Raw genomic sequence first — 288358 nt, 5'->3', positions numbered from 1 at the left:
TCAAGGGATTGATTGGTTACCTTCCTACAGGACAGCAATCTACTGGATAACAACAAGCACAGCAAAGTTGTCTGCCATGGGTACTGTATTTCTGGCTGTGCTTGCCTTAAGCATACCTACAGAATTGGGAAATGGATCATTCTCTTTGCTTGTGACAGAAAATTATGTGAAATGATATGGGGTAGTAGAAACACACTAAGAAATCATTTAGAAAAGGTCACTATGTGGTTGTAAATTTAAGATTTGCAGTTCATTGCAGAAAAATGCAGAGCAGTATGACGTATCAGCTGGGTGTCCAGAAGGATCCAGAAAAGCATCTCTTGGTATGTGTCACACAGGGACTGAATACCAACAGCAGAGTGAGAAGACGGTAGCAGTTGACAACAAAATAATCCAGTGCATCCCCAGAGGCCTAGACCACGTAAACAAAGATAAATTCTCCTATTTTACTCTGTATTAGACAGACCAGACCTTTAACATTGGGTGCAGTTCTGGGGGCATACAAGGACAGGAACTTCACAGTCCCTGGTGAGTCATGTAAATGTCATCTGGTATATGTCACTAATACATAGAGGCAGATAGTATGAACTCAGGCTTTTTCCTTCATTATGGTTTGTATTGTTGTTACAGTACTTCATGGCTTGAAAAGATACTCACTGTATATAGATGGTCAGAGCTTCTCTTATGCTTCACTATTTAAGGGCACTTAACAAGATTGTTTTCTTATAATGGAGTATTTTTATGTTGGTTCACCATGACTTTTTCCAACAAATACTCCCAATATATTCCTACTACTGGTATACCATAGCAACTGCAAATATCTGCACAACTTTAAAACATGCCACGTGGGTTTACATTTGTTTGTATACTAAGGTTTTCTATAGGATTTCATATATCACTTCTTTGTCTCATTTTTAAGCACTGTGAGCTTTTTTTACTTCCCTGCTCTCTGAGAGACCATTGGCTTGTCCTACACTGTCAGGGCCTTTGAAATGTTATTCTGTATTCAAATATTCAGTAATGTCTACACTTCAGCTCAATGTTTTTTTTTCAGTGCTAAACCACTGTAACACTGCCCCAATGACTTGAAATCCATCATGAATGTACTACAGAAGAAACAACATAACTTATCCCTGAACCAACTTCAACTGGCAAAATGTAGACTTGGACAGTGGGCTTGGAAAATCACTTATTAAGAATGTTGGGAAAATAAAACTATACAACGACCCCCCCCCCCCATTAACATTCCAAAATGTGCACGCTGATTGGTCAGTATGCACGTTGTAAATCAGACTTATACTAATGGAAAAAGATCCGGTCACCCGGGCTTTTTCCATTAGTATAAGTCTTTTTTACAGCAACAGAGAATGCAAGATCTCCGTTGCTGTTTAGACACTGTCTCGCTATGTTAACATAGTGAGACAGCTTTAAAAAAAGTAACTGAGATCTTGCTTTCTCCATTGCTTTTTTTAAAGCTGTCTCGCTATGTTAAACTCCTTTAACATAGTGAGAGACTTTGTAAGAAGCAACGGAGATCTTGCTTTCTCCATTGCTTTTTTTAAAGCTGTCTCGCTATGTTAAACTCCTTTAACATAGTGAGAGACTTTGTAAGAAGCAACGGAGATCTTACTTTCTCCGTTGCTTCCACCCACAGCTCTGATGTACTGCGTAAGCATACGCATGTGCAGTACATCAGAACTGCCGCAGAATACCACACAGCTGCGGAAGGGCAGCAAGGAGGCATTATACAATGCCATTATTTAAGAAAAGTAATTATTTTTTTTCTTAAATAATGTCATTGTATAATAGCAATAACCCACTTCTGGGTGTGGGTAATGCTGGATTTACCCACGGTTGTCTTTGTTTGGCCACTCGGGCTTCACCCCAACCATGGGTAAATCCAGCATTACCCACATCCAGGCATGGGTTATTGCTATAATATTCTCTGCACTGTGCACAAGTCAATACAAAAACTAACCTTAAACAGTAAAAGAGCCATGATACACATAGCTATCAAGCTTATGGGCACCTGAGTCAAATCAGATGTTTCAAAGGGAAGACAATTTAAAAATACGTATTTCCACAACTGTTGCATATGGAGAGACTGCATTTGTTGTTATGCAGCTTCTTCTTTCCATTATTTTTTAGTCATTTTACTTATCTTTTCTTGAACTTAGAACATGCTGTCTGAAGGCTTTTTATATTCTTTCCTGATGAGCATATATTCATTATAATGTTGGCTTATGTGGAAGTGGCAGTGACTTACTCTTGCCATTAAAGTTTATTGCAACAGTGAGATAACATCACTGATCTGTCTGACTTGTTCAGAGTGTTACTTTGGAAAATGGAGGTTGTGTATGTCAAATTCAGGTCAAAATGTAGCTTGTTTACAACTCATTACAATAACCAGCATCTATCTTTCCAGCTATCAATTTTACACTTTCTCCGACTTTAATGAATATATTTTCTGCAATTATTTATATGCAGTACATGGAAAAGGAAAGCCAAATTGTTGTAGATTTCTGTTCTTTTTGCTGCTATGGACCACAGGAAGTGGGACTCATAAACAGGAAAATCTGTTAGTCACTTTCGCGCAACAAAACAAGTTATTTTTTCTTTTTTCTTATTTTAACCAACTCTGTTCCATTTATAAATGCAATTGTTGCAACCAATTATTCTTTTTAACTCAAACTAAGTTATTGGAAATGTAACAATAATAGGAGTATGGTGTTACTTAAACACAAAATGTGTTGACCAGATGTTGGGCATGAATGATTTTGTTCATACCAGAAAGAAATGTAAATGTATATATATATATATATATATATATATATATATATATATATATATATATATATATATATATATATATATGCACAGCAGTCTTTGTCCCAGTAAATATTGTTCTTTCAAAGCTCTACTATTTCTGACCAGAAAACACACAAAAGCTTCCATCAAAGAGAGTGAAGTCACTGACCCCGTAGATAATTTTGCATGTGGATGTTACCAGGTCAGCCACTTATTTTCGCTTATAACTTTTAAGTGTCTTACCACAGAAAACACAACATTTCATTTAAGAGCTGCTCAGATGAATTTTGAGTATTTATAATTTGCTCATGACAATATGAAAGTTTGATACCATTGGAGAATCAGTATGTTGATTGAAACACTTCAAAATCACAAACGATTCACACCTTTGTGATGAATAGTACTATAGTCTGAAACCAAATGCATACCTTTAAATTAGAAGTATTTAAGCCACCTCCACCTAAGCCTTTTGTATCATGCCATGATCAGATAATGGCATGCTACACAAGAAGTGATAACAGTGCTCAGAATAAAGCACTTGTCTGAGGTACTCACTATCGTACCTCATTTTTAAATTAACACCACAGCAGATTTATAGTATGAGACTTATGGAGTCATGGTATCATTAATGGTATTAGTCAGTCTTTGCACTAGTTTATTTCTTAACATGTCTCATTGCCAGCACCACCCTATTTCCTGTGTCAGTACACAGTAAAGCAGTATCCTATCCTGTATCAGTACATGACAAGGCAGTACCATAGTGCCTGATACTAAAGAGGGACATTCGCTTGGAACACAGTGTTTACAGATGTAGCTCTCTGCACCAAGCACAATTTCCCTTCAGATAAACATTAAATGTTGGAGGTGTGAAGGGGAAGAAAAAGGAAATTGGGAGCATATTTTCTGGGAGCGGGATGAGTTGGCAGACTTTAAGGGTTTCTTGCGGGTTGCAGTGTTGGAGATGCTGGGTGAGTGGATTGGTGTAATGAGGGAGATGATTTTTCTGAGGTATGACACAGAACTGGAACTGCCTAGTAATGGTAGAGCCTTGCTGTGTCTAATAATGGTGGTTGCCAAAAAAGTAATTACTAAAAAATGGAAATCAAAATCTAAACTGGAAGTAGTGACTATAGTAGCAGAGATAAAACAACTGGAATTGAGATCTTTAGGAAAGGGTACTACATAGGAAAAAAATGGGAATTGTGGGAACAATATATACAAGGGAGGATTGGGGCCTAAAAAGCTGCAGGACTTAAATGAGCGATATAATGTTTGAGAAAGATGGGTCGATTGTAAGTGATGTATAATGTTTGCTACTGGGAGTGTGTCAGTATGGTTTGTGATCTAAAATGCTTGTGACTAGGATTGTGTTGGTGTGGTTTATTTTCATTATTATTAATGTATGATTGTCTATGTATTAAATGATGGTTTAATGAAGATATTTCTTGTTTAAAAAAAGCAAGAATTGAATAAGTTATGTAATATTACTTAGGTTATATGATATACAGCGATATATGTGAATTATAATGTTTATGTTAATATAGTTTGATTTCTTTTATATGAACGCAAATTTGCCTGTGTCACAAATGATAATTTAGTAAAGGTGTTTGAAAAAAAAGCATACATGGAACACACTCCCATCCTGGGACTGGGTTTCCCTCTTTCTCACCAGGCTCCAAATAAGACCCCACACTGAACACATCTGTAGAGTTGAGTCCTCAGCGGAGTGGTCCAAGCCAAGTCCTTCATCACCCTCTCTGCGAAACCAGTGCTCTGTGACCCTGCTCCAAGTAGCTAACAGATGCACTCTTTGAGATTTGATTTTCATATGCACACACCTGGCAAAGGCTGGCACAAATTTGCTAGCTATGGCCCCTCTGCCCAGACTATAAGGTAGGTACTGCCACCAGAACACTCCAGAGCCAGCTACTCTAAGGCTCTTACAAGGGTACCCAATTATACTGAGTGAAATGAATACTAATACAAATTGTAGTGTTTAACCAATGCAGCAAGACTTTCAGGAGCGGCCACAGTGTCACCAAATAAATATATATAGTAATCTCAAAGGTTAAAATATTCCCTAAAAGACCAGCCACAATGAAAAGTTTAAATATATTGAATAATAAATAATAAACTATATAATAATCATAACATCTGGGTTATATCCCACCTACCTTATCTTCACCCTACTCAGAGTTTTATTAGTAGTCGTGTATTCTGTATGAAGCCTTATCTGGTCCTGTGTCACTGTTCTTTAGAACCTTCACAGGTGCATAAGATACACATAGCCAGCAGTACAGCAGCCCTTCTTTTATTCAAACCCCTTTAATTCCAAGATAGATTTGTGATTGCAACAATGTATCGTGTTAATTATTAAATGTATAATTACAGTAAATAAACAACAAGCAACAATGAAATAAACCAACCAACAGTTAAAAATGACTATATATCTTCAGTTGGATGGAAGGAGAATAGTTTTACTGCTACAGTAAATACTCTTCAAAGATATAATATTGCAGTATGTATGCTTCCATGGATGTAATATTATAGTACATATGCTTCCATGGACATAATATTATACTATGTATGCTTCCATGTATGTAGTATTATAGTACATATACTTCTATGGATATAGTATTATAGTATGTATGCTTCCATGGGCATAGCATTATAGTATGCATTCTTTCATGACTTGCCTATAATCACTGAGAAATGTTTCTGTGTCTGTTGTTTTGCTGATCCTTATTTTAAAATCTTGACATTTTTTCTTCATCCAACAGTCTTTGTTTATCTTCATGACTGCAGGGCAGCATTTTTTTTTATATTTTTTGGAAAGTGTTTTTACTTTTATTTATATATTTATTGTTTTAATGGGGTTGACATCATCTTTAAATTTATTTGAGATTTACTGCTCGTGTTTTCATCAAATTTTTTTTTTTTGTGAATTTCTTCTTACCCCATTGCTGTATAGGTAAGGAGATACGGGTTTGAAAATGAAATTCCCCCTCCTTCTCCCCAGACAAAAACTTTTATTTCACTCTGACTCTGCTTTTAAGGGATGCTTTGCTCAATATACAGAAATTGAAAAACATTCCTCAAAGTACCAGGGATCAGAGAATTATAGAGGGAGTGTACTGACACTCAACTGTACCATCTGTTTCAGGGATAGTCAGGATAGAACCTATAGCAGTACCATCATACTAAAGGAGCTGGACAGTTACAGGATCCCCTGTAATAAAGCTAAGACAAAACTTGCCCTGACTCTACATTGTGCATCTAGTTTGTAGTGGTTGGTGAACCATGTAGCAGCTTCCAAAATACCCGGTGGGGAAACATTCCAAAATTATGATGGTGGCATAGCTGCTACCTAGTACAATATGCTGTTATTTTTTGTTTGTTTTATTTTTGGAGAAGTTTACTGCATTTATCATAACAAAAGGCAATGCAATAGACCGGTCATTTAGGCAAGGTTTGCTTATTGATTTACAGGCCTTTGTTCCCTTACTTAAAGAAAACAGAAAGCTGATAATTTTTTTTCCAGATTTCTTTGGGTCTTCTAATATAATATCTACATTGTCTGGGTATAGCCAGCAGATATGTTAATGGTATTCCCCAATCATTTTGGTATTTACTGGCAGTTGAATAGACAGGTATAAGGGTTACTACTGAAACTGATTTGGGAATGGCAGGTAAGTTATTTTTATTAATAGTATTTATGAAAAGTATTGGAGTTAGTATCTAGGACATTCTCCTGGCAGATGTAACAGCCACTGGAACATGTGCTTTCTACAAAGGGTATTTTAAATGTGCAAAACCTGCAGGTCCAAAATTAGAATAGATACTGTCAGTGTTTTCAACTTAAAGCTCAAATCCCCAGGGAAGAAATTAGTGTTTAGGGAAGTCTTAGATAAAAACTCTTTTAAAGACAGCTTTTTGCAGCTAGAACATAAATGTTTGATAGTCAAATGTGTTAAGACAGAATTGAATAAACAATCTTGGAATCATTGAAACAGAATAACAAAAAAGATATTCAATCTTGGTGTAGTCCATAAAACAAATATTTTCTATTTTGAAGTTCAGACTATCTTGTATTAGCTCTGTTTACATTCTTCAGTATATCTAATGCTTGACAAGAAAAGGTACACTTTTGAATTAAAATTGTATCCTGCAAGTTAATATATTCAGAGATTTGATATTGGGATACAAAACTTTGCCCTGATGTTATGTCAGTTAAGGATTTATATATAGGTAATGGCCATGGTAGGTGAGTGATCAGACTATTAGTAAAGAAAAACATGGCTGTCTTGTTGAAGACTTCTGGATCAGAGAAAAGGAAGTAAAGGCATACATTAATATTCAAGTCCATCAGAAGGAGAACTATCTATCTTCTAGACAGCACTGTAGGGGATGACAGAACAAAAAAGTTTTGACTTGATTGTTGTGATATGTGTCAAAGAGGTCTACTTCTGCAAGTCTGCATTTTTGAACAGTATTTTGAAAACTGCATATCTACAGTCTCTGTTCATGACCCAGTATTATCTTAAAGCATCTGACAACTGAGTCAGCAGCCCTAGGATATTTGCTTAAAGATTTTGATTACTTTTTTGCACAATGTTGTAGAGCTGGATGGCTCTAGGTCATCCATGTTTATGTACCACATCACAGTAGAAATGCCTTTTCAGATCTGTAATCATCTTGGCAGAAGTTTGTCCTGAAAAACAGTCAGAGTTTTGGTACTACTATAACTTCTTTTAAACTGGTATGAAAAAAAAGTTGTCCTATTGAGGCAAGTTATTCTGAATTGATAAATTGTTCACTACCCGACCATAATCAGAAGAGTCTGCTGTCAAACACTAGATCTCGGATGGAGAACAAAGTGTCACTTTAATAGATATTTACTATGTCAATCAACCATAGGAGCTCCTCCTTTCTTTACTATAGAATAAATATCCACTTGCCATTGTTGGAGGAGATGCTTCCGGGAGGGGAGAGAAGCTTTTTTGCCCCATGATGTGTGTCCCTCTTCATGGTTCTGCAGTCCTGTCCTCCTTGTCCCTGTGTACAATCAGCTAGAGGTACCTGTGGAAGGTAGTTCAGGGACAACAAGGCTTCTCTCTCCTCCCAGAAGCATTTCCTCTAACAATGGCAAGTGGATATTTATTCTATATTTTCTCCTTCCGTGATCTCGTCCATAGCTGAGGCCCCACACTTGCAGCCACCGAGACTAGTACTGGGCCAGTACCCCATTTTCTTTCTTTACTGTGGAATCAAAACTATGTCCAATAGATGCTTGAACTGAAAGCATAGATTTCCAAGTTGTCACTGACCCTTCTTCATGAGCAACCCTGCATTATGCCCAAGAAGGATGCACAACAGCATGAACTCCATAACTCTGATGAATGGGTTTGCTGTGATCTCATATTACTGAACAAAATTTATCAGGACTCCTCCCATAGCCTCCATTTCTATATATACTATCTCCTAGGTCAAAATTGGAGAAAAGGGAAGATGTATGAGAAACACAAAATAATTTTACTCCCCTTTCTGCAAGACCTGTATCTTCACAAGAAGCACAGGACTCCCAACGAAGCAAGTCCTAATTTACTAAGATGTTGGTACCATATAAATGTGATTTTATATTTGCAGTATTTCAAGATCTAATAAGGATATTCATGAACAATTGTAGTGCCCTTATAAATAAATCAAACATTCATCAAACTAGTGAATGAATATCCTTATTAAGTTTTACTATCTGTGTAAATTAAATATGCAGATACTTTGATACCCAGGCATGCAACCATAAAAAAGAACTCATGTTTATGTGAGGTTTTCGGTGATCCTTTTACAGATCTCTACTTACTCCTCTGACCCTGCCCTCAGTTCTTATCAATGCCCTCATTTTATACTGTCAGAGAAGGTTTGGTGGATACTCTGTTTTCTTTATTATCCATTCTATGTTATTTTTAGATGACTTCTAAAGGAGTACTTGGTGATGGGACCCACTGCTTTCCAAGAAATTTAAAGGAAAATGGATTTTGAATGAGGTACAAACCAGTCAGAACTCTTGATCACAGGTTTGGTCAGAGTTTTTCCCCACCCTGACACACACACACACACACACACACACACACACACGCACACACACAGACACACACACACGCTCACGTGCACACAACCAGGCACACACACACACACACACACACACACACACACACACACACACACACACACACACACACCAAAGCATGTATATGTAAGCAAACACTACTCCCATCCTTTGGCAGCTGCACTGAAAAAAGTTCTGCCTTGTAGCCTTCTGCAGCCAGGTCTGTTGCATTGTGCACAGATCAGGAAGTATCACCTTTGATACTCAAGGTAAAGAGATCTTTCAGAGTATACTATGCACAAATTAGGATGTATCACCTTTGATACTCATGGTAAAGGGATCCTTCAGCAACTGGAATTACTTTCTGGCAGCTGCTATATTTTACGTAGAAACACACTATCTGTTGCTGCACAGGTTTTCGGGATTTTCATAGGCAGGTTTATTGAGTGAGGAAATGGTCACATGTGTCTCATGTAAACCACCTGACTGTTCATTTATTATATTATCTGGCCCTTTTTACATGATGTTGCCTCTGGATATGTATTTATTTATTAAGAAGTGATCATATTAAGAAGGTACTATGTAGCTACTTCATTGTTGTGTTTGATATGTTATTTATAATAGTTTAGCCAGGTAAGCTGTGTATTTCTTTATCCATTTATTTTTTCCATGAAAACTAGTCCAAACAAAACAACCAAGGTGCATTCGGAAAAATCAAAACATTAAAAACATTCGCCATGAATGATAAAAAAAACAGGATAGTTCTCTATTGACAAAACAAATATAAAATAAGTGCTTTCATCTCCAATAAATGCTACAGCTCCTAGGCTTGAAATGCATGGTTTGTAACAGCATTATTTATCTGTCTACCACATCATAGCATGTAACTTACCACCTCCTACACCTCCTCTGCAGGCAAGTGAAGGTAAGTGAAACTGTCTTTTTCCTGAACATATGAGAGATTTGACAGGTCATCTTTGCTGGACAAAAGCAGGAGCTCATCAGACATCATCAGCCTTGGGGCAATGTGCCATTTCTAGACATAAGCATACTGCTTCTGCTGCATTATGCATTATCTTTAGACTTTCAAAGACATAGTAATACACATGTACATGCACGCGCCCGCGCTCGCGCACACACACACACACACACACACACACACACACACACACACACACACACACACACACACACACACACACACATGCACACGCACACACATACACACACACACACACACACACACACACACACACACACATCCTGAAATTTATTCTGTAAGTTCATAATCTGTACTCTTTCTAACTCATTTGATACCTCCCTATCTACTGCCTCACTACAAATAAACTGGAAATGTATGCAGGCACAATCACAACTACAATTCTTCCATAAGTCACCCTTCGTCAATACCAACCCATCTATTCAGTTACTTTTTTCTCTAGGAAATTCTCAGTCTCACATCCACACCCTCTTCTTTAAAAATATTCTGTATACCAAAGTACTGTCATTATTAATTTCTCTGTAGAAAACACTTACAAATAAATATTGTCCCATTCCTGTAACCCTGTCTGAGACATTAGCTGTCATTGGCATCAGCATTATAGTAAGCACTCCAACTACACCATCACACCTACAAACCACTCATCATGAATGCAGTCTAATACAGCCTCAGCTGTATAGTTAATGTTTTATACTTAACGCTCATTTGCTCAGCACTGCTAGCTTAGAAATTACATTGTTATCCCCATATAATGTCATACATTATGCCTATTATAATAACTGAAATGGGATCAGATGGAAAGTATAACAGATATACCAAGATAAGTATGGGCAAGAAGAGTAAAACAGACAGTATACTATCCCATTCCTAAATAAAGTAATCACCTCCATCCTACCATTCTGAAAATACACTTCTTCTCTGTTCCAACCCACTTACACAACCCATACCCTCATCACTGCTACTCTGCCTCTTCTCCAATAGACCTTTGACCTCTGCTCAGTCATTATTGCAGTCACCCCTCATCTTATACTGTTCTTCCATGTTTCTCCTCCATTTCCTGTCATTCAAAGCACACCTACGTTCCCATCACTCTACCACACAACTCGTATCGTCCTCTTATACTGTTTCCCCAGCCCATCCACAATCAGGAACAAGCCCTTCTCCTCCATTTTCTCCAATCACTTTCATAACTAACAGTTTCAAACTCTAAACAAACAAGATGTAAGAGATTCCTGGTAAATCCCATTAATGCTAAACGCCCTCCTAAAATTCCTGATTTGATGCAATCTGCAGAAAGACTTGAACCATATATGCTAACCACCTCTAAGTCATGCTTTACATATCATTTCATCAGTTTCCTTGACTTAGGAAAGTACATCTTCTATAAGCTGGACAAGAGAAGAGACAAATAACAGGTAATAATAATAATCTTAATAAACAGCTTGTAATTAGTCCTGAAGACAAGAAAAGTCTGGCTAGTCAGTGACATGATACTGGGTAACATTAAAAAAAAACAGGCTTGCATGCCTCTTTTTGTCATCATTTTCAAAACTTACTTAACCCTCGGAAGACGCAGTGGTGCAGCAGTTAGCGTTGTCACCTCACAGCAAAAGGTTCTCCCATTCAAGTCTCAGCTGGAGCGCCTTCTGTGTGGAGTCTGCATGTCCTCCCCACGGTCAAGTGACGTTAAAGACATGCAGGTAGGTGTGAGCATGAATGGGCGTGCCTTTATTGAAGGTTGGGCATCGAGCTGGCAACTCGGCACCGTAAAATCCACTGCCAGTCATGATCGGACCGGAGTTTCGATGTGGCGACCCCTAACCGGGAAAAGCCGAAAGACTTTTAATAAAAAAGAGAGAGAAAGCAATATGAGGACTTTGGAATTTTGATTGACAGCGATTTGCAGTTTTCTGGCCATATAAATAAGGTCTTGAAATTCTGTCATGCTACTATGGGCATTATATTTAGGGTGCTGTCAATGAAGGGATAAGAAGATACTGCTAATATACAAAGGCAAAATAAGACCTATAATGGAGCATGGAAGTGGATTTTTGTGTATATTCTAAATTATAAATAAATAAATTAGAAAGGGTACAAAGATTTTTCACCAGGAGAAATCATGACATGAGGAATACCTGTTATCAGAAGAGACTGTAAAAGCTGAAAGTATACTTTGTATTTTACAGGATGTATAGAGATGATTTGATATAAGTATATAAATGTTTAGAAAATGAGAAGATGTGTAGCACCTGGAGCTGAATTTTGTTAACAACTGAAAAGTTACTTGGAATAACATTAATATGGGTAAGCTAAGACTAGTGAAGTCAAAGCTAGGATATTTTTTTCACTTTAGAGTAGGGAATTGGTGGAATAAAATGCCCTTAAAAATAAGGCAGGAACAAAATCTTGTAAGTTTTAAAATGAGTGTGGACTTGTAGTTCAGCGATATTCTGTACCATACCAAGGCTGATTGAAACAAGTCCTATAGTTATCTCATCTAAGAACCTTGGCCTTAGAAATACATTGTTACATTATAACATTGTAAGAAGCAGACTGTCATTCAAAAAGGACACCAGTACAAAATTCATTAGTCACCAACAGTGAGATAATGTACAACATTTATGTTCCCAAAACTAATTTCAGGCTCCAGCACAGAAAAAAATCCAAAAGGAACAGGCTCACTGCTATTTCCTAGCTAATTAACAACTGTGCTAAAAGAATTACACATATAATTGTCCTTGCCAATGCAATAAGTGAAAATGCTTTTAATATCTGTAGATGGATATAAAGCAACACATGGAGACCAGTCCAATAGTACCACTTTTCAGAACTCCTACAAGACCCACAAGGAAGACGCTCTGACTGACCATGAGGAATCAGATTGTACCCCCTTTGTACAGAAGCACTGATGTTACTAATAAACCATTTATTGTTTGTTTATTTTTTATTTAATAATATGTTATCAAAATATGTGACTTACATTTATGTTTGTCAGCTACAAACTGTGCTGCAGAAACCAAAGGTAAATGCAAAGCAGTTGGGCAATTCAGACTAGCCAATCAACCAGCAACTATTCTTTGTTTGGGAGATACTAGTTCTCAGTCATTCCTTTTAAATTCATCCATTGCAGGATCCCTCCTGCAAAGGCTGTGGCTTTATTTCCAATTCTAAACAACTCTGAAATCATTGCATTTTAGGATAAAAGGACATCTGTCTCACTTAAGTAGAGTATGTGGACTGTGGGACTAGGACACACCAGAATGTTTCAACACAAAGTGCAACACAACAATCTAATAGTATGCTTCACAACTGTTCGTCATGAAAAACTGGTTTCCACTATCTACACAAACTAAAACATCGTTTCCTACCCCTAAGGAAGATTAGTTTCTCTATATCCCCTCATTTTAAGCGAGACTTGGGGCATCTACGTTTTTGAGTTATACAGATACTACCGATTACATCTGTTCACGTGAATAGGCCTCGATCCTTATGTCTAGTACTGCTATAATGAGAATTAAAGGATTGCAAGAGCTCTCATCCCAGTTTAGATGTGATGCATTTCAGACACAGAGACTAATGTGAAATAAAAACAATTCAAAACTTGGCAGTCACAAAAAATATCTTTAGAAATTAATGCAAAAGTAAGCTCCCAAAACTTAAAGGTACAATACATTTAGGCACAGCAAACAACAGAACTTTGCAATTCCACATGTCTTCTGAAAAGTAATCAGCCGTTGCAGAGGAAGGACATAGAGTTGAAACGGTCTTCCTCAACAACTCAATATATATCTTGATATCCCAGCTGGCTTGGTTCAGAATATATTTTGTACAGATGGAACCCCTAGCAATGGAGGTTTTCTGAGCTATGCCTCAGAGGCACCTGAAATTAAACCTTTCATCTCTCACATCAGTTTCAAAAATCATCCAGCCAAGCGGTATGAATAAACAACAGCTACATCTTCCAGAACTAGAAGAACTGATTTGATAAGTTCCTACCCAGATTTACAAAATGATGTGTGTGCCATCTCTGTAGTGGTAGTCTACATCATTAATTTGTATTATCCCTCTATCTTTCCAATATTCTGAAAATATTCACTTCAAAAAGAGCGGACTGCATTAACAAAGATTACTGTCACCCACCATGTTTTTCCTCCACATTTAATAGAATAATCCTCTCAGAGTATTTATATAAATATGGCTATCTAGCCCATGTAAGTCATGAGTTCAGATCACCATACTGTACGCTAATAGTGGTGGCCTGCCTAACAGGTATCATTTTAAGAGAAAAGACAAGAAGCATCTAAACTGAGAACTCTCTTAGGGTCTCACAAAGGGTGATGGCTGTTAGACACCTACAACTGCTGCTGACCAAACTCTCTAAACTTTACCTCTGATTAGATTCAATAAAACAGATTCCAGGGAGACCTCATTCTGAAACAGATCTCTGCATTTGCCTCTGAAATACAATAGATTTCTGCATTTTCTTCTGAAATACTCCCCTGCCCAGCTCTCATCTGTTCACTTGCACTGCAGGATTCTCTTATTTGAACACTGCTGCTCTTATTTACCTTGCAATATTCTATATCAGGTCCCTTACTGTGAATATCTCCTATATAACAATTATCCAGACATTACATACTGCCATCTGTGTCAGTGTAGCCTCCCAACTCTGGTCACTTCATGTTTGTTGCACAGATATTATTATTATTGGCACGAAAACCAACATTGTGACATTTGAAACTCAAAGCACTACTCAGTCTAGAAGGAGTGACTTAAATGGCCAGAATAAGTGACGGATTATACTTCTATTTCTGGAATATTGTTGTCTAGTTGACCATCTGACCCATACCTCTCAACCGCTTAGCACAAGAAATCTGGACAAAGCCATAAATAATTGTGGAATAAAGGCCCAGAAACAGGGACAATTTTAAATATTGTACTTATAAAATTGGCAAGTTGATATAAACAACAGATTTTACATTCACATGAATTTTCTGAAGGATATGAAGTCTGAAAGTCAAATGTCTGTCATTATTTTCTGACTTCACTCCTCAATGAATTGCCAAAAAAAAAATTATGAGGAACAGCCCAAAAATATGAGGCAAAAATCTGGACAGTTGGCAAGTATGATTCTGACCATCATGATAGCTGTTGCTAGCACCTTCTTACACATATCTAAATAATTCTGAAGTGCTTTTACTACCATGACACTTGCCTATCTGCATCCTTTTCATGGCTATTTGCTCTAAAGTGAACAACCTTACACAACCTGACTGAAAACTCTGTTTAAAGCTTTCTTGACCACTCTTCTCACAAATCAATATATTATACAGCTCTTCTCATCTAAAAATGAAACAAAGCATTGCTTTCATTTAGTTTGTGCAGTCAAATGAGCTTTACCTCTAATCCACTGTGGCAGGTCAGGTATCTCCCTAGGTATGTAGAGCACCAGCACTGGTGTCTGTGGTACCCCACTTACCACTGTGGCATGTCAGGTATCTCCCTAGGTATGTACAGCACCAGCACTGGTGTCTGTGGTACCCCACTTACCACTATGACATGTCAGGTATCTCCCTAGGTATGTACAGCACCAGCACTGGTGTCTGTGGTACCCCACTTACGACTGTCCTCATCTGTGTCCATTGAGCAGAGATACAATAAATGTCAATCAGAGGATATTGATACATATAACAGAATAACAGGAACATACAGCAAATCAGCACATGTGGGGAAATAAATGTAATCTAAATAAATAGTTCTCAGATGATCCACTTAGCATACTGGAGACAGTACTAGGTACCTCAAAAAGTATGAGAATTCCAGTATATTGTTACTGTGATAGTAAAGTGAATATGAGGATTATGAAGCTAAATTAATTTAAAAACTAATGAAAGACTCAGCCAATCTACAGTTGTTATTACTACAATGGGGGATGTTCTTACAGGAGTTTGCAAGCTAATGCTGGGAAATGCTAACATGAAAAATTATACACTGGATTTAAGGATAAATGAAGAAAAATGCTGTAGTTTTCAAATATAAGATATTAATCTCCAAAACTTGAAGAAAAACATATTTATGAGTGTGCTAATACACTGAAAAGTATTACCACATAAAGTAATAAAAATCTATATACAACCAAACTTAAAAAAAACAGCTGACTTGCTAACAAATGTGGGTGGTTTCACTGTCAGGAGATATTTATTAAGTTGTACTTAAAAGACCACCTAACCACATCTCCCTGATTTCAGAGGTGAACTAGAAGCTTCAGTCTAGTAAAGTGACTTACTGAAAGTTTGCAATGTATAAAAATGATGGTTCTCTTAGATGAACCATAAGGATTCACACCTCAATCTGCTTTACTGTTCTGACTTCTACATTACTACTTCTCAAAGGGTAAGGCCAGTCTCCATAAGTGAAACCGAGTCTGTTTCAGAGAAGTACCAAGCAGATAAAATCTAGGCATTCTATCTGTTTTGAATGTTGACGTTTGTGTATTGTTATTGTCCTGGATCAAGCTTGGTGCAACAGGATAGTCCTCAATCAACATATGTAGCTACAAACTAACAGTAAAAATATGTAATAAATACACCTATGGATTTAAGGAAAATCAGAGCAATGCTAAAATGAATTTACTAAAAAGGAATGGATTAGTATTATGGTCTGATTGCTTTGGACAAGGAAATGCTAAGTTGCCCGAATATTTAATGAAGATTTAAGTTCGATGAATCTGTTATCCAGTTAATATTATCCATCAGTAAGAAATTAAATTAATTTGTAAATAGTCTGAGTGAAGACGAACAGAACACCATTCCCTCATTATATGATTATATGAGCGCTGTCATCAAAAGTAAATCGACCTACAGAGGAAGCTTGTCCAAGTTATGGTAATTATAAATAACATTTTTGATGCAAAATTCTTGAACTTTTTAGATAGTAGTAGATTAAGTGACTCAATAGATGGTAAGAATAAAACTTTGTTACATAACTCAGTCAAAGTCAAACTTCTTCATGTTTATACTGGAAATGTTTTATCTGAAAATATATACAGAGTATGTTTGTTACTCCCTATAAAATCGCTAATTTTAATAAAATGATGTCTTCAATTTGTTGGAGATGTGGTAAAGATGTAAAAGCTGACTGGACACATGTTTATGGACTGTGAACAATTAAATTAAAATATCTACTGGTAAGAGATTAAGTATGTTTTTTTTATGGAGTTAATGGTCTGATGATTGTTCTTTAACTGGGTCAATAATATTACTGAATGGTCCACTTTCTTTAGCTGTAAATGTCAAACAAAAATATTTTGGAGTCCTTTGGCAGTTGCTAGAAAAGTTATTACAAAAAACTAGAAAGTCAGTTCAGTTTCTGCTTTCAAAGAATTGTTAAATTTAACAGCAATGCTATGTAAAACTGAAAAAAGTCAACAGAATAAGATCTATAAATCATACTAAGACTTTTAGTGGTTGGGATAGCCATGAAATGTTACTATTGAAATACCAAGACTCTTAAGTGTCAATTGTATAAGATTACCTTGATAATTCAATCTATTCCTAACATTGTATAACAGTATGTGATGTTGAATTTCTTCCTTTCTGTGTTTATATTGTATATATGTTAAATTAATACAAATTTAGGAACAACTCAGTGCCCACCTATACCGTGACTGGAGAAATTCCTGGGTGTAAATTCCAGTCAAAAACCCCAAGTTTTCCTTTCATATTCCATTACTTTAAGATTATGCCATTGCAGGAACTTTCACATTTGTACTTTTGTACGTGTGTGTGTGTGTGTGTGTGTGTGTGTGTGTGTGTGTGTGTGTGTGTGTGTGTGTGTGTGTGTGTGTGTGCATGTGTGTGCATATTCCCTCTACATTCAGAGATAAGAGTGATCTCAAAGTTAATTGCGTAAATTAAATGGCTTGCCCAGATGCACAGCTGTCTATATGAGAAGAATGAGGGATAAGCCCCCCCTCCCCCCCAGAGACATACTAAATGCTATTTTGCAGAGCTTTGCAAAACCCATATTTTTTTAGCTTCGGCTAAATGCCTTGTTACGACACATACAGAAGTAGATAGATGAATGCAAAAGCTAACTCTGAACTACATCAGATTCAAATGGTCTTTCTGTGCTATGACCCTGGTTCAACAGACAAATCAAAGGGATGCAGTTGCAATTACAGCACATTTATAATCAAAGATACAGACAGTAGGAACAAAACTGAACTCAAATTAGCTCAAGCAAATAGCAAAAGACAAAATATGCTGCAAAGGCTAATTAATTACATTGCTAAACAAGAACATCTGTGGTAAGATTTGTGGCATTATATTCTAAATCGGTTAAGAAATATTATTCCTTGTACAAAAATAATACATGCTGATCAGCAAAACTGGTGAGTGCAGAGTGTAGCATTTTGGCACAGTATAGTAACAGAGTAATGTGTGTATGAGAGGAAGCTAAATTATATGAAGCTAAGATTAACCATTTCTTTCATTTAGGCTAATTCTCAAGTTTGTCACGGAAAGCAATTCCTTCAGCCATGTCTTGTAACCAGCCCCTAGTAATGATGTCACCACTAATCTTGTGGCTTTACCTAATAAACAAAGCACAAATATGAACAGCATTTAAAATGATGCCACCACTAATCTTGTGGTTTTACCTAATAAACAACTAAGCATAAATATGAACAGCATTTAAATCTGCCACTTCATCTTATTTGCAACCCATAAGAAAACTTTAATATAGTTTTGTAATTATCTTTTTATTTACATGGTGCTGAAACAGAACACTAAGGAAACTATTGGTAATACAAATATGTGTAACAGATGAAATATAATATTTCTACCAATGTGGTTGAAATTATCCCTGAATAGTTTTGATGTCTGATTACGACTGAAGCTGTGAAAGGTTGGTGTACCCCAAAATGATACTAGAATGAGCTTGGCACAGGTCAGCCTGACCACAAAACAGCAGCTGTGACACATCAGCATGAATGACCTTAGTCTAAGGCTACTGCCCAGCTAGTGGGAAACTGTCTCACAGTTCCATGGGCACCTGTTTTCTCTAAGGAAGATTGAAAAGTTATCTCTGCCATCAGGGTACTGACAACAAGATTTGAGCCTAGAGTAAAAGAGTGATAGAAGTATTGCAGCAGTACAGCACGAAACAGTACAAAATCCCTGCCATCATTTTTTACATGTATGTATGTGTTTTTGGATGGAAAGTGTACATGCATAAAGTACGATAACCATTGTACATCCAGACAGTCCCTTATTCGCAAGAGCTACTAAACCCAACTGAAGAACAAAAGACAAAGGGTCACTCTAGCCTTGTCCGAATCATCTTGTTTTTGATAGATCATTCATGGAGAAAAGCACAAATGGCTGTTAAGTCCTATGATACTTGCTGTGGGTAGATGGGCAGGCATGGCAACTAAATGTCAAGCAGTGAAACTGAGGAAGGTGGGAGGTTGGCATAATTGTTAAGGTGTTTACCTTACAGATATATGATCCAGGGTTTAATTCTGACATGCAGTAATTAAGTAGGCTCAAAATGACCCACAAGGGTAGTTAGCCTAGTACTAAACTATGAACGTAGAAATGTAATTTAAAAAAACATAGCAAAACAGCTTATTTGATGATTAAGTGTAACACTGTTTCATTACATGAGATTGATGCATAAATAACAGGTCTAATGTTTAAAAATGGATGACCTGTACCAAGTGTAGAGTTAAGAAGTTCTGCACCAACTGGCATGCCACGTCTTGCACCAAATTTTCACAGAATGGCTGAAGGTATAATACTCCAATCCATTTCATGTTGTATACCAGCCACAAGTTCCATGAGAAGGGTATCACATACAGCAAAGAGCAAACCTGGGTTTCTGCTCAATCCTATTGTTTCTACTTCTTCTTTTTCTTTCGGCTTTTCCCAGTTAGGGGTCACCACAGCGGATCAACTGTCCGTTCATGATTGGCAGTGGAGTTTTACAGTGTCGAGTTGCCAGCCCGGCGCCCAACCTTCCACAGAAGGCACACACATGCACTCACACCTAGGGCCAATTTAGAGTGTCCAATCCACCTGCATCATGTCTTTGGGATGTGGGAGGAAACCTGAGCACCCGGAGGAAACCCACGCGACCACAGGGAGGACATGCAGACTCCACACAGAAGGCACCCCAGCCGAGGATTGAACCAGAGAACCTCTTGCTGTGAGGCGGAATCCTATTGTTTCTACTAAAGGAGAAAAAAGCATTCATCAGAATCAAGACAATCAAGTATTCATTTGCAGCACTTGATGAAAGTTAAGAAGTCTTCGTGGATTACCGAATGCTGGAATATGTACACAATGTGCATCTTATATTCCACACGTATGCTTACACTATCTTTCCCTCAACAAAAAAAATCAAATAAAAAGGCTTAAAAATAGAAACAAGCATTTCAAAATGCAGCAATTAATTATCCACCTGAACAGAAACAGTGTGTGTGTGTTTGGTTTAATATATGTGTATATATGTGTGGGTGCATGCGTGTGTGTGTGTGTGTGTGTATATATATATATATATATATATATATATATATATATATATATATATATATCTATATGTCTGTATGTATATATATATATATATGTGTGTGTGTGTGTGTGTGTGTATGTGTGTTGCATTCCTAACTAGATCATTTCCCCCATTTATATAATGAATACTCCACTTATTAAATGAACACTATTCTACCCCAGTGCCAGCAGCAAAGGTTTATTTGCCATGTATGAAGATTTCTGACATTGAACCCAAGAATGCCAATATCTTCAGCATAGTAACACAGTTCTTCCTGTTGTGAAAAACCCATAGCAGCCACACTGATTCATCTGCATGTCACTGTACTGTAGTAAGAGGATTTCAAACTGAGGAACTGTGTGGGCGAACTAAATTTGCTTGCGTACTTCAATTTACTATTGAAAAAATTCACTCCAGCTTGAGTTTCATAGTGACCTGAGTTTACCTCTGAATTCATTGACACCAGTTAGTTTAATCTCCTTCGACTACATAATTAGCAATTAACAGAGATGTCTACATATACCAGGCTCAGCTGTTTTGGACTCCGGTAGCTGTGAGTGCTCAGCAGACAAGAGGAAGGAACTTGCCATGATTCTGCTGCTCGCAGACTTTCTGATTATGCTAACATTGTACGATCCATTGTGAATGAAAATCTTCATTAATTATCCAGAGCTTTTGTGCAGTACAATGGCATGGTACTTACATATGTTCCAAGGTTAATCCATGAGTAAATACATAAGAAGAGAACAAAAGGAGAAACAATAAATAGTTGTATTACTATCTGTGTACAATACAACTTACAATTTAGAAAATATAACATATGTTAACCACTGGTAGCTAAATAACATTCACAAGACATAAGGTACTTCTTTTCAGGAAGGGCCTGGCAGTTCTGGCCTGGTAATGTGACTTGTACTACAGTATGTTGATTAAACATATTTACTATATATATATATATATATATAAATTAGTATGGTCCATCAGATATCAGAGTAAATTAACTGTGAAATTAGGAGTAAAACCAAAATAGAGCTGACCTATTTGATCATATGTGCTTGGGAGTGCTATAGCAGTAGAACGCAGTATAAACAGTTCAGCCCTTAACTCTGGAAAATGCAGCTAAACTAATTTTGTGAATTTCTAAACTATCTCTTGGTTATCATCATCAGATGTCACATCTGCACAAAATAGCCCCAGATACAAATACTTGCACATTCCATTTACTTTATTACCAAAAACATTTTTTTTCATAACAACAGCCTCACAGCCCATCAGATATTATCTGTCCCACTGCTCTTTCTGCCTAGAAGTCACAATCCTCTGTTTATGACAGAATCATTATTGTAATTAGTTTCATGGCAACAAGCTGTGATGTATCACTGAAGCATTAGAAGGAAGGAAAACCAACAGGGAAGCCTAAGGGGCAAAGAGCCAGCCTTCATTCAAATGAATTAAGTATGAATAAACATAAATGTTCTTAAATGTAGTGTTCATCCCCTGATGACTTTATGTGTACATAGCAGCAACTTATGGCTGTCACCAGCCAGAAACTGCCTAACTCCTGCATTAAGAAGACAAAGCAGATCGACAAAGTTCAAGTGTTACTAAACATACAGGCTGTTGCTTAATTCTGCAAATTTTTCACCATTTACCATAGAAAAAAACATTGATGCCATTCTCACTGTGTCCCTGTATACCATGAATTCCAACACCAAGGACACCATCTGTCACACACACACACACACACACACACACACACACACACACACACACACACGCATAGTGGAAGTAAGATGGACAGCTGGATCCTGGTTTAAGGCTGCCTGGCTAATATACTATAGGAGAAACTGATAGCGTGCATTGGCAGTGCTATGTGCTTATCAATAATTCCGGTACGGCATTTTTACATTTTATTTTGATTTTCTCATGTTAGTCAATGTTTGGTGTGGTCAGCCATGCCAATAACATTATCTTGATGAGGTACTGAAGTATGCAGTAATTGCAGAAAGTCCTGACCAAAACAATGACTACCAGAGTCTTCCCTACCAACGTTCTGTGCAGGTGGTTTGTACATCAGCATGCCAGAACAATTTCTTGCCACTGTATAGCATGGAGTACACCGATATTCCATTTACCTTGCCAGGAATGCTGAGTCTTTGCAGTAGCAGCTGTCATTTACTGGAAAAAAACATTTTATTAAATAATACATTTTTTGATCTCCTAGTAAATTACTGAGGATTATAGTCATTCAGTAATGCCAGTCACTAGAATTTTATAATTATTGTTCAGGAAAATGCATGCTGATACTAATCCCATTATTCTATTAACTTTTTAAGTGAATTAGAGTAATACTTAAAAACTGTCCCTGTTGGTGGACCTTTGCTCCCCCCCACTACAGTTATTTTTGGCCTTGTACAGAATGCTTAAGCAAAGAAGCTAAGAGGCATGTTGCCAAACATCTGCCTCTCTCAGTCATTCCGCCCATTCATTCCCTCCTATCAACAGCGGTCACCCAGGAGGGGCCATCATTAAGGTATCCTTCAGTGATGGTTATTTTTTTGTTAAGCCCTACAGGTTCATAGGTAAGTACTAAGCTAGCTGCCCTTGTGGGCCATTTTATGCCTAGTGGGTTTCCCTTTTTGTGCTTGAAATAACCTGTCGCATTTCATTATAAACTGTCCTTACCCCTCTCATGGTTGATAATTACATCTTACCCCTAATGAGAATAACTGGGATCATACTACAGTTACTTTGAAGGGACTATGTATAGGATAAAGCATTTAGGAGCTGCCTCTGTCCATTAGTAGTACAGGGGGCAGTCCTTGGGTATATTTTCTGTTTCCAATCCATACATCTAAGTTGTGCTTGGATTTGGACAGGGATGAACTTTATTTTATCTGGATGAGGAGTCTGTTCCACAGCAGCAACACACAGCAGTACATAGCAGTCTATCTCCCCCCTTGTGTCTACCCAGCAACAACCTCTGGGCTTAGCATACAGTAGGTGACAGCACTGATCACTCCTCACTTCTGCAAGATGTTGATGTCAAATGTTTGTCCCTGCCCACCTCCACTGGGCACCTTGCAGTTGTTTCCTTGGTTTCTGCCCAGAAAATCAGATGGCACACATCTGCTGCAGGTGCAAACACTCCTTTCCCAAGTACACCAGGACAGGCACAGCCATTTTTCTTTGCTGTGCTTTCAAGCACCTATGCTGCTAAGGTCACCTAGGCCATAGCCAGGGCTTCATCTCTGTACATCAACAGTGCAGATATGCATCCTTTCTTTCAAAACATGAAGGAGTATATCCTGCTCCAAGGAGAAAAGCCACCAACTGATTTCCATATTCCATTACAACAGCTTATCCCCGTCTTTTCATGCCATCATCTGAAGTATGGGAGACTGCATCCTTACATGTGAATGCGGTACATTATGAAGTCAGATCAACATGTTGTAGTGATGAACACTACAACACATTAGGTGTACTACTCAGCTACCTCACATTGTTAATGATATAATGCTGATAATAAACTAAGTAGATCACATTTGTGGTAAATGGAGAGGTGAACAGCAGATCCTGATTGATATACTTAAAGTGTACCAACAATCAATTAATAGAGTCACTACAGGCCTTATAATGCATTACAAAATAATAAAACAGACATTTCAGCAGCATAGATGTAAAATGCATTACAAAGTAAAACTCACAGTATCTCAGTCATCTTAGTGTTTGTGTGTATATGTGTGAGTATGCATTTGTGTATGTGTGCATACAAGTGTGTGTTTGTGTGTCTGTCTGACTTTCTGTGCTCACACATGCATGTATTTCCATGCCTTATCGGATCACAGCACTTGGGCTCACCATCATTTACAGCAGTTATGAAGTGTAACGGACTGCTACTCATTCACAAAAGTAATGTACGTGTTCTGCGTACAATGCCTTGTTATACTTTATTAAGCATTCTGTAATTTTATTATACATTAAATGCTCTAATCCAATCTTTTGCTTTCCAAGTATAAGTTCTTGCTGCTAACACTTAAGACAGCTTACACTAAATAACCTAACAAGAAAACAGTTAATACTGATCAGTGAAGGGAAAAGGGACAGGACAGCTCAGAGGCTTCCTTTGTTTCCATTATATGTCTTAATTTATCTATCATTTGCTCAATTTGCCCTGTTTGTTATGACTGGATGTATGGAAAGATTGATGCTGCTGCTGTAAATCACTTCTGGTTCACTGTTTCTGTCATAGCAGTACTTTGCTGCATGCAAATTAAGTACCTATAATTCCTGGGCCCCAGATCTTTGAAATGGAAACTGCAGAGCAGGTGCTCTGAATCAAATTAATGCCAAATTCCAGCAAAATTTATTAAAAATCTGAAATCCAGTTTGTGCCTAAAAATGACTACTTGTAATACACTAAATCATGTAATAAAGAAATAAAGGCCATCATACCTAGTACTAAACAGTACTAGGGGAAGCACAGTGGTTCCAGTACATGTTTAATGTATACAATGTACACCTTGTAGTTGCAGTTGCAATTGAGCAAAGAGGGGCAAATTAGACACAATCAACTCTTGTATGAAATATTTGCTAGAAGAGTTCCATTTAAGTTCTCAGTAACTATCACAGGCCAGCATTTTACGCAATAGTTGCTATCAATTGTCCCATTGCTTCACCTTGATATGCTTACCTACCTTATCTACATGTGTTGTGTAGCTCTGCATATTTATCCTCAATGAGTATTACTTTGTACACTGTACCTTCCCTGCAATTAGCAGCTGTCTACCACAGACCCCACCCAAGCTCCCGCTATGCATAGTATAGCAAAACTGTACAAAACCACAGAATCTTCTGCAGATAAAGAGAACTTGGCCTGCATAATTTGTCCAGTTTCCTAGCTCATAGATAAACATTCTTTTTTTATGTTTAATGCATCCTTTTTTGACCATGAGACCTTCCTCTATGAGATTAGAGCCCATTTGTTCCCCATTACTGGGCATCCCCCATATGAAACTGACAGCTATCCAGGGGGAACATTGTCCAGGCAGCCATGCAGGTGCATTGTGCCCTGTGTAGCATCCAAGTAATGACAGTGTTATTGGTATGGCCCTATGCCATCCCCTAAGCTTGAGATATGTGACCTACATCACCATGTTCAAAACTACATGTATAGTGTGTGAATGCATGCTTCTGTTTACCAGCAAGTGCAGGCTACCATGTTCTTCCCCATGTAATCAGCATGCCTCCAGAATATCTGTGCATCACTACCCCCTCTGAAGGATCATGACAGTCAGCATGCCCCCAGAATGTTTGTGCATCATTACCCCCTCTGAAGAATCATGGCAATCAGCATGCCCCCAAAATGTCTGTGCATCACCACCCCCTCTACAGGATCATGGCAATCAGCATGCCCCCAAAATGTCTGTGCATCACCACCCCCTCTACAGGATCATGGCAATCAGCATGCCCCCAGAATGTCTGTGCATCACCACCCCGTCTGAAGAATCATGGCAATCAGCATGCCCCCAGAATGTTGGTGCATCACCACCCCCTCTACAGGATCATGGCAATCAGCATGCCCCCAGAATGTCTGTGCATCACCACCCCTCTACAGGATCATGGCAATCAGCATGCCCCCAGAATGTCTGTGCATCACCACCCCGTCTGAAGAATCATGGCAATCAGCATGCCCCCAGAATGTTGGTGCATCACCACCCCCTCTACAGGATCATGGCAATCAGCATGCCCCCAAAATGTCTGTGCATCACCACCCCCTCTACAGGATCATGGCAATCAGCATGCCCCCAGAATGTCTGTGCATCACCACCCCCTCTACAGGATCATGGCAATCAGCATGCCCCCAGAATGTTGGTGCATCACCACCCCCTCTGAAGAATCATGGCAATCAGCATGCCCCAGAACATCTGTGCATCACCACCCCCTCTACAGGATCATGGCAATCAGCATGCCCCCAGAATGTCTGTGCATCACCACCCCCTCTACAGGATCATGGCAATCAGCATGCCCCCAAAATGTCTGTGCATCACCACCCCCTCTACAGGATCATGGCAATCAGCATGCCCCCAGAATGTCTGTGCATCACCACCCCCTCTACAGGATCATGGCAATCAGCATGCCCCCAGAATGTTGGTGCATCACCACCCCCTCTGAAGAATCATGGCAATCAGCATGCCCCAGAACATCTGTGCATCACCACCCCCTCTACAGGATCATGGCAATCAGCATGCCCCCAGAATGTCTGTGCATCACCACCCCCTCTACAGGATCATGGCAATCAGCATGCCCCCAGAATGTTGGTGCATCAACACCCCCTCTGAAGAATCATGGCAATCAGCATGCCCCCAGAATGTTGGTGCATCACCACCCCCTCTATGGGATCATGGCAATCAGCATGCCCCAGAACGTCTGTGCATCACCAACCCCTCTGAGGAATCATGGCAATCACCATGGCCTCAGAACGTATGTGCATTACCATCACCTCTGAGGGATCATAGCAATCAGCATGCCCCCAGAACGTCTAGGAATCACCACCCCTTCTGAGGGATTATGGCAACCAATGGTCTTGATCCCCCCCCCATAGGCACACTAATCCTCCCACACCAGGCCCAGTAGATGCTCAAGCTGCTGACTGAACTTAAGTTGCCTAGTTTGTAGCCATGGCTTTATCTCTCTATGTCAAACAAGCTGACAAATTACTATTTTAAACCAATATCTCGCATCTTCTTAAATCCCACTAGGACTGCTTAATTCCACACATTCTTGAATCCCACCACTGTTTGTGATTGCATGACCTGCTCAGGTAGGTTATATTTTCCATTAACATTTCTTAAACTCATCTCCAAGTTATCCTCTCTCTCTTTCTTCATATCATGCCTCCTTTTTCTTATACAAATCCTCTTCTGAAAATACTCCTTTCATCAATTTTAATTCACCTAAATTGTTCACATTCTTCTTCATTTTCCCACTCTTTCCCCTTTATTCTACAATGCACTTATCATTGTTTATTTTTTTATTTTTTTTTATCTTCATACATTTTGGTCTAGGTTATTTACAATTTTTTTGGTTTCCTGTCTGGATCACCATTCCATCAATTATTTTTCAGACTTGGGGACTGCAGTGCTATAGGTGTAAAAAGAACATATAGCTTGCTCTTTTTTATGGGTGATGCCTCCCTTAGTCATTCCAGAATCATCACCTCCATTTCTCCCTGACATTGTATACTGTCAGACCACCTTACAGATTATCTGACAGAATTCTGTTGCAGTTTTTTTTCCCATTTTTTGCTATTGTCAGCATGACACCTCCCACAATAAACTGCTACCTCTCCTTCCATGAACGGGAATTGTAGCTAATTCTAGAAATTGTTCTTTTAGAATTCTGAAGCGGATGCTACATATGCTTCCTTTTTTCTGTGAATACCCCAAATGAGGACTACAGAACTCGGACATCTGTTAGCCATGGTGCACAGCTGCAGACTACTGCTGTTGGAAAACTGAATTTATAAGGCAATTGCTGCCAAAGCTAAGTTGCTCCTGTGATTTGTAAAGGAGGAAATTACTAGAAATAGTGAATGTGTTGTCCTCATCTACATCCTGAAAAACAGTCCGCAATAGCCATGAGATGTCCTATTCTTACCCTCTGCTGTTGCCTAAATTGCCTAATGTTAACTTGAAGATTAGTAGCATTATCTGAAAGTACTGGTTTAAAGCATACATTTTAAGACAATGATCAGTAACCAAACAGCAGTTGCAGTCTTACATAAGCAATGTGAATTCACATTACAGTTTTTTTTCCCAACAATATTGACCCTGAATGTTTAAAATGTATTTCCTTGCTCTGCCCACTTCATTGACCTTTGAACTCTCATGCCTTCTTAAGTACTGCTTGAACAAGCTTACTTGCCCTCATTACAGCTTTAGTGTTGTTGTAGAAACATTCAGTCTATTGGTATATTTTATTGTTACAGTTGGTATATTATCATGCCCAGAGTATCTTATTGATGATTTGTGCAAATTTGTTAACTAAATTCTTATCTATTATATAACACAGGTCTAAAAATTAACTGAGCCAAGTAGAACTAACCCAGTCAACAAAATGTAGACGAATAAACAAGTATTGATTCTTTCATCATCTGCACAATTGCTCCGTCTTTCCCGAGACAAATTTCAGTGATGTCTTTATTCCTCTTGACCTTTTCCTGCAGCAACAACTGAATCGAAGATTCACCAACTATATACATCAAAGTTTAATTTCTGAGTAATCTCATTAAATGTTAATTCAGTGTCAGACTATTCTAATGCTGTCCTGCCTGAAGGACCTTTCTTTCTTCCTTTAAAAAAGGCACAGAGAGGAACACTTAAATCTAGCAATAAAGTGTAAGATTCTACTAAGTGGGCTTCACTACCAAGAGAATTCCATAATGGCCTTCTCTATAATTCCTTCTATAACAAAAAAATGCAACACCTTTATTAAACTGCTAGTCTCTACACATGCTTTTGGACAATGAGTAAGTTAATAGGCCCTACAACCGCTGTTGTATTCTATTTCAACAAACCTCTGTACCAAAACTACTAATGACAATTCTGACTCATAACATTTTTCTAATCATGCAACTTTATATTCTTTGCTATTGTATGTTTTTCTTTTACTGACTTTGTGTTACATGCTCTTTTATAAGAGATATTATTGTATAACTTTCTGTTTTTCAATTTATGAAGCATGAACACTATTACATATTATATATATGTTGTAATGCATGCTCACTGTTTACACTCTATGTTGTTACTGTGTATAGTTGTTTTAGTAAACTACATCCGTCTATGCTATATTTTAACTAACAGTGCTTCAAGGGAGAAAGTTACCAAGTCCTATAGTGCTATATTATAGAAATACCAAGAATCAATAATGTTACTTACAAACAACAGCCTCACAGAAAGAAAATGCATTGTTCAAAAAATTATGTAACTAAATTCATTCATATAACCTGAAAATTATTTAGTTTGAAGGAACTGTCCTTTTATAAATAACTCACTGTTTCTGGCATTATTTTAGTAAATAACATGAATATAGTACCTGGAGCATACAAAAAAAGTTCTGGAAAGCTTGTTAAGAACTTTCCTTATATTATGAAACAGAATTCACCCCAAGTGCTGTTAAAACCAGGTCTCATACTGGGAATTAACATGGTACAAGGCTGGCTGTCAAGAACAGCTGCAGAAACTCTCTTAGAACTTCACTTTGCCACCTTCATAAATAAAATGCCTGAAAGAAGGCAGTGTCTAACAAGTTTTAAATCCATTAGTACTACAGAGGGCCAATTTGTTTCTGACTGGTGTCAGTTTGATAACTCTAAAGTCTTTTACTGGCTTTCAAACAATTCAAATGTTGGTAAAATACTTCACACTCCTACACTTTTTTCTGCAGCTGGCAGTACACAGGGCAGATAAAGCTCCATGCAACACAAAGAATTAAGATTAGGTCTTTCCACTCATAATCCTTTCTTATATACTCCTAACATGGATGCCATGATTCACTTCTTAAGCTTCAATTTTGAGGTGAACTTCTGGGCATCCATATCTCAAACATTTAATAAGTTTGTTATGATCTGAGACCTTATCATAATCCTCTGTGTTTAGGCTGCTCACTTCATCCACAGACAGGGACCATATTACTGTCACTGACAACCCAAGACTGAATGGCAGATTAGATGCCAGAAGGCCATTTGGGGGAATGAAATAAATTGTTGACAGTTTGTGTAGCTTTTCTAAAGTGGCAGCAAGGGAACATTGCTACTGCACTGGCCCCATGAAGATGCCTTAGAAAACAGTTAAATCAGAATTGAGATTAGCCTCTTTCACTTTCTATTTATGGAAACAAGTGCACTTTTAAACAGGCTGAGGCTTGATCCTATGTAATAAAAGGCACAGACTTGGTACTAGTGCAGATAACTAGGAAGAGTCATACTGTAGTGATGGGAAGTATATATATGAAATGGAATGTGCCTAAAAAGTACCATTTTGTTTTGGTGGGCAAGCCCCTGTACTCCTCATCTGGGCCACAGTACCCTTAATTATATATTCCAATTTCAAGACAGCAGCACTTTGGGGAAACTAAATACTCCTTTAGGTGAAAACTTCTCTACTACTTGATTTTGAAGGAACACTGATGGACTGTACATAGTTTCTTATAGCTGACATTTCACTATATCTGAACTACATAGGTTCCCCACTGACAACATTGTGGAGCTGGTGAAGAGAGGCCAGGTGATTTTTAAATTTGTTTTCTATTGTCATCCTCTTTTCCACATTTGTGCAACTTCGGAGTAGGTATATTTAGAGAGTGAGATTGTGGGGACCTGTTCTGTTAAAAATCAGTTGTTTTAGGTATTTTGTGACCTTAGGGATGTTGCTGTTTTGAAACTCATCCTAATAAGAACTTAGGTGTTTTGGTTTAGATTAATTAGGTGTCAACTAAATGAAACATGATTAATCCTAGTAAATCCCATAACAGCACCAGCAAATCTACAATTTATTTTGGATGAGCCAAACTGCAATCTTGACGAGGAGAGCAGCTATAAATGGAAGTGCTTTGATCAGTCTTTTTTTTAGAACCCCAAGGAGAAGATACATGAATACTGTACCAACAAATGAGAGAGGAATGCTAAGTAATGAAAGCATCAGTAATCCACATATATTTTCAGTTCCAGAAACAACGTTGAAACAGGAATAAAAGGACCCCAAAATCTTATATCACTAGCAAACAAGATGTTCCCAGAAGAAAAATACTGTTTCATTGTTTGTGTAATAACACACTGATTGAAAATACAAAATCAAGCCTCTATAACCAAACAAGGTTATAAGTATCAAGAATCATCAGCCTGAGCCTTAGAATGCAAAATCATGGGGAGAAAGCAAGAACCTGTTGTGCAACAAAGATTTTGTATTCAAACATCTACTCTTATAGTGAGTGTGTTAACACAACAATGTTACAATCATCATAAAGATCATTGCTGCAAAATTTACAAAAAAGATGGAAGGCCTCCATTTCATGTTTGTAAATATCAGGATTTGAAATTCTCCATGACTCTGAAAAAAATCAGCTCAAAGGACAGTTTGAATCAGGTGCCAGAAGCTGCTGCAGACTAGGTGGCGGGGGGCAACAGGGGTACTTAATAATGTAAAATGGGGCAATTACATATTTATTGGTATTTAATGCCACAATAGAAGCAGGTGACAGAATCTGTAATATGAACGTAACTGTCAAAACATATGGAATATGTGTGCTTTGCTATAAAAGGTTATAGACAAGTTGTGGATGTCAACCAGAAAAAAAAATCCAGTAGAGTTTGTTAAAATACATCTGATTGTATGTAGCACCTTTTTTGTATATGCAAGATGGTGGTATAGTAGGGTTAGGGGAATTTGTCATATCCTTACTGTACTGGGATCTCAGAGTTGATATTTATAATTAACAGAGGATGTAGGGAGTGAAAGGGAACTTGCCCCCAGCAAAAAGAAATGTTTGATTTTATTTTTATATTTTTAGGTGTCAGGTTATCATCCACTTGTGTTCCATCACTTGCTGTTCAATATATATTTTTTATATGTGGACATACACATTCTGCTATAGCATAAAAATTACATAAAATAATACTTTTCCCTATATAATGGTATTATATAGTAGTATTATTTATGGATCTTGTTTCATGAGAACATGCCAGTCATATGACTGAGATACATGGTGTTTGTCGGACTGAAAAAATGCAAAAGGTATTGTTTGTGAAATAGACAGTAAAACCACAGCATCTAAAATGACCACATGAGGACCTAGCAATGAAGGACCATTTCTTTGTAACCACACAAATTATGAAAGCAATTTTTTCAGAATAGCATATCGTGAACTGCAGCTTCAAATGCACCAAGATGGTAGCTCTATGTTAAAATGCATACAATTGTGTTTTCTTATATTACAATTTTTTTGTAAAAGAGTCTAGATTTGGGGGCAGTACAAGTCCAGTGACAAAAAGTGATGTATCTCAATAAAAAAGTATTTTAAGCCACTGAAGCCATTGTTGCACTTAGTGTACTGAACAGATGTTCACTATAATATCCACATTGAAAACAGAGTATAACACATAATGTTAGGCTGTGGCACTAAAGTCTCAATTAGCTAAAGGTACTGGGACCTGTCTTTGAAACATCATCTTTCCTTCGTTTCAGATTTCATTATGGAACATTTAGGTTAACAAAACAGCATTTTCATTTGTGAAACACACCTAAAACTGCAGTTCTAAACTTCGGAGCTTTTTGGTGCAGCATACTTCAATATTTCACCAAATAGCTTTAGTCCCATGAAAGCAAGGCATAGTAGCACAGCATACTACAACCAAATATTATTTATATCTATATATATATATATATATATATATATATATATATATATATATATATATATATTTATAAAATTCTGACAAAATTTAGAGTTTTGCTTCAAATGCATTGACAACTCAATCAAGAAATATTCTAGACCACTATTTTACTAAGTGTGCTCGGCAGAAGTTCACCACAGTACCACAATGAAAACCAACTTTAATATCAGACTGGCAGTAAAGGCACAGAAACTCAAACCAAAGACTTTATTTACATATGCCTTTGATAGTATTATTACAAAACGTTCAGGTAACAACATGATATTTGGTACAAAACACACAAGACTGCAATTCTAACCACAGAGCTTCCAGTCCAGCATCCCTCTGAATTTGATTCTTCAGCTTTAGTTGTGTGAAAGCATGGCATTGTAGCTACAACATATTGCACCTATTTTTTTTCTGGAAAAAATATACTATTTTCACTTCAGGGATACTCTGACCTTAGTATACAGATGTACATTCTAATGTCTAGAATGTATAGATGTATGTACATTACATTAATTCTGCTCAGTCTTTTCTGCAGAGGTCGGTTAGCCCATGAATAGAAAGAGGGCCATATATCAGATCCTGAAGACAGCTCACAGTAAAAACCTTATGGGACTTTTAAGAAGGTACTTTGCCACAAGACATACCCATGCTGCCCCAGTGGACTGTGTCACTTTTGAGAGGATACACTACCGCTGACTGCGTAACAATCACATAAATATAATAATGGTCATAAACTCTTTGACAGGTCCTGTCCCCCAGCAAATCTTTTCAATAATCATTCAGATGTGATCCTGAAACTGCTAATTTCTTTCATACATCACCTTCCTCCAGCCTTTTGTGCAGATGTCAAATACTCCCGAGACACAAGCCAAGCATAGCTGCTGACTGTGACAACACAAGCCCTCTGAAATGTCGGCTTTGATGGCCGTATATAAGAGGGCATATGTTAGTTTCCCAAAGAAAGTTTATATAAAAAAATCAGGAACTTGCAATGAGGTACTGTGGTATAAATCACAAACATTTCCCCCAGAGGATCTGGCCCTTCTGAAGAAGTACATTACTTTTAACTGTGAAGGAATTATACAAATATAATGGTCATATTGTTTTTTGATAGATACTGTCACCTCTCAGAACAAATTGAGTCAATAATCAATTGAACCTGATCCTTTTTAACCCTTTTGAGTTCATACATCAGCTGCCCCAGCCCTTTTGTCCAGAGGTCAAATAGCACCCAGGTTGACAGCAAAGATAGTGGCAGACAATAACAAAAGCCCTCTGAAAACCTGGATTTATCAGCAGTATATAATAGGCCTTATGACAGCTCAACAAAGAGTTCACAAAACAAAAGACTTCTTTCATTTGGTACAAAACACTTAGTCCCAATGGAATGTCCAACTTCTGAGAGAGTGCACTGCCTTTGACTACAAAGGAATCACATAAATATATGGTCATATGGCACTTTGACAGTTCCTGTTTCCTCCAACATACCATATCAATAATCAACCAGTTGTGATCCAGCAACCACCTTTTGCCTTCACAAATAAATAACCTTCCACCAACCATTTATACAGAGCACCCAGGTGGAAACTAAGTAGATTGACAGACACCCACATTCTGTATACTTCTAATGTCTCACCAAGAAGAAAAAAGACTTAATAGCAACAGTAACATATTTCAATTTCCTGTTATTAGACACATACACTGAAGCCAACAAACTATATTTTTATGTGGTAGTTTCCACGTAACTACCACGTGTTTTCACATTTAGCTTATCTTCTCTCCCCCCTTATTTATAAAGGCATCACTTTATACATGCACTTCAAATGTCTGATTGTTAGGAAAGTCAAAAAGTGAGGACAATAATTTACTTCACCATCTCTGTCTTGAACACCTGCTCCTGGTGTTGGTCACTTATAGAAATTTTGCGTAACTCCTTTGCATAGTTTGCCTTTCTAACTGGCCCCTTTATCTCTCATAGGATTCTGTCAAGTCTGTCTTGGATGTTGCAACAGTCTGTACCCCATGCACCCCCTAGTATAACCATTTTCTGAGATCCTAACATTGTGGGGAAGAGGAACCAAATTAGGCGAATCCACATATCCTACCTTTGCTCACTACAAATAACCAATGCCCACACTCCATCTACCCCATATTAGCCACATCAGTGACTGTTTTGCATAACGAATGTAACTGCACTTTCATGCACTGCCTGGCCTCTTCATACATGCACACAACCAACCAGTTACAAGAATCACCTCTCATGTGTGATTGCCAAAAGTGCTGACTTTAGAGTCACAGTAATCAACTTCACTTGTCTTAACAGATATAGTAATCTACTTCAGTTCAACTATAGGGCATATCACCTCCCCCCAACAACTGCTTTCATAAAAATTAAACAAAAAAATATACAAGTGTATTATATTGGTGCCAGTGTGTACGATTACTACTGCCCACACATCTAGTTGGATTCCCGACAGACAAAGTGGAAAAAAGAATCACCACAAATGTATTTCAGCTTGGAGCTTTCAGGTACTATGCACTGTTTCTCCTTAATGAGTCATAGAAATGACCACCTGATTGCAATCAAGTTAATTACCCTTTACTTTCATGCATCAACAGGCTCCTAAATAGATAACCACTTCTTGTGCTCACCTGTATTCACCAAAGGTGGTTTAAAAATAGCCACAGCAATGTAGATCAAGTTGCTGCCACAGAATTACTCACTTTGCTTTGTCTGTAACACACAGCTTACAAAAAGAAAATAGTCATGGCTCTCAACCAAGCAAGAGTAGCAGGTTTTATATTAGCATCCATTCTTCTGAAGAATATGAAGTCAGACTTAAACATCTGGCAGTATAAGTGTCATCAGTCCTCTTCAGTTTACCAGAGAAGAAAGGTATGAGGTTTCACCAGTCCCAACCGTGATGTACCCATTTATGAAACCTGCCACTCTCCACACCCCATGGATGGAACAGTTCCAAGGAGAATGGAGTATGACACATAAACACAGCTAAGAAAAAAAATAATTTGTTTTCTAACCTGTTTTAAGTATAAGAGAAAAATAAGTGAAGTTGAGAGACTACTGCCTTTGCAATACTAAGATGGTTGATCTAAATCTCTCAACAGCCTCCTTCTCCCACATCTCTCAACTTTCTTGATCAAAAATTCTAGATAAAGCCAAAAATGATGGGGGGGCAGGAACAAAAGCCCTAAACCAGGGACATTTTTTTAAATATTACTTTAATTCACTTCAAACGTTAAAAGAACAATGGGTCTGCATAAACAAGCATTTTTGAACAATAAGCTTTAAACCCTATTGACTGTCATTAGTCACTGAGTATAACCCTCAGTGATGACTCAGAAAAAAAAATAAGAGGGACAGAGCAAAAATGAGGCACCAACCAAAAGTGTAGCCAGAAATTTACAAACTGTACACACTGGAACCATATTGCACCCCTCCTATTATAGTGTAATTCACACCTTTGGAATAACATGAGCTGGCACTGCGATACATATCTCTTTGGCCATATCACCATAGCCTGGCTTTTGGTTACAATACTGTACTGCAATAAGAGTATGTAGAGCAGCCCAAAGACTTCACATACATTACACTACTGTGCCATGCTTCTATGCCACATCATTGGAGACAGACTTATAAGTGTCCACTGACACCAGGCTGGCATTTAGCACCAAATGTCTGTGCCACATCACAACAACAAGCTCCAGGGTTTCTACCACACCACTGCCAGTGTTCAGGAGAAAGTCTGTGTATTATATTATCACAGCTATTTCCACAGTTCTGTTCACAGAAATAGCAATATGAAGCATAAACAAGCCTATGTTATACAGCATAGAAGGTGGTCCACAAAGTAATATTCACCCTCTGCACTCGGGCTAGCACTCAAACCATGGCCGGATTATGCATCTAAATCCAACACACTGAACACCTCTAACTTCATGCCTTAGAAAGACAAACTTATTAAAACTAAATGATGAGGGCAAAATTTCCAGTCCCCATGTAGCTTCAGCTGTCACTTTATACCAATGAGGTTTAGTTCAGTCTAAGAAACAGCATAGGCAAAGCTGCTGCAATCAGTGTGAAATATACTAGGGAGCATACAAATAAACCACCTTGGTGGAATGCAACAGTAACAACTTATATAATAAAAAAAAAAGCTGGAGACAGGAAGTGGCCTCTAAGGGTGGGTATGGACAATGTCTGCTTGTATACTCTGTGAATCAGTGAATCTTTTTATTTGTGCACTGACCAGCAATTTCATTTTTTTCTTGATCATAGTAATAGGACATTGGTAACCAACCCATGTCCTATTACTATGCAGTCTAAGTGCTTGCAATCAATTGCCCTTAGCAACCGTTCTCTGCGCATTCCCAGCAATCACTAGTCTAGCAGTCTTTTTACTAGACACTGACAGGAATTGTAGAGTTATGGACAGTTTTCTCTTTGCAGATACATTTTTTTAAATTGTGGCATGACGACTGATAAAACTCTGGGCAGTGATGACAGTAAATACTACTCAGAATATACATGCTCCCTTTTTATTTACTTTACCACAGTTGACATGGGGAAGTCCTCATACTGCTCAAGTTCTTTCCTCAAGAATTCTGGGCATACAAAAGTAGGAAGATAACATCGAGGACAATTTATAACTATTACTTTAATTCATTTAAAAAGTTAATAGAACAACATATTTTGCATCAACATGCATTTTCTGAACGATAAAAAATATGAAACTCCAATGTCTGGCATTGACTTGTCTGTAATCCTCAGTGATTACCAGAAAATAAAGGTTGGGGGAAAACGATAAGGCAAAAATTAGAGCTTTTTGCAAACTCAGGTACAATAGAGAGATATTGTTCCCTGAATAACTTTCATCTTGTTTGGCCATGATTTCTGGATGTTGCAAAAAACTATTTATGTACACAAGCAAGGACACTTTAAATATTACTCGAGTTCACTTAAGAAGTTTATAGAAGAACGGGTTTTGCACCAACATACAGTTTGTGAAGAGTGATGTGTGAAACTGTCGAGCATTAGTGACTTAGGAAAGCTGTTTTTTTCTAAAGAAAAAAAATCCAAAAATTATGAGGAACAGGGCAAACATATCAGAAAAAGGGAGGAACCTTCTGCAAAATCAAGGAAGTTGGGAAGCATGCATTCTGCAAGCACAGGCCACAAAAACACACATGCACAGGTGTGCAGACACACACACACACACACACACACACACACGCACGCACACGTGCACGCACACACACACACACACACACACACACACACACACACACACACACACACACACACACACACAAACACAGTTACTTGCTCTCAGCTGCACACTTGCACATGTGCACACCTGCATTTGCAAACATTCGTATTCACATAGCTCACATTCTTGCACATCCATGTCTGTGTGCATAGACACACACGCATGCACACATAAATACAAACATCTTGTTAAAATTCTTCATTGGCTATGACCCACCACTCATAATTTTGTGTTCACCCTAGTCATTTGCAGTCACGCCTCATGTAAGGGAATGTCTCAGCAAAGTGAAGGATGATCACAGCTCAGTCTCTCAACACATAAAGTATTTCTTTAGCATGAACCAGAAAATGCTGACCATCTTCTGGTGACTGCATATGTCTCCTGACACCTTTGTTTTGGCATACATGCATTTTTGGAACAACAGAAGTATGAAACTCAAATGGATGGTATTTCTGACTGTCATCCTCAGTGACTTACCAGAAAATGAAATATGTTACAAGGGACAGGAAAAATATGGGTGGACCTGGGAAAATCAGAGTCAGTTAAGAAGTATGTTTTCTCCATGTATCTCTAAAATACATGTTTTTAACTGGCTTCTAATTGTAGAATAGTATTTCCAGTATATTTTGTTCACTTGATCAACAAAGCTTAACTCTCAGTATAGTATAATCCTTAAGTCTTCAATTTCTTCACACTCCCCAATAATCAAGGCGCTTACACTGTAAGTGTCAACATGGGTTTTCATTACTCAGAAGTAGAATCTTGCATTTCAAGTTATTAAAGGCAACTCCACTTGATTTAGCCCATGTGTAAAATATACATATTATCCAAATATATTTGAAACTGTTCTGATCTTTTACTGATGAAGACAAACCATCTGTTCAAGCATCATCTGCTAACTTTCCTGAAAAACTCTTTCCACTTATTTTAAAGGAAAACATTGAATGAGAAGGTCACTGAAAAGTCAGTAAAAACAAAATGAAAACTCCAGCAAAGCTAGAGCTTCCACTGAGTGACCTCCCAAACCTCTTGTATCAGAGGCACATGGGATATATGCAAATGATCCTTACGAACATCGGGTGTTTCAAATTATTGGCGATTCTGAATGCCCATGACTTGTTTCGTTGTTATAATGGACAGTTTCAGGCCAATAAAGCCAATAAAGGTTAGTTAAGCAAAATGGACAGGAGGGACTTATATCCCAAGTCAAAGATAAGATGTTTACCACTGAAGCTTTGAAAGTTCCTGTAACAAAATAGTGGAAGATGATTTAGGCGAGAGTCAACAGACAATCTTTTGGAAGACCACACTATCTGTTGATAATAAGAAAAGTTGTTCTGGCTTCAAGTCATGGGAGAATTTCTTGTTTAGGGTGTCTACCACATTGTTTATTTGGCTAAGAATGTAAAATGCTCACAGATACAAGTTCATCTAAAAAATCATCTCTCCACCTGTCCTATATATTTTGCCATGAAGACATGAGCGAGTAAAATCTTGTTTGTTGGCATGTTATATCACTGTAGAATTACCTGCCACAGTCTGATCTCACAACACACCTGGACGCTGAGAGAGTTAGAAGGACTAGTATTGCCATTGTACCTTTTTATAATGTAACACATCACAGTAGCTCATTCTCTATCCTTTTACTATGTCAACATTCATTAGTGTTCATTGTTAATCTGTGCAATACATATTGCTTTATTGCTTCAACTCTTGCATGTAACTAGTTGTTCACATTGCTTTTATGTCTAAATTAATATGTTGGCATATGTTATAGCCTAAAAGGGAACACAGACCAGTCTGTCTACCTGGTTAACAAGAAAATGAGTAAATAAACAAAAATGTCCTTGTAAATGATATAAGTCTTGCAAAATTCAGACTATAATTACTAAATAGTAAGATCTTGATAATGTGGTCCCCAAGCAAAGTATAAGGAATCTGTTGTGACTTTCTGGTTTGGAGACAAAGATACAAAAAGGAAGACCTTAATTTGCAATCTGTGTGAGCCAGCAAAGGTATTCCTTAATCACAGCAAGAATCTACAGAAAACACAGTCCACAGGTTGGGCACTCTAATTCCACCTGTTCATAAGATATTGCTATATTTTCATATGAAGTCTTGCATTGGGTACCATAAGAATGGAAAATACTCTATCCATTGTTTTTTAAACATTTTCACAATCAAACTTTTTTCCTTGGATGTTTGAAAAATAAATCTATTATATGCCATACCCTATTCTGCGGTAGGGACATGTCTGAAGAAGAGGTGTCTAGGATAACTCACAGAGATGAGGAAGGGGCAGAATTCCAGTGTTTCTTGATTGAGGATGATGCTGAAAATCTAGAAACACGGAAGAGATTCTGAAAAACACTGTTTAGAGCTGCTAAGTGCTAGCCTGAATCAAGCAGTCGTCCACTTTTGGATATGTACGCAGATACCCACTAGTGAAAGATAAGTAAGCACTACAGCTAGGTTTTATATGAATGCCTGCATGCTAAAAAAATAAATGACAATAAGATGACCCAAAAGTGGATGTAGTCTGCATGAAATCTCAAGAAATGTTGTGGGCCTTTCTCGATAGTTACATGAAGATGTGCGTCCAGCATGTCCATAGTAACCAGAATAACATATGGCAGTAAAACCCAAGAAAAATTTACAGGGTCAGCATCTGGAACTTCTTTTGTTTTTTTTTTTTTGTTTTGTTTTTATGAATTCATCTAATGTGTGAGATTCAGAACAGGCCTCACAATGCTGTCACCAGAAATATTCTTCAGTAAAATCCTTTCCTGTGTTCACTGGCAAAAAATGTCTATATTGTCTGTTTGTCTAATAAATGCTGAATCAGAAACCAAACTAGATTATCTGTTCTCTTAGAGTATCTGTGGCACTGTTACAACTACTGCAAATTCTGTGGTGTACCCTGTTTGTACAACTTTCCTTATCCACTGGACATCTGTGAGTCTGAACTACTCCTATATGAATCAGAAAATTCATGCCTTCACCCTAGAAATTGGAAAAAAGGAGGTCAGGCTGAAGGTCATGATAGAAAACTTCATCAATGAATTTTATTATCTGTGAATGATCTATCTTTCTAGATGAAGTTTGAGAGTTGCTCGTGGCCTTACTGCCAGGGTTTTTAATCATGTTGCTTCCATTGGCATTACAGATTTTGTTTCTACTGTTGTCTCCTGGTCTTCCTCCTGTAAAATGGTGATGACGTGTAAGGAAATTTTCTGGAAGACCTATGTATAGGGGCATGAAACACTGATTTAACAGTTTGTGTTATTTTCCTGTTTTCCTCGAGACTTCTCAAAACCTTTTCTGAAAGACCTCTGCATAGAAAACCAGGGCAGAATGAGGTATTTAAAATCTTCCCTTTGATAACTTCTCTGAAAAGATGGATCCTAAGCCAAGCATGCCTTCCCAATACAGACCGTACGGTACAATCCTCATACCACCATCATAGCCATATTTTACTACATGTGGATGAACATGACTGGCTTGGGGGGCTTCTAAGGTAATGAAGAATGACAAAACAGAGTAGCATAAACAAGGAATGTGAGAGCTGGGGAACAAGAAATAGGGACTAGGCATGTGTTACAGGAATATCCATATGAGTCAAGTAATTAATAACTCTGACAGCCAAGGTAGCAGAAGCAGTTGCTTTTTCACCCGGTATGTCTAACAACTTGCATTGTTTTACATAAGGTACTTAAACCTGGTGATTTCTCCATCTCCTTTTAAACTTATGTTTCCATTACCAGTGAGTCAGCCAAAAGATTATTGTACAAGTAGTTAAACTGGTCCTGAATAATGTAGAACCTCTCAGGCTTTATTGGAGTATTTCACTAAAAGTATGGTTCCAAAGAAACGGTTTTAAATAAAACAAGAGATAGATTTACCAGTGATACTGCCAATGTCTTAGCAGCATCAGAGGCTAACATATCAACTTCAAAATTCCATTTAAAATGTTCTTTCATCAACTGTAATATTTCAGCGAACTGGAATAAATGAATCACAAACTCCTGCATATGTGTCAGAACCTAAGAGGAATCCATCCTCATGTCCACAAACTAAGGATTGCTCTTCGTCCTTAGAACCTGAAGATTTAAGAGAGCAAGATGGACAGGCCTTTTTTCCTTTCCTTTATCAGACCTTAAGCAGAGTGTTTGACTTCAGGTGTCACAGAGTGAGATTCATTTTTATTGACAGCAAAGTATTTCATAGGAAATTTTGCAGAGACAGATTGAAAAGGAAGCAGGGACTAACACCTGATAATAAGTGTGAATTGTTACTAAGACCAGGTGCAATAAAAGCAAGTGATCAAGTCCATGTATTAGCCCCAGATATTTAGTAGCATAGCTAGGGTGGGGCGATAGGGGCAATTGCACCTGGCGCTGTCTTGTTGAGGGCAAAATTTTCTGATGTAAAACTAAAAAAAAAACATTTTTAATTAAATATCTTTTTTCACCTTTAAAGGAATGGCAATCTGTATGTCCTAAACACACATCTGAGACATTCCTGCAAGCCTCCCATCCCTGATTACATCATCTTGCTTGGGCACCGCCCCCACAAGACCTGTGACTGGCTGACTAGGTAGAGGAGGCAGTGCTGCAGTGCAATAATGGCAGTCTCTTCAGTTAAATCTTTGGCACTGACTACGAGTTTAGGGATGTCCTGTTTTGGGTAACAAAATTACTCATGTGAGTGCATTTGGTGGGTGGGGAAACAAACTGATCGGGCAGAAAAAAAAGAGTTTTTGAGTTATGTAGGTAAATGTTTAATTTTGCTGCTTGTGTATACTTGGACAGACTGCTGAAGGGGTCATTGAGGGTAAAGGTTTAATTTTGGTTCTTGTGTATACTTGGACAGACTGCTGAAGGGATCATTGGGAAAAGTTTCATTTTGATGCTTGTGCCGACATAGACAGACTCCTGAATGGGTTATTTTGGGGGGGGGGTTAATTTTGCTGTTTGCACATAGGTGGACATACTACTGAAGGGGTCATGGGAGAGATTTTTTCATTTTAGAATCAGTGATGTCTTGGTGCAGACATAGACAAACTACTGAAGGTGTCATTACTTGGTGAAATGTGCCATTTTGGAGTCACTGGAGTGATTGTGCATACATGGATAGACCACTGAAAGGGTGATTACTTGATAGACTGTGTTTCGTTTTGGTGCTTGTGCATGCATACTTGAACAGACTACTGAAGGGGTCATTATTTGGTGAAAATATGTTTCAGTTTTATGTCATTTGAGTGCTTGTGCATACATACTTAGACTGCTGAAGGGGTTGCTTGGCGCAATGTTTCATTTTTATGTCATTTGAGTACTTGTACATACAAGGAAAGAAAAACTACTGAAAGGGTTGCTTAAGGAAATATTTTGTCTTGGTGCTTGTACGTACTTGGACATAGTACTGAAAGGGTCACTTAGGGAAGTGGGGAGTGGGGTTTTTTTGTAGTCAGTCAAGTGCTTGTGCAGACATAGACAAACTACTGAATGGATCTTTGGGGGAAATGTTTCATTTTGGTATCACTGAAGTGCTTGTGCAAACATGGACAAACAACTGAAGGAATCCATGACATTTAGAGAAAGAAAGCAAACAACGCAGCCTGCACTACTTGATAGGCAGCAATGCAGCAAAGCCAAGCATAAATGTAATCTATAGTAGCCTTGATTTTAAAACAAGGACATAGTAAGTCCTTCCATTATGATTCACAGAAGATTAAACCCCCTGATGATCAGGATCACTGAAATGTAAGTGTTTTTTGTGGGGGGTAGTCTCCCCTTCTTCTCCAATGTGGGGCTGAGCCACCCACCCCCTCCAGATTTATATTAATAGTTTTTTGTTGGTCACATCTCTGTCTTTCATGAAAGCAACTTCAGGTGGGTAAACCTCTCAGCCTAGGGACAAAACCTAAAACAATGGGATCAAAGGCTCAAAACTGGGGAAAGGTTTAAAACATTGCTCTTATAAAGTTTACACTTATCTGACACACAAAAGTATGTTATTATTTAATAAGTTCAGTCCTCACTGATTTGCCAGAAAACCACAAATGTATGAGGTGAAAATCTGGGCATTCTGCAAAAATATGGATAGTTGAGAGGAATGTTCAGCGTCCAGTTCTAAATATTCAATATATGTTGCTTAATACTATGAAATTATGTTTGTTGCCTAGGTGAACTAAAGAGAAAAACCAATCAAAAGTGGCTTTGTCCAATGAAAACTGAGGCCTCACTGTACTCTGTAGTCTTAATAGGCTTCTTGAGGTCTCCATCAGAGTACCTTGAAATAAATACAATTACTGCAAATCTGCAGAAAAACAAATTGTGCTGGCCAAAGTATTATACTCTTTGTCTGAGCCAGAGACAGGTGTAGGGCTTTTGAAACCTCTCTTGCTGTGGTGTTAAAGAGGCTCAGAATATGTAATGCAGTATACAAATAGTTAATGGATTTGATATTTAGAAGTATTACTGGATTTTTTAAATGTGCACTTTATAATTAAAATGAAGCTAATGTTAGCTTAGACATTTCCTTTATTGATGACTAGCATATAAATGCAATATTGTTTTGTGCAGTAACAAAATAATTGTGTGTGTGTGTGTGTGTGTGTCTGTCTGTCTGTCTGTCTGTCTGTCTGTCTATAGGTCCATAGGTTAATACTAGGCTACCTGCCCTCATGGGCCATTTTCAGCTTAACCATATTTCCCATCCCAAAAGTAGAATCAAACCTTGTGTGTATGAGAAAACCCCAGTATGACTCATACTGTCAAAAAGAATTTAATCCAAGGGACTATTTTTTCTCCAGTTTTTGTTTTCTTCTGTTAATTACTTTAATTACTCGCTTACACTTGCATTCATCTTTATCTTTATTTATTATGTTTGGGGGTAATTTTGTAAGTGAAATAAGGTACTCTGAGGTACAGTCAGTATTGTCTAGTAGAGCACACCACTGTTGCTAAACAGTCTAGACAATCAGAGTAAGTCTCTAGTATCTTAATTTTATGCTAGTGGGGCATGCTGTTTGCGCAAAGTAAACCACACATTGCTGTGTAAATGATTTGGTGTTCTCTGAACTAACAGTAACTATTAAAACACTGTGTTACAAGGAGCTGTCAATATGATGTAAACTCCAGGTACAAACAGTGTTGCAATGCACAACTAAACTTTTGTGTGCAGTATACATGCATACATGCATGTATAAACTCTATTAAAGGGTCAGGTTGTATATTTTGGCTCCTTCTCACTTGGGTCATGATTTTTCTGTCTGTGCAACAGCCACAGTTAGTTCTATGTTTTTCTGTGTTGCAGTTCACATTTACCAAGCTATTAATAGCATAATTTGTTATGCTGTTTTTGACATTTGGACTGTACCTGCAAATAGATGTAGATTTTACTGAACTCTGATTTATTTTTAATATTTGTACAGCATATGTTGTGTTGGGTTATGCATCACATGATGATTAAATAATCGGCTCTGAAAATGCATTAAACATTCAATAAAACTTCCTGTTTGGACATGCTTTTGAGCCTCTTAGTCTCTTATGTTTTTGTGAAAAGTTGTTGTTAAGGCATTTTCCCATCCCTGTTCAAAAAAAATGTTTCCTCTGGGAGGGTAGAGGGTATCAAATTAGGGTCTTGTCCAGTAATCCACATGTCCTAGCTACTGCTCTGCAAACATCAGTGTGATGATGTGGGCTATTGCCCGCATAGCCAGCTGGAGTTCTGTAAAGAATGATATGTCCTTAGAATATCAAACTGATTTATACAAGATGCTTGTGTTACAAATGTATTAGAACTGTATGGCATTTGAATAGCAAACTGATTTGCACAAATGCTTATGTTACTAATGTATTAGAATTGTATGGCATTTGAATATCAAACTGATTTGTACAAATGCTTATGTTGCTAACGTATTAGAACTGTATGGCATTTGAAAATCAAAATGTGTTTGTAAAGTTGCCAGTGTTAAAAAATATTTCAACAGTGGATCCTGCTGGACAGAGAAGGAATATACATGTGAGGCCATATGTATATATGTTAGCAAAGGACAATGAAAGCAAAGCAGTTAATCTCAGTCCAGTTAGTTTTTCAAAATCCTTGAAATTAAATTAACTGTTAAGCCATCAGCACAACACTCCACTGTGCTGAATGGAACTGGAGTCAGTAGATCTGGGAGAGGCCATTGTTTAGTAGCCTCTGTAAAGAAGAGGGGAATTACTGTAATTGTTTCATGGTTCTAGGGCACTGCCATGAACATTTAGACATGTATTGTAGCCATCTATGCTAAATTCCTGTCTCAGCTTCAAAGAAGGATACTGTGAGAACCTAGAGTCAGATGACCAGATGAGGTTATTCTGTCAGTCATCTTGGAAATTAGGTTTTAGATATTACAGTGGGAAATTTCTCAGTACTGAATATTCTGTCTTGTGTGTGACAACAAGAAGGACCATTAACCACAGATTTCCTTGCTCTATTAAGTAAGTAGGCAAGAGTAAGCAACTTAGATTCAGTCAGGAAAATATAGTGAAGCTAAGTTTAGATATTGTTTTTCTTTATTTGTCTGAGTATGTCCATCAATGTTATTTTCAATATTTCCCATGATTTGAACTCTGTGGTTTACTTTAAATATATGCTCAGTATTTTCATGTTCTTTTATTATTTATTATTAAATATATTTAAAACTTGTATTGTGGCTGGTCCTTTTAGAAAGTATTTAATCTTTGAGAGTGCTTATATTTATTTGGTAACACTATGTAGGCCACTCCAGAAAGCCTAGCCATCTTGGTCAATTACGACCATTTGTATTAGTATTAATATTACACAGCATAATTAGACACCCTTTGTTAAGGGCCTCAGAGTAGCTGATTACAGAGTGTCTGGTGGCAGTGATAACTGCCTTATACTTTGGGCAGAAGAAAACACAGCAGGTAAATCTGTGATAGCCTTTCCCAGGTATGTGTGTGTGTGTGTGTGTGTGTGTGTGTGTGTGTGTGTGTGTGTGTGTGTGCGTGTGTGTGTGTGTGTGTGACAGAGAGCTACTTGGGGCAGGGACACAAAGCACCAGTTTCACAGAAAGGATGCTGGATGACTTGGCCTGAGCACTTGGCTGACGACCGAACCCTACAACTGTACAAGTGGAGAGTCTTATCAGGGACCTGGAGGAAGACAGATATACAGAAATCCAGTCCCCAGGCTGAGTGTCATCCATGTGTGCTCTTAAGGGAAATTGTGCTTGATGCAGAGAGGTCTGCATCTAGAAATACTGTGTGTATCCATTTATATTTCAAGTGAACGTCCTTCTCCAATGTCAGTGGTAAGGATTCTGGCTCCATGATTACCTTCCCAGTGTGGGGATATCACAATCAGTACAACAGATATTCAACTGTTAGATGCCACTACTCCAGACATCTTACCTTTAGACTTCCCTATCAAGATAACAGGAAACTGCAGCCATGAAACAAGGGCCAAAACAAATGGAATCTGAAGAGTAGCCAACACAAAATGTCTAGAGGGATACGCAAGGGAAAGTGGATAGCTAAGTTTAAACAAAAATGTCCAGTCTTCTGACACTATTTTTACAACAAAATCATACTGCCTCTTAGTTGCCACCCCTCCTGTAATACCCTGCTATATATATAAATGGAAAATTGACTGAATACTTGCCGAAGTGAAAACTTTGAAGACCTGCTAAGTTAATGGCAAATAGCATAAAACAGAGTAGCATAAGTTAAGTCCATGAGAGTTGGGAAACAAGAAGAGCATGTGTTACAGGGAAAACAAAAAGAAATCAGAGTTTAGAATTAATTTGACCAGAACTTGTACAGTACCCATAGAGTTCAAGTGTAAATCATGAATGCAAAATGGATACTGACAGAGGAGAGCTGCAGGATTTATGACATTAATTTATAAGTTAATATAGTTGTATAAAACTGGGAAAGTACCTTGCTAAAGGTTGAAAATACAGTAGAAGTTGTTTAGGAAGCTTAAAGAAATATGTTGGACAATATGAATGCTATCATTAGTTAATACAGCTTTAATATTCTTTCTTGATGACTTAGAATTTAAGTTGATAATCATATCTGTTTTATGTCTATTTGTAGTAGTTTTGCAGCCTTAAAGAGAGACCTTATGTGCATGAAAACCAAGTAATGAATGTTAGTATGCTGCATCTAAATGGCATCTGTTACAAACTTGTTATTCTGATTCTGTATTTAGAAAATTATTATGATATAGTCAGTATGAATGATGCCATGGTAAGAGAAGGTAGGACAATTATACACGAAACAGAATGTATTGTGTCTTAAAATAGAACGGATCACAAGAATAACTCTGATTTATATACAGCCAAAAAATGTTTGATAGAGAAAAACATAGAAATCTTTCTCAAGTTTATAATGGGTTGGCGAACAGAGAGAAGCAGTGTTTTCAGAAATTAATGTGAAAGAGTAAAATTATTGATTGTCTGAAAAGTTATGGCGAACTAGTAAACTAGTGAAACTAAATATTCTGGGTATCAATGGAAATAAGAGGTAAAAGCAGATCGGACTATTTTTAGGATGATACAGATGAAGTTTTACAACTTCCTGTGCAGTCTGTTGCATTCATTGTTAACGACTAAGAAGGCCAGGGATGGGGCATGGGAGAACAAGGATTCAATAGAATCTGATATTTCCTCCATTAGAGTTTCTTCCTGACAAGTTCCAGTACCAGGACTGGAAAAGGCAGAGGAAAGTAGTGCTGAATCAGGACTGACTTGAGAAACCACTGTATTTTTCTCATGTGCAGTCTGGCTAGTGGAATTATTATGATTATAGAAACCATGTATCTTAGATTCCTGAGATAATCCTTTACAGCTGCATACTTTAGTGGGAAAACTCCCAAAAATTGAAGACTGTATAATTTTACTTTTCTGGAGAAAGATAAGCCATCATAAGGGTTGTGTCAAGAAGACATCTGAGAAAAGTCTTTTTGTGAAAAGGGAAAAAAATTAAGATTTTTTCCAAACTGTCAAAAGCCTGTGTTTTGAAAAAAATTAATGACAAAAAGAAATGACAATTTTAAAAAGCACCTGCAAAAATAAGGCAATCATCCAAGTAGAGAAGTGTCTGGATTCCCTGTAGCCTGTAATAAGCACTCAATGGAGCTAGACATTTTGTGAATACCACTGGAGCTGTAAAAAGATGAAAGGGTAAAGAAGAGAAATGAAAATGTAAAGCATATTCAGAAAACCTTAAATAGGTCTAAAGTCTCTGTGAAAAGGAATATGATAATAGGCATCTTTGAGACTTAGAGTCACCACAAACAAAGTGAAGCAATTCAATGGATACATTCTTAAGGGTGACCATTTTGAATTTTGGAACTTTTATGAACCAATTGAGAAGAGATATATCCAACACAGATCTCCAGGTTTCTTCTTTTTTGGCACAGAACATATTTTACAATAAAATCCAATATCTTGCTGAGATTGGGTTAACATATGGGATAGAATGGAGGGACACAGAAGAATTTTATTTTGAGGGTGTAGAGGACCTGCTAGATTTTGTAGGAAAGAGTTCCAGTGCCACCTGTAACCATTCTGAACTATTTCCAGTACTTGGCAATCTGATATGATTTGAGTCCAAAGGGGGAAAATTAAAGCAAAAGTTTATTAGACTGAGTGGATAGCTACAGTTGGGATTTGACTGGAAAGTCTGTCATGTATTTTTGTATGTGAGTATGACAAAGATGCTGGTTCCTTTACTTTTTGTCTTTGTATCTCCCTAAGACTTTTTCTTAAAATGTCATTTGCCAAATTTTTGTTGAGCCTGCTTTTTCTATATGGAAATTCTAAAAAGAATTCTCGTGTAGAGCATTAATTTGTGTTACATACATACATACATACATATATACATACAAATATTTCAAGCAAGGGCAATAATGCCCCTCTAGCCTGCCAATATACCAAAACAGTTGTTCCCATAATAAGTGTCCAGGCTCTTCTTAAAAATATCTAAACGTATTCTTCTTTTTATGTAATTTGGTAGTCTATTTCATGCATCATCGACTCTCTCAGAGAACCAATTAGTACACTTCTCATTCTTATAGAATATTCCTCATAGGTTGTCTGATGATTTTCTGCTACTTTTTGATAACCCCAAACATTCCCAGAGGTAGTTGTCTCTAAATCCTCTATACACCTGAATAAAGTCTCCCCTTAAATATCTATATGAGACACTGTTCAAGTTCAGATATTTTTGTCTTTGAGAATAATTTAAATGTTCACATCCATGGAATCCATTGGTATATTTCTGTTGCACTCTTTCCATTTTACTCATGCTTGTTTTCTTATAAAATTTCCATGGTGTTATTGCATACTCAAGTTTGAGTCTAATGTAACTAATAAACAATGACTTCATCATTTCTGATTTCTTTGACTTTATAAATCTTTTTATACAACCTATAGTTCTATAACTATAATTAACCATTGGCTGATATGATTAGAAAAACTCAAAGCTGGATCTATAACACTAAAATCCAAAAAATAAAGCCAAAAAGCAAGCCGAAACAAGAAACCCACAGTCTGCAATAAGAATCCACAGAAATGTGTTTAATTTTAAGCGCTTTTCGTTGCTCAAATCAAGCAACTTCTTCAGAAATAAACACACATTCTTCCAAGAGTGGAAAAAACAAGGATGAGGAACTCCACGATGATGCAGCAACAAAATACTTCTTTATTGGTAACAAAAAGTTATTTTTGTTACCAATAAAGAAGTATTTTGTTGCTGCATCATCGTGGAGTTCCTCATCCTTGTTTTTTCCAATATTTTTACTTGTTCGTGTTTTGGAGGTGAGGACCTTGGAGGTTTATTGCTGGGATTGTGTCATATACATTCTTCCAAGAGTGGTATATAAATAATTAATACAGTCACATGATGAAATAAATCAATTAAAGTCAATTGGATTAATTAGATAAAATACCTACATAAGAATTAAATAAATCTCACAAGTGCTTTAAAGCCACATTCACTAGAAATACTCATAAACATTACAAAAGGAAACATCCTCATAAGTTTATACTGGAAGTGGAAAACTGGAAGTGGAAAACTGGCTGTCTCTCACACTATATAAGAAGTCAAGCAATTTTATCATTTCAGACTTCTAAGTTGTAGTAAACATCCAATGTTACATGCTTCATTTAGACCAGGAAAAGAAAATGCATTAAGGTGAATTTGCCATGCAAGTTCGCGTTCCTCTAGAAGTAAATTGAATGGACCCCCTCTCACGTCCACCTGTATTTGGTCAATGGCTTTAAACATAAACTTATGTCCTATATTATGAATAACATGTTTAGCCAAAGGGTTGTCTATTTTGTTTATAGAAATGGCATAAGTGTGTTCATATACTCTATCCCGCAATCTACGCTCGGTTTTACCCACGTAGAATGCAGGACAGCAAAGACACATAGTTCTTTGCCAACCACGACAAGTTTAATATTTAATTTAAATTAAATTGTAATTCTATAATGCCATAACGGGAATAGACCCCATTCCTAAGTCAAAGTATGATTAAAGTTCATGAAATTAGTATTGTTTCAATCTTTGCTGTTAGCCAGAAGTGCTCTTCGCAACACTTGCAATGTGCCCAGTAATGACTCTTTCTGCAATTCATATGGAGTTACATGTATCGGTAACATATCTAAGTATGACTGTAAATTTTATTTTTATAAGACCCCTTGATCCTATTACTATTGTCTGGGTATCTTTCTTCTACACTGCTCTTGTTTCTGCCTGCAAATCCTGGTATTTTATGACTTTGTGTCTCTCTCTGTATGTAAAACACTGTAGTCACTAGGTGTAGCAATTTTCCATGATCAATGTTACTTTTGTCTTCTTTTCATGGACTACTATATCTGTTTTTATTTTATCTATTTTTGAACTGTTCAAAATGAATGATCCCATATAATATATATATATAAACTTCATCATGTTCTATAATGCTGTGTGGCTCATGTTTCCAGTGTTTTTCAGCTATTTCAATATTATGTTTGCACAATCCCCAGTGAAACAGTCTTGCCACATTATTATGCCTTTCAGTACATATTCCTTCTGCCATTAGAATATCGCAACCAGCAACAAGATGTGCGACTGCTTCCAATTCTGTTTTACAAAACCCTACATTTGTCTGTTTCTTCCACATGTTCAATGGACTTTGTAAACTAACACATGCATAGTCCACTGTCTTAGGCTGGTAATATTAATCTTTTGTCTTTTGGTTTAAATTCACTTCTCCTTAACCATTCCTGCATTCATTCCTGATCAACATGAGGTTGTTCCAAGAGTTTTCTATACTTGCAACTATATTTGTCTTTTCCACATTTCTTTCCTTCTCATCTGATCCTTCAATTTGTATTCTTTAAATTTTTGGCACATTCGGTTGCTGTCTGATTTTTATCTACTTCTGGTTTAATGTCCATTCCTACTTGACATCGATATGCTTCTGCTAAACTAGGCAGGGAAGTCATCTTAGACTTATTCTCCTCATGTTTCAAAACTTTAACTATGTTTGGGTCTTGTGAGGACAGCAGATATGTGTGCAGTCCCACAATTGCAGACTCTATACATAAAATCAATTTCGAGAAGGCCCATACCGCCTTTAGAATGGTGAATAAATAGTCTTGTTACGCACTGATTTTTATAAATCATGTGATGAGCCTGAAGCATCCTACTTATTTTCCTGTCCAACATATCCCACACCTTTTGGGGCCAGTCAGTTACTCCAAAATTATAACGTAGGACAGGAAGAGCAAATTGGTTTATAGCTTGGACTTTGTTCCTAGATGTCAACACTGTTTTCAGCATTAATTTAAGTCTTCTAAAATGTTCCTTACTAAGTTTTATTCACATTTGTTCATGTTTTAATGTTGATCATTCATCAATTCCCAAGTATATATATACTCCCTCTTGCACAAGTTTTTTTGGTTTACTATAGGAACGTTGAAACTGCCTTGGTCCACTGGCACACGGTCAAGAGGCAGTTTCCCAGGTAGGCAGAATGCTGAACCAAAATTGGTTGAGTTACACTACAGCAAACGCGTAGTGTAGGTCGATCATTTTGGTTTGACATTGTGCAGGAAGGTCACACTTCAGTGATGAACAGGGAATTACCCCATTTCTCACTGTAGTGTGATCTCGGAGTTGGTATATTTAATGTACAGGGGGTGTGAGGGGCAGTGCCCCCAACATGGGGGCTGCAGGGGGGGGGTGTAGCCCTCCTGCAAAATACTAGAAGTAATGTACCATTGACTGTAAAGTTCAACTGTACGTTAATGTGCATAGCAGGAAGTGAGTGACGTCACCTACTGCTATGTCGAATACATCAAACCATGGTGGTCGATGTATTCAGTTTCGCTTTGGGTTTACATTTGAAATTTTGCATTCAGCATTTCAAGTCGACCTTTGTTATTGGTTGACCGAAGCTGATTCGAACTTTCAATAGTAAACCCTTCTTTTATATCACATTCCTGTCCAAAACTGATGTTTTCTTGGTGCTGCAGCTTTCCTGCTTTAAAGATTGCATTTGCACATCTATCATGACCAAATGACATTCTTTTATCATCTGAAAAAGTTTTGACCACTTGCAGTTGTGCCTTCAGTTCCTCATCTGATGAGCTATACAGTTTTAAATCATCTCCAAAAAGAAGATGAGACGTCTTTACACTTTGTTGTTTTCTGCGAGACAAACTGTAGCCATGACCTAATCTGTTAAGTAGACAGCTTAATTGGTTGAGGGCAAGAAAAAAAGAGCAGCAGTGACAGAAAGTCACCCTGGAATATTCCCTTTGAATTTTTATCCCTGGAATAATAATTTAATTCACCTATCCAATTGCTTTATGGTGCTTGCCATGTCCTATTTGTAAGCCATGCAGCTATCCATTTTATCAAGAGTACATCCATCCCTAGTTGCTCTAATTTATTGATTTTATTTATTTTATTTATTTTTTATTTCAGTTTGTTAACTGGGAAAGTCCATTGGGCCAAGGTAGCCCGTTTTCAATGGAGGCCCAAGGAGAAAAGCTCCAGTCAAAAAGACAATATACAATGTATTAGTACAGCATATAAGAACAACAGTTTAACATTCAATATACAGCAAGACAGGATTTTACATATCTTGAAATGTATGAGATGAGTCAAATCACTTATAAGATATTTACAAAAACAATAAATTCATGTTCATTTAAATACAATACATGTATTTAGGCAAATTAATTTTAAAGAGATGAATTGAAGCTGTGGCAGAGATTTGAGGAGAATAGAATAGAGATAGTTGTCAGGAATCAGGTAGGATGGGTCCAGGAGCACTCCCAGCGGGAGGATAGGTGAGAGTGGAGTAGGGCTTTAAAGGAGGGTAGGTTCGGGGTGGTTCTATTGTGAGGGGGAAAAGAGTTCCATAATCTGGCAACTGAGAATGAGAGTAGAAGTTGCCCTGGTGCATGTAAAGGCTTGTAAAGTTCTAAGAGGTTCTGATTTGTGGATCTAAGTATTCTATGTGGCTGGTGAAGTTTTAGGGAAGAGGAGAGTGATGGACAGTTAGAAGGTTTAAAAATCAGCTTGTGTGCTGTTATTAGTTGAATGAAATTTAGGTAGCCTGGGAGTTCCAACCAATTTAGAGCATGTAGGAAGTTGCAATGGTGAGTAGAGGATTTGGATCCTGTGGCAAACTTTGAAATTTGTTATAGCATGAGGAAATTTTAGATTTTAGGGATGATTGGAGGTTAGAGAGTAGTGGAGCTCCATACAAAAGGGAGGGTAGGAGGTAGGTGGTAGACAGGAGTTGTCTAGAAGACAGAGAAAGGTAGCGTCTGCATTGATAAAGCATTCCAAGTTTTTGATGAGTCTTTTTAATATTGGTTTGAAGGTGGATGTCAAATTTTAGTTGGTCATCGATGAGGACGCCCAGGAACTATTTCAATAGATGTTTTGTATAGGCTAAGTATAGAGAAGGATGCTTTGTCAACAACAGTATGTCTAGAAGGGGTAAAGATCATTATTTTGGATTTGGAGGCATTTAAGGCTAGATGATTGTCAAGCATCCAGGACTCAGTGGAGGAGAAGGCCTCTTGAGTAAGGTTTATTAGTAAGGGAAGTGTTTTGGCTGAGCAGATTATAGTGGAATCATCTGCATATTGCACCAGTTTAGCATTGGGGATCTTTTGGTGGAAATCATTGATGAAAATGTTAAATAGTAAAGGACCCAAAATGGAGCCTTGGGGTACACCTGTTGGGGTGTGAAGGAAAGAGGAAGTGCAGTTGTTCCATTTTACAGCTTGTTCCCTGGCTGAGAGATAGCTGGGGAACCATTTGATAGAAGAGGAGGAGAGATTAAGATGGGCAAGTTTAGAAAGCAGAAGCTCATGACAGACAGTGTCAAAAGCTTTGGATAAGTCGAGGACGAGGGTAGAAATTATGTTCCCAGATTCATGAGCAGAGTTAATGATTTCTAGGAAGGAAAGAAGGGCAGTGGTGGTGCTATGTCCTGGTCTAAACCCATGTTGGGTAGGAGTTAGTAGTTGGTTGTCCAGTAGGTAGGGTAATAGTTGGAGGTGAATACATTTTTCGAGTATCTTAGAGATAGGGGTAGGATAGCAATAGGGCAAAATTTGGAGATTGAACAGTTTGTGCCTCCTTTATGGAGGGGGATGATGAAGGCTTTTTTCCAGAGGTGTGGCACATAGGACTCCTGAATGGAGTGATTGATTAGGATGCTGATTGGAAGGGCTATGCCATCAGCAGCTAGTTGGAGAAAGTTGGATGGTATGTCATCTAGGGCATTAGAGCAAGGTTTTAACTTTTGTAGGAGCTTTTTATAGTGTGGGTAGGAATGGATTTGAGAGTAAAAGGGGAGGACTTAGGGTTCTTGGGTGCTGAGTTTTTGATATCAGTTAAGTTGGGGGGGATGTTGTTAGGGAAAGAAGAGGTGAGTTTGCCTATGGAGTCAATGAAAAAGGAGTTGAATTGGGTAGCTAGGTGGAGGTCTGGTGTGCCTGAGTCAAGGCAAGGGTTCTCTTTTTTGCCTGGGGATAGTATTGATGAAATACTATTCCAAAATTTTCTGGGGTTGGTTTTGTGATTATTTTGAAGTTTAAGGTAGTAGGATTTGCAGTCAGTGGCTATTTGTTTTTTTACTTGATTTTGCAGTTGCTTGTATTCGGTAAGAGAGTTGAGAGTTTTGCATTTTTTATACTATTTCCAGATTTTATCTCGGTGATGCATACGTAGTTTAGTGTCTTTAGTTAGCCAGGGGGCTATTTTGGATCTAAGTCTTTTGGTTCTACTGGGGGCGAAGTGGTTAAATATATCAATGAAAATTCTATTGAAAAGTGAGACTGAGGCATCTAAAGGGAGGGATTTTAGAGGGTTCCAGTCTATCTATTTTAAGGCATTAGAGAAAATAAGGGGGTTAAAGTTTTGCATGTTGCGGGTGGTAATGTATCTGTGCTGAAAGAGGAGGGTGGAGGGGGAATGGCGTATATAGACAGGGAGATGGTCACTAAGGGGGTCTGCAAGAGTACCACTATTAGAAACTCAGTTTGGGTAGGAGACTAGTATCCAATCAAGGATGCTACCTGTAGTGTAATCTTTATTTGGTGTAGTAGGGTTTTGATTAGCTGTGTGAATTGATATAAGTTGACGCTTTGAGAAGGGGTAGAGGAGTCAATGGAAGACCAGTTTATATTGACATCTCCTAGGATTATTGTCTCATTGTTTATACTGGAGGTGAACCAGGCAAGAATATCTTCCAGAATAGGGATATTGTTACCAGGTGGAATTTACAGGGAGGCAATGCATAAACTTTTATTGTTGTTAACTTTGAGAAGGGTGAGGGTTAGCTCGGCAGTGTCAAATGAGGGTATCGGAGGAGGATGGTGATAAATTTCGAGTAGAGTATGGATAGGTATCTATGTTTGAATGGGTCATAGATGGAGATGCTGGAACTTAATGAGGTGAGTTTGGTGGGTATCAGAAGTGGTTTAGTAGAAGTAATGAAGAGCTTCCTTTGAAATAGAAAAGATTCATTATGTATGTAGAGGTGGGGGAAGGCTTGGGTTGTAGTGGAAAAGTCTTTTTTAATGTAAATTGCAGTTGTGTGAAAGGGAGAGGAGTGCTGAAGCTGTGGGAGACTAGTAAGGTAGAGTAGGCAGAAGAGGATTAGGCTTAGAAATAAGGGTCATAGAGCATAGGCAGGTTTTGTTAGCATGGTGGAAGACAGAGTGTGAGTTAAGTGAGAGGGATGTGTAGGAAGAGAGATGGTTAATAAGTCTGAGAGGTGAGGATTAGAATGGAATGTGTGAGGGTGTATTCACAGGGATAGAGAAGGGAAGAAGATACAAGTAGTGGGTGGTGGGTTGAGGTAAGGCAATAGGTGTAGGACAGTGATAGGATGTAGAGGGAGGAAGGGACTTAGTTTGATAGGTGGGATTTAAGTGGGAGTGGTTAGAAGGTTATAAATGTAGATGTACTGGGGGCGGATGGGAATTGGGGCAGGGTAGGAGAGCGGAGTGAGCCCGCAGGGCGAACAGAGTGGGAAGATCTGGAGAGAAAATGTCTGACAGAAACCTATCAGTCAGCTTTAGGAGAAATGTGTGAGTTTACCAGAAGGGCAGAAACATCAGAGGTAAGTCTATACTACAGAGAATGAAGGGAGAAAGGTAGCACTTCAGTGTATCAGGTACAGCAGGCTAGTAAGGTATAAAGTAGGGAGAGTGGGGGTGGCTTGGGAGAGAGCAGCATAGGAAAGTAGTCTATAAAAGAAGTGTGTGGGCAGAAATATATATCATGTGACTTAGAGGGTAGGAGGGATTGAGGTGCAAGAGAAATAGAAACCACAGTAGGCTGCTTGGCTACCATGGGACAAAGTACAGGCAACACAACAGTGAGGCACAGGTAGCAGAATTTAGTTTGCAATGACAATACATACACTATTTGAGTTTCAGCAGAGGGGTTATCTGTTTGGAGCACTTCAGAGGGTTTGGCAGAGTCCCATAGCAGAATTCCTTAGAGGGGAGGTTTCTTAGGATGTAGTAAATGGGGTGGAGTGCAGCACACACAGCGGGCGAAGCAAGCAGCCTGAGGCAAGACCGATCAGTGTGAGAGACAGGGAATGTTTAAAAATGGCCAGCGCTTTGTGTATGACCCTACAATGCTAAATTTAGATTTTAATTACATCACAGAACAATTTTTTCATTCATAGCTGTTATTATATTGCTATACAACATCATGTTACAGGTAGTAGTAGATCTATTTTCAACATATGCATGCTGATATATGGTTTCAAGTCCCAACATTTACAATTCTCACAACAATTTATCCAATATAACATTCTCCATTATTTTACTGCAACATGAACGTATATTTATGAGTGTGTATGACTCTGGGCTTATCCTAACTCCCTTTTCCTTAGGTGCATGTATCCAGTCATGAGGAATCTCCCCATATTTATACGACCAAGTAAATAACAGATATAAGGGTACTGTAAGTTCATGCCAAAGTGTTCTCAGGTCATTATTACTTATTCCATCTCCTCCTTGTGCTTTGTTTGGATCCAGTTTTCATAGTTCTTTTTCAATATAATCTAATTTGATTTCAATATCTGATGCTACCTGGATGTCAGTAGGACAATTTATCACCCCCTCTCTGGAACCAAGCTTTGCATAAGATTTTGTAAACATGTCTATAATCTGTTATGTCTAAGAATAAATTTTAGAATCTACACAGTTTAGCAATTTGTATGTCTTTACTCTAACCATGTGTTATATCTATAAAATGGTTTCCTATTATGCTCAATATCTTCACATACATTTTCTTCATTTTTTAGTCTTGTGTCACACTGTTTAATTTGTATGTTCTGCTTGTTTGTTTCAGTTTTGTTTGTTTCACTCACAGGGAATATTAAAATAACACAGATGAATAGATTCACACATACAAAAAATAGTAAACTAATCTCACTATATTTTCCTTAATGATTTAAAGAATTACTATACACTGGTTCACTTACTAGAACAAGGCAAGATGAAGTATGTGATGAGTCCTTCCTTGTCAGGTTACAAAAACAGACTTCCCTGAGACTTCAGTCTCATCTGGTATTAAAACATCATTTTGTCCTAGATTACAGAATGAGATCACATACATCTGATAATCTGACTTCTGGTTCCCATGCCACCCCCATTGCTAGAAACTGCCAAGAGTTAGCACATATGTGGGAACTAATGTTGAGTGGCATGATGCCAGGGCACTTCTATGGGCTAGGCTTGTAAAGGCTGCAGAGCCATTAGCCTAGTACACACCTATGAACCTATGAATACCTATGTGTCGATAATACACACACACAGAGTTTTGCTCAGATGTGTTGCAACTTCTGGAAGTCATAAAACAATTTCAAAATTCTGCCCTTCCAGAGTAGCAATTAGTTCACCCCAAAGACAATACATAATGCTTCCTAGTACAGACGTTTTTGTCTCTGGCTATGCTAAGAACTATAAGATAACATATTTATGGCCTAGACCCAGTAATTTAATTTCAAAGTTAGCTGCAGATGGACTGTGATTAACCTCTTTTCTTCTAGTATCTTCTGTTAAAATATATTAATTTCAGCAGTTACAATAATACATGTATATGTCTTCGTCTGTCGAGCAGGACACACTCCAGGTACATTTTTAACACAAGCAGCTTTACAAATACACTTTCAACACAAGCATCTGTACAAATCTGTTTGATATACAAATGACATATAATTCTTTATAAAATTCCAGCTACCTGTGCTGACATATATTGCACTTCCACTGCCCTACTTCTCCTGGCATAGCTGGTGATACCTCACATTGTTACAATCTTAGCATTAACAACCATCAGAGATGCATCAAATGTCGCTGTGTGCAAATGGTTATATTTTCGCCTTGGCAAAAATCCTGCCTTGTGTTGGTCAAATATCGTAAAATATCTACTGCAAAAATTCTCTTTCCTGATCTTGACAAGTGCATGCCATCCTGTCTGAACATGTGTGCCCAAAATTAGGTTCAGATGCTCTACACATTTCCATTTTTTAACATGAGACATTTTTTTCATGTAGGTATTTATCAAAAAAATATATCTTCTTTCACAGTAACCTGACTCTCCTTTCTATAGCTGATTTGTGAAAAATATATCCAAATACTTGTACAAGATATGCTATCTCAGAGAGCTGTAAGTTCCCAACTAACATTCAAACAGTCCTTGTGGATGAGACCATTTGTACTAACATGAATAAAAACAGATCCATACTTCCAAACATTAAGGTGTTCTAAAGCCTTTCACACATCCTCTGTTTTTGCTCCTGGCAAGCATAATACTATTTAATGTTCATTATCTTCTCTGCAAATGTAAGTATCAATTCCTCTAATAATTGATTCTTAATTTACAGGAATAGCTTTTCTGACCAGAGCTGAAGAATATTCAACTTCTAATTCAGTAATATTTGCTTTATCGGTTGCTACAAAGGAATGATCATCATCACCATTAATCTTATTAATCCAACAATTTTCATTACTTATTACATTTGTAAGCATGCAGTTCTCATCCAGCTGGATTTGTATATTCGCTGCTTGAGCCATGTTGCTAACTTCCGTCTTTCTCCTCTTTTTTCTTACAGTAATGTTCTTCAATCCTTCCCTGTTCAATTCATATTTCTTTACTTTTACCTGCCCCTTGCCTCTTTTACTGTGCATTTTCTTTTGGAAAAAGGATGCCTTTTTTATAGACTGAAGGTTTTCTGGTAGAAAAAGTGTTATTCTTTGTAATCTGTGTGCTACATAACAAAGCAGTGTCCTTTTTAGTATGTATTCTGTTTGCTTTATAGACGTTAATTATTTTTTTCTTCCCTTTTATTTATTGTGAACTTCTTCCTTTTATTTTTTTATTTTCTTCTATATGCTCTGAATCCTCAGATTGCTGGATACTTGTATCCAGAATTCCAAAGTTGTATTCTCTTGTTCCATAGCAACTGAGTGAACTTTACTGGCAAAACTTTCAGCTTGTACCTACTCAGCACAGACTCCACGTGGGCCAGCAGAGTAATCCAGGCTGCAGAGAGCTGAATAAGCGACTTTTCTTGATACTAAGTATATTTTTGTTGCTTTCCACATCTGACTACCTAGCAACTGTATTTCGCCTGCCTTTCTGTTACATTGAAGCTGTTTTTACTGCATTTAACTTAATATTGCACTTGGAATCCTTGTTTGTTACTATTTGACTGTATTTGTAGCAAATTCTTCTGTGTAAGCTGTAGTAGCTGATTCATAGCATTTATAAGTGTTTGCTGTACCTGTTTCTGCCTGTTTTGTGAAAAAAAGAAAAAAAAAGAAAAAATATCTCTTGTTTTTCCTGCTTTACTAGTTTAGTCCAGTTTCAGAGTTGCTGATTCCTGGGCTTTGGTTGTAGTTCCTGTGTACTGTTTCCTTGCCTTATTTGGGGAAGGGAAGCTACCTTGCTTTCCTGCTTTACTAGTTTAGTCCAGTTTCAGAGTTGCTGATTCCTGGGCTTTGGTTGTAGTTCCTGTGTACTGTTTCCTTGCCTTATTTGGGGAAGGGAAGCTACCTTGCTTACCAGTGGGAGTGGGAAGCATTGAGCTGCCTTTTGTCCAGTTTTGTGAGGTTTCAGCCAGTAACTAGTAGTTTATTGGTCGTTTTGGGCCAGTTTCTAGCTTTTTCCAGCCCCCTGGTATAAAACTTTCAGCTTGTACCTACTCAGCACAGACTCCACGTGGGCCAGCAGAGTAATCCAGGCTGCAGAGAGCTGAATAAGCGACTTTTCTTGATACTAAGTATATTTTTGTTGCTTTCCACATCTGAATACCTAGCAACTGTATTTCGCCTGCCTTTCTGTTACATTGAAGCTGTTTATACTGCATTTAACTTAATATTGCACTTGGAATCCTTGTTTGTTACTATTTGACTGTATTTGTAGCAAATTCTTCTGTGTAAGCTGTAGTAGCTGATTCATAGCATTTATAAGTGTTTGCTGTACCTGTTTCTGCCCGTTTTGTGAACAAAAGAAAAAAAAAGAAAAATATCTCTTGTTTTCCCTGCTTTACTAGTTTAGTCCAGTTTCAGAGTTGCTGATTCCTGGGCCTTGGTTGTAGTTCCTGTGTACTGTTTCCTTGCCTTATTTAGGGGAAGGGAAGCTACCTTGCTTTCCTGCTTTACTAGTTTAGTCCAGTTTCAGAGTTGCTGATTCCTGGGCTTTGGTTGTAGTTCCTGTGTACTGTTTCCTTGCCTTATTTGGGGGAAGGGAAGCTACCTTGCTTACCAGTGGGAGTGGGAAGCATTGAGCTGCCTTTTGTCCAGTTTTGTGAGGTTTCAGCCAGTAACTAGTAGTTTATTGGTCGTTTTGGGCCAGTTTCTAGCTTTTTCCAGCCCCCTGGTATAAAACGCGCTAAACGCGCGTTAGCGCGATTTAGTGCGGAGCTGCCACTGTTGCACACTAGGGCAGTGCTGGTTAAGCAGGTTTAAACTATTCGGGCTACCTAAAGTCCACTCTTCAAATTTTCCCTTAAAACTACCTTCCTCGAACTATACTACTGATCAAATCAGCGTATCCTATAACTAAAAAGATCAACTCTACTTGACTCCAAGTAGACTATTCTCTATCTATTAAACCTAGCACTTGCTCCTACAGTACTTATTACCTGGATACGGCACTCTTGTCATAGATAGTACCCCAAAAAGGCAACCCCCCATTTCTCGGTCACCCACGCCCCCGGAATCTTTTTAAAGTTTTGCGCCTACCCTTCTAGCATGTCGAGGGATCAGTTGCTAGTGTCCTCTCCTGCTCAGCTGGTGAACCTGGGAATATTGAGGCAATGTTTCAATTGCCTCATGTACACAGACAACCCTTTCCTCCTCCCACAAAACACAAATACATGCGAGATGCAACTATATGGCCAAACTGGAGGCTGAGCTCTCTCAACATAGGACTGGCAAGACCAGTCAGGAGGAGAAGGTTACCACACACACTATAGACCCAGTCTCACATAGTACCATTACAACCTCAAATCATACACATAAACACACAAAGACATACTGGAGGCTCTGATCAAAAATCTACCAAAACAGCAGAGGCCACCAAAGCAGACACCCAAACAACCACCACCTCAGAACACAACACCCGCAACACATAGACCTCACAGTCAGAGTGTCAAACAGTCACAGCCCTTAAGGCCAAACACAATGCCAGACACACTAGTCATTGGTGACTCCATAGTCAGACACACTGATGTCCCGCCACCAGACTGAGTAAGGAGAAGGTCACAGTAAGCTGCCTGTCGGGCGCTAGAATCCGCCACATAACGCAAGCACTCAGGTCTCTCAACAGCAGGTACAAATATGACTCAGTCATTGTCCACGCTGGTGTAAACGACCTGAGACGCACCTCCTTGGACTACATGAAAAGAGACATTGAGGAGCTCTCTGATTATGTAGCCCAGGCAGGTATGACCCTGACCTTGAGCAGTATCCTACCTTCACCAAGAATGATGCCACAATACAGAGATAAGATGATCAGCTTTAACAATTGGCTTAAACACTGGTGTCATTCAAAGGGGATCCAGTATCTGTCTGCCTGGGATGACATGCTGGACAAGCCACGCTGCTTCGCAAGGGACGGCTTGCACCTGTCACCCTGGGATTCCGGATATTGGCAAAGGCTCTTGCCACCCCATAGTGCCTTTTTAGGCAAGGCTCAAATTCTAAACCTACCACCCTAGAACACAAAAAGGAAAAAACTAAGGGTAATGCTGCTCAATGCCAGAAGTCTAAATCTCAAAATGCACGCACTCGAGGCCCTTCTCAGTATGGAGAACATCGATGTCTGTGCTGTGACAGAAACCTGGTTCAAGGCTCCTGAGAGCACCCCAGCGCTATCAGGTTTTACCTCATATCATGCGTTCCGCCCCAAAATCCGGACAATACCAAGAAAGGAGGGGGTATCCATATTCATCAAGGACACCCACACCTCAAGACTGGTGGCAACGCACGATGCATCGGAGACCATCCAGGTGCAATTAACCATAGGCAAGACTGCTCTGCAAATTGTAGCATGTTACAGGCCACCTCAAAAACTCAGGAACCTCACAGGGCCTTCCTGAAAACACTAGAGGGGATAAATGTATCACCAAACACCATCATACTAGGTGACTTCAATTACCCTAATATAGACTGGGAACACTACTCAAGCCCAAACACCCTAGCCCAAAAGTTCCTGGAATTCATAAACTCAAATGCCATGGAACAACTAGTCACCATCCCCACAAGAGGAGATAACATACTTGATCTCATCATCACGAACATGGGAGCACAATGTTCAACACCGGAAGTATACCCCTCACTGGTGAGATCAGATCACAAACTAATCTCGCTGGAGGTCCTCATCCCACCCCCACCTGAAACAAAAAGACCACAGTAAAGAACTTCTCAAAAGCCGACTTCACACTTCTAAAGACTAGTGTGGTCTCCTTTCAGGCCCCGAGCCGCGGAAAACAATACTCAAGCCGCTGAATCACTTACAAACGCCTTCTACCAGCACCTGCAGGACTGCATGGATAAGGCAATCCCAAGCAAAACAAAGACTCTTTGTACCAAAGGCAAGCGTCCAGTCTGGTGGACCCCAGCCATAAACAAACTCTACAACAAAAGGAGGAAGCTACTACAAGATAGAGCAAAATCCTTAAAAGGTAAGACACCCTTGATCACTATAAGTAAAAACTAAGAGCTCTCATAAAATCATCCAAAGCAAATTTCGAGAGAAAAATAGCTAAAGACTCAAAAGACAATCATAAGGCCTTCTTTAGCTATGTTAGAAACCTAGGAGGAAACTCCCAGATATGCTCAGAACTAGTTCAAAATGATGTGAAGATTACTGATCCTACAGACATTGCCAACATACTGGCTGACAGGTTCAGTGCAAACTTCTCCCCCCCCTTCCCCCAAAAGGAGAGATATCTATACCAAATGAGTGCAGCCCCCCAAACATCTCCAGCGCCCAAGTGAGAACTGCTCTCTCCAAAGCAAAAAACACAGCATCCATGGGACCCGATGGTGTCCCCGGCTGTGTGCTCCACGAACTCAATGAGGAATTAAACCCACAGCTAGGACAGCTGTTTAATCAAAGTCTTACCTCTGGATACGCACCCAGGAGTGGCGCACTGCAACTGTGGTCCCACTTCACAAAGGCGGTGCCTCCACAGACCCTGGAAATTACCGCCCATTAGCTTGACAAGCCTTATCTGCAAAGCCATGGAGAGGATCATAATGGACCTCATAAATAAAGACATAGGGAATTTGCAGACTTTGGATCCAACCCAGTTTGGCTTTGTCAAAGGCAGATCATGCCTTTTAAACTTGGTTGACTTTTTCAAACAGTCACCAAAGCCATTGATGAGGGAAAGGCAGTCCATACAGCCTACCTCGATCTGGCTAAGGCCTTCGATACAATACCCCACTCGGGTATCATTGAAAAACTCATCAGCTTAAATGTTAACCCATACATCACAAGATGGGTTGCAAACTGGCTGAGTGACAGAACCCACAGGGTCAGAGTTGCTGGCGCCATGTCAGACTCAAAGCCTGTCACAAGTGGTGTCCCACAGGGCTCAGTCCTGGGCCCACTCTTGTTTGGCATCTACTTTTCCAAGTACAAGCAAACACAGGAGGGTTATGGCTGACAAAGTTTGCAGATGACTGCAAACTGGGCCATAGTAGAAAACACATCTGACACAGATATCCTTCAGAAGGGTCTCACAGAAACGGATAACTGGTGCCAGAGCCACGGCCTAAAGTTAAATGCCAAAAATGCATAGTCATACCCTTCGGGAAAAACAAGGTTACCCCTAGCTACCAAATAGGTGGCAATCCACTGAGCACAGAAGAAGTTATCAGGGACCTGGGGACCCAGGTTGATAGTAGTCTGTCATTCGACACCCATGTAGCTAAAGTAGTTAGGAAGTCCTTCTACATTGCCCACCTTATCATGAAGGGATTCTCATCTAGATCAAGGGAGGTCATAGTCTCCCTTTACTCATCACTCATCAGACCAATGATTGAGTACAATGCCCCATTCGAATGTATCTGACCCGACACTTGCAGCAGCTGGAGAGGCCACAAAAGTTCCTCACCAAAAGGATAAAGGGTCTCAAAATCTGTCCTATGCTGCCCGACTGAAAGAACTCCAGCTCTATTCAGTCGCCACCGCTTGCTCAGAGGTGACCTTTGCCTAACATACAAGGCCATGTCAAACCCAGATTTGATGAATATGCTTCACCTCAAAAAATCTAGATCCATCAGAGCCACAAGGGCGGGAGACTTAAACCTCGACACGGCTATTAATAGGACGTGCTGGAGAGATAGATTCATCACCCAAAGATTCCCTATGCTGTGGAACAAAATCCCGGTACATGTGAGGCAGAGCACCTCGCTGGCCTTGTTCAAGAGAAATCTTGACCAATGGATGGGAGATCGCAGATATACCCCAGGAATTACCTCAGTGTCACTGCTCGACAGAGGCACAGCAAAATAATGGGTATAGTTCCCCATACTAAAGGGGTGGCGTAAGCCACAAAACAATGGGCTAGGCTTATAAATGCCCTCGGGCAGATAGCCTAGTATGAACCTATGAACCTATGAACCTATAGACACTTTGTTTCTTAAGTGTGTTCTATTTGCTCTGTGCCTAACATTATTTATCAATCCATTCATTGATATATGTAACAGCAGTTCTCCAAGTTGTGACAATTGCACAAGTGCAACTGCTATCAGTAAGTCTAAATCTCCTACTAATAATAGCAAGCAAGTCATCCAACTTTTGACATGAGAAACCCATATCACCAGTGTTAACAGGTGGTCTCTTTAAATATACATAAGCATTCAGTACACTGTAGCATTTAATACACTGTATAAGATACTTGTGCTTTAACAAATTATTAATGGTATACTCATTTAAGGAATCCATTTTCAGCTAATAAATGAATAAAAAATTCTAAAAGAAAACAATAATCAAAATCAGTTATCATAGAATTCAAAGAGATTTTAAATCAAATTTGCTTTGCATGTAGTAGTTAGGAATGGGAGACTGAAAAATCTAATTAACCTTTTGAGTAAGTTTCCGTCTTTCATCAAGGCTTTTCAATACCTCATATGAGAAGGATCCAACTAAAACATTGTCATCCAAAGGAACATTAAAGATCTGTGCCTTTACATCTTCAGGTAGATTTTTACAATCTCAGCAAAGCATGCCTGTACATAGCAGAGCCCATGGCGGCTGTCTGGAAACATGTATCAACCTTATCGTATGTACATTTAAGGGTGTGCTTGGTAACTGGGGATAATGAAGAAATCATGTTAAGCAGAAAGGACTTTCCTTCATAATGTGCTAAATCAGCAACAGTCTTAGACATAATTACAAATGTTGCAAGCAGAAATTTAGTCAAGTAAGCTTTACTATTTACTTTCTAAAATCTAAGGTAGAGGGTATATAGACTTTTCCCCATGCCTGTCAGAAGCTCTCCCATCCTTGTCTGAAGCAAGTAGTGGTTACATGTTTAGAATTGGACTTTTTTAATAAAGAAGACTTGGGTGCAGGTGGATGGCTATCTGGAGAAGAACATGTAGATTTGAAACTGTCCTCCATGGCACCAGTGTCAAGATGAAGGTCAAGAGGTGTTGGAGTATCCTACCTGAATGAGTTTGAAGTATCCCTTTTGTGTGTCAGATATTTCTTTTTCTTCCCTGTGGAAGAGGTCCTTCATTCTGGTAATTGTGTCAGAAAGGGACATTTCCTCTACAGGAGTATGTGAGGAAATTGTTTTGTCAATTTATGAATCCAAAAAAGCTGGATGGGATACTTGGGAAGCATAGTCCAGACCCTCCTTTTCTGCCTCTGATAAAAAGCCACAATATGAGAGATGGAGAACTTTTTTAAATGTGAAGAAGCAGGAGAAAAAGACTGTAATGACTGGAAGGCTTTAAAAAGCCCCTTGTCAAAATTGTACTAGTCTTTTTTAGCTTATTTGGCAGAAGCGTTAAAAGATGGTGAAATAGGTTTTGGTTTGATTTTTTCTTTTTCATGGCCCAAAGTTAACAACCTAGAAATATCAAATGACCATACTTCCATTACCAAGCCTACTACCTCTTCCTTAACCAACAACTAATAGAATTCCATCCAGCCCTGCTGACAGTGCAGTGTGGTGTGGTCCCCTCTTGGCCACAGCCATACATCCAGACTGTGAGGCTTTTGTAGGTTCCTGACCCTTAAAAGGCATCTCTTGGAGCAGTATTAAAGGGGTCAGGAGTATCTGAAGGACAAAATGAGGACTCCAACATGACCACAATAGAGTCGTCTATCATAGACCTGTGAAGAGAAGCTGAAGGTGGAACCACATCAGATGCCTCTTTCATAGACTTTCTTTTCTTTGAAATTTGAAGGGGTACATCCAAGGAAGTCAAGCCAGACTGTGCAGATGAATGGGTGTTGGCCTTCAGATATTTATTTTCAAGAAAAATGCTAAGGCTGTTAACCCAACTTCTGCTCATCATGGTGGTAAACATCAAGCAAATCTGTCAGGAGTGAAAGTCATTGGTTTCTCCTAAACAAAACAAACAGGCACTGTGGGAATCATTTGGGGGGTGTCTAATGACCACACATTCATTTCCCTTTTATCCTAGACATTGAAACTTTGAAACAAATTTTATTCAAATAAGGAAGGAACATCACCTGGGGGATGCAGCTGCCCCAAATTTGAACAAGCTGACCATTGAAACTCTGAAGACACAATGAAGACTGAATCTAACTGAAACCTGAAACAGCAACAGTGTTCTGAATTTTGACATCCATACATCTGGTTTAAACCATCATGCCCTAATACTTCCTTGGATGTATGGTACACATGGAAGATGCACATATGTTTTTGTATACTGACTGGATTTCTGATCCTTGACAGGATGATTCCCATACAGCTATATATCACAGCAGCAGTGATCTAATGATGAACGTCAATTGTTTCACACACTTGCTGCAGAAACTACTAAAAATGACTCCATGTTGTATGCAATTCTGAGATCTTACTGAAGGAAAGTGGATGAAATCATGGCCAACTTGTTACTCTTAGGTATAACACAACACCCTCCATAAGTCACAGTAGTGATAATTTTACATTGACTTCTGCAAATAAAGTGCATTGTATAATACTGTTCCTGTGAAGCCATATCAGTTACTGTTTAACAGGGATCAAACAACAGCAGTGTTAAGTCACTTTTATCCATAGACTGCCTGCATATCCAACAATTATAGCTACTTTGTTGACTATGGACACCTCAGATATCTGATTCTGGTAAAAAGGGTGGTAGTAATACATTTTAAGTTTATTTGACGCAAACACATAGTAGCCAGAGTAAACAAATGAAAGCAAGGTCAATCACTTTCATCCGCACACAGCTCAAGAATCCAGCAGTTATAGCCACTTTGTTGACTAGCTACAACTTAGATGTCTGAATGTGATTAAAAAATAAATCCACAGTAATGTATTTCAGTTTTTGTCAGTCAAATAGTAACCATAGTAAATTATCACAGCTTGCTTCACACAAATACACATTAGTCCTGCAAAGCCATTGCATGAATGCTTATTTTAAACAAATAACAGCAGGTTCATTAATTTTTCAACCAGAGAAAGCCACATACCCCAGCAAGTATATTACCAGCTTTGTTGGCTGTCTATACTCAGATATCTAATAAAAAAATAATTAAAAGGCCATAATAATTTAAACTGTTTTTACACAATCATGATAGCTAGTTAGTAACAGTAAAGTACTCCACTTTGCTTCACTAAAACTGTCATTAGTTCTACAAAGCTGTCATCTGCTTTCCTATAATATCCGTTTGCCTGCAAGATTAAACAAAAAAACTAAGCTGCTACAACCCAGAACATGAGCTGCACATTGACCACAGCATTCTTTTGCAATCTCCTGAGTTCAGAGTATCTCTGTTTATGAATTCTCATTACTGTTTCCATCTTCACCATTACATACTCTTCATCATTCAAAGTTTTATTGTTTTCTGCTCTATTCCACCCACAGTCTAGACTATGAATAAACAAAAATTCCACAAATTGAGTGGTCAGGTTTTCATCCCCTCCTTCACAGGGTGCATTGGGCTATTTATTTATTTAACTATTTTTGTTTGTTTGTTTTATGGAAAGAGACGTGGCAGCAGCTGCAGCATTTTACTGTAATAAACCAATAAATACATTTTAGAAAGCACCATTAGCCAAATGGTACCCTGCGCTGCTGCCAACATAGGCTGTGGACAGCCATGCAGATAGTAATAGAGCTAAAGCATCTTTTAGAGGCTAAACAACATACTTTCTCTGCATGAGTGGGGCAGATGTCCCACATTATGTGACAACAACTATAAAGTACTGTTAGTTAGCTAATATAACATTAGCTAGGAGCAGATAATAGCACATTAATGACTACTTTTCCTGGGAAAGCAGTACTGCATGTGTGAGACAAGTGACCCAGATTATATTATGGCATCCACATAGCATTGTGACTTGCCTGATGTGACCATCTGACACATGGTAATGCAACAAAGGCTGTCTTCAGTGGAAAACAATATAATTTGCTCTATCTGTGTGGGACAAATATACTATATTGGACTATAACAGAGCACAGTTCTGTTGATTGCCTGATTTGACCAAAGGAGTATAGTAACACATCAGTGGCCATTTCACTGAGAAGGTGCCATATTTTTTCTGTGGAAGTTAGGTATACAGCCTAGACTAGTATTTTTTGCTTCCCTAATCAGATGACAATTAGCTACTTCAGTTACTGTCACATGGACTCCACTCTTCCCTGTACTGCCTAACAGGAGGGAAAAGGAATTGCAAATGCTGTGTAACATTGGTATTATCCCCTAGCTATGCCTTATCTGGTTGGCCATGGAGAAAATCTTTAAGGTGGAACCAGCAGTTGACAGCATCACTTTTGTTGGGGACAGATCATTTCTAGGCCCTACTTTTTTCCTAGCATGTTGATGTCTCCAGAGCAGGCTGGGTGAAACATGAAAAGTGGCCTGAGATGATGTGTCATCTCCAGGTCTTGGCACATATATGCCTTCTTGACCCACCTTACGTCCCACTCAGGAATTTTCTCAGAGCTCTGGCCCCCATCAGAACTAGAGAAAGATCCACCAGCAACCTCCCTCCCTCTCCCAGAATGGACTTGCCTATATTCCATGCCAATGTTTTACATCTGAGCCACTAATCAAACTCAGATCATCTTGGCCATAGTCAAGGCTTCACCCCTGTACCTCACCAAATGTGGTTATATAGTGCAGATTATATTGTAAACAACAGTACAGTACTATGGATTGCCTATTATGACAATTAAGGCAGATAATATTAGTGGCTGTTTTTCATGAGAAAGCACTGTCTTTGCCTTGTGTCTGTGGGATAAATGTCTTAGATCAAACTATGCAGTAGTGCTCATTGCCTGATATGATTACAGGGCTAATTATTAACTCATCAAAAACTATTTTCATTGAGAAACAATAAATCTGCTTGGAGTAGAACAAATACCACACATTATACTGCAACAACCATGTATTACTGTGGATTGCTTGAAGAACTGTGGTGCAAATTGCAACACATCAAATGCTGTTTTACAGTGAAAAATATAAACACAGAAATGGATCAATGTCTGTGAGAATTTATTTTATTTTTATTTATTTTATTTTATTTTATATTTGTTAACTGGGATAGTCCAACTTGATGCATGTCCATTTTCAGGGGAGGCCTGGGGAGAAAAGCTCCAAAGGGACATATGTAGACATATGTAGACACTGGCCCAGAGACATATGTAGAAGACAAAGGTTTCCTGATGTATAGAAAAATTCTACACTTTCAAATGTCAGAGGTGTACTCAGAAAGAGATTATATGTAGGGCAGTCGGTGTGTAAGAGCAACTAGCCACTACAATCATTTCAACACATCATTTCTTCATGGTTAATCAATCATCAGTCTGGATTTCTGGCTTGTTAGTGGCAGTGTGTGTGTGTGTGTGTGTGTGTGTGTGTGTGTGTGCGCGCATGTGCACACGGAGAGACCATGCACCTGTATGTGTTACTCACTGAATGTGAAACAATCTAAAATTTATTAATGCAGACATAATCTTTTTCACTTAGGTCCATTCTCTGTTACTTGCTTATTTCTATCTACTACTCTCACTTCATAAGTAATATGTGTGATGCCCCTGCACTGGTCCTGTAATCAAGGAGCCTCAATCCTCACCATTGGTAACACTGAGGGATGTACACAATGGAAGGATGACAAGTACACACACAGTAAAGTGCAATTTCCCTTAAGAGCACATAGAGACCACAGTCAGTCTGGGGCTGGTTTCTGCCTCTTTCACTAGATCCCCAGTAAGACTCCCCACTGGCACAGCTATAGCATTAAGCTCACGGCTGAGGGGCCAAGCCAAGACCTCCAGCACCCTCTCTGTCCAAACAGTGCTTCATGTCCCTGCCCAAGTAGTTGACACACACACACTTTGAGATTTGATTTATATACAAACACATACTCACATGGGGAAGGCTGGCACAGGTTTACTAGCTATGCCTCCTTCTGCCCAGACTATAAGGTAGTTTTCACTGTCACCAACCCTTCTTATTAGGTATTATAAGGCCTTTACAAAGGGTGTCCAATCCCACTGTGTAATGTTACTATTAATCCAAATGGTAGTTTTGACCAAGAGCCAGGCTACTAGGAGTGGCCTGTACAGTGTCACCAAATACATATGCAAGTACTTTAAGAGCTTAAATATGTCTCATAAATATCAGCCACAAAGATAGGTTTAAATATATGTAATAATAAATAGCCAAAGAACAAGACAATACTCAGAAAACAAACACAGTTACTTCAAAGTTCAAAATCACAGGAAATATTTTAAAACAACATTGCAGGACAGTCTCAAATAAATACAGAAAACATCTAGACTAATTTTTACTATATTCCTATCTATATGTAAGAGAGAGACTATGCCCTGAATCTTACTTACAAACAACACGCAGGCAGAAATGCAGATGATGATGATGAGTGGATGTTCTTGCTTGGTCCAAGACAAAATACAAAATGCCCAGTCTCTCTCTGAAAGAGTTCTTAAATTAATATCACATTTTACTGCTGGGTTAGCTTGGATGACATCACTCTTTGTCACCTGACTTCAATTCCCAGGCTAAACAGAAACTTAACAGAATTTTGACATTGAAAATAGAAGCAAAGGTCCTTGAAAAATACGAACATCCAGCTAAAAGTCTGGACATCTAATTAGCATAAAATGTGAATACCAAATAGAGCATTACTGTTCCCACTTCCAGTAGGAATCCGGGATAATACTCAGAAACACATTTAAAAACAGACAGTAACAAAAATGATGGAAAAACATAAGCACGCTATCAAAGAGACTATAAAATCAGTAGACTTTAATGAACTATATCTAAAATTTCTGCCACACAAGGTCATTTATTTTTGCTTCAGAAAAAGGAAGTTGTTAAGTTGTGTGTCCTCTTTCCTTAAATTATTGTTGCCACTAGTATGTTGGTCATGTAGTGTGGTTTTCTGTGTACTAGATAGCTTCAAAAATCACATATGAGGATGGGAATTCAGAAAATTGTGTGAAGGTGTAAATCAAGCCTGAAAATAGGAGCATACTAATTCAGGCCTGAGAATAGTAATGTTCTTCCAAAGTTGGAACAGTTGAGAAGTCTGCATCATAGCCACAAACAGACAATGTACCGTTGATCCGGTGTTGTGGGTTCCCAGTTACACATATGACACAATATCTTCATTACTGTCACTGGCATCCACCACAGAGTTTGTTGAACATGCTGAAGTACTTTACCAAGTAGGCCTACTTCCTTAATTCTGTGACGCTCAAAGTTGACAGTATCTTTACTGAAATGCTTCTTTTCCACAGTTGTACAGTGATGAGAAGTGATGTCAATGCTTTAAGTCATGCTAGCAAGAGCCAGCTAACTCTACAGCTGTGCTAATGAAGTTAATATAGACCATATCTGAAAAGAAACTGGGAACTCTATACAGAGCTGGAGCTTTTCTAGGAGAGTATACACACTGTACAATATTTAAAGCACCTTTGTTTTCTTCCTTCTTATATGCTTCATCTGTACAGCTTAACAAACAAAAATCACAGATCCGTAAGTTATAACAAACTTTGAATAAATTGCCAAATTTTCAGCCAATCTTCCAAGCAGAGATTTAGTTTAATTAGTATCTGATAATCGTTTATAAATCAAATACCACTTTTGAAATAATTCAAAATCTAATTATAGTTGAATTGCATAATCATAACTGTTAGAAGGAGTTGAAGTTAAAGTAAGTTAATTGTGTATTTGTGTGCACTCAATCACTTCAGTAGCCCTACCAGACTAAGTAGGGTCAATGGAGTCAATCTATTAAAATAAACAAAAGAAAAAAGAAAAACAGTGAGCTGCTGGTTCCCCCTACAACTGATTGCTAGAAAATCCCACGAGTGTAAACTGTTTTTTACAGTGTGTGTGTGTGTGTGTGTGTGTGTGTGTGTGTGTGTGTGTGTGTAAGAGGGAGTAAATCTCAGTGCACCACCCATGCCAGAGATTTTTATACGACATCCATCTCAGCTTCTCAGTCATACAACCATGATGAATGGAGAGAAACCCTCTCATAGGTCAAACGTAGTAATAGAAAAATGCAATCTGAGAAAAAAAATATCAGAGAATGTGATGAGGGTGTTTGTGAATGACAAAATGCATGTTAATTACATTTAGGGAAGCTCTGGATGGATTATTAGTTTTTGATTTAGATAATATCCCATTAACTGCCCTGACGTCAGTATCCCTGCATGTACAAGACATTCTTACTGCCTGAAATCCAGTGGAGAGCTCTTTCTTGCCCTTCAGTACATCACCGACATTCAGCAACATCAAATGTTACAGACAAATCCACAAAGCACACTAAACACGAAAAGCGATCATCATAGGACCTCTATATAAACTGTTGTCAGTGGTGTTTTCATGCTGATGTTAGTGCTGCTTCAATATTGTGGTCATGGTAGATGCAGTCCAGTGGAGAAACTGCCCATAATTTTCTAAACAGACATTCCATTCTCAGTAAGTCTCTCAAAAATGTATGGTAATGAACACAACAGATGCAGATCAATAGCTTTCAACTTCCTGCTAACACTTTAATTGAAGTACTTACCAAGAAGTGCTCCTTCTGCCCACAAAGAAATAAAAAACAAAAGTGTTGTTAAACAACTAAACTCAACTCATCTTTATTATAGTGTATTTCATAAAACATTTTAAACTGCTAATGTTAACAAAAAATACACAGAAGATAACGGGAAAAGCAGAGTGTGTTTTCTGAATTGTCTGATGTCTATGACTGAGAATCTGGATTCATGTAGCAAATACTACAAATATGCTTATTTTATTTATCAGACACAGCTCAAAGTGAAATAATCACATTACAGAACAAAAGAGTGCCAACACCATTGCAATCTAACAGTCTAGAAAGATCCAATAAGTGTATGCCACAATTAAGTGAATTTGTTAAGGTCTGATTTTAAAGCAGATTTAGAAACGTTAACTTTTTTTTTCAAAACCCCCACAATTCTCTTGTTGGTCTACAAAATGTCTGCATTTCTTTTTCCCTACTAAGTGGCATTAGTCCTGACATCATTCAAGGACATCTTCTTTCAGCTTGTTAAAGATGACCGATAAGTAGTGCAATCAGATTATACTTGACAGGAATACCAGGCAGCAGGGCTCCTATCTTTTAAGATGATCAGCAATGAGAATGTTCTAGCTGGGATGCTACCTTCACTCAGAACAGAGCATGTACATAATTAACTCTACTGTATCAAAGACTAAGGACTGTCTTACAAACACAGATTCTGCAAAAGAAAGAACAAAATTAAAAAAAATAGTAGTGTTTGCAGATTTGCAACCACAGTACCTATTCTTTTATTATACACATTATTGACAAAAAGTGTTGATCAGAGCCTGGCAAAGCAAAAAAAAAATGTAATGAGACCAGTCCAATATATTCACCTGATTGATAAACAGAGCTGCATTTTTGTACTGCAGTGTACTGCCAACCAGATCCTCCACCAGTCTGTGTTTTAATAGTACTTCCTTCCTGCTTTAACTTACTGTAAAGTGTTCATTTAGTGCCTCAGTCGTTAAAGACTCCGAAAGGTTTAATCAAGATCTCTCTTAATTATTCAAAGACTGTGGGGTACACTCCATCTGGCACCATTACTACCAGCTCTTATTTATTATAGTTTTATTCGAATCCTATCACATGTATACCTGAGGCTAATTGGCATAATGTTTAAGGCCTTTGCTTCCCATGCGCAATGTATAAGGTACAAGGTTCAATCCTGACTTCTGGCTGTTGCCTGTATGGAGTTTGGATGTTCTCCCCTGTATCTCTATGAGGTTCCTCCCACCTCCCAAAACATACCTTGTGCTTCCATCTCAACCTCACCCAAGAAAAGAGATGTGGGCAAAAGCATAGACTCTAAATAGTGCCCCATAGAGGAAGAGTTTTATAGACCAACCATTTTGGGCATAAGTGTGGTTTACAGTATCCTCAAGCTAGGACAACATGAATCACAGACTGTGCACTACAGCAGGGTAAAATATGGCACCAAAATTTAGAGATTTGGTTGTGCTGACTAATATTGCCAAATGAGCATGGCTATTTGTCAGTGGTAAGTGGGTTGAGAACCAGGCCGACTCTGACCTATGCCAGGGACCCATGCCAATAATGAGAGGGGTGTATGTGTCAGTGTGTGCCTGCCATAAAGCCCAGCACCCCTAGGTCAATAAGCTACTGGCTGGTCAGTGACCAGTTGGAGACAGCAAGAGGAAAGGAGGGTGTCTAGCAAAGAGATGGATGGATTGTGTTAGACCTGTGATAGTCAGGCATGAGTGCTGAAGAAGGTAGGCAAGTGGTATTGAATAGAGAGACATAGTAACAGTTGACACAGTACCCAACGCCATGTAGCAAATAGGAAAAAGATGGTGGATGATGATCATCATCATCATCATCATAATGACATGTAAACAGGCTTAGTGCAATTTCACCATTACATCTACTCAATACATTCCTATCAGGGTCATCATCATCCAGGTCAGTGAACACTGAGTAGAAAGGCAGATTATTTAATTCTGTATTAGTTTAGATGATACTAAAATAGACAAAAAATAATACATGCATATACAAAATATACATTACATGTCAAGTGAAATAAATATAGCAATGTTCCTGCATGTAATACTACAGGGTTTGCTACTGGTATACATATAGCAAACATAATGGACAATGGTTGGCAAGGTTGTGCAGTGGTTAGTGATGCTACCACATAACACCTAGTTTCCCATTTCATTTCCAAACTGGGGTGCATTGTGCAAGGAGTGTTCATCCCTTTATTTGTCTATGGCTTTTCAACTACATCACTGGTTTCATGCCACTTCTTAAAAACATGCTGATAAATGAATTGACAAACCTTTAAATTACTTGCAGGTGTGTGTGTGTGTGTGTGTGTGTGTGTGTGTGTGTGTGTGTGTGTGTGTGTGTGTGTGTGTGTGTGTGTGCGCGTATGTGTGTGTGTGTGTGTATCTATGTTTGTGTTCATTTCTGTGTCTGTGGTGCATGTCTGTGTGTGTGTGTGTGTGTGTGTGTGTGTGTGTGTGTGTGTTCTGCAATGGGTTGGTGTCACATCCAAGAATGATTCACAATGTTATTCCCAATGTTTCCACAGACAGGTTTTAGCTCCTCATAACCCTTACTAGAATAAAGAGGATATTATGAAATATGACTAAATGAACATACAGTGGATAAACCAAAGTAGCAAACGTTCAGCTGTCTCAGTGGTATGGTATCAAGGCATTAGCCTGCATCATTGTGAACCTCAGGTTAGGTCAAAGGCTAGGTGCTGGACCTCCTGATTGTTGTAAAAGGGGCAGTGGGTACTGGAATGTCACACTCCCTCCTTTGAGGGCAAGATACTTAGTGCTACAGCAGTTCCCTCAAATGGAGCCAGACCGTAGGGTGGGGGAAAGAGGGCTGCTTGCAAAATCTTATAACAATAGAGCAGGCGTAGGCATGCTAATAAGAAATAGATTGTACAGAAATATATAGACTCATAACTACATTCAGTTCAGGACTTTGTATGCCTGTGATTGCAGGAATGATGGGGAAACTAGGATAGGTCTAAGCCACAAAGCCTCTGAAATATGATCAGTCTATTCTTGAGCCAAGAAAAGTTTCACTGAAAATGCAGTTACCCCTCAAAACTGCAAAATGGTTCTGATAAGCTGACACTATCTGAAATCTAAGCAGAAGCACAGCAGTTAAATGATGTCTTGGGTCAGTAGTAGACATACATTCATAGACTTCCCCATAAGTTAGTAATTGTATGAATCAAAGAATAAGTCGCTAGTACTCATGTCCAAACGGCACAGTCAAGACTGACTAAATATGCAATCAAAAGCTCAAGTACACCCTGAGACAAAATTTTCTCTGTCAAAAGCATATTTTTCTCCCTAAAGAATGATCCTTACACATATAAATAGAACATGACTTAGTTCTTTCCCCCTTATGTCGCATGTCTGAATCTTTCAGTTAATCAATATCATCCTTCCCCAACATGTTACGTTTGGATGCAATTTTGTGATATGTTCTTTAGTAATTTGCCTCTTCCTTAGCTCTGACATCATACTAACTTCACATTTTAGGATTTTAGCCCAGGAAAAGCTCAAATAGCAAGATATGTGTACTCTTTCCTTCTTTTCTACCAGAGATGATATAAACCTAATGAGTCTCTGTGAAGTCACAAGTTGTTTACTCTGGAGTATCATTAATATAGCTTTTATTTCCTCACACTGAGCGTAAAAACATATTAACTCCTAGAGGAATGGAAGTACTTTTACTGTTTTTTTGTCATACACTAGCTCAGTCTCAAACGTCAACCACCTGGTACTACTGACACACAGAGGTGAATGTGAAAGAATTCATCCAGCTAATGCCTAGTTTTACAAAAAATCTAATTTAAGCACCGTTTTGTAGCTGAAAAATAAAAGGGATATTATAGTATGCTTTAATCATGAAAAAGAACACAAATCAGAGACTGTCACTGGAAAAAAAAAAGTTGCCAACATTGTCCAGAGGTTTAAGACTAGGATTCAGAAAGGCTTCCCCACGAGGGGAAAGTCTTAACATGGATGTTTTTACCCCTTACAGCAAGCCCTTCTGTTTCTTAGACTGGTCTAATGCTGAGGCTTTCCTCAAGTGAGGGCCTTAGTATGGAGGGAGGCCTCCCAAGCAGAGCTGCACGATAATGAGATAGTGTGGGGAAGTGGCTAAAATGTTAATTCACCACGTGTTCTCCCCCAGAAATGCCAGCAGCTCCTGACTTACGCTACTGAGTGACTCAGAGAATTGCTCGACCATGAAAAATTTCAATGCTGGAGAAAAAGTGACGCCAATAAAAAAAAACCTATGATCGTCCATTTACTGTTGCAAAACACAAATCGCCAAGCTGAAACAGTAGGATGAACCACTCCACAGTAAATTTGTTTGTTTGTGTCTTTCGGCTTTTCCTGGTTAGGGATTGCCACAGTGGAACACCGGTCAGCTAATGATTTGCAGTTGATTTTTACGTACCAGCTTGCCAGGCCTGACGCACAACCTTCAATGAAGGTATGCCCATTCACGCATGTCTCCACGCAGAAGACGCTCTAGCTGAGAATTGAACAGGACAGCGTCTTACTGTGAGGCGACAACGCTACCGCAGCACCACCACCGCGGTATATAACCACTCCACAGTAAATAAATTCACCAATTTGAACCAAATTCAATAAAACCAATACTGGAGTTTATTGAATGAATATTAAAAAAAAACAATTGATAAGCACTTTCATCCTGACCACTTCAGAACTTCATCAGATAATAAAGTCAATCTCACAATACATTTTTATAGTACAAATTACTTAACTAAAACCATCACAATCAATTAATGCATTAATGCATTATTTAGACTGACACTCCCCCTTAAAGAAAAATACACATGTAAAAACCTGTGTTGTATGTATAACACATAAAATCTATATGTAATGAAATAAATATATTACAAAACCTTCATTGTGATGTAATAAACATAAATATAAATGTAAAAATAGTGTTTAAAAATACATAAATAGTGAATCTTCTTTCAGCTTTTCCCGGTTAGGGGTCGCCACAGCAGATCACATGTCCGCTCATGATCGGCAGTGGAATTTTACTGTGTCAAGTTGCCAGCCCAACCTTCCACAGAAGGCACACACATGCACACACTCACACCTCGGGCCAATTTAGTGTGTCCAATCCACCTACAGCATGTCTTTGGGATGTGGGAGGAAGCCGGAGCAACCAGAGGAAACCCACGCAACCACAGGGAGGACATGCAAACTCCACACAAAAGGCACCCCAGCCGAGAATCGAACTGGAGAACCTCTTGCTGTGAGACAGCAATGCTAACCACTGCACCACCGCGGCCGCCCAAATACATAAATAGTGAATAAATACCTAAAATATATTATCTTTCTAGGGCCTTCAATTTTAAAAGGGAACTGATGGAGATGTGTTCATTTACACCTGGCCAACTGGATGCATTAAGACGCAGCTGCCAGTAAAGTTCCCTCTTTTCTAGCAAAAGTGACCAAGCACCACCTTGGAGTTCCATTTTTATATTGTCAATGACAATAAAATGAAAGGAATGTCCAGTACTTTCCATTATGTGTGTTAGAAAAATATGTATTTATGTGTGTATTAACAATATGCTTAGTGCATATAGAGCTAGAAAAGGGTTAACACATTTATTCTATTTCCTACTGCATAAATCTGTACAAACTGCAGTTGCTTTCTGACCTTGTACTGTTAGCTAAAATCGTGCTTGTGCCTTGAAAATTTACTGAGAAGCAGGTGATTTCTGCTTGCGTTAGGAAAATAATGAATAGAACAATACTACTTGTATGAAACTTAGACAAGAAGTTCCGCTGTGCCATGAGAAAATACACAGCTGTAGAAGTTACAGATAATTAGTACAAAGCTTGCTTGAAAATATGAACTGCAATCAGCATTTGCTTGTATCTGTATTAGAAGAGTACCTTGAAATGTAACACTGTACAACAGACGCTTGTAAACGGATTAATAGTCACCAAGGCCAGGTTGTTTTTCTGAAAAGTTTCTCACAAATCTAGTCATGTTAGCAGAAAATCTGAGTAACATCTGCTGTAGAACAATACTGAAAGTTGTGTTTGATTACGTCAGCTTAGAAGGCCATGTCTTGTAAAACAGTATAAGAATGAACATACTTCCTGTTGGTAGTTAGACAAATCCTTGTATTTGCATGTTTTTGTCTCCTTGCTGCAAGTAAATTAAAGTGCCTTAACTGAACCTTACGTGCATTGGTCTTTGAAGTTTTTTCCTTTGACAATGTGCTTGCTGAGTACATTAGTATCTTTTTTTTATTTTATGTCATACAAATGTTGTTAAATTCGTTTTTTTTTAATTTACAGTCTGTTTTTCCAATGTAAAAACAGCTGCAACAATTACATAGAGCACAATAAATAATCCTTTCGGACCCACAATTCTATTTTTGATGGAGTCTTGCTTCAATGTTGTTTATCAGGAAGGTTCTACCCTCCTTAATGTGTTTACAGTAATTACACATTGCACACTTTGTCATGTGACCATCATTATTCTTTCCCTTTGATTTCATCTCAAAAATATTCTTTAAGTTTCTGCCCTTCTTAAACACCATGGTGGGTTGTTTACCAATAAATGGTCTAATGGCTTTTTCATGATTTAGTATGGGCCAATTCTTTTCTAGGATTCTTCTTAAAGTGTAACTGTCATAAGTGCAAATGGTGATGAAAGAGGTCTTATAGTCCCTTTTCTCTCCTTGGTTCTCCACATATATTAATTGAGTGGCGTTGTTGATACTAATAATACTAGTGTCAATATCTGATAGTAAAGGACTGAAATGACCTCTCTCTCTTTTGTTTACTACTTCCATAGTAATGTCCGTAATGAACTTATATGGATAACCTCTCCTAGTAAACATAGATTTCAAGTTATCGCATTCACTAAGAAAATCCTCCATAACTGAAACCATTCGAGCTGCCCTGACAATTTGCCCTTTTACAATGGCTTTTTTTGCTTCAGTGGATGTGTACTTGAATAATGGAGTAAAGAGTTGGAGTAGGTTTCTTTTCTATACACTTTTGAAACAAACTTGTTATTTGCATAATCTTTAATGAGAAGGACATCCAGAAAGGGTAACTGGTCCAAACTGTAATTATGGGTGAATTTCAGAAATGTAGTAGTGGAATCCATATATACAATTAAATCATTGATGTGTTCTTGGGGTCCATCCCACAAAATAAAAATGTCATCCAGGGACCGAGTGTAGCATTTTACATACTTAAACAAGGGATAACTGAAAAGAAACTTCTTTTCCCATTGTGTGACTACAATATTCACATATAAGCCCCCACAGGAAGAGTCCATTGCTACCCCCTCCTGCTGTAGCTATATTTCACGATTGAAGTAGATGAAATTATTTTTCAAAACCAGTTCAAGCAATTGTGTATAAACTTGAACATTGTTATGTTCAACTCCTTTTTCATATAAAAATTCTGAAAACCATTCCAAGCCTATATTATGGGGAATTACAGAATATAGATCTTTGAAGTCAATAGTCAAAAGGACATACAAGGTTTTAAATGGAGTATTGTTTATGAGGTGTAAAAAACTCCACGAGTACTTACAAATGTGGGTTTCAGAATATGCCAGTTCTTTAAGTCTAATGTCCAAGAATTTTGCAATCGAGTGGGTAATAGTGCCTTTGGCATCCACAAATGGGTCTCATTGGTGGTTGTTCGAGGTTTTTATGTAGTTTAGGTAACCCGAACATCACTGACATCCTGGGATATGACACAGTTAGGTAGTTTAAAACTTCAATGGCAATGGACCCCTCAATAAATAAATCCTGTAGCTCATTCTTAATTCCATTATATGCTGTGTGTAATTCATTAATAGAGGATTTCACATATACTTTTCACTTTAAGATGTGTAACATCTTGTTGGTGTAATCATCCTGGTTCATAAGAGCTACGCCTCCTCCCTTGTCAGGTTTCATTATTCTGACTAAATCAGGTACACCTTTAATGTCTTGTAATATACCATCCACATTGTTGTCTGTCTGCCTGTGCTGGTTAATCATTAAAAAGTTACGAATATCAAGTTTGCAAATTCTTTCAAACAATTGAATGATGGGATAGACGGGGGGGATTATATGTGCTTGACATAGCCAAGGGATTAATAAAATCTTCTGAAAATAAATTCTGAAAAAGGACCTTAAAGTTCAACTTAGGTGTGTATAACTTAAGGTCAATTACTGTACTTTACAGTTTACAATTTTTCTGATGTGTTAATTGAGACTAAGCACTGTGACTTATTTGCAAAAGTTTTTACTTATGTACCTGCACATTCTATAGACATCTCTAGTACATTAATTGACCTTAAGTTATACACACGTAAGTTGTGTTTGTGTGTGTGTGTGTTTTGTGTATGTGTCTGTGTCTGTATTTCATGAATGTAGCTACACTAGTGTGTGCATATCTGGGTGTACGTGTGTGTCTCTGCCAATGTTAGGTAAAGAATCAAGACTCTGGATGTGTGCCGGTGTGTGCTGAGATATGCGTGTGAGTGAATGGATAACTGTGATCGACTGTGGGGAGGCTTGTTTGTTGGTGTGTGAAGGTGGATGTGTGTGCGTGTGCATATGTGTGTGTTAAGTGTGGGGAGTGTCTTTGTTAATGTGATGCATAGTCTGCTAGGGAGAACACTACCAACATCTGGTGGGACAGCAGTAATGTTGACTAGTGTGCAATTCAGAGACATGAAAATTAGTTGATAATGAGGTCTTTCCTCACTGAGGCTATAGCTGCCTTGACCTGCATTTTGTCACCATTGTGGAGGCAATTGGCACAAGCAGTGTGCCTTTTTCAGAATCCTAAGGTGGATGAAAGCAGCAGCCCTGAGTATTGCCATTCTGAGTAAAAGGGATAGAACAGGCTGGAGAAAAAGGAAGGGGGTTAGTATAATAGTTAATGTGCTAACCTGACAGACACAAGGTACAAGGTTTGATTCTCACCTTTGGAAGGGAAATTGGCATGGCTTAAAATGGCCTAAAAGGGCAGCTAACCTAGTAGTTACCTATGATCTTATAATGTTAGTTGCTATGGATACAAGGTACCTTATGGGAATAAGAAGGGCTCCCTCCTGTTTCCTGTGTCTTGTTCCAGTAAAACAGGGCATTTTTTTAGTTCCTATTTTCATCAAAATGCAGCTATTTAATAGAACATGTTTATGGAATATTGAGGCTAAGGAAATTTATTTACCCCTCAAATTGTACAATCTTATAGTTAGAATAGGAGGTGCAGAGAGGCTTGCTACATTTGCAAAAATACTGTTTTTGTATTTTTTGTTTTAGTATTTGGTGTTCCATGTTGACTGTTTTTATTTTTTTAACTGGAATGGCAACAGTGAAAGAAACAGGTTAACAGAGAAAATAATATCACATCACATTACTGTGTTCACCCCATCAGGCCTTTGTTAGGTAGAAAAGTTTAAGAAAAATAACGATAACTACTTAAAGTATTGTACAAATGCAAGTACTGCATACAATATCAAAATAGGACAAGATTGCAATCACTGTTTAATTATTTTTTGTTTTTTATTTAATTTTTTATTTAGGTAAGTGAGTTGGTCCAGAGACCTTTTACTGGCATGATGTGAGCCATACAGGCAATAACAGCATATTTAATCACATACAGTTAGTATAAAAATGGAGTTATTACATGTCGCAGTAGTGGTAGTTTTATGATGACTTCCCATAAAGATGGAGGCAGAGTAGCTCACATCTGAACTCTGGCTCTCCTCATGGTTAGCTAAAGGTGATTATCAGCCTCCACAGGAGTAAGTTAAATTGCTGAACTGAATGAGTTCCCACTATAATTGTGATTACATCTGATTACTAATTTCTGTCAAGAGAGCCGGTACTAGAACGAAGAAGAGCGGGTCCTTCACTGGTACGTCATGAGGAGAGGTTTTTGATAAGAGCAGAATGCATGTGGCTGCAGGAATGAAGGCTTCTGATATCACTGAAACTTTGACTGAACAAAGTGCTCCCCAGTTGCTTCCTTGGAAATGATCATGGAGGAACTGAAAAAAAGTAAATTCCTCTTTATCTAGCAACCTGGAATGGGTGGATCTCCAGCTCTCTGTGACTCAGACTACATGCGGGAAATTTGGCAGCACACTGGATACCACAGATCATCACCTAGGACTGGAAACCTGGCAGGAGTTATTAGATGGTCACAAGTTGAGATGGAAGATCTTACCAAGAAGAAAAATATAAGGGTAATGGATGTGCCAGAGAATCAAGAGAGCACTGACTGTTCTACTTTTGTCCACACTATGCTCTCTGTGTGGACAGATATTTCTTAAAAAGATACTTTGGGTGGGAGTTAAGTTGTCCTTCTTTACTGCAGTTTGATCACCAAAGAAATAGGCTTAGTTTAAATCCGTTCTATCTTGATAAGGTACAGTAGTACCTCCTCTTTGGAGGCAAAATGAGCTACAAACATTTGTTCTGTGTTCTGGGCATAATTATCATTGTATTTCACTTGTGTTGTGTGTATGTGTTTTGGATCAGCGATTTTTTTCACTAGGAAAAAAATCGCTGATCTGACAGTTCAAGATTGTAAGCTTTCGCCTACATAAAGATCGATCAATCAGCATTTGCTTTTTTAAGCGTTCGCTGATCTAATATAGACCCATACAGAGTACCACTCATAATACATATAACTTGAAATTAAAATCTTATTAGGCAGATTTACTTTTAGCTCAACAAGAATTCATACTGGGTAGAAAGGGGGCACAGGAAAAACTGAAACAGGCTAAGGTGAAAATGTATAATTTTCTGAGAAATACATTTGATTATACACAGAAGGCTTTAAAACTCAATAACTTGAGAACAAATCAAAAGCTCAGAATTACTTAGCCTATTGACTTAGGTAACAGGCTGCAGAGAGAATGACATGTAAGATTCTTGATCCTAACACAAGGGAGATAATAAATTACCAAGAGAAAGTATTAAGGGCATTTGCATCCTTTTATCCTAATTGTTATAAACACTACCCATAAATATAGACATGGTACAAAAAAATTAAGGATTACTTGTTGCCCATTAACCTTAGGACCTTAGCTGAGGAAGAGAAATTCTCATTAATGGCCTCTGTTATCAGGGAAGAAGTGGAACATTACTTGAACAAACAGGTGAACAGTAAAACCCCAGGTCAAGATGGACTATCTATTGAAATTTATTACATAGGTAGCAGGGAGTCTATTTGAAAATTTGTATTGTTAACAAACTATGTTTTGGAGCATAGAGATACCCTTCCATCTTCGGAAAGAGCCATTATAGCTATAATTTTTAAACCAATTAAAATATCCCTTGTTAGTAGGGTCATATAGACCTGTCTCATTATTGAACAATGATTATAACCTCTTCATGGCAATATTGGCTGGTGAGCTCTAAAAGTCGCTTCCTTGGCTTATACATCCATACCAAATTGGGTTTGTTGTGGGACATACCACCTCTAATAATGTGCTGAGGACTTTTCTGCCACTGAAGGCAGCTAACACCACACATTCCCTATTGCTTCTTGCAAGTTTTGATTTAGAAAACACTTTTGTCTGGATGTTATATTTATTCTCTGCAGAAAGTGTTAAAGGTATGAGGGTCCCTTGCAGTACATACAGCTACCAGAGTCTTACTACCTCTCAGTAACAAATATTAAAATATACAGAAACTTTCTCCCTCAGTAAGAATTTAGCAGGGGACTAGGCAGGGTTGTCTCCTGCCTCCCAGTTTTTTGCATTGTATATTGTTGGAGGAAGTATTTTATATCCAAAATATAAGAGTTTCAAAAAGTGTTCAGAAATTTACTTCATTTTTGGGTCCCTTACTCCTAAAATTTGTAGGGGGGGTTGGCAGACATTAGTGACTGAAATCACCAAATATACAGTGGATATAAAAAGAGTACACACCCCTGTTAAAATGACAGGTTTTGTGAAATAAATAATTTCAAAACTTTTCCCACCTTTAATGTGACCTGTAACCTGTAAAATTCAATTGAAAAACAAACAAATCTGTTAGGGGAAAAATATAAAAAACTTACAATAAGCTGGTTGCATAAGTGTGCACACCATTTAACTAATACTTTGTTGAAGCACCTTTTGATTTAATTACAGCATTCAGTCTTCTTAGGTAGGAGTCTAGCAGCATGGCACATCTTGATTTGGCAATATTTGCCCACTCTTCCTTGCAAAAGAACTCCAAATCTGTCAGATTGCAAGGGCATCTCTTGTGCACAGCCCTCTTCAGGTCACCCCACAGATTTTCTATTAGATTTAGGTCTGGGCTCTGGATGGGCCATTCCAAAACTTTAATTTTCTTCTGGTGGAGACCTTCTTTTGTTGATTTGGATGTGTGCTTGGGGTCATTGTTGTGTTGAAAGGAGAAATTCCTCTTCATCTTCAGCTTTCAAGCAGATGCCTGAAGGATTTGGGAGAAAAGTGACTGGTATTTAGAACTGTTCATAATTCCCTCCACCGTGACTAAAGCCCCAGTTCCAGCTGAAGAAAAGCAACCCCAAAGCATGATACTGCTACCACCATGCTTCACTGTAGGAATGGTGTTCTTTTGGTGATGCAAAGTGTTGCTTTTGCACCAAACATACCTTTTGGAATTGTGGCCAAAAAGTTCAGCCTTGGTCTCATCAGACCATAACACATTTTCCCACATGCTTTTGGGAGACTTATTGTATTGTTTTGCAAATTTTAGCCTGGCCTGAATGTTTTTCTGTGAAAGAAAAGGCTACCGTCTTGCAACCCTACTCCATAGCCCAGACAGATGAAGAATATGGGAGATTGTTGTCACATGTAGTACACAACCGGTACTTGCCAGAAATTCCTGCAGCTCCTTAAGTGTTGCTGTAGGCATCCTAGCAGCCGCCCTGACCAGTTTTTTTCTTATCTTTTCATCAATTTTGGAAGGACGTCCAGTTCTTTGCAACGTCACTGTTGTCCCATATTTTCTCCACTTTTTGATGCCTGTCTTCACTGTGTTCCATGGTATATCCAATGCTGTGGAAATTTTTCTGTACCCTTCTCCTGACTGCTACCTTTCAGCAATGAGATCCCTTTGATGCTTTGTAAGCTGTCTGCGAACCATGGCTTTTGCTGTAGCAGGCAATTGAGTAAACGTCAGGAAAATTCTACTAGGACAACTAAACTTTACTTGAGGTTAATCAGAGTCTCTTTAATTGATGGCGAGTGTGTACCCAAGAAGACTGAATGTTGTAATTAAATCAAAAGGTGCTTCAACAAAGTATTAGTTTAAGGGTGTGCACACTTATGCAACCAGCTTATTGTATATTTTTTATTTTTTTATATTTTTTTCCTGTAACAGATTTGCTTGTTTTTCAATTGAATTGTACAGGTTACAGGTCACATTAAAGGTGGGAAAAAGTTTTGAAATGATTTTATTTTGGTCTCATTTTTTATATCACAGAAAACCTTGTATTTTAACAGGGGTGTGTACACTTTTTATACCCACTGTATTTTGTGTACTGTAGACCAGATTCCGCTATGTATTCCATCCATACACACACACACACACACACATATATATATATATATATATATATATATATATATATATATATATATATATATATATATATATATATATATATATAAATATATAAGCATAGATATGTATAGATACAGGTATAGATAGATACAAGATGTATAATAGATATAAAACTGTGTATACATGCTAGTGTGTGTGTGTGTGTGTGTGTGTGTGTGTGTGTGTGTGTGTGTGTGTGAATGTGTGTGCGTGTGTGTGTGTGTGTGTGCATGTGCGTACATGCATCAAAAGTGACATGTTTTACCCTGATGAGGAACCAGATGAACATTGCCAACTTCATTACCATGTATTTCAGGCATGCAGTCATACAGGATTGCAAACAACATGTAATGCCATGTGAACCATGGCAAAGTCTAGAAGTCTTATTTACTACAGCGGTAGCTGTATGCATCAGACAGATGTTCAGGAAGCCAAAACAAAACTATAATACCTGTGTTAAATACCTGTTAGTCAGGCACCCACTAATAGTACGTAATAATAACATGCTGACTTCTAGATGGTTTAGCACGACTGATGGGAAATGAACTCTGGATTTCCAGTATGGCACTGTAAGTACAGGCATATTCTTCAGGTTATTCCTATACAAAAAAACTTGTATAAGCTGGTCAAAAATTAGCTCAGAGAATTCAACAGAAAAGTTAATGGGTACAGGTTTAGTTTGCATACATCTCAGAAAAGGCAAGCAAATGGAAAAAAGAACAAGTAACTAGCCTAAAGGCTACCAACATCTACAAATATCATGAGTATTAGTTTCACTTCAGATGCAGACACGGAAGAAGTTGTACTTAACGAGTACAGTGATAATACTATCTCTAGAAACAATTTTGATCAAATTTCAAAATGTCAATAATATATTGGATTTCATAGATAAAGCATTCAAAAGAGATATTAGAGTAGGTGCGGTACTGAAGGCCATTCAGATCGATTTTGGTTTTGCTGCAAAAGGAGCAAATCTTGAAGAAGCAATTTACCAATTTGGAGGTGAAAGTGGAAAAACTTGAAGACAAACAAATTGACCACAAGGACGGGACATAGTGAGATGACATCCAAGTTATTGGAGGCCTGGAAAGAAAGAGAGGATGGACTGTGTCACTTCTGTGAGGTTAAATTGGCTTTATAATCTGGTTTGTTAATAAACCAAATTAAAATCAAGGTAGTCCAATGGGACTTTTGACCAGTTCCTGTGGTAGCAGACCAGCAATTTTAACATATATTGGTGTGATAGTGAACTTTGCATTAAAGGACCAAATTCCTTCATTGTCAAAACTCTGCAAACTAGAGGAAAGTCTTTTTTGAAAAATTACTTTTGAAATTCATCATAAACAAGCCCATTTCATGGCAGGTATGTGTCAGTGTAAAGAAGGTGAAGTTCAGTATGATATACTTAATATCATTTAAAGATTTTTTTTTCAGTGAAGGACTACACTCTTTACATATAAGCAAAAACCCTAAACTGTGCCTGGAAATATGAATGCAAGGAGCAAATGCCATGTCCATGAACTTGAGGACGTAAATGGCTGTCTGGTACTACAGGAAAATGGAGGTGTTGAGGATGATTGCCAGCAAAGAGGTCAGCTGTAATGATGGTTAGCTGATTAGCAAAAAAATTATATTTTTATGTATAGAATGCAGAAATGACAGAAGGCACCTCTATAAGCAAGTGACCTGAGGAACCAAGTCAATTTAAGTCTTCATTTTTGGACTAAAGTCTAAGTTCTTTGTTAATATGCCTTTTATGAAACAAAGATGTAGATATTTAGGTTTTTTGTTGGTTTTTTTTTTTTTTTTTTGTTTGTTTTGTTTTGTTTTTGTTTACTCAGTTTAATATGATACATCATGGTAATACATAGTGATACATGTGACATGGATCTAAATAAAGATAATATTTATTTATGGAACTAGCTCAACAATTTTTTTATGAAGGAAGCATGTTAGAGCATGTTGATTGATGGTGGATGATAGAGAATTAAAGAGAATTAAGGACAGGCAGCTGACATGTTTTTCTCAGAAGTACTGTCTGCAATAAGCTGCCTAAATGTGACAGTGGAATACATAGGATGCAATAAAAGGAAAAATGTGCACAAGGCATCCAAAATAAATATGATACTTCATAAAAATAAAAGACATATTAGCTTTTGAGCTAAATCAAATATTGAGCATGAAGTCAGTGGAGGAGATAGCATGAAGCTATAGGGAATTTAGTATAAGTGGCAACATAGGTCTAGGAGGGTGGTAATATAGTAGACCCAGATATAATTTAAGGATAAATAGATTGATAGTAGAAGTAGATAAATAAGTGTCTCTATATAAGGAGTATTAGAAAGAGGTTGCTGGAATAGTTTCATGTATAAGTAAGTATATATATGCTACAGTGTAGAAAAAGACGTACTGGTAGGACAGAGAGAGACAATAGAGTAAGAGGGTAGAGAAATATGTAAAAGGTATATTAGATTTATAAAAGAGCTATAGGAAGAACTTAGTGTAAGGGGAGAGTAGGTATAAGAAGTAAAGGGGAGGGAGGAAAAAAGAGAAGTTTATAGAGGTAAAGATGAGGATAGTAAGAGAACAGAAAACAGAAAGAGTGATGAAGAAACAAGAAAGAAAAAGAAGAGAAAAGAGAAGGAAAAATGAAGGAATAGGAAGGATAATGGTGAAGAAAGAGGAAAATGATAGCCATGAAAAGATATTAGTTCCAAAAGGAGGGGAAGCTGGTAATGCATAGCACAATTAGATAGTAAGATGATACAGTGAAAAAAGTGAAATATATGTTCAGGGAGATCATCCAGGTGTGGTGCATGAGCATAGCCAAGAGTTAATGAGAGTCTTTCAATAAATAATTAAATAAATAAAGGCTAGATATAGATCTGATTGAATCTGGGGTACTGTTTCATAATTTAGCTATACAGAGCTGAATACTGATTTTTTTTTTTTTTTTTGGCTTATAAATTTCAGTTTTTATCATGAGAGTACAGTGAGTGATTAGGGAGATATTCCTGAAGTAATGAGGCGATAGCTGAGCATGAAGATGTATAATATTAGACTTTGTTTGTTGAAAGAGGTTGCATGTGAACTAGGTGATGGGGGAGTTCTAACCAGCTGAGAGCTCAATGTCCTATGCAGTGATGAGTTCTGTGGGGCAGGCTAGCTGCAAATCTGGCTGCTTTATTAAAACATTGTCGAGTTGTGATATGAGGAAGATTTGCAGGTTAGTCATAATACGTGAGCCATACAGAAGAGAGGATAAAAGATAAGTGGTTACTATGGTGATCCTGCTAGAAGGGTTTTGAAATGCTTGGGCTCTATATAACATAGCTAGGTTTAAATGATTTTTTGTGTGCAGTTTTGTATGTGAAGATCAAACTTTACATTGGCATCTATTATGACAACAAGCATTTTGATATGGGAAACTAGTTCAATAGATGTATTGTTTAGGGAGGTACTATGAAAATTGCTTTTTTTTTCATTAGTATGCAACATTGGGAAAAATAGTAGTAATTTAATCTTCTTAGGATTGAGTAAAATTGATTTTGATGAAGCCATAGTCCAACAGAGTTGAAGGCATCTAGAGTCAAGTTTGGAGATGGCATGGGTTGTCAGATGAGTGTTCAGTCATTTGCATATTGAACAAGGCAAGCTTGCTTTGAGGAGGTGTATAGATTATTGATGAACATTTTGAGGAGCAGAGGACCAAAGATAGAGCATCAAAGAGCAGAAGTTTTAAGTAAGAGGAAAGGAGAGAGAGAAAAAGTCACTTTACAGATTGATCATTTTCAGATAACTTTTAGATAGGTAGTCAGCGAACCATAAGACTGTTGGTTTGGAAATGCCTAACTAAGACATTTGTGACAGGAGTTTTTCATGATAAACTATATCAAAGGCTTTTGACAGATCAAGGAAGAAAGAAGAGAATAGATGAACTTACCTTGGTCTCTAGCATTATTAATGGTATCAGTGAGGTTAAGAGAATAATCGTACTGTGGCCTGGTCAACATCCATGTTTTGTCAGGGTTAGGAGGTCATTTTGTAAGAGGTACTAGAGGAGTATGAATATATTTTTCCAGGATTTTAGAAAGGGGAGACAGGATGGCAAAGGGCCAGAAATTACAGATATCATAGGGGTTACCTATGTGGAGAGGGATGTAGAGTTTTTCCAAAGGGCAGAGAAGTTAGATTCTTGGACAGATCTATTGATGAGAATGAAGACTGGATAGGCAGTAGATTCTGCAGAAAGCTTAAGGTACTCAGCAGAGAGATTGGCAACAGAAGAGCAAGGTTTCAGTTTATTTAGTAGCTATCTTACATATGAAGTAGACTGCCTGAAGATTAAAGGTAGAGATGTCAGGGTATGTATAATTGTTTTGAATAAAATGAGAATTATGGGTGCTTTTGGTAAGAAAAGTTATGAAGTCAGTTACATAAGAGTTAAATTTGGTAGCTGTTTTGGATGGGTATGTATCTGAATAAGGATTTAGTAAGGAAAGTGAACCAGGCTGTAATACTGTTTTTTTACTGAGCAGCAAAATTTTTTTGGGGGGTGGTCAATGTAATACAAACACTCACACACACACACACACACATATATATATATATATATATATATATATATATATATATATATATATATATATATATATATACACATATTGTGACAGTTATTGGATAATTAGATAGTGGCAAGGATAGGGTGGGCAAGTAGGAAGGGGAGGGAACTGGAATAAGGGAAAGGAGGGGCTATGTTCAGTATATATGTAGAGAAGGAAGGTGGTCAGTGATAGAGTAGGCAACATGGGGAGCCTGAGTGGAGCTGGAGAGTGTTGGGAATCCCACCTCCCACCTACAGAAGACCTTGACAAAAAAACAATGACTTTGCTGGTAAGAGAATAAAGAAATTTTATAATATGAGTACCTTCACTCTTGTAATGCATCTGACATGATAGGACTGCTGAGCAGAGAAAATTAAAAGTGCATGTAGTCTTTGCCAGGAGTCTTCATTTAATAGCAAGTGTTATGGGATATATTGTTTAAATATATTAATTGAGTTTATCCATTTTTAGAGGATTTGTACCTTATTGATAAAGTATAAGAAATGTTAAAAAGTGTTTCAGAAAAGCTTTCTCTGAGGTACGTCTTAGGAATTGGGCATAGTACAGCTCTTCATAGGGAGCTGAAATACTACAGCAAATTAAAGCCTGAAGGCCAGTCAGTTCATGTTATTATCTGAGCCGAATTATTTGCTCAAAGTAAAGGAAGAGAAGAGTTAAAAAGATATACCAGCCAAGTTGTGATGATGTGAGGTATTGCCAGCTATGCCAGGAGAAGTAGGGTTGTAGATGAGTAACATATGCCAACATAGCTAGCTGGAATTTTGTAAAGAATTATATGCCATTTGTATAACAAAATGATTTGTACAGATGCTTGTGTTGAAAAATGTATTTGTAAAGCTACTTGTGTTAAAAATGTACCATCAGTGAGTGGGCCCTGACTGTAATGTAACTGATTAAATGTATGTTATAACAGAGGATACTGGAACAGAAGAGGCTAATCTCAATCCACCAGCTTTGAAAATAGTTTAAAATTAAATTACCTAGCTTAGGCCATAAAGATTGTATCTTACAGTTCTCAATGCAGCCAGAGACAAAAGAGTCTGTACTTGGAAGCTTTCTGCATTGTCTTTGGGGTGAACTAATTACTACTCTGTAAGGGGGGAAGTTTGACATTATTTTATGACTTCCAGGAGCTGTAGCACATCTTAGCAAGGCTCTGTGTGTGTGTGTGTGTGTGTGTGTGTGTGTGTGTGTGTGTGTGTGTGTGTGTGTGTGTGTGTGTGTGTGTGTGTGTTTGTGTGTATTATTGACACATATATGCTTAATCCTGACAGCTTCTAGCGATGGGGCTGTAGCATGGGAACTAGACATCAGGTGACCACATATATATAATGTAATTCTGTAATCCATCATTAAAATAATATTTTAATACTAGATGAGACTGAAGTCTCATATCAGTCTGTTTTTGGAACCTGACAAAGAAGGACCCCTCACCTAGTTCATCTTGCCTTGCTGTAGTAAGTGACCAGAAAATAGTAATTCTTTAGTTCAGTCAGGAAAATATAGAGAGATTAGTTAAATATTGTTTTGCTGTATCTGTGTGAATCTATCTGTCTGTGTTATTTTAATATTTCCTGTTATTGAAACTCTGATGCTTATTGTAAATAAATATTTAGTATTTTCATGGCATTTTATTATTTATTATTAAATATATTTAAACCTTTCATTGTGGCTGATACTTTAGAGGATATTTTAACTTTTGAGAGTACTTATAGTTATTCAATTACACTGCGGCCACTCCTGAAATCCTTGCTGTTTAGTCAGCATTACCATTTCTGTTAATATTAATATCACTCAGTATAGTTGAGTACTCTTGCAAGATCCTTAGAATAGCTGACTTTGGAGTGTCTGGTAGTAGTGTAACTACTTTATAGTCTGGGCAGAACGGGACATAGCTAGTAAATCTGTGCCATCCTTTCCCAGGTGTGTGTGTGTGTGTGTGTGTGTGAGTGTGTGTGTGTGTGTGTGTGTGTGTGTGTGTGTGTGTGTGTGTGTGTGTGTGTGTGTGTGTGTGTGTGTGTGTGTGTGTGTGTGTGTCACATGCTTAGAGCAGGGGCACAAAGCACCATTTTCACAGAGACAATGGTGGAGAACTTGACTTGAATGTCACCTGAGGTCTCATCTCTATAGCTGTACCAGTGAGGAGGCTTACTGGGGACCTGGAGGGAGACAGATAGATAAATCAAGACCCCAGACTGAGTGTGTTCCCTGTATGCACTTAATGCTTGATGCAGACAGCTGCATCTGGAAATGCTGTGCGTATCCATTTTTGTTCCAAGTGAACGTCCCTCTCCAGTGTCAGTTGTGAAGATTTAGGATCCTTGATTACTGGCCCAGAGTTGGGACTTCACACAAGTCACAAACTATTTCTGCCATTCCAGCTTTTTATACAAGGACTGATGTTTTAATAATGGAAAACAAATATTTATGAATATGACCAACTGTTGAAAAAAAAATTTTTATATAAAATGATATGTTTTGAGTAGGAGTATGGGTAGAATTGCAAATCACATTCAGTATCTTCTTTCCTTATGTAGTGTTTTCCAAGTATATGGCACAATGCATTCAAATAGAAAGACATTTGAGTTTTATTGCCTATTGTACAATATTTGTACAATATGAGGCAGTGGGAAGAGCAAACTAGGAAAATAAAAATAAAGCACAATAATTAGTCAGTCTGAATAGTTTTATTGACCCAAATAACTGTCTGTACTATTGAAAATGTAGTACTAAGTAGTTGTGAACTGGAATCTGAACATTTTTTCTGCCAATAATGGCTTAGGTGAAGCAACTGACTGAAGATATTCTATAGCTTATATTTTGTACTATCAGGAGGATAGAGAGAAAAAGAAGAAAATGAGGGAGTGAACTTAAGACTACAAAATTAAGAAATAGGAGTAGAACAGTAGTATTAATAAAGGTGCAATAATTATGCTCGCACCAGGCAAACTTAGTGTGTATGTAAACAAATAAGACTAGAATCTTGGGCAGAATGTAGTAGCAAGAAAGACAAAGATATATGCATGCAAGGAAAAGAGAGGAGATGATTGTGAGAGAGAGAAAGTAATAGAAGTGGCCTAGCATTTGTATCACCCTTAGAAAAAATGGCACAGAGATACAAGCAGTTAAGCCACATGATATCAAGTACAAACATATAGCTGAACTGTGAAACTACAAATAAATCAAACTCACTTATGTAGAAACCAGATATGCATCTCTAAAGATGGAGCATTCAGCTGAAATATTAATTGCTATGAAAAACACAGCCCTACTATGCATAAATTCATTCATTCAGACTCCCTCTCAGCTGAAATTTCTCACACAGCTAATTACAGTCAGTTCAGGCCTGTACTACTTGGAATATTGAATATGCATATATATCATGTTTTCTAATGTTTTCTTTAACTCTTTAACAAAATATCTACAGGTAATAAGCTTAATTCATCTATTATATTGTATGTATGTATATAGATAGACAGATATAAGATACATACATATATATATATATATATATATGTGTGTGTGTGTGTGTGTGTGTGTGTAAAATATCCAATTTCCCAATGTTTGCTTTGATTTGAGTATTTCTTATTTGCTGTACCTTTTCCATCATGTTCCTTATTATCTACCGTTTTATTGTTTTATTCTCAGCAATGTATGTTTTATAGCCACCATTGCACGTTTAGCATTTTCTTGGTCTATATTGCTAGATTGTTCTGTGTTGTGGCTGAAATGGGTCCATTGTGGATCAGCCCACTACTCCAGTCAACCAACCAACCAACAAAGAAACACATATTAACTAGTAAACATATACACATAAATGAAATGGAATGAAAACAAAAATAGATTGTATACTTTGATTTGTAAAAAAATATATACTTTAAAATATATGCAGAAACATTGCCTAAATTAGTTAATTGATTGAATAAGTTAGCCGTTGCCCGTTGGATTCTCAGAGCATCTTCTGTGTGGTGACATGCGTGAATGGGCGTTCCTTCGTTGAAGGTTGTGCGTTAGGCCCGGTAAGCCAGCATGTCAAAATCTACTGCCAATCATTAGCAGACTGGAGTTACACTGTGGCGACCCCTAACTGGGAAAAGCCGAAAGAAACAACAACTATGCCTCTAAATCCCTCTTTTCCTATCTCTCTCACGTTTCACATTTTCACATCTTGTGTTTGTCCTGATTTTTAACTTCATATCCTGCTTTTTCCTTTAGTACCTTTAGTCCAAAGTCACATATGTCTTGAGCTACATATTCAGTGCAGACATTCCCGGGGACCCCACCTACACCAAATAGAAGCTAACTGGAGGGGAATCATCTAGGCAGCCTTAAAAGGAGCATGTGATGCAGCCTGTACTGTACTCAGTCTTCTGCTTGCACACCAGAGAGGAAGGATGTCTTCATCCTCCCACCCCACCCAAGGGTCTGCATCACCAGGACTAGAGTGATATGAAAATAGTCCTTCATTCCCCAGACCAGAGAACTACTCATCCCATCAACAGCTTGCATCATACTGAGCACAGAATACAGGGGAATTTCATATCTGGTCATGATCCCATCCCCAGTTGGCTGACTTGAGCATCTGCATCAACACAGGGCTATACTACGCTCTAACCGTGCACATTAATGTATTTAAAAATTAATTTTTCCACCAGAAAACACAGTGAAAAGCAGTTTACATACTTATCCCAGCACCCAAAAGTAATTTAGCACAGCATTCTAACAGTAAAAAAATAGTTTAAATGACTTTTAACAATTTTTTTTCCTTTAAAGTAAAAAGTAATGCTTGTAATAAAAACTGACTAAAATTCTTGATAGTCATTAAAAACACTTGTTCTTAGATTAAAATAAATGCAGTCACAGAAAATGCTAACTTTTTAGAGAAAAAAAAGATGTGAAAGCTTTTTTTTTTCTCCCAAAGAGAACTTATCTGCCCAGCAATGGAGAAGTATAAGCCGACTATTGATCATTGAAAGCCCAAAGGAGCACTCATCAGGGGCATGAAAAGGCTTGGTGCCCAAACCACTCATTTTCTTCATTTGATTAATTGTTATGGTGTGTGGAAGGTGCCCTTAAGCTTGGGAAACTAGCCAACTGTTATATCCTTTGCAGGATAGAACCCATACAGATAAGGCTACTACAGCAGTGATCAAATGATGAACATCTGGTTATGACTTGCCTGTTTTCTTTTCTATGAGCAACAACCTGGAGTAAAACTCCACCCCCTATGACCCTGGAGTATCCTTGCCACAGATTTCTTAAACAGAAGGGCCTAGAGTAATATGCAAAGTTATGCCAACCCACCTAGCCTAATAGCTGAAGACAGGACTGGGTGTTGGATCAAAAACAATTCTAAGGTGTGATCTCTACGGATTCTGTTCAGAATTCAAGAATCCTGAGTTATTGACCCCCAATTTCAGAGCACTCCAGAAGAAACTTGCTCCCACAGCAATGACTGCTAAGAGACAGATGCCAAAACTGCCACTGTCTCTTGGAGACCTAGCCTCTAACATGAACAGGTCATGCTGGAGAGATAGATACATAGGTTCATAGGCTGGTACTAGGCTATTGGTCCTAGGGCCTATACAAGCCTAGCCATAACACTTCCCTGGATATTTCTTCCCACAATATTTACTTCCCTGGGCCCCTGTGTAGCAGGGTGACTGACGTGATCCCCAGGGTGAATTCCCTATCTCCCAAAGACTGTCACTTTTGTGGCTTGAGCTTCCAGTTCATGTAAAACAGAGCCCCTAACTGACCATCTTTAAATGCAACTTAGATCAATGGATTGGTGACTACAAATTCACTCTTGGGGTGGCACCCATGACCCTCTTGGACAGAGGAAGTCAGTATTAACTACCATAGACCCTTACCTCTGTGAACTTCACTCACCTAACCACCGACAACCTGAGCAACTTGAGATAAATATAGCTAGGCTTGTCAGGGCTCTAGGGCCGTTAGCTTAGTAACCTTCTATGAACCTATGAGAACCTGAAGAAAGGCTTCATCATGCAGAAGGAAAACATACTTACTTACAGGAAGTCTAAGGAGTATATTTGTCTTCTAATGTTGACATAGGTTTCCTCAGCAGGTGATGGCAGCCACAGTCCTGACCAGTGAATCATCAACATCAATGTGACAAACTGGGTCAGTGGTAAGGTATATACTGCACACCTGGTAGCATCAAAAGTGACCTTACATATATTTTCTAAGGAGCTTCACTGTTCCCTGCAGCACAGAGTTCCAAAAACTCAAGCAAAGTAATGGTCTTCTCTAGGACTGGATCATTAGTATGGAATTGAAACTTTCCATATGAGAACCCTTTCAATGACCATAAGACCTGAGTGGTAAGTCAGTAAACCCATTTGCAGGTAGTTGGATATGGACAGACTGGAGAGCTGATGATGAACTGGGCATTCTATAAGCACATTGCAAAGCTGTGAGTGTGCTTGTAAAAAAGTGGTATCACTCACCTGCAAGGTTACGTGCCAACAAGAGTTAAGCAATATGTTTGTCCCTGTACTGATCTTCAGACAGCATTCACTGCACTGTAATACCATGATGTGTGCTATATGACAAGTCCTGCCGAAACTGTAACATTCCTTTAACACGGTTTATTTTCTCCAGCCTTAAGATGGTTTTCCACAATCCTTATGTCTTTGGCTATCATGGCTATCGTGTCCAGTCTTTAAGATGTAATTTTTTAGTGGCCCCTCCTATCGTCATCCAATATACTCTTCACAATTGCAAAGCTTTTCAGCCTACCTTCCAGGTACAGAGCTGATGCATTTCATTTATTTACATTAGGTCCATGTTGTCAGTCTGATCATCCTCGCATGTTTGCTCAGATAGATTCATTTGCTTTTAGAAGTCATCATAAGCAGCCATGAATAGCTAAATCCATTCATTAGCACAGAATGTCACTGAATCACATTGTCTTTCTGCAGCATCCAAGCAGTGTTTGAAGCAGAAACTGAGTATAGATTTCAGTGTTGTGACAACCTAAGTCGTCATCATCCAGGATGTCACTGAACTGACACTTGAGGCCAGTGGCCCCTCTCCCTGCTATATTACCCTGCCTCTTCCAGAATGCAGCTCCTTGTCATATTCTGTAGTGTCTTTTCACCCTGTAAATAAATTCTGCTAGCTTAGAGGTTAGAATACTGCAGCAGATAAGAATCAGGACTTATGTTTTCACTGTAATGCCATTGATATGTTCAATAAATCAAGGGAGAAGGCTAAGGTTATGGGTGACTGTAGGAGAACAATTGTGATTTTTTTCCTTCACATGAGGAGAATCAAGCGAGAAACTGAAAACTCTCAACCTTACAGTTTGTCCTTATTTATGTGGAATATTATGGACTCACTTCCGAACAAAATAATTGTATAATATCTGCAGAAACCAAGATCTCAGGCAGCATAGGTTCACAAAAGCAAAGCTATGGCATACAAATCTGACCTGATTCATTGAATGGGACGGGTAGTCGGGGCATTAGCTCACAAAGGAGAAGAGCAGTTGCCCTACTTAAAGTTTAGAAAGATATTTGAAACACTAGAAAGTATAAGGTTAGAAAATAATATAGTTAGGCTTAGAGGTGAATGCAAAAGGTTATACTAAATGGAATTCACTCAGATAAAGGATGCTAACCAATGGCATTCTCAAGGAGATGGTACCATACTGTTGTTCATTCCTTTCAATGTTTTACAATTACCCTTGTAGGTAGCATGAAAGGAAAAGATTTTGCTGATGATACAATGTTAGACAATGGAAGAAAAGAGGATGAAAGTGACTATGACTACACTACATTGTGCCTTCTTAAATTCAAAATAACAGATCTGAGGAGAAAAACCCAAGAAAGGAGTGCAAAACTAGAGCGTAAGTAGTACTAACAATGAAAGAAGAAAAATACCAATATAAGTCACATCAGATGTACTAAAGGTAAGTGAAAAGTGAGACAAAAGCAGTGAGGAGATGCACAAATACCTGGATGCAGAGGAAGAAGCAATGCCACAGAAAATAAATGGGTATTATCAGACTTACAGGCATTTGGTGAGAGCCATGTAAAGTGCTATGTATAGTTCCAGAAACCTCAGCATTATGAGGACATGCTGTGGGATTCATATAGTGAATTGTCGTTACTATACTGGTGGATGAAGTTTGACCATCTTCTATGGTGTAACTTAGTCATGTACATGAGTTTGCTGTGCCAATTTGAAAAGCCAGCGGTTTGAACATGGGTATGTTCATTTCGTTCATATGATTAAAACTCTGAGCTGTTACTAATCTGCTTCCCATAGCTCAGAGTATAGGGTTTGATTTCTTATACTTCCATTTACCTAGTGTGTGACTGAGCAAGTCATTTAACCCATTATTGCTCCTGGGTCACCCTTAAAAATGGAGATTTTTATCTGGCAGTTGGAGCAGAGGGTTAAGGCTGCGAGCTGTAGTTCCTGTGGTACAGGTTGTGATTGCCTTGGTCCTCATTTGCCTACTGTATGATCTTGAGCAAGTCACTTAACCAGACAGTGCTTAGGTGCACCTGGGAATTTGGACTAGGCTCCTCAATCATCCCCTGGACTGTAAGCAAGCATAGTAACTACCAATGAGCCTACGAGTCTGCCATCAATCACCTGAAACTCAGTTCCCCAACATTCCTATTAGCTTCCTAAGAAATCCTTGTTGTGAGATGTACTGACACAGCCCTTTGTCCTAATTTCATCCTTCTTCAAATTGGTGTGATCATGGAGTTGGCATATACAAGTTCTAAGGTGTGTGGAGGGGCTTCCTTCCACATTAAGCAGTGCAGGGGGCATGCCCCTGCAAAAAAAAAAAAAACAACATTTTTGTTTTTGGTGAGGTTTTTTTATGGGGAGGGGTGGCGTATGAGTTCTCTGAGTCTGATCATCGGGTTTGAACTTTGACATCTCTTAGTGGAAATGTCAAGTGTCATTGCACAGCTCAGAGTCAGCTAGCTATACCAAGTCCTTCGGTGGTTTAACAGTTATTCAAGAGAGTTGCACTGCTGACAGTTACACTGCTCAAACCAGTCCGACAGCTTTTCATTTAGAATTGAAGTACAATTCACCACAGCGTGGTAGAAGCCAAATGAGCATTTTACTTAGCTGCAGTCAACCCTGCTTACAATCCTCATAGACAGACAAAAGAGACCTGATCCACATTGTATGCTGCAGAATTCAGCATACATCTTGGAGCCTCTACTTTTCCTGCCATGCATTAATTTCTACCCCTGTTTACTCCTGTTTACAATGCCCTGCAGAGTTTGCACCATTATTGTTATGTACAGCCATTAGCTTAGCCTCCTAAACCTAGCAATGTTTCACCCATGTTGGACATTTGCAGTACAGGAAAAGTAAAAAAATGAATACACTAGCCTCCATTCTCCATTCACTTACCTCTCTTTATGCTTGCATAGCTTACAGACTTTTTGCTTTTCCACTAGGATATGAGCTCTACAGGTTGCTCTCATGCAATCTTCCTTAGCATGATGAGCCAAGCAATGGCTATGGTCACATTTATTGTGCAGTTTCAAGGCTCTTAGCATTACTGAGCCATTTCAAGTGAATATTCCTGAAATCACACTTTTATCTCATTGTGCAGTCGCTTGAGCACCTATGAAACACAATTAGCATGTGTGGTAGGTTGATGACCTCATTGAGGATGTTGGGGGAAACTACTGCAGTATTATGATCTGCAGAGGTGCTGAGGAGCAAACATGGGGAAATTTGCAGTCACTGTGATACTTGTTCACTGTACATGCCATTGCTCTCAACCTAACACCAATGTGCCACATCATGTATTTTTGCACTATGCAGTGGTGGCATCTAGAGTGGTGGAGGTGCCCTAAGATGTGAATCACACATCAACAGGAGCAACATGAATGACTATGAGAGGGCCAACATTTTTATCTGGATTGTATCCTAATACATGACTATGGTTTCTGAGGGTACTGAAGATAGCAGGGCTGGAAGGTAGTGCACCAAAGAAAGTAAAATCATTCTTTAATTTATGTACAGAGACCATTGGAAGTTCCTGCTTGGGGAGTCCTTTGGGTACGTATAAAATGGTTGCTTGACTCAGTCTTTTTTTAATATTTTTTTTTAATTTTAACTTGTAATATATCACAAAACAAAAAGCAACCATTTGAACAATTTATGCAATTTGCGGTAAGAATAGTTTTTTCAACATTTTAGTTGCATCACTTGTTAAGAAAGTTTAGTTTACAATGAAATAAAACAGATTATAAAACAAATCTATATACTCTATGTACAGCAAGTGCTAGTATACTATGCTTCTGTTTAGTTTGTCATTTTTGTACTATACCTGCATATATCCTAAAAAAGAAAACAGTAAATCTGTGTTATTTAGCAAGTACAAAAAATGATGCCCCTTGCCTAGGTTAAATTACCTTTTCAGTTTTCTGTCTTGCCTTTTCATTTTAAAATATGATCAAGGAGAATGCTTCAGCCTTGCTTAAAATTAGCCCGTTTGTTTGGATTCTTTGTTATTAGCTTATGGGTTGATATGTATTTAATTGCCATACTTTTGAAACCACTCAATGACAACTGAGATTTATCCAGCCAGTTTTTAGTGATCTGTAGTTTAATTAAGGGAAAAAGTGTAAATGGTCCATATAGCTTTTGTTTAGGTGTCTTCTGGTAAGTGATATGTAAAATAACAAATTCCCATGACAAAAATAGAAGAATGGTATTTTAGGGATACAATCAGTTTATATGAGTTTGATAATATCTTTTTCTTTAAGCTTAATGTTATTGTTGTCTTTCGGCTTTTCCCGGTTAGGGGTCGCCACAGCGGAACATCGATCCGCTAATGATTGGCAGTAGATTTTCACGAACACCGAGGTGCCAGCTCGACGTTCACCCTTCTACGAAGGCATGCCCATTTACGCATGTCTTTCGAATGCCCACTCAACCGTGGGGAGGGCATGCAGATTCCACACAGAAGGCACTCCCCGCACTCCAGCCGAGAATCGAACGGGTGAACCTCTTGCTGCGAGGCAACAATGCTACCGCTGCAACACCGCAGAAGTACCCCTTTTCTTTAAGCTTAATAAGTTCCATATAGTTCTATGTGTATTAATGTTATTTTCATTTATTTCAGGCTTTTCCATAAGTGGAGTACACAGTTCTCTAATTTGTCTTAAGATTATGGTATATCTTTTAGAGAGGTTTATAGCCTTTGGATTGTTTTTTGAGTTTAAATATACTCCACATATTCTTACCTTTAATAAGTGGGTAATTGTTTAAATGTATCTTTTTGTGTTGTTTAATTTAAAGTTTAGATTTAGGTGTAATGGTTATAGCATGCTGCAAGCATTTGTTAGGTTTAATGATTCCATTATTTTGTGTATTTTATTTTATTTTTTTTATTTTTATATTTTAACAGGTTATGTATTTTAATATTTTTAATACATTCACTATTAATAAATGAAAGGGTTTTAGTATTAAAATTAAAGTTTCTAACATATTCATACCATAGTCTGATCCATAGCAGGGTCCAGACTTTCTTTTTTGGATCATAATTTGAGATTTCAATAATTCTGTTTGAGCAAATTATATCATAGTATAAGTTTTAAGTCCGGTAGCCCCACCCCTCCATTTTCTTTCGGATGCATTAACTTCTGATAATTTATTCTGACTGAATTTGGGTGCCATATGAATTTAGTTATAATTACTTTTAGTTTTTTGAAAAAAATATTTTGTATTATCACACTTGATGTATTGAAATAGAATAATATTCTTGGAAGAATATTCATTGTAATAATTGCTAGCTTTGATAGGAAAGTCAGTTTTCTTTTTTCCCATCTTGAGATATCATGTTCAATATTTGACATTAGTTTTAATAGATTATTTTGGTTAAAAAGTCTTTGATCATGTTGAAATGAGATCCCCAGATATTTTAAGGAATAGCTTATTTTTATTTCTGATCTTGGAAAGTAGGAAACTATATAATCTATTGACTATAGTGGGACTATTGAAGATTTTGTTGGGTTAATTTTATAGTTAGAGGCTTCCAAAAATTTCTTTATACAGTTTTTTTGTTTAGATCACTATTTAGGAGTGTGAAGTATATAATTCAATTGTCTGCGAAAGCCTTTAGTGCTATTTTAATTATTTAATAATTCCATGATGCAATGATATGTTTTTTGTATTATAAGTAAGAAAAGGGGTTCTATAAATAAGTTGAAAAGGTATGGAGATAGTGGACATACTTGTCTGGTTCCATTCAGGATTTTAATTGGCATTGAATTTGTCTTCTTAATATCTAGTATTGTTTGGGCATTTTTGCATAGGATATTGATTGTTTTAATGTAGCTTTGGCTTATATCGAAACAATGCATTACTAAGAATAAGAAATTGTGGTTCAATCCATCGAATGCTTTACAATCGTCTATCACTAATGTATATATTGAGTTTTTATATTGTTTTGATAGAAAATCTTTGTGTCTAATGATAGTGTATTATCCCATGTTTATCTGTTTTGCATAAAACCTGACTAATTTAATGATATTATGTTTAATAATATTCTTTTTAATCCATTTGCCAACACTGTTGCTAGGATTTTGATGTCTAAAATGATTAAAAAAGAAATTGGTCTATAAGTCCATGGATCTTTATAGCGGTCTTTTCTTTAGGTATGAAAATTGTTTTAGAAGTATTTAAATATATGTCTGCGATACCATTATCTATTATACAATTGTATACTGACAATAATAGTTTTGATATTATTTGTGCAAAAGTTTTATAGAACTCAGCCATAACCATCTGGGCCAGGGGCTTTTCTTGTTTTGAGGTTATTTGTTACTAATATAATTTCTTGATGAGTAAGAGGTGCCTGTAGTATGTCTTTTTGGTTTTGGGCTATTTTTGGGAAGTTTAGGTTATTTAGGAAAAGATCTTTCTAGTGGTCTGTGATTGTTAGTTCCTTTTGACCATATAGTTGACAATATAATGCTTCAAAAACATTTACAATTTTTTTATTCTTATAGTAAACATTGCATTGGTATATTATTTCTGATATGAGTTGAGTACTTTTATTCATATTTATAGGTCTCACTAGTATTTTTGAGGGGACTTGTGTCCATTCAGAACATTTTGCTAATGTTCTCATTTCTGTAAAAGAATATTGTTCGGCATGTAACAGATACAGTTCTTTTTTGAGATTATTTAGTTGTCCCTCTAAAAATAGACTGAAGTTGTTGGATAACTCTCCTTCTGTTTCAGTTGTTTTCTTCTTTAGTTGTATCTCTTTATTACGATATAGTTTTTTTATACTATGTTGCTTTTTTAATCAAGATTCCTCTAATCTGAGCTTTGATTGCTTCCCATCAAATATCATATGGGATTTGCAAAAGAGTTATATTGTTTTCAGGTTCATCTAGGGTGTTACTAATATCCTGTATGATATCATTTTTTTAAGTAGGTTGGAATTTAAAGTCCAGTTATATCATTTTAGTTTCAGATTGGCAAGGTTAGGCCAACTTAAGTTTAGTGTAATTATGGAGTGATCTGAGAAAAAATTGGGTTCTGTATGATATTTGATCTCCGCTCTCAAGAAAATCTCAGAAATTAAGAAGAAGTTTAATCTGGGCCACTATTTATATCACTGTGAGTAGTATGTGAATTTATTTGTAGGTCAGCTGTTAATATGAATGTAGTATGGGTCAAATAAATCAAAATCTGTTTTTAGGTCTAAAATTGCTGTAGTAGCCTGGGTGTTATATGTTGCACACTTACTAGTTCTATCTGTCATGGGATCACATACTGAATTCCAGATCCCCCCAATGATGTAATAATGATTTGGGAAAAGGGTTAATATATTATATATTGCAATAATAAATTCTTCTTGTTTTACACATGGACCATAAACATTCAAAAATAAGGTTGGTTTGTCTAGGATAAATTTTTGAACAGTAAAGTAACCCCACTTTACATTAATATCTGAATCATATTGTAGAATTTTTTCTTTAAACACGTTTTTAATTATGATTGCCACCCCTTTACTGTTAGTTTTATTTCCTGATGCAATAATTTTTTATCTATTTTTTCCAATTATCTTGTGACCAGTTCTCCACTAGCATGTGTGTTTCCTGTATAAATATTACTTCTGCCTTAAATTTGCATAGTAAATGTAATAATAATTTTCTTTTTTTGATTTCTTGTATCCCCCTAACGTTCCATGAATCAATTATCCACATTTTTTCTTCTTTTGCCTGTTTCTTTTCATTGTTTATTTGGTTTAGAGATATCCCCCTTGTGTCTATTTAACAAGATTTTAGGCAAAAAATATGGCGTCTATATTTATAGCACTTGAGTCTTCCAGCTCTTATCCTGTGCCTAACCACTAACCTACTTGGCCAGGAAGAGAATAAACACTTAAAACAAAGAGGTTAGTAGCTTTTGCAATTCCAAGTACCTCTATATTTTAATTCTTTAACATTCTGTTTAACATAAAAAAATATAAACAAGAAACCCTTATTTTATGTTTTAACAGGTTATGTACTTTAAACCCTTACCCTAAGGCTAACATATCCTTCCCTACACACCTAAGTCTACATTATGGCTCCTTTCTGAAATGAAAGAAATTAAACAATATATCTAACATTTATTTTGCATTTGTTTTCTTAGTTTTGGTGTTATTTAACATACTGTATATTAGATGTAGCATAGCATTTATGCATCTGACAGTATTTAGCTCTTATAGCATGCTTAGAATTTAATATGTATGCTCCTCTTTAATACTATGTTTCTTTTACAGGATGTTTTTCACCAGGCAAAAATGCTGTAGGTTTCTAGCCAAGTATTTGTACAGTGTTTTGTCTTTGAGTAGGTTTTTATATATTTGTATAACTTCTTTTTGATTTTATCTCAGTTATTCTTAGTTCCTGCATTTTCACTGTTCCACAATCCGGTTAGTTGCTTCCTCAGAGTTACTATTTTTCCCCATAGTTCTATTTGTATTTTTGACCAAGTGGAAGACAGGATTCAGCACTACATTATCATTCACAATGTCTCTATGGCATTTGAAGTGGAATACACCCCCCACAAGGTCAACAGTTTATGCAATACAGTAATATAGCGCAATAAGAAAGAAAATATATTAGTATGCCAACTAAAGCTAGAATGAAGAATCAAGTTTCATCTAAGCAGCATTCTGTACTAGAGAAGTTTCTTAACAAAAAAAAAAACCTCCCAAGACTTGCCTTTCTTGCTAATTTAGCCACAAAAAGTCAGGTGTTCAGCTCAGTTTGGCAAAAAGATGCTGTTTTCCAACATTTCATAAGGTTGTCAAGCCGTGTCAAGGTTCACATAATACATACTAGGTTTGCAAGTTTGTCTTCATCCAGTAGTTTATGTCCTGTCCTTTAAGTTTTGTCCATGTCCATTTATTAGCAGTAAGATCCCCCTCTCTATGTTTCTGTTCGATTTCCATACTTATTTAACAGGATTTTTCCTTGTTTCTTTAATCCCTTCCTTCCCACCTCTCCTCCTCTTTACCTTTGTGCTGCTTCTATTTTCAATTTTAAGGCCTTTCTTCTTCTATTTTTCTCATTTCCTGGTGTTCACACAGCTGTTTTTTTCTCTTGCTTTATTTGCAAGCATGCTGCTAGTGGGAGGATGGAAATTGGGAAACAGGAAATGGAAGAGAAAAGAGTGTTCCATTAAGTACTGCTCATATTTAGGAGCAAAACTCACCAATACATTCTTCATAGGTCATCTTATTCCCTATTTATAGGTTCTGCCATGATCAAGAGAGGGCCAACACTAAACAGGCAATATATTCTTTCATTTTCTGACTACTGCAACCATAGTTGGTTGAAATTATAGTTTCATTTGACTCAGCTTACTTGTCAGAAGATGTTTCCATTCCATGTTAGACTCTAGTTTCCAGCAGTTTGTTAAATGCCTTGATAAATGAGCATTTTGTTTTATCAACCAAATCTGCTGTATATTTATTGTCTTTATATTGAAATGTTAAGGGTAACATTGGATAACACATCTGAAATTTTATCTTTTTGGAGATCAGGTAGACGCAGAAAGGTGATAGTTGCAGTTGGTTGTGTTTTATTTGGATGAGCAAGTCTTGTGCTAACAATATTTTATTTCCATTCCAAGTAATGTTCCTTTCTGGTTTTTTTTTGCTACTGTTAGGATTTTTGAAACATCTTGGTAATTTAAGAGTTTTGTCTTGGTTTATCTAGTATTTGTGTTGGGAGGATAGCTCAATGTGCTCTTTCTATCACTATGTTGTTTGCTTCTGTAGGATTTTCCAGTAATTGTCACAGAATTGTTTGTATTGTACTCTGATTAGTGTGCTGTTTCTTCTGCTCCTTGCCTACAAATCAATATTTTTGTTGTATTTCTTGGATGCTTTTCACATTTATTTTACCGTCTTTCTGTAGCTGGTCTATTTTTATTTCATTTTTTGTTACTTTTGCTTTCTCCAGTCGAGAGGCGATTTGATTTATTGTGACTCCAAAGCTTGAGAGTTGGATAAAAAAAGGTTTTGTATAGCTATTTGTAGAGGCTGTAGTGTTGATTTCAAATCTTCTAGGCCAGGTAGCTGTCCTGATTTTGTTTTAGTATTTTTTTTTAAACTTTCCTGCTGTTTTACAGTTCTTGGTCTTTTAATTATAGATTTTTTTCAGGTGTTGCAATGGTAGAGTACTTCATTTTAGTTGTTTCATCGTTTCTATTTCTTTTTCATTTGACATCTTAGTAGAGTTTATTTCTGTTCTATTTTGCAGCAAGACTTGACTTTTCTGTTTTTCCCTCCACCAGATGCCAGATCTTCCAGAGGTTTATTTGGAGATTTTATTAAAGTTTTCTCAGCCCTTTTGGACTTTTTCTCTTCCTCCAAGTGAAGTCTGCATTAAGTAAGTTTGATTTGGAGCTCTTTTTATTTCTTTATCTGTGCTATTCTTTGTTTACAGTTATATTAAGATATGATTTTTATGGAGCCGTATCAGTAAGGTGCTCATAGGATAATCACCATCTTGGACCCCACCTGGCTGAGTCTTGCCAGGGTGATAACCGCTACAAGTGGCATCAGCCACTCTTGAGGGACTATCCTGATCTTCTTAGCCAGTGGGAAAAAGAGGTCAGGCAGATTGCAATTGAGATGTACAGTAGGTATGCAGGGCCAGTCACTGCCCCCTTTCCATCCTTTTCTTTCCCCTTATATCCTTTTATATCCTTCCCCATCTACCCTTTTCCCACTCTTAATTTCCCTGTGTCCTTCTGTATGTTCCTTGGTTTCTTGCCCCCCCCCCCTTTTCTGACATTCCTAAACTCCCATTTCCTCCCCATTTTCAGTGAGCAGAAGTGCATAAAAACACTGCTGTGAGACACTTTGAACAGCAACTGTTCTCATAGCACTGCTAAGCTGTGCTTGTGCCTGTGTGCATCCATGTCCATGCTCTCTAGTTACAATCATGAAAAAAGCTCTAGTTATAACAATATCTGTTACTTTGCTTATTTTTTTATCAGGCAAGTCAATAAATAAAAGAGAGGGGGAGTTGCATCAAGAACAGTGATAATCTTAAAAAATGATTAGGTAGGTCACCGATTTCTATCTAGAATAATCTAGCCACAATGCCAATACCAGTCTGAAAGGTCAGTGACAGAGGTTAGTCACATTCTCATTTCAAACTCAAACATTTTATTAATATTACTCCACCCAGTTTAGCATGCATTGAGAAATGCTACCATCCCTGCTGGGTTAATACATGATTGCACCACTTTTAGCTCGTGCAACGTAACACAAAATAAGTTGTTTTCAGGTGTGTTAATTTCTCTCTAAACAAGGAATATACAGATCTGTGTTGTTGTCTTTACTTTCGACAATTATAGCCTGGGCTGCTTATTGAGTTTATAACTCATAATGCTTCTCAGGGATGTTAAGAAAAAAATATGCCTTTGCATCAGTTTAGGTGTATGTGTGTGTGTTATCATAGATGATCTATATCATAGCTTACTTAGAAAGTGGGGGCTTGGGTCACATTTCTGAGATTAAACAAGATACTGCATTAGCAACTTATTTAACCTCTTTCTTCCTATGGTTTGACCATCTATTGTTATGTGCTCTTCCTAATTCTCCAGGTCCCCTTGCTTCATACCACAGACCATCAGCATCCTGGGAAAACTGACAAATGAGAATGGAAGTAGTGATCAAGCTTGATCAGCAGGATGGAGTTTAGCCACCTGAAGGATCAAATGCAAGTACTTAAGAGGGATAGTTGTTGTGCAACCTGCTTCCATGATGTTCTGTGTGGTTTTATACAAGAGACATGCAATGGTGGTATGAATGAACTGCCATTACCTGTGCAGTGATGTGCACTTTTTTGTATGCCCTCTTGTCTTACATTTCAACTACCACCCCTGTCAACAGCTCTGGTCTTTTCTAGCGTCTGCATCCTGTTCAGGTGGGCCACAGCATATCCCTCCCCTGACCATCCTCACTGAGAAAGACTAGTAGGCATTGTCTTGCCATTCCTCTACTCCCCCTCCCCAAGCACCCATAATTAGTTCTGTCAGTACCTGGGCCACTAAAATCCTGGTCATTTTGGTCACAGTCAGGGCTACATCCTCCTCCATCATGACAAGAATATGTTAGCAACATTTTCACAATTAGCACTGAAATGATTTCAGTGCGATGGCCACAAATAAAATTAAAGCTAATCAGTGAAAATGAATACATTTTACTTGTCAGATGTAGGAGAGAAGCAGGAAGTCACTATATTTTTAAGTGAATAAATATCACATAAATTGTTTTGTCCCTACCCAGTGTAATCTTAAACAGGTAGAAAGTAAAGAAATCATGCAGGTATGGCAAATATCATGTAGAGAAACAAAGGAGACATCAGTAACACAGACAAATCCGGGTAAGGAAAAAAAAACATACTTCAGCCTTTACATGCATCTTAGGTGCCTTCACCCTTTAAAATTGTGAATGAACGGAGCATACATACTGTTTGAAAAAAAATGTCAAAAATGAACATAGATGAACAAACTAGAAAGTGGCATGAAAGGCATCCAGACTGAGAAAGGAGGTGAAGGAATTAAAACCATGAAGTACATGTACTAAAAAATCAGAAAATCTGTTTCATTGTTTATGTATAAGCAGATTTGTTGTACAAGGCAATCCTTACTATGTGACAAGACAAGGACTCATGAAAGTTTGTGTTGTGGCATCAGTACAGAGTACACGTTCTCAGACTATTTCATTGCGAGCCTCTATTAAACCACATAAAAGTCACTGATCTTCCTGTTCATACAAAAACTGCCATAGTAACACATACACACACACACACACACACACACACACAGACCTAAAACAACCATGGCTTTGCTCAGTACATTAATCTTTTACTGTGGATTTAAAATGCCAACAACCTGCTGGTAAAACAATTCCTTCACTATAAATGTGATTTTTTTTAAACTAGTCTACTGAAGACATAATGGGCCACAGAAGAATGTTTCAGAACAGAAAAATAAATATCTAATTTAACAAATCTATCAGTTTTCCATTTCCCATATTCTTGATGATAGTGACATTACAGTAAAACATACCCTTACGGCTAGGTGTAATTTTTAGTTATTAGTCTCTTATTCTCCTTCTTATTAAGCAATTACCAGTACAATATTCCTGTAGTCCCTGAAACACTTATCACTTGGCCATCTTAAAATTATACCTGCCTAGACTTCTGGCACTCTAAAACTCATGTACGTGGATGCCAAAGCAGCTACCAGCCTTCAAGACCCCACAACTAGCATGCCACTAATATACATCCCCTCCTTAATTAGCAGGAAGGGGTTATTAAACTGAATATATAATGACAGAAAAAAGTTAGAAAAATACAATTGAAAGGAGGCATTATTGGAAAACAAAACATGGAATTTTTTTAATTAGATTAGTGTGGAAAAAATGTTCAGTACATTCCTAGCCAGAATTCAAGGAGCAGAATAAGAATTTTCAGAAAAGTTAAAAGTCCTTCTCCTTCTCCCACTAGAGTTCAATAATGAGGGGAAATGGACGCACTCAGCTTGGCCCTCTGGGACATGAATCTGATGCTTTGACTTAGAATGTGAGAATCCCTGAGAAAATCCATAAGTCTCATATGAGTGTGCGAGAATCGATTGATTTTTCGGCTGCAAGATGGAGTTCAGTCTGTGAAAACAATTGCCAAATTTGATGAGGTACATTCTCTTGAGCACAAGTGACTCATGGGTAATTCTTAAATGTTGACAAGTCTGTGTGAGTTTGATGGATGGTCACACAGAGTAACCACAACTAATCACTAAGAGTTGTTTAGCATTTACGAAGTTACTAAATGATGAGGCATCATCATGAAATGTAAAACTGCTATTTGGAAATATGGATAAGCTGAAGCTAAGTGAGCACAGGCTCTCTGTCAGAAATGTGCAATAATGAAAACAATACTGAGGTGGAAGTCAAGAAGTAAATGCATAGCAGGAATAGAATAAGAACCAGCCAGCAAATATTTAAAGAATGCAATCCAGCATTTAATTTCCCTGAAAGAATGCGACAGGCTAGTGAGCAGGGCAGCTTCTCGGGGGACATTCTCAAAAAGAACATTCCAGACAGCACTTTAAATCAAATGAAAACTAATTTAGTTTCAGCAACACAAAAACTAGCAGCTTGCATGCAGCTCACATTCTGGTTATCTCAACCTAACAGAAACAGAAACTTTCTTTCCTAATATATATCTTTTTGTTAGATTGAGTTGTCACTCATTAACAAACATTTCCTCTTCCCCTGTAGCCAAAATGTATGTATACTGCATTGAAGGCCAACTTCTCAGCAAAGACTATTTGATGAACCATAACAGGCATAATCAAATCTTGATGTACAATTGGGTAAAGGGTTATAGGTGAAAGGTGTGTCTCATGCATATGCATCTTATGATTAGGTGGTTTGCACACTGAGGAAAAAAAAGTGAATTTAAATTCCTGTCCAGCTGTTAATGCATTTTAGATAAACTCCCTCTCAATAATGCAATATCTCACTAATATAAAACAAGGTATGCAGTACGCTGCTGGAAATTAAAATCAGAGTCTCTCTTGGGCTATTCTGAACAAATGGCCTACAAAGAAATGTCACTTGGCAGGTACATTAAATAAATTTATTCAGAATTTCACATTGTAGCTAAAGAATATACACTAAAATTACGCAGTGTGATTGATGTGTTCAGTAATGAATACAAAACCAACAGTAACTAGTGGAAGAATGTCAGACTTACCGAAGCATTTCATAGGGTTTCATGGTAGTCGCATCCAGGTTACATAATGTTCATGTGCCTACATAAAGGTCATACTCAAAGAAAAATGTAGTTCATCAGAGATGCAGATGATGTGGATCTGTGCACACAGCATATGATGAAAGGACAGCTCAAGGGGGATGTGCAAGCTGTTCAGCTGATGAGTAGTCAGCATTCATATGAAATTTACATTATTTGTGGTAATCATTCAATGGAAGATGTTCAAATGGGATTCTGAAGAACTTTAATGAAAAAATGAGCTTCTGGACAGGTTTCTATAGCATTCCAGTAGTACATCGGATATACCCTTTAGAAATATACTAGCCCCAGTGATCTAATCTGATCCACTCTCTTTAATGCAGGCAGCAATGCAGACTTTAACTGCTGCACATCCTGTAGATTTAAAATTACACAGGGATAACAGAGCTATAAAAAATAAAGCACAATTTTTATGTATGTATAAATTTTGGGATTCATGATGATTCATTGAACAACATATAGCTGATGGATAAAATATCACTGAAAGACACTATCAGCAAACAACTGAACAAATTTTTGCACAAGGCAAGCCTCCCTATATCCTTCTTGTGGTGGGAGATTCCACATACACATACAGACACCCTCCCAACTTATATATTCCAAATCCACAATTGCACAACAGTGGAGAAAATGAATAGCCCAATTATCACTGAAAAGTGGCTATCAGCGATAGAGTTCAAGATTTTGTCCATTACAAATCTCTGTTGAATAATCCTCATATTTGCAAGTTAGATATGTGTGTGTATGCATATGTGCATGTGTGTGTTTATGTTTATACATGTACAGCTAAACACATACACACACATATCCACAACATATACATAGGCAAAGCAATAATGTGGACATCTCTAACAGGCAAAATTTTACTTAAAAAAATGTACTTTTTTTAGTATTGTGTACTTATTAATAATCCTTCGAAGATAATATTAACAGCTTCCTAAGTAACCCTGGTTCAGATGGCCTAGTGACTACATTTCTTAGTGGAGTATGTCTTTCAACATTTTATTTAAACTTTATATATACAAAAATAAAGGGACAGAATGATCAAGACTTCATACATCCAACTGCAAGCTTTTCCACCAAGTAGCATATTTCAGACATCATATAGTCCTACTAAATCATGTAAATGTTTTTACCTACAAAAAAACAAAAGAAAGAAACTCAGTCAAGCTTGCTTTAAAGATAATTTTATGTCACATTCCAAATACATATAGTAAGTACACAGGACACTCCAAGTATGAGTGTACATGTGTGTGTTGTATGGAAGAACACTCATAACAGGGGTACTTTCCTGGCGGTGTGAACATTTACTGTAGGTTAATGGTCACTGTTGATGTGACACCCCCACCCCATGTACAAAATAGGACAAGGGGACTGATGTCAATGATGAACTGATATAAGCCATTGTAAAAGGGGAAATGCATTGTAATGAGCTTATCCTACACAGTTTACTACAAAATATTTCATTATCAAAATTGAAATATATGTAACTGCATTATAAACAGTACACACGCACACGCACACACACACACACACACACACACACACATATACAGTGGATATAAAAAGTGTACACACCCCTGTTAAAATGCCAGGTTTTTGTGAGATAAAAAAAGATGAGACCACAATAAATCATTTTAAAACTTTTCCCACCTTTAATGTGACTTATAACCTGTACAATTCAATTGAAAAACAAACAAATCTGTTAGGGTAAAAATATAAATAACAAAAAAAAATACAATAAGCTGGTTGCATAAGTGTGCACACCCTTAAACTAATATTTTGTTGAAGCACCTTTTGATTTAATTACAACATTCAGTCTTCTTGGGTAGGGGTCTATCAGCATGGCAAATCTTGACTTGACAATATTTGCCCACTCTTCGTTGCAAAAGCACTCCAAATCTGTCAGATTGCGAGGAGATCTCTTGTGCACAGCCCTCTTCAGGTCACCCCACAGATTTTCTATTGGACTTAGCTCTGGCTCTAGCTGGGCCATTCCAAAACATTACTTTTCTTCTGGTGAAGCCATTCTGTTGTTGATTTGGATGTATGCTTAAGGGGTCATTGTCATGTTGAAAGGTAAAATTCCTTTTCATCTTCAGCTTTCTAGCAGATGCCTGAAGGTTTTGGACCATAAGTGACTGGTATTTGGAACTGTTCATAATTCCTTCCACCTTGACTAAAACCCCAGTTTCAGCTGAAGAAAAGCAACCCCAAAGCATGATATTGCCACAATCATGCTTCACCATGGGGGTGGTGTTCTTTTGGTGATGCAAAGTGTTGTTTTTGCTCCAAACGTACCTTTTGGAATTGTGGCCAAAAAGTTCAACCTTGGTCTCATCAGACCATAACACATTTTCCCACATGCTTTTGGGAGAATTGATGTATTGTTTTGCAAAATTTAGCCAGGTCTGGATGTTTTTCTGTGTAAGAAAAGGCTTCTGTCTTGCAACCCTACCCCATAGCCCAGACATATGGAGAATACGGCAGATTGTTGTCACATGTAGTACAAAACCAGTACTTGCCAGAAATTCCTGCAGCTCCTTCAGTGTTGTTGTAGGTCTCTTGGCAGCCTTCCTGACCAGTTTTTATCTTGTCTTTTCATCAATTTTGGAGGGACGTCCAGTTCTTTGCAATGTCACTGCTGTCCCATATTTTCTCCACTTTTTGATGACTGTCTTCACTGTGTTCCATGGTATATCCAATGCTGTGGAAAATGTTTTGTACCTTTCTGACTAATACCTTTTAGCAATGAGATCCCTTTGATACTTTGTAAGCTCTCTGTGAACTATGGCTTTTGTTGTAGTAGGCAACTGAGTAAATGTCAGGAAAATCCTACTAGGACAGCTGAACTTTATTTGGGGTTAATCAGAGTCTGTTTAATTGATGGCAGGTGTCAACTCAAGAAGACTGAATGCTGTAATTAAATCAAAAGATGCTTCAACAAAAGTATTAGTTTAAGAGTGTGCAACCAGCTTATCGTAAGTTTTTTATTTTTTATATTTCTCCCGTAACAGATTTGTTTGTTTTTCAATTGAATTGTACCAGTTATAGGTCACATTAAAGGTGGGAAAATTTTTGAAATGATTTATTGTGGTCTCGTTTTTTATATCACAAAAACCTGGCATTTTAACAGGGGTGTGTACATTTTTTATATCCACTGTATATATAGATATAGATATGACATGGACATGAACAATTACATCCAGTCCAGTCACATGCTCCACATAAACAACTGCAGGAGATAGTAAACCATAATAATCAAAATTATGCCTGGCATATGACAAATGAGGCTTTTGAAATCGATAGAGATGCAACACTACAGCCTCTTGTTATTGTATTGGTTCATTTATTCATAGCAAATGATACTCATGATGTACTCATAGAAGGACATCCCACATAACCCTTTGAGACATCCAGCCTTGAATTATATGAAAAGAGGCATGCTGGAGCTGTCTGTGTATTCATGTAAGACCAGCATGCACCTAGTCTTGATCTGTGTCATGCCTTTACGTGGAAAGTTACCGCAATATAAACACAAAATATTGACTTTAATAATTGGCTGCATTTTTGGAGTCATTCCAAGGTTGGGTCAGATATGTGTCAGCCTAGAAATAATGTGGTTTACAGTCCTAAGTGCTTTGCAAGAGATAGCCTGCACCTCTCCCTTCATTGACAAAAAAAATTTCACCTACATTGTACCTTTTTTAATCAGTGTCAGTCTCCTACATTTACCAAAGTAGCCAAACCAATCCTGGATAATTTAAAAGCAGTGTTACTCAGTGTCAGATGTATCAACAAGAAACTGTGCTCTCTAAAAGTTTTCCTAATCATAGAAATTATTGACATCTGCATCGGTGACAAAAACAGCTTTCAGCGCATTGAAAACACACCCTCCCTGTCAGGATTCATTGCCTATCATTCATTCAGATCCACCAATTAGGGCATCTCTGCTACAGGTGGTGGTGTGTCGATATTCCCTTCCATCTATATCGCATATAAACTTATACAGCAAGACAATGACTCTTCCATGTCCTAGTTACTAGACATAAGGTATCCTACTATATTCTGGATAACTACAGAGCCCTTTCTATGACACCCACTAATATGAGACATACCTAAACATCCTTGAGTCCTTCACTGTAGAACCAAGCACTATTATTCTTGGTGATTTCAACTACCCATTCATAAACTGGAAGTCCTGTAGTACTGTAAATAAATATGCACAATGCTTCCAGATTTCATGATTGCCAAATGACCAGACCAGGTAATGCTCTCTCCAAATGTACTTAGTTCTCTCAAACATAACATTAGTATGTTCTAAACCTTTAGTTACCCCATCATTTGTCAGATCTGTTTGCTACTGGTGGAAAACTGTAAAAAGGGGAAGAATCTAAGTATGGCATGGATTGACTACAAAAAAGTATTTAATAGTATCCCACATTCATGGATAAAAGAGTGCTTAAAAATGTATAAGATACACTGTACACTGATTGACTACATTACAGTGACCATGAAATGATGGCAGACCACTTTGTAATTAAGCCATGATAAAGGACAAATTATTATCCCAGGGATAAAAAATCAATTGCTCAGTCATATGGGAACTCACTGATCTATCATTCCTCAACATTGACTGCATCAGAGTTTCCACAGTTTCCTGTTCCTTCCCTTGCTTTCTCACTTCAAGTGAACGTTTGTACTGGTTTCCCATGGATAGCTCCAAAATATCTTCATATGACCAATTGCTTGCTGTTCCACTGGTTTCCCCTTAATTTGGGTATCCATTGCTCTACCCTGTTGTGGTGCTTTCTGCATTTGATTTTCTACACTGAATCCTTCACTTCGCAGCTACTCCATAACCTCAGTTTCTATTTCTGTAACTTCTCCATTGCTAATCTGCTTTTCTACTTTTCCTCTTTGTCTTCTTATTTTTTGTATTGTAAAGCTTTCCATATCTGGATTCCTTTGCCTATATTTCTCTTCAAATAACTTTGGTGCTGCTCTTTTTGTATTGGTTATTTTTGGTTTCTCCATTGCATAAATATTACACCATATTAAATCTCTTTTTCTTTCCCATGTCCATATTTCATCTTCAGATGTCTCCTGATCTTCCTGCTTCTCCTTACTTTGAGGACTCACTCCATCATGCTGTGATGTAACCTGTGTTAGACCTTCTACACCAAATCCTTCACTTCACAGGCACTCCATAATTTCAACTTCTATTTTTTTTAACTTCTACTTTACTAATCTTCTTCTCTACATTTCCTCTTTGTAATATTATTTTTTATTGTGAAGTTTTCCATATCTGAATGCCTTTGCCTGTATTTCTCTGCGAATATCTTTGGGGCTACCTTATTTATATTGATTAATTTGGCTTTCTTCCTTGCATAAATATTTCACCATATTAAGTCTCTTTCTTTCTTTCCCATGTCCATATTTCTTTTTTATACTTTTCAAAAATCTTTAGGTTTTGTTGTTTATATTTTCACACTTCCTCAGATGCTTCTTTTTCCAAACAGATCAAAGTTTCTGATCTATATACTGTTTTTCACAAATCTGTTGTATTAACGAATACACATTTTTATTTGAAGCTTCTGTCAGTTTTTCTTGTGGAAGTATTTTTCTTTCCTCTAATTTTTCTCTTAATTGTTTTGTATATCTTGTGTCTGGAAATTCTGGACTTTTTTCATTATAGTAGCAATACATAATTTCTTTCTTATCCTCAATAGTCCACTTTATCATCTTTATGGCTCTTCTTTGGCCTATCAGTTTTTGTGATTTTTGTGGACTATTACTTCCTTCTACAACTGGGGGCCATTCTCCCCCTCAGCCTGGCCTGGCCCCATTTTAGGAATGTTTCCATATTTTAAGTATTCTACACTGTCATCTTTTCCAGTCCTGGCACCAGTGCGCCCACCAGGATTGGGCACTTTTTTATCCTGGGTCTTGTGCACCCAGCTCTCTTTTTTAATTTTTGACCTACTTCTGTCCATGATATATTCTATATAAATACAGTCTATATATCAATGTCGTCTTGGTCAGATTTTGCAAAAAAACAGGGTCCACCTCGTGAAGGTACTCACCAACACTTGAGGATGAGTTCAGTTTTACCAATAATACTCTTCTTTACTTGCTGACTTATCATCTCTCCATTTGTACCCAGTCTAGATCGAGGGGAATGCAAGTATGACTATTCCTATGACTAGAAAGGTATCTGTAGCCTTAACTATTTTAACTACAGGTCATCTCCAGCAACCTGCACAAGACACATTAGGGATATCATGCATGTCATTCTTGTGAATCCTAAGCAAGTTCCTCAATATAATGCAACAACAGGCAGAGGAGCACATCTGGTTCCCAAAAATAACAGAGGAGTGAGCAAACACAATGTACGCCTTTTATGACATAGTCCATTTCTCTAAAGTCTTGGGAACCATGACTTGCACACAAATGCTATCAAGGTCCAACCTAGCCCAGAGAGCTGTGATACATTAATAAGAAAGGTTTCATTCTCTGAAATGCTAGATGGTTTGTAATACTCAGGACTTTATTTACAATGTGCATGTGCATCACATGATAAGCTCAAACAATTCACACATTCGGTACAACTCCACCCTATACCAATGGTTCCTGTGAGGGGTTATCCCATTGGATTACTTGGTTGGTAAGTGCACACATATACTAGACAGGGAGGTCTAGATACATAGGTACCATACATACATAGACTAGGTCACATATGATATGTTGTGTTGTATTATTGGAAGTGATGATGGATAGCCCTGGTTGATGACCCCAGTATGCATTCCCCAAACCATGTAGCAGACGGTCTATAACACAACCCATATGAAAGCACAAAACATTGTGATACATGTATATATGAACTACTGAAGGGATGCTTCAGATGTCTAGACACCTCAGAAGATGCATTGCGATGCAGTCCAGACATATGCATCAAGTTATTTTCTAGTCCATGAAACACAACATGGCATTGCTCAAATAAATGGAGTAGCAGAGGAACATCATCCCAGTGACTTCTAGACCAGTAACAGCAGCAACAGAAGGGCAGGATAAAGACTTAGGGAATGAGCAAGCAGCAGCATCGGTACCACAACCAAGGCAGAGAAGGGCACAATACTTTGCAGAACTGGTAAAGAGGTGGCATGTGGTTCATCACTATGGACCACAGCCACAGACACAGACAACACAAAATGAAATGATGCATATGGTATCACACCCAGGCTATGCAGGGCAGTGCAGGGACTGGAATGCAATGCATCACATATCACCATACCCACAAAGGTTACAGGGTGGGCAGGGCACAGTCTTCATCCCTTACATGGGTGGGGCCAGAGTGACAGGTAACTGAATACAATAAAATGGGGTAAGGTCATGGAAACTGAAAACAGTAGCCACTTTGAGAGGCAGTAGAGAGTCAGAAATCACATTCACCATTGGTGGGTATGAGTTCCTATGATATGACCATTGGCAGTATCCACTGTGTTGGCTTGAGATGTCAGGGCTCAATATAGTCTATGGTAGGGGAGGGATAGTCCCGTATTCTGACTCTGATAAGTACAAATGCCTATGACATGGATGACACCCATAACTGGAAATGGAAGTCAGTGAGCTCAAAGGGGGCAGGAAAGGAGTAGAACTACAGGACCATTCAGGGGCAGCTTAATGAAGTTCCCAGATGTTGAGCTGAAGGAGCATTCTCACCCATGATTTGGGAGTGGTAAACTATGTCCATACAAGTTCCAGTGATGCTATCTCACCAGCATTCTGTTAAGCCTGATTTGGTGAAGTATGTGCTTGAATACCCCACATCTAGAAACTCCCATGGCCACTGTTAACCTGGCCAGTGAAGGAAGACCAATCAGCAGCTGCAGTGGGTTTCATAGAGGTAGATATTGAGGTACCACTTGTCATTAGCAACCCCCAATAACACTGTGTACACCTAGTTTCTGTATGCCCTGTCAATGTACAGATAGTGCGCATTGTCTGTCAAATTATCAAACTCACCATCTCCACAGACCTACACATCTGCTGATAAACCCCAAGTGCTGTAGCCATATCACTTATGGAGCAGCTGCTGTACCACCTCCCATTTTTACCTTCTATAATGGATTTGCCCAACCAAATTACTGCTTATTTACATCAATATCATCTTCTGTCCAGAAAAAAAACAACATAGATTCTGGATTCTGGTCTGGATGCAGCACTATAACAGCTCTCTACTTCCTCACAAATGACATACTATCCAATATGGACAAAGGCAACCTGACAGTAGCTGTCTTTATTGACCTCATACAAGCCTTAAATCTAATTGATCATAACTTACTATTAGACAATTTAACTGAAATAGGCATTAGAGACATTGCAAAACCTTGGTTTGTAGATTTCCTCATCTATAGATCCTTCAAGGTGAAAGTAGGCACCATCACCTCTGAAACAGCTCCTCTTATGAAAGGCGTCCCTCATGGTTCCACTTTAGCCCCTCTGCTGTTTTCCATATTTATCAAAAAACTCCCATCCGATCATCCTCAGATATCTCTAATTCTTTATGCAGATGACATGGCCATCTATAGAACAAACTAACCCAACTCTGTTATGCAAACCCAGCTCCAAGATGATATCCAAACCCTCAACCAATGGCGATTTGGCCAGAAATATATACTCAATCCCTCAAAAACAAAAGTAATTCTATTTAGAATGAGCCAACAAAATAACCAAAGCACTCAGCTTCCTTAATATTAAAGATGTTAATAATACCACCTTAGACACTACCACAACCTTCCAATACCTTGGCATTTGGCTAGACCAATCTCTTAACTTTCAACTGCACACTCAAAATGCATAACAAAGATCAACACACTTCTGTTCTGGGCAAACAAGCTATCACCTCTTTTGTCCAAGCCAGCTAAAGCTGCCATAGGCAAAGGAATACTCTTATTTCAACTTAAATATGGACTACCCATAATAGCTGCAGCCTCAAAGAAAAATGTCACCACCTTGGAAATGATTTCCAGTAAAATCTGCTGGTTCATTACTAACACTCCCTTTAATGAACACCACTGCCTAACTCTCTCCAAAGCTAGATGGCTCTCAGTGCATTTGAGAGCCAACCTCCTACTAGGCTCACTAATTCACAAAGCCCTTTTTCCTAAGACATCTTCTCCTCTCACTCATTAACTTTTCAGTCAACCCCCACATGCACACATATAATCTAATGGGTATCTGTCAATCTCAGCCCATGCTAATAACTCTAAAACTAAACTTCATTGCACTGACCATGTATTCTCTATCCCAACACGTAAGATTCGGGACTCCATTCCACTCTCAATCAGAGAAGTCCAAATGGACTCAGACTTCAAACAGCTCAAGGAACACCTCTTCACCCAAACAAAGTGCACCTGCACTCACACAAGTAATACTACATGAACCCTGCAGCTCTCTCACACCCCTTTATCCATATTTCATCCTTCCTTATTTCATCTTGTCATCCCCTTATTTACTGCCTCTCATTCATCCTACCTCCCTCTTCTCTTTGCTTCTCTCACACTTCTCTCCATTCTACTCCTCTTCCATCTGTCTTCTTCTGATGGTATCTGTAGATCAGTGTGTATATTGTACGTAGTCAGCCACTGTAGTTGGAGAGCATGTGCATATAAGTTACTGAGCACATGCGAGATCAGGGTAATTTTGTATAGTCATTCAGAGTGAATACAAGCTTGAATGGAGATGCACATGTGAGTGTGTTAGAAGTAATGAGTGAGTCAGTAAACATATGAAGTTCAAAGTATATGTTTCAATTGCAGCTCCTGGTGTGTTTATGTATACACAGAGCTATTTGAGGAGGAACAGCTGATCTGTGATATATAGCAATAAGTAGCCTGTTTTTTTTTTGCTTATTTGTAGTAGTTATTGCTTATTCTAGATATTTATAGCAATTTTTATTGTATACCTCATAGTTGTACTGTATTTCATAGCTATTGGCTCACTTGTGATAAACATTTCTGTAGTGTTTTCTGCCTAAAATAGTTTAGGTCATAGCTGTAATATTATCCATATTCCTGATTGTGATAAACATTTCTGCAGTGTGTTCTGCCTAAAATAGTTTAGGTAGTAGCTGTAATATTCTCCATATTCCTGATTGTGTTGTGGGCTTAGTTGTTTATTAGAGGCTGTTTTCTGAGCTCATTGTCCAGGCCATCTTAGTTAGCAAAGACCATCCCTCACTTCAGTGAGAGCTTAGTGTTTATGGTCGTTGTCTAGTTGGGTTGCCAGGGCTACGGCTTGGAGAAAGCACCTCAATGGTTCTTTTGACCTTTTATAAAAGTTGTTTCAGGTTTCAACTTTCTGTTGAAGTTCACTTGAGTGTTTCAGCCATTACACACAGAGCTATCTGAGGAGGAGCAGCTGATCTGTGATATATAGCAATAAGTAGCCTGTTTTTTTTTTTTTTTTTTTTTTTGCTTATTTGTAGTACTTATTGCTTATTCTAGATATTTATAGCAATTTTTATTGTATACTGCATACTTGTACTGTATTTCATAGCTATTGGCTCACTTGTGATAAACATTTCTGTAGTGTTTTCTCCCACCCCACCCCCACCCCATTGGCATCTTGTCTTTATACCTACTGGCCTTGCAGTTGCCCACCCCTACTCTAAATCTGATCTTGGACACTCCTCCCAGTCTAGTGTCATTAGCTCATTCTACCTAATAAAGAGAGAACCTCTGAGAAGGCCAACCCACTAAGTTTTTTTCCTTCTGTTCCTCCCTTCTCCCTTTCTTAAAAAAACAATCCTTGTGTTCTGACTGTGCTTCTCAAACATTTTGGAAACACAGAGTATATTTTAGTACATTTATTAAAACTGTATTTGCCTTAATATTGCTACAACTCGAGTGCTCCAGGTCACAGTGCATGTGAATTGTGTTAGTGTGTTTTAGCTGCTTTTCTGTAAATATAGACTTGTCCGTATATGTAGACTAGCTACTTATTCTACTGTATTACTGCCTTTTAAATCATTTTTCAGTTGTGCACTTGCCTTGCTTCATTTAAAAAGTTTTAAATTGCTAATTTTGTAGAGTTTTAATTGTGTTTACTGTTTAGGGCTACACATTCAAGTGTGATAGCCTTTTCTGTGTTTAGTGTATTATTGCATTGTTTAGCCTGTTTTAACCAACAAAAAAAATACTATCTTGTTTGCTTATTTCCCGCCTTTCCTAGCTAGTATAGTCCAGATCCCAGGCTTTGCTGTTTTCAGAACTTTATTTTCTGTGTTCAAAGCTATCCAGACCTTGCTGTGGTAGATGGAAGTCCTACTGTTTACCAGTGGGAGTGGTGAGCATTGTACTGCATATCTAACGCTAGAGAAGTGGTTTCCAGCTCTGAAATTTTAATTTTTAGCCATTTTGGGCTGATACCTATCCCTTTCAACTTTCTGGCTTAAAAACACGTGTGTTTGCACATGTTTCGCATCATGCAGCCCCAAGGGGCTACGGTTAAACTATTCCAGGTGCCAGAAAGTCTGCTCTTCAAATTTTCCCTTAGAACTAGCTGGTTTCTCAGTAGTAGCACTAAAATCTGAGCCCCTGTGACTAGCACTTGCTCTACAACCTGCTGGAAAGCACTAGGAAGCCTTAAACTGATACAAGCACTCCACTCTCCTTGTTAATAAGGAGAAATTAATCATAGGCACTAAACAGCCTATAATTGCAAAGTACCTTGCAAAGGTAAGGGAAAACAGCTCTTGTACTTTACAAAAAAGCACATCAACAGGCATGTCCAAGGGTCAGCTTCCAGTGATTTCTCCTGTCCACCTGGTGAATTTGGGCATACTGGGGCAATGAAGCAACTGCCTCATGTACACAGACAACCCTCTCCTTCTACCATCCAACACTACAACCTGCGAGAGATGCGCTTACATAGCCAAACTGAAAGCAAACCTCTCTCCAGACAAGATTGTGCTAGACAGTCAAGAGGAGAAGGTTAACACCTGCACTATAACTCAAGCAACACATAGCCCTTCAAAACCCACACCATCAACACCCACACATAGCAACACTAGACCCACATATGCGGAGGCCCTTAACATTAACCTGCCCAAGCAACAAGGACCTCCGAAGCTGAAATGCAAACAAACACCAGTCATAACCAAAATGACACATAGCTCACAACATCAGTGTGCCACCCAACAACAGCCCATAAGGCAAGACAACGTACCCAAAACTTTAGTCATAGGTGACTCTATAGTCAGGCACACTGATGTCCCACTCACCAGGCTGAACAAGGATAAAATTAGTCAGCTGCCTGTCGGGTACCAGGATCAGCCACATAATGCATGCACTCAAGTCACTCCACAACAAGTACAAATACGACTCTGTATTGTCCATGTTGGAGGGAATGACTTGCAACATACCTCCCTGGACTACATGAATAGAGACATGGAAGAGTTCTCGGATCATGTGGCCCAAACAGTTATGACCCTAGAACTGAGTAGCATCCTGCCTTCGCCCAGAATGATACCACAGTATAAGGACAAAATGACTGACTTCAACAATTGGCTAAGCTAGTGTCATTCAAAGGGGATCCAGTATCTGTCTGCTGGGACAACATGATCGACAAACCACGATGCTTTACCAGAGATGGTCTGCACCTGTCACCCCTGGGATTCAGGTCACTGGCTAAAGTTCTTGCCACCCCTATAGTGCCTTTTTTAGGCAAGGTTCAAAGGACAAAACCACCACCGTAACAGATACAAGCATGCAAAATCTGAAGGCAATCCTACTCAATGCTAAGTCTAAACCTCAAAATGCACTCTCTCGAGGCACTCCTAAAAATGGAGAACATCGATATCTGTGCAGTAACTGGGACCTGGTTCAAGGCTCCAGAGAGCACCCCTGCAATACCAGGCTACAACTCTTACCACACTTTTTGGCCTCCAATCCAAGACCAAAACACTAAAGGTGGAGGAGTGTCCATATTCACCAAGGGTATTCACACCTCCAGGTTAGTTGCCCAACACAATGCATCTGAAATTCTCCAGGTGCAACTAACACTAGGTAAGACTGCAATCCAAATTGTAGCTTGCTACAGATCCCCCACCATGCCCCAAGAGTCTCACTACACCTTTCTAAACATACTGGAAAATATTAAGATACAACCAAACACCTTAATACTGGGTGAGTTCAACTACTCTGCCATTAACTGGGTAAACTACTCGGGTACCAACACCTTTTCTCAAAGGTTCTTGGAATTCATAAATTCCAATGCCCTGGATCAAATAATCCATTGTCCCACCAGGGGCTCCAATATCCTAGACCTGGTCATTACCAACATGGGAGATAGATGCCCCACACTAGTGGTCTCCCCCTCATTGGTCAGATCTGGCACCAAGCAAATCACCCTTGACATCCACATCCCACCCCACCCCCTAGTAAGGAAACCTCCGTAAAAAACCTCTCCAAAGCCAACTTCATGCTACTCAAGTCTGAAGTGACAAACTTCATGACACCCATGCAGACGGGAGCTGAAAGTTCAACTGCTGAATACTACACTAAGGCACTGTACGAGCACATCCACTTGTGCATGAATCATGCCATCCCAAATAGAACTAAGATGTTCTCCTCCAAAAAAAGGAAGCCAATCTGCTGGTCCCCTGCCATAAACAAACTATACAATAGAAGAAATAAACTGTTGCAGAAAAGAGGAAAATCCCAAGATGCAAAAAAACTCCCTTACCAGCCTCAGTAAGATGCTGAGATCCCTCATAAAATCCTCCAAAGCTAGTTACAAAAATAAAATTGCCAAAGATTCCAAAGACAACCACAAGGCATTCTATAGTTGTCAAGAATCTAAATGGCAATGCTCAGATATGCTCTGAGCTACAACAGAATGGCATTAAATATACTGATCCCAAGGATACTGCCAATATCCTGGCAGATCGATTCAGTGCCAACTTCACCCCCCTCTCACCCCTTAAAGGGCCCATCTTAATACCAAAAGATTGCCAAATACCGGTAATCACGGCCACACAGGTAGAAACCGCACTCTCCAAAGCTTAGAATACAGTATCCATGGGACCAGATGACATCCCAGGCTGTGTACTACATGAACTACAAAATGAACTGACACCTCACCTAAGTGTCACATTTAATCATAGCCTCACCTTAGGCTTCGTGCCCACTGAGTGGCGCACAGCTACAGATATCCCACTCTACAAGGGGGGGGTCCACCTTGGATCCCGGGAACTACCATCCCATCAGTCTGATGAGCCTGATCTGCAAGGGCATGGAATGCATTATCATGGAACTTATAAACAAAGACATTGGCAACTTTCAAGCACTGGACCCTACCCAGTTTGGGTCCTTGAAGGGCCAATCTTGTCTCCTGAACCTGATTGACTTCTTTGAATCAGTCTCCAAAGCTGTGGACGAGGGTAAGGCAGTCCACACAGCCTATCTGGAACTCGCCAAGGCCTTCAACACCATCCCCCACTCTGGAATCATAGATAAACTTACTAAGCTGGGCATAAATCCCTACGTCACTCGATGGGTTGCCAACTGGCTTACTGACAGAACCCAGACTGTAAAAGTAGCCAACTCCAAATACAGCTGCAGACAAGTGATAAATGGATGACCGCAGGGTTCAGTCCTGGAACCGCTGTTTGGCATCAACTTCTCTGAAGTACAGGCCAACACTAAGGGACTCTGGCTAACAAAATTCGCAGATGACATCTAACTGGGAGCCATTACTGAATCCCCAAATGATGTGGATATTCTACAAAAGGGCCTTACAGAAACAGATGCTTGGTGCCAGAGCCATGGGCTCAAGCTTAATGCCAAGAAATGTATAGTCATCCCCTTTGGGAAAAAACTTGTACCCATTAATTACCACATAGGTGGCAGTACACTAAACACTGAAAGTGTGATGAGAGACTTAGGGACACAGGTGGACAGTGGTCTCACCTTCGATAATCACATCGCCACAACAGTCAGGAAATCCTTCTATGTGGCACACCCCATCATTAAGGGCTTTTCATCCAGAAAAAAGGAGGTCATTGTCCCACTGTACTCATCCCTCATTAGACCCATTATAGAGTACAACACCCCATTTGGTATGTACCTCACAAGACATCTGCAACAGCTGGAAAGGCCACAGAAATTCCTCACTAAAAGAATCACAGGCCTAAAGCAGATGACCTATGCTGACCGTCTAAAAAAACTCTAGCTATACTCTGTGGCATATTGTCTACTCAGAGGCAATCTCTGCTTAATATACAAGGCCATGTCAAACCCCGAGCTGTTGGACATGCTCCACTTAAAGAAATCCCAATCCCCCAGAGCCACATGCTCCAGGGATCTAAATCTTGTCATCACAATGAACAAAACATGCTGGAGGGATAGGTTCCTGACCCAGAGACTCCCCAGACTCTGGAATAGACTGCCCATACATGTCAAGCAGAGCGCCTACTTGGCCCTCTTCAAAAGGAACTTTAACGATTGGATGGGAGATAGGAAATTCACCCTGGGGATCACGTCAGTCGCCCTGCTAGACAGGGGTCCAGGGAAGAAATATCCAGGGAATTGTTATGGCTATGCTTGTATAAGCCCTAGGGCCAATAGCCTAGTACCAACCTATGAACCTATGAACAATAAACGACTTGAACCCATACCGTGCTTCAGTGTCTCGTGTGAATACATGAGACATGCGACATGGTGTCAGAATGGGATCAGATGTTGAAGCACCTTGCAAACCATGAGGCACACAATTAGAAGAGGAGTAATATCCAGGAGTGAACTCACAAACAGGGCAGGGGTTAGTTGAAGGTACTTAAAATCGTTTAAATGATTTTCAGTCACCAAACATGTGGCATAGCATTCGAAATGTCCAGAATAGTGACATAATGATCAAAGTGTTTGAAGCAATCTACAAAGTGTATGAAATGTTCAAAAAGGCTAAAATGTCCAGAATTTTTCACAATGTATGACTTTTTCACAGTAACTAAATTTTTTCGAAGTTTCCGGAGTGTTCGAGATATTTCCAGTGTTAAAATAAAGCATTTTCAGAGAGATTGTTGTGCTTTGGGGCATACTTACAAGTATCAGGTCTATACTTATGTTTAAAAGAAATTAGTTGTTATGGCACAGGGATTTCACAGACCTGAACAGCTGGTGTTTGATGATAATATTGCAGAGAACTGGCGAGTGTTTGAGCAGGTTTATGATATTTTCGTACAGGCTGCATTTTCTGAAAAAGACACATGTACAAAAGCTGTTATACTCCTCAGTTTAGTTGGCTCAGAGGCCATTGAGTGAGACCGTTCATTTGTGTATGCACCTGCTATGAATGCAGGGGAGGAGGAGAGTGCTTAAAACGAATATTTAGAGAAATTTGTAACCCTCAAATGAATATTACAATGGAAAGCCATAAATTTTACATAAGAAATCAAAAGCCTGGTGAAACTGTTGTAGCATATATTACCACCTTAAGAAATAAGGCTAAAACTTGTTGATCTGATGATCTAAGAGATGAGCTGATAAAAGAACATCTTGTATGTGGTGTTAATAATGATAGAGTGAGAAAGATTTGGCTTCGAGATAGTGATTTAACATTGAGCAAAGCCATTGAGATTTGTCAAATATATGAGATGACAGAAAAGCATACAAATATTCTTACGAATGAGAAAAGCATGTTTGCAGCGTCTGCTAGTGCGAATGTTGATAGTGTACAGCAGCAGAAAGTTAACATGAAAAAGAAATATAAACCAAAGTGTGTAGCAGCCAACCTCAATGCTAACTGTCGCAGTTGTGGAAACAGTCATGAACCTAAATGGGAAAAGTGTTTAGCTTTTGGTCAGCAATATCACAAATGTAAAAAGTGGAATCATTTAAAAACGCTTTGCCAATCCAAAAAGTGTCACAAACTTATATTAAAAAAGAGTATCCGAAGAAGCAATAAATCATACAGACTGTAGCAAACTCCAAGAGCTGTGAGCAAACTTACTGTGTTGATGGTGTGATCAATGAAACAGTTAATACAGTAGACTATTAGTTGTCAGCAAAGAGTGAAATATTTTGTACTGTACAAATTAATGGAAACCTGTAGAGCGTAAAGTTGATGCTAGATCTGAATACAACAGTATGTCAGCACAAATGTTTGCTAAAGTAAAAGCTGGTGAGAAATTTGATTCAGCAAAGTGTGCAAAACTAGTTGCTTATGGTGGTGAAGAGATTCAGACTGATGGGGAAGTAGTTCTTTCATGGCAGTCTGCTGGAAACAGCTATGAATTGCAGTTTTACATAGTCAAAAGGCACATGCAGTCACTGTTAGGCCTCAAAGACAGTCTGAGAATGGGAATGATTTCATTTAATAAAGAGTTCACCATATGAGTAACAACAATAGTTTTACACACAGTATTTTTATTGAATATGCTGATATTTTCAAAGACAAGCTTGGTAAACTTCCAGTCACATATTCCATACAGTTAAACCATGCTGTAAGTTTAGTTTTCAAACCAGCAAGCAAGATTCCAGTAGCAATACACAGTAAAGTAAAAGCAGCACTAGGCAAAATTATGCATTTATGTGTCCTTACTCCAGTAGAAGAACCAAGTGAATTTGTATCCTCCATGGTCGTAACTCATAAGAAAAGCTCAGATGATATTCAAATATGTATTGATCCAAGAGACTTAAACAAAACACTTAAGCATCCTTATCATCCAATGTGTACAATAGAAGAGATAGCTGCTCTCATGCCAAACTAAAATGTTTTCTCAGTCTTAGATGCAAAAAGCTCCTTTTGGCAAATTTCGCTGGATCGCAAATCTTTATTATTAACTACAGTCAGTACACAATCAGATTTTTGAGATTGCCATTTGGAAGCAATTCTGCCAGTGAAGTATTTCAATGTGCGATGGAACAAATTTTTTCTGGCTATCCATGTGCTATTATAGTAGACGACATTATTGTTGGAGACAATGGTGAAGACAAACATGATAGAAATCGTAGGAAAGGTCTAGACTGTCCACGTGAAGTAAATCTTAAACCGAATCCTCAGAAATGTAAATTCAGGCTGAAAGAAGTTACTTATGTGGGTCATTTGTTTACCAGTTCTGGTTTACAACCAGATTTGTCCAAGCAACAGCAAATCTTGAAATGCAGTTCCAGAGAATGTCACATCTTTACAATTTTTCTAGGTATGATCAACTATTTAGGAAAGTTCATCCCAGACTTGAGTGAGCTTTCTGCCCTGCTATGTGAGTTGACATGCAGAAATGTAACCTGGTCCTGACTGGAACAACACCAAAGAGCATTTGATATTCTAAATCAGAAAATTGCCAGTCCACCCACACTGAGATATTATGATGTTCACAAACCTGTAACTCTTTCTTGTGATGCTTCAAAGTACGGCCTTGATGGAGCATATCTTCAAGAAGGCATACCAGTAGCCTATGCATCAATAACGTTAACCCAAACAGAGATGTATTATGTGCAAATAATTAAAGAACTTTTGACAGTAGTGTTTGCATGTTAGAAGTTCAGTCATTATATTTATGGCTGACCTATCCAAATAGGGACTTATCACCAACCACTAGTGACAATTTTGAAAAAGCCAATGCATACACCTCCACCATGATTGCAATGCATGATATCAAACTTGCAAAAGTACAATTTCAATATGGTTTACAAAAAGGGCAAACACTTGTACCTTCCTGATGCTTTGTCACACGCACCCAGAAATGAACAGTAAACAAGAAATAAGCTCAAGATAAATTGCTTAAAGAATTACTGCACAGGTTATGGACCACACATGATAGATTGGCATTCTGTTTAGTTTACGGGTAAAGCCAGCAAAGATGACTGCAAGTCTCCAACAAATGTAATGAGCTTCTGAAAATACTGTAATCCTGTCTTTTATTACAAATACTGTCATATGCATTTCAATACCTAAGGCTTATACGCAATCTAGTTATGTAAATATTCTCTGCATGGCAACAACAAAAAGCCTTTCAATGTTGGTAATTCTTTAACAGTATGTTTAGTAAAGCTTACTTGCATCTTACAGTCTCAGACAGGCTTACCTGATGGTCATTAAAGCATTGCTACTTAAACACAGAGCAACAGGCTTTGCAACAACATGCATTTTCTGAAAAAGAAGCATAAATCAACAGTATAAAAATATGACAGAAAACCAGAACATTCAGCAAAATCAAGGAGAGATGAAAAGCCACTGTAGTACTTGTGTCTACCTTGGATGAGAGGATACTCTGCACACTTACACTGCATAACTGCTCCTTGCCTTGCTTGGACACATCCAGAGTCACTACGTGGGGGAGTGGGGTGCAACAAGTATGTCACAATACAAAATGTCCCTGGCTGACGGTGATGGCCCTGACACTTTTGGCATACCTCTCAACCTCATAGCAATAAATCTGGACAAAGCCATAAATAGAAGTGGGACAAAGGCCCAAAAATAAGGACAATTTTTAAATATTGCTCTTACAAACTTAGAAAGATAATAGTAGGTCTTGCATTAGTATGAATTTTCTGAAGAGTATGAAATCTAAAATGCAAATGTCTGTCATTATTTTCTAACTTCAATCTTTAACAATTTGCCCCTAATTTTCCAGAAAACCACAATTTTATGAAAAATGGGCCAAAAATGTGATGCAAAAATATAGAATAGCCGCACAATGCAGCAGGGAACCTGTCAAAGAAGGGACACTTTTTAAAATATTAGTGCTGTTAACTTGGCGAGTTGACAAAATAAGAGAATCTACATGCATTTCTGAAATTAAAAGCAATCTATTACTCTGATCATTACAATTTATTAATTGCAAACCCTCCTCATTTTCTTCCAAATTTGCCATTTTATGGAGGGATTATTAGGGGGGAGCAACATTCTGAGCAAAATTCAGGGACAGTTCAGAGGTTTGGATATACCTAATTCTATAAAGTGATTTATTTGCTCGTATCTCTCAACCTCTTAATGCAGGAAATCTGGACAATGGCAAATATATTGGGGGAACATACAAACAGTACTAAAAATTGCTCTTGTATAAACTTAGATAGTTGACAGAATAACAGGTCTTGCTTTAGCATGCATTTTTCTGAAGGGTATGATGTCTGAAACTCAATGTCTGTTATTATTTAGTGACTTCATTTGCCAGAAAAACACAAATGTTATGAGGAACAAATGAAAAATAAGAAGCAAAAATCTATTCATTCTGCAAACATCTGGACAGTTAAGAGGTATAGTTCAACCGGGTCTGAGTTTACCACCCTTTCCCCCTCACAAAATCATGGTTGAATGGGGCTTCCCCCGTGCAACTATTCCAATGTCCCAAACTTGGCTATTTTGCCCCATTTATCATAAACACTGTAATGTGCATACTGCTTTACTTCTATGATGATTTGGATTTCATTTAGAAGTTTTACTTTACATTTTACAGCACAAACAGTAATAGACATCTGCTAAACAAAGCAATGCAGTTTCACAATGAAAATAGACTTAGCATTAAAACTTCCCTGCCTTCTCTGATGACATTTTAAATTTATTGTTTTGAACATTTTTCTAGTAAACAATGAAACAAAATGCATGCACCAATAATGACAAAATTGCCCAATTCAGAACATTTCCATCATAAAAGTCTACTCAGACTTCTACAATCCACCTGTAACAGTAAATATGCACAATCTCTGCAGAAGTAAATGTCAGCTAAATAATTCCACATTAAAGAGCTCTGGAACTAATGAAGAGGTTGCTGCTAGCACACAACTTTATATTTCATTGTTTCATCTACAAATAAAGTGCCTGTTGCTCTTGAGGAATAAATTGTCTATGCTACATTTAAAAAAATGATAAGTTAGTAATATTGCAATAGGGAATGGATGGCAAACTGATAACAGGTTCATCATTACTAGGTATCTCCACCAAAGACAACATTCTCAGGACTGCAGCACCCACCCCCTTTAAAAGTACAACACAGTACAGTATCAGTAATGCATCTATATACTGTGGGAGTAGAACCCACAGTCTTCTGCATCAAAAGCAAGTACACACTACCTGTTGTGCTATTAACAATGCAAGCAGACACAGCATAAGCAGCACTAAATTTCTCTTCAAGCTCTCAGCTCCTTGTAAAATGCACTCGACACTCAAATGTATCTCTCAACTTTGAAGCACAAAAAAATCTGGAAAAAGCCAAAATTTATTGGGGGGGGGCAAAAGCCCAAAAACTTGGGACACATTATAAACATTGTTTGCATAATCTTGGAAAGCTGCTAGAATAAAATGCTGTGTTACCACCATGCATTTCACTGCCAAGTCTTGAACCCAGGACCCTGTGCATGACAGTCAGAGCAACATACCACTATGCCAAATCAGCTATTTCTCAAAAGACAGGTAGACTGAAACTTAAATTGCTCTTATTTAGTGAATTCAGTTCTCACCATAGCTCTCAACTTCTTAGCACAAAACAGCTATACAAAGCCAATAATGGGGAAATACAGCCCCAAACATATTCAGTGAATTCAGTTCTCACCATAGCTCTCAACCTGTTACCACAAAAACCTGGACAAATCCAATAATGGGAGAATACAGCCCCAAAAATAGGGACACATTTCAAATATTGATCTTATAAACAGAAACTTGCTAGAATAAAAGGCTTTGTGTTACCATGTACCTTCTGAAGAATATGAAGTCTGAAATTCAAATGCCCGTCATTATTTAGTGAATTCAAAATCCAGAAAAAACACAGATTTTCTGAGGAACAGAGCAAAAATATGAGGCAAATGGTGGTGGTTAGGGAATTCAAGCTCTTGCTACCTACTCCCAAGGTACAAGGTTTGAGTCTAGCCACCAGGTATATTTCCTGACCTCTTTCTAGCTACTGGGTCATTTCTCTCTCTCTCACACACACACACACACACACACACACACACACACACACACACACACACACACACCCTTCCGTTAGTATAAACAAGTACCTGCACACACACCTTTCCTTTAGTATAAACAAGTACCTGCAGAGTTTCAGTCCAAAAACTTGCAGTTTTTCCAGCTAAATGAAAGCCCCATGAGAGAGAGAGAGACAAAGTCCTCTCCTTCCCACAAGAGCAGGCTCCAGCCTGCAGATATTGCAGTCCGATCCCCTTCCAGTCTATGCTGTTGTAACTGCATAGACTTCTGGGATCCTTGCTGTTGCACGCTGTCTACTTCAGACTGTCTCACTAGCAGTCTGGACTCTGTGCACATGCTCTGAACTGGTTCAGTAGCAGTCCAGACTTGGGAAATGCCATGCACATGCAAAGTTCTGTGACTAGGGGAAATGCCACAAGTGCGCATGCGCAATTTCCAGGACTCGCATTTGTTTTATTTTTTTTCTTTTGTTTTTTATTTTTTCTTTCTTTTGAACAGCTGGGGGGCTGCAGTCCTGCAGCCCAATAGCACGGGCTGTCCCTGCTTTGAAGTCATGGAAGTCAGAAATTTTTCATCATCACATCGTGATGAACTAAAAAATCACACAGCTTCAGACTCAGTTCTCCAGAAGCTAAAAAAAGTTATCAGTCAAGATGGCCAACACGACAAACCAGTTTACCACTTGACATTCAACAGTATTTTCCTTACCAAGATGAGCTCATGATAGAAGATGGAATCATCATGAAAGGTCTTAAAGTGGTAATTCCTGAAGTATTACAACAGAAATATATCAAAATTTTGCATTGTGGTCACCCAGGTACTGATTCAACCAAAAGAAGGGCAAGAGGCATTGTATTTTGGCCTTCTATGTCCAAAGATATAAAGAAGGAAACCCTACCATGTTCAGTTCGCAACAGCATCAAAACACATCAACAAAAAGAACCACTTCATCTACACCAGATTCTTGAATTACCATGGTCGACAGTTGCTAAAGATATTTTCAAATTGAATGGTCAGCATTACTTAGTGTTAGTAGACTCTTATTCAAATTGCAAGAGTCTGATAATACCAGTGTGTGCTGAATAAATGCTTATCGAACCAAAAAATAAATCCAACAAGCAGAAGTAAGATGAAGCAACACCAGGTTATCATAAAACCAGCAACAGTTTATTCAGGAAACAGGCACAGGCAAAGGCATAAGCATTTTCACAGTATTACAACTGCTTCATCAGATGCATAAAAATCTATCTAACTCAATCCCCATTAAATAACAAAGTGAAAAAAAATCACATGATAGCCTAGTAAAACTCTTAAAGAGATAACATTGTAAATTTATGCAGTACTAACTGTAAACATGTATAAAAAAGTGAATGTGTAGAAAAGGTGGGGGGGTTGTAAGGGAGTTTGTTAATACTCCCTTCTTATTTAAAAAGAGGACGTGCTTTCAACATTGGTTCATCTTACTTCTTATTCAAATTGGTTTGAAATTGGCTTACTTCCTAACTTGATGTCTAGCACTGTCATTACAAAACTGAAGAGACATTCTTCTGTCCATGGTGGTCCGCACAAAGTAATTTCTGACAATGGCGCACAGTTTACAAGTCAGCAGTTCAAGAAATTTGCAGAGTCTTGGAACTTTGTTCATTTTACCAGTAGTCCTGAGTATCCACAGTCCAATGGGTTAGCTGAACATGCAGTTCAGAGTGCAAAATGTTTTTTGGAGAAATTCAAGAGAGACGGTATCGATGTTTTCCTTAAATTACGCAGTATCAGAAACATTCCTCGAGACAACTTACTTGGTTGTCCTGCTCAGAGATTAATGTCAAGACAGACTATAACAACTTTACCAATCAGTAAGCAATTGTTAGTGCCAAATGTAAAGAAAAAAAGTGGTCAAGGCTCAACTTTTGAGAAAACATCAGTCACAAAAGTTGTACTACGATAAGACCAGTAAACCCCTTAAACCATTACTACAAAGAAGTTGTGAGAATGCAAACATCAAAAGGATATAACTGACTGGGATTTGTGAAGAATATTTTTTACATCATACAGTCTGAAAGAATGGATTTCAGAAGAAATCAAAGATGTGTGTTACCAGTCTCAGAACCAGTGACCCAGCAGATTGCCTCTGCCACACAACAAACTAGATATTATAGCCGCTACTGAGACATGGTTAAAACCCTACATTAAAAATGCTAAATTTCTACCCCCAGGCTTTGCTTGTTTAAAATCAGATATACCCCGTAAAAAAGGTGGAGGTGTCTCGCTGATATACCCTAAGTCTATCCCTAAGTTTTCCATAGCTGAAATATTAATAACTTACTTAAAAATGAATAACTGAAAGGGCCTCTGTATTGTAATCCTGTATATCCCTCCAGGCAATAACGGGTCTATATTATATCATCGAACGCTTAAAAAAGTGAACAATGAATAATCGACCCCATGTAAGTGACAGCTTACAATCTCGAAAGCTCAGAACATAAAGTTGGGGGGCTGTGCCCCCCACACCCCCCTACTTAAATATATCAACTCCGAGATCGCACTACAGTGCTGAAAACGGTAAAGTAACGGAAGCGGCCAAGCAAATTCTTTCCCTGGGAAAGAATTTGCTTAAAAGCTGCTTCACTATTTTGCCTTTTCATTGTTTTAAGTTCAACCAAGATGCATTCAATAGCAGGACTGGGAGAAATTGCTGAGTGGACAAATTACAAAGGATCAATGAAGAAGTGTGCAGAGCTTATTAGTATGCAAGTAACTGTAGACAGTTTAGAATAGTTGCGTGAAAATGCTTATATAGATATGCTTATATCTTGAAGTAAATTGTAAAGGGTCTTTTCTCAGGTACATGCTAAGCTGAAGTAGGTCGTGAAGAATGTCAGGACATAAAAAGTCCTTAGTAACTTTAATTTTATTAGCAGCTAAATAAAGTGACAACTAGAAAGTGGAATTCAGAGGTTAGACTTACCTTGGAAGATGTGCTATGTATTATAAAAGAAGTAAAACAGTTGGGGGGAGCCTTAATAGACAGAGGAAAGAGCAAGATGCACACCCTTAAATAGAATGCGTGGCTTTGCCCACCCCCACACCACCTTACTAATACATGCTAACCCTAATCCTCACCCTACCTTTGCCATTAACTCTAAGCTTACCTTAGGAAAAAAGCCATCTGTAAGACTACTACTACTACACAACTCACTCACGCACACGCCCACACACCCACACACACACACACACACACACACACACACACACACACACACACACACGACCACACACACACACACACACACACACACACACACACACACACATACACACACACACACACACACACACACACACACACACTTGCATACAAGGGTTTGCACCTACACAGATACACAATGCTGAATTAATCCCATTACTGAACCCTTACTCTAACTCTATCCTGCCTACACTTGCACAAGTGCTCTTGCCCCCTGTGCCAAAATCTTCACAATGTCTCAGCTTCTGCAAAAATTTCTCAAACCCACGCTTAACCTTACCCGCATGCATTTGATGTTTGTTCATCCAAAATCTTAAAATCTTGAAGAACTGAACACTCAGCTGCATTGCACAGTTATTTACTCCCTCAACAAGCAGTCAGTTTCATGGAGTGAAATATATACATCACACTCAAACACACACACACACACACACACACACATATATATATATATATATATATATATATATATATATATATATATATATAAGGATCTACCTGACAAGATCGAAAGCTCACAACACCATCAACCACATGGCCAACACCACATCATCGACAACCAAAATCTCGACATCGGAAGAAAACCATGAAAAGGAACATAAAATTCCCTTTCAACTGCTAGCAGGGGGGCTTTCCCCCCTGCACACCCCGTAACTTTAATATACCAACTGTGAGATCGCACTACAGTGCAGGAATAGAAATCTTTCCATTTCGCACTATAGCGAGATACCGGTTCTGCATTGTCGGTATTCCAAATGTCGATCATATGGTGTCGGACATATGGTTGTCGGCATTCTGGAGTGTTGCCAATGTCAGGTAGACCCATATACATATATATATATATATATATATATATATATATATGCATATGTACATGTGTATATATATATATATATATATATATATATATATATATATATATAAATATATAAATATATGTACATGTGTGTATGTATATATATATATATATATATATATATATATATATATATATATATATATATATATATATATATATATATATATATATATATAGATAGATAGATAAATATGTGTGTGTGCTACCCAACAAGTCACTTGAACTGCCATCTAATATTTTTCTAATATTTATTAAAATCTGTAAAGTCTAATCCTCTTTGGGGCTTCAGAAAATTCAGCCATCTATGCTTCGTGACTTGCCTTTTTGTTCTAACTCCATAGAAGTTCCTTGAAGGACTGGGTCATACTATTATAAAAGCTACATGACACAGAAGATGGAATTTTGCAGAACAAAAATATAAAGTAATGCTAATACAATCATTTGGCTTATCCCTGTCTTATGAAACCAAGAAAGAAATACAAGTTTCTATTTCTATAAGTTCTGATTTACCTCTTTCATAGCTGTGGTATAGTTTGGCACTGTATCACACTCAGGTGTGGGTAATTAAAGGGTTATTCATGGCTGCTGTGATTTCCTCATAAGGGCTAAAGCCAGTTGACCAAACAAAGGCATCTGTGGGTTAACCTACATTACCCACACCATTAAACTACTGGAATTATACAAAGGCTTTATTGAAAATAGAAATACCTTAACTTTTTTAAAAACAATGATACTGTAGGTTGGAAATGTATTTCTTTTTGGTGTTTGTCATGTAAGCTCATAGGATTCAATATACTTTGTGACTTAAATTTGTATTTTTTGTTCTTTATTGAGCTTTCTATAAAGCAAAAATGTAATTATTTGAAAAAGGCATGTCTTAATTTTTTAAATATTACATTTATAGAACACAACTCTTTTGCTTTATGTGATTTTTGATGTCAAGGGTCTCGGCAAATGGCTTATGTACTGCATATTCATAGGTTCATGCACATGTCACTGCATAAACTGCATACTGCTTCTTCTGTGTAGTATATTTATTTATTCAGATATGTTAGCAAGGTAGGTGGACTGCTCCCAAGGACCATCTTTAGCCACAACCATGGTGCAAAGGCAGAGACAATACATTAGATAAAGCAATACCTTTTATTGACAAAAATTATACAGTCACAGTTTCAAGTAAATATTCAAACATTAAACTAAAGATGACAGATAGTAACAACTAGGTGTGTTATGTTGATCAGCAGTTGGTCTAAACCTTCTTACAGGACATTTTAAATTTCACATATTAGACATGCTGCAGGTATTAGTATAATTGGTTCTTAGTGTGACTTAGTAATACAGACATATTTACATAGCTACACTTTGCAAATGTGCATCTGTCTCACTATGAATTCTTTATTTATTTATTTATTTCACAATAAAAATAATAAAGTATATAGTGCAGTGGACAACAGGAATAATGGTTAAGGTAAGGATGGAAGAAGAAGAAGAAGAGTATGAAACGGCAAAAGGATACAGCATAAGGTATAAAAAATAGCAAAAGTAAGGTAAGAGCACTTTCAAATTAGCTACATACAATATATGCTATGTGGAAGAGATGTCACATATTAGAGAAGTAAATAATGTGAGGAAGACAAATGTACCTCACTGGTGAAGGGCAGAGTAGGGGATTAGGTGATGTATCCAGCCAGAAAGCATTTGCAATTTTACTCTGACTTGAGATGATCTTTAAGATGAGCATAAAATTATGGGTATGGTATGAGGTCTTTAATATTAGTAGGGACAGATTCCCAGAGTTTGGGGCCTAGGATGGAGAATACATTTTTAGTACAATAAAGTCTGTTTCTGGGACATTGAAGAAGTGGTCCAGAGTGGTTAAGACTTCTTATATTGTAACTGTGGGGTCATCTGTAAAGGTTAGAGGCAAGGGAAGGACAGGAGTGTTCATTGAGGAGCTCGTAGAGTTGGAATCCAAGAAGGAGGTTGGCATGTTGATGGACAGGATGCCATTTGGCTATATTAAGCCTGATGCAGTGATGCTCATTTCTAGGGGAAAAGGTAATGAAACTGCAGATAGAATTGCTTATAGTTTGGATGGTGGAGGTGTTTTTCTTCGATATTGCTGCCACCAGTGAAAGGCCATATTCAAGCTGTACTAGTAGAACGCCTTTGCCTATGACATTCCTGGTTGGCCTGGAGAGAAAGCATGGAGTTTTATAAGACCAAAATGGGAGAGAATTAAATTTCTTCCATATCTCTTCTAGGTCAAGATGAAAGTTTAGTGCAGGATCAAGCCACACACCAGATCAGTGGGTTTGTCAAGATGGTTATGGATAAGAAGTGATTGAGAGTTTTTCTGCCATTTAAAGGAGGAACCAAATATTTTTGAAGTGTACAGCATTTTTTTTTTTTTGTTATTAAGTCATTTGATAAGATAAAGGAAGTCCGCTGGTAGTTGTTGTATGGCTGAGGAGGTCAGGCTTGACTGAAATAAGACCTTGTCATTAGCATAAAGTAAGAGAGATAGGTGCAGGAGGTCAAGTGGTAGTTTATTAATGAAAATTGAAATAAATAAGGGAAGCCAGAGTGGACCCCTGAGTGACTTCTTTAAGGAGTGAGATGGAAGCAGAGAGGATGTTCTGAAACTGAACAGAGAAGTACCCATTAGAAAAATAATTTTTAAACCAGGGAGCTATATCTGGACTAATTCCAGTTTTGGTTTGGTGATCTAACAGAATTTTATAGTCAACCAGATCAAAGCTCTGGTGAGGTTAATAAAGAGGGCTTCAGTGAGGAGGCCATAGCCAGGAGGATGTTATCAGTAAGTACCAGGGTACTGTACAAATGCCCTTACCATCCCAAAACTCATGCCGCTTTGAGGATAGTAGATCATACTAGGAGATGTAATGAGTGACTTGTGTGTAAAGTATTTTTTCAAGGATTTTACCAAGTATGGGAAGAATAGAGATGGGAAGGAAGTCAGTGGTGTGGGATGGGTTAGTTTTTGGGAGGAGGGGTTTGACAATGGCTATTTACCAGATATCAGGCATGATGTTTTGGGTTAGGTAGAAATTATAAATGTGAAGAAAGGTTGGGACTATGAAGTCCTTGCATAGAAATAACCATGGAGAATATTGTCAGGACCAGTAGGTGAGTCAGTTTTTAGTTCTTCAAGTAGTGGTACTACATGTTTAGCTCTGATTGCTTTGAAATGGAAAGTGGGAATATAGGAGGAAGGAGAGAGATTAGAGAGAGAGGATGGATTATTAATGGAAACAGGGATGGGAAGTGAAATAAAGTGGAGGCTGAAATCAGAGGATGTAAGTTTAGGTGAGGAGGAGTGGGTGTTAGCTGGATTAGTACAGTCTGTGAGGCAATTGACTTCTGCCCAGAATTTTATAGGTGAGTTGAGACGGGATGAATGGTGCTTTTCATAATGTGACTTTTATGTCAACTGATTGCCTGTTTACCTAGATTTCTTGACTTAGTATAGTGTTGACTGGAGGTTGAAGACGGGTTGTTTTTCAAAGTATGCCAAGCATTGTCCCTAAGGCTGAGGTGGTATTTAAGTTCATACATGAGACACTTATTTTGGTGGGGTTTATAGAGCTATGTGATTTTAGGAAAGAATGAGTCCTGGAGGTTAGCAAGAATATGTATGAGGAGAATGCTGCAGTGGTTAGGGTTGTAAAAGACAGAATAGGAGACCAATCTAATGAGGCCAGAATTATCTTTAGTTTGAGAATGTTGGATTGAGATTTGTTCCGGAATCATATGAGGGAGGGAGGGATTTTGTGTATGTGGTTAGAGATATTAAAGCTGATTGAATAATGTTAATTAAAGGAAGTGGGGGTGAATGAGAATTTCTGAAATAATGTTAGGATAATTACTAATAATAAGTTGAAGTGAGTGATGAGAAGAATTATTTTGGTCTGGTGTGTTTGGTGACCAGTTATGTGAGTATGAAGTCATTAAATATTTCCAAGACATTGCTCTGACAAGGGCCAAGAAGACTGAGATTGAAGTCCCCTAACAGAATAACGTTTTTGAGATTTTTTTTCTAATGAGATAATTTCAAGGAGAAAGGTTTTGAATTTACCCATGGATGCAGAAGGAGGGAGGTAAGCAACAGTAAGATGAATGGGAAAGTTGTTAGGGAAGGACACACAGACAAGTAGCCAGTTAGGAAAAGAGTCTGAGGTAGTGTTACTTTGAGCTAAGAGATGATCATTTAAATTGAATCTAAAAAGCAGTAGTGTTCCACCACCATTATCAAGTAGTTATGGCAGATGCTGCATTATCCAATGCATGATTTGAAACTTTTTTTAAAATCTTTATTGAATTATCACTTATGGCATAGGCAAACATACATTTATATAAAATAAAACACATATTATTAACATGTTCACAGACAGAGCATGACTTGAAGCTGTGTTATACAACTGAGTCATTCATTATCCCTGAAGCAGTTGCAGCTGAAACTGTCTTTTAGGAGTTCTAGCACTCTTTTCTTTTTCTCTAGGTGTAGCCAGTTTATTTTCCTTTCTTATTTCATGTGGTAAGTGATTCCAGTTTGCTGGAACTGTTTTATGAAAGCTTTTTTCTCCAATAACCTGACCAAACTGCGGTATTTGAAAGGTAATTAAATTATCTTTTGAATAACTGAGGTTATGGGGATATTTTGATATGTGTTTTGTAAAAGAAAGAGTTGGTCATGATTTATTTATTTATTTTTATTATTATTATTATTATGTTTTTTTTTTTTTTTTGCTTTTTGAAAATATCACAATTGTATTCCATTCCTGGAGAAAGGGTGACAAAGTGGCTGACTTTGTAACATTGTAAACCTGTTGATATTACGTTTTCTAATGCCTATATTTAAAGTCTTTTTCTCAATTTTTTTTCTTGATTTTATTTAATTATTTTTGTGAGAAAATATGAATTTAATACAATGGTTGTGCAACTTAGAATGAATATGAAGAGTTTTTGTAAATGAGAGACAAGGATTCAGAAAAAAATGGTACTATGGCCACACTGTGGTAAATTTCAGGATAAAAATTATGTGATGCAACTGTATGTAAATTAAGTACATATAAGAGCAGAATAGTTCATCCTTGTTGAGGCTGCAGAAGTAAATGATTCTCTCACAAAATCAGCAATTGTCATACAAGAGATCTGAACTCTGCTATGGTAGGTCATGTGATCTGAGCCCATTAGCAGGAAGTAGTTAGCTTGCCATATGTACATTGAAGCACTGCTCTCAGACTGCATGGGCATGGCTGAGATCCCATGCAAGGTCAATACAACATAGTGCCTACTATGTTTATACTATAAATGGGAAGTAAATGGGATGATAGGAGCAGTCAGAAAGAGGGAGGAGCAAGCAGAGGAACACACAGGAGGGCAATGTAAAGTGAAGAGTGGCATGGGTGCAGAAAAGAGGGAAAATCTTATTTTTAGATGACTGGTACCTTTTTGTTATATTTAGAGATGAATTGTACAGAAAAGGGAAGCAGGGGGATAATGTGAGTTGAAAGAAGGATATATATTAGACCTCAGATTCAGACACACATATACAATATAGACATAATACAAAATGGGGGAATACAAAGGATATTCACAGACAGACACACAGACACACAGAAGATGGTCAAATGGTGATGGGGTGGCCAACAATCTGGGGCAAGAGACTGACACACAAGAAAGGGGAACACCATGATTATGGAAAGGGAGGGATGAGGACTGCATACCAAGCTGCAACAGTGGAAAACTAAACCAAAGGTCAAGTCACTTCCATGACTGACATCATGTCTGGACCCAGTGACTGCTGGCCCAGTAGACTTGGCCATGCAGCTATTCAAATCTGCAGTTGCATAAGAATGTAATCCAGGGTTCAAATCAAGTATCAAGCTACTGGTTCACTGCAGTTCACAATAGTCTTTGCATCTCCCTCCCTCTCTCTGACTAAAGAAGAGTCCCCCAGTATCACGCTACAATGAGTAGCCTGCATCCACCAAAGGAAAGACAGCACCAGAGGCCACTAGTGAGTCCTGCAGATCACCTCCTGCATTATGATCTTCATCACCCTGCAGAGAAGTGAGCCTGTATTTATTCAGTATAATGTGTTACCTGCAATACTACTGCAGCACTTAGGTGTGGGATTGTTAAGTCTTCTGTTATACAAATAGGTGTTTGTTTCTCTGTCTGCCTTCATAGATACAACAGTAATGGTTTCTGCCATAGCAGACAAGGGTATGCTTGATGTCAGTGCTTCTCTGGTGCTCCCAATGATTGTGGCCTAGTCATGAAACAGTCAAACTGCACAGTTCCACTGTCATCAGTGGTTATAGTGGAAGGTACCCTAACACTCACATCAAGTGACATGGCTGTGGTGAATATAAATCCTATCCCTGCCTTGTCACTGTCTATGGATGGACAAACCATTCCTGGCAGCCCACCACATGGCATACAGTTATCATTTGCCCCTGCAACAGCAGGGAGCAGTACTGCCACCATGGATTGTGAAGACAGCATATGGAATCAGTGTGACAGTGGACAGCAGTGCCACAACTACTGCTTGGTTTCCAAGCTACTTGTCACACTTATATAAATCAGCAGATATGCAAGTCAGGAATCAGAAACAAGATAGAGTCCGCCAATGTTGTTTTGAAGATGATTAGCATCCTGCATGGTATACATAATGACGTCAGTGAGGGCCTGCAACACCTGCATGCAGCTATGCATAATAGACACATGTAGTAAACTCACCCACTAAGGATGTTTGAAGGCCACTTTTCAGCTATTGCAACCAGCATGGGATATAGCAGTGTTACCTGCCATGGCAATCCCTATACCTGTGGCACCAGTCTTCTGCTTCCACTGTGGATACTTCCCATGGGAATGAGAGAGTCATGGAGTGCCACTTCATCACCGCTACCAACTGGTGGTGAGACTGCAGTGTCATGACAGGTCACCCTCATGGATATAGCCTTCATGGCAGTACTCAGCAATGCATGGTGAGGCAGTCAAATTCCTGCAGTTACACATCATCCTTGTCAGTGGGTGATGATAGCAGTTTTGCTCCATGAATGGAATTCCCCTGTGACTGAAGCCATCCATGCTCCTCATCATACTCACCTGTGAATCCACAATCCCTGTCACATCCTTGCCACGCAGTGGTCCACAATCTGCTGCAGCAGTGTCCCCTTGCTCTAGTACTGTGCAGCCATGCAGAACATCTGCCCACCCATCCCCAATAGAAAGCACAACCTGCTCAATCCACAGTATACCCATGTTCCACAATCTCCAGTGTACCCCAATAACTCATTGCTGATTCTTGTCATTGTGTCCCACCTTAGCTGTACAAATGATGACAACTGTGCTCTACCCAACACCCTGTGCCATATGGATTAGTTAATACCTAATGTACAGAGTGGCTAGTCAATGCACTGCACAGCATAGCCTGAGTACAGAATTGCATGCATCAGTTTTAATGTTTATTGTCGCTTTTCTGGCCCACATTTGGGGATCTGATGCTACCTCTTTGGCACTGCCACAGTGTACTATCCTCACCTCAGCCTTGCATGTACATCCCCCTGCACTCCATTCCTCCAGTGACTTGTCACCCATCACCTCCTCCACATCCTGCTCTGGTCTGCCTGAAACTCTGATGGTGAGCCCATGTTCTAGTGTTCTGCACAACACTATGTTGTGCAGCACTTTAAAGATGACAAATATATTACATTAGATTTCCAGAGCATACCTCGTGCTCCATCAGATGTATCTAGGAAATGAAAATGGGCCTTCGATACTCTGAACACATGCTTAATGATATTATTATCTGTACCAGTGCGATGTTGTATGGCACCTCAACCATGCTCTGTAGATGTCACACACCATGGCTCCAAGACATATCCAGCAACACCTGCAAACATAAGAGTGGAGTTCTGTATGAGTGGACAGCATTCTGCATATCTGCAGAGTTATTTATGCAGGCTAGTAATGATATTGAGTGGACTAGCCAGTTAGATGCCCCTGTGGGAAATCAACCTGTTCATACTGCTGGTACACTGCTATGTCAGATATGTGCCAGATGTGGGAATCATGGGAACTGCCTGGATGGCGCAAAGACATCCTGTTAATAATTCCCTATGCATTCAACACTACCAACTTAGCAGTTGAATGAGTGAAATCCGTTCTGCTTCATGTACCAGTAACCATGTGGACCAGGCAGGGTTCTGATGGTAATGTAAGTGCAGTAAATAGCCCATAAAACCTCAGGTAAGTAGGATATTTTATATAATCCCTGCATTGTGTTGCTCCTCTCCTCTGTGGTCCATGGTGAGACCACTTATGCTTTTCCACAATCTGCAGCATAAAATCAAAGAACTGATGTAGTATCTGATCTGCAAGGCCATGGAACGGATTATCATGGACCTCATTAACAAGGATATTGGCAACCTCCAAACACTTGATCGCACACAGTTTGGCTTTGTCAAGGGGAAGTCATGTCTGCTAAATTTGGTTGACTTCTTTGAGACAGTCACAAAGCCATGGACGAGGGGAAGATGGTGCACACTGCCTACCTTGTCCTGGCCAAAGCGTTTGACACTTGGGCATAATAGATAAACTCTCTCAACTAGGCATTAATCCATATGTTACCATTTGGGTAGCAAACTGGCTCACTGATATAACCCACGTAGTCAAAATAGGGGAAGCCACCTCAAGCAGTAGACTTGTAACAAGTGGCATGCCCCTGGGTTCGGTCTTGGGGCCTCTGTTATTTAGGATATACTTTTCTGAGGTGCAGGCCAAAACCAGTGGTCTATGGCTGACTAAGTTTGGAGATGACTGCAAGCTAGGTGCTGTCATCAATTCCCCTAGTGATGTGGACATCCTCCAAGAGGGTCTCACACAGACAAATGACTGGTACCAGAAACATGGCCCCAAGCTGAATACCAAAAAATACATCATCATCCCTTTTGGGGAGAGTGATGTCTCCACAAATTATCACATTAATAACAACATCCTAAGTACTCAATCAGCCGTGAGGGATTTGGGCACCCAGTTTGATAGCAACCTGACTTTTGACCACCATGTTGCTTCCATGATACAGAAAGCCTTCTACATGGCCCACCTCATAAGTAAGGGTATCTCATCCAGGGACAAGGAGGTCATAACATAAATGTACTCTTCCCTTATAAGGCCCATTATTGAGTACAACACATCTTTGGGCATGTACCTCACAAAGCACATGCAGCAGCTGGAGAGACTACAGAGGTTCCTCACCAGGAGAATCCATGGCCTCAAGCATCTGCCATACACAGATAGGCTAAAATCCCTATCCCTCTACTCAGTTTCATACAGACACCTCAGAGGTGACCTCTGTCTGGCATACAAAGAGATCATGGACCCCACCTTTGTGGAACTGCTGCATATCCGCAAGTCAAGCTCCACACGAGTAACCCACACACGTGGCCTCAACCTGGTCTGTGACATCAACAAGAATTGTTGGCAGGACAGATTTCTGTCCCAGAGACTCCCTCATCTATGTCATAGACTCCCTATCTACATCAAGCAGAGTACCTCTTTGCCCCTTTTTAAGCGCAACCTGGATAACTGGATGGGAAGCAGAAAATATACCCTTGGAATTCCATCCATGTCCCTACTGGACAGGGGCATTGGGTGCTGATTTGTCTAAACATGGGCAAAACTCTTGGCTAAGCTTATAAGGGCCGCAGGGCCAATAGCCTAGTAACCTCCTATGATCCTATGATTCCCCAAGCTAATGCCTGTGATAGATCATCCATTTCCCCTGATAACCATTAGGTCTACATAGGAGCAATGGTAAGTGCTACACATACCTTAGAGTCTGCAGGGACTGGTATTCCATGCACATGATTCCATATGAGGATGGCACATGTCTACAATGTCTATAGTGCCTCTTTCCAAAAGATAGCATTTTATTATGTCAATGTCATGAAAGAGCAAAGGTGTAGTTAGACATTGTAACACAAATGCTACAGTTTATGTCACACACAGGGCACTTAAACCTGGTTCAGACTGCAAATACAAGACCGGCATAATGCACTGAAGACTGATGAGCACCTGCCTATCATGCCCTTAACACTTAGCATCCAGGGCAGCCATCGTCTCCACCCAACCCTAGCTATGCCTCTGTGGAGGAGATGGTAATTTAGCCACAGATAGACCCATTTGTGATGCAGAAAGCAATGATACAGTATGTACTGTTGCAGACAATGGCTTTAAGGATAACCACAAACAAATGCTCTTCTGCTACTACAGATGCTACTTGTAGAATCGTTGTGTAGTCAGTTTCCACGTTCACCAAGAAATGACGATGTGCAAATTCACTGTCAAGAAAGGTTTGCTGTGCTATTTTTATATGTTTCTGAATTAGGTCACCATGTTGTTTGCCCTCATTTGCATTTGTAGTTCCTCTTATTTCCATTATATAACTTATTTGAATATCATTATATGGTCATTTATGTATGATACCAACTTTGCTATTTTTAAGGGTATGTCTCTGAACCAGCCCCATTTGGCACATCTCCACTCATTAGTTGTTTTATGTAATGCACTGCACTAATTGTTTCTGAATCCCTGGAAAAGGCTGCCATTTTTGTTCAGCAACTAGCTGGTGCAGTGTAGCCTGGTTTGCGGGGTTGCTGGGTACTGTTCAGAGATAGTTCAGATGGGATTTCATTCATATCTTGGGAGAGCAACCCACTATTATTTATAAAACTGGTCACAACCTAAAATATTTGGTTGAAAATCACAAAACAGTTATTAGTACCACCTGTAAAGGGAATACACATTGTGGGGCTTGTAAATATTGTAGATTTATTCTGCAAGACAGTTCAATTGTACAGTTTTAAAGGTAGGAAATTGCAGTTGTAGTGGATTAGTATACATAGCTGTATATCAGGAATACAGTTTTTTCTGCATTGGCAAGACTGAAAGACAGCTACGTAAAAGAATATACGAACATGTTTATGCCATTCAAAAGAAAAATATTAACAACACATTATACAAGCACTCACTGACTTGCAACCTGTGCACTAAATTTCTATTTGGTATAATGGACATTATTAAAAAACACAATAGGGCTGCTCATTGGGATAACGAAATTGAGAGAAGGGAATTCATCTGGCAGCTTAGACTGACAGCCACAATACCTCCTGGTATTAATGAATATGTCTCAATAGCACCCATTTTAAATATCAAAACTGCAAAATTATAAATATAAAACATTTTTCCTTTATTTGTACTTTAATTTCTATTTTTATTTTTATTTTGCTGGTTTATTCTGCGTTTATAGGCTTAGTTTTTAGCTCTATTAACTGAATTGTACCTCAGCTGTTTTTGTAAGTGTATTTTCTAAGATGTTTTACAGCTTTAAGGAGCATGTTATAATTGACTGGTGTGTCACATGGTTTTAAATGCTTTGTATAAAACACTCTTCTTTATTTGCTTTAAATGGTTCTGATGCAGTCCCATTTTGGAAGGGACGAAAACGCTTGACCGTCTGTTTTATTTATGGTTTATTAAACATCTTTTTTTTGACATTTGTGGTTCTGCAGTTTTATCTTTAGTTCACTTAACCAAGTGTTTCACCTACTACATATGCCTTTGGGTTTCTTAGTTTCCTGGTGTGTGGTGTTAAGTTGCTTGGGAGACCTACATGAGGTGTGTGTTTGGTAATAGGTTTTTGCAGCTTGTTTTGGAAAACAGGACAATCATAATTTTGTTCTTCCAGTAACTCCTGTGTTTCATATTTCAGTGTTGCTCCTGAACTTGCTGTCATGAGTAACACAAAATTTACAATGGCTACATAGATTGTGTCCATTCGCCATTTATATTTATAGATACAAATTGCCTACTATCGTATGAATATTTTATCCGGTTACTAAAATATTTAGTAAATACTACAAAGTGCAATGGCTAAATGCCAATTTTTTACTGTGAAAAAATATTACATTACTGTGAGAAAGAGATGGTGGTGAGATTGTATTGTAATGCTGCAAAACAAATGAGAGAAGCTTCCTCAGGTAAGTCACAGTTGCCACTACTACAAAATTATGTCTCGTCTTTAGACAATGTTAATGTAAAACATAAAAAATACTGTCATTGTTGTTGTTGGGTCTTTCAGCTTTTCCCGGTTAGGGGTTACCACAGTGGAACTCTGGTCCGCTAATGATTGGCAGTAGATTTTTATGTGCCGAGTTGCCAGTCCTGACGCACAACCTTCAACGAAGGTATGCCCATTCATGCATGTCTCCACACAGAAGACGCTCTAGCTGAGAATCGAACAGGACAACGTCTTACTGTGAGGCGGCAACGGTACCGCAGCACCACCACCACCGCAGTATAAAAAATACTGTCATAAGTACAATAAAAAGTACTTCAGCTTCATGGATAAATAAGACCACCCCATCACAAACAGTACAAATGCATTTATATAGACTCTACATACCTAAAGATTAAATCAGAAAAGGCATCACAAGCTGCACAATGCCACAGACACACACAGACAAACACACACAAGTGTGCACACATGCGCACATGCATACACACATTGTGGTGCAGATCACTATAACATGCACTTAATGGTCACTCCTCCACATGAATGACCAAACCAAAGAAGCGTAAAAGTGAAAAATTGTTTGTTTTGTTTTTAAACAAAAAACATATTAATTGAATCACTACCCATGGCATAGGCAATCAAACATCTACACAGATGAAAACAAACTATATTGACATACCCTCAGCTGCAAACACCATACCTCACATATAATCCTCCGCACATTCCCCATCAACCAAACACCACATAGCCCATTCAGCTCCACCCTCCTTTAAACCTCATTCCTCCTCCAAAACACCACCCTGCATGTATTGTTCCACAATTCCCATTCACTTCTATGAAACTTGCTCCTAACCTTTTCTAAAGATCCCATATCCAGTTCTTTCATCTCTGTGACCATATTCACCACTTCTAATATGGTTGATCCAGACCTTGGCCCTTTTCCAGCAATTACTTTTTCAGCAGCCACCAGAATAAAACTAAGCAAACCTCCCAAGTCTAGGCAACTCAGATCCTGCATCATAGCTCAAAAAGTCACCTCCCCTGCCACATCAATCTGCTCACTCAGTATCCCTGACGGAGTATTACAATCCCAAAAAATATGTTGCTAGATACCTCCCTTCTCCTTATCATGCTTCCAGCATCTGCAATCCACCTTAGAAAAACTCCTCAGAGTCTGCTTGGGGTACAAAAACGCCCATGCAAACACTTCCAAGCAAAAATCACAAATCCCCTGGACCTTGCTGCATACCTGGGAGCCACACATATATCTTCCCACTGCGTCTCTGTTAAACACCCATCCAATTCTCCTCCAGTCCCCTCCTACCTCCTCTGACTGGTTCCCACAACTATCATGCAATACTTCATATGACCCACCAATCATCTCCCTTCAATGGCAGCCTCCATTCTAGATTCAGCCAAAAACTCTACCATTTATTGTCTTCCACCCAGGATTCAACCATTCCTCTCTCCCCACCCACACCGTAATATCAACCCCTGACAATGAAGGCAGTCTCCAGCCTGCAGTCCAAATGCATTTACAGTCTCTTACCAATCTACCACCCTTCCCTTTCTAAATATGTGCTCTCAGTACCTTGGATTCTTTGCCAATTTTCTCCAATAAATTCCAGTCCCCTCTTGCCTATTCTCTGTACCCCTACTTATAGTCATTCCTATCTGCAGAATCTCCTTTCTCCATCACTATGTTGATTTACTTTTTAGAATGCTTTCTACTGCTTTATGAATATAATATTCTGTATGGCTATTGTTTTTCTCTTAAGGATCTACATCCAAATTCCCAGTCTCTCCTTATTTCTTGAGCTCCCCCCCATCATCATCCCCTTTCTCTTTGAATTATACCTTTCTGCTTTTCAACGTAGAGGAGCCTTAACTGTGTAGCTCTAAAATATCTCTTTAAATCAGGCAACTCCAAACCTCCTTCTTCTTTTGGATGGATCGACTTATCCCACTTCACTCTTGCCCTCTTCCCCTCCAGGGTAAAATCCTTTCACTAGTTATTAGTTGCTATCCACAACTTCACTTTTGTTTGATAAAAATATGCCTGACCTGTGTATAAAACTAAACAGATGAAAAACATATTTACTGCTTGCATTTGACTATCCTTATCCATAAAACAGAGCTTCTGGTTTCTCAGTTTTTAATACTGTACTTTGTTTAGTCTCTTCCCACATATTGTTAGCTGCCATAACAGAATCTTTTTTAATCCATACTCCTTACTTCTTCATTTTATCATACCCTCATAAATATGGATATTGCTGAACCAATATGTGTGTGGGTACATAGTTTACAGCTGTTGCCTTTGCTTTAGCTTCATAAATGTTGTATCCTGAAAACACTTGAAACTGTATCAGAATGTTTCACAACACTGAAATGCCCTTTTCTGGTTTTACCAGGTATAAAATAACATCATTTACAGATAAAGCTAAGTTTTCATGATTACCATGCCAACATATCCTTGAATTTCTGAGTCCCTTATTTTCTTTGCTAATGGTTCTAAATATAATGCAAATAAGGTTCTATATTATATATTCAAACTTTCTAAACTTCAAATCCCATATGTTCGACAACATATGATCAAAGTTTAAAAGTTTGAATATATAAATAAATATATAATAAAACAAACAAAAAAAAAACACTTACCTTAACTGCGCGCCCCACACTCCCCCTACTTAAATATACCAACTCCAAGATCGCACTTCAGTGCAGAAAAGGGAAATTCTCCTGTTACGTTTAACCTTCGAACTCTTGAAATGTCAATCATATGGTGCCAACCATATGACATTTGACATTTCAAGCATTTGGAGTTCTACTAGGAAACTTGCAAATAATAAAGGGGAAGGATGACTCCCTTGCCTGCTTCCTCTTTTCAAACAGAACTTATCAGAGAGGAACCCCCTACTTTAATTTCTCCCTTTGATCCTTCTTATAGCCTCATAATCTTATTATTGTTTCAGGGAATGCAAGTGTTTCCATTGCCCTACTCATAAAATCCCAGCTTATTCTGTCAAATGCTTTCTCTGTATCAAGATCTACCAACAGCAGTGGTATTTCCTTACATTCTGTTTTTCTCTGGATTATTGTTGTTCCCTTAATGTCACCAAATGTTTGCCTCCCCTCCTCAAAAGTAAATTAATCCATATTTATCAATTTTGGCAAAATATATACCATTCTTTTAGCTATTAAGGACATAAACCCTTTATAATCATGGTTTAGAATCGAAATGGGCCTATATGAAGCTGGATCTAATGGGTCTTTACCATCTTTAGGTATTACAGCTACCATAGCTTTCTTACAGGTGCTTCTCCTCCTCTTTAAATACTTTTAAACTAAACATTCCAGATCTTTATCACTTTCTTCCCTCTTAGCTTCCAGACCTCTACAGAAATACTATCTATTCCTGAAGACTTTCTTGTACATTGGTTATACATCACAATTTTATGTCATCTCTCCTGTCCTAACTGTTAATAATTGAGTCTCAGCTACAGCTAACCTTGGCATATTTAATTCTTCCATAAACATTTCCATCTGTACTTTTTCTTGATTTCTACGTTTCTGTTTTATACAGATTTTCTTAAAATTTCTGAAATATTTCTAATACCTCTACAGGATCTCTGATTGTTTTCCTTGTTATATGATCCCTAAGCCTGGCACCAACCCTTTAAGCTTTTTTTCTTTTTTGCTGAGCCATTGTGCTAAAAGCTTTTGTGCCCTGGAGTTATCAAAAACAATTGCTTAACAGCAACCTTTCTAAACTCATGCATATTATACAGGTAGTCCCCCATGTTCTCTTTAGTACTCTGCAGCTGTGCCTCTTCTTGTTCAGTGAGAGTCCCCTTATTCTGCAATTCTTTAACCTTTGTAACTCCTAAATAACCATAACTCTTTTTTCTTTTAATTATACCCTATTGTTAACCCCACTTTCATTTTATCCCACTCCTTAGCTATATTTTCTGATGAAATTTCTATCTTTCCTAATAACTCCTAAATAATTACAACTATCCATTCTTTAAATTCCTCTCTGTTTAACAGGCAGGTGGGGAAGTACCAGTGTCTCATTTTTATTTCATGACCCAACATTTTTTATTTTAGTTACTACTGGCGTGTTATTGGAAACATAAAAAAACGTTCAATTAAATGTACATGTTTCTGTGTAATATAATTTTTGTCTACCGTAGCCCAGTTTTTTTTTACCTTGGAGAATAATACGTAAAGTCTCTCTGAGCTCCTACCACTGAATTCATATTTTCCATACCAAATGTTTTCATAAATTTCTTCAAAACTGTACCCTCTTTTATTATATTTCCCTTATAGGTCCCCCAGATTCATTCTCACTGTTGCAAATCAAATTTCAGTACTCACCTGTAAGTCATATTCCCTCATGAAAGCTGATTATTTTTCCCAGAATTTTCTTAAGCTCCATTGTAGCAGTTTTAGGTAGAATATAATACATGCCAGTATAATTCTCCTCCCTTGCCAGTAGCTCCTTACTACCACAAATCTACCATTATTATCTTTTTTTCTGTTTTCTGTGACTATTGGAGCTCCTCTAGAAATTAATATAAGTAGTCCCCTTTCCCTTTGTCCCAAACATTCTGCTGAATAACCATCCTGAAATCCTTTATTTATCAAATTCAAATTATCATTTCTTTCCAAATGTGTTTCCATTAACATAGCTATTTGCACTATGCATTTCTTAATATAGTTCACTAATCTTTCTTTTTTGGATGTACATGTGAGAACATTTGTGTTCAAAGATGGTATATAAAGTGTTGCCGCTATGATAAGAATTCATTATTCCCACTTATTATGTATAACAGCTTTTTTTAAAAAAATTTAGTTTCAGCTTTTGTGTTACATGCATACACTAATGTCTGGCAGGTTGATCTTTTATACAGTTGTTTCTTGTCATATCCATTTAAAAATATGTTGCATCTAACAAGACTTTTATTTTAATGAAAATCCTCAAACAAAAAAAAAAGGAAACGCACCCCACAGAACACCCCAGTAGCCTATTAACTTAATACAAGCACACACAATGGTGTACATCTTCAAATAATGAAGTTTAACCCTCCTAATAGGAACAATTGTCCCAGATTGACAGCTACACTCACTGGCTTTAAGTGACCTATAAGGAAAGCTATCCATGCTAAGACGTATGGTACAGCCCATGCTTCTACTTACACTAAGTGCTGTCTGTTTTTATCTTATCTTAATTCCTCTTCTAGATATAGAAAACAACATGAATCCTTTCAGAAAACATTATCATTTAGCAACTGAAAGAAAAAAGTATTCTGTTTTTATTGCCCTCTTATCAGCTTGTCTCCATAGAAACATGACAACCAGATACACATTTGCCTTCAGCTACAAGCTTCTCATGTTGCACTGTAAACACTTATTTGCTAAAGGAAAACTTGTCATTACATTTAATGTTCTCTTATATACTTGCTTCCACTTAAAACTTGCTCTTAGATCAAGCCAAGGACCTTAATCCAGTCTTTCTTGTATGAAGAAGTAAGAAAAAGCATATCAATTTTACTCCTATCATGATCTATATACTTTTACAACCTGTCCTTCATTTCAACAACCAAAAAATATAGCCTATTATCTTAAACATATTTTTGTCCAGGCTTTCTTCTCTTTTTGCTTTGTAGTACCTATATTTTTAAAACTAAACAAGAAGAAAGAATCCCTATAACACATAGAAATAACTAAAATGCTTTACTACATAGCATGCAGTATATGTCATTCATGTTTTATAAAAACACTGTTAAGAACAAAAATTGCTTTATTTGCAGTTACATCATTTCTTCCCCTTCCCCTTCCCCTCTCCTTAATGCTCTTCCAAGCTCCAATGACATGGAGTGAAGCATATGCTTTGGAGTCCCCACAACTTTAATAAAGTAAAAAAGTCCCATATTACCAGGTTTTCTTGTTCAGCCATATTTCACAAATGTGATTAATGCTTTGTAATCCCACAGTTATTCTTTAATTTCTGAGTTGCTGGTTTTCTTTCTGTTGATTTCCATCTCCCAAATCCAGTCTTTTGTTCATTTAAAAGTGAGAAATGTTAGTGCATTTATTTACAAAGATTTAAAAGTACTGTGTCTGCATAATATTGACAAGGGAAGCAGAATTTTACTCTCAAATGCAGACTATAATTATTTACTTGTTTATGCTTGTTTACCTTTCTAGAATACAGATTACAGGCTAAGTCAAGGATGCATAGTATAGCAACAGAATAAACCAAACAGTATATAAGAATTGATGAAATACAACATGTTTTCAGCATACACATAGTACATATTCATCACAACATTTAGAAAGTTGACTTTACTTATTATACTGAACAAAGTGAGAGGCTGTTGTATATAAACTAACCTGATGTAGTAATTCTCTTTCCATGTGTACAAGTGAAGATTAATCTTAGGGTAGAGCAAGGTCACAGAAATAGTAACAGCAAGAGAGGAAGTACAAAATTACAGTTCCGTTTAGGTGATATAGATAACACAGATATTTAAAAGGTGTTCACATCCGGTTATGACTAATTACCTACGTAAGCAGTTGCTTACTTCCTGGTGATGTCTATATTCCTTAGTATATTAAATGTTTATCTGATTTTATATAAAATTAAAGTACAGTTGTGTAAGTAAACTTACAAAAAGAGTAGATATTCAAATGATCGCTTCTGTAGCAGCCTATGCTATATGGGTTATATCCTGTTAAGGTTATAACAGCCAGTCAGTTTCCAAATCTTCAGGGCAGCTTCCACAAACCCAAAGTATTAAACAGCTTGAGCTGAGCAGACTAAAAGACACGTTTGGTTACCAAGACATGCAGAGCTTTCATACCAACTGACAGAAGGAGACTAAACCCTGAAAAGATGTTGATAGGAACAATAAATCAGACATTCACACCCTGTCATAAAAAATACAGCAAATGATAAGGGGGGGTGGAATGAGGGAGCAGCTTCTTAGGCAGTGATCATGACTGCAGTATTTTTATAATATTGATCACTGATGCAGTAGCCTAAGCTATATGGGTAGATTACCATAGCTTAGAACATCTGGCAGGTAGAAGGTAAAGGTGGATCCTGGAGAATGGACTTAGCAAAGCTTGACTTAGATATGGAAAAAGAATGCAGCTTATAGTGCTAAAAGTATGTACTGAGGACTGAGTTGCTGCTTCTAGAATACTTCTAGAGTCCAACCCTTTCTAAGAAGCCAAAGATGAAGCAAAGTCCCTGGCAGAGTGTGCAATGACCCTTTCTGGAATAGTTTTGTTGTGGTGGGAATAACAAAAGGTAATAGCCTGAGACAACCACTTGGTAATAGTCTGTTTTGTCACAGGTTAACCATTCTTTTTACTTTCACAGCAAATGAACAACTGATCAAAAGTTCTGAAAGATTTTGTAATGTCATGATAGTACCTGAGTTGTCTGTGCAATTCAAAGGTATGAAGTATCTTTTCTCCCTCATTTTTGGGTTCAGGAAAAAACATAGGGAGATAGATAATTTGACATAAAGTAAACTTGGATACCACTTTAGAAATAAAAGGATACATTTTCAAAGAAACTCTAACTCTGTGGAAAATAAGATAAATTTAACTCATCATAAGATACATTTCTGAAATATATCAGAGCAATCAGTAAAATTGTTTTGCATGTTAAGAACCTCAATTTAGCCAGATGAGTTTGTTTATTAGTCTGTCCTAACCTGCACCAATATCTCCTTCTCATTTCCTAGGATTCTGTTAATTCTTCCATCTAGCCCAACCCAGCCTGTCTCAGTGAAAGCCTTGTACAGCAAAGAGACTTCTTCCTGCTTTTTACTGCTATCTAAGCAGTCAAAGTGTTACTTGGTTAAAAGAAATAAACAAAAACAAACAGCCACGTGAAACATCAAGGAAACAAGGTGTTTTTTTCTACTCCATTAGTTTTATCTGTATTGCTTTGTGATAACACTGTAAATTATCGCTTGGGGATTCCGTAGCACTAGCAGCTTACCATTGACCTCCCAAAGTAATCCCACAGGTACAACCAAGGTATTTTGTAAAACAAAGCCAGTATAGATAATCCTGGTCATTTACCTTTACTAAAAGTGAAACCTGATTGTTTTGGCAATCTTGTAGCCTGGTTATAACCTGCTCCATGCGCCTCCCTGTGCTCTTCTCACTCTGCTCCCCTACCCTGCCCCCGTTTCCCACACACCCCCACTATACCTACATTTATTCTAACCCATCATCACCTGACCTACACATAGACCAACCACTCCATAACATCATCTGCTGATTAACACTCTATACACCACTCCTATCTTTATGTTACACTTACCTACTAACCACACACCCCACACCACCTCGAATACCTTACATCCTCATCACCTTAATCACCTAGTAGCCATTTTCCTAACATTCGCTATCATATAAAATGAAAACTACACTTGCATGTCTCTCATTAGCCCTCACAACATTAGCCTACATCATACCAATACATACTAATTTACCTCTAAATAACACCTCATTCCATCCAACACTTGTCTACATTCACAAAAACTCACATATACTTCTTTATCAGCCCCACAATTCTCAATCTTAATATTACACCTTATATATACAATATTAGCACACAAAGTTTTAGCACTAAAAAAAGCTCATATAGATCCAGCATAGGAATAACACACATATTCAAACATATAATATCAACCGTAAAGAGGCTTTTAATCTCAGGTCTACTCAAATCCAAAAAGATATCTGACCTACTAATTCTTAATATAAACATAAGAAGTATTGCTAATAAGATACCTGAACTACATGCATTTATAACCCATTACACTCCTGATATACTCACCATCACAGAGACATGGCTAAATCCTAGAATCCAAAATGAAGAATTCCTCCCCCCAGGTTATAACACCCTAAGGCTGGATAGAGTAGGCAAAAAAGGAGGTGGAGTAGCCATTCTCTTTAAAAACACACTTAACCTCCAACTCCTTCAAACCCCTTTACCTAAATTCCATACCGCCAAAATCCTTTCTTCAGTCCTTTGCTTTAACAAAACAAAAAGAATCAATATTCTCTGCTGTTATATTCCTCCAGGAAGCAACTCTACCATAATTGAGGAAGCCTTACAGTGGACAAAAGACAATCTACCATAAGAAACTATCCTACTAGGTGACTTGAACACTGACTGGACATCCTGTAACTCCAAAAACCCCACTAATCACATCAGTCTCTATGGGTTCTTTCAACTAATTCAAGAACCCACAAGAACAGACAAAAGAACACATAAACAATCCATTCTGGATTGGGTACTGGTCAATTACCCGAAACAAAATTACCAGATAGCCTCAGTGACCACCTCCCCATATTCCTACTATGCAAACGTACTTCCCTACCGAAAACCATAATTCATAGACTAGTACGAGATGATCACAACTTAAACCCTAATGACCTCAACACTGTTCTAAGTCATAGTAACTGGAAAACACTAAAAACCCTTGGATTAGACCAGGCAGTTAACTACTTTAATGCTACTTTTATCAACATCCTTAACAGACTTGCCCCTACTAGGAAAGTTAGAGTGAAAGCTGACTATGCAGCATGGCTAAGTATAGAAACTAGAGCCCTACTAAACCATAGAGATAAAGCCTGGAAAATATGGAAAGAGGAAAACACCATCTGTTCTAAACAAAACTACCAAGAGCTTAGAAATCAGGCCAAACTACAGACCAGACAGGATAAACAGAACTACTTCCTAGGGGCCCAAAGCGAATACTCAAAAAACCCACAAAAATTCTGGCAGTCTATCAACTCCTTACTAAAACCAGGGAAAACCACTACTCCAGTCCCTAACTCGACAAACAATACAATTGACATAGCCAGTCAATTTAACCACCACTTTATAAAATCCATTCTGGCAATATCCAACCAGCTTTCCAAAAATAGCCCTTCATGCACCCCAACTAATCATCCAGAAAGCATTTCTCCCCTTACTCTTTCACCAGTCCCCACCTCTATAATCAAAAAGCTCCTTCTAAAACTAAAACCTACTACCCTTGCATCCGATAACCTACCTGCAAACTTCCTAAATCTGGCTGCTGAATCCATATCTTACCCAGTCTCCATCCTTATAAACTGCTCCATACAGGAATCTTATGTACCAAAACTCTGGTAAGTTTCATATATCATTCCTCTTCATAAAGGTGGGAACTCTTAAGACTTCTCAGACTACCGACCCATTGCCATTCTATCCCCTCTTTCTAAAATTCTGGAGAAGTGTATCCACTCCCAAATCATGAAATTCCTTAGCACACATCAACTGCTGTCTACCACACAACATGGCTTCTGCCCACATCATAGTACTACCACTGCTCTTCTCTCTTTCACTAATCTAGTTAACCAATATAGGAAAAACAATAGCTTTACATCTGCCATTTTTTTTGGATGTCTCCAAAGCAATTGACATGGTTTCACACCCCATTCTACTAGATTCTCTTGTCTCACTGTCCTTTGCCCCATCTACCATTGCCTGGTTCACAAACTACTTATCTGACAGGCAACAGTCAGTCCAATGGCAAGGTATATTGTCTCCTCAACTCCCCACCACCATAGGTGTCCCACAAGGCTCAATACTGGGTCCACTTCTCTTTTCTATCTACACCAATAATCTACATAGTTCAACCCAGTATGCCACACTTATTCAATATGCAGGTGATTCAACTTTCATCTGTACAGCCCCATCTCTATCCATTCTGCAACAACTTACCCAGGAAACCTTTAACTCTATTGAAAAATGGATTTCTGATATTCAACTCATCCTAAACCCCAACAAAACTAAATTACTACTATTTACCCCTAACAAATCAAAAATGTCTCCTCTGTCCTTCACTATCACTTCTAAAAATGGTTCTACTATTTCCCCTTCTAACCATACCAAACTACTTGGCATTGAAATTGACAAAAACCTTTACTTCGATGTTCATATCTCACAAACCATAAATAAAGTTTACAAAAAAATGGGCGCACTATATAGACACAAAAACTTTCTCTCAGACCAAGCAAGACTCACTCTAGCTCAGACTCATTTATTGTCCACACTAATGTATGCAGCACCAATTTTCACTCAAATCAGGAAAACAGGTCTAGATAAACTAGAGTCATGCTACAATAAGACAGTAAAGTTTGCTAAAAATACCTCCTTCAGAACACATCACTGTGTTGCTCTAAGAGACCTAAATTGGCTAGAACTACCTCAACTACTTAATTATCACCAGTTAGTCACTGCCTACAATATTCTCAAATACCCTAATAAAACCCCATCACTAACTCAACTACTTACACATTACACAGATAATTGCTCTCTCCGTTCTTGTGATCTCTCCTCTGTGATAAATCTCTCCTCTGTATCACTAGAGCAAATAATACTGCAGGAAAAGAGCTTTACTCCCACTCTGTTGCTAGGAACTGGAACTGCCTTCCCCCCCTCACTGATCAATGCCAACCACCACCTCACACTTCAAAAACTCCCTCAAATCACATCTAATCAATATCTGGCTATGTCCCTGTATTACTTAAACTTACAACTTTCCTAGCCTATTCCTCCTCCGACCCTTCCAAGTTAGGTGCTGTAACTCTTGTATAGCACTACAACTCAAATAATTCATGAGTTCAGCCTATAAGTAGCTTCTACCTTTGCTATTTGTAACTTCTTTTACTACCAAAGTGTCTTGTCTGCTTGCATTTCTATTGTAAATATCTGAACGTTTTTCTTTAATAATCTACATGATTGCTATTCTACTCTTCTTTTGTACTACTCTGTAAAAAATGTTTTTTTTTTCTTTTGTGGAGCTTTTCTCCCCGGGCCTCCACTGTAAATGGACCTAGTCCAGCCGGAATTTCCCAGTTAACAAATGTAAAATAAAATTAAATAAATAAATAAATAACAAATGGAGCAAGTGTTTGGCTCCTCTATTACAAAATTTAAATCACAAGGAGGAGCCATCGGTATTTTGACATGGGAATGCATTGAAAGAGGGGGATCCATTATCAGACATGCTGAAATGGTCAACAAACCTTGACAGAGCATAAAGGCCATAGGTTCATAGGTTCATAGGTTGGTACTAGGCTATCGGCCCTAGGGCCTATGCAAGCCTAGCCATAACAATTCCCTGGATATTTCTTCCCACAATATTTACTTCTCTGGACCCCTGTCTAGCAGGGCGACTGACATGATCCCCGGGGTGAATTTCCTATATCCCATTCAATCATCAAGGTTCCTCCTGAAGAGGCCAATGAGGCGCTCTGCTTGACATGTATGGGCAGTCTATTCCAGAGTATGGGGAGTCTCTGGGTCAGAAACCTATCCCTCCAGCATGTTTTGTTCATTGTGATGACAAGGTTTAGATCCCTGGAGCGTGTGGCTCTGAGATATTGGGATTTCTTTAAGTGGAGCATGTCCAACAGCTCAGGGTTTGACATGGCCTTGTATGTTAAGCAGAGATTGCCTCCGAGTAGACGATATGCCACAGAGTATAGCTGGAGTTTTTTTAGACGGTCAGCATATGGTATCTGCTTTAGGCCTGTGATTCTTTTAGTGAGGTATTTCTGTGGCCTTTCCAGCTGTTGCAGATGTCTTGTGAGGTACATACCAAATGGGGCATTATACTCTATAATGGATGTAATGAGGGATGAGTACAGTGGAACAATGATCGCCTTTTTTCTGGATGAAAAACCCTTAGTGATGAGGTGTGCCACATAGAAGGATTTCCTGACTGGCGTGGCAATGTGGTTATCGAAAGTGAGACCACTGTCCACCTGTGTCCCTAAGTCTCTCATCACACTTTCTATGTTTAGTGTCCTGCCACCTATGTGGTAATTCATGGGCACATGTTTTTTCCAAAGGGGATAACTATACATTTCTTGGCATTAAGCTTGAGCCCATGGCTCTGGCACCAGGCATCTGTTTCTGTAAGGCCCTTTTGTAGAATATCCACATAATTTGGGGATTCAATAATGGCTCCCAGTTAGCAGTCATCTGCGAACTTTGTTAGCCAGAGTCCCTTAGTGTTGGCCTGTACTTCAGAGAAGTAGATGCTAAACAAGAGTGGTCCCAGGACTGAACCCTGAGGTACTCCACTTGTCACTTGTCTGGAGCTGGATTTGGAGTCGGCTACTTTTACAGTCTGGGTTCTGTCAGTAAGCCAGTTGGCAACCCATCGAGTGACATAGGGATTTATGCCCAGTTTTGTAAGTTTATCTATGATTCCAGAGTGGGGGATGGTGTTGAATGCCTTGGCGAGGGCCAGATAGGCTGTGTGGACTGCCGTACCCTCGTCCACAGCTCTGGAGACTAATTCGAAGAAGTCAATCAGATTTAGGAGACAAGATCGGCCCTTCACAATCCCAGACTGGGTGGGGTCCAGTGTTTGAAGGTTGCCAATGTCTTTGTTTATAAGTTCCATGATAATGCGTTCCATGCCCTTGCAGATCAGGCTTGTTAGACTGATGGGGCGGTAGTTCCCGAGATCCAAGGTTGATCCCCCCTTGTGGAGTGGGATAATTGTAGCTGTGCGCCACTCAGTGGGCACGAAGCCTGAGGTGAGGCTATGATTAAACATGACACTTAGGTGAGATGCCAGTTCATTTTGTAGTTCATGTAGTACACAGCCTGGGATGTCATCTGGTCCCATGGATGCTGTATTCTCAGCTTTGGAGAGTGCGGTTTCTACCTGTGTGGCCGTGATTACCAGAATTTGGCAATCTTTTGGTATTGAGATGGGCCCTTTAGGGGGTGAGAGGGGGGTGAAGTTGGCACTAAATCAATCTGCCAGGTTATTGGCAATATCCTTGGGATCAGTATATTCAATGCCATTCTGTTGTAGCTCAGAGCAGATCTGAGCATTGCCATTTAGATTCTTGACATAACTATAGAATGTCTTGTGGTTGTCTTTGGAATCTTTGGCAATTTTATTTTCGTAACTAGCTTTTGAGGATTTTATGAGCGATCTCAGCTTCTTACTGAGGCTGGTGAGGGAGTTTTTTGCATCCTGGGATTTTCCTCTTTTCTGCAACAGTTTCTTTCTTCTGTTGTATAGTTTGTTTATAGCAGGGGACCACCAGATTGGCTTCCTTTTTTTGGAGAAGAGCATCTTGGTTCTATTTGGGATGGCACGATTCATGCACAAGTGGATGTGCTCATACAGTGCCTTAGTGTAGGATTCTGCAGTCAAACTTTCAGATCCCATCTGCATGGGTGTCGTGAAGTTTGTCACTTCTAACTTCAGTAGCATGAAGTTGGCTTTTGAGAAGTTTTTTAAGGAGGTTTCCTTACTGGGTGGTGGGGGTGGGATGTGGATGTCAAGGGTGATTTGCTTATGGTCAGACCTGACCAATGAGGGGGTGACCACTGGTGTGGAGCATCTATCTCCCATGTTGGTAATGACCAGGTCTAGGATATTGGAGCCCCTGGTGGGACAATGGATTAGTTGATCCAGGGCATTGGAATTTATGAATTCCAAGAACCATTGGGAAAAGGAGTTGGTACCCGAGTAGTTTTCCCAGTTAATGGCAGGGTAGTTGAAATCACCCAGTATTAGGGTGTTTGGTTGTATCTTAATATTTTCCAGTATGTTTAGAAAGGTGTGGTGAGAATCTTGGGGCATGGTGGGGGATCTGTCGCAAGCTACAATTTGGATTGCAGTCTTACTTAGTGTTATTTGCACCTGGAGAATTTCAGATGCATTGTGTTGGGCAACTAGCCTGGAGGTGTGACTATCCTTGGTGAATATGGACACTCCTCCACCTTTAGTGTTTCGGTCTTGGTTTTGTGGCTGAAAAGTGTGGTAAGAGTTGTAGCCTGGTATTGCAGGGGTGCTCTCTGGAGCCTTGAACCAGGTCTCACTTACTGCACAGATATTGATGTTCTCCATTTTTAGGAGTGCCTCGAGAGAGTGCATTTTGAGGTTTAGACTTCTAGCATTGAGTAGCATTACCTTCAGATTTTGCATGGTTGTATCTATTACGGTGGTGGTTTTATCCTTTGAACCTTGCCTAAAAAAGGCACTATAGGGGTGGCAAGAGCTTTAGCCAGTGACCTGAATCCCAGGGGTGACAGGTGCAGACCATGTCTGGCAAAGCATCATGGTTTGTCGATCATGTCTTCCCAGGCAGACAAATGCTGGATCCCCTTTGAATGACACTTGAAGCTTAGCCAATTGTTGAAGTCAATCATTTTGTCCTTATACTGTGGTATAATTCTGAGTGAAGGTAGGATGCTACTCAGGGCTAGGGGTCATACCTGCCTGGGCCACATGATCCAAGAGCTCTTCCATGTCTCTTTTCATGTAGTCCAGGGAGGTATGTCTCAAGTCATTCACTCCAGCATGGACAATGACAGAGTTGTATTTGTACTTGTTGTGGAGTGACTTGAGTGCATGCATTATGTGGCGGATCCTGGCACCCAACAGGCAGCTGACTGTAATTTTCCCCTTGTTCAGCCTAGTGAGTGGGACATCAGTGTGCCTGACTATAGAGTCACCTATGACTAAAGTGCTGGGTACATTGTCTTGCCTTATGGGTTGTTGTTGGCTGGCACACTGGTGTTGTGAGCTATGTGTCACTTTGGTTGTGACTGGTGTTTGCATTTCAGCTTCAGAGGTCCTTGTTGCTTGGGCAGGTTAATGTTAAGGGCCTCTGCATATGTGGATTTAGTGTTGCTATGTGTGGGTGTTGATGGTGTGGGTTTTGAAGGGCTATGAGTTGCTAGAGGTGTAGTGCAGATGTTATCCTTCTCCTCTTGGCTGTCTAGAACAATCTTGGCCGGAGAGAGCTTTGCTTCCAGTTTGGCTATGTAAGTGCATCTCTCGCAGGTTGTAGTGTTGGGTGGTAAGAGGAGAGGATTGTCTGTGTACATGAGGCAGTTGCCACATTGCCCCAGTATGCCCAGATTCACCAGGTGGACAGGAGAAATCACTGAAAGCTGACCCTTGGACATGCCTGTTTAGGTGCTTTTTTGTAAAGTTTAAGAGCTGTTTTTCCTTACCTTTGCAAGGTACTTTGCAATTATAGGCTGTTTAGTGCCTATGATTAATTTCTCCTTATTGACAAGGAGAGATGAGTGCTTGTATCAGTTTCAGGCTTCCTAGTGCTTTCCAGCAGGTTTTAGAGCAAGTGCTAGTCATAGGGGTTCAGATTTTAGTGCTACTACTGAGAAACCAGCTAGTTCTAAGGGGCAATTTGAAGACCAGACTTTCTGGCACCTGGAATAGTTTAACTGTAGCCTCGCAGTGCTGCACGATGTGAAAAATGTGCAAACACACGCGTTTTTAAGCCAGAAAGTTGAAAAGGATAGAAGTCAGCCCAAAAAGGCTAATAAAATTACAATTTCAGAGCTGGAAACCACTCCTTTAGCGTTAGATATGCAGTACAATGCTCACCACTCCCACTGGTAAGCAGTAGGACTTCCGTCTACCACAGCAAGGTCTGGATAGCTCTGAACACAGAAAATAAAGTCCTGAGACAAGCCTGGGATATGGACTGGCTAGGAAAGGTGGGAAATGAACAAACAAGATAGTATTTTTTTTGTTGAAACAAGTAAACAATGCAATAATGCAGTAAATAAACACAGAAAAGGCTAGCACACTTGAGTGTGTAGTCCTAAACAGTAAATGCAATTAAAACTCTACAAAATTAGCAATTTAAAACTTTTTAAATGAAGCAAAGCAAGTGCACAACTGAAAAACGATTTAAGAGGCAGTGATACAGCAGAATAAGTAGCTAGTTAACTGCCAGCATGATAGGTCTTGATGATGATAATGTAACTCACACAAATATTGCAAAACCAGAAAAATGGTAACCATTTGAAATGTTGGGACCTGCTAGAGTGAGCCCCGAAAAACATAGACTGAATGGATGAAAAAACAGACTTAGTATAATAAGTCCAAGATGGCTATTTGTCAGGATATTGCTTTTCTCTGAGGTATGGCAATCTCGGAGGTTGAATATATAAGATCTGGGGGGGGGGGGGTTGCCCCCCTGCAAAAGTGAATTTGAAAGAAGAAGAGAGATTTTCAAGATTCATTATTCTCCTGGCTTTTCTGTCTGTTTTTCAGCTAGCGGGCACTTGGAATTTTGAGTTCCAACACTTCAATGGGGAGCCCAGTGAAACATTAACCCTGAAGAGGTCCTGGTTATTTTGTTGGCACCAACAAGAAAACCTTTCCATTTGCATATATGGTTTTCTAGTAGCAGGCTTTCCTGCCTCCATTATTATCTGCTGCTCATCCTCAGTAAACAAGCGCCTAAAAGGTATTAAGACCTATCATGCTGGAAGTTAATTAAAGTTGTTTGGTGTCACTTTTATCAAACACCCCTGTTCTTCTGTGAGTAATTCCACTCTGTTAGAAAGCTTGTGTTAATTGCCCCTGACCAGTGCCAAAAGATGTGAGAACCACTGGTGCCTGGGCCAGAAGAGAGTCACCACAGTGATCTTAGGGTATTTCTTCTGAATCTTCATATGTACCCTGAAAGGGTGGAACAGCATACAGGAACATTCCCATCCGAGGAAAAGAAAAGGCATCCGTCTTCCACCCCTTCATGCATGAAGTCCTTAATGGAGAACATTGCCAGCTGATTGTTCAGAGAGGAGGAAAATAAGTCTACTTGAGGTACTTAGCATAAATGTATCAAATGTTGGAAGACTCCCTGATCTAGTTTCCATTTGTGAGGGTCTACCTTTGTTCTGCTCAGTTTGTCTGCCATGCAGTTTTGCTCTAATGGAATGTAGGATGCCTGTAGAGTGACATTGTGCTGTAAAGCTATACAGGTTCATAGGTAAGTACTAGGCAATCTGTCTGCAGATGATTTCGAGCCTAGCAAAAAAAAACTCTATTCAACATTTCCCTCTAGCCTCAAGAAGGCAAGACAAGATAGACTGGGAGAGAATTTGAGGTTGCCCATCCAATTATTTAAGTTTTACCTTGAAGGTGGCAAAGGTGCTATTCTGCTTAGCATGTAGTGGAAGTTTGTTCCAGAGATGAGGGATATGTTGGGATATGAATCTATCACACCAACATGTCTTATTTATCTGCTGATAAAGGTTTAGTGCCTTTAACTGAGTATTTAATGCACCATTAGTTCTGAGAAGCAGTAGGAGATCAAATAAGTTTGGATCTTTCATAGCACAAAAGGTTAGCTATAGATCTTCATGGAGGAGTTTGTAAGAGACTGAGTACAGAGAAAGGGCTGCCAGTCTATCCTGATAACTAAGATTTTTGAGGCCACTGATCTTTTTAATGATGAATTGCTGCAGTCTCAAGTTATGTGATATGTTTAAATAAATACATGCCAAAAGGTGCATTATCTTTAATAATTAATCTGATAAGATATGAGTAAAGCACAATTAAGACTTATTTGGATCTAGTTGATGCTTTTGGAAATTAGATGGGCCAGATTTCCCAGCTACTGTGGAGGATGACGGTCACATGATAAGGAATTATAAACAAGAGTACCCAGATCCCTTACAACAGTGACTGATTTGAGGGATGCATCGCTTATACAGTAAGTGAAACTGTTTTGTTTACTAAAATGAATTATGCTTCATTGTTTTACATTTAATTTGAGACTGTTGTCCTTACACCAATTATTAACATGGTCTAAGCATGTCAGAGCAATTGTGAGTCAGTCGAAGATCGAATAACAGCATCCAATTTACAGTCATCTGCACAGTTAGTGACCATAGGCCAGAAGTGCAGGCCTAAAGGTCTGAGAAATATATGTAAAATAAGTGAGTGCTCGAAACTGAGCCCTGTGATTCACAACTAGTAACTGTTTTGCTGTTAGAAGTGGCATTTGCTACTCTAACCACATGGATTCTGTCAGGCAACCAGTTTGCTCTCCATTGCACAACATAAGGATTTATATTCAGATTTACAAGTATATCAATAATGCTTGTATAGGCAATAGTGTCAAATGCACTGGCAGGGTCTAAATATGCCATATGTAGTGCATAACCACTATCCACTGCTTCAGTTATTTTTCAAAGAAATTAATGAGGTTAAATAGCCAGGGCCTTCCTTGGAAAAAGCTAAATTGATGTGCGTCCAAGGTTGAGAGATTTTTAGTGCCCAAGTTAATGAAGTCTGAGATAATATACTCCATGGCTTTACGTATGAGGCTAGTGAGACTAATGAGTCTATAGTTTACTGGGGTCCATAATTGGACCACCCTTGAGTAATGCATATTACAATAATGTTTTTTCCAGACTTCAGGAATGTATATCCCATACTAACATGGCTTTTCCACATAGGGAGCAACATCTAGTTCCCCCTTTCTTGTTTATGTACCACATCACCGTGGTATTGTCTGTAACAACTTGAAGAGGTTTTGGGGACCAAAGGTGATTTAGAGAGTTGAATGCCTTAATAAGAGCAAGCATCGCTTTCATGTTTATGTGCTTTGGTCTGAATTTGTTGCCCCAGATACTTTGCACTTTTATCCCTCTTGTTACTGCTCTCCAAGCAAAGTCCAAGGCATCTGTGGTGGCTGACTGCTTCAGAGCAGGAGGAGAGAAGGGGAAACCTGTGGAAAAGACACTTCAGATACCATTGTATCTTTTTCATGTGGAGTCTTGCAAGAGGTATCATGAGAATCATCAATGCCATCAGACCCAGACTCCTGAGATATTCTCTTGCAGTGACCAAAGTCTGAGTAGAAAACTCCTGGAATACATCTAAATAAAGATCTGTTTTTTTGATGTGAAAGAAATGCTTTTTGTACTAAGGTGTCTAGCAGATACCCGAGAACCACAATCCTGTGTGACGGAGACAAAAAAGAATTTTGAATGTTCTCCTGGAATCCCAGACTGTGTAAGACATCTCTCCCAAGTGAGAAATTCCTGACACTTTGAAACATATTCTGCAAATATAAGCATGCCATCTAAATATATAAAAATGTGAATATCATTTAGCTTGTAATAAGTTATAATTGAAGCTAGACACTTTGTGAACACTCATGAAGCAGTGGATAGACCAAAAGGTGAAGCAGAGAACTGACAAATGTGATCCAGACACACAAAACCATAAGAAATGTCTGAAGTCTGTATGGACAGGAATGTGATAATAATCATCTTTTAAGTCTAAGATTACCAAAAAAAGCACAAATGAGGAAGAAGGAACAACAGGTTGTGAAATTAAAGCATTTTGAACCTGGGTACTAACACATACTAATTTAGGAAAGAAAGATATGGAAATGGTCTCCAGGCATTTCTTTCTTTAGTACTAAAAACATTCTCGAATAAAATCCTTTTCACATTTAGGAAGTAGGAAATTTTTCTATTGCCCCAGAGACAGCATGTGTTGTAGAATTGTAGGAAACACAGGATTTTGGTGTGCTGATCATGGAACAAATTCCTGAAAAGTAGGAATTTCTTCCCACTGTCACTTGTAACCTTGCTGAATCAGCCTCATTGCCTACTTTTCTGAAACAAATCTGTTGCCAAAAAGAGAAACAGAAATTCAGACTTCCTGGAAGGAATAAGGGACTTCTAGAGTTGAAGGGGGACAAAGTACCTTAAAAAGTAATTCTGCCTTATTTGACTGTCCTTTGTTCTTGGGGGAGTCTTTGTTTGTTTTTGAAACCTGCCTACCTTTGTTTTTGCTGAGACTGTTGATATTGTTTCTTGTGAGCATTACACAAGGGCACAGAAAATCCCTTGGAAAAGTTGGAGAAGAAGGGATGAAAAATCTGAGAGATTTCCTGAATCAGTTTAACTCTATCATCACATGTCTGATAACCTCTGCAGCATTTATTATGCCTTCTGGGTGGCTCTGAGAACATAACCAGGCAAACCTCCTCAACACAATACCAGTGACAATAGCCCTGGATGCAGTATTTACTGAGTCATATACATAATTTAAACGATGAGTACTGACCTGAGAAATGGAAGAAAATAAACCACACAAAGCAAATTTTCCCCACTGGAAGGAACTGTAGACAAAGCATTACTCATACTTTTACAGTTAGTCAGAATAAACTTTAACATGTAGCCCAACAATACAAAATTCAAAAATTAAAGTTGCAGAAGCATACACTTTTTTCCCATACCCATCGATTATTTTACCATGCTTGTCTGAAGGGGAAGGATTAGAATTAACAAAATGTTTGGCAGCAGCTGGATTAACTCAAGCTACAGCTGCTGGGTTACATCAAGGATTAGTGTATAAAAACTTGACTGAAGAACTTTGTACATTCCATCTAATTTCTTAGGTACAGAGGGCTGGCTGTTAGAGAAACCAGAGGCTGGAACAAATATATCCTCCAATGCTGACAGCACGGAGGTGGGTGAAAGTTATATGAATTCAAGTTGTAAGGGACCGAGAACTCTCAGTATTCTCCCACTGAAACTCTGGCACATTCTGGAAATATCAGAGAAAGAGAATCCCTCAAGGGGAGATTCTGGCTTCCACTATGACTTGTAAATTTACAGTTTACGAAAGAACCAACTTTTCAAGTGGTTTGGAATTCAAACCCGCAAACTTATACAACTCCAAGGCAGGGGTCACCCTTTTTCTGTATAATACCTTAGGGAGTAACAATTTGAAATGCAGAGACCCATTAGACTGAGTCCCAGAATAACAACACTCAATGAAAATATGGGCTTACATGCACTGAGTTCTGTTTCAGATTAGATACATATAAATTTAGGGGTGTGAGGGTGTAGGGGAACATGCCTCCATGAAAAAAAAAAACAACAGTAAAGGAGAAAAACAATGTTTGATATTTGCTGCTCTCATGTATTTTCCATTTTTTCAGCATTTTGGGGCTCAGTATTTTGAGTCTCAATATTTTAATAGAGAACTACCTAGGAAGTTGAACTTCTATCATCAACCAACAGTTAGGATGGTACCTCCACTTCATTAACTTCACCTGGTACACAGCCATTTAAAGACAAACTTATACAAAACAACCTTGGCACTGTCCCTAATTTGTTTTAGGGATCTGTCTTGACTTATGCTATTAAAACCTGATTGGAACAGATCATTGGTTTTCTTATGGCTGCCACAATTCCACCATGTTTTAGACTGTCCCAGACATAGGCAGCCAAGTAGTATTGCTTCAACGAGAAGTGAACCCTAGCTTCTACTGTGGTTTGTCGATTTGCAACTTGCAAAGAACCAACTTATCAACTGGTTGGGAATTCAGACCACAACTTATACAACCCAACTTCATGGTCATCCCAACATGAAGAAGAGGGAGATTTCCTAACATGAAGGAATAACTTATGGTACTCAATTAGAAACCTCACTGGCAGAGACTGATAAGCTGAACATGAGCAGATGTAAACTCAACCAGTTTGTACTAAATGATGTGTATGGAAGCTGACTTCTGTAGTATTCATAAACTCTGGCAGAACCCCCTGCGGAGTCTTGCCATCCAGCCAGCGTGGCCACTATTTTATAGCCAAGTGAATTTACAACAGACTGTGATTAAACATCTGTGCATGCTGACACCATGTAATGACACTAACAGCTCTAGCAATCCACTTCTGCTGTGAGCATCACATGTATTTAGAAAGGGCTACAAACTTGTGATACTGCAGATTTAATGGTGGGAAACTTTAATGATGTTACTGTTCATGGTAGCATGTCAGTCCTTAACTACTAATGAGTGCAGCTGTTGTGTTCCCATCCTTTCCTTTTCATGTGAGGTAACTAACCAAGAATGTTACAGTGACAGTACAATTTTTCTGGCCGAGGGACACAACTTCTGTGTATTTTTAATAGACAGGTAAATGACTGCAACTTGTATTTCCTCTTGTGGGTTTTTTAGAGTCATACAATGCAGGGAGTACTGATTGATAGTTTGATACAACTAACTTAGGTTATAATTTTATTTCTGTATTGATGCATTCTATTTAAAGATAAAGTTTTTGAGCATTACAAAACAGAATCATGCATTACAATGTAAACAGCTCTGAATAAAATGTTATGATCTGTAGATTTTTCTACCAATATGACTAACATAGAACAAGTGAAAAAAATTCACATTAAGACTTAGCAGCAGCAATGCCTTCAGAAGGATATTTTAATACTGGTCATAACTGACCTGAACTTTGCACTGAATCTGCTAATAAAGAAAGAAGGTTCATGTGCATTTTAAAGGTGACTTTATTGTTTACCTGGTGTCATTTCTGATGTGCATTTACAGTTGTATGATTTGAACATAAATATTGGAAAAAATAGCTCCAGTGTTTAGTGTCAGTTGAACAGTTAATCATAGCACTTAATCTAACTTCGATGAGAACAATTTGAGACCTTCCAAGTTTAGGAAATGTTGCCACAGTGCAAAAAAAAATAATATATATATATATATATATATATATATATATATATATATATATATATATATATATATGGGTCTACTTTGCTTCATTGAAAGCTCATTTCAATGAATATGAATTCACCCTGCCCAAATCGCTGAAAGCACAAATTACTGAAAACTCATTTCAAAGAATCTCATTTCACTGAAGTGAAGTACTGCCACGGTGTAGAGTACTGTAAGGAAAGTAAAAGGTATATGCCCTTTTCCCCACTGTAGTGTGATCCTGGAGTTAGTATATATAGTTAGGGGGGTGGGGGGCACAGTTTGATTTTATATTATATTTCACCGAAAGCTTCAAAACAGTACATTTTAAACCATAGACATGTATACTTACAACACCAATAACTAACACTTTGCAGAAGACAATATAAACCCAAACTAAGTTGGGGGCCTATGCCCCCCGCACCCCTCTAACTATATATACTAACTCCAGAATTGCACTACAGTGGAGAAAAGGGCATATACCTTTTACTTGCTTACAGTACTCTACACAGTGCCAGTACTTCACTTCAGTGAAATGAGATTTCAGTAATTTGAGCTTTCAACGATTTGGTCAGGGTAAATTCAAATTCAGTGAAATGAGCTTTCAATGAAACAAAGTAGACCCCTGTGTATGTATGATGTATATATATATATATATATATATATATTTATATATATATATATATATATATATAGGTCCCATTTAGAGGATCGAAGTTTCAGAACTTCGAATTTCATATGGCTGGAACCATATGCTCGAAGTTTCAAAACCTCAGACATTGTAAACGGAGATCTCCATACAGCGTGGAATGGCAAATTTTCCCATTTCCTTGCTGTGGTGCAATCTCGGAATTGGTATATTTAAAAAGTGTGGGGTGTGGTGGGGGGTGCAGGGGGGCTTGCCCCCCCTGCATAAATGTTTAGGAATTTTTTTGTTTTGTTTTTTTTTTTTTTTTTTTTAGATGTTCAAAGTTTTCAAACTTCGATCATATGGTCCCGGCCATATGAAATTCAAAGTTCTGAAACTTCGATCATCTAAATGGGACCAATATATATATTATATGTGTGTGTGTGTGTGTGTGTGTGTGTGTGTGTGTGTGTATATATAGATATAAATATAGATATAAATATAGATATACAGATATAAATATATGCTACAAAACAATTTTCCAGAAATTCTAATATGATTATGTTTATGTAGTATGCATTTCTTAGTGTTATTTTCAGCTATGGATTAGATGTTTAGGTACAACTAAAGGCAGCTGAAACTCTTCAGTGTCATGCTAACACTTTCTGCAAGTATTACATTATATACATTCCTGTCTGCAGCAGGGTGAACATTTTCAGGTTCATTTAGGTATCATCAGGTAATGGTGTATGAATGTGAAACTCCCAAATTCAGACTTATAAAAAAAGTATAGTCTGCTAATAAGAAGCAATGCAGATAACTCTGTCTTAGGCGTTTACACTTAACTGTGATATTTACATCTGAGCATGGTATGGTGAGATTTACAGTTTGTATAGAAGTGCAGCTATGTGAAAACTCAAACTAATAAAAAATGTATTCTGCCAGCAAACAGTAATGCAATTAAATGTGTCTTAGGCATTGACATTTTTTCCTGTGACATTTATATCAGAACATAATATTGTGAGAATTATAATTTGCACAGAAACACCACTATGAGATGAGGTAACAGAGAGTGACACATCACTAACTTGTTTTATAAATGCTTTTCACTAACTTGCTAAGAAGCTTGGGGTTAGTCAGTGTTATTGGTGTAGAATGATAAAGCAGATTAGGCAGTACCTTTTAAGGTAATGAAAAAAATTCCTTGAAACTAGTGCGCCTAGAGCAAAGATGGATTATCAAATGGTACTTTGTTGAATTAATATAACTGTGTACTTTTCGGGTAACCAGATATCAATTCAGTTCTCTTCATTTCATCTTCTGTGTAGTTGTTTGTCTTTATGTGTTTAAATAGAGTAGGGAGAGACTGATCACTGTACTACAGGTGTGAGGCACATGATGCTTTTGGTGTTATTTGCTGTTCTTTTTACACATACCCAGATGCAGAATGAGCAATAGAATATATTTTCTTCAGTTTGCCAATGTGGCTGTGGGCATATGCCAGTATCCACCCCATCCCAGTTTATTTCTGGATGCCTGTTGTAGTATCCCTGTTTCCACTAGGTTAATGTCAGGGAAAAACAAAAACTCAAGACTGCCAATTAAAACTGGACTGGTGAAAATCCTGGTCTAGCAACAAAAAGGGCAGAGAATCTTTCCTTGACCCTCTTTGGTCTTCCTTCTCTTCCGCCTCTTCCTCTAACAATGGAGTCTCAATCTAAAACTAGGTTACCGGTACTACAGATAGGAATTCTCCCTTGATGCCAGTCAGCTAGCTTGCTTAAACTCAGTTACTACATATCGTCATTGTACTGCTGTAGTGTAACACTTCATATTGAAGAAAGTACAGTTGTGTAAGTAACATTTTCAAAGATTAAGGGCACCTTTTATACACTGTAATTGTGTGGAGCTCAAGACGAGAACCATATAAAGAGAAAGCGCTAATATCATCAGAGCATTTTTTTTTGCCTAGGAAGGGATGGAAGAGCCCTGAAAGAACAATGCTCTGAGACAAGCACGCAAAAGGAAAAAAGGTTGGGGGCTGAAGAGACAGGCAGCTACTGCAACACCTATCTATTAGAACATCTGCTGTTATGGTAAGTTTACTGACACAACTGTACTATGTTCAATATATAGATCACTGTTGCAGTAACCTAAGCTATATGGGTAGATTACTATAGCTTAGAAACTTAGATAGGATGTGGCGAATAAACTAAGATTTCAGTAGCCCCCTGGTAAATGGTCCTAGCAAAGCCTGCTCTGGACCTGGAAAAGGATTCCAGTTTGCTATGCCTTGTAAAGGTATATACAGAGGACCAAGATGCTGTCTCTAGAATACTACTAAAGTCTACAACCTTCCAGAAAGTCAATGAAGAACCCAAAGCCCTTGCAAAGCTGGCCCTAAATATGCCAGGAAGTGGCTGCTTTGATACTAGTTGTACATTCCCCTTACCCTCATAGGAGACAAGCAGTAGATCAGCTTTTCTGAAGGTTTAAGTTTTGTCTAAGTAGTATCTGAGTTGCTAGTGAACATCCAGATCTTTTACCAGGGCTGTGCCTGCAAATGGTCTGTTGTGATCAGTGTACTACCGTGGTAAACAAACTAAATAAATAAATAATTTCTCATTTGTTCTTGGGTTCAAGAGGGAAGACAGGGAGACTGATTGTCTTGCTTAAATTAAATTCAGAGCCCACTTTCCCCATAAAAGAAGGATTAGTACTCAAAGAAGCCTTGCTTTTGTGAAAAAGGAGGCAGGGTTTAATCACCATAAGTGCTTGTAACACAGATACTCTTCTCACAAAAGTCAGAGCAATGAGTAAACCAGCCTTCCATGTAAAGAACCTCAGTTCAGCATGATGAGTTGGTTCAAATGGAAAAAGCCTAAGCTTTTATAGCTCAAAGTTAAGATTGCAAGGAAGAGCTACCTGTTTCCTAGGTGGATGGATATGCAAAAGCACTTTCAATAAATATTTAACTTGAGTATGGTTAGAAAGTGGGATCCAAGGGCAGACAAGCAGAAACCAACAAATGCACCTTGACATGGGAATAAAAAAGGCTAGAAGATAGTAACTCACACAAATAATCAAGAACCAAAGGTAGCCAAATCTAAAGAGGGTCCTGGTTCTTGTTCTGACACCAACTAGAAAATCTTTTCCACATGCACATACCTAATTTCCTAGTAGCAGTTTTTTTTTTATCTCCTTTAGTACCTGCTGCACATCCTCAGGAAAAAAAGGTGTCTAAAAGGTATCAAAATTCTGTTATTCTGACAGTTACTTGAAGAGTTTCTAGGTTGAGGTGTATCGAACAACATTTGTCTCGTGTGAGCAAATCCATTCTATGGGGAAGCCTGTGTTAATTGCCCTTCACCAGATTGAAAAGAAGGGGAAATCACTGTTGCCTGAGCCAAAAGGGAGTGACCATCACAATTTTTGGAGAGTCCTTCTGGATGTTTTAAAGAATCCTGGATATCACTGAAAGTGTCAAAAAGCATAAAGAAATGTTCACAACCATGGGAACAAGAAAACATCTGTCTTCTAGGCCTGTTTGCAAGAAGTCTTGCAGAAGCATTTCTTTAATTACCTGTTCTAAGAGGAGACAAATGGATTTACTTGAAGTGTTACCCACAGTTGCATAATTTCTTGGAAGACTCCAAAATGAAGTTTCCATTCACAAGAGTCTGTCCTGGTCATACTATGATTGTCTGCAATCAAATTTTGTTCTGATGGAATGTATGACTCCTCAAGAGTTACACTGAACTGAGTTGCTTATCTCCCAGGTTACAGGTTAGCATAGCAAGTAAGCCAAGGGGATAAGATATGTTACCCCCTTGTTTATTTATGTGCCACATCACTGTAGTGTTGTCTTTGTAAAACTGCAGAGCTCCTGGAAGCCAGAAAAGATTTAAGGCTTTTAAGGCATTGATCACTGCCAACATCTCTTTAGCATTTAATGGCTTCTGTCTGTCTAAAGGATTCCACAGAGCTTGTACTTTTACCCCTTTGTAAATCATGCCAAGTCTGAAGCATCTGTAATGACAGACTGAAAAGGGAAAGGGTTGGAAGGGAAATAAGAGATTGAATTGCAAAAGATCTGGTCCACCCACCATAGAATCTCCCTCTTGGCAAATTCCAAAACTGGAATCTGAAAAGATAAAGGGTGTAGATGCTGCATCAAGACTGAACCGAGGCACCATCATATTTTTGCTGTTAAGGAGATATGAGACTCCTCGAAACTGACTACATGTATACATCTGCAATTGTTAGATTGCATACTTATCTACTGACCTCATGAGATCCAAACATAGTGAAAGTTTTAAAGCGTGAGATGTAGACAAAAATCATATAGCAATTGAAAGGATTACAAAACAAAAGAAAAAATAGAAAGAAATGGATCAGATGAGAAGGAAGGAAATTTTGAAGGTCCACAAATATAGTGACAAGTATAAAAATCTTCTGGAACAACCTTGTGATTTGATGCAGGAATGGTTAAGGAGAGGTGAACTGAAACAAAAAAGATGAAAGGCTAATAATGGCAACCCAGGATAGTTGACTATCTACACACTAGTTTACAAGGTTCGTTGAAAAAGGAGAAACAGACAAGTGTTAAGTTCTGTAAAACAGAACAGTAAAAAGTCGCACCTCTTGTTGAATGATCTTTGTAGTAAAAGGTGCAATAATGTGGCAAGACCCACTGCTCTAGCCCGCTCCGTTCGCCCTTCGGGCTCACTCTGCTCCCCTCCCTACCCCCAATTCCCACCCACCCCCAGTGCTGTTACAAGTATACCTAACAAGTCACACCCACTTTACTACCTATCCAATCAGTCTCAACATATAATTCTCAACTCCTCCCCTACCTTCTCTTCTCTACTCCACCTCTTTATCTAACACCACTCCTCCTGACTTCTCTCCTTAGCTTACTCCTTACTCACCTCTACACATAATCAGTAACTATAATCACTTCTTTTACAGCTATTTAGTTTATCTTCTACTCCCTTCTCCCTTCTTCTGACTATCTTTCTAAACCATTACATTTATCTCTCCCTACCTTTTATCTACACTTTAAGCTTCCTATCTTCTGTATATAACCTTTCTATTCCACTGCTCTAATGGCCCCTGAAAAACTTTCTTGTCTCCTCTTCCTTATTTTTACTTCTATCCTTAACCTACTCACTCACTGCATATGAACACTACACTCTAAAGCACAATGTGACCTATCTACAAGCACTCCCCATCACACATCCCCAGAGCCTTGTTCATAGCAACATCACCTCTACTTCAGCCTATTTGCTTCCCAAGTTCCATAGAAACACCCATGTTTCTTACCTCCCCAATAAGCTAACCCCACCCAAGTACTATAAATACTTAAAGATTTCATCCATTCAAACCATAAACATTCTAACAGGTGGAGATATTCATCCCAATCCTGGCCCATCCCCACCAAATACCAATCTACAGAATCCATCATTTAATAATGCTACCTCTTCTTTAATAACTCAGAACTCCCTCAGTATACCACATCTTAATATTCGTAGCATTAACAACAAAATTAGTCAATTGCATGCTCTCCTTCAGGTTTATACATTTGATATCCTTTGCCTTACAGAAACTTGGCTAAAACCTTCTACTCATGACCTAGAAATAACCCCTCCTGGATATAATATCCTAAGATGTGACCGTACATCAAAAAAAGGTGGCAGTGTAGCTATCTTGTTCAAATCTGATCTTCTGGTTTCACCCTATGATGTATCACTACCCTCAAATACCAATGCTGAGACCCTTACTATCAAACTCCAAATGAATAGCTCTAAAGCAATCTATATAATCTGCTCTTACATCCCTCCAGGAAACAATATTAGCACCCTAGAAAACATTCTCAATAGACTTTCTACCCATTTACCACAGGAAACAATTGTATTAGGCGATGTTAATATAGACTGGACCTTATGTAATTCCCCCACCCCTAACACCCATATTAATCTATTTGGTTTCAATCAAATAATAAACTTCCCCACTAGGATCCACAAACCAAGTAACAAAGAAACTACTCTTGACTGGATCCTTATAAATAGTCACCCAGATACCTATAAGGTAGGATCTCTCCCTGACATTAGTGATCACATTTTAACCTTTATCACTAAACAAAAGAAATATAGCCCAAAAAAGAACAATTTTGTCACCTATCATTCTAAAAAACACTTCCAAGCTGAGAACTTTATTAATGAACTAAAAGCATGTAACTGGTCATCTCTAAAACTACTTAATCTAGATGAAGCAATCTCTTACTTTAATTCTACTTTCCTTCAAATTCTAAATAACAATGCTCCTTTCCGCTCCTCCAGAATCAGGACAAAAATAGCCCCCAGGCTCACAAAACAAACCAAAGAAAAAATGTTTCTACGAAACAAAATATGGGCAAGATGGAGAACCTCTAAAAACTCTGTAGATCATCTATACTTTAAACAACTAAGAAATGCTGTCAAAAAGGATATAATCTCAGATAAAAAAACTACTACTCCCACCTGCAACATTCACACTCTAATAATCCTGAAAAATTCTGGTCTGGCATTAATAAACTTCTCAAACCAGGACATGCCACAACTCCTTCCCCCCTGCTCTATTCCCAGTAGTAATCCTCTGCAAATAGCTAATGCCTTTAACAATTACTTCATTGAAGCTATTCAAACTTTAACTCAAACTCTAGCTCCCACTCCAACACAACACACTAACAGTCCCTTTCCCTCCCTTCATTTGCAACCTGTACCAACCTCCTTTATCTGCAAACTCCTTCAAAAACTCAAACCCTGCACTCCCTCGGCTGATTGCCTCCCAGTAGAATACCTTCAAATTGCAGCCAAAGCCATAGCATACCCTGTTTCTATCCTGATAAACAGATCCATCTCTGAAGCCTACATCCCCTCTATATGGAAATTCTCTCATATAATCCCTTTGCACAAAGGAGGTAAATCTACTGAAATCTCCAACTACCTTCCTATTGCTCTACTCTCCCCACTAGCCAAAATTATGGAAAAATGTATTCACCATCAGCTACTCCAGCACCTTCTCCAAAACAACTTGCTTGCTAACTGCCAACACAGATTTAGGCCCTTTCATAGCACTACTTCTGCCCTTTTAACTTTTACTGATTGCATAAATAGGAATTGTAACAATAACTGTCTCTCAGCTGCTCTATTTATTGACCTTTCCAAAGCCTTTGATATGGTCAATCACAACCTACTTATTAATGTGCTAAAAGCCCAATCTCTTGACCCACAAGCAATCCTTTGGTTCAAATCTTATTTGGAAAATAGACAACAAGCAGTACTCTGGGACAATAATCTATCCACACACCTCCCAGTGAGCACTGGAGTTCCTCAAGGTTCTATCCTAGGCCCTCTTCTTTTCTCCATCTTTATTAATGATCTCCATACTGTTTTTCCACAATCCACCTCTATACAATACGCTGATGACTCTACTCTTATCTGTACTGCCAAGTCTTCTTCCTCTCTCCACACCCTTATACAAAATAGATTTAACACAGTTGAAAAATGGTTCACCCAATGCTGCCTTCTTCTTAACCCCAAGAAAACTAAGCTACTACTCTTTACTCCCACCATAAAATCTCCTCAGTCCCAATTCACTATTACCTCTGACAATGGAACCTGCATTTCCCTTGATTCTACTGCTCAACTACTTGGTATAACTATTGACCATAACCTCAGCTTCGATGCCCATGTTAATAATATTATAAAAACTATTAATAAAAAATTAGGCTCCCTGTATAGAATAAAACCCTTCCTTACACCACTAGCTAAGAAATTCATTGCCCAGACTCATCTTACTCCACCCTATTCTATGCATCTGCCATTTACACCAAGCTATCAAAGCATAATCTCACCAAACTTGAAACTAGCTACAATAACATAACCAAATTTGCCACTGGCTCTCCGTACAGAACCCATCTATGCCTCAACCTTAAATAACTCAAATGGTTAGAACTACAAAATCAACTACAATACAATCAACTTGTGATTGCACAAAAAATCCTGCACCATCCTACTAATACTCCCATCCTCACTAATCTGATCTCCCCTTATAAAAATCTTTCAACACTACGCTCAGCTAATAAGCTACTTATCGCCAGCAACCATTCTAATAACAAAGCAGGCGCTTCCCTCTTCTCCAGTGTTGTGGGTAGAATCTGAAACAAACTTCCTAATATACTCACTTCACTCTCATCCTCTCTAATCTTTAAAAAACACCTTAGAGACCACCTTAAAATACATTGGCTTTGCCCCTGCTCAAAACCTGATTGAATCTACTTTTCTTCTCTCCTCTCCCCTGTTTCTTTTTCTCCTGCTTCCTTAACAATTACCCCCATATCTTATGAACAACACTACTAAATAGTTTTGCTAATGTTCTAATGCTTTAGATTTTGATTGACTTCACATGAACCCTACTAAAGCATTAAGACTTGTTTATTTCTTACTTCTACTCTAATGAAACCTTACATTGTTCACAATTTATTAACTTTTTCTTATCATGTCTTATTATGTAATGTGAAACTAGTCATTTTTAGAATATTTTGAATGTATTAATTCACTCATGTTGGAGCTTTTCTCCTTGGGCCTCTACTGAAAAGGGATATGTATCCAGCTAGACTAGCCCGGTCAACAAATGTAAATAAATAAATAAATAAAAATAAATAAGACTTGCACTGGAGATTGTGCAAACACTACATTACAGAAGTAGCTAAGAAGCATTGGACACATAAACCATAAGTCATTATACAATATGATGAAGTCTATATGCCATGGGGTCACATATTACCAACAGTTCAAAAAACAGACTAAAAAAAACAGATATATTAGTCTATTAGAAAAAGACAAAAGCAGTATTAATTATTGGAATTTATACACACAATGAATGGTTATACTGTCTTATGTATACTGGAAAATATTAAGATAGAACCAAACACCCTAATACTGGGTGATTTTAACTACCCTGCCATTAACTGGGAAAACCACTCATGTCCCAACACCTTTGCGCAACGGTTCTTGGAATTCATAAATTCCAATGCCCTGGATCAACTAATCCATAGTCCCACCAGGGGCTCCAATATCCTAGACCTGGTCATTACCAACATGGGAAATCAATGCTCCATACCTATGGTCACCCCCTCGTTAGTCAGGTCTGACCATAAGCTAATCACCCTTAACATCCACATCCCACCCCCAACCCCCAGTAAAGAAACCACCATAAAAAACTTCTCCAAAGCCAACTTCATGCTACTCAAGTCAGAAGTGACAAACTTCATAACACCCATGCAGATGGCAACTGAAAGTTCAACTGCTGAATCCTACACTAAGGCACTGTACGAGCACATCCACTCATGCATGAATCGTGCCATCCCAAATAGAACCAAAATGCTCTCATCCAAAAAAAGGAAGCCAATCTGGTGGTTCCCTGCCATAAACAAACTTTACAACAAAAGGAAGAAACTTTTGCAGAAAAGAGGAAAATCCCAGGATGCAAAAAACTCCCTTACTGGCCTCAGTAATAAACTGAGATGCCTCATAAAATCCTCCAAAGCTAGTTACGAAAATAAAATTGCCAAAGATTCCAAAGACAACCACAAAGCATTCTATAACTATGTCAAGAATCTAAATGGCAATGCTCAGATCTCTTGCTGAGCTAAAACAAAATGGCATTAAATATACTGATCCAAAGGATATTGCCAATATCCTGGCAGATCAATTCAGTGCCAACTTCACCCCTCTCACCCCTAAATGGCCCATCTCAATACCGGAAGATTGCCAAATTCCAGTAATAACGGCCACACAGGTACAAAACGCACTCTCTAAAGCCAAGAATACAGCATCCATGGGACCAGATGACATCCCGGGCTGTGTACTACATGAACTACAATATGAACTGGCACCTCACCTAAGTGTCATGTTTAATCATAGCCTCACCTCAGGTTTCATGCCCACTGAGTGGCGCAGAGCTACAGTTATCCCAATCCACAAGGGGGATCCACCTTGGATCCCGGAAACTACCGTCCCATCAGTCTGACAAGCCTTATCTGCAAGGCCATGGAGCGTATTATCATGGAACTTATAAACAAAGACATTGGCAACCTTCAATCACTGGACTCCACCCAGTTTGGGTTTGTGAAGGGCCGATCTTGTCTCCTGAACCTGATTGACTTCTTTGAATCAGTCTCCAGAGCCATGGACAAGGGTAAGGTGGTCCACACAGCCTATCTAGACCTTGCCAAGGCCTTTGACACCATCCCCCACTCTGGAATCATAGATAAACTTACTAAGTTGGGCATTAATCCCTATGTCACCCAATGGGTTGCTAAATGGCTTACTGATAGAACCCACACTGTAAAAGTAGCCGACTCCAAATCCAGTTCCAGACAAGTGACAAGTGGAGTACCTCAGGGTTCAGTCCTGGGGCCACTCTTGTTTGGCATCTACTTCTCTGAAGTACAGGTCAACACTAAGGGACTCTGGCTAACAAAGTTTGCAGATGACTGCAAACTGGGAGCCATTATTGAATCCCCAAATGATGTGGGTACTCTACAAAAGGGCCTTACAGAAACAGATGCTTGGTGCCAGAGCCATGGGCTCAAGCTCAATGCCAAGAAATTGTTATACCCTTTGGGAAAAAACATGTATCCATGAATTACCATATAGGTGGCAGTACACTAAACACAGAAAGTGTGATAAGAGACTTAGGGACACAGGTGGACAGTGGTCTCACCTTCGATAACCACATCGCCACAACAGTCAGGAAATCCTTCTATGTGGCACACCTCATCACGAAGGGCTTTTCATCCAGAAAAAAGGAGGTCATTGTCCCACTGTACTCAACCCTCATTAGACCCATTATAGAATACAACGCCCCATTTGGTATGTACCTCTCAAGACATCTGCAACAACTGGAAAGGCCTCAGAAATACCTCACTAAAAGAATCACAGGCCTAAAGCAGATGCCCTATGCTGACCGCCTTAAAAAACTCCAGCTATACTCTGTCACATATCGTCTACTCAGAGGCGATCTCTGCTTAACATACAAGGTCATGTCAAACCCAGAGCTGTTGGACATGCTACACTTAAAGAAATCCCAATCCCTCAGAGCTACACGCCCCAGGGATCTAAACCTTGTCATCACAATAAACAAAACATGCTGGAGGGATAGGTTCCTGACCCAGAGACTCCCCAGACTCTGGAATAGATTGCCCATACATGTCAAGCAGAGTGCCTCTTTGGACCTCTTCAAGAGGAACCTTGACGATTGGATGGGAGAAAGGAAATTCACCCCAGGGATCACGTCAGTCTCCCTGCTAGACAGGGGTCCAGGAAAGTAAATAATGTGGGAAGAAATAGCCAGGGAATTGTTATGGCTAGGCTTGTATAGGCCCTAGGGCTGATAGCCTAGTACCAACCTATGAACCTATGAAACTATGTACAGAGAGACACAAAGTCATAAAATGCCAGGATCCGCAAACAGAAATGAGAGCAATGTAGAAGAATGATTCCAGGACAGTTCTAATAGTAGTAGGAGCAAGAATTTATAATTGTACATAAGAATGCTAGCAATACATATAACCTTATGAAAACTGCAGAAGGAGGCAATTCTGGGCACAATGTGGGTGCTCTAATCATACTCTTACTTAGCAAGGACGTCCATTCCCATCATGGCAGTAGAAACCCAAAATACTTTAAAAAATGAAACCAGGAGTCTGGCCAGAGGAAGCATAAGAATCACTAATGCCATGTAATCTAAAATACTGAGCAATTGTCTTGCCAATACCAGGCTCTTACCAAAGAAACTCAAGAAGAATTGTTGAAGCATTTCTACATTGTCTGTAGGAAGAAAGGCTCTACCCAGAGTGGAATCTATCTGACATCCCAGGAATACAGTTCTGTGTAAAGATATGAGAGAAGATTTCTGAAAGTTGATTTGAAAGCCCAGAATGAGTAGAGATGTCAGAACAGTTGCAAAGGACTTTTGCTACAAGACAACTGACCAGATATCGAAGAATATAAATGCTTTGAAGGTTGCAATTAGCAATGACTGGAGTCATTCACTTTGTGAATACCCTTGGTGCAGTGGAAAGTCTAAAGTGTAAGACAATGAATTGATAACGCAAGCCAGGCATACCAAATCTTAAAAAACACCAGAACTGTTTACCAATGGGAATGTGAAGATGGCCATTCTTTAAATCTAGGTTTCCTATGAAAGCTAGAGGGACAGCAGAAGTAAAAGGGACCGAAGGCGTAACAGTTTGAACTTTGTAATCTTGACAAAATCATTTAGAAAGGAAAGGTCCAGCACAGGTCTCCAGGATCCTAAATTCTTTGCACCAGAAAAATCATTGAATAACCTTTGCCCATCTGTTGGGTGAGAACGACACAGGTTCTATTACCCCTCCAAGTAAGCACATGATGCAGAATGGGAGGAAGAAGACTTGGTTCACAGTGCAAGGAGGAATCCCCAGCAACAGGGAGGGGGATTATCATTGCCAAGTATACCCCTCCCAAATTACATTTAAAATCCATTTGTCTGATCTATTTATTTGTCACAATGTGGTACCACAAGAGAGCATGAAGCCTCAGATATATGGAGAGGATGCCAGGGTGGGAAGAGTGGTGCTGTATAGGTAAATAGTTATGCTGAGTGGGAGGGCTGTCCTTGACTTTTAGAGGTTTTCCCTTTCTTTTTAGAACCTCGTTGTCATGGCCTTTCAAACTCCTGTTTATTGGCTCCTTGCTGCTTAAATTGCCTATTGAAAGAGGAGCTGAGAAGTATGGGATTTTGTTTTAATTTCCTTTCAAAAAGCTCTTGGATCAACTTTCCCCTTTCATCACATTCTTGAGCAGCACAACTGTAGAAGAACCAAACAGATCTTCCTTGTCTAAGGAAGAATTTAACATTTCACTTTTAACATTTTTATGAAGGTTTCAAGAACAAAGCCAAGCCAGTATTCTCATTACAGACACAAAAGCAGCAACTTCTGAAGCATTTTAATCAATTGAATGTATTTGTTTTGATTTATGGCAGCTAGTGTCTTGTATCATTTGAGAAATTCTACTCATATTATTTGTTTTCTAAGTAAGTAGCTAGGTAACCAAACATGAACAGTTTCTTTTTATATTGCATGATTTATGTTTCTTTTCTTTTGCAACTGGAAGAATTGCCCCAAGAAGAATTGTGTGAAAAGTGAAATAATACTAGCCTATTGTATCACTCCATGCAGTAAGACCCAAACACATCACTCATGTTGGAAGTTTGTTTAGCGCACTGTGATATCTGGTGGAACACCTGATAAAATGTGATAGTTTGTGTACCTCAGTGTGATCTGTAAGTCGCTCACACACACACACACACACTCACATTAATATTACACTTCAGTTCAATAATTTATCTAGAATATATATGCTACAGTTACAATTTATATTTATACATTTGATAATGTTTAACAATGTAGGTGGCCTGACAAATAAATGCTATTATTGATAAGTAGGTAAGGCAGCGAACTGTATCTAAATTGCATCCTGTTCTTCAGGCTTTAGATAACTATATAATCCTCTTATATACTATACAGTTCTGAAACCAGTCTTGTGCAGTTTTCCCAGTTACCAAAGAAAGACAATGTATATTTTGATCTCTGATATGTTGCCTGTGCAAAGGGGAGGGGAGCTTATAAAATTAAATTAGCAAGTTATTTTTTTAAGAATGATTGGAACAGAATTATAGATATAAAGTGGCTAAAACAGGCTTTTCCCAGTTAGGAAGGTATCATGCCTAAAAGAAAAAAGTGCTACTACAGACTTAGAACTAAGTGGGTGCCAGCATTTTACCTTAAAAGAAGAGGGATCTTTACCTTTCCACCTTGGAATATGTGACCAAGTGGGTAGGTATGATCTTTCATCCCAGAATATATGTGCAAATTGAGCTGGTCTTAACAAGGCAAGCTAGAAATGTTATAGATCCAGGACCACTCTCTCCATATGGAATAATATCAGTAGAGATGTAGCCATTTGTTTTATGCCTGCATTTGAGATAACACGTGTGAACAGAGGGTAGGGTTATTCCTTCATTTATGTCATTAGGTTACTAATATATCATCAAACAGCACTTTTTGTTCAATTCATTTCGTAAGTGTCATTGTTATTTTTTCCTTCTGTGTATATCTGTTTATGTTTTGCCCCCAGGCTACAAATAAATAAATTGTTTCTGCAGGAGTCACTTGCTTTCTCATTGCTGCTGTCTATATACCCATTTTAATTTCAATATCTGAGTCATTAATGAGTTGGTTGAACTTGATTTTTAGTTCCTCCAGATTATGGAAGGCTTTTGCCTTAGTCACATAGTTCTGTCTGTTATGTGTGAATATAGTTCATATTTCTTTAAGAGAACTCAAGCTCCTGCGTGACATGATTTTTTTGTAATCCTGCAATCAGATTCAGCTTCTGAAGCTTGGTAAAGTAGCTTATATCTAATGCCTGTTATTCATTCATGCTTAGAAATGTATGTATTTTAATGATATGCATACCCAACATGGAATCATAATTAAACTTATTTTGATACAAGAAGCTGGTTTCTACTGCATCACATCTATGAAGAGCAGAAGGCTAACTCTAAGGTCATATATTTTCAAGGAATAGTCTGCTGTGAGCTTTATTATTTTCTTTTCTTTTTGCAAATGTATCTCAAGTTATTTATTTCTCACATATTAAAGTCTTGAGTATTATTTCCTTTTCACTCTTCACTCAGCCTAAATGTATTCAGTTATATGTCTTCATTTTTAACTCAAGATAAATATACCTTGGCTACCAATATCGCTAAAACTTCACAGAAACCCTTCTAAAACCTATAAGCTGTGGATTCAGTGTTTTGACATCTGTGTGTACTTGCAAGAAACCAGAAAAAATGTAGTAAGCGTGGTTCCTCCATGTCAAAAGGTAAAGAATCCACCAAGGGTTGTCTTTATAGAGAAGAAGAAAGACAAGATGTCTGTCATAAAATACATTATAAATACAAATTTAAAGCTTATTTTAAGTGAAAGAAGAATCTGCCACAAACAAGGCCATACATAATGCATTTATTTTTCACCAGAAATCAAGGGTTCAGGAATTAGTAGATGCTTATGTGAATCAATTAAGCCACCAAAAGCAAAACTGTAAGTTTGGTAATTTAACTAATTCTTTAAGAAAGAATGGTGCAACAATCTGTTAACATTTTAGAGAAAAGGGAAAGATGTAACATTGAAATGTTTGTTGATACTGATGAATTGCATACAGTAAACACCATGTTAAAGCAGCCACTAACTTCTAATAGTAGGGTGAGCATTCAGTTCAAGATCATACTGACAGAAAGGACCAACACTGGTCTGAAAAGTCAGTTGTATATATACTAGAGAATGAAGTCAGTTTTGTATATGCTAGACAATGAAGTCAGTTGTATATATACTAGACAATGACTCAGTTGTGTATATGCTAGACAATGACTCAGTTGTTTATAAGCTAGACAATGACTCAGTTGTGTATATGCTAGACAATGAAGTAGTCGTATATATACTAGACAATGAAGTCAGTTGTGTATATGCTAGACAATGAAGTAATTTGTATGTATACTAGACAATGACTTAGTTGTGTATCTGCTAGGCAATGAAGACAGCAATATATAAAAGGTGGTTAATAAAGGCATGATAGTTACTGTAGCAAATATAACATAATGCTAGAATCTACTTGTAAAAGACAGAATTTTCATAAAGAAGTAAAAGTAGAAAAGGATACCCACTGGAGTTTGTAGCCATTTTTATGATGTCAAGCACCCAGCAGTCTGCTGTGATAGATTCCCATACTGGAAGGCAGAGAGAAACAGAGAGAACGTTTCAGCAATTTTCTGAGGAGGTAGGCAAGAGTGGGGGGAGGAGATATGGTAAGGATAGTCAGAAATGATTTATTTGTGAACGGGATCCTTACAATCCATAGGTTCTTCTTTTGGGGTATCCATGCTATTTCTTTGTTAACTGACCCTGCCTTGATCTTTGTCCGGAATTAGGTGGCTTACAAATGAAGGGTCCCAGTTTAGCTGGATAATTTCTTTGAAACTTAGATACTAGAGACAGAAATTTTTGTTTTATACATTGCATATGTTTTCCTCTTTCATCCTTCTTTTTGAAAACTTCTGCAGAAAGAACCACAAATAATAAATCTTTATCTAAGGGAGCATTTATTAATTCAGTTTTAACATTTTCTAAATCCTTAACCAAGCATGTCTCCTTGTGACAGAGACAATGTCATCTGCCCTAGATCCAGCATCCACAGCATCATATCCACACTGTATGGTGTGTTTAGCTAGCTGGGTGGCTGAATGAAGCATGTCCAGAAAGTTGGTTTTGATATCAGCATTATGAATGTTTAGGAGTGTTAGCTATAACTTGTCCCATATTATCCAGAATGACTGGAAGGTATTTCATTGTGTGGGTTTAACAGCTGATATCTCTGAGGGATAAGGGGGCAGAGATACAAACATTTTTACCATATCTATCTAAAACTCTATTGACTTTATCATTGGGAATACAACTGGGAGTAGGAATAACCCTGGATCTATTCCCTGACTCAAGAGAGCTGACAGCTGGTTTAGTAATGGGGGTTTTGTATAAATATAGGTGTGAGGAACTCTAGAAAATCTATCTGGCTTTTTGGGGGCTTGAGTCTTGGAGTTAGGGGATAAGGTAGCAGCAGGAAAAGTGTTTTCTTCTAGTGCTCCTTAAACGGGAAGAATAGTTACTAATTTTGGTTCATCAGTATTTAAGAGTTCGAAATATCTCCTTGGGGATTCGGAGGCTTCCTATTTAAAATAATCCTGCATCTTTGCAATGGTATCACCATAAGAAATCTCTTTGTTAGGAGAATCGGAAGATAAAGATTCATCAACATCTGATTCATACCCAGTAGGGCCCCTTGGTCTGAATCAGAAAAGTCTTCCTCCTTGGAAGAAGAAGAATCTCTTTTTCTTTTTAAAGGAGTAGAAGACGAGGAGGAGGAGACTGACCAGACTGAAAGGATTGAAGGGCTGTGAAAAATCCATGGACAAAATGAAACTAGTCACCTTTATGTATTGATATGTAATTGTATAAATAACTACAACTGTAAGTATTCTGTATCTATGTACATGTGGAGCTTTTCTCCCCAGGCCTCCGCTGAAAATGGATCTGTATCCAGTCGGACTTTCCCAGTTAAGAAATGTAAAATAAAATAAAATAAATAAAATAAAAATGTACTGAACTTCTAAATGAAATGAAGGATAGTGAGGTGAAATATACTTCATTTTTTCAGTATGTTTATGGGGAACGTCTAGACATATGGTCCTATGGTTTGGAGCCAAAGGTATGATTTTCATGTGGGAGTCCCAAACATCCTCTTAAACAAGGAGATGGTGTATGCCTCCTTCTCCTGCAGTTAAAACTTACCTGGGTTCTCCCTTCCTAGCTGAATCATCTGTATTGTCAGTTTGATAGGGCATGCTAAATTTTTGTGCCATAATGGCCTCCAAGGGACAATGTTAGAAGGCCCAGGAAAGAATATGAACAGTCCAGACCAAGCAACTCTTTATTCTGCATTTCTTTTTAAACTAAGCAGTGGCATTGGAGGATAAAAAGGACAAAAATATGGTAGTGCAAGCTAACATCTCTAGACATCTGTTCCCTAGATAAGTTTTGAGAGTGTTAAATCTACTCTGGATAGTTTTAAGACTGAATGTCTGACAAGTAGAACGGACTTTTATGTCATGTATTGCCGCAAGACAAAATAAGCAACTTATGTGAAAGTACTTGCAAGGAATCTTATGACCACAATTGCACTTGCCTTTTTTCCTGACAGACATAAAGTAAGTTTCTTTCAGAAAAATAATGAAACAGAGGAAAGGCTCCCACTAGGATACTTATCTTCCTGAATCTCTGATGCTGAAGCCAACAAAAATGGATGATGAACATGTTGCTGACAGAACCCTGCATACATGAACTAGCAACAAGAAAGTTCTGAGTTAGTGTGCATCTGTATGTCCCCCTTATACTAACATGTTGGCTTGTGCTATGGAAAGGCATACACTATATGAGGCAGGAGCCCGAGTTTTGTAGACTGGCTGGTCATACAGATATCCTAGCAGTCCCATTTGTAAGGAGTACTGCAGAAGTGATCTTATGAAGAACATGTACATTGTATATCCTCAAAACCCTGTATACCTATTTATAAACTATTTTTACAATAATTATTTCTTGTCAATAAGCTCACTTGGATAAGGCAATAAATAAGTCTTGCCCTATATGTACACCTAGGCCTCCTTGATGGAATGTCTACCTGAAGCAAATGGAAAAAGTTAAAACGGCATAAACTCAAATAAAAGGAGTCTAAATTCTGCAATCAGGAATTTGAAAATTAATATCCTAATGGCAAATCTGAGGTTAATAAATAGGGCTGATATCAAAAAAGTTTCCATAAGTACCTAAATTTCAGGAAGAAAACTTTTATGCACATAGGACTTCTTGTTACAAAATAATGAGGAGGTAAATGATCCATTTGCTTTGATTATTATTTTTAATATACACTTTATAAAATCTGGCCACTGTATCCAACATCTTTTTAATACCAGGTACATATAATTTATGCTGTTCAGTTTGCTATATTATGAAAAAGAGGCATGAGTCTTTCTCTATATAAAGTCACAATAAGAACTAGTCTGGGAGCTGACAACCTCTGTGGTCAGTTTATTAATATCGATAAGGATGCACTGACCAATTTTCAGATATCTGATTCAACATTACTACATCAGAACATAGTCAACAAAGAGTAGAAGTTATCTAATGTAACACCCAGGTGGAGTGTCTGACTTAGTGCATATTGTCGCATGAATCTTCCCTTTAACAAATCATTACCGTAATCCTCTGCACTTACTGCTGGACTTATTATTTATACATTTTGTCTTCATAAATCTTAGATAATGTTCATTACCTATGGTTTCTGTGTCTTCAGTCTTTTGATTCATTTACTGTTTCAGCAAGCAAACTGCTTGTCTACATCTTCTTCTTCTTTCAGCTTTTCCCGGTTAGGGGTCGCCACAGCGGATCACTGTCTGCTCATGATTGGCAGTGTAGTTTTACAGTGTCGAGTTGCCAGCCCGGCACCCAACCTTCCACAGAAGGCACACACATGCACACACTCATGCCTAGGGCCAATTTAGTGTGTCCAATCCACCTACAGCATGTCTTTGGGATGTGGGAGGAAACCGGAGCACCCGGAGGAAACCCACGCGACCACAGGGAGGACGTGCAGACTCCACACAGAAGGCACCCCAGCCGAGGATCAAACCGTAGAACCTCTTGCTGTGAGGTGGTAACGCTAACCGCTGCACCACCATGGCCGCCCTAAACTGCTGTCTACATACTGTCTCCAAATAAAGTTAGGATGCTGTTATGTTGCCCAAAGTGGTATGTTCTCAAAGGATTGGATTGTAAATGAGTTGTTAAATTGTTTGTAATGTATATTACATTGTCTCAGTTTTTCAGAATAGATTATCAGTTCTCCAATTAGGACAGCTAAAAATTCCCCCACATATTATACATTTATCAATAGAAAGTTGTGGTCAGAAATATGAAAAGGAACTATGTCAATACAGTTCAGAGGATGGGCTTTTGTGGAATCCGTGTTTGCAGAATGTCAGTTATGTAGCAATAATCAATGAAGCTGATAATGCCAGGTTTGAAGGCAAACAAATCCCATGGCAAAGCAGTTACTTGTGTCATAGATGATACAGGTCAAAACAGACTCTGGGCATCTAAATGTGGGCTGTCCAAAGAATACTGAAGCCCGGGAAAAGAGTGTAAAATACACAGAGACATGCAATATACTGAATATAGTCCATTGCATATTCATTTGTAGCATATATAGAAGGTTTAGGTTTAACTAAAACATACAGAGTACAGGGACTATCATTACTGTCCAACAGATAGGCTATGGGGTTTGCATGATGTAGTGTAAACATGTAAGGCAGATATATGTTGTACATATGTGCAAAATGGCAAAATCCTCCAAAGCTCATGGTTGTAGTACAATCTGCACATTTGGAAAGAATAAGAAAAGGACAATGATCTCTAACCATGGAGTCTCCCCACTTTAACATGAGAGGCATTCCCCTCAGGACTGTGTCATGCATGCCCATAGGTTAATTACCAAATGTCATTGTGTGTCTCTTCATTAACTGTGCCAGTGTGTGAAGCTTGAAATATATTCATGCATTAAATGACTTGCCAAGTAACCAGCAGCATTCAGCTGTATGTTTTTAGACATTGGGGACTCAGACAGATGACATAAAACTGTTCTTGCTTTGGAAATTAAAAATAATTGAATATATTTCTTTAAGTTGAATAAAAGTGCTGTCAGTGACACCAGGATATGTGGAGCTCTGTAAATTTATATGACCAAGATCTTTCAAATATTTCAGGAAAGGTAGAACGCTCTTTTTATAATTCTCATATGTTAGGTTAGATCTCTGTATTACAAGGTTCAAAATTTGGTTAAGGTAAACACTTACATAAACAGGAAATTGATCTAGATTAAATTTAGCTAGCTCAGGAAATAGGTTCTTAATACACGATAAAGAGTTCATACTTGAAGCAAAAGTATTCCACAGTATAAACTTTTCAACACCTGTGTTGCTTTTGCAATATATCTATCTTACATTGTATCATTTGCACAGCTTCTACTATGGCCCTCTCTTATGTATTATTAAATGCTTTTACTGACAGTCTTTTAGAAGATCTTGTACAACTAGCTATATTACCTGCATATTCTTTAAATGATGGTTTTATTGTCCCTCTTCTGAATTTTGTCTGTCATAATGATAAGAGAACTTATATTACTCATTTTTATAAAACAGCCTTGTGCTTAACTACATCATGTATATCTCTGATGTTTAAGTTGCTAAAATCATAAACCATCCCTCCATCCACATCACTCATAAATTAATTTTGTAAACAAACACACAAAAATGTTATTATTACATAGTGGATTTTATTTTCATAAACTCTATTGAAGTAATTTACTCCTCTCCTGACATAACATTGTAAATGGGGGATAGTAAATTAATAAGTGAATACTTAATACTTATAAAAACACTATGGAATCTTTACTTAGTTATATATACTCTATACTGTAAAAATTCTAAAATCTGTCAGTTACAATTAAGTGTGGCAAAATATTTGAAGTCTGGGATTCTCTCCACTCTGCCAATACCAGAAACATATATTTAAAAAATTACAGTTGTGTAAGTAAAGTTATCATAACAGTAGATTGTTCAAATAGATTAGTGCTGATGTAGCCTAAGTTATATGGGTTATATCCTGCATAGGATATAATGGTTGGCTACCTTCCAAAGATTAAGAGCACTTTCCACAGACCAAGACTGGTGTAGAGCTTAAGCAGCTTATGGAGAAAACCAACAGTGTGGGCAGTAAGCACTTCAGAATTTTCATGCCAACTGAATAAGGGAAGCTAAAGCCCTGGTTCAGGTCAATGCTAACTCTATAAAATCAATGGCCTCACCCTGGCAAAGAAAATCATACAAAAAACAAATAAGGGACTGGAGGGAGGGAATGGTTAGTGCAGCAGTAAAGTATCTGAACTACTGTTACGGTAAGTTTACTTACACAACTGTACTATGTTCATCATATTGATCACTGCTGCAGTAGCCTAAGCTATATGGGTAGATTGCCATAGCTTATAAAGATTAGGAGGAGGTAGGATTAGGGTTCAAGAACCCCTGGAGATGTTCCTAGCAAAGCCTGACTTAGACTTCAGAAAGGAGTCTAGTTTGTAGTGCTTCATAAAAGTATATACAGAGGACCAAGCTGCTGCCTATAAAGTACCTCTAGAGTCCACTCCTTTCCAAAAAGCCACTTAAAAAGCCATGACCACAGTAGAATGTGCCTTGACCCAGTCTGGAATTGACTTGCTATGGTGGGAGTAACAAAAGGAAATAGCATGGGGCAAACATTTGAAAAATTGTCTGTTTTGACACTGGTTGTCCTTTTTTCTTACCTTCATAAGAAATTAATATCTGGTCAGAATTTGTGAAGTTTTTTGTTCTCTCTAGATAGTATCCGAGTTGTCTGTGGACATCTAGACTATGAAGAACCCTTTCCCTTCATTTTTAGCTTCTGGAGAAAGACAGGGAGATGGGTAAATACCACTTTATGCATAGATGAAGGATTCATTCTCAAAGCAATCCTATCTTCGTGGAAAATGAGATAAGGTCGACTCACCAAAAGAGGTTGTAACTCAGACACTCTTCTTGCAGAAATCAGACTAATTAGGAACATAGTTTTCCATGTTAAGAACCTCAAATCAGCCTGATGAGCCAGTTTAAATGTAGACAGTATTAATTTTTCAAAACAAAATTAAGACCCAAGGAGGAGCTACCTGCTTTCTACATGGATGGGTATGCTGAATCCCTTTCAAAAAGCAGTTTGACATGGGAGTGCACTAAAAGACAAGGACCCTTGAACAGACCCAATGAACTGGCCAAAAGATGAAACTTGATAGAGGAATAAGAAAAGCCAGAGAATGGTAACTCACAGAAATATGGTAGACCCAGAGAAATATTAACCTTAAAAGGGTCTTGGTTCTTATTGAAATACCAAGTAAAATCTAATCTCCATTTGATAATATGTAATTTCTTAATAACAAGTTTCTTTGTCTCCTTTAATATCTGCTGCACTTCATCAGAAAATAGGTGCTTAAAAAATATTAAAATTCTATCATATAGTTAGTCAGTTGAAGTTGTTTCAAGTTGGGATATATCAAACAACCTGTCTTGCTTGTATAGGTCCAGTCTGCAAGGAGGGTTGTGGTAATTGCCATTGGCCATTTCCAAAAAAAGGGAAAACCACTGTTGCCTAGTCCAGAAGGGAATCACCACAATGATTTTTGGAGAGTTTTTCTGAATCTTCAAAAAGCCCTTGGATATCAGTGGAAAGAGTGAAAGGCATAGAGTAATATTCTACTCCAAGGAAATGTAAAAGTATCAGTTTTCCTGGACTGTTTTCATGGTGTTCTGGAGCAGGATTTTGCAAATTATTTGTTATAAATGGAGTTGAACAGATCTGGCTGAGATGTTGCCCAGAGCTGAATGAAGTCCTGGAAGACTTCTTTATTCAGTTTCCAGTTGTGAAAGTGTGTCCTGGTCCTGCTTAACTTGTCCACCATAACATTTTGCTCTGGAATGTAAGGTGTCTGTAGAGTGAGATTGTGCTGAATTGCTATATCTTAAGCTACACAGAGGATATGATCTGGAACCCCCCTGTTGGTAAATTTTGTGGAAGAATTAAAAGGTTGCCAAGGAGGAGGGGGTTCATTTTGTGGATAGTCATTCTGACTTGTTGAACTGCCCTTCTTTCTGGGAAGCTCCCCCTTCTTTTAGGACCTCCTTGCAATTGGAACATCTGATAGCCTGGTGATTGCTGGTATTGCACATTTTGCTATTTATAAAAGGATCCTGAATTAGGGATAAAACATTTAACAAACTTGGAGAAAGAGTGCTAACAATCTGAAACACCCCTTGAATCATTTTTCTATCTTATCACGTTTTTCATGACTTCACTAGTGATGGTTCAACTACAACCACCCTATAAAGGGGTGAATTCAAAATTTTTGTTTTTACATCTTTAGGCGAATTCTGAGAATGAAACAATGCAAATTTTCTCATAACAGAGCCACTACCTGTGAAACAGGTATAAGAACACATCAAAGAATGCTTTGTTAGTTGAGAAACAGAAGCAATAAGAGCATTTAGAGAAGATTTACCCCAAGAAGATAGAAAAGTGGCAGTTAGGATCCTCATATTCTCAAAAAAGCAAGCAAAAACTTTAACATGAGCTTGACAATTAAGAACTGTAAAAATACATGTGGCAGAAGAATACACTCTTTCCCAAACCTATCAAAAGCTTTCCCATCCTTGTCAGAAGGAGATGGATTAGCATTCATTAATAACTGCAGGAAGATTTGACAAGGAAATCACTGTAGGGTCAGATCTTGGATTAGAAAATAAGTATTTCAAAACTGTTGAACATTATATAGACTATCTACCTTCTTAGGGGCTACAGCCCAGACAAGACATGTTGCAGGCTGTTGTGAAAACATCCTCCAGTGCTGGTAAAATATAAGGAACAGCAGTAAGATGAGGAAAATCCATTTGTAATAAACTATATATTTTCAAAGAAACTAGAATTTCATGTTGCTCCCACTGAAGATATTAATTAATTTTAGAGATGGCTTCAGAAAAGGAAAATTCTTCACTGGGGAAAATCAGAGGAAATACTTTCCTCAGAATCATAATCTGTTGCCTGAGGAGAAATGGACAAATTGACAAAGGTTGACAGTAAGTAAATGAATCCCCCCTCTACACACACACATGCATTAGCTTCCTCTTTACTAACATACACCACCATTTAGGCATCCAAGGAACTCTGGGACAAAACTAAATTGGATTGCACAGCTAGGCATGTAAAGACCCTGGTGATCTTTATCCTAGTATGAACCTATGAACCTATAATAACTAAATTTGTTCCCTCCAATTTAATTCTTTTTTCATCACACTGGGAGTCTTCAGAAACAGAATAATGTATTTTTCTTTTACTGGTAAAACTAGAATGTAAAGGGTTAAGAACGAGGACTAAGCCTTGAGCTAGACCCAATATATCTTCCCTATCTAGTGTAAGACAGACAGGGGAAACATAAATCTTTAACATTCTGCTTCTTTTTATCAGAAATATCCACAGAAGTAGAACAACTCATGTCAGGGACACCATCTTGGGAAACAGACATCATAGCCTAGCCAGGCAAAGAAGCTTTCCCAGCTCCTCACTCTGAGACTGACAAGAGTGTTTCAGGCATCTCCACAGAGGAAACTGCAACAGCCACAGAGGGCATGTCCACCCCCCTTCCTCTGTCCATATTGGCTGAAAGGACTACACCAGAGGAATGAGGGAAAAAGATGAGTGGTCTGAAAAAACTGAAATGGCTACAGCAGGGTTACCCATCTCTGGCTGAGACAAAGAAGCAGTCAGCCGAACTGGAAAAGGCTGTCAAGAATATTTATTTTTCTTGCATCTAGAGGAAGAAATAACCAAGGAATAGGTAAGTTGCTCCATGGTTAACCCAAGAAGAAAGCCTGAAACTGGTCTAATGATGTCAGCAATAGTCTGTAAAGGATAAGGATCAAAAAAGTATTGTTTTCACAAAAAATGCACACTATCAAGCACAAAACACACTTGTTCCAGCCTCTAAAAATTATAAAATTATCACCAATAAAAGGTACAGTAAATTTGCTAAAATGAAAGTTTGCATTTAAAATAGTAAGAAGAAACACACTGCATCAACTGACAAGAATGTCTCATGCCAGTTCCAGAAACAGTAAAGCCTAATATATATCAAACACTTCTTTGACTAAAAAGAAGTTATGTCTTACCATAATGTTCCATCTGAGTTGTAGATCTTTATTCATTCTTTACAGTTAGGACCTCGGTTCCTTCCTCGGAACTGATATGGCCATTTCCCAGCTAGCGCAAGCCAAAAACTCTCAGCTAAGAACCTACCCACAATGCCCCTCTCCTAGATACTCCAGATCGAGTTTGCCCACCCTAGATAAAGATGTAGTAATAGGAAAAAGGTAGGAGGCTCTGTCTGAGCAAATACCCTAACTAGGAGTACCTGAAGACCACCAGGAGTCCAGGCAGGGGGAAGGAGGGCGAGAAGTAAAGAATGAATAAAGATCTACAACTCAGATGGAACATTATGGTAAGACATAACTTCTTTAGCTAATATTGTAAATCTTTATTTATTCTTTACTGTTAGGACCGAGTCCCCAGCAACTTGAGTCTTGGGTGGCCCTAAGGAAGGATATTCCTGAGCACCACAGAACCAAAAGATGCTTTTCCCCTGGAGGTCAAATCCAATTTGTAATGAGATATGAAGGTATGAGGTCTTGTCCATGTGGCTGCTGCGCATATGTCATCCATAGAGGCTCTGGAATGAAAAGCTACAGAGGTAGCCATAGATCTGGTAGAATGAGCCTTTATTCTGAAAGGTAAGTGTAGCTTATTCTGTTGGTAGATAAAGGTAATGACGTTTCTAAGCCAAGAGGATAAAGTCACTTTGGAAACAGGTTTACCCAATCTGGGTCCTGCAAAGGCCACAAACAATTGGTCTGTTTTCCGGAAAGATTTAGTCCTGTCCAAATAACAACAAAGCTGTCAGTGCACATCAAGGGTGCGCAAAAGGTACTCCCCTCTGTTAAAATGCCTTGGGAAGAAAACCGGCAGGTGAATAGATTGATTAATGGAAAAAACAGAAATGACCTTGGGCAAGAAGGAAGGGTCAGTATGAAGGGACACCCTATCCATGTGGAAGATCAAGTAAGGACTTTTGACACTCAAGGCCTGCAGCTCAGATACTCTTCTCACTGAGGTGAGTGGTACTAGAAGTATGGTTTTCCAAGATAACAATTTCGAATCACATAAATTAAAGGGCTCAAAGGGAGAGCCTGTAAGAGATTGAAGCACCAGAGTCAAGTCCCAGGGATCTAAGGGAGGCTTGACCTGAGGTTTAACATGTAATACTCCCTTCAAAAAAGTCTTGCATAGGCAGTGTGACATAACTGAAGAATTTTCAAGACCATTATGAAAATTGGCGATAGCTGCTAAATGTACAGTGATCGTTGAAGCTGAGGCTCCTGAATGCAGGAGAGTAATCAGGTATTGCAGAATCTTTTGAATAGGCATAGAGAAAGGGTCTAAGTTCTGGGCTTTGGCACATAACTGCATCCAAGCATTATGTCTCATGACAACACCAGATGCGGCAGCTCGAGCTGCCCCTCAGTGGCGTGAGATATCAAACACATCGAGGAGTTTGAGATGGATTCAAGGGTAGTGAGCTGTGAGGCAACAGTGTCATGGACCTCATCAGGCAGTACCCTCACCAAAGAGGAAGACATTTCAGAAATTAGATAGTAAAGAGTGCCAGATAATTCAGTGACCGAATGGCAAAGGTTGCTGAAGAATAGGTCTGCTTCCCTAGTCTGTCCATGGTCTAGGACTCCCTGTTTGGTGGATGGACAGTGGAACTATCTTCTGCCAGTTCCCTCTTGGTGGCCGCTGCCATGACCATAGAATTAACTGTCAGCTGCTTGGACCAGTGGGTCTGGTCTTTAGGTGTAGATAAAATTTTGTCCGGCCTCTGGGGGACAGGTTCTTCATTGTCCAGGGCCTTCCAGGCATGCTGCATAATTAGTTTAACAAGATCATCTGCTGGTGGAGTCACCAGGAAGTAGATGGCTGGGCACAGAAGGCCTGCAGAAACACCAGTTCCTCAGAAGAAGGGTTAGAGGACTTTCATTCCCCCCACTGTTTGAGGATTTTGAAAATGTCTCCGAATGAAACATCACCTGGGGGAGAATGCAGGGACCCTTCCTCGTCATCACAATCAGTGTCTTCTGTGATAGATTCCTCCGAGGAGTCAAGGTGCTTCCTCTTGCACTGTTTTTTCTGGGATGGCTCTCCAGTGGGATCTTCTAAGGAGAACTCTGGAGAAGGGGTTCCTTTCACAGGGGGTTCTGATACTGGTGTCCTAGACTTTGGAGTGAAGGGCCCTATCCATCACCTGTACAGCAGGCCCACCCGAGTCCACTTCCAGTTGAGGGGTTACGAGAGAACTGGGAGCAGTCAGAACCATGGACATAGACAGTGCCAGCAAGTAAATAGGTGCCAGATTAGGTACCCAGGTACGGACAGTCCAAGCACCGCTCCGAGAAACAATCGGCTCCATCGTAGCTGATGCTGCAAGAGTGGTGGGTGCCGACATGGGAGACACTGCTGGCAGAGCCGAGACAGTATGTACCTAAGTGGGTGCTAGGGGAGGATAAGCATGGGAAGATGAGATAGAAGATTCTGGGCCAGGAGGGATGGAAGATCTAGTTGGAATGGGCAATCCCCTAGCTACCAGAAGCTGGTCCACAACCCGCACTAGGTCTAGCTCAGAAAAACTCCTAGTGGATCTAAAAGAGGCTGCAGAAGGGGAATCAGGTCTTTCTAGAAAGGGAGTAAATCTCTGCCCTAAGAAAGGGTCATAAGTAGAAGAATATCTTGTCCTTGGCAGGTAATCAAATATTGGAGCCAGTGGAGCTGAAGAAGCTGTTGGCACCATGAATTGGGATGGTGCCAAGGCATGTAATGTCAATGGAGACCATGGAGCTGAGGAAATTGTCAGCAACGTGGACAGGGATGGTGCCAAGTTACGTACAGTCATCGGAGCCCATGCAGCTGAGGAAACTGTCAGCACCATGGACAGGGATTGAGCTGAGGCATGAACAGTCATCTGGGCCAATGTAGGAACCAAAGACGGCACCAAAGTCAGTGGTGCTGTGTTTGGAACTAAGATAGGAGTGAATACCATGGTCGGCACTGAAGGAGAGGACATAGATCCTGGTGCCGAAGAGGTCTGCGCAAAGGGCGTCAGTGAAGCATGGAGCCGACTCAGTTCCGAAACTGACAGAGATGCAGGAACTGAGTGACTCCGTTTTTCCTTATATTTGTTGGTCTTAGGAGGGGGTGAGACCTCCGACCCAGATAGAGCCTCCGAGGAAGGTGTCTTGTGTAAACCTTTTAAAATAAGTTTATTCTTACATTCTGCTAGTGTCTGATTAGAAAAACCAGCATAAATGAGACATTCAGCTTTCAAATGATCCATGCCCAAACAGTAGACACAATGGACATGTGTATCTGAGTTAGGCATCTTACATCCACACTTGTCACATTATTTAAAACCCAACTTAGCTTTGTCTGACATGGTAAGTGAAACAATGCTATCCTGCAAAAAAATTTAAGGAAGAAATACCACTGGAGTTATGTTAAGGAATACCACTAGTAAAAGGGGCCTGTTAAAGACAGGAGAGAGGGACAGTCAAAAGAGGTAAAAAAATTAAACTACCAATAAAAAGGGTAGGAAATAGACCTTGGTTATAGGTGACAGTGATAAAAGACTAACTTGACTAAAAATTTTGAAATTCAGAAGAAAAACTGTCATAAAAACAACAAATTACTACTTAGCTTGAGATAGATGGCTAACACGTCTGACTAGGAATGCTGCAAATGAGATCTGGAGTATCTAGGAGAGGGGCATTGTGGGTAGGTTCTTAGCTGAGAGTTCTTGGCTTGCGCGAGCTGGGAAATGGCCATATCAGTTCCAAGGATGAAACTGAGGTCCTAACAGTAAAGAATAAATAAATATTTACAACATCAGATGTACTGTTTTAGTCATAAAAATTAAATATGGAAGTTTTTTCCCAAAGGGAATTTATCTGCTCAGCAACGAAGAAAAACTAGCTAACCACTTATCCTAAAAAGTCCACAAGAAGAGTGCACTCTTTGGTAGCAGAATAGCTCTGCATGGCTTTGCTCCCAGACCACTGTTTTTCTCCCTGCTCTGGTCAAGCTTCCAATAATCTGGACACATGGAAGGTACCATTCAGTTTTGGAAGAGCCAGGCATTATATACTGTGCAGGATATAACCCCTATTGCTTAGTAAGGAAAGTGTTTATTTACATTTGGTATTACTGCTTAAGACCCAAATTGTTTGAAATGAAAAATTATTATACCTTCCAAGCCAAAATTTTGTTAGGTTCAGTTAAATATGTAACTTCTCTGATTTTTTTTTTTTTTTTTTTTTGTGCAGGATAAATAAATAGCAAAATTCTGTACATTAGTTTGCATCAGTTTATTAGAAAATGTCAAATCTTTCATAAAATAGAAAATAAGTTAAATTTCTGTCCAGTATGAGCACCAAAGTGATAACTATGTATTTGACTTAAACTGCAGAAGTTAAAACCAGTATCTCAGGTCCTAATCAAATAATGGGTAGTATTCAGAAAGATTCTCTAATTTCTTACTAATTGACCTAAGGCAAGTTGGTCAATTAGCACAACAGGGAGAGAATCTCTGATTCAGAGACAAAGTAAAGCCACACAGAAAAACATCTCATCAGTGGCTCGTTAAGTGAGAAATCGTGCTATCAGACCTGACCATACTGGTGTATTCCTTACCAGCCCATGTATCTTGGTAGCATAGGCACTCCCCAACATACACACACATCGCACAGACCACACATATACATGCACTCACTTCCAAATATTCTCACATAAAACACACACACACACACACACACACACACACACACACACACACACACACACACACACGCACACACACACACACACACACACACACACACACACACACACACACATCTGAGCAGCCACAAACAAGCCCCTACATGTTCACTTATAGAAACAATCACACACACACAAGCACGCATATGAAGACACGTTAATGCATACCTGCACACACACACACACACACACACACACACACACACACACAAACATCCTTGCAGCCACATTCATGGGCCTACAGACATGTGCACACACAGCTATATATAAAGAACAGATCCTTGTAGTGAGGTGCAATATTTTTCCAGCCTTAGAGGGTAAGATGCCTCCTATCCTAAGGAAAAGCATTAATTTGCAGGGAAAAGTGGTAAAGAGGTTGCTGGCTGAGCTTCCTTAAAACCAAGGAAAAAGAACCACACATTTTAACCAGTCTTAGTTGAGCCTTCAAAGTAATCAAGCACTTACAATTTCTTTAGAAATGAATACTTATTTATTGAAAAATTTAAAAAAATGTTAAATATTTAAATATATATATATATATATATATATATATATATATATATATATATATATTTTTTTTTTTTTTAGATATTTAATATATGTCATATATAAAATATATTTTAAATTTAATGTAGAGCTGATACCACTAGAAGTCTTTTTGTTTTTTATTTATTTGTTCGGGGTTTTTTTTAGTAGAAAGTTTGATTGAGTATAATACTCCATTTTATCAGAGACACATGGAGAGAGAAAAGCTCCAGAAAATTATTACATTAAAGGAAGCATTGAATACATGCATGTTGCATTTAATAGCAATTTTTACACAAAATGAGAAAACGTTCAATACACTCATGTAGCATTTGGTAGTAACCTGTACAATAAATGAGTAATACCATGCTGAAAAACATTTAGATGGGCTTTAAGTTAGCATTTGTACATTATCAGAATAATGACATTGATAAAGAAGTCAGAAGCCAATGTGAAGTAACATGATACACACCTATTTGCAGACAGAATTAGCAGTCCATTGATAACAACTACATATAGAAATAAAGTTCATATCATTTGAGAAAATCCACCAGCACTGGATGTGTGTCATGAAATTATCAAAATACTGTTTTTGAGAAGCATTTTCAATACCCAGCATTAATGAGAGTAATCTTAAGCGCATAGCTATTTTTATTTTAATTTTGAAACATTGTGAATGGTACAAAAAACTGTTGCATGGTGCTGCACAGGAGTGGTACATGACACAAAGCACATAAAAGAGCCTAGCACATCTCACACATATCCATATTTCCACTGAAAACCTTTATATGATACACTTGTAAGAGTCTAGATAAAGATTAGGTATGCAAACATAATCATAATCTCGCACCATTTGTCATGATTCACAATTGTATGAGTCATGGAACACACACACTGCTGTTATACCCTCAATATTTGTTGCTACAAATGCAGACTAACAATAACTAGAATATTAGCATTGTAACTACTGAACTTCCTACACCAGTGATGTGTTCAATAGGTTCATAGGTGTTTACTAGGCTAACGACCACAGGGGCCATTTTAAGCCTAGCCATGTAATCCCATATCTCTGACAAGTTCTGATACCCTTGATAAGTATAAGCATGGGCCTGGGAGATGAACCTTTTACAGATTACCTGTTTGCATTAGAGACATAGGTGCCAAACCAGGGATGAATTTCCATTTTCCAATCCAGTTTGTCCAAGTTCCACTTGAATTGGATTAGGGGGAAACTCTACTTCGCATGGATGGGGAGCCTGTTCCATAGATGGGGTAGTCTCTGGAATACATACCTATCTCTCCAGTAGGTCCTATTTATATCACAGGCAAGGTTTAAGTCTTTAGAATGGGTAATTCTGGTGCTGTTTGTTTTGTGGATATGTAGGAGGTCCAGCTGAGTGGGGTCTGACAATGCCCTGTATGCCAGGCATAGATCTCCCCATAAAAGCCTGTAGGAGACAGAATACAAGGCTAGGGCCTTGAGGCAATCTGCATAGGACATATTACTTATGCCCTGTATTCTTTTAGTGAGGAACCTCTGTGGACGTTCCAGATGTTGGATATGCCTGGTTAGGTACATACCAAAGGGGGCATCGTACTCAATGATATGTCTGATGAATGCCAAATACAGTGGAACAATGACTTCCTTGGACTTAGATGCCATACCTTTGTTTATAAGTTATGCAACATAGAATGATTTCCTCACCACTGTAGACACATAATGATCAAAGGCTAGATTACTATCTATGTGTGTCCCTAAATCCCTGACTATGGAGTCAACTCTAAGGGGTGTATTGTCAATATGATAGTTACCAGGGATGGATGCCTTCCCAAAGGATACTATTATGCATTTCTTGGCATTTAGTTTTAGTCCATGACTCTGACACCAGTTGTTTTTCTGTGTCAGCCCCTCCTGGAAAACATTTGTGTTAGTGTGAGATTCAATGACAGCTCCTAATTTGCAATCATCTGCAAATTTAGTCAGCCAGAGACCACTGATATTGGCCTTGACTTCTGAGAAGTAAATGCCAAAAAGGAGTGGTCCAAGAAGTGATCCGTGAGGGACTCCACTTGTGACTGACCTCTTAGAGATGGACTCCCCAATTCTAACTTCCTGGGTCCTGTCTGTGAGCCAGTTGGCTATCCACTGGGTGGCATATGGTTTTGTACCTAACCTCTTGAGTTTGTCAACAATGCCCGAGTGGGGTACTGTGTCAAATTCCTTGGCCAGGTCAAGGTAGGCAGTGTGAATGATTTTGCCCTGACCCATTGTTTTGGTAATCTTCTCAAAGAAGTCCACCAGGTTGAGTAGGCATGTGATCTGCCCTTTACAAAACCAAACTGGGTTGGGGCCAGTGTCTGGAGGTTTACTATATCTCTGTTGATCATCTCCATGATAATTCTTTTCATGGCTTTACATATAAGACTAGTGAAACTTATGGGTCTGTAGTTTCCAGGGTCTTTAGATGGCCCACCTTTGTGCAGAGGGATGACTGTTGCCTTTCTCCATTCATGAGGCGCGAAGCCTGTTTGGAGGCTACAATTAAATAGTAATTCCAGAGGCTTTGATAGGTCATGTTTCATGCTATTTAGAAGGCATCCTGGGATATTGTCTGGGACCACTGATGCAGTGTTCTTGGTCTTAGAGAGAGCATTAAGGACCTGCTCCCTAGAGTCTATGGCTGACCAACTGCAGCAGAATAAAAGTAATAAAGAGAACTGAAATATGTAGACAGATATACACCCTTGTCAGTATTTCCATCTTCAGTTGTGTGGGATATAGTCAACATAGTGTGACAATCATACTCTGTTGTGCCTCATAGAAATCAACATCATGCAGCTTCAGCCAATGGAGCTATAGGGCTAAATTCTTGGCTAGGCTTGAAAGAGCCTCAGGGCCAACAGCCTAGTAACTTCCTATGATCCTATAGCACCAATGGACCCCTTTGTTACAATATAATGCAAATGTACCTTGCTCTACTGTCATAGCACAAAGGATGAAACTTTCATAAATCAATACATGTCATGACTTTACAGCAGAAACTATATTATACTGAGTGGTTTGACACAGTGATTAACTGTAAAGCATACAACTGCACAATATACATTTGTGTACAGATCTCATTGTTAATGAAGCCACCTATACTAAATCATAAGATATAGCAAACCTATTGGCAGACAAATTAATCTCTGACTTTACCCCTCTCTGTCCCCATCCTCTCCTCAGGGAAATACCATCAAATATAGCTCCCCCTACTATCACTAGGGAATATGTCCTCAATGATCTCTGTAAGGCCAAGAATGCTACTGTATCGATGGGTCCACACATTATCCCAGACTGCCTTCTAAATAGCATAAAACATGACTTATCAGACCCTCTGGATCACTATTTAACTGTGGACTCCAAAGAGGGCTCATGCCTCATCCATGTAGAACAGCAGCCATCATCCATCTGCACAAAAGCAGGGCATCTGTACATCCTGGAAACTACAGACCCATAAGTCTCAATAGTCTCATATGCAAAGCCATGGAAAGAATTATCATGGAAATAACATAGGAAACCTCAAGACACTGGACATTACCCAGTTTGGTTTCATCAAGGGCAGGTCATGCCTACTCAACTAGGAGGACTTATTTGAGAAGGTCACTAAAACAATGGACAAGGGCATAATGATTCACACTGCCTACCTTGACCTGATCAAGGCATTTGGCACAATACCCCACTCAGGAATTGTTGACAAAGTCAGGAGTTTAGGTATTATCCCTTATGTCACCTAATGGATAGCCAAGTTGGCTCACAGACAGAACGAATGAAGTTTGAATTGGGAAGTCCACCTCTAATAAGAGATCATTCACCAGCGGAGTCCTTCAAGCATCTGTCCTGGGACCACACCTTTTTTGCATCTACTTCTCCAAACTCAAGGACAATGTTAAGGGCCTGTGGCTGACCCAATCTGCAGACAGTTGCAAATTTGGAGCACTTATAGAATCCCCTACCAGCATAAATGTTCTGCAGGAAGGGCTGACAAAGACATAACCAGTTTCAGAGCCATGGATTAAAACTAAATGCCAAGAAATGCATAACAGCATCCTTTGGAAAGTCATCCACCACTGGTAGCTATCATATTAACAACACATCCCTAAGTAGTGACCCAATAGATACGGACTTGGGGGCATATATAGACAGTAATCCAGTCTGTTCATTACCACTCTCCCCTTCTCTCTCTCTCCACACACACACACACACACATATATATATATATATATATATATATATATATATATATATATATATATGGATTCCTATTACAAGAACAAAAGTTAACTACTTCGAACTTGTAATAGGAAGCCTCACTTCTGTGAAAGTTCACTTTAACGAAAGTGAACTTTTGCATAAGTGCACTTCACCAAAAACACCTCAACACAGTCGAGGACATAAAAAAACAAGCTATGCTTTCCACTATGGTGCGATAGTCATGGAACTTAGAGTTAGGGCACGGGTTAGAGTAAGGGGATAGTTAATAAACTATCCCCTTACCCTAACCCATGCCCTAACCCTAAGGTTTGTGACTATCGCACCATAGTGGAGGACATTGCTATGTCCCTCACTGTGCTGCAGTCGTCACGGAACTTAGGGTTAAGGCACAGGTCATGGTAAGGGGATAGCCCTATGGGCTATCCCCTTACTATGACCCATGCCCTAACCCTAAGGTCCGTGAGTAATGCACGGAAGTTCAGTACAACACCCGTTCATTGTACTGAACTTCACGGAAGTGCACTTTCGATTAAGTGCACTTTCGCTGCAGTGAGCATTCCATGCACTATTTTGAATTAGTGAAAATTCAATTTAGTGTAGGGAACCCACACACACACACACATATATATATATATATATATATATATATATATATATATATATATACACACACACACACACACACACACACACACACACACACACACACACAAACATGTATATACGGGTCTTCTTCAAAACATTGAAATCTCATAACGTTGAAATTCATAATATTGATACCATAACATCAAAAATTCAAAACACTGAAAACCCAAAACAATGAAACTTCAGAACATTGAAACATAGCTTCAAAACATTGAAAACTACATTGCACATGTAACTAAGATTGCCTTCACCTAACTAACAAACACACTTTTTACTATGTTTTTGCAGGGGGGTGATCGCGATACACTGAGGTTAGAAAATTAACTTTTTTCCACTGTAGTGTGATCTTGGCGTTGGTATATTTAATTTACGGTGGTATGGAGGGCAGACCCCCCACACACACGGGGATGCAGGGGGGCTTGCCCCTCTGCAGAAACATAGTAGAAAGTGTGTTTGTTATGTGTTGTTATAGGTGGAGGGGATGTTATTTACATGTGCTTTGTAGTTTTCAATGTTACGAACCACACTTTCAATATTCTGAGTTTTCAATGTTTTGGGTTTTCAGTGTTTTGGGATTTTGATGTTTTGGTCTCAATGTTTTGAATTTCAACGTTATGAAATTTCACTGTTTTGAAGTAAACCGGTATATACAGTGGATATAAAAGTGTACACACCCCTGTTAAAACGCCAGGTTTTTGTGATATAAAAACATGAGACCACAATAAATCATTTCAAAATTTTCCCAACTTTAATGTGACCTATAACCTGTACAATTTAATTGAAAAACAAACAAATCTGTTAGGGGAAAAATATAAAAAATGTACAATAAGCTGGTTGCATAATTGTGCACACCCTTAAACTAATACTTTGTTGAAGCACCTTTTGATTTAAATACAGCATTCAGTCTTCTTGGGTACACACCTGCCATCAATTTAAGAGACTCTGATTAACCCCAAATAAAGTTCAGCTGTCCTAGTAGGATTTTCCTGACATTTACTCAGTTGCCTGCTACAGCAAAAGCCATGGTTCCCAGAGAGCTTACAAAGCATCAAAGGGATCTCATTGTTGAAAAGTATCAGTCAGGAGAAGGGTACAAAAAATTTTCCACACCATTGGATATGTCATGGAACACAGTGAAGGCAGTCATCAAAAAGTGGAGAAAATATGGGACAACAGTGACATTGCAAAGAACTGGACATCCCTCCAAAATTGATGAAAAGACAAGATGAAAACTGGTCAGGGAGGCTGCCAAGAGACCTACAGCAATACTGAAGTTGTGTACTACATGTGACAACAATCTACCGTATTCTCCATATGTCTAGACTATGGGGTAGCTTTGCAATATGGAAGCCTTTTCTTACACAGAAAAACATCCAGGCCCAGCTAAAATTTGCAAGACAATACATCAAGTTTCCCAAAAGCATGTGGGAAAATGTGTTATGGTTTAATGAGACCAAGGTTGAACTTTTGGGACAAAATTCCAAAAGGTACATTTGGTGCAAAACAATACTTCGCATCACCGAAAGAACACCATTCCCATGGTGAAGCATGGTGGTGGCAGTCTCATGCTTTGGGGTTGCTTTTCTTCAGCTGGAACTGGGGTTTAGTTAAGGTGGAGGGAATTATGAACAGTTCCAAATACCAGTCACTTTTGGACCAAAATCTTCAGGCGTCTGCTAGAAAGCTGAAGATGAAGAAGGAATTTTACCTTTCAATACGACAATGACCCCAAGCATTCATCCAAATCAACAAAAGAATGGCTTCACCAGAAGAAAATTAAAGTTTTGCAATGTCCCAGCCAGAGTCCAGACCTAAATCCAATAGAAAATCTGTGGGGTGACCTGAAGAGGGTTGTGCACAAGAGATGCCCTCATAATATGACAGATTTGCTGTGCGTTTGCAAGGAAGATCAAGCAAATATTGTCAAGCCAAGATGTGCCATGCAGATAGACTCTTACCCAAGAATACTGAATGCTGTAATTAAATCAAAAGGTGCTTCAACAAAGTATTAGTTTAAGGGTGTACACACTTATGCAACCAGCTTATTGTACATTTTTTATGTTTTATATTTTTCCCCTAACAGATTTGTTTGTTTTCAATTGAATTGTACGGGTTACAGGTCACATTAAAGGTGGGAAAAGTTTTGAAAATATTTATTATGGTCTCATTTTTTATATCACAAAAACCTGGCATTTTAACAGGGGTGTGTACACTTTTTATATCCATTGTGTGTGTGTGTGTGTGCACACGTGTGTGTATATATATATATATATATATATATATATATATATATATATATATATATATATATATACACACACATACATATATATATATATATATATATATATATCCATCCCTTTTGCAGTTGTTCATTAATTACTGCTCCGCTTACAAATTAGGTATGTTAACAAACTAGTTTTGTTTTATTGCAACTACTATTAGCCTATACGTTTTAATCAAGCCCTTTTGGGAGGCAATAGCTGTCTTCACTCTCTATATATTTGTCCCCCCACTTCCAATATACAGCAGAGCTGTAAAGCAACAATGCTGCATACTGCTCTCAGTGAGTGTTAAATTGATGGAGTATGATAGATGCAAATCTCTCATAAGCTACACAGAGCAATTCCCCTTTATAGAACATCACAGTGACTATAAATCCAATGTCATTGAGCTACATTTGTGTTGACTGTCCATGTGCAGAAACAAACTGTCACTAGATGTGGCACTATATGTACTATATACTGTAAATTTAAGCAGTGTCTTCTACGTATCACCATCTATCTGCAAGTTCAGCAAGTGCAGATGTAGAACAGTGTTTAGAGGTGCTCATAATTCCAGAATGACCAATAGCCAATTGTCAGTGTTATTACAAAAAATGATAAATGATCAAAGTTATGTTACCACTGATGAATTGTTTGATCTGATCTTTCTGCAGACACTGTGATATTAATCACTCTAGTCTTTTTAATAGCAAGGCACTGTAGTAAAAAGCTTATAAACACAGCTGGACTGTATTTATGAAACACTTAAAACTGTCTTTGCACCTAACTAGTCCGTCCAGCACTCCCTACTACTCACAAATGCTTTGAACATAAAAGTGCCAGTCTTCTTTTGGTATTTAATAATACAATCCTTTCAACATTTGGCTCAGAAACAACTAGAAGGTACCCCTAAAATGGTTTAAATAACAAGGGGCATACTTCAATCCAAAATTAACTTTATTAAAGCAAAGAAGGTTGTGGGTTAAACAACCCTTCATTAGCTTCAAACATTTAAAAGGAGCAAAATGTATCTTTTGTATACCATCTACTTTGCTAATAATCAACAAGCCAGCTAACTAATCATCTCTTTTATCTACTGAGGTTTTCAAACTGAAACTAATATTTAATCCCATTCCTTCCCATGTTAGTAATTTAATCTACTATCTGGCTTTTATAGTAAGCAATGCATTGCCCCAGTTATCACTCTGTCCAAATCATAAGAAATGTTCCATTTAGTAAAGCTATGCTTCCCTAATTCAAAAGTCTCAAGTCTGAAGCAAGGACCCAACAGTCTGCATGCTACAGATTAATGCTCAGCATATAACTAGCACCAAGCAGCTTCTCATGAGGATATACCTACCTACGAATTTTTTTTAAGGAAATCTGAATACCAACTGTTTTATAAAATCATAGTCTTCATCTAAAGTACTTAGAAGCTGATGTCAGCAGTTAGGCTTTGGTTAAAGTATTAACATTTCTAAACAAACAGTATATATAACGTTATTGTTTGCTTTGCAGATTTTCAATAAGGAGATAACTGAAAACACACTAGACGCACAACCTTCTCCCTACTCTCAGGTGTTCAATGAAAACTATCAAAATAGGCTGAGACAAACATAAATGTATTAAGAAACATTTGGAGTGCATAGTGTTACATTACTAAATACTCACTGTAGACTCTTATTAATTGGTAAACATGTGCTCATAGTCTCATTTCATTTTATTATTGACTGTAAAATATATCTAAATAAATAGTGCCATTCAGACAACTGGTTTTACTTGTCCTGATAATGTGGCAAATTTATAAATGGTAACTTGATAAGATTTATTCCACTATTAAACATGCACTCTGATAAGGAACTTGGTACAGCAATAAGATAATTGATTTTAGCATTTTTACAATAAGCTTAAATAATATATAACTTATTAAATATTAAATCTGCAAACAATTCTTCCTGTGGTTGAATACAAAGAGCACAATGGGTTCCCACAACATCAGCAAATGTATTATCAGAAATAAATTTCCACTAGCATAAATATTCTGTAAAAATGTGGACCCTATACCATAATTAATAAATGATTATTTAAATTAAGTGGCACACTATTTCTCTGCTTTCAAATAGCTATCTATCTAATCACAAAATTACAGGTTTTAGAAGAAACAGGGCAAAAACTCTGAGGCAAAATCAGGACTGCTCCTAAAATCTTGGAGCAAATGAGAATTAAAAATGAAATGTAACATCAACATTCTTACAAATTATTACTAGAACTCCAAAGTTGTACAGGAAAAAAGCATGGAAGCAAAACTGGAAATGGAATACACAGACCTGTCTACCTGTTTACATAAACAGAGTGACATAAACACACACACAGTCTATCCATATCTATATAGTGTGTGTGTGTGTGTGTGTGTGTATTTAGAGAGAGAGAGAGAGATTGTATACACACACACATACAAACACACACACACACACACCACCTCAGTAATGGGTGTTAACTGTAACCATGACACTGCCCCTTCCCCCAACCCTAACACTACACCTTAATGTTATTAAAACCCTCCCTTAACACTATCACTATACAAGACAAACTCAGACACACAAACATTCACAAACACATGCAAAGAACACAACATCTATCCCCTGACCTAACCCTTACCCTTACCTTAAAATACACAAACTTGCAAACAAACACACAACACCCATCCTTCACTCACCCCGACCCTAACCCTAACTCTCATACACATGCACGCACACACACACTCTCACCCCAACCCCACTTACCTTTATCAACATTCTGTACTGTCAACATGTTCACTATTTGGACATATGCACCTTCAACATATCCACCATTTGGCCATCTACACTGTCGACATTAAATTACACCACCTGCATTTGTTGAACAAACGTATGTTTTGTCAAATGCAGGGGAACCACATATACATATATAGGTAACTTTCACTTAGTGAAATAGTCACTTTGTCAAATGAGTTTAGTGCTTGGCAAAGTAATCAAATGTACTTTTTGCTGAGTCCAGTTTGATGAAATATGTTTGGGTAGGGTAAGTGTGGGTTAGAGACTAATTCCAAAACTTTTGAATGTACCAAAAGTTGTGGCATTATGGATAGGAGTGTGTGTTGGAGTATTTCAGGTTTAGGATCTAGGATTAAGGAAGGTGACAGAGTTAGAGTTGTATATGTGTGTGTGCTGAAATATGTGATGTGTGTGTCTGAGTGGATCTATGTTAAAGTATCGACTGGCAAGATCATTGACTCCCAAAACATCAAACTTGGAATACCGAATATCCACAAAATCAAAACTATAAAAAAGTGTAAAGTACCCTTGCCATCACAAGTGCCCAGAGCTAAGTGTAGCTATTGAATGATCCACAGTGTGCTCCCAGCAGTCTGCAACTGCCCTTTGCTGCTCATATCTTTACAGTTGCTGGCTTACCCAATAATTGCCCTTAGTTTGTGTGCAGTGGTGCTAGCCTCATCCACTCCACAAAACTATTCTACCTTTTTTCTTACTCTTACTAATAGTATAGCATCGGTATTCCTCCATAAATCACCTAATCTGGTAACATATATTTTACTCTGTGTTAAGGTCTGTATATCACTTCATAAATTGACTAATCTAGTTACATACGGTTTATTCTATGTGCTTCTCAACTAACTTCTCCAAATCAGTGGAGAAAAATGGAAGCTTGTTTGTTTCTCTTCTATTGCAAATCTTTTAGCTCTGGGTTTCCTTATGTAGTGTATAAACTGCCTTATGCTCACAAATAACAAATACCCAATATAAATAATTCTGTCTATGAGAGGTGCAAATATTTAATTCTCCTTGAAGGCTTTGGCCGAGACGTCAGAGAGATTTTAATAGAACCTATTGGTGGATACTGTGTTCGTTGTTCTGTGCTTTTGGCTTTTGGCTGCTTTCGTTGTTGGTTTTTGCAAATATTTAATTAATCTGAAGACTTTCCTATCACCAAAAAGCATGAACTTTGAGCAGCACAAATTTTCACTGCAATCTAAGCATAATTACATAATATGTCTTATGCTGTGGCTGCAAAAGATCTTTACCAAAGCTTACTGGAACCAAGAAGACTACGTGTCAGTGAGAATCCAACACCTCATCTCCTTCATGCAGGTCTACAGCAATGCGTAACCAGGAGTCAAATCATTTCAGCTCTATTACTCCAAGCCACTGTATAATTAAGCACACACATTCTTCACTCACAGCCTGGACAAAGATAAGTTAATTATGAGGATCTCTGACATCACAAGAGCTCTAAAGACCATCTCACCTGCAAACATGGCTATGACATAGTAGTAGCCCATGTGGGATTGAATGATTTGGGACACAAAACCCTGAGAGACACAGCGAGACATCTCAAAATTCTTTATGCATGTGACAAAAGCAGGCAAGACATTTGTCCTGAGTGGAATACTTCCTTCTTCAAGAATGATATCTAGTCACAAAGAAAAGATAACTGGCTTTAACATTTGGTTACATAACTGGTGTCATTCAAGGGGGATCCAGTATGTGGCAGCATATGACAAGATACTCAACAATCCACTTTTCCTTTGCAAAGGATGGCCTGCACCTCTTATTCTAAGACTTCTGCATACTGACTAAAGCCTTTCCTGCCCCATGATGTCATTACGCTAGTTAATAGACATTCCAGTGTAATAAACATATCCAACCTGAAACTGCATCACATTAAGGCTGCTCTTCTCATTGCCAGAAGTCTCGACAGCAAAAACACAATCCTACAGGTCTACTGCATTTAAATGCATCCATATTTGTGTAATTACTAAGACTTGTTTTACATGTAATGAGAGCATTCTTTCTATACCTCAGTTTTGCACCTACCTTGCCATCAAACCTGATGGATGCTGTGGTGTCATCCCATTATTTGTCAAAGACTATATAATCTCTAGGCAGATTCCCAAAGACACACAAACTGAGCTCAGAGAACTCCAGATTACTTAAAACAAAACAAACTATCAGCTTATAGCCTGTTGCGGGATACCCTCCATATTCCCTGATGATCATGTAAGATTCATAAATGTACTCAATGAACACCCTGTTGACAAGAATTCCATTATTTTGGGAGACTTTAACTATGCCATAATAAACCGGAGCACCTATACCACCAGTGTAGAGTAGAACAAACAGTTAACAAACCCATTAAATGAAATAATATTCTTGATCCATTCCTTACAAATATAGACACTTTATGCAATATTTCCCTGGTATCACCTTCCCTGTTAAGATGTCCATAAACTTATGGCATTCACCTTCAGAATCTATAAAACAAATATCTCTAAATTCAAGGATTTCAAGCATATTAACCTCTTCTGATTTTCCAATGGGAATTCAAAATTCACTTGTGGTAACACCAGCCCCAATTTTAGCACAGCAGGTAGCAAAGTAGCTCTTTGGCCACTTTGATAAAATTACAGAGTTAGCAGTCACAACCAGAGCAAAGTGTAATGGGAAATTCAAAAACAACCCCCCCCCGGCCTGGTGGTCCATTAACATAAATAAACTTTACAATAAAAGGAAAAAAATGTATTAAATTACACAGCAGATCCAAAACCCATCATATCAAGAAAAATATCAAAAATATTATTAAGAACTTGAAAAATAATGTTAGGTCTACTAAAGAAGCTCATAAACTTAGGTAAATATTCATGTAGCTGTTTTAGGAAACTAAAGAATAACACCCCAACATTGCTCTGAACTCATGTAAAATGGCACTTCCCATTTAGACTGAATAGATCTACATGGACTATGATGTTTGCAGATGACATTGTAGGGAACAGGTGGAGGAGACCCTGGAGAGATGGAGATATGCTCTAGAGAGAAGAGGAATGAAGGTCAGTAGGACTAAGACAGAATATATGTGTGTGAATAAGAGGGAGGATAGAGGAATGGTGAGGATGCAAGGAGTAGAGGTGGCGAAGGTGGATGAGTTTAAATACTTGGGATCAATAGTTCATAGTAATGGTGAGTGTGGAAGAGAGGTGAACAGAGTAAAAGTAGGATGGAGTGGGTGGAGAAGAGCGTCAGGAGTGATTTGTGACAGACAAGTACCAGTAAGAGTGAAAGGGAAGGTCTACAAGAGGGTAGTGAGACCAGCTATGTTATATGGGTTGGAGACAGTGGCATTGACAAAAAGGCAGGAATTAGAGCTGGATGTGGCAGAGTTAAAGATGTTAAGATTTGCACTGGGTATGACGAGGGTGGACAGGATTAGGAATAAGTATATTAGAGGGTCAGCCCAGGTTGGAATGTTTGGAGACAAAGCCAGAGAGGCAAGATTACATTGGTTTGGACATGTGCTGGGGAGGGATGCTGAGTATATTGGGGAAAAGATGCTAAGGATGAAGCTACCAGGTAACAGGAAAAGAGGAAGGCTTAAGATAAGGTTTATGGATGTGGTGAGAGAGGACATGCAGGTGGTTGGTGTGACAGAGGAAGATGCAGGGGACAGGAAGAAATGGAAACAAATGTTACGCTGTGGCGACCCCTAATGGGAACAGCCGAAAGAAGATGATGAGATGTTGCCAATATACTAGTAAATGCATTCAGTAGTAACTTTATATCCAAGAGTTCTATTCAGTGCCCACAAATCACAGAATCCCTTACACCTTCCGTTATCACAAAGCAACATGTACGGAAGGTGATTTCTAAGATCAAGAATACTCTTCCATGTGGCCTGATGGTAAACCAGAATGCTTATTAAATAATGCCAAGTATGCCCTCACAGAGCCACTTTTCAAACTCTTCAACCTAAGCTTAGCTACAGATTTTATCCCTGTAGTTTGGCTCACCACATTGGTGACACCCATACATAATAAATCCAAAAGTGAGGCAAGTACTACCACGCTGTATATGAAGCAACTTCACTTTATTAAAACAATAAAAGCAGTTTCATAAGCACTTTCGGGTAAATCCCTTCATCAGATGATAAAACACTAGTAAAAGCATACTATCTAATATAGTACAACATAGCCAGTAAAAATGAATCATTTACCCTCCTTTTTGCTAGAGCTGGTTTTAAAGGGACAACATCATTTTGATTTTTATTGGCTGTGTTGTACTATATTAGATACTATGTTTTTACTAGTGTTTTATCATCTGATGAAGGGATATACCCGAAAGCACTTATGATACTGCTTTTATTGTTTTAATAAAGTGAAGTTGCTTCATATACAGTGTGGTAGTACTTGCCTCACTTTTGAATTTATTATTTGGATTTTTGGCAGTACTTTTAGTGGAAGGAGTCCTTTACTTTTTGTTCTTTACACCCATACATAAGGCTGGCCTCAAAACTGACCTCAGAAATTACAGACTCATCGGCCTGATGATCCTCAACTGTAAAGCCATGGAATGTATTAGAAATGACATCATACGCAGTGATGTTAAACATCTTATTGGATTTGACCCTCAGCAAGTTGACTATGACAAAGGAGGAGCCTACCGAATGAACCTGGTTAACTTCTTTGAGATAGTTACACAGGCTTTTGGCAACAGTCATGCTTTTTATTTATTTATTTTATTTATTTATGAATGTATGTGTTTGTTAGCCAGGGAAGATAAGAAATCCAAGGGACAAGTCTGAAGCTCAGCCCACAGTTTACAACCAGAAAACAAAGTAATACAATGAGTAGATTACATAATAACAATTTGCATCAAGAAGACAGTAAAAAAGGACACACTAACACAATCAATTGTACAATAACATTGAAGTAATAGCGATGTTATGGGATTATGCTGACCTTTAATTGACAATAATATGTTAAGCAGTTTTATTTTGAGTATCCTGGACCTCTACAAGTTGTAGTTTGATATCATGCATGATTTGTTCTGAAACAGCAGGCTCCCTAGCAAAAGTGGATACATCTTCACAGATCCTTGCAGAATGAATAAATGCATGGTAGGAACTCAGCACTGGCAATGTGGGACTGCAGTCTTAGCAGTTTAACCAAATTTGTGTAACAACATGAGTCAGTGTCAGCTGACTGAAGAGCACTATACTAAACATCATAATACTGAATGTGTGATGTTAAAATGTCAAAATGCAGAAATGTAAAGAGTGTTGGAATCAAAATATGTACTCCCCTGCATGTATAGAGCTGGACTTGCCCACCCCCTGTACACCACATGCTAGCTTTTTCTTTCTGAGTGTCACTTACAGAGCATTGATGACATTTGTTGACTGGAAGTGTTCTAGTGCAGTTTACATATGTAGAGCATGTATGCTATACATAGGTATTTTAAGTTCATTATAAAGTTTCTGGACTTCCAAGACTGAGTAGCAGCTTAATTTCAACTATCCCAGAGTGAAAACAGAAACGAGAGACAGTGAATTTGTCTTTTTGGATAAATTTCACTTACTGGCTATTAAGTGCACCACCCAGATGCCAGCAAAGAAGAAATTCAGAGAGCCTCAAAGAAAATCAATTAGAAAAGGTGAGGAGAAAACACTGGCTGGGAAGAATCCTGCAGCCATTCAGCAAAAAGAAGTTCAAGCTCCAGCACTGGTTCAAAAGATGACTTCCAATAATCTAGAGGAAAAATTAAGTCAAATGTGCTAAGAACTGGTTAAAATAAATGAAACACCAAATGATTATATCAACTCAAATAAAACCCTGGAAAAAAATGGAAGAGGTTTTAAACAGATTTTCACATGAGCTGATAAAAATTCAAAAATAATAGGTCGAAATGAAGAAAAGGCTGGCTGAGTATGAGACTGCTCAAGAGATGTTTCAAAAAATTGTAGAATTAAAGGACAGAGAACATAGTTAAAACCTGAGATTTTCTGCTGTAACAGTGAATCTGGAAGGAACAGATGGTATTAATTTTATGAAAGCACAAATAAGCAACTGGATTGGTATTCCACAGTGGGAGTTGTCAATTGAAGCAGCACATCACGGGTGTGCTTTAGGTCTGGCCATGAGAAAGCAGCCAAGACCACTAATAGTAACGATGCATTCCTACCAGCAGAAAAAAGAAGTTATGTACCTACCATAACATTCCATGTTAGTTGTCTTCTTCTCGCCTTCTTTCTTGCTGGTTGGGTTCGGAGCCGATCCTCGGCTCCGACTCAGCCATCTTCAAAAGCTCGAGAGCTGCTTACTGGCTCGAGGCCCCCCTATATCCCATGATGCCTGGCGCTAGATACCCAGATCTCATTTGGTAAGCCTAACTGCAGACATAATAATAAAGGAATCCTATCCTAGAATGCATAAATCCTACTGGAGAGACTACTAGTCAGAAAAGAATAGCCAGAGAAGACTCAGCCAGCGAAAAATCAAGAAGAACTCTTCTCGGTCCACTAGGATAGGGAGATGGAGGGTGGGACGCAAGAAAGAAGGCGAGAAGAAGACAACTAACATGGAACGTTATGGTCGGTACATAACTTCTTTATGTTAAGTTGTCTATCTCGCCTTCATTCTTGCTGGTTGGGACAGCGTCCCTAGCACCTAAAATCCTGGGTGGCTCATCGGAAAAGACTCTTCAGAACAGTGGAACCAAAATCAGCTCTGCTCCTGGAAACCAAATCCAACTTGTAATGCAAAATGAAAATATGTGGGTTGGCCCATGTAGCCGCAGCACAAATAGATTCCATGGGCAACCTAGCCTGAAAGGCCACCGAAGTAGCTAAAGCTCTGGTGGAGTGACCTTTTGGTTTAACTGGCGATTCTTTATTCCTCAGTTTATATATGAATGTGATGATAGAAGTCAACCACCTGGATAAGGTTACCTTGGAGACCGGAAGTCCTTGTTTACCTACTGCATAAGATAGGAAAAGTTGATCTGATTTTCTAATGTGCTTGGTTCTATGTAAATAAAAGCGTAGCTGCCTGTGAACATCTAACTGATGCAACTTATATTCCGCCCTGTTAGAGTGGTTAGGAAAAACACAGGAAGGTCTATGGACTGATTCAAGTTACTCTCTGAAGAGACCTTAGGAAGGATGGATTAGTCCTAAGAGCAACCCTGTCATTGTGGAACACGAGGTATGGGGGACGGATAGAAAGAGCCTGTAGTTCCGAAACTCTTCTGGCTGAAGTAATAGCTACCAGAAAAAGGGTTTTCCAAGATAAGAACTTCAATGAACAAGAAGCTGCCGGTTCGAAAGGGGGCAAAATTAGAGAAGCTAAAATCAAATTTAGATCCCACGGTGGTGGAGGATATCTCACTGGGGGCCTGAGCAGAGTGGTTCCTTTGAGAAAAGCTTTACACAGCTTATGAGACATATTGTTTTCCGACAGGACAATGTGAAAATCTGAAATTGCAGCTAACTGAATTCTAATTGTATCGGAAGCGGACCCAGCATGGAAGAGTTCCACAAGAAATTCCAAAATGTAGTGTACAGGGGCTGAAAAGGGGGTTATACTTTTAGCCTCTACCCAGGAAGAAAAACGTTTCCACTTACTAGCGTAAGTTTTTCTAGTCGTAGACTTGTGTGATGACAAAATGATTTCATGCACAGAGGGGGAGATGTCTGGAAGCCTGGCTAAAGTTGGAAGTGGAGCAACCAAGCCGTGAGCTGGAGAGAGCGTAGGGATTGGTGCAGCCCTCCCAATTGATGAATCAGGAGGTCTGGAACTAGGTCCAGAGTCCAAGGCTGCTCGAGAAGATAGCGATGCAGGAACGGGAACCATATTTGTCGAGGCCAGTAAGGAGCAATGAGGATCATTTTGCAACCCAATATGGTAGCTTTCTGAATTAGCTTCAGGATTAGGGGAAAAGGAGGGAATGCATAAAGAAGTCCCTGAGGCCAATCTTGGACAAGAGCGTCTCTGGGGGAATGTCCGAGAAGTGGAAGGAGAGAGAAGAAATTGCTGCATTTGCTGTTGAAAGGAGTTGCAAAAAGGTCGCAGCAAGATTGGCCCCATTTGCGGAAGATTTGGTCCGCAACTACCTGGTTCAGAGACCACTCGTGAGGCATGAGAATTGCTCTGCTCAGTCTGTCTGCTATGACATCGGACCTCCCAGGAATGTGCGTTGCAATCAGAAACCATTATGAAGAGATTGCCCACTGCCAGAGTCTGAGTGCTTCTCGACATAGGGGGTAGGACCTGGTTCTGCCCTGCTTGTTGATGTACCACACTACAGACATATTGTCCATTTGAATTGCAATGGTCCCGGTAGGAAGAGTCCTGAAGAGCCTGCAACACTAAGAGCACGGCCCTCATCTCCAAGACATTTATGTGCAGATGGTACTCGTGAGGTTGGCAGGTGCCTTGGACTGTTCTGCCCTGATAATGCCCCCCCCCACCCAATCAGGGAGGCATCAGTGGTCACCATAGCAACTGGAGGGGGGAGAACAAATGGTCTGCCGTGGAGCCCTGATGTGGAGACCATCCACCACACAAGGTGCTTCTTGCATGCTTGTGTGATTATGATCATGTAAGACATGGGAAGCTGCTGGAAGGACCAGTGGGTGAAAAGAAGCCACTGGAGAATCCTCATGTGAAAACGAGCTAGAGGGACAAGTATGATCACTGCTGCCATGAGACCCAGAGTTTGAAGGACAAACCTGGCTTGAATTCTTTTGCATGCTAATAAAACCTTCACATGCTGATGAATCACTAACACCCTGTCTGGTGGGAGGCTCGCTAACATGTCTTTGGTATTTAAATTTGTGCCTATAAAGGTGATAGATTGACAGGGCGACAATGCAGACTTTTCAAAATGTATTGTGATACCTAGCCTGGAGCAAGTATCGATAGTGCAGTCCCTGGCTCGCAGAAGGTGATGTCTGGTGGTAGCAGTGAGGAACCAGTCGTCGAGATATGGAAACACCTGGAATCCTTGCCGTCTCAGGTGAGCGGTAACTACTGCCATACATTTGGTAAACACCCTGGGGACTGTGGTGAGACCAAAGGGCAGAGCTCTGAACTGATAATGGCTGGCTCCCAACTGTAAGCGAAGGAATCTTCTGGAGCATCTGTCTATTTTAATGTGGTAGTACGCATCCTGAAGATCTATAAAGCACATCCAATTGTCCTGACCCAGGAAGGGCAAAATGGACTGTAGCGTGACCATCCGGAACTTCATTCTTTGTACAGACCTGTTCAGTCTGCTGAGATCTAGAATGGGTCTCCAGTCCCCTGTCTATTTTGTACCAAAAAGAACCTTGAGTAAATTCCGGATCGTTGTTGGTCTGCTGGGACTTGCTGGATGGCCCTTTTTCTTAGCAGTTTTGAGACTTCTTGCACTGCTTGGTCCCTTAGATTGGGTGGAACATCTGGAAGGGACTTGTTTGACCTTAAGGGGGTGCGAAGGAAGGGAATTCTGTAGCCTCCGGATATGACAGACTGTACCCATTTGTCTTGTGTTATGTCTTGCCAGACTCTTGGGTACAGCAATAATTTTACCCCGACTGCCTCCAGAGGTGGGCAGCCGGGCAACCCTTCAGGGATGCTGGAAGGGCTTCTCAGAGAAAGATTCTCTGCTGCCCTGATTTTGCAGACCCCCTCTGCCACGAGGGTGGCGTCTGTTATTGTTCCCTCCTCTGTTCCTGGATGGGAACTCACCACGTGTGTCAGGCAAGCCTCCTTGGGATTTCCGGAACCACATCTTTCCACTCTTCTGACCCTTAGGATATGGTCTGGAAGGAGTGGAAAAACAGACTCCTATGGCAGAGAGAGTCTTGCCTTCCTGCTCACACCTGGTAAGGGTATCTTTCACCTGTGATCCAAAAAGAGAGGAACCATCAAAAGGGGTGTTGGTGAAAGATGCTTTGAAAGGTTCCGCAAAGTTACATAGCCACATCCAAGCGTGCCTCCTTAGGGCCACACCTGTGCCTGCGGCTCTACTTGCAACATTGGCTGCATACGAAATGAGCCTCATGTAGGAGTTTACCACTGAATTAAGAGTCGCCAGCTGGGAGGCTGCCTTAGCCTGGGACCCCTCAGCTGATGGATCTTGGAGGGTAACTCCAAGCTCTTTCAGGAGATCCCTCTGAAGACAGGTAAAGTGGCACAGGTAATTCAGGGACCGCATGGAAAAGGTCGTTGAAGAGAACATCCACTTCCCATATCTGTCCATCATCCTGGACTCCTTGTTAGGGGGATAGACAGATGAAGAAGTTTCAGCCAACTCCTTCTTTGTGGCCGCCGCTACCACCATGGCATCAACGGGGACACCTTTGGTCAAGAACTGTTTGTCCTGCGGTGCAGTAATGAATTTGGCAGGTCTTCTAGGGGTCGGTTCCACTGTGTTTGGAACCGTCCACACCTTCCGAGCCACCACAGGCATCAGTGGGTCAAAAGGCGGAGACACCCAGGATGGGGAACGTCTGGATCCAAATGCGTCCAGGAATACCAACTCATCCTCGGAAGGGCTTAGGGCAGTCCAGTTCCCCCTCTGCCTAAGCATCTGAAGGATGTCTGAGAAGGAGACATCTTCAGAGGGGGATCTTGGGGACCCTTCCGACTCCTCTAAGTCAGTATCCGATGTGACAGATTTGGGGGAGTCAACATGCTTCCTCTTGCATTTCCCCTTGCGAGGTGGCTCCTCTGAATGAACAGGGGAGGCCTCGGAAGAGGAGGATACACCCCATGGCGTGTCCTGGAGCACTGGATCCCCACGCTTGGGGTCTGGAAGAGGGGCAGAGGATGATGCAGGCACCCTAGGGGGAGGAGCCAATGGGGTCGATCGTGGGACTGACTCAGGGGCCAGTACACTCCTCATCACCTCAAAGGTGTCCCTGCCCGGACACAGAGAGGGCTCTGGTTCCAAAGAAACCAGAACCCCTCCCCGCACCGAGGGGGATGGCTCCGAGGCAGATGTGGGAGCTGAGCTCACCTGAGCCGAAGCCCCGAAGGCGAGAGCGGGGTCGGACAAGGGTCCGATGCCACTCGCCCCCTCAGAGCCGACGAGGGAGTCATGGTGCCCAGATCCCTCCAGGGAAGGTACCATGGAAGGGATCGGAGCCGATGACTGAACCGAAGGAGAGGGTTCCATGACTCGAACCCCAACGAACTCTGGCTCCAAGAGTCGGAGGAGGAATATCTACAGCTGTGGACGGAGCTGACACCTGATGAGGGGGACTGGACAACATTTTGGCTAGGGCCTGCGATTTTAACAGCCTACTGACCACTCTTTCCAAGTCATGGTCCGAAAGTCTAGAGGACCGAGAAGAGTGGGATGAGCGATGACTATGCTCCAATTGGAGTAGAGGCAACTTCGGAGCTGAATGTATTGACTCCAGAGAAGGAGACCTAGATCTTTTCCAATTTTCAGATGGCTCCGAAGAATGTGTCAGAGCTGACTGGGAGGGAGGAACATCGGTTCCAGCCGGAGCCGAGATAGATTGTATGGCTTCACCCAACGACGGCTCCGAACTGGGAGCCAAAGGTTTAGGTGGCCTGGAAGATTTCACAGGCTGAGCCTTCGCCAGTGAATCTTGGGGTTTAAGCAAACCCCTCAGGATCAATTTGTTTTTGTGCTCCTGCAGGACTCTTGGACTGAAAACATGGCAAATCGAGCAAGAGTCCTGCAGGTGCACGGCACCCAGACAATAAACACAAGAAGTCTGACCATCTGTCAGAGACATCTTCTGACAGCACGAGTCACACTTCTTGAATCCGGATGGTTTAGGATCCTTGGACATCCTACAGGAAAACCAAGGACAAGAAACACACACAGAAAAGTTAAAGTAACTAACCACTAAGCAATGCACACTACAGTTACCACAACCAAACTGCAAGTACTACTACAAACAAAAAACTATATTTAACTATCACGAAACACTAACAGTGATAATAAAGGATTTTTTTTTTTTTTTATAGAGGAGATAGAGAGAAAAATGTTATCCTCTAACTTAAACGGAAAACTTTTCTGAGGTAAGGAAAGGGAGAGAAGGGGGGGGAGGGAAACTCTCTAACTTAAATGAGTTTCTTGGGAGAAGTAATTGGAATCTAAAGAAAAGCAGCTACAATATAACAGTCTAATCTAATGACTAAATCTACACTAAAACTAGCAGTTTTGACAAGAAAAATACAATAATAATAACGTTTTATATGACCTGAGCCAGTAGAACAACCTTGCAGCAGAAGCGGCAAATGAGATCTGGGTATCTAGCACCAGGCATCATGGGATATAGGGGGGCCAGTAAGCAGCTCTCGAGCTTTTGAAGATGGCCGAGTCGGAGCGAGGATCGGCTCCAAACCCAACCAGCAAGAATGAAGGTGAGATAGACAACTTAACATGAGTTGATTCTGACAAAACTATGGCAGAAGGACAAAGTACTAAAAGTTGGAGACAGTAGAGTGTTTATGGAAAACGATTACTCAAGTTACACTAGGTAGAAGAGGAATAAATATATTCCATCAGTCAGAGAATATCAAGAAACAGGTGTGAAATTTAAGCTGCTGTATCCAGCTATCTTCAGAATATTTTTTTCCTGGAGGTATAAAGCCATTTTTGATACAGAACATGCTAAGGAGGAAATAAATACAAAAGTCTGTCCAACAAAAAGTGAGCTATCAAACAGAAGGGAATTCTGCTTCTTATTCTTCTGATAATAAGGCTCACAGAGAGATTAAGAAAGTGAAACCTTTTCCAGTGTTCCAAAGGAAAATGCTTGAGAGATAGAAAAAAGCAGATGAGTTGACTTAGAAGAACAAGGAGTATGTTGGAAATGAACCAGCGACTGGAGTTGGGAGATGGAGATCAACAGGAAGAAACCCAGCAACTCAGACATTAAAGAATAAATGTGGGATTACAAAGCATTGATCATATTTGTGAAATAAGGTGGAACAAGAAAACATGGAAATATTGGACTCCAAAGCATATGCCCTACTTCATGTCATTAATGTTTGGAAGAACATTAAGGAGAGGGGAAGAGGAAGGGAAGAGGTAACTTTAAGTAAAACAGTTTTTGTTTTTAACAGTATTTTTATAAAACATGACATATACTCCGTTATAAGTAAAGCTTTTTCAGTCATTTTTGTCTATAATAGGGACACTAAAGAAAACTTAAGCCCTTTTTTCTTTCTTCTTCTTCAAGTTTTAAGAAATGTAGGTATTGCAGTGTAAAAAGAGTAGAAAGCCTGGACAAAAGAGCATGACACAAGTAAAACTGATATGCTTTTTCTTACTTTTGCTTAGGGGAGTGACTGGACTAAGGCCCTTGGCTTGATCTAATGACATGTTTTAAGGGGAAACAAGCAAATAAAAGAATAATGAATGCAATGAAAAGTTTTCCTTTAGCAAATAAATGTTCACAGTGCAACATGAGAATCTTGTAGTTAAGGCAACTATGTATCCAGTTCTCATGTTTCTATGGAGTCAAGCTGATAATGGCAATAAAAATAGAATACCCTTTTCTTTCAATGGCTAAAACATAATGTTTTCTGAAAGCATTCAAGTTGTTTATTTACATATGGGAGAGGAATAAAGATAAGACAAAAACAGACAGCACTTAATATAAGTAGAAGCACATGCTGTACCATGCATCTTAGCATGGATAACCTTCATTGTGGGTCAATATAAACCTATGACTACAACCGTCAGTCTGAGACAATTGTTCCTATTATTTGTTATCTAAAGATGTACATATTTTTGTGTGTTTGTATTAAGTTATTAGGTCATGGAGGTGTTCTGGAGTGTCTTTTTTGTTTGAGAGTTTTCATTAAAACAAAAAAGTGTTCTATGAAGTGACATAGGTTCAAATGGATATGACAACTGTATAGAAGATCAACCTGCCAAACATTAATGCATGTATGTAACACAGAAGCTGAAACTAGATACTTTTTTAAAAAGCTGTTATATATAACAAGTAGGAATAAAAGTTTCTTACCATAATGATAATATTTTCTATATTATATTTGAATATGAGTAGCCACACAGATATATACAAGAAAGAAAAAGGGGTGGACTATATTACAAAATGCACGGTGAAAATAATTATGCTACAGAAGACACATTTGGAAGGAACTGAGCATGTGAGTTTGATAAAAAAAGGATTTCAAAATGGTGTTTCAGTGGAATATTTAGGACAAAAGAAAAAGGGAGTACTTATACTAATTGCTAGAGGATCTCTAATAGTGACAGAAGAGGAAAAAACATAAACATGGTAGATTTGTAGTAGTAATGGGTAACTGGCAAGGGAGGAGGATTACGCTGGCATGTATTTATATTCCACCTAAAAGTCCTACAATGGAGCTTAAGAAAATTCTGGGAGAGATAATCAGCTTTCAGCAGGGAATGTTACTTATAAGTGGGGACTGGAATTTGATTTGCAACAGTGACAATGTATCTGGGGGGCCTAGAAGGGACATATAACAAAAGAGTATAGATTTTTGAAAAAAAATGTATAAAAATATTGGTATGGAAGGTGTGAATTCAGTAGTAATAGCTCAGAGAGAATTTTCCTATTATTTCCCAAGGTACAAACACTGGGTTTGTGAAGAGAGAAGTTATATTTCACAGGAACATGGGCATTTAATAGAAAGTTTTGATATGCATCTAATAACTATTTCATATCATGTGCCAATAATAACTGAAATAAAAATAAGACACTGGCACTTCCCCACCTATCTGTTGAACTGAGAGGAATTTAAGGAAATAGTAGTGGAAATTATTCAGGAGTTATTAGGGATGATAGAAATTTCATCAGAACATATAGCTAGGGAGTGGGATAAAATGAAAGTGGAGTTTAAAAATATTGTACAAAAAAGAAAAAGAAATATGGTTAAGAAGTAATAATTATTTGGAGGGACTGACAAATGTTAAAGTATTCCAGAATAGGTGGAAAGCTCACAGAAGAAGAGGTATAACTGCAGAGAGCTAAAGAGAAAATAAGGGATTACATTGATGATATACATGAGTTTAGAAAGATTGCTGCAAAAGCTTTTAGCACAATGGCAAAGGAAACAGAAAGCAAAGTGGGTTGTTACCAAACTTAGGGAGCCTATAACAAGAAAAATAACCAGAGATCCTTTAGAGGTATAAGAAATATTTTGGAAATTTTATAAAAAGTTGTATAATGCAGAGAAATGTAGAAATGAAGAAAAAGTACAAATGGAAATGCCAAGGTTCGATGTAGTTGAGGCTTAATTACTAACAGGATTTGAGGAGATGAAATAAAAATGATGTATAACCAATTTACAGGAAGGTCTCAAAGAATAGATGGTATTCCTGTGGAAGTTTAAAAACTAGGAGGGCAGAAAGTGATAAAGATCTGAAAGGTTTAGTTTAACAATATTTTAAAAGGAGGAGAAGCACCAACATCCTGGAAAAAATCGGTGGTGGCTCTAATACCTAAAAATGTTAAAGGCCCATTAGACCCAGCTTCATATAATCCCATTTTAAATCTAAATCATGATTATAAAGTATTTATGTCTATAATGGTGAAAACAATGGCAAAGATGATGTGAAAATTGATAATTATGGATCAATGTGGTTTTGTAGAGGGGAGGTGAACATTTGACAATATTAGTAGAACAATGAATATCCAGAAGAAAGCAGAATACAAAAAAATACCACTGTTGTTGGTGGATCTTAATGCAGAAAACTATTCAACAGAGGAGCTGGGATTTTATGAGTAGGGCAATGGAAGCATTTGCATTCCCTGATAAAATAAAAAGGTTGATTAGGAGGATATACAAAGGGATCTGAGGTAAACCTTAAAGTCGATGGTTCCTCTCTGATAAGTTCTGTTTGAGCAGAGGAACCAGGCTGGGGTGTCCTCTTTCCCCTTTGTTATTGGTGTTATATTTAGAGCTGTTGGTAAAGAAAATAAGGGACTCAAATTCAAGAATGTAATTGGTATGCTAATCAAGAAAAGTTGGCTTTATTTGCAGACTACGTATTTTGTACATGATAAAACCACTAAAGGACATCTCAGTGCTGTGGAACATTTTTTAAACAGTTTCAAGTCTTTTTTGGATATAAAATTAATGAAGATAAAACAAAGGCTATAGCTGTAATCTATGTACCCATGCATGACTTGATTCAACGATGCCTATATTTATGGGGACATGATAAAATGAAGTATTTAGGAGTATGGATTATAACAGGTTCTGTTATGGCAGGTAAGGATATGTGGGAAGTGACTAAACCAAAGATAACACAAAAACTGAGTAACTGCAATCTCTTGTTTATGGACATGAATAGCAAGATACAAGCAGCGAAAATGTTTTTTAATAGCTTTAGTTTTATATACAGGTCAAGCATATGTTTATCAAACAGAAGAGACTCTGTGGACAGTAATTAAAAAAGAGTAGAAGGATTTTATCTGGGAAGGGAAAAAGGCAAGGGTCAAGTGGGGTAAGCTGAATTCTTCCAATAGAACAAGGGGGTTCAGGACTACCTGATTCAAAGAGAGATTTTAGAGCTACACAGTTAAGGCTCATATTCTTAGCATGAGAATAAAGCTATAATTTAAAGTGGAAAGAGTTTATTATGAAACGGGAGGAATTCAATAAATAAGAGGGGAGTGGAATTTTATATGAAGATCCATAAGGAGAATAACAGCCAGTAAAATATTACATTCATAAAGAAGCAGAAAGTACTCTAAGAACTAAGCCAACACAAGAATGGAGAAAGCAGATTTTGCTGTTATGTATGAGTGCAATTAGGGGTACAGAGAATAGGTCAGAGGGGCTGAAATTTACTAGAGAAAACTGGTAAAGGAACCAAGGTATTGGGAGCAAATAACTACAGAGGGAAAGGTAATGCAATGGAAAGAGGCCAAGAAGGCATTTGGACTGAAAGCCAGAGACTGCCTTCCCTGTTAGGGATTAATATCAGGGTTCCCTATTAGATGAACAAACTCTTAAAATGTCGAGTATGACATGCTCTGCACCTTTTAAGTGAACATTCATCTAAGCAAAACCTCAGAATGTCGAAACAAGGAGTTTTGAAAAGTTATAGCTGGCCAGCCATCAGGAAGCCAACTGTTGACATCAGAACGTTCACCCTGTCTAGCCATTCTTACAATCCTCCACTGTGGTGCGGTCTCGTCATTCACCCTGTGTAATGTTATGACAGTCCTCCACTGTGGTGTGATCTCGGAGTCCGTATATATAAGTATGGGGGTGTGGGGAGCACAGCCCCCCACATTGAGGGGTGTAGGGGGTGAAGTCCCCCCCACGTTATTTTGTTTGTCGGTTTGTTTTTGTGTGTTTTTTTTTGGTGGGGGGAGGTTGTAATGGTGTACAGTACATTTTGGCCGTCAGCCGTTGGCTTACTGATGGGTGGCCAACTATAACTGTTCAAAACTCCTTGTTTCAATATTCTGGGGTTTCGCTTAGATGAACATTTACTTAAAGGACCACTACGGGCAAACAATGAAAAAACATATATTTTTATCTTGCCATGATTTACTGCACCTCCTAAAGCTGCCTGCAGCAAAATAAGTACTCATTCCTAATTTTATTTTTTTTTTACTCTTGCCTGCCCTCATGGGGGCAGACGTGATTCCTTTAGAAAGCTAAATCTGTCTCAATGCACAGAGTGTGAGAACAAATAGCCCTATCATTTGTTGTCAGACTAGACTTCCATTCACTTAGAATGGACCACCTGAAAATAAATGCCAAGTTTGAGAGTCTGCAGCTCATGTGTCATTGACTGGTATGTGCTGAGTTTCACAAATGTTGTTCCTATTGATATACTACACATTCTCTGAAAGAAACTTGCAAAAGTGTCAACAAATTACTGAGGTAAAAAAGACTTTTCACAAGTAGCAGTTTTGCAAGTTTCAATTGCTGGCCAAGTTACTCCTCCCATCTCCCCTCCTTCAGTGGGCTACAGTCTCACATTTACAGCTTGGGTAGATTCAACTATTTCGTCAGCTTTGCATGACAATAGACATAAAAAAAAAATCACAGCCTGGTGTGCCACTAAAACTGTTCCCGTATGTGTCTCTTCACTTCTGAATAGCATTTCCCCAAGAATAATAAAAAAAAAAAAAAAAAAAAAAAAAAAAAAAAACACAGCATACACATCAGTCCAGCGTTTGGGCCAATCTATCCATTTCTTAATGTGCACAGTAAAACATTCAGTTTATAATGTATTCTGGCTGCTGACATGGTTATCTTTACATAGTTATTCTCTTATAGCATAACCTGAACTTATGGTAATCAATGCCAAGCTTTACAACAGTTCTCAGTTTCTTAACAGTGACCTCCCAAGGCACTGATGTGACCTAGTACTTTGTCAATATACTGTAAATACACAGATTAATACAAATATTTGTGCACATATGACACATACAATAATACACATATACCATCATTAAAACAAGATAAATGCAAAATAAATCATATCAATATAGTTATGATTTCTAGTTTATGACCCTGTTTGTCTATGGAAACTTTTCTGAATTTATGTTCAAGCAATTCTATATTTGTTGTATAATATCTTGTTTAATTGTTTCTCAATATTCTAACCACTGAATGCTGCATCAATTGTAAAACTCTGATTGTACGCCTTTTATATTTTCTATGCTCTTTGTGCAAAATAGCTATGTTTGTATAATTTATTTTTATTATTTTTTTATAATTGTTTACTATGTATCTGGAGCTTTTCTCCCCGAGCCTCGGCTGAAAACGGTCACCTTGTGTCCAGTTGGACTAACCTGGTAAACAAATGGAAAATAAATAAAATATAAAATATACTAAGAAAATCAATCAATATGCCAAGAAAAATCCAAAACTTAAGAAAAAAACACAGAAGGAAGGAACATGTTTCCTTGATGCTGTCATGAAAATCCCACTCACTTATTCAGATATTATGGGCAAAGATATAGTCAGGCACACTGATGTCCCACTCACCAGGCTAAACAAGGAGAAGGTTACTGTCAGCTGCCTGCCAGGTGCCAGGATCCGCCACATAACCCACACACTCAGGTCACTCCACAACAAGTACAAATATGACTGTCATTGTCTATGTTGGTGTGGATGATGTGAGATGTACCTCCCTGGACTACATGAAAAGAGACATGGAAGAGCTCTCCGATCTTGTAGCCCAGGCAGGTTTGACCCTAGCCCTGAGTAGCATTCTAATTATAGAATTATACCACAGTACAAGGACAAAATGATTGACTTCAACAATTGGCTAAGCTTCTGGTGTCATTCTAAGGGGATCCAGTATCTGTCTGCCTGGGACAACATGGTCGACAGACCACAATGCTTTGCCAGAGATGGCATGCACCTGTCGCTCCTGGGATTCTGGATACTGGCTAAGGCTCTTGCTGCTCCTATAGTGCCTTTTTTAGACAAGGTTCAAATGACAAATTCACCACCATAATAGGAACAGGAAAGCAAAAACTGAGGGTAATGCTACTCAATGTTAGAAGTCTAAATCTCAAAATGCACTCACTTGAGGCATTCCTTAAAATGGAGAACATTGATATCTGTGCAGTGACTGAGACCTGGTTCAAGGCTCCAGAGAGCACCCCTGCACTACCAAGCTATAACTCATACCATACTTTTCGGCCATATAACCTGGACCAAACACCAAAGGTGGAGGTGTGTCCATACTCATTAAGGATATCCAAACCTCCAGGCTAGTTGCTCAGCATAATGCATCAGAGGTTATCCAAGTGCAACTAACTCTGGGCAAAACTACAATCCAAATTGTAGCTTGCTAGAGATCCCCCACCATGTCCCAGGATTACCACTCCTCTTTTCTTGATATACTGGAAAATATTAGGGTTCAACCAAACACCCTAATAATGGGCAATTTCAACTACCCCACCATTAACTGGGAAAACTACTCATGTACCAACTCCTTCACTTAACGCTTTCTGGAATTCATAAATTCCAATGCCCTGGATCAACTTATCCACACCCCCACCAAGGGCAACAATATCCTAGACCTAGTCATTACCAACATGAGTGACCGGCATTCCACACCTGAAGTCAACTCCTCGTTGGTCAGATCCGACCATAAGCTAATCCCCCTAGATATCCACATCCAGCCCCCACCCCTCATTAAGGAAACCATGGTAAAAAATTTCTCCAATGCCAACTTCATGCTTCTTAAGACAGAAGTGGTGAACTTCATGACACCCATGGAGATGGACAATACAGTTATGACTGCTGAATCCTACACAAATGCACTCTACAAGCACTTACATGACTGCATGGATCGTGCTATCCCAAACAGAACCAAGAAGCTATCCTCCAAAAAAAGGAAGCCAGTCTGGTGGTCCCCTGCCATAAACAAACTGTGCAACAGAAGGAAGAAACTGTTGCAAAAGAGAGTAAACTAACAAGAGTGGAGGAGTTCCCTGGTCAGCCTCAGTAAGAAGAAGTTGAGATCCTTTATAAGAGCTTCCAAAGTTAGCCATGAAAACAAAATCACCACTGATTCTAAGGACAACCACAAAGCATTCTATAGCCATGTCAAGAATCTTGATGGCAACACCCAGATCTGAGTTACAGCACAACGGCACGAAAATTACAGAACCAACTGATATTGCCAACATCCTGGCAGATAGGTTTAGTGCTAACTTTAACCCCCTCTCACCCTCTAAAGGGCACATATATATACAGGAAGAATGCAGAGTCCCTGTAATCACAACTACACAGGTAAAAGCTGCACTCTCTAAAGCCAGAAATACAGCATCCATGGAACTGGACAACATTCCAGGCTGTGTTTTACACGAACTTCAGAACGAACTGGCTCCCCACCTAAGCACCATGTTCAATCATAGCCTCACATCAGGCTTTATGCCCAGTGAATGGCGCACAGCAACAGTTATCCCACTCCACAAAGGGGGAGCCAAAACTGATCCTGGGAACTATTGCCCTATTAGCCTGATGAGTCTGGTCTGCAAGGCCATGGAACGTATCATCATGGAACTCATAAACAAAGACATTGGTAACCTCCAAACTCTGGAACCCACCCAGTTTAGGTCTGTGAAAGGCAGATCATGCCACCTGAACTTAATCAATTTTTTTGAGGCAGTCACTAAAGCCGTAGATGAGGGTAAGGTGGTTCACACAGCCTATCTTGACCTCGCCAAGGCTTTTGACACCATCCCCCATTCTGGAATTATAGCTAAACTCACTAAACTAGGTATAAAGCCCTACATCATAAGATGGGCTGCCAAATGGCTCACTGACAGAACCCACACTGTAAAAGTTGCTGACTTCAAATCTGACTTCAAACCAGTGACAAGTGGAGTACCACAAGGTTCAGTCCTGAGACCTCTCCTGTTTGGTATCTACTTCTCTGAAGTACAGGCTAACACAGAAGGCCACTAGCTAACAATGTACGCAGATGACTACAAACTAGGAGCCACAGTCCAGTCCCCAAGTGATGTGGACATCCTACAGAAGGGCTTCACTGAGACAGATGCCTGGTGTCAGAGCCATGGCCTCAAGCTCAATGCCAACAAGTGCACTGTCATCCCCTTTGGTAAAAACTCTGTACCCATGAACTACCACATAGGCAGCAGACTACTTAACACCAAATGTGTGATAAGAGACCTTGGGACCCAGGTGGACAGTAGTCTCCTTTGATAATCAGATCGCCACAGTATTCAGGAAGTCCTTCTACGTGGCACACCTCATCACAAAAGGTTCTCATCCAGGAAAAAAAAAAGGTCATTGTCCCCCTCTACTCAACATTCATTAGACCCATTATAGAGTACAAATCCCCTTTTGGAATGTACCTCACAGGACATCTGCAGCAGCTGGAAAGGCCACAGAAGTACCTTGCAAATAGGATTACTGGCCTCAAACAGATGCCCTACACTGACCATCTCAAAAAACTCCAGCTTTACTCGGTAGCATATCGCCTACTCCGAGGTGATTTCTGCCTAACATATAAAGCTATGTCAAACCCAGAGCTGTTGGACATGCTACACCTAAAGAAATCCCAGTGCCTCCGAGATACATACTCTAGGGACCTAAACCTTGTCACCACAATAAACAGGACATGCTGGAGGGATAGATTCCTGTCCCAGAGACTTCCTATACTCTGGAACAAGCTACCTATCTATGTCAAGTAAATTTCCTCATTAGCAGTCTTCAAGAAAAATCTTTGAGTGTATGGGAAATAGGAAATATGCCCTGGGAATCACTTCTGTGGCTCTGCTCGACAGTGGCAGAGGAAAATAACTTTCTTGGGTGGCATAAGCCAGGGAACCTTGTTGGCTAGACTTACTTAAGCCCTTGGGCTGATAGCCTAGTACCTACCTATGAACCTATTATTAGACTAAGTATAATATTATGTAGCATTGAAATGTGCTGACATTATAAGGGTGACAGTTCATTATTTACTCGTAAAGCAAATGTCAGAGTGGACAATTTCAAATAGTGGATAAAGAGGAGGAGAGGAAGAGAAGAAATAGTGAGAAAAAGTATTTGTTAGAAGTAATAATTAGGGTAGATATGGGAAGCAGGATAAAAAATGAGTAAAAGTAACATTACAAGTAAGAGAAACGAAACTAAGGAAAAGAAGAAATAACATGGACAACAAGATTTACAGCTGCAGACTGTCAAGTGGATTGGTAGCAGGTGTCATAAAACTGGGTTTGGAGAAATATTTGGTGACTTTGAACAAACAGATTTGTCCACATTAACCGTGTATTATTGTGTGTGTGTGTGTGTGTGTGTGTGTGTGTGTGTGTGTGTGTGTGGTATAAAAGAACTATAAAGCAAATCTGCACTGATACCTGCGTGCTGCCCTGCTGAGGGGGACACTTGTGCAAGTGCAATGGACTGGCTCCAGTAGGACGGGATAGCAGCATACCTCTCAACATCATAGAACAAGAAATCTGGACAAGGTGATAAATAATAGGGGACAAAGGCCCATAAACTGGGACAATTTATAAATATTGCACTTATAAACTTATAAAGTTGATAAACAGGCTTTGCATTAGAGTGAATTTTCTTAAGGATATGAAATCTGAAAATTAAATGCCTGTCAATTTTCCGACTTCAGTGTTCAATGATTTGCCAGTGATTTGACAGAAAACTGCAATTTTATGAAAAACAGACAAAAAATCTGGACTTTCTGCAAAAATCTGTACTGTTGAGAGATATGGATGGGAGACTTGAACCAACACCCATCAATCATTTTCATTTGTGTGCCAAAGCCATTACATCAGTGCTTTGCAGAGCAGTGAGAAAAGCCTTATATTTGACTGGTATGTTTGTTTATTTTATTTTACATTTGTTGACTGGGAGAGTCCAACTGGATTACAAGCCCATTTTCAGTGGAGGCCTGGGGAGAAAAGCTCCAAGAGAACAATTTTTTTACAAAACATAGTTTTAAGGACAGACTTTTGACATACAATTTCCATAGAAGAGACTTTGACATACATATTAACTAACAGATAGGATACATTCGCTCTCTTCACTATAATAAATTTTAGAAGATATTCCTAAGTTTAGGATTCCTGTGATAGATTTACTATCAGAGTAAAAGCAGAGAGACGTAGAATAAGGCTCTGAGAGAGCAGATGATGCTCGCTATAGTTGAGAAGGATAAAAAATTGATTCACTATATGTCTTTGCCTGGTTTTAGTTGAGAAGGATACCACATTGATTTACAATATGTCTTCTCTTGTTTATGGAGAGCTCAACATTGCTGGGGTAGTTTTCCCTAACTCCTGGAGAGATGGGATGAGCAGTAGATTAACAGTCCTAAGTGGGTATAGTACTATGATTGGTTGGCTTAGCAGAGTTACTTAAGTTAGGTGAAGTGTTCTAATGAAACATTAGCCAGGGGGGATACAGGAGCACAGTTGATTATTCAAAAAGTGAGTTTTAACAAGTTTCTTGAACTGTGATGGGGATTTGTTGTCAGTTATGTGGGCAGGAAGGGAGTTCCAGGTTTTTGCTATACAGTGGCTGTAGACAGACTTACCAGCTTCATTGTTATATTTGGTTACTTTGAGGAGGTTTGTATGCTAGACCTCAAGGGCCTGGCGGTTGTATAGGGTTGCAAAAGATTTTGTAGGGCTGGGGTGTTTTCAGAGTTATGTATTATTTTGTGGGCTAGTGATAATTGATTGAGTTGAAGTAGTGGTGGTAGTTCTAGCCAATTGAGTTTTTTTAGGCATTCACAGTGATGTATTCTGATGGGAGAGGTTGTAGCGAATTTGGCTATCTTATTATAACAACTATCAGGTTTGTTTAGGTCAGATTTGTGGAGATTTATAAGCACGGGGGATGCATAACGTAGGGTGGATAGTAGGTGAGTCCTCACTATTGTAGTTTTGGAGTGGCCAGTGAGGAATTTTTTATTGTGATACAGTAGGCCAAGATTTGTATGTACTTTTTTATGGTTATAGAAATATGTAGGTCAAATCTAAGGTGATTATCTATTTCAACCCCTAATAGTTTGGTATGATTTGTGGGGGTGATTGCGGTCTTGTTAAAGGAGGAGATGAAGAAAGAATCAGTGGGAGGTGTGGCTCTGTGGGAGCTAAAGAGTACTAACTTTGTTTTACTTGGGTTCAGAATGAGCCTTTGGTTTGTAATTCAAGTTTCTGCTAGGGAAAAGCATTCTTGAGTTAGGGAGTGAAGGATGTCCATTGATATGGCTGCACATATTATGGTGGTATCATCTGCATATTGCACTATTGAGGCTTTAGGAATACTGTTTGGGAGCTGATTGGTGAAGAGGGTAAAAAGAAGTGGCCCCAGGATGGAGCCTTAGGGTACTCCTAGGGAGACTGGTACGGAGGGGGAGAGTTGGTTTTGCCACATAACAGCTTGTTTCCTTCCCTCTCGGTAGTTGTTGAACCAGGAGATGGCAGGGGTGGTAAGTTGCTAGTGAAAGAAGGAGTTTATTGTGGTTAACCATATTGAATGCTTTGGACAAGTCAAGGAAGGTGGCAGATACAAGGAGTCCATTGTTTCTGTGAGTGTTGACAATATTGGTGAATTCTGTGCGGTGGAGGTGCTATGGAAGGGTCTAAAGCCATGTTCTTGTGTTGCTTTTAGATTATTTTCTAGGAGATATTTCATTAGTTGCTTGTGTATTACCCTCTCTAAAATTTTAGAAAAAGGGGGTAGTATGGCTATAGCGCGGTAGTTACTGAGTTCCAGGGAGGTTCCCCCTTTATGTAGAGGGATGATATGTGATATTTTCCATAGCTTGGGTATTATACACTCAGAGATGGACCTGTTAATTAGGATGGAGACAGGATATGATATGGCTTCTGCAGCCAGGTGGAGGTATTCAGCGGGTAATTTACCTGCAGCTAGAGATGTTGGTTTGAGCTTGCAGAGTAGTTTTTCAATGGATTTGGTTGGTTCTGGGTGGAAGCTGAAATTGAGGCAATTGTTAGTTGGGGTGTGGGATGGATTTGCAGGGATGGGGATGTTGTCATAGGGTTGGTTGTTTGCAAGGGTCTGGATGGTTTCCGTAAAGTATTTATTAAATTATATTGGGGATGTCTTCTTGATTACCATCTATTTTTGGGGTTGGTGTAGTTGTTTTACCTGGTTGTAGAATAGAGTTAATTGCTGCCCAGAATTTTTGTGGGTTGTTCCTGTGCTTATCCTGTAACTTTTAGTAGCAAGATGTTTAGGCTGTTTTGGTGAGTTTTTGGCTTTGTTATGTAGTTCAACATATATTTGTTGGTTCAATTGGGATTTACTGTTTAGGTAGTTGGTCCAGGCCTTGTTTCTTTTTTGAGGAGGGATTTTGTGTCTTGGGCTAACCAGGGGGCATATTTAGTTTTAATTCTTGTTGTTCTGGAAGGGGAGTGATGATTAAGGGTGTTTAAGAAGGTAGTATTGAAATATAGTACAGCTTCATCAAGAGGTAGGTTTTTTTAGGGGGGTCCAGTTGCACATTTTTAGGTAGTTTATAAAGTTGAAGCAGTTAGTGTTTTTTGTTTCTAATTAGGAATGTAGATTTTTAGGTCAGTTGTGGTGATTTTGATCTGAGTAAGAATGTGGCTTGGTAACTACTTGGTGTCTGGTAGACACCCTGCTAGGGATATCAGTGATGGGTGGGATAAGAGTATCCAATCTAGAGTGGATTGATGTTTGGTTCTCTTGTCTGTTCTTGTGGGGGGAAGTGATGAGTTGGGTTAGACCATGTAGGTTAATATGAGAGAGTGGCTTATGACTGGAACAGTTTTGCCAGTCAGTATTAAGGTCTTCTAATACTATGCTTTCCTGGGGGAGGGAGTTAGATATCCATTCTAGAAGTTTTTCTGTAATGAGGATTTTGTTGCCTGGAGGGATGTAGCACCCTATGATATTGATGTGTTTATTATCATTAAGTTTTAGTTTTGTTAGGGTGAGTTCAACTTTATGAGGTCTAGGGTTGTTATGTCTACTTTCTCAAGGATGATGTGAGATTTATAGACTATAGCAACACCCCCCCCCCTTTTCTTTACCTATTCTATCACTACGAATTATACTTTAACCTGGTGGAGGGATTTCATTGTTGTGGTTGCCTGGTTTAAGCCAAGTCTCTGTTAGTATGACTATCTTAGGTTGATAAAAGGAGAGTAGTGCATGAAGGTCTTGGACTTTGTTTAGTATACTTCTGAAATTTAAATTTAAAATGAGGAGCGTGGATTTGTCTTGGTGGAGTAGGGTATCATTCAGGTTGAGGGTTGGGGCTCCTAGATTTTGTGGGCCTGAGTTTGGGTGTATATCACCGCACCTAATGAATTAGGCTCTGAGGTAAAAATAGAGTTTGAGTAGTTTGTTTAGGGTCTTAAAGTTCTTTATAGTTGTTTGAGATTGGTAGTGTGATGGCTGTGATCTGTGTGCATAGTGGTAAATAAAGAAGGTTTGGTAGTGATATGGGACTAGTTGAGTAAAAGGGTGTGTTGTAATAATGTTAGTGGAAATAGTTTTTCTTGGTATATGGATAAAATTAAGTTGTTTTTGGTGGTTGGTGATAGAAGTTAGCAGTGGGAGTGTGGATACACCTAGGAGCAATAGTAAGAGGTGTATGTATGTGGGTTTGGGTAGTTTGGGCATGGTTTGGTTGGGTTTGGTCATGAGTGAGAGATCTGCTTGGGATGGGGTGGGTGTGGTGGATGATGAGAGGTGTTGTTTGTGATTGTAAGGTAGTTAGATGGAAGACTGTGCTTTATAGGATGTGGAATAGTGGAAGAGAAGGAAATGGGTCCAGGGGTGGGGCAGATTCAGTGACTGGTGGTTAGCATGATGGACGTGGCTAAGTTCAGATGAAATGTAGCACTACTGGGGAAGAGTGGGAATAGTTAGCAGGGAGGGGAGTGGAGTGAGCCTGAGCGCAGCGGGGCTAACACTAACTTCAATTATATCAATGGGCTTACTTGTTTCATTTCTTTGTACACCAAATGTATCTTTCCACTTGGTTCTGTTTACACCAAATGTGTCTGTTTGGCTGTATTGTACTAGTTTAATTTACTTATACTGATGCAGTCACACTGAAAAAGGTCTGGGGAAGTTTCCTCACCACAAGCAGGCCAAAAGATAACTTTCAAAAGGGTGCCGCACAAGGAGACCCACTAATATAGACTAGTTAATGTGCATGGAGGAGGAGGGAGATACAAAATGGGGGAAGGTATAACCAGAAAAAGCAGGTAGAGATCAGGCCCTCCCCCTCACAGAAGACTGTAAAGAAAAGTAATCAGCATAAGAAGTGGGAGCCTTGAAGCTGTAATGTAAGTGTAAGCAAGGAAGAGGTAGAAGCAGGAAATTAGGAGTGTAAGCAGTTAGTTGCAGAAACACTACTTTAAGGCCTTGGTGTGCAAGTAATACAAAGGAAGGTAAATATATCTTGGGGACAAACTACACCAAGTAAATGGAACTTGCCTTACTTTACAATTATTCATTGTGGAGGCAGATCTATTTGGGACAAGATACAGCAAGTATATTGTTAAGTTATGCCACCCAGTGGCAATAGACAAAGCTATAGTTGCCTGGGGGGGGGGCTTGCAGGTGTGCATGCTGGCCAAAACAATGCTTAAAAAATAACTAGTAAAAGTAACAAATGTGCTGTAAATGTAAATGTAAATAACCAGTCACAATGTGTAAAACATAACTGTTAAGGACCACATCTGCTAATAAGAACTGTAAATATCCAGTCACCTATGCAAACTTGTCTGGTAGGTATCCTTAATAAAAAGTGTTATTCTTGGCTTGCAATAGCTGTAGAGAGAAATCAGACCATAGCAGTGAATTTATCTGGTAATGTTTCAGTTGCTGGGGGGGGGACCCGAGCTGTGATGATGCAGGTAGACCAAGTGTGCTATGCAGACTTGTCTGGTAGGTATCCTTATTAAAAAGTGTTATTCTTGGCTTGCAATAACTGTAGGGAGAAAGTGGACTATAGCAGTGGTTTTATCTGGCAGTGTTGCAGTTACGGGGGGGGGGCAAGCTGTGATGATGCGCTATGCAGACTTGTCTGGTGGGTAGGTATCTTTATTAAAAAGTGTTATTCTTGGCTTGCAATAACTGTAGGGAGAAACCGGACTGTAGCAGTGGTTTTATCTGGCAATGTTGCAGTTGCTGGGGGGGCGGACCTGAGTTGCGATGATGCAGGTAGACCAAGTGTGCTATGCAGACTTGTCTGGTAGGTATCCTTATTAAAAAAAGTGTTATTCTTGGCTTGCAATAATGGTAGGGAGAAACCGGACCATAGCAGTGGTTTTATCTGGCAATCTTGCAGTTGCTGGGGGGGGGGGGTGAGCTGCAATGATGCAGGTAGATCAAGTGTGCTATGCAGACTTGTCTGGTAGGTATCCTTATTAAAAAGTGTTATTCTTGGCTTGCAATAACTGTAGGGAGAAAGTGGACTATAGCAGTGGTTTTATCTGGCAGTGTTGCAGTTACGGGGGGGGGGGGGACAAGCTGTGATGATGCGCTATGCAGACTTGTCTGGTGGGTAGGTATCTTTATTAAAAAGTGTTATTCTTGGCTTGCAATAACTGTAGGGAGAAACCGGACTGTAGCAGTGGTTTTATCTGGCAATGTTGCAGTTGCTGGGGGGGCGGACCTGAGTTGCGATGATGCAGGTAGACCAAGTGTGCTATGCAGACTTGTCTGGTAGGTATCCTTATTAAAATGTGTTATTCTTGGCTTGCAATAATGGTAGGGAGAAACCGGACCATAGCAGTGGTTTTATCTGGCAATCTTGCAGTTGCTGGGGGGGGGGGGGGGGTGAGCTGCAATGATGCAGGTAGATCAAGTGTGCTATGCAGACTTGTCTGGTAGGTATGCTTATTAAAAAGTGTTATTCTGGGCTTGCAATAACGATAGGTTGAAACTGGACCGTAGCAGTGGTTTTATCTGGCAATGTTGCAGTTGCTGGGGGGGGGGGGTACCCGAGCTGCGATGATGCAGGTAGACCAAGTGCGCTGTGCAGACTTGTCTGGTAGGTATCCTTATTGAAAAGTGTTATTCTTGGCTTGCAATAACTGAAGGGAGAAACCATAGCAGTTGTGTGGGTGTGGGTTGCTGTGTTTGTGGAAGGTGGAGGTGTGCCTTTGTAAGTGTGGTGCAAATGTTATGCATTATGAAATGGAGAGATTGAGTAAAATTTTGCTCAGTGAAGTCCCTAGCAATTTCATCACTGCTTGATTCAGACATATACATTCCCTTGTGTTTGTCAGTACTATGTTTGAGTGCATTGTTTTGGAGTGTGGTATCACTGCTACAGCTGCTGGTACTCTTTCAATACAAGTATATGCTTCTCCAGGAGTCTGTTGCTGAGAGGATGAGAAACATGCTACAAGTATACAATTAAGGCAAACTACATAAAGCAATAGTAAGAAAGTACTAGGTCACATCAGAGGCTTGGGAGGTCATTGTTAAAAAACTGAGAACTGTTGTAAAATGTATCATTAAATACCATAAGTTCAGGTTATACTATAAAAGGATAACTATGTAAAGATAACCATGTCAGCAGCCAAAATGCATTACAAGCTGAATATTTTACTGTGCACATTTTAAAAAATGGATAGACTGGCCTAAACTCTGGACTGATGCGTTTGCTTTTTTTTTTTTTTTTTTTATTCTTGGGAAATGCTATTCAGAAGTGAAGAGAAATACAAAGGAACAGTTTTAGTGGCACACACCAGGCTATTTTTTTATATGTATTGTCATGCAAAGCTGACTAAATAGTTGAATCTAGCAAAGCTGGAAATGTGAGACTGTAGCCCACTGAAGGAGGGGAGATGGAAGGGGTAACCTGGCCAGGAACTGAAACCTGCAAAACTGCTCCTTGTGAAAAGTCTTTTTTATCTCAGTAATTTGTTGACACTTTTGCAAGTTTCTTTCAGTGAATGTGTAGTACATCAGTAGGAACAACATTTGTAAAACTCAGCGCATACCAGTCAATGACACATGAGCTGCAGACTCTCAAACTTGGCAGTTTTTTTCAGGTGTTCCATTCTAAGTGAATGGAAGTCTAGTCTAACAACAAATGTTAGGGCTATTTGTCCTCACAGTCTGCATTATGGGACAGATTTAGCTTTCCAAAGGAATCACCATGTCTGGCCCCATGAGGGCAGACAAGAGTAAAAACAAAATAAAATTAGGAAAGAGTACTTATTTTGCTGAAGGCAGCTTTGGGAGGTGTAGTAAATCATGGCAAGATAAAAAATATATGTTTTCTTCATCATTTGCCAGTAGTGGTCCTTTAAAAGCTGTTGAGCATGTCGTACTCAACATTTTATGCATTCATTCATCTAATATAGACCCAATATCAGAGTGCAGTCATAGAGAAAGGGATAGTGGAATCATAAGTGAAAGATCTATTCTGTAGAGTTTTAAGTTGAATCTAAAACAGAAGCTGGTGTTAAAAAGGGATAATTAGTAGGGCATATAAAATATTGCACAATGAATAGATTAGAAAGGATTGGGAAGAGACTGGATAAGCAATTCACAAGAAAACAATGGGAGGACATATGCATGGCTCCCAAATACAAAGCCTAGAAGATCTAGGAATTTTGCTTGGAAGTGTTTGCATAGGTATTTTTATACCCCAAGCAGACTCCAAAGACTCCTTTCTAATCTCTTCTGATTGATTCCTATAGTTAACATGCAATCTTTTATATGCCATACTAATTATCCCTTTTTAACAGCAGTTTCTGTTGTAGATTCTACTAAAAACTCTACCAGTGCTTGTCTTTCACTTAGGATCCACTTATTCCTATACTCTGAAATTAGTCCTTGATATGGAAGGCAATCTGTAGCCTGTAGTCCAATTTAATTCTTGGTCTTGTCCCATTCTATTACCTTTCCCTCTCTAATTATTTGCTCCCAATACTTTGGATACTTTTCCAGTTTTCTCCAGTAAATTGCAGCCCCCTCTTGCATATTCACTCTTTCTCTAATTGTAGTCATCCCTATTGCCAGCATCTCCTTTCTCCATTGTCGTCTATGCTTAGATCTTAGAATACTTTCTGTTACTTTATGAATATAAAATTGTGTATGGTTTATTGTTATTCTCCTTAAGGATCTGCATCCTAAATATCAGTCTCTCCTCATTTCCTGAACTTCACCAATGTTTCATCATCATCCCTTTCCACTGTGAATTATAGCATTCTGCTGCTGTTATGTATAGGAACCTTAACTTTGCATCGCTGAAATACCCTTTCAAATCAGGTAATCCCAAATCAACTTATCCCACTTGACTCTTGTCACCCCCCCCCCCAGATAAAATCATCACAATTTCTCCTCTGGTTGGTAAGAATATGCCTGACCTGTGTATAAAACTGAAGGGACTTAAAGCATTTTCACTGCTTGTATCTTGGTATCCATATCCATAAAACAGAGCTTGTAATTTTTCAGTTTTTCTATTTTCTTTTGTTTATTTACTTCCCACATATCCTTAACTGCCATAAAAGAATCTTTTTTAATCCATGCTCCCAAGTACTTCATTTTATCATACCCCCATAAATATAGGTATCGTTGAACAAATTTGTTTGTGGATACAAAGTTTACAGTTACAGCCTTTATTTTTATCTTCTTTAATGTTCTATCCCAAAATGATTTGAAGTTGTCTCACAATGTTCCACAGCACTAAAATGTCATTTTCTGGTTTTACAAGGTACAAAATAATATCATCTGAAAATAAATCCAACTTTTCTTGATTACCATACCAATTATATCCTTGAAATTCTGAGTCCCTTATTTTCTTTCCAAATGGTTCTAAATATAACACAAATAACAGAAGGGAAAGAGGATACCCCTACCTGATTCCTCTGCTGAAACAAAAATTATCAGAGAGGAACCAGCCACTTTAATTTTTCACCTCAGATCCCTCATATATCCTCTTGATCAACCTTATTTTACCAGGGAATGCAAATGCCTTTATTTCCCTATTCATAAAATCCCTTCTTAATTGTCAAATGCTTTCTCTGCATCAAGACCCACCAATGACAGTGATGTTGTCTTACATTCTGCTTCCCTCTGGATCATCATTGTTCTCTTAATGTTGTTAGATGTTTCCCTCCCCTCCACAAAACTATAATGACCCATATCTATCAATTTTGGCATAATCTTTCCCATTCTTTTAGCCATTATAGACATAAACACTTCATAATCATGTTTTTTAATCAAAATGGGCCTATATGAAGCTGAATGTGATGGGGCCGTACTATCTTTAGATATTAGAGCCACCATAGCTTTCTTCCAAGATGTTGGTGCTTCTCCCCCTTTTAAAATACTGTTTAACAAAACCTCCCAGATCTTTATAACTTTATTCCCTGCTAACTTCCAAACTTTCACAGGAATACCATCTATTCCTGGAGACTTTAATGTAGGTTGCTTATACATCACCATTTTTATCTCATTTCCTATACTAACTTTAGTAATTGAACCTTGTCTGCTTCTAACCTTATCATATTTAATCCTGCCATAAACATCTCCATTTATACATTTTTCTTGATTTCCACATTTCTTTGCCTTATATAGATTTTCATAAAATTTCCAAAATATGTATTTCTAATACCTCTACAGAATCTCTGGTTATTTTCCTTGTTATAAGCTCCCTAAGACTGACAACAATCATTTCTACCTTTTGTTGTCTGAGCCGTTGTGCTAAAAATATTTTGTGCTCTGAAGTTATTATAAAAAAAAAAAAAAAAAAAAAACAGTTGCTTAACAGCAATCTTTCTAAACTCAAGCATATTATCAAGGTAGTCCTTTATTTTCTCTTAAGCACCATGCAGTTGTGTCTCCTCTTGTTCTGTGAGATTCCCCCTATTCTGCAATACTTTAAACTTTGTCAGTACCTCTAAATAATTATTGTTACTTCTTAACCATATCTCTTTTTCTTTATTTCTACCCTATTTTTAAACCCCACTTTCATTTTCTTCTACATCCTATATTTTCTGAAGAAATTTCTATCTTCCCTTATAATCCCCCCAAAAAAAATTCCACTACCCATTCTTTAAATTCATTTCTGTTTAACAAACAGGTAGAAAGCAGCTTTGTCTCATTTTTATTTCCTCACCCTCCATTTTTATTTTAGCTATTATTGGCATGTGATCTGAAATAGTTACTGGATACATATCAAAACTTTCAATTAAATGCACATGTTTCTGTGAAATATAATTTCTGTCTAGCCTAGCCCAGTTTTTTTCCCTTTGGGAATAATATGTAAATTCTCTCTGAGCTCCTACTACTGAATTTATGTCTTCCATACCAACTAAAGTCATAAATTTATTCAAAATTATACCCTCTTTTGTTATATTTTCACTTCTATGCCCCTCAGATACATCATCATTTTTGCAAATCAAATTCCAGTCCTCACTTATAAGTGATATTCCCTGATGAAAGCTGATTATTTTCACAGAATTTTCTTAAGTTCTTTTGTAGCAGTTTTAGATGGAATATAATACACGCCACCACAATCCTTCTTACTACTACAAATCTATCATTATTATCTTTTTCCCTCTTGTATCACTATTGGAGCTATTCTAGCAATTAATATAAATACTGTCCTATTCCTTTGTCCCAGATATTATTCTGCATAACCACCCTGAAATCCTTTCTTTATCAAATACACATGCTCAATTGTTACCAAATGTGTCTCCTGTAACAGAGTTATTTGCACTTTTCATTTTTAATATAGTTAACTACTCTTTCTTTTTGTATATACCTGTGAGACCATTCACATTTAAAGATAATATGAAAAGTGTTGTCAATATGATAAGAAGTTATTATTCCCAACTGCTATGTATAACAGCTTTTTTTTTAATGTCTGGTTTCAGCTTTTGTGTTACATGATTACACTAATGTTTGCCAGGTTGATCTTTTATACAGTTGTTTCTTGTCATATGCATATGCTTTGGAGTACCCTACATGTTTAACAAAGTCAAAAAAGTCCAATATTTCCAGGCTTTCTTGTTCCTCCATGTTTTACAAATGTGATTGATGATTTGTAATTCCACACATTCATTAATTCCCAAGTTGCTGGTTTTCTTCCTGTTGATATCCATTTCCCAAATTCAGTCTCTGGTTCATTTCCAAAATAGCCCTGGTTCTTCTAGTCAACTCCTGTGCTTTTTTTCCGTCTGTCAAGCACTTTCCTTTGGAACAGTGGAAAAGGTTTCACTGCCATATTCTCCCTATGAGCTTTATTATCAGAGAAATAAGAAGCAGAACCCCCTTCTGTCTGATAGCTTACTTTTTGTTGGACAAACTTTTGTATTTCCTTCTTAACATCAATAATGACTTTGACCCTCCAGGAAAATATTCTAAAGATAGCTGGATACAGTAGCTTGAATTTCACACCTGCTTCATAACATTTCCTGACTGCTGGAATACACATATTCCTCTTCAACCTGGTGTACATAAGTAATCATTTTCCACAAATACTCTACTCTCTCCAACTTTTAGTATTTTGTCCTACCACAGTTTTGTCAGAATCAACTCTTTCTGCTGGTAGGCTTGAATATTTACTATTAAAGGTCTTTCTGCTTTCTCATGGCCAGGTTTGTAGCATACATACCATATGCCCTTTCAATTAACAATTCTTGCATTTAAAAATCTGTCCAGCTGCTTATTTGTACTTTCATAAAATTAATACAGTCTGTTTCTTCTAGTTTCTCTGGTACAGCAGAAAATCTCAGGTTATCCCTATGGTTCTGACCTCTAATTCTACCATTTTTGAAACATCTCTTTTTAAGCAGTCTCATACTCAGCCAGCCCTGTCTTCATTTTGACCTCTGATTTTTGCAGTTTTATCAACTCATCTGAATATCTGCTTAAAGCTTCTTCCATTTTTTCCAGCCTTTTGTTATTTGAGTCAATATACTCCTTCATCTTGTCATTTATTTTAATCAGCACTGAGCACATCTGACTTATGTTTTCCTTTAGATTACTGGAAGTCATTTCTTGCACCAAACACCAAAACTGGAGCTTGAACTGCTTTTTTCAGAACAGCTGCAAGATTCTTCCCAGCCAGTGTGATTGATTTTCTTTCAGGTTCTCTAAGTTTCTTCTTTGCTGGCATCCAGGCAGTGCACTTACTATCCAGTAACTGAAATTCACTGAAAAAGACAAATTCGCTGGCTCTGTTTTCTGAGCTTCTGTTTTCACACTGGGAGAGCTGAAGCTAAGCTGTTGCTCAGTGTGCAACTGTCTTGGAAGTCCTTTCCTATGTCATTATTGATCATTTCCATGATAATTCTTTCCAAGCATTGCATATGAGGCTAGTGAGACTTAGAGCTCTGTAATTTCCAGGGTCCATAGATGACCTGACTTTGTACAGAGGGACGATGGTTGCCACAAAGCTTGGTTAGAGGCTATGGTTAAATAGTGATTCCAGACGGCCTGATATGTCATTTCATGAAATTTAGAAAGCAGCCAGGGATGCCATTAGAGCCCATCCATACAGTATTCTTGCACTCTCTAAGGCTAAGAATACTGCATTGATGCATTCTTCTTGGCCTTATCGAGAGCATTAAGGAACTGTTCCCTAGTGAGAGCTGGGGGAGTTTTATTTGATGGTGTTCCCTAACTGGAAGCTAGGGGTAAAGTTTGAGGTGAATTTATCTTCCAGTAGATTTGCTATATCTTCTGGTTCAGTGTCAGTGTCTCCATTAACAATGAGCTCTGCACACAATTGTGTACTGCATTTGAGGTTGTGGACATAGGTAAAGAATGCCTTCTTGTTGTCCTTGGCCTGGGAGGCTAGATTTATCTTAAATAAAGTATACCAAGCCCAACTTTGTTTTCTGAGTTGTTTGTTTAATTTGATGGGAGTGTGTTCATTCTGCTGGGTGCTACACCTCCTAATTTTTCCATGTTCTTCTTTCCTCTTTTATACAGCCTAAAGATACTGTGATTTCACTTGGGTGACTTGTTTTTTGAGTTAGTTTTATACTTTTTCCTGATGGGTACAGCTACCTCTATACAGCCATTAACATGCTTATATAATGTTTTTGTGAACAGGTCCACACAGGTAGCAGTGCTCTCGGGGTTTAGGGGGTTTAAAAGTTTGCCAGATTATCACTTAATGGTAGGATGTTAGTTTTAGAATAGTTCCTGAACATTCCAGTGTTAGCTGGGGTTCCAAGTTTTATTTTTACTTCAAAGGAGACCATTTTTTAGTCTGACTTTACCAGACAGAACATTACACTATGGGCTGTGCAGCACTTTCCCATGTTAGTGAGAACCAGATCCAGTATATTTATTCCCCTGGTTGATGTACTGACAATTTGGTTCAGGAAGATTGTGTTTACAAAGTCTAGGGACCTCTGTGTCTACATGTTTGGTGTCATATATGATTCTCAATAGTGGGGTAATTAAAGACACACAAGAATATGGAACTGGGTTGGGTGGTGAGTGTTTCTTCTCTTTTTTAATTTCTCCAAGCCTTTTGAGTTTCTAATACCCTGACAGGAATGGACCCCATTCCTAAGTCAAAGCATGATTAAAGTTCATGAAATTAGTATTGTTTCAATCTTTGATGTTAGCCAGAAGTGCTGTTCAGAGCACCCGTAATGTGCCCAGTAATGACTCCTCCTGCAATTCATATGGAGTTACATGTATTAGTAACATGTCTAAGTATGACTGTAAATTCTTTTTATATGACCCATTGCTCCTACTATTACAGGAATTGTCTAGGTATCCTTCTTCCACATTGCCCTCATTTGTGCCTGCAAATCCTGGTATTGTATGACTGTGTCTCTCTATACGTAAGACACTATAGTCAATGGGTGTGGCAATTTCAATGATCAACATGATGATCAATGATCTACTTTTGTCTTCTTTTCATAGACTACAATATCTGGTTTTCTCACATCTGTTTTTTGAACTGTTGGTAATGGATGATCCCATGTGATATAAACGCCATCATTTTCTATGATGGTTTGTGGCTCATGTTTCCAGTGTTTTCCATCTAGTTCATTATAATGTTTGCACAATCCCCAATGCAATAGTCTTGCCACATTATTATGACTTTCAGTATACAGTCCTTCTGCCATTAGTATATCACATCCAGCAACAATATGTGCCACTGTTTCCAATTCTGTTTTACAAAACCTACATTTGGCTGTTTCTCTCACATGTTCAAAGGACTTTGTAAACCAATGTGTGCGTACTCCACTAACTTGGTCTGCCAATATTAACCTTTCATCTTTTGGTTTAAATTTACCTCTCCTTCACCATTCCTGCATTTGATCCTGACTGACATGAGGTTGTTCCAAGAATTTTCTATACTTGCAACTATATTTATACATTTTCCACGTTTCTTGCCTTCTCATCTGATCCTTCACCTTATATTCTTTCTTTTGTTTTTTGGCACATTCAGTAGCTGCTTGATTTTTATCTATTTCTGGTTTGATTTCCATTCCTGCTTGATGACGATATGTTTCTGTTAAACTAAGTAGGGAAGTCATCTTAGACTTATTCTCCTCAATTTCAAAACTTTCACTACATTTGGCTCTTGTGAGGTCAGCAAATATGTAAGCAGTTCCATGATTGCAGATCTATACAAGTAATCAATTTTGAGGAGGCCCAGACCTCCGTCAGAACGGGGAATATATAATCTTGGTATGGACTGATTTTTATAAATCATTTGATGAGCATGAAGCATCCTTTTTGTTTTCCTGTCCAATCTATACAACACCATTTGAGGCCAGTCAATCAATCCAACACTGTAAGTTAGGACAGAAAGAGCAAATTGGTTTATACTTGGACTTTGTTCCTAGATATCAACACTGTTTTCAATATTAATTTAAGTCTTTAAAAAAATTCCTTACTAAGTTTTATTCACATTTTGTTCATGTTTTATTCTTGATCCTTTATCAATTCCCAAATATCTATGCACTACCTCTTGCTCAAATTCTTTTATAGGTTCATAGGTTCATAGGTATGTAGTAGGCTATCGGCCCTAGGGCCTATATAAGCCTAGCCAAATGAGGCTCCCTGGCTTTCACCACCCAAGAAAATTATTTTCCTGTGCCCCTGTTGAGCAGCATCACAGCAGTGATCCCCGGGGTGAATTTCCTGTTTCCCATTCAGTTGTCAAGATTTCTCTTAAAGAGGGCTAATGATGAGCTCTGGTTGACATGAATGGGTAGCCTGTTCCAAAGCATGAGAAGTCTCTGGGACAGGAATCTATCCCTCCAGCATGTTCTGTTAATTGTGGTGACAAGGTTTAGGTCCCTGGAGTGTGTGGCTCAAAGAGATTGGGATTTATTTAAGTGTAGCATGTCCATCAGATCTGGGTTAGACATGGCTTTGTATGTTAGGCAGAGGTTGCCTCTGAGTAGGTGATATGCAACGGAGTAGAACTGGAGTTTTTTGAGATATCACATTCCTGTTCCAAACTGATGTTTTTTTGGTGCTTTATCAAGACCAAATGGCATTCTTATATTATCTGAAAAAGTTGTGACCACTTGCAGTTGTGCTTTCAGTTCCTCATCTGATGAACTTTACAGTTTTAAATCATCTACAAAAATGAAAGATGAAAAGTCTTTACACTTTGTTGTTTTCTGGCAGCCAAATTGTAGCCATGACCTAATCTGTTAAGTAAACAACTTAATGGGTTAAGGGCAAGACAGAATAACAGCACTGACAGAGAGTCACCCTAGAATATCCCGCTTTTAATTTATATCCCTGGAATAATAATTTGTCCTTTATCGTGGCTTAACTGCAAAGTGGTAATGTAGTCAATCAGTGCAGAGTGTATCTTATACATTTTTAAACACTCATTTGTCCATGAATGTGGGATACTGTCATATTCTTTTATGTAGTCTATCCATGCCATACTTAGATTCTTCCCCTTTTTTACAATTCTTCATTATGACTTTAACAGAAAATGATCCTTTGTTCCATATTGCCAAGATTGAGTATTCTTCTAAATGACTATAAACTCTGTCTGCATCACTTCCAGTGTATAGTTTATATATCTTCGGAAGGCAAGTTATTGGTCTAGAGTTTTTAGGATAGCTTGCAAGTTCATTCTTAAGTAGGAGTATTATTTTTCCTATTGTTAACCAAGTTGGTGTGTGTTCGGTGTGCACACGTAAGTAGTTTTTACTCATGGGTAATCTTCATGTAAAGATGTTACTACTTTTAGCCATATGTTAGGTACTGCATCTGGGCCTGGGATTTTTCATTTAGGAGCTTTTCTTCACTTTGTTTAAATCTCTCCAGCTATTACTTCATCCCATTTCATATCCTGTACATTTGAACTTTTTATTCTTTCTTTTACTTCTTTCCATTTAGCATCTTTGTTATGTTCCACAGGATCTTCATAGATATTTCTTCCAAAATGTGTCTATTTCCTCTTTTTAGGTGCTGTTTCAATTCCTTCTACCTTGTTTCCTAATTCCATATAAAACTTTTTTGGGTCATAAATGCACTTATTTAAGATCAGAAATTTTTAGATAATTGTTATATATAATATAATACAGGGAGATAATACTTCCTGTCTCTAGCTGCAGTTAGTTGCCTGAAGTGTAAAAAAAGTGTAGCCGTCTGGATACATTGAAAGTTGTTAGACTGCTTTTGAAATCCTGTGTTAACTTAGTCTGGGGGTTTCTGTTTGCATTATAATCTGTGTTGTTCACATTTTTTTAATCATTTTGCTCATCTTCCGAGTGGTTGGCTGCTGAGATTCACTTGCATAAATCAACTGACAAAAGGTGATTTAAGTATACTTTTCTCTGCACTTTTTTTTAGATTTGAAATTTGTAGATAACTGTTATATATAATATAATACAGGGAGATAATACTCCCTTTCTCTAGAGGCAGTTAGTTGCCTGAAGTGTGAAAAAGAGTAGCCATCTGGATACGTTGAAAGTTGTTAGACTGCTTTGGAAATCCTGTGTTAACTTAGCCTTGGGGTTCCTGTTTGCATTATAATCTGTGCTGCTCACTTTTTTAAATAATTTTGCTCATCTTCCGAATGGTTGGCTGCTGAGATTTACCTGCATAAATCAACTGACAAAAGCTGATTTAAGCATACTTTTCTCTGCACTTATTTAAGATTAGAAATTTGTAGATAATCGTTATATATAATATAACACAGAGGGATAATACTCCCTGTCTCTAGCTGCAGTTATTTGCCTGAAGTGTGAAAAAGTGTAGCCATCTGGATACATTGAAAGTTGTTAGACTGCTTTTAAAATCCTGTGTTAACTTAGCCTGGGGGTTTCTGTTTGTATTATAATCTGTGCTGGTCGCATTCTTTTACTCATTTTGTTCAACTTCCGAGTGGTTGGCTGCTGAGATTCACCTGCATAAACCAACTGACAAAAGCTGATTTAAGTATACTTTTCTCTGCACTAATTTAAGATTAGAAATTTGTAGATAATTGTTATATATAATTTAATACAGGGAGATAATCCTCCCTGTTTCTAGCTGCAGTTAGTTGCCTGAAGTGTGAAAAAGTGTAGCCATCGGGATACATTGAAAGTTGTTAGACTGCTTTTGAAATCCTATGTCAACTTAGCGTGGGGGTTCTGTTTGCAATATAATCTGTGCTGGTCACATTTTTTAATCATTTTGCTTATCTTCTGAGTGGTTGGCTGCTGAGATTCACCTGCATAAATCAACTGACAAAAGCTGATTTAAATATACTTTTATTTGCACTTATTTAAGATTAGAAATTTGTAGATAATTGTTATATATAATATAATATAATACAGGGAGATAATACTGTCTCTAGCTACAGTTAGTTGCCTGAAGTGTGAAAAAGTGTAGCCATCTGGATACATTGAAAGTTGTTGGACTGCTTTTGAAATTCTGTGTTAACTTAGTCTTGGGGTTTCTGTTTGCATTATAACTTGTGCTGTTCACTTTTTTTAATCATTTTGCTCATCTTCCGAGTGGGAGGCTGCTGAGATTCACCTGCATAAATCAACTGACAAAAGCTGATTTAAGTATATTTTCTCTGCACTTATTTAAGATTAGAAATTTGCAGATAATTGTTATTTATAATATAATACAGGGAGATAATACTCCCTGTCTCTAGCTGCAGTTAGTTGCCTGAAGTGTAAAAAAGTGTAGCCATCTGGATACATTGAAAGTTGTTAGACTGCTCTTGAAATCCTGTGTTAACTTAGCCAGGGTGTTTCTGTTTGCATTATAATCTGTGCTGGTCACATTTTTTAATCATTTTGCTCATTTTCCGAGTGATTGGCTGCTGAGATTCACTTGCATAAATCAACTGACAAAAGCTGATTTAAGTATACTTTTCTCTGCACTGTTTTAAGATTAGAAATTTGTAGATAACTGTTATTTATAATATAATACAGGGAGATAATGCTCCATGTCTCTAGCGGCAGTTAGTTGCCTGAAGTGTGAAAAAGTGTAGCCATCTGGATACGTTGAAAGTTGTTAGACTGCATTTGAAATCCTGTGTTAACTTAGCCTGGGTGTTCCTGTTTGCATTATAATCTGTGCTGCTCACTTTTTTAAATAATTTTGCTCATCTTCCAAATGGTTGGTTGCTGAGATTTACCTGCATAAATCAATTGACTAAAGCTGATTTAAGTATACTTTTCTCTGCACTTATTTAAGATTAGAAATTTGTACATAATTGTTATATATAATATAATACAGAGAGATAATACTCCCTGTCTTTAGCTGCAGTTAGTTGCCTGAATTGTGAAAAAGTGTAGCCATCTGGATACATTGAAAGTTGCTAGACTGCTTTTGAAATCCTGTGTTAACTTAGCCTGGGGGTTTCTGTTTGAATTATAAACTGTGCTGGTCGCATTTTTTTACTTATTTTGTTCAACATCCAAGTGGTTGGCTGCTGATATTCACCTGCATAAATCAACTGGCAAAAGCTGATTTAAGTATACTTTTCTCTGCACTTATGTAAGATTAGAAATTTGTAGATAATTGTTATATATAATATAATACAGGGAGATAATGCTCCCTGTCGCTAACTACTTTTAGTTGCCTGAAGTGTGAAAAAGTGTAGCCATCTGGATACAGCGAAAGAAATTAGACTGCTTTTGAAATCCTTTGTTAACTTAGCCTGGGAGTTTCTGTTTGTATTATAATCTGTGCTGGTCGCATTTTTTTTACTCATTTTGTTCAACTTCCGAGTGGTTGGCTGCTGAGATTCACCTGCATAAATCAACTGACAAAAGCTGATTTAAGTATACTTTCCTCTGCACTTATTTAAGATTAGAAATCTGTAGATAATTGTTATATATAAAATAATACAGGGAGATAATACTCCCTGTTTCTAACTGCAGTTAGTTGCCTGAAGTGTGAAAAAGTGTAGCCATCTGGATACATTGAAAGTTTTTAGACTGCTTTTGATATCCTTTGTTAACTTAGTCTGGGGTTTCTGTTTGCATTATAATCTGTGCTGGTCACTTTTTTTTTAATCATTTTGCTCATCTTCCGAGTGGTTGGCTGCTGAGATTCACCTGCATAAATCAACTGACAAAAGCTGATTTAAGTATACCTTTGTCTGCACTTATTTAAGATTAGAAATTTGTAGATAATTGTTATGTATAATATAATACAGGGAGATAATACTCCCTGTCTCTAGCTGCAATTAGTTGCCTTAATTGTGAAAAAGTGTAGCCATCTGGATACATTGAAAGTTGTTAGACTGCTTTTGAAATTCTGTGTTAACTTAGCTTGGGGGTTTCTGTTTGCATTACAATCTGTGCTGGTCACATTTTTTTAATCATTTTGCTCATTTTCTGAGTGGTTTGCTGCTGAGATTCACCTGCATAAATTAACTGACAAAAACCTGATTTAAGTAAACTTTTCTCTGCACTTATTTAAGATTAGAAATTTGTAGATAATTGTTATAGATAATATAATAAAGGGAGATAATACTCCCTTCTTTAGCTGCAGCTATTCTCAACCCCCCCCCCCTTCCTGTTCTTGTTGTGGTATTAATCTTGATGGCTTTGGAATTGCCCGCCCCTGCTGTAAATCTGTTTTTGGAGACTCCTACTGGGCCCATCTCATTTGCTTACTCAACTGAGTACAGTGAGATCATATTTTGATTTCAGACACTCCTACCAGTCCCATCTCCTCTGCTGTATACAGAGAGAGCACTTGGGAAGGACATCCCCTATAGCATTTTAATTTGCTCTGTTCCTTCTCTCCCCACAAAAAAAATAAAAATAAAAAATGTCTGAAGAGTTTTTGAGCTGCTCTTACATAACTGTCTTCTAGTTTAATACCTTAATTTGCTGTTCTGGGTGCTTTTAAGTGTTCACGTGCTCTTATTTGATTTTTCATAAACTTGTTTTTGTCATTTTTAACTTATCTGCATTTATTTAAACTGTATTTGCCTTATTTTTGCTGCACTTCTAGCTTGTACTGCATTTAAAGTGTTTTTGCTACTGTCATTAGTTCATTCTTTCTAATACAGAGAGAACTTTTTGAAAAAGCCAACCCACTTACCTAAAAAAAAAAAAAAAAAATATATATATACACACATATATATATATATATATATATATATATATATATATATATGTATGTATAAATTCCATGCTTGTTTTCTGCCTTTCCTGTAAGTAGTCTAATCCAGATATAGATTTGCTGTATCCAGGACTGTTTGTAAGCTTCTGTGCCCCAAGCATTTCTGTGTTGGAGGGAAGCCTTCTAGCTTATCAGTGGGAGTGGTAAGCACTGGGTAGCCTATCTATCACAAGAGTAGTTTCTGGCCCAGAAATTGTAATTTGTTGGACATTTGGGCAGTTTTTCCATCTCTTTCAACTTTCTGGTTTAAAAGCCTGTATTTGCGCTTGCTTCCAACCTTCCCTGTGACTAGTTTAGTCCAGATACAGATTTGCTGTATCCAGGACTGTTTGTAAGCTTCTGTGCCCCCAAGCCTTTCTGTGTTGGAGGGAAGCCTTATAGCTTATCAGTGGGAGTGGTAAGCACTAGGTAGCCTATCTACAACAAGATCCAGATACAGATTCTTAGTTTTAGCACTTGGATTTGCTTATCCGTGCTCAGCACTTGTTCAGAACTTCTTGTAAGCACTAAATAAACTACAAATTACTACAGCACTTACCCTTCCTCATTACCTAGAGGAAAACAGTTTTGGTACTTACTTTCCTCACTTGCTTAGAGAAAAACAACTCTTGTACTCACTTTCCTCACTTGTCTAAAGGAAATTGTGTTTTATTCAGGCATGTCCAAGGGTCAGCTCCCAGTGTTCTCTCCTGTCTATCTGATGAATCTGGGCATCTTGGGGCAATGTAGCAGTTGCCTCATGTACACAGACAACCCTCTCCTCCTACCCCCAATACCACAACTTGTGAGAGATGCACTTATCTAGCCAAACTGGAAGTAAAGCTCTCTCCAACCAAGACTGAACTTGATAGTCAAGAGGAGAAGGTAAACACTTGCACCACTCCACACTCATCACATAGTCCCACTAAACCTACACCACCAAAATCCACACATAGAAACACAAAAACATTCGCAGAGGCTCTCAATAATAATCTGCTCAAGTAACAGAGACCTCCAAAGCAGAAATGCAAGCAACCTCCCACCACCAACACAACCCAAATGACAGACCACAGACTCAGTGTGCCACTCAACCACAGCCCATGAGGCAAAACCCAACAAGGTGACTCTATAGTCAGGCACACTGATGTCCCACTCACCAGGCTAAACAAGGAGAAGGTCACTGTCAGCTGCCTGTCGGGTGCCAGGATCCAACACATAACCCACGCACTCAGATCAGTCCATAACAAGTACAAATATGACTCTGTGATTGTCCATGTTGGTGTGAACGACCTGAGATCTACCTCCCTGGACTACATGAAAAGCAACATGGAAGAACTCTTCTATCTTGTAGCCCAGGCAGGTATGACCCTAGCCCTGAGTAGCATCCTGCCATCGCCCAGAATGATACTGCAGTACAAGGACAAAATGATTGACTTCAACAATTGGCTAAGCTTCTGGTGTCATTCTAAGGGGATCCAGTATCTGTCTGCCTTGGACGACATGGTCGACAGACCATGATGCTTTGCCAGAGATGGCCTGTACCTATCACCCCTGGGATTCCGGATACTGGCAAAGGCTCTTGCTGCCCCTATAGTGCCTTTTTTAGGCAAGGATCAAATGACAAATTCACCACCATAACAGGAACAGGCAAGCAAAAACTGAGGGTAATGCTACTCAATGCTAGAATTCTAAATCTCAAAATGCACTCACTGAAGGCACTCATTAAAATGGAGAACATCGATTTCTGTGCAGTGACTGAGACCTGGTTCAAGGCTCCAGAGAGCACTCCTGCATTACCAGGCTATAACTCATACCACACTTTTCAGCCATGTAACCTGTACCTGAACACCAAAGGCGGAGGTATGTCCATATTCATTAAGGATATCCACACCTCCAGGCTAGTTGCTCAGCATAATACAGCCGAGGTTATCCAAGTGCAACTAACTCTGGGCAAAACTGCAATCCAAATTGTAGCTTGCTACAGATCCCCCACCATGTCCCAGGATTTCCACGCCTCTTTTCTTGATATACTGGAAAATATTAGGGTTCAAGCAAACACCCTAATATTGGGGGATTTCAACTACCCCACCATTAACTGAGAAAACTACTCATGTACCAACTCCTTTGCTCAGCGCTTTCTGGAATTCATAAATTCCAATGCTCTGGATCAACCTATCTACACCCCCACCAGGGGCAACAATATCCTAGACCTAGTCATTACCAACATGAGTGACCAGTGTTCCATACCTGAAGTCAACTCCTTGTTGGTCAGATCCGACCATAAGCTAATCACCCTAGATATACACATCCCACCCAACCCCCATTAAGGAAACCATGGTAAACAATTTCTCCAAAGCCAACTTCATGCTTCTTAAGTCAGAAGTGGTGAACTTTGACACCCATGCAGATGGACAATACAGTTACGACTGCTGAATCCTACACAAATGCATTCTATAAGCACTTACACGAGTGCATGGATAGTGCTATCCCAAACAGAAACAAGACACTATCCTCCAAAAAAAGAAAGCCAGTCTGGTGGTCCCCTGCTATAAACAACACTACAACAGAAGGAATAAATTGTTGCAAAAGAGAGTAAAATCCCATGAGTGGAGGAGCTCCCTGGTCAGCCTCAGCAAGAAGCTGAGATCCATTAAAAGATCCTCCAAAGCTAGCTATGAAAACAAGATTACCACTGATTCTAAGGGCAACCACAAAGCATTCTATAGCTATGTCAAGAATCTCAATGGCAACACCCAGATCTGCTCTGAGTTGCAGCACAATGACACAAAAATTACAGAATCAACTGATATTGCCAACATCCTGGCAGATAGGTTCAGTGTTCACTTTACCCCCCTCTCACCCACTAAAGGGCCCATATCTATATAGGAAGAATGCAGAGTCTCTGTAATCACAACTTCACAGGTAAAAGCAGCACTCTCTAAAGCCAAAAACACAGCATCCAAGGGACCGGACAACATCCCAGACTGTGTTTTACATGAACTTCAGAATGAACTGGCTCCCCACCTAAGCACCATGTTCAATCATAGCCTCACGTCAGGCTTTATTGAACTGGCTCCCACCTAAGCACCATGTTCAATCATAGCCTCACATCAGGCTTTGTGCCCATTGAATGGTGCACAGCAACAGTTATCCCACTCAGCCACCACTGATCCTGGGAACTATCGTCCTATTAGCCTCGTCTGCAAGGCCATGGAACGTATCACCATGGAATTCATAAACAAAGACATTGGTAACCTCCAAACTCTGGACCCCACCCAGTTTGGGTTTGTGAAAGGCAGATCATGCCTCCTGAACCTGGTCGACTTCTTTGAGGCAGTCTTCAAAGCCGTAGAAAAGGGTAAGGTGGTTCACACAGCCTATCTTGACCTCGCCAAGGCTTTCGACACCATCCCCCATTCTGGAATTATATCTAAACTCACTAAACTAGGTATAAATCCCTATGTCACAAGACGGGTTGCTAACAGGCTCACTGACAGAACCCACACTGTAAAAGTTGCAGACTCCAAATCTGACTTCAAACCAGTGCCAAGTGGAGTACCACAGAGTTCAGTCCTGGGACCTCTCCTGTTTGGTATCTACTTCTCTGAAGTACAGGCTAACACAGAAGGCCTTTGGCTAATGAAGTTTGCAGATGACTGCAAACTAGGAGCTATAGTCAACTCCCCAAATGATGTGGACATCCTAAGGAAGGGCCTCACTGAGACAGATGCCTGGTGTCAGAGCCATGGCCCCAAGCTCAATGCCAAAAAGTGCATTGTTAACCCCTTTGGTAAAAACTCTGTACCCATGAACTACCACATAGGTTGCAGTCTTCTTAACACCGAATGTGTGATAAGAGACCTTGAGACCCAAGGGGACAGTAGACTCTCCTTTGATAATCACATTACCACAGTAGTCAGGAAATCCTTCTACATAGCACACCTCATCATAAAAGGGTTCTCATCCAGGAAAAAATAGGTCATTGTTCCCCTCTACTCGACACTCATTAGACCCATTATAGAGTACAACACCCCTTTTGGAATGCACCTCACAAGACATCTGCCGCAGCTGGAAAGGCCACAGAAGTACCTCACAAAGAGAATTACTGGCCTCAAACAGATGCCCTACACTGATCGTCTCAAAAAACTCCAGCTTTACTCTGTAGCATATCGCCTACTCCAAGGTGATCTCTGCCTAACATATAAAGCTATGTCAAACTCAGAGCTGTTGGACATGCTACACCTTAAGAAATCCCAATCCCTCTGAGCTACACGCTCTAGGGACATAAAACTTCTCACCACAATAAACAGGACTTGCTGGAGGGATAGGTTCCTGTCCCAGAGATGTCCCATACTCTGGAATAAGCTACCCATCTATGTCAAGCAAAGTTCCTCATTAACACTCTTCAAGAAAAATCTTGAGTGGATGGGAAATAGGAAATACACTCCGGGGATCACTTCTGTGGCTCTGCTCAACAGGGACACAGGAAATTAACTTTCTTGGGTTGGCGTAAGCCAGGGAATTTTGTTGGCTAGGTTTACTTAGGCCCTTGGGCCAATTGCCTAGTACCTACCTATGAACCTATGAATAAATTGCTTACTTTGTAGTTGTCTTTTATATTTATCTGCATATCTTCTAAGTTTTTCTATCTGTGCTGATATTTTTAGTTTATTATTTACAATAGTGCATGATAGAGCCTGATCTGTTCTGATACTGTGCATTGTTTTTATCACATCTATCTTTCTGAGTATTTTTGTTGATCTGTTCCTTCTTCTATACTCTTATAACTGTAACACTTCTTGTCTTAATTACTTTATAGTTGTCTCTATTCGATACTTCCATGATAACATTTGATTTCTCCCCTTCCTTTCCCTTACTACCCTCTGTTTTTGTGGTAAGACTTTATTGATTATTAATTTAGCTGCACAGTAATACAGCCTGTTTACTTCTGTTATATGACATAAATCTCTGTGGGCAGTCCTAATTACTGTGTTCATTTGTTTTATCAAACTTCTTACTTTTGGGGTTTTATTGACTTTCTCTTGTCTATTTCTATCATTGATCTTAATATGCCTGTCTATCTCTATTAAATCAAGCAGCTCTTCTCTTAGATCATTTTCTTCTAAACTGAGAACATATTCTTTGTTCTCCATTTCATGCAGGCATTCTATAAAAAGTTCCAAGCATCCTTCTGTGCCACTTTCTCTTCAGTTTCATCCTGTGCCATTCTCTGCTCTTTCATATGGGAACTCACTGGCCTATCACTCCACAACATTGACTGCGTCAGAGTTGCTATAGTTTCCTGTGCAACTCCAACTAAACATTTGTACTGGTTTCATATGGAAGGCTCCAAATTATCTTCATATGGCAACTGATCAGATGTTTCTTGCTCCACTGGTTTCTCCTTAATATGGGGATCCATTACTATATCCTGCTGTGGTGTTTTCTGAGTTAGATTTTCTACACTAAATCCTTCACTTTGCAGGTACTCCATAGCTCACAGTTTCTATTTATTTAACTTCTCCATTACTAATCCTCTTTTCTACTTTTCCTCTTTGTTTCCTTATTTTTTGTATTTTAAAATTTTCTGTGTCCAGATGCCTTTGCTTGTATTTCTCTTCAAATATCTTTGGTGCTGCTCTTTTTGTATTGATTAGTTTTGTTTCTCCTTTGCATATATATTATACCATATTAAATCTCTTTTTCTTTCCCATGTCCCTACGTCTTTTACACACACAGACACACACACACACACACACACACACACACACATACCTGCACATTTAGTTTTTATTGCTGCTGAAAATGTGATGCTAATGAGCTACAGAAGCATGGCAGATTTTCATGACTCTAACAAAACATTACTTAATTTACATAGATACACATAATACAATGCAGCAGTGTAGTCAGACATAGTTTAACATACGCATTTTTCAGAAACAAGTACAGTAGAAAATGAATAAAATAGGCGGTCATGTAGTTTACAAGGGTATTTAAGGCAATATTTAGACAAATGCAGCAGTCCCAGTTACTCATTTCTAAAATATGAGCGCCTGCTATAAGTGAAAATAACAAATATGCTTTAACTTACTTTTCTCTGGTTTTACAGAATGAGACCTTTTATGTATTACATGTAAAAACTGTTTAAGCATATCATTTTTAACTTGTATCATTTTGTACAATTTAACATTATTTTTATATTACAGTCAAAACAGTATACACAATAAAAGTAGTCTAGGCATACAAATCTATTTAATATTTCATATTTGTTGCATCATTTGTCATGCATTTGATAATATAGAATAATGCTATTTATCTGTTGTATAATGCATGCAGAATCCCATAACATATAGCAATCAGTTTTCTGCAAAGCACAAAATAATGTATGTTTAAAGAGTATGTTTTGTTGTATTTTACTTGGTAACTTTGTTGCACAGTATCACTAATCCACTTCACTAAGGGCAGCCTCTTTTACTTCTTTGTCAATTTGTCAACTACTCAAAAGATTTTTGGGCAGAGGTAATATTTACAAAGATTCAATACTGAACTGTTGTAAAAGCACAAATATAAATGCAGACTAACTACTGCTTACTAACATCATCTGCATTTTCCTATCACTAAATATGTTAGAAATGTAAAATGGCTCCTCAAAAATCTTTCAAATTAAGTTTTCTCTTTTACTGATCAAAATATGTCAATTTATACTCGAGCTCCTAGTTGCTGAGAATGCAAGGCTAGTTTCCTGGCAAATGTCATCTCACTTGTGTATATGCCAGAAGGCAAAGAAAAAATCAAACTAACTCTCCCACCAAAGTGTACAACTTTTACTGAGCCTGAATCTGTTCCCATTAACCAAAACCACTTGATTGTCAATGCGTGTACTGCCTCATTCCCCATTGCTGTACTGCTTAAGTACAGTGTCCATATCAGGTCCTCTATTCGCTAAAAGAAAGTTTCACTTTTGCTCATTTCTGATAAACTTGTTGCAATGTCTAACATTTCACACATTGTGTCTCTGTCTACCCATATATCCATTTTTTTATTAAACAAGAAACATCTTTATTAAATTATCACTCATGACATAGGCAATCATACATTTATATAAATGAAAACAAACCATATTGGCATAATTTCAGTTGCAAACATTACACATCACGTATAATCTATCCAGTCACCGTTAGTCAAACATTATATAGCTTATTCTAATCCTGCCTTCTTTCGAACCTCATTCCCCATCTGCTTGTATTAGTCCGACAATTTACATTTTTTCTATATAATTTGCTCCTACCCTTTTCTGAGGATCCCATTTCCAGTTGTTTTATCTCTGTTACTATATTCACTACTTCTAGTGCAGTGGGTTTGGACTTTGATTTCCATTTCCCATTTATCTCTTTTCTTCTCTTTCTACCCTCATCTTACACTTGCCATCCTTCACTCTAACTGGACTTATCAGCCCTTCATTTAACTTTAATGGAGTGTCAGTGAATGCTCAGTAACAGAAGGGATATTTAAATGTGACTTAATAAAGCACTTTTTTATAGACAGCGAGAGAGAGAGAGAGAGACAGACAGATGGAGGGATGGAGTAGGCTCTAGAACCACTTTCTTCATGAAGACAGCTTCTTTCAGCTTTACTGGAAAGGCTCACCCAGACTCTGCTACAGTTTGCTGTGAGGGAAAGGTTAGTTTGCTTTTTATTTGTTGTATTCTGTATTACTTTATTACCTTTTTCTATTTTGTATACTGTCATTTGTTTTCTTTATACTGTGTTTTACTTGTATTCTGCTTTTAACTGCATATTAAAACTTGAAAAGACACCACAGCTTTGTCTTTTGTGAGTCAGACAGAAAATTTTCCCACATTCCCACCCAGTTACTGTTGTGTGCTTAAACACCATTGTCTTTCTAGTTGCCTGCCCCTTATTTTAATTTGGCCATATATCTCATTTCCCCTCTGCTTTTACTGGCTGGTGTCAGTAAGCACAAAATTATCATTTTGTGAAATCACTCCCCTTCAGCTATTTAAATTTATTGGCCATCCTACTGTATTCCATAGTACCAGAATAAAAAAGTGACCATCCCATTCAGTCTATCATGCTGTTTTAAAAATAGTAATTCTCCACTAAAACTTAACTTTTTAGACAGGTAAAACTTAAGTTACCTACTTTCACATCTAACTCCTCTAGTGCACACTGCAGTGTTTAGGATAAACCATTTTTTTTTTTCATCTTAACCTTTAAGCATCTATTGCAAGACCACCAGTTATTAGAGAGCCCACATTCTGCCTCTCAGTAGTCATCTTGGGATTACTGCTTCTGTTTTCTCCTGGTGAGAGAAGGAGTGCAGTTACATTATTTCCTGGAGACTGCTGATCACCAGAAAGCTTAATAACCGCTTTATAGGTGACAGCTTGGAATCTGTGCTTATATTCTGATCCTGGTGAGAGTAGGAACAGAGTGCATTGATTCCTGACTGTTTCTGGCTGGAGAGTGAGCATCTGTGCTTAACGTATCTGATTGGTCTGGTTGCTATTCAAGACATCTACCAGAAAAAGACTATAAGCCTGCAGACCCTTGCACCATCTGGGACAAGACTGTGGATCACCAAACAGACTGTGGCCTGCTTCTCTTCTTGGGATTGGTGCTAACATTTTGCTTCTGGTGAGAGAAGAAGCAAAGCAGTATTGTATCCCAACAGAGTGAAGCTGTGCTGAAACCAGCATTAGTAGTAGCCAGGCAGTAGCCATTCATGTGACTCCCCTCTTTTCATCATTCTTGACAAGCTAATTCTTTATTTTCAGTAAGTACTGCTTGATTTCTTCCTAACTTCAGAATATCTGCCTGAATACTTCATCCTTATATTTTCATAATCTATGTATTGGTTTCTCCTCAAGTGTTTGGCAGTGCTCTGTACAGACTCAGACACTTTGAGTGACATTTTTCCTGTAAAAGGCTTCAGTACTTAATATATTGAGCTCATATCCAGGCATGTCTAAAGGTCAGTTCCCTATGCTTACTCCTGTCAACCTGGTGAACTTGGGCATCCTGAGGCAGTGTAGCAACTGCCTCATGTACACAGACAACCCTCTGCTCTTACCTCCCAACACTATGACTTGTGAGAGATGCACATACATAGCCAAACTGGAAGCCAAGCACTCTCCAGCCAAGACTGGATTAGCCAGTCAAAAGGAGAAGGATAACACCTGCACCACACCAGATTCAACACATAGCCCTCCAGAACATACACCACCACAACCCTCACATAGTGACACAAAACACACACCTACTTTCACGGAGGCTGTCAATAAAAATCTGCCCAAACAACAGAGACCTCCAAGGCAGAAATGCAAACAACCACCACATCCCAGCACAGACCATGAGACACATAGCTCACATAAACAGTGTGCCACTCAACTAAAACCCATAAGGCAAAACAACTTACCCAATATACTAGTCATGGATGACTCAATAGTAAGACACACTGATGTCCCACTCACTAGGTTGAATAAGGAGAAAGTTACGGTCAGCTGCCTCTCAGGTGCCAGGATCCACCACATAACACATGCACTTAGGTCACTCCACAATAGGTACAAATATGACTCTGTCATTGTCCATGTTGGTGTGAATGACCTGAGACGTACCTCCCTGGACTACATGAAAAGAGACATAGAGGAGCTCTCTGATCTTGTAGCCCAGGCAGGTATGACCCTAGCCTTGAGCAGCATCCTGCCATCACCCAGAGTGATACCACAGTACAAGCAGAAAATGATTGACTTCAACAATTGGCTAATTTCTGTTGTCATTCTAAGGGGATCCAGTATCTGTCTGCCTGGGATGACATGATCGACAGACCTCGATGCTTTGCCAGAGATGGCCTGCACCTGTCACCCCAAAATTTCAGATACTGTCCAAGGCTCTTGCCACCACTATAGTGCCTTTTTTAGGCAATGTCCTAAAGACAAATTTACTACCATAACAGCTACAAGCAAATGAAATCTGAGGGTTATGCTACTCAGCACTAGAAATCTAAATCTCAAAATGCACTCGCTCGAAGCACTCCTTAAAATGGAAAACATCGACATCTGTGCAGTGACTGAGATCTGGTTCAAGGCTCCGGAGAGCACCCCAGCACTACCAGGCTATAATTCATACCACACCTTTCAGCTCCTGAACCTGGACCAAAGTACTAAAGGCGGTGGTGTCTCCATATTCATAAAGGATATGCACACCTCCAGACTAGTAGCTACAACTAATATTGGGTAAAACTGCAATCCAGGTTGTAGCCTGCTATAGATCCCCACCATGTCCCAAAACTCCCAGTCCCCATTCCTAAACACACTGGAAAATATTATGGTACAACCCAATACCCTTATACTGGGAGACTTAAACTACAAAAATCAGACCAGCAGACTGTGGCAAGCAAACACAATTTAATGTAGTGCTGATAAGCACATACAAAAGAGAACAATAAACAGACTAGTTTTGGCTTAAATATAAACAGCCTTCTTCAGTGCATACAATGAGAAGGCTGTTTTTATTTAAGCTGAAACTGATCTGTTTATTGTTCTCTTTTGTATGTGCTTATCAGCACTACATTAAATTTTGTTTGCTTGCCACAGTCTGCTGGTCTGATTTTTGTAATTTGATTATGACTTGGGACCTTGCAGTTGCTGTACATGCAGGGGTGTTCTTTTTGTAGACTTTAACTACCCCTCCATTAATGGGAAAATTATTCATGTATCAATACTCATACAGGTTACAAATAAAATCAAACATTTAAATAGAAGCCAACAAAGCACATGACCAGTAGTTATTTGTAACCTGTATGAGTATTGATTCAGGCTTTATTCCTACCGAATGGTGCACTGCTATGGTTATCCCACTCCACAAATGGGGAGCGACTACAGACCCTGGGAACTACTGACCCATTAGCCTGATGAGTCTGATATGTAAGACTATGGAGCATATCATCATGGACCTTATAAATAAGGATATAGGGAATCTCCAAACTCTGGACCCCATGCAGTATGGGTTTGTGAAAGGTAGATCACGCCTGCTCAACCTGATAGACTTCTTCGAGTCTATCACCAGAGCTGTGGATGTGGGCAAGGTAGTTCACACAGCCTGCCTAGATCTTGACAAGGCCTTCAACACCATCCCTCACTCAGGAATCATAGATAGACTCACTAAACTAGGCATAAACCCCTATGTAATAAGATGGGTTGCCAAATGGCTCACTAATAGAACCCACACTGTGAAAGTAGCAGACTCCAAATCTGACTACCGACCAATTACAAGTGGTGTCCCACATGGATCGGTCCTAGGCCCTCTCCTGTTTGGCATCTACTTCTCTGAAGTTCAAGTCAACACAAAGGGACTCTGGCTGACCATGTTCGCAGATGATTGCAAACTGGGAGCCATTATTAATTCCCCAACTGATGTAGACATTCTACAAAAAGGCCTTACTGGCACCAATGACTGGTGCCAGAACCATGGCCTTAAGCTCAGTGCCATAAAGTGCATTTTCATTCCCTTTGCAAAATATTTGGTGCCCATGAACTACCATATAGGTGGTAGTCCACTAAACACCGAAGGTGTGATAAGAGACCTGGGGACACAGGTTGACAGCAACCTCTCCTTTGATAACCACATTGCCACTGTAGTCAGAAAGTCCTTCTATGTGGCACATCTCATTACAAAATGTTTCTCATCCAGGAAGAAAGAGGTCATAATCCCTCTCTACTCGTTCCTCATTAGACCTATTAGAGAATACAATGCCCCATTTAGTATGTACCTCACTTGACACCCACAACTGGAAAGGCCACAAAAATACCTCACTAAGGGGATCTTAGGGCTTAGACACATGCCCTATATGGACAGACTAAAAAAACTCCAGCTATACTCTGTCTCTTATCGCCTACTTAGAGGCGATCTCTGCTTGACGTACAAAGCCATGTCTGACCCAAAGATGCTAGATATGCTACATCTAAAGAAATCCCAATCGCTTCATGCCACACGCTCCAGGGACCTTAACCTCATTACCACAATAAACAGAACATGCTGGAGGGACAGGTTCCTAACCCAGAGACTTCCCATACTCTGGAACGAACTTCCCATTCACGTCAAGCAGAGCACTTCACTGGCCCTCTTTAAGAGAAATCTTGACGAGTGGGTGGGCAGTAGGAAGTTCACCCCAGGGATCACTTCAGTGGCCTTGCTTGACAGGGGCACTGGGAACTAACTTTGGGTAGCATTATGCCAGGGAATCTTCTTGGGCTAGGCTTATATAGGCTCCAGGGCCATTAGCCTAGTAGACACCTATGAACCTATAAGTGGTGGTGTGCTGGAACTACTTTTCTCAGGAAGTAGTGGTGTGCAAGTCAACAGAACAAGGCCTTCATTTGGGATAGTTAAACAATAGTAAAGGTAGGGGAAGGAAAATGCGGGTACTTAGAGGCTATATGCAGCAACTAGGTAACTTCAGAGGTCATTCTCTTGCTCGTCCTCTATCAGTTTTTTTCATAGATATGTAAGATGGAGCTTGCAAGGCAAATATTTGTGTTGATGCCAATAAAAAAAGGGAACAGTACTGACCAGTGCTGAAGACAAGGAGAATCTAAAAGTAATGAGAAATGTTACAAAAATGTGCACCTGGTCTTGACTAAAATGTCTTATTACTGAAATAAATAATTATAATATAATTAAGGGACTCTTCAGAGAATGTTAATTTGCCAGGGTTCTTTAACAACATGCCACATAACTCTCTTCTGATACTCTTAGTTATGTATGGGAATCTGCTACTAATTATTATTTGGAGTTTGTAAATGAAATGTGCTTGAGTAACAAACACAATGCGTGTCATACTTTTCTCAAAAAACATTAACTGAGGGGCAGAAAAGTACAATTGTGTAAGTAAATTTACCAAAACAGCAGATGTTCAAATGATCACTGTTTCAATAGCCTTAGCTATATGGGGTTTTATCCTGCCAAGTATATAACAGCCAGATTCCAAAGCTTAAGGTACCTTCCATGTGCCCAGCAGAGATGACTAAAACAGTGGGTTTGGTACCAAGCCCTTCAGAGCTTTCCTGCCAATTGACAGAGAGAAAGAAAGAGAGAGAGACTAGAGTCCTGAAAAGCTCATTGATAGCAAAATGAACATAAAGGTTCTCAGCCTGGCAATGAAAATAAAAAAAGGAGATAGAGGGAGGGAGCAGCTATTACAGCATTGATCATTTGAGCATCTACTGTAATGGTAAGTTTACTTACACAACTGTACTGTGTTCATCATACTGATCACTGCTGTAGTAGCCTAAGCTATATGGGTAGGCTCCCATAGCTTATGCGGACTGGGAGAAGCAGGAGGAGGAAGAAGGAGGGTCCATGAGTCCCTGGGAAATGGACCTAGCAAAGCCTGACCTTGACCTGGAGAAGGAATCTAGTTTGTAGTACTTTGTAAATGTATGTACAGCTGATGAAATTGCTGCTTCTACAGTACTTCTTGAATTCATCCCTTCCCAAAAAGTCACAGATGAAGCCAACGCACTGGTGGAATGAGTCTTGACCCTGCCTGGAATCGCCATGTTGTGGTAGGTATAACAAATGGTAGTAGCATGAGACAACTGTTTTGAAACAGTCTGCCTTGAGACAGGTTGCCCTTTCTTATTACCTTCACAAAAAATGAACAAATGATCAGAGCTTATGAAAGTTTTAGTTCTGTCAGGATAATATTGTCTGTGGACACCCAAAATATGGAGTATCCTTTCTTCCTTCTTTTTATCTCCTGGAAAAGAATATAGGAATATTGATAGCTTAGTTCAAAGTAAATTCAGATACCACTTTAGGCATCAAGTAAGGAATGCCTTGACTCTCACTAGAATGCGCTCGGGACCCTGCTATACATAAACACTTTACTGAACGCTGAATAGTCCCTCTTTACAACAGTAAAGTGGTAATATCTTAGCGCTCTAACTATTCTTACCTTAAATATCTGCCTGAATTCTAAAAACCTGTAAAGGGTCATGTTACCAGCAGAGTTGGCGTACTCTCATTGACAATATACATGTTATTAATGTTAACTGGAATAAGCAAGTCTCGTGTTTAAGTTGAGCTGCCCTTTGCCTGTATACAAGCTTAAACACCTTGTTCCTGACCTTATATCTGATATTTACTGCCTGTGTGCCCAGCTTTTTGTTTTTCTTGAATCATACTATGTTGACTACATGACAATGCTAGTTGCTACTGGAATGTGATTGCTATGTAATTGAATCTACCTAACTCTGTATTTTGACTTGAACCTCAATATGTTGAAGAATAGCTACCAATTGCACCTTATGTTTGTACTGTATATGCTTTACCTTAATGTTTGTTACCTAATATCTGTGCTTTACATCCTACTTATCTAACCTCTTTGTTTCTCTCTCCCTTCATTCAAATAGTTGCCCTACCTGCTCGTAAGACACTATAACTGTGGACCTACCCTGCCCTGTTGGCCAGCAACCTCTTATCACCTACTGCCGTCTTCACCCCACACCTAGGAATTGCCTCTTCTCTCGCCCTGTGAATCAGCCCCTGAAGAATAAGAAAACTGAAGAAAGTATGTGTTATACAAATTCTGTCAACAGAAGTTACACTGTATAACTTATTGTAGCTCTTAAAGCATAATCCCCTGCTAGGACGTACAGCAGCTGCTATCACCCTTTTCTCCTTCCTATCCCTCTTTCTCTCCTATACCCTTGTTAATACACAAGTTACTGCCTTCTCCTCTAATTCCAGTTCCAATACCTACTACCTACTAAAGGGAACATCTGTAACCAATTTGACATTGGCCACTAGGTGGCGCCTTTGTCCTAAATTATCCTTCTGTCTTGAAACTCTTCTCTCAGGAACTTTGTATCTTAAGCTTGCAGAGCTATAGTCTTACACTATCCCTATATCCTCTTACTCTGTATCCGCCAACTATACCCCCTCCATCCCTACTATCAAGACTACCATCTCACACCCTTCTCCACCTTTCACTTACCTTAACAAACAGCTCTCCACTGATTGTTCTGCTAAGGTTCACTCCTTCTGTGGCTCTACCTGCTCCGTTCGCCCTGCGGGCTCACTCCGCTCCCCTACCCTGCCCCCAAATTCCACCCGCCCCCAGTGCTTCTACATATATACACACTGACCACACCCCCTGCAATTCAAGCAATCACATAGACCAACCCCTTAAAGTGCTAAATCCTACCTCCCACCATTCAATCTCTAACGCCCATCCCTATATAATTACCTACACACTACAACTTACAATGTCACCTAATACTACATACACACACATTAAACCCTTACTTCTACTATCACTTCTATCTCTTTTAGTTGTACCCTATATACTTACATCCTATGAACACCTCAACCACCTACACTTTCACAACCCCATGAAACAAACCTCTACACCAACATTCATCATCCCTCATAGCCACAATTATACATCCTGTCCACCAAATTATTTATCATCCAAATTTCATGGGCTCACTCACATCACACACTATAGCACTAGAACTAAAAAATACCATAACCTAACATGTAAGGGACTAACACTATCTCTTGAAATACAAGTCCACTCCCTAATTGATGGTGATATACACCCAAACCCTGGCCCAAATTCTTCCACTTCCATCAAGCCTAGCACACCAAATGCTACTAATTCTGACCTGGTCAGCAGACCCTCCAACTCTCTCCTTATAGCCCATCTCAATATTCACAGCATAAACAATAAAGTTGCTCACCTACATGCACTCATAGATGTACATTCATTTGACATCCTCTGCCTCTCTGAAACATGGCTCGAATCAACCATACAGGATACTACAGTTATTCCTCCTGGCTATAGCATCTTGAGACTGGACCGTAACTCTAAGAAAGGAGGAGGGGTAGCTATCCTATATAAATCTGAAATACAAATCACTTCCATTGATTCTAAACCTCCCCTAACTAGCGACGCTGAAATTCTCATCTCTAAATTTCAACTCAACAAATGTAAATCCATCTATATAATCTGTATTTACCTTCCCCTAGGCAACAATATCACTACCTTAGAAGCTATCCTAAGTTGGCTGTCCACCACCTACTCACAAGAAACCATAATACTTGGTGACTTTAATATAAACTGGATGTCTTGCACATCTGAACAGCCCTCTTCACACATCACCCTACATGGTTTTATACAAAACATTACACTCCCCACTAGAACCAATAAACATAATAATAACAACAACATCCTGGATTGGATTCTTACAAACAGTCAAAACCAATCTTATAAAGTAGGGACCCTTCCAGAAGATATAAGTGATCACTCACTCATCTTCTTAATCAGGTATAAGACTGATATGCCAAACCCAACCATGTATAAGAAAATAAGATGTAATAAAAATTTTAACACTGACAGCTTTCAAAAAGAACTTGTAGCTTGTGACTGGTCACCCCTGAAACACCTTCCATTAGACAATGCCGTTAAATACTTTAACTCTAAATTTTTAACCATTCTAGACCACCATGCCTCAACTCGAACAGTAGGTCTAAACCAGCCCCTTGGCTCACCAAAATTACCAAACAAAAAATCCTCCATAGAAACAAACAATGGGCTACCTGGCGTACAACCAAAAACCTCGCAGATCAACTAATATTTACACAACTAAGAAATGGAACCAAAAAAGCCATATTGTCAGATAAAAGAAACTATTACTGCCAACTCCAACACACCAACCAAAACAAACCTCAAAAATTCTGGTCAGGTATAAACAAATTCCTGCACCCAGGTCACTCAATCACACCCACCCCCTCAGGCTCCAATCTCCTTAGCCCCAACCAAATTGCCAATTCTTTTAACACTTTCTTCACAGACACCATTCAATCTTTGGCCAATCACCTATCCACTAACACTGCATCTCCTTCTAATATTATCCCTAATAGCCCCCCAATATTTCAATTCCAACCCATTCCTACATCCTTTGTCTGCACCCTAATCAAAAAACTTAAATCCACCTCCCTCTGTGCTGATCTATTACCTGGAGAATACCTACAAAAAGCAGCCAACGCTATAGCTTACCCCATATCCATCCTCATTAACAGAACAATTTCTGAAGGAACTATTCCAACTATTTGGAAAATCTCACATGTTATCCCCCTGCATAAAGGTGGTAATTCCAAAGACTTTTCTAACTATAGACCCATAGCCATATTATCCCCTCTGGCTAAAATCATGGAGAAGTGCATTCATAAGCAACTATTAAACCACCTCCTAGCAAACAACCTATTAGCTACCTGCCAACATGGATTTAGACCATTTCACAGCACCTCTTCTGCTCTTCTTTCCTTCACAGATGTCATTAATAAAAACCGTAATAGTAACACTCTTTCCTCAGCCCTCTTCATTGATCTGTCAAAAGCCTTTGACATGGTCAACCACCAGCTACTCATAAACATACTTGGCAACTTCTCACTGGATCCACTTGCTATTCAATGGTTCCGATCCTATCTAAATAATAGGGAACAGGCTGTACTATGAGAAAACAACTTGTCTTCCCACTTACCAATTGCGCTTGGAGTCCCTCAAGGCTCCATATTGGGTCCTCTCCTCTTTTCTATTTTTACTAATGACCTACACACTGCTCTACCTCAAGCCACCTGTATCCAATATGCAGATGACTCTACACTAATATGCTCAGCCTCCTCACTTTCACAACTGCATTCCCTAACCCAAGACACGATTAACACAGTAGATAACTGGCTCCTTCAACGATGTCTCATCCTGAACCCAAAAACAAAACAAAAATGCTACTATTTACTCCCACCCGCAGAGCCCCCCCCACACACACACACACACACACACACACTACATTTCACAATCACATCTAGCAATGGTACAATCATATCTCCAGACTCTACTACAAAACTACTTGGAGTACTAATTGACAATCACCTCACCTTTGAGCCACATATTAACAACACTATAAAAACAGTAAACAAAAAACTAGGCTCCCTTTATAGGATCAAACCCTTTCTTACCTCACTAGCAAGGACCACTATTGCCCGGACCCACCTTATCTCAACCCTGCTATATGCTTCCCCAATCTATACCAAACTATGCAAAAGCAATCTAAACAATCTGGCTAGCCCCTACAATAATATTGCCAGATTTGCAACTGGTTCTACCTCTAGAACCCATCATTGTAACAATCTTAATCAACTAGGCTGGTTAGAATTGCCAAATCTTATCCTATCAAACCAGCTAACTATTGTCTATAAGATACTGTTCCATCCTACATCTACTCCAATGCTAACCAATCTAATCACACCCTACAATAACCTGAAAACCATGCGCTCTTCAAACAAAATAATGGTAAAGATATGTAAAACCAACAACCTGTCTGGAGATTCTTTATTCTCTAACACGGTGGGTAAAACCTGGAACTCCCTCCCTACTGATCTTACCTCCCTACCTTCTACTACCCTATTTAAATCCAAGCTCAAACCATACCTTAAATCACACTGGCTATGCCCCTGTGCAAACCTAGACTAACTTCCTCCACTGTCTCTTGACCCTATTCTTCTCACTCACACAAAACTAGCTATTCCTTTTCTATTGACATCTTTGTCTATAAAACCATCTGAAAGTTCAAATAGTGCTCAATGTTACTTACCTACTGTTTTTGGTTGTATGTATATCCATACATGATTTGTTAGCTTAGAATACTTTTTCCTTACTCTTAAGCTAAAATGTATTTACTAGTATTCTCTTAGCTAAAAGGTATTTACTAGTTAAATTTGTTAAATCTTAGTAATGTACTTATGTTATCGTGATCTTTTTTCTGGAATGTGGAGCTTTTCTCCCCGGGCCTCCACTGAAAATGGACATGTATCCAGTTGGACTAGCCCGGTCAACAAATATAAAATAAAAAATAAAATAAATAAAGGATTAGTTCTTAAGGAAACACTCTCCTTGAGGAAGATGGGATAAGGTTGATCCACCATAACAGCTTGCAACTCATATACCCTTCTTGCAGCAACACTGTTTTCCAGGTGTGCCTTGGTGGAGGAGTAAGCTAAGCCAGATGATAGTAACTCACACAAATAATGAAGAACCAGTGAAACACTAGCCCTGAATGGGTGCTGGTCCTTTTTTTCGTACCAGCCAGAAAACCTTTTCCATTTTCTAATTTATGATTTTCTAGTAGCAGGTATTCTTGTCTCCTTTAATACCTGGTGCACATCCCCAGAAAAATAGGTGCTTAAATGGTATTAAGACTCTATCATCCAAATAGAGAATTGCAGTTGTTTGGAGATGGGATGTCTAAAACACCTCTTGCCATGTGTGAGTAGGTCCTATCTCTGAGGATGCTTGTGGTAAAAGCCATTTCCAAAAGAAGAAATAACCATTGTTGCCTGAACCAGAGGGGAGTCACCACAATGATCTTTGGATAGTCCCTTAGAATCTTCAGAATGACCCTGGATATTAGTGAAAAGGTTGGTAAAGCATATGGGAACATTTCTATCCAACGAAAAGTAAACGCATATGTTTTCCAGGCCTAGTTGCATGGTGTCCTGGAGAAGAAGTTTGCCAACTGACTGTTGTGAATGGAGGCAAAAAGATCTACCTGAGATATTCCTCATAGTTGGGTCAATTCCTGGAAGACCTCCTGATTCATTTTCTATTCAAGAGGGTTTTTTTCTAGTCCTGCTTCACTTGTCTGCCACAAAATTTGGCTCTGACAGGATGTAAGATGCCTGTAGAATGAGATTGTGCTGAAAAGTTTTCTTCCAGGCTACCACGGCTAATCTGCACAGAGGGTAGGATATGGTAGCCCCCCCCTCCCCCTGTATTTGTTTATCTGTAGCATCACTGTGTTGTTGTCTGTAATCAGTTGTAATGGTATTGGTGGCCATAAATGAATGAGAGAGTTGAGAGCATTTATGACTGCTATCATTTCTTTCACTGGCTGTCTTTTTTTACCCAGGGACCCTACACATTTATCACCACAGACACTGCTCCCCAAGTGAAGTCTAAGGGATTTGTTGTCAGACCGTATTGGAACTGGAAGGGAAAATTGGAGACCCAGATTTAGATAAAATTGGTTTCTCCACCAAAGAATTTCCCCTTGTCACAAACCCCAAAACTGAAATCTGGAACATCAGGGGATGTTGATCCTGAGACCATACTGATTTTGAGTACCACTTTCTGCAGTTGTACATACAAGGCATGGAGTACCTCTGCAAATGAAGAAGTCCAGCAGAATATACCTGTTGGGCATATTCCACAAAAAGCTGGACAAGGCCTCTGATTACCACAAGCTTGACTCCAGCAATATGCAGCCCAAAGAGCTGCCAGATATACAAACTTGTTTTAGAAAGAGTAGATGCACCACAGATCATATTGACAATGTTGGGCTAGATGAATCAAATGCTGTAATATAAATTGCTAGGAGAAACATTATCAATCGCAGATATGCAGGAAGATGATACTACTCAGAAGAATGAAAGTGAGGAAAAGTTGAAGAGGCTGTTAATGAAACTGAAAGTAGAAAGCACAAAACTGTCTTGCTCTGCAATGTAAAAAAAAAATAAAAAAGCTTAAATATGTCAACTAATCCTATCAGTTCATTGTAAATAAATGGTGAATAAGTGAAGGCACTGATGCATTTTAATAGCACAGATATCTGTATGTGGTGATTGCAGATGTAAATTAAAAAGGCACTTTTTATTGGATGGAAAGATATGGGAAATCTGGATAAGAGTTTAAAGAGCAAAGACATTTCATTGTCTACAAAGGCCTATATAGTTGAAGTCATGATTTTCTTAGTAATAATATAGACTCAGCTGAACAAGATACTCTCACACACACACAGATGCACACACACACGCACATAAACATTGCATTGAAAAAGACATTTCAGGCAAAATTGCAGTTTTCAATGGTGACAGAGGTCAGTTTGCAATAAATTAGTTTAATTTCATAAAAGCTACTGGGTGCTGGTCATTGTTTTGACAGATTTATGTGACATTTATACAGACATTTATATATATATATATATATATATATATATATATATATATATATATATTTTTTTTTTTTTATATATGTTTGTGTGTGTGTGTGAGAGAGACTGCATGTGTATGTATATATTTATATATGGATCCCATTCAAATGCTCGCAGTTTCAAAACTTCAAACTTCAAAAGGCCGTGATCAGAAGATCAAAGTTTTAAAACTTCAAATGTTCTGAATGGAGATTTCCATACAGCACAGAACAGTATATTTACCATTTTCCTCACTGTAGTGTGATCTCTGAGTTGGTATATCTGTTTAGCAGAGGGTTTGGGGGTGCAGGGGGGCTTGCCCTACTGAAAAAACGTAAAAAATGTTTTATTTATTTTTTATTTTTTTTTTGTTTCAAAGTTTCAAACCTTCTGTCTTCTGGTCTCGGCCTTTTGAAGTTTGAAGTTTTGAAACTTCAAGCTTTAGAAGAAGATTCATATATATATATATATATATATATATATATATATAAAACTATATAACTATATATATATATATATATATAAACCTATATAACTATATATATATATATATATATATATCTATAGATACATATATATATATATATATATATATATATATATATACACACACACACACACACACACACACACATATGGATCTACCTTGGTTAAGAGAAATTACACTTACCCAAACTTCAAACATGCGAGACAACTTCAACAAATAATCTACTGAACTAACAAATCACCGATGTTTTGTACAGGGAAACTAACCACTTGGCCACCAGGGTGAACTTTGCCCTGTTCCCCAGTGTAATGTGATCTTGGAGTTGGTATATTTAGTTGGGGGCGTGGGAGCAAAGCCCCCACTTGCATGGGTTTAATTTGCATCGAGTGTTTTTTTTATTGTGTCCTGGTGGCCAAGTGGTTAGTTTCCTTGTACAAAATATTGCTGATTCATTAGTTCGGTAGATTGTGTTTGCTGAAATCGTTTCGCATTTTTGAATTTTGGGTAAGTATAATTTTGCTTAACCAAAGTAGATATATATATATATATATATATATATATATATATATATATATATATATGTGTGTGTGTGTGTGTGTGTGTATGAAAATGGACATATGGTCAAATTGCATTCTAATTTGCTTGAATTGAAGTTATCAAATGAAAATGTATGTCAAAAAGAATGACTGGAAGGCCAGTATTTCACAGCTATTGATGAATACTGGAGATACAGTAATTTTTCCCTTTTTGCCCAGAACTGTGCAGTTTCAGAGTTGGTATAATTAATTTAGTGGGGATATGGGGGAGACAGTTCCCCACATGGGGGGTGCAGGGGGCAACCTTCTCTGCAAAAACACTGATTTTAGTTTGTTTCACTCCGTTTGATTAGTTCATGTTTCAAGCATTTGTATTAAATAAAACAGACTTCAAACAGATTGCTCTTTGATGATATGCCATGTACTGTTTATATATATATATATATATATATATATATATATATATATATAAACACACACACACACACACACACACACACACACACACACACACACACACGCACACACACATGGGTCTACTTCACTTGACCTAAATTTGATTTGACTGACACCCATTTGACCGACAACCAAGTGACTCAAATTTCATTTGAACTAAAACTCATTTCACTGATTCCCATTTCACCAACAGCTTTCAATGCTGAATTTCAACATACTAAATCTTAAATTCAAAAGCAAAACCCATGAAACTGCAGACACCCCAGCAGAAAAAAGCAAACGACAAACAGGTCCAAAATGTGCTACTGGGGTATGGCTCCAGAGTCAAAGAAAACAAAGTATATAGAAGCTCTCCACAGTACTGCCTTTATTCAAGCCCAAGCGCTTTCACACATAGCTTCATCAGGTGCATACAATACAATAGGAAACACACCCTTAAATACCAACAAAACAAAACACGTGACCTTAGCTTATACGTGTTTAAAGACATAACACTCTTATTAAATACAATTCGCTATCTAATAAAAACATGTGTTAAAAATACAGTAAATATTCTAATGTATACTATAATATTTAAAAAATAAAAATAAAAGCAACTAAAACTACCTATTAAAACCTCTCTTAGACAATATTGGTTTCATGGGAACAAATTCATTTAGCCCATGACCAAAATTCGCTCTGTGACACTATCCATCTAGCCTCTGCCTCTTCACTTCTAGCTCTGATGTCTCCTCCCCTAATAGTCTCATATAACCTAGACAAGACTATAAATCAAAAATAATGTTCATTCCCCATATTACTAACATGCTTCGCTATGGCATTAGTACCAGTGCCTTTCTTAATATGGTAGATATGCTCCCTCATTCTTTCTTTCAAGGTGCGGTCTGTCTTTCCAACGTAGAAATGATTGCAAACAACGCAATTAGCCAAATACAATTTTGCTTTTTTCTGCTGGGGTGTCTGCAGTTTCGTGGGTTTTGCTTTTGAATTTATTGACTTTTGTATTTTGCCCATGAACGCTGACTCTATGGCTGATAATATAGAGCAAGTTGAAGAGGTTGAGTTGGATTATACACCACAGGTGAATACAATTCCATCACTTAATGGCAATGGCCATGTAGATTCTTTTTTGGCGAAAGTAAGTGAGAACACTAACCCTTTGTTGGGGAAGGACTTTGCTGTTAATGCAGATGATGGTATAGACTTGGACTATTTAACGTTAAGATCAGATTTATTGTCGCTGGAAAGGGATATGTGTAAACTAGCGCACTCAGTATGAGAAGTTCCATCTAGAGGTATGCTTGACAGAAAAGTTAATACCGAGAGGTTTGAGAATTTTGAAGATGCCGGCACAAACAGACTGTGAACCGGAGTTGCTGAGTGAATGGCAAAAATTGAATATTGCTACCAGTTTGAACTATTTAAAATTGCTATTATCTGCAGCAGAGAGAAGAGCATTGGCATTGACATCCGTTATCAAAGATAAGTATATCAAGTTGTGTTGTGTTTATAATGGACAGACTTTTTCTAAAGTTTTGGCTGATACTATTGATAATGTTGCTGCATACAAACGCAAACTGTTGCAGATTAAGTTAAAGAAGCTTAAAAGAGACAGCAATGATTTTTCATTGGGTCAAGTCTTCTCTTGGCCACGTGATAACTTAGATACTGAGGCTAATGATGCAGTACGTAGTTCTATTCAACATAAAGATGTGACGCCAGGAGCACTTTTGCAAGTTCCTAGTACTTGTCTGCGACGTGATACCGAAGATGCAAGAGAGTCTCTTTTGATTAATACAGGCACGCGAAAAGATACTGAAGAGCTGGCCGTCCCTTTAGAGAGAGCGAATGACATTTCTACTACACCTTTTCATTCTACAAGTGGTTTGGATACAGGGGCGAGGAGGAAAGTTATTTCAACTACTGCTCAAGTCCATAGAGCCGACGAAACAAATTCGATAGTGACATTACCTAATGTGGGCAACGGAATTAATTCAGGACTTGAATATGGTCTAAATTTTCCTTTACCCGTACGGGACCCCTCTGTGAATCTGACAGAGAGACAGAGGTATGTGAATCAATCCAGAGGCAGAGGCAGGAGTACTACCAGATACAAAAGGAAGTACGAAGAGGACATGTGCAATGTTTATACCATAAAGAAAGCTTTCCAGAAAGTAAATCGTTAGTTTTTAATTTATCTGAACGTTCTTTATCTGATGTAGAGATGAATGTTTTAATGAGAGGGTTGTCTTTCATACCATCCACTGATATGTGTTTGACTGATGTGATTTTTGATTTGAAAATGTTCACCAGAAATTTAACTCTTAAGTATTTGTTTCATGGTATTCAAAATGAAAGTACTTTTTCTTTTAGGAAACCAAGTAATTTTGTTCCCAAACACAATGCACTGGTTAATGCTTTTGAACAAGTTTGTATTTCAGAAATTTATGATACATTTAATAATAGGAAGTACAAAAATAAATGGTACAACCTCAGTAAAGATGAGAGTAAAGCGCTACAAAATTTAGAAAATGATGAAAGTATAGTTATAAGAGCAGAGGACAAGGGTGGTCAATTAGTAGTAATGGATAGATGTCAATATGTAACCTTAATGTATGAAATGTTGAGGGATGGAGAGTTTTTATGAGAAAATCACCAATGATTGATTCTATGATTAAATCTATACATGAACAGATTGTAGGTTTGCAGACATCAGGCCTCATTGACGAAGATTTGATGAGATATTTTTTGGTATCTAAACCTTTGATACCTATCATTCAAGGGTTGCCGAAATTGCACAAGAACTCTAATAGACCGCCCATGAGACCTATAGTCGCAGGTAAAGGGTGGTGCACTGAGTCAATTTCTATTTTCCTTGAGAAAAAATTGAGACCCATGATAGATATGTTCAAACATGTACTGAGAGATACAGAACATTTTTTACATGATTTGTTTGTCTTTGTGGAAGAAACAGGAATACATGAGTGTGTGACATTAGTCACCCTAGACGTTGTTTCTCTGTTTACAGTGATCCCCAATGACAAAGGGATAGATTTTTTGAGAGAACTACTTGTCAAAGTAGGTCTTTATAAAGCAGATGAAATATCTACCTTGCAGAAGTTAATGAGGCTTGTACTTTATAATAATGTATTTTTATTTGATGGCCACATTTGTTGGCAGAAAAATGGTGTAGCGATGGGGAGCTCATGCTCCAATAGCTATGCCAATGCAGTGATGTTGGTTTGGGAGAATAAATACTTATTAAATGGACCTTTTAGTGTTCATATATCCTTCTATAGAAGGTTTGCGGATGATTGTTTTTTAATTTGGAAAGGTACTTCTACACAGTTAGTAGATTTTGTGGACTACTTGAATAAATCCACACAGTTTTTAAAGTTTACTTTGAGTTACTCAGACTTTGAAGTTCATTTTCTTGATGTGACAGTCACTAAGGATAGTGTAGGGAACATTTCAACTAAGATGTATAGAAAAGACTGTAGGGTTAACAACTTGTTGTCTAGGGACAGCATGCACCCTCACTATGTCTTTAATAATGTGGTGCAGAATCAGTTCTATAGAGCTTCCAGGTTGAGTGCAGAGGAAGTAGAATATGAAAGGAGAATGAATATGACTGGCTTTGAACTATTTCAAAGGGGTTATGATTCTAATATGATTTTTAAGAATGAAAAAAATTGTTAGACAGTTAAGGTGTACGAAGGCTAAACCCTAT

This window comes from Protopterus annectens, chromosome 13.part0 (genome assembly GCF_019279795.1).
Source record: "Protopterus annectens isolate FY-2018-M chromosome 13.part0, PAN1.0, whole genome shotgun sequence".
Taxonomy (NCBI): Eukaryota; Metazoa; Chordata; order Ceratodontiformes; family Protopteridae; genus Protopterus; species Protopterus annectens.
This window is presented reverse-complemented; position numbering follows the sequence as displayed.